The sequence below is a fragment of the Ciconia boyciana genome, chromosome 10 (assembly GCF_034638445.1).
Source record: "Ciconia boyciana chromosome 10, ASM3463844v1, whole genome shotgun sequence".
NCBI classification, from domain to species: Eukaryota; Metazoa; Chordata; class Aves; order Ciconiiformes; family Ciconiidae; genus Ciconia; species Ciconia boyciana.
In genome coordinates this window covers 32,492,342-32,765,334 of record NC_132943.1, presented here as the reverse complement: position 1 = coordinate 32,765,334, position 272,993 = coordinate 32,492,342, and the positions used below count along the sequence as shown (strand labels likewise).

General features: G+C 42.4%; 2 protein-coding genes across 3 annotated transcripts; one reads left to right on the top strand and one right to left on the bottom strand.

The window, feature by feature from the left end:
• Positions 1–9,923: 9,923 nt before the first annotated feature.
• Positions 9,924–41,170, bottom strand: BOLL (boule homolog, RNA binding protein). Of its 2 annotated transcripts, XM_072874442.1 has the most exons (11): positions 41,153–41,170; positions 38,054–38,194; positions 34,099–34,190; positions 31,685–31,739; positions 28,823–28,898; positions 25,227–25,354; positions 23,103–23,174; positions 22,076–22,123; positions 20,857–20,982; positions 16,794–16,895; positions 9,924–9,947 (listed from the first exon to the last, which is right to left on the bottom strand). In XM_072874442.1, exons 1-11 carry the CDS (start codon positions 41,168–41,170, stop codon positions 9,924–9,926), a joined length of 882 nt encoding a protein of 293 aa, XP_072730543.1. The 2 variants fall into 2 exon arrangements, with proteins under 2 accessions (XP_072730543.1, XP_072730544.1); XM_072874443.1 differs by lacking the exons at positions 28,823–28,898; positions 31,685–31,739; positions 38,054–38,194; positions 41,153–41,170 and having other exon boundaries at positions 34,099–34,123.
• Positions 41,171–55,765: 14,595 nt separating this feature from the next.
• PLCL1 (phospholipase C like 1 (inactive)) lies at positions 55,766–265,527 on the top strand. Its single transcript, XM_072874373.1, has 6 exons — positions 55,766–56,079; positions 220,768–223,239; positions 225,422–225,625; positions 236,488–236,563; positions 241,048–241,157; positions 264,106–265,527. Exons 1-6 carry the CDS (start codon positions 55,807–55,809, stop codon positions 264,286–264,288), a joined length of 3,318 nt encoding a protein of 1,105 aa, XP_072730474.1. The 5' UTR covers positions 55,766–55,806; the 3' UTR covers positions 264,289–265,527.
• Positions 265,528–272,993: the final 7,466 nt, after the last annotated feature.

The window sequence follows — 272,993 nt, the reverse complement described above, 5'->3', positions numbered from 1 at the left end:
CAGAGCCTATGCAATAATTACAACTTCAAGCTCCCAGGTGCTGAAACCAAGAGGAAACCCTCAGTGTTGTCGTCTTGATTAAAACCTAGGAAAACGTACCAAATAAGCAGAATTCTTCAGCTTCCTGCATTTTTGCTTACACAGCAATTGCTCCCAAACACTATTTTTTTTTCAGTAAAGGTCATCCCTGAATTGTTGCTATACCAGACATACATGTAAACTGTCCACTCAACCTTGCGAATCCTGCTGCTTCATTCCACACAGTCCTTAAGATCCACTGTAACCACTTGTATAAAACCATAGCATGACTAAGATAGCTGCAAGTAAAACAACTTCTTGCAGCACTAGTCCAGTTGCCAGCTGGTTGCCTTATTTATTTATTTATTTAGCTAGATACCTTTTTAACAAGGCCAGAATATTGTATTTTGAACTCTTCATGACAAGGCTTAAACTGTATTTCAACTCTCTCATCAACATAGGATTTTTCATAGTATAAACAAACTCTTATGACACCAACACAGAAACACTGTTATGGATAAAAACAACGGTCCTTATTTTGGGTAACCTCAGATTAGTTGTTATAATCTTCCAAGTTGGAGGTCAATCAACAGTTGCCATTGCAGACTTGACTCAAAACTCACTAGACTGAACCAGTGAAACCAAAGATCCCACATGTCAGAATAAAGAAAACAAAACAAAACCAATCAAGAACTAGCAGAATCCCTCCCAGGAGTTCAAAACTGCATCAAAGCACCTGAATGACTCAGGAAAGGAACAGGATCGTAAGATTCCTGGATTCAAGAGCTGCTTAAGGAACTGCCTGAATAGCTACAGTATCCTGTTGCAAAGTGGATATAAACTACAAAACAGTCCATTTCCTGTAACCCAAAAAGCAAAGGCTCTGGGAATTGGTATCAGAGAAGAACAGATCCCTAAAACTATACTGTGATTCACTGAGGGGTGGTAGTGACAGCAACCCCCCACTGAAAGAGCACGTGACTCATTCATTGAAGCTTGGTATCATTTTTAGACTTTTTAGAAGGCAAACAAAGATAGCCAAACAATGGACTAATTAATCCAAATGAACTATGTTTCTGTGGAAGGCTTCCAGGATCCCCCTACGGTTTTTATTCTGATGAGATGGAAAAATGATACAAAGATGGCAAAAGAATAGCACACCAACAGCAGCGTGGGTCCAGTGCTGGGTTATCAACTGTCTTCTAGCAGTGTAGGATGAAAGGCAGCAGCAGTTCTGCACAATAGTTTTGACCAGAAAGTGAGACAACAAGCTTTGCTGTCTACCCACACCCCAGGGCTGCTCCTGTCCCTTGCTCATGATGTACTTTGTTCCCTGTTGTCACTGTCATGGGAGGTTCGAAAACATTTGTGTGGGAGGCATTTCTGTCTTTCTTGTTACATTACTTGAACTTACTGAACGTAAGGACATCATCTGATGCTTGAAACTGATGTTTTGAAATAGATGTCCCTCTGTTCTTGACTCCACGCTGATCTGCTCACTATTAACATTACTGATGTCCAAGGCAGGCTCTCTGCCTACGGCATTGATACCAAATACAAGTGGTGTTGGCACCCCTTTTTGACGAAATTTCTCTTGCTAGAATTAGAAAGATGACAGTTAGTTTTTGGAACATCTGCGATAAACCAACTTGAATACAAAGCCTATTTACAAGAATGCCTTCTCTTCTCCAAAACCAAATGTGACCTGCATAAACCATTTAATAAAATAATACAGTTTAAACTTTGCCTCAATCAAGAACAGGAGACAGTACTTGCCAGTAGTGGTATGTTCTTTTTTCAAGTCATCTGAGCTTCCTGTTGATTAAAATCATAAAACATAAGGAAAATTAAGAAAACAGTGCATGTACACAGAAGATTTTCTTTGTCTGTGCATACACAATATCAAAATAAAAGCTAAAAATAATAAATAAAAAAAATCAGGGAAATAGACTTATAAGCATTTAATTTTTAATGGATACCGAAACTCAGGAAAGATCGTAAGCTACTAAATCTGCAATTCAGAGAGTCAGCTATACCAGGATACGGGCTAGTACGTTAAAAGCAAAAGGAATCATACTGCTTTAATGCTATGTTAACTTCAAAAAGCTTCAAAAGAAGCAGTATTTTATTTTAAATTTTAAAATATATCAAGGACTTCGTAAGAAGGGTTATAAAATTTTTCAGCAGTATTGCAATCATGACAAATGACTCCTGCTCAATCACATGATTTAGAACTGGCTGAAGCTTCTGAGAGGAGAACATCTCACACTTTCCAGCCCACCTCTAGGACAAAACCACCACTGGTGGTACATCTGTGAGAAGGTTATTCACTCAAAACATTTTAACCAATGAGCTTACCTGGAATAAATTCACTATTATAAGCTGCACAGGCTTTAAAGATCCAGTCCTATACTCGAGGTTAAAGCGTAGTGAGCATCAGAAATACAAATACCTTACAACTGTACCAATTACCTAAAGAATAAATTATTGCTATTTATAAAGATTTCACTAGGACCAAAACTGACTCAACAAACAAGAAACAGAAGGGATAACTCTTAGTTCGCCTGACAAAGTCAAAATGTAAAATAATATTTGGACCAAACATGTTTCCCATTTGGGGTCATAACCACCCATGTTTGCAGCTTAAAGGCATATAAGAGCACCACTTTAAAAAAAAAAAAAAATCAGCATTATCATCAGCTATAGATCAGTCATCACTGACACAGAACATTTTTAACAGCGGTAATACAAAACACGAGGGCAAATTACAAACACAAGCTAAATTAGTCAGATTTCTCCAGAACCTGAGGCTATCTGAACAGCTACAGGACTCAAAAATGATGCATTAAAACCCCCCCCCTAAATATTAATCATCTTAAATTGCAACACTTTTGAACTTTGCAGTTCCTCTCTGAACTTCTTTTTAGGCTTACTTCCTTTGTTTTATGACTCAAGGCACATGTAAAGTTTTTGCTTGGGACAGGATAATGACAGAAAAAGCAAAAAAAATTCCCTCAGAAAAATTCTGCAATTCAATTGTCAAATATTTTTCACATCCCCATCCCCAAGAACTATTACTTTAACTACAACAAAACACTGACATTTAGTTCTTTTTTATGTAGAATTATTTGATTAAAACTGTTTTGTCCATAATTTATTTAAAGTTGTTAAGAAAGTAGCAGTGTTCCATTCTGAAGGCTCCTTGGTTTGGCAACTTTTTAATTTTTTTTTCTTTCTTCACCCAAATTCCCCCCCAAAGGAATAATTTTGTGAATGTAACAGGAACAGTCTTGTTAAACATGTTAACTTGAGCAGAAAAGCCAGCTTTTCTGCAATATTTAACTTAACATTCAAAAAATAATTAACAGAGAGATGACACCAATAGTTTCTTTTAATGACTGCAAAAGCATAGTTTAATGATAGAAGTTCATCAATTCCATTTTTCATATTTTTCTAAACCCGTATTTAAACTACTCATCGACACTACAATTAAACAAAAGTTACAATCCAAGCAGCAGATAGGGACCAATTTGAATTAATCTTTTAGTTACCAACCCAGAACTTTACTAGAAGTTACAAACTACAGAAACTTTTTATTATTGCTGTATTACAAGCAGTTTTAACAGAAAGGCTTTTGATTTATAAAATTGGTAACAGTTCTCTAAAATGAGATCTACAAATTTATTAAGCTTTTATCTATGCACATCCACAGTATCTCACTTACCAAGGCTGCAGTAACTAGATCATCTGTATCTGCAATAGAGTATCAAATCACACAGCCATGTGATCAACTAAAATCACGCATTCTAGAATGAAACTGGATGTTCTAGTTTATCTGATTAAAACCAACTGGAAATATGAACAGTATTCTGTTTACCTTTAACGTACACACTCATGTAGACTGCAGCTCCACTGACTGACAGGTACAAAACAACCATGTGAGGCCCTCAAAATTACAGTTTCAATACTTCTTTAAATAATTTGTGACTCAAAAAGTCTAAGGCAGCCTTACAAGACCTACACTTTCCCATTACATCTTAGCTACATTATTAAACATTGTTAAAATGAGAGCTAGATATTACTGTTCAGCTTTCCGTATTTCTATTTGGATTTCCTGCATAACAGCTTATAAGGATTTGTGTACAGGATTGCACACATGTATCAAGACATGGGCATTATATTTTGGATCTTTAAAATACTGATTTAAACTGTGTACTTTTAACTTTAAATAGGAAACGTAAGAAATTTTTACATGAGGTGAATTGAAACTACCGTACTACTTCAACATTACAAAGCCACAAACTTATTTTACTGTAATTTTTACTGTAAAAAACTACTTTACAACCATACAACATCTCACATTTTAGAACCATGTTAAACAGAGAAAAACAATTCAACAGAGCCAAGTGTTCTGCTAGTTTTTGCTCAGTTATTATTAGAATGCAGTTTACTCACTGAATTAATACTAGCTATTTTGAAAAATGAATTTCAGAATACAAAGAATTGCCAATGTAATATGAAAAATGTAAACAGTTTTTCAGGGATGATGAATGGATTTCTGATGCTTAAGATTAGAAGTAGCAGGAACCAAAATTGTTAGTGAACTAGAGAATTCTATTTAATACAAGAAAATAGTCCTTGATCAAACGTATAAAAATACAGCAGAGAGGTAACTTTGGTAACTTTTCTGACTGTCTACAGGTTTTTATCGAGTGTTATCTAATAGAGAATGTTAAAACTAACATTTTGCCATGTAAATATAACATTAAATAGACAACAGTTGCTAGAAGTACTGTAACAGCTAGCTCAGTAGAAAACAAAAGATAACAGCAGGGTCTCTAAATTCTAGGGGGTGGAAGCCAGAAAATTAATTTTGTTTGCTAATACATGAATGTGACTAGCAGTGCACAAAGACAAAGATTATTATTTGCCGTTAGCTACTGAATGTCCATAGGGCACAGTCCTAATCTGTTGTGTTCCCTCCTAGCATGTGTGTAAAGCCTTATAACTATCAATGGGAAACTGCAGAAGACCAAAGAGAATGTTACCCTTCTCCAACCCCCCAAATTAGTGAAGGATCAGGATGTTAATATCTGCAGTTAACTGACTTCTGTGTAAAAGCACAGGAATTTCCATATTACGGAAATTTTAAGTGGCAGGAGAATAACACTGTGTAGTGTAAAAGATTTAAAAAGCCATGAATGGTAGAATGTCAAGATGACACAATTTTAGGCACTACCTGAGGAAACGATGTAGTTCTTTCTCAGTGCATATTGTTTGTGTATGCCTGTAACGAAATTACAGAAGTCAGTTATTGTGCTTTAATTGTGTCTATGGAAGGATTCAACTACTGGAAGGATTCAACTAACTGAACTAAAGGTTCAGTTACTACTGATTGAAGTTATGCCATCATTCTTGGCAAGCATTTTGAAGAAAGATAAGCTACAATATCAATGGAGAGCCCTCAGTATTTCAACAGTGACCTGTGCTTCCTGGAGGAAAGCCAACATTCAGAGCTTTGTCTTGGTCTATTCTAGGTCTCTCAAATAAAAGCACTGTTAAGACCTGGTGATACAATCCTAACCAACAGTACCTCCAGACTGATGTTACAGGCCCCACAGTAGAACACTGTAGGTATACTTCTGTGCCTAATACTAAATATCCGTCCAAATGATCAAGTTCACATGCAAGTAAAAACAGAGTAAATGTTCTCTTAAACAAAGGCCATGGGATCAACTCATTATCAACAATCTAACATCTGTACCAATTAATGGAAAATAAACTACATTTTGTGAGTATCTGGACTAAAGCCACAATCTGGTGACATATGAATGACTGCACAGTATTTGTACACTTTCAAGCAATTAATTCAAAAGACTTCCCTGTAAGCACATTGTTTTTAACATAGTACTCACTGTAAAATTTACTTCTTGGATCTCTAAAGCATTTTAAAAACAGGGAAGTCATGTTTGGTAAACAAATTGTGAATTCCAAAAATAAGGAATTGGGACTATATCTTCTGAATGCTGGGTCAAATGCGTATTTGTTTCATGATACAAGAAATAAGGCTCTAACAGAACACACCACCTTTCTCTGGCACCTCCAGAGATGGCACTTCATTAAAAAGAATTTACTACATAAAAATTCTTCCATGGAGATGAATTACTGTTACGATGTTCCAAGATTTCTGTAATATATTTCTATTGATAAATTCTAAAATCTAAAAATAAAACAAAAGAACAACTGGACAGATGTTTTTAGTGGTATAGACTGGCTTAGAAACATGCCAATCTACAGCAGATGAGTATTTCCTCCCTCAAAAATAGGCTGAGATCCCCATGTATCCAACAAATTGTATATCTTTATATTTGTGTATTTTTTTTCTACCTATCAAAAGGTGGAAAGTCACTTGAGGAAACTTGCAACCAAGGCATAGTACATGGCAACTCCTTTCACAACAATTTCAAAAAAGCATAAGAACAGAACCAGACTCCACCTCTCTTCCTGCACAATATGAACGAATGCTATTAACTGCTAGAATAATCTTTAAATATATTTACATATTATGCATGGATTATTTACTGACTATAATGCCCACTCTAAGACCCCTGAATCATTAAAAGAAAAAATAAATAAAACAACCCCACAAAAAGAAAACCCCCAAATTACTACAGAGCAGATAAAAAATCTGAAAAGCTCAAGGATATTTTACATACATAAAATAAAGTGCTACATAAGCAATAAGCCATAGCTTGCACTCCTATTAACTACAGAGGCTGTATTTTAACCTTTGAGGAATCTGACTTTTACAAAAAATAGAAGGAATCCTAGGGGGGTGAAAGTAGAAGCAAGGGGAAAAAAAAGAAAGTTATCTTCTTGCAGCTGAGGAGAAAGTAGTATTCCATCTCAGCTTGTGATACTGCCAGGGAGTTAAGTTTTGCACAGACAACAGAGAAAGTCAAAGAAGCAAGGAGAAGTCTTCAATGGTCTTGTAATGTAAGAAGTCAATTCTTGCCTTTTTCTATAGCTAAAAATATACCATAAAACCAAATTTATTGCTTACCATATGCAAGAAAAATGTCAGCCTCATATGAGGATAACTAATTACTAAACTAGTGGGCCAAATTTTATTTTTAAAAAGTTATTGTTCCCAAGCACTAAAATGACACATAAGTAAAACACTTTATAAGAGCAGAGAATACTGATTAAAAAAAAAACAAAAAAAACCCAAAATAGACAAACTCTATTGAAATTGAAACAAAATGCATATAGATTTAAGTAACTAGATTTTAATCCGCAGCACATAAATGCTGTCAGTATGCAGGAAAATGGCTTTTACTTTGTAACTAATGGATCTTTCAAGTTTATGTAATCCAGAAATTAAATGTTAAATTTTCCCTTTAATAAAAGTATGCTGGTTTTCAATCTATGTTAGTAACCAAAGTTTATACAGTAGGCTGTGTATCAGAAATCACCATTTTGTCCTGTAACAGTATTTTTATTAAGAAAGGAAATGCAGGATAAAATCATGGTTTCATATGTTTTCACCTGTCCAAACTACAAAATTTCATTTTATTACTTTACAAAAAGGAGTGGTATTTTAACTTAGGCATTTCCAGGCAAATATTAGAAGTTAGGAAGAACACATCCTCCACGTGATAGGTACGTTAGCAAAGGAGATAGCTAAAAATCTGTTTTACAGAATCTGTAGAAGGCGGTATAAGAATTTTATCTTCATTCTGTAATCTTTTCTAGGATGAAAATGGGGACTTCATGTGTATCGAGGTTTCGGACTCACAGACGAATGATGTGAAAAACTTCTTCCCACAGAATGCGACCTCGATTCCTAAAGAGACGGAAAAATGTTGTGTTGTTTCCTCTATTTCAAAGTGTGTCCCATTTACTACATTAATAATGTTTCAATGAAAAGTTACAGTCCATTTTGATATTGCATCAGCTAGACAGATTTAGTTCAAAAAGGAGAATCAGATTTCCATTACGTACAGAGGTGAAGTCAACAGTCGCAAGATATATCTTCCTTTATTTCCAAGTATGGAATCTTAGAATGAGGTCAAAATTAATGTACTTAAAAAAATAATCAAGTTTTGTTCATTGATCACATAGCCTTAGTAAAGTATGTCAAGTTATTTAAGCAATTGTATCCTCTTTCTAATTGGACAGGGAAAATTTATTTTTATAATGTTACAGTGCAAAACTATGTTTTTTACTTTTGCATTCTCTGCAATGTAGATCAGAGCAATGCATTACTATGGGAATTTATAATAATGCTTACATTTTTTTTTCAGTAGCTAAAACTCAGATTTATAAAACTTGAGCTGAATAACTGATAGCTGTCCTATTTGTACACTAACAAATAGGCAATAGACTGTAATTAAGTAACTTGTCAGTGGATGCCACTACCTGCTGACAAAAGGATAGCAAGATGCAGAAAACAGGGCTACCATTTTAGGTGCTGGCAAGAACAGCTTTTACAATACTTGTACTATTCTGTTTATTCTTCCTAAGATGAAATTCTCTTAGTCTCCCTTTGTATCTCAGCTGGTCTGTATCCAATTTATGGAACTCCTATCTGGTTTATTCTCTTTACTTAATCAGTCTGAGTCCTTTCTTCCATTCCTACTATGCCATATGACAGACTCAAACTATCTTTGTTTTCTAACCTTATCTTCTTAGCTCAAGCCTTTTCAGCACTCTAACTGTTTTTGTTTGTTTTGTTAAACTTACTCATCTTTTTACCCTCCCCTCTTTCTTAATATAACCAGCTGTAGTTCCTACATACCTATCAGAATATTCAACCCACTTTAATCTCAAGATTTCAGTTTCTTTCTGTCATCTACTAGCTCCACATCATGTTGTGCATTGCCTTCCTAAACCTCTAGGTTTCATGGCCATCTAGTGCCAGTCTCCCTGCCCACTTTTAGCTTTCCTTACATCAGCCTTACAGGGCTTCAGTCCCAATCTATTTCTCTTACTCTTTCTTCAGTTTTGACTCCTATTAGAATATGGAGGACACAAACACATTTTCTCCACTCCTCTCTGTTGGCTGGTCCCAACAAAAAAGAACTATGCTCAGTTTCACACTGGCAAACTTCTAGTATTTTTTTAAAAGGCACATTTGAGGATAAATCACACAGACACATACACAGACAAGAAGTCACCCTAACAAATAGCAAGCCCCTGCTACAAATCACTGCACTGTTTAAAGGCTATCAAATAAGAAATGGACACAAATTTTAACATGTGCAAAACATGTATTCTTCCCTAGCTTAATTTTATTAAAATACTAATTTTTTAAAGAAGCGTAAGCAACTACAAGCAGCACCTTTTTCACAACAAACAGCATGGTTAAGCACCTGTCAGAGTATAACTCCATGAATATAAACCACTGTAAATCACACAAAATAGGGAGAAAAGGGGAGAAAGTTGAGTTGTCAATAAAGGAATTAAAACAGTTTCAGGAACAAAAATCATACATTAAAGTGCTGAAAATTTCCCTCCCTGTTGAAGGAAAATAATCCAAACACACACAGAATTTGGGAAGCTGAACTAGAAAGAAAATAATGATGGAATTAATACATACATGGTTATCCCATCCCAGGAATGAATGACATAGATTATATACATTTTGTTTTACATAAAAGAATTATTAGGAAATTTACAAACACGCAGGAAGCAGCTAAGTAATACTGCAGACTATGCTAAATTCTATCAGAGCACGTTTTATTATTTACCAATTTGTAAATAGCAAGCATTGCAATGAAACAACTGACCCCAAGTTTCAAAACAGGCAGCTGCTAGCTGGTATGTCGATGATGGATCTCAGCCACATGGGAAGGACTGGACAAGAAAGATCAGTACGGGTAGACTAGAGCTGCCCAAATGGCTTAATAATGAATGCTCCATAGCGTCTGTCAAGCAAAGAGAGAGAGAACATACACATCAGAGAAAGCAAAAGAAAAACAAACCCCACTGAAGTAGAATGCAAACAAATTATTGAATAGAAAAAGAGAAGATTGTAAAGAGAACACAGAAGGAAACATTGTAAGAAAAAGCATGCCAGCTACACCTTTCTATGTTAATATAAAATTAACAAATATATTTTTGGTGGAGTTTAGAAAATCCCTTTTACAGGCAATAGACCTTGCTACACCTAGTGAGAAGCCTCGTTAATCATATATTATGACAACTAGAAGTTTAGATTCCTGTTTCTGAGACCAAGGTAACTTTAAACAAAAGGTTTATTCTCTCTCTCAATTTCACTGCATGCATAAATGAAAAAAATACTTACCTATAGATAAAACATGCTGTCAGGTTTAATTTTTTTGTTCCAGATGGAATATCATACAATAACACACAGTACTAGTATAAAATTACTATCCTTCTCCCAAAATGATTACATCAAGACTTCCCCTTATAAAAACCACAATTTATGTATATATACATGCATGTGTATATACGTAAACATGTATAAACACATGTATATTTATGTGTATTATACACACACAGAACACAAATTTTAGCTTATTACTCCTAACTGCAGAGAAAAATGGAGTGCTCTAAGTTCAGTTAAATTTACAGAACATTCACTACCAAAAGGCCAAGGTGTTAGCATCACATGCCATTACAGTCTGAATGCATACATACATGAACTATATTACAAATGAATACCCTAAATTCTGTTTTGACATAGGAAGATCCTCCTCTGCCTCTTCAGTTAGAGGCAATATAATTATTGCCAATATACTGTAGACTAGAAATGCTCAAGCAAAGAATCTTTGACCTTTCTAAGAAGTATTTTCTTACAGTAAGTAGAAAATTCAATTTTAAAGCTATCAAAAAAGATTGTGGGGAATAGAGAACGAAGTAGTGACAAAAACCAAACACACAGACAAATCTGAAAACCAGGATATATTTCTATCATTGATAGGTTCTTGTTGTTAGAGTTAATTGGGCTTTCAGGAAAAAAACCCCAACCAACCAACCAACCAAATGTAAAAACACTTACTACCCTTGTACTCTTCTGTGCCTTTCCAGAACATTTTCTAAAGAAAAGGGTAAGCTTAAAAGAAGTACTATGCTCTGCACTCCAATCCAGTATATAGCACTTTTAGGTTCCAAGAATTGGATCAAGGAAGACTGTCAGACTTTGTCAGCTAAAACTAGTCTATTGTGGGGACAGGAGTGAAGAGTTTAGATCCACTCCCCCCACCCCTGCTAAATGTCCAAGCTCAAATAAAAGAGAACACTTCCTCCCCTCCCCCAAGGACCTAAAAAGTCCCCTATAGGAAAAGACACTGTATGATCCCGTACTGTTAATGTTGGCCAGAATATTCTGGTGGATACAGAGCATGGGAATAGCAAAAATTCTGACTGACTAGAACCATGCCTGCCTCCTGACAGGTATACGGCAGCTGGAAAAGATGACTGAGAAGGAAAAAAAACCAAACACAACCAAACAAAAACCCAAACAAAAGCATGAAACAAAACAAACTCCACCCACCTACCCACCTCCATGTACCAGAACCTTTTACACCTTTGCTCAGTTTACGTAGACTGCAACTGTGTTGCTCAGCTCCCCAGGCCTCATGGGTCTCCCTCATACACACACAATATCCAATAAACAATTACCAGGCCAGTGCCTCAGAACTCAAGATAACCATCCAGCAAAACAAAAGTTTAACTCACAGGTATTTCTCCCAGGTCTGAAACCAGAGAACGCAAATTTCAATCTTCCCTCAAGTTTCTGCTGTTACTGTAGACTACACAGATCTTACTACCAAACACAATCTCATACATGTCATCTAGGAGCATTCAAACATGAATCTCCCTATTAGAGGACGATTTAAGATCTGAAACACTGCACAAGATCCAGTACAGATTAAAGAAAATTCATGCTTCCTAAAAAAACAAGTGTCACCTAGCAGCCTTTGAGAATGAATGTCAACCTTATCCATTTGTATATAGATGTGAAGATTAAATCAATTCCACGTACTCATGAACAAAAACCTGCCAAAATCCCCAAAAGAAAACACCTTCAAGTAAATACAAAGGATCATTAGCAAACACATGATCAAGGAGGGGGATTAGTATTTTTGATTCAGACCTAATCTCAAATACCAAATCTGGATCTAAAAAATAAATTATAGTTGGAAATTGGGGAATGTTTTCTTCTAATTTTTATTTAAGACTATTACAAATTTTGTACTAAAAGTTACATCAACAAAATGCTATTTAAGTGGTAGAATAGAGAGAATGAAAAATAAGTTAGAGAACTGCCAAAACTGAAGCTTCCTTTGTTAACTACCAAATAGTTTACACGATGAATGAACTGAGTTCTCTTTTTATACATCCACAACAGCAATGGAAACACTGGCTCAGAAATTTGTGATTTTCTTCTTCAATAAAGATTTAATCCATTTTGTTTGCTCACCCTTGTGACCTCATTAAAATATGACTGCAATGCATGCTCTGTTTTGAGCTGCATTTGAAAGCTGTAAGAAGACTACAACTGCCAGAAATATCTGGATACTGGCTGTGCCCATCCTACTCCCACCATGACTTACAGCTCCTAGTATAAAGCATATGTTTATTCCTAATGCAATTCCTAATGCAGTGGAGGCAATTAGCAAAGTAAGGTTAGGTAAGGTAAGGTCCTTATTTTAGGCATCTGGTCTCTCTTCCATGGCCACTACTTGGCAATTTTCAAGTAGCAGATTCATTTGTTGGGATATTTTAACAAGACTATAGCCAGCAGGCAGTATTTTTATGCAGCTGGGGAGTAGGTGGTAATGACACAACCATAGCAGTCTGCTGTCAACATTTGCTCTTTTTTTTTTAATCATTGTTGAGTGTTCAGCCACAGTGGTAGACACAATACAAGCTGATCATATTCATTACACTTGGAATATATTAAAAAACTTGAGTGGGTACATGAAAAGGTAAGGTGAAACGTGAAAAGAAGAATTCTATTCCAGAACTACTAGTTACTACTAAACAAAGCTAACTAACAAAATAAAAATTAAAACCTGTTGAAAATTATTTGGCATCATAGAACCATTTAGGTTGGAAAAGACCTTTAAGATCATCAAGTCCAACCATTAACCTAACACTGCCAAGTCCACCACTACACCATGTCCCTAAGCACCACAACTATATGAGTTTTAAATACCTCCAGGGATGGCAACTCAACCACTTCCCTGCGCAGCCTGTTTCAATGCTTGACAACCCTTTCGGTGAAGAATTTTTTCCTAATATCCAATCTAAACCTCCCCTGGCGCAACTTGAGGCCATTTCCTCTTGTCCTATCATTTGTTACCTGGGAGGAGAGACCAACCCCCACCTCTCTACACCCTCCTTTCAGGTAGTTGTAGAGAGCAATAAGGTCTCCCTTCAGCCTCCTCTTCTCCAGGCTAAACAACCCCAGTTCCCTCAGCTGCTCCTCATAAGACTTGAGACCCCCAGACCCTTCACCAGCTTCATTGCCCTTCTCTGGACACGCTCCAGCACCTCAATGTCCTTCTTTGTACTGAGAGGCCCAAAACTGAACACAGTATTCAAGGTGCAGTCTCACCAGTGCCGAGTACAGGGGGACCATCACTTCCGTATTCCTGCTGGTCACACTATTTCCCATACAAGCCAAGATGCCATTTGCCTTCCTGGCCACCTGGGCACACTGCTGGCTCATATGCAGGCGGCTGTCAACCAACACCCCCAGGTCCTTCTCTGCTGGGCAGCTTTCCAGCCACTCTTCCCCAAGCCTGTAGCGCTGCATGGGGTTGTTGTCACCCAAGTGCAGGACCTGGCACTTAGTCTTGTTGAACCTCATACAATTGGCCTCGGCCCATCGATCCAGCCTGTCCAGGTCCCTCTGCAGAGCCTTCCTGCCCTCAAGCAGATCAACACTCCCGCACAACTTGGTGTCATCTGCAAACTTACTGAGGGAGCACTCAATCCCCTCATCCAGATCATTGATAAAGATATTAAACAGAACTGGCCCCAACACAGAGCCCTGGGGGACACCACTTGTGACCGGCCGCCCACTGGAGTAAACTCCATTCACCACCGCTCTTTGGGCCCGGCCATTCAGCCAGTTCTTTACCCAGCAAAGCGTACACCCATCCAAGCCATAAGCAGCCAGTTTCTCCAGAGAATGCTGTGGGAAACGGTGTCAAAGGCTTTACTCAAGTCTAGGCAGACAACATCCACAGCCTTTCCTTCATCCACTAAGTGGGTCACCTTGTCATAGAAGGAGATCAGGTTGGTCAAGCAGGACCTGCCTTTCCTAAACCCATGCTGACTGGGCCTGATCGCCTGGTTGTCCTGTATGTGCTGTGTGATGGCACTCAAGATGATCTGCTCCATAACCCTCCCCACCACCGAGGTCAGGTTGACAGGCCTGTAGTTCCTCAGATTCTCTTTCCAGCCCTTCTTGTAGATGGGTGTCACATTTGCTAACCTTCAGTCAACTGGGACCTCCCTGCTTAGCCGGGGGGGGATAAAGGATTGAAAGCGGCTTGGTGAGCACTTGTGCCAGCTCCCTCAGTACTCTTGGGTGGATTCCACCCGGCCCCATGGATTTGTGTGTGTCTAAGTGGTGTAGCAGGTCGCTAACCATTTCCCCTTGGATTATGGGGGCTTCATTCTGCTCCCTGTCCCTGTCTTCCAGCTCGGGGGGCTGGGTACCTGTAGAACAACTGGTGTTACTATTAAAGACCGAGGCAAAGAAGGCATTAAGTATCTCAGCCTTTTCCTCACCCTTTGTCACTGTTTCCCCCCACATCCAATAAAGGATAGAGATTCTCCTTAGCCTTTGTAATTAATAAAATTATCAGAATTCAGCAAGTCTTTGTAAGGGTTTAACTATATCTGTGAATCTACTTGAGACCCGAACAGAGCAGAGTTTCAATTATGGGTAGCAGAAGACTTCTGAAAAAACAGGTAAGAATGAGCAAGAAATACAGTGAAGGAATGGACAGGATTAGCAATTTCACGCTCAGTTTCATCAAGTTTAAATCTGCACTGCTAACACAAGCCTTACTTCCTCTATCCTGTCCCAAACTTCTTGTATAGGTACAAGAGTTTGTGCAGTTACTTGACAAACTGGTCTGAGAAACTGATCCAAATCTAAGTTAGCTCTTTTTGGGTCGTGGGAGTGGGGCTTAATCTTTAACTACATCAGTTCCCTGACTTGATTTACCATACTGCCTCACAAAAACCTCTACCAGCACAGGAAATGGGTGGTGTGGAAAATGGAATGAATTGCTGGGTTATGCCAGCTTTGGCTGTGTGAAATCACTTCTAAAGCTATGGATAAACATAGAAAATATTATATCAGGAGATAAATAAGGAGTCTGAATTTGCAGCTCATTTCCTATACCACAGTAACCAAACATGGTTTTACCATGCATGCACATATTCTAATGTAAATTAACACATTATCACTTATCAGAGAGTAAATTACTTCGCCTTTGCTATAAGCTAAAGCATGGTACTGTGGCAATTACTGTAGAAGACGAAGAGCTATTGTGCTCTAGATCTACCTTGTAACTTACTTCACACTATCTTGTTCGTATAGCCTTGGCCCTAGGAAAGATAATAAAAGTAAAGTTTCAAGGTGAAAAAGCTTGTTTCTCTATTTGATACTGTAAGTATGCACTTGTTTTTGATTCTGAGACTACTATTACCATTTTTTAAAAGTGTTTTCATACACTGTAAGAAAATTGAATATAAACTGGATATTGTGATCACTGTGCTACACCAACTCCCTTTTAAGTATTTCTTAAAAATACAAATCACTCAGGATTACTATTCTCAAATTCATATTCAGCTTCTACTTTTTTAATTGGAGTATTTGCATTTTATTCCAAGATAACACTTAATGTTACAGCCCCCTCTACTGGAAATATTTAGTAGATATGGTTACACAATAGCCTGGAAAAAAGATTCTTCTCTTAAAAGAAATGTAAAATAAATGAAAAAAATACATATAAAAGCCTGTAACATGCCGTTGATTCATTCATATTTAGTCTATCATTTGTAGTTGAGTAAGCATCTTTCACAGAACAGTAAGTGCTGTAGTATCAGGTAAAACTACTGATACCTTTAGTCCTTTGTTATCAGGCAAATCTAGGCTAAATCTAGTTTAGACATTATTTAATATGTTGTGTTAACAACCTTATTAATTTAGGCAAAAGGACCTTAAACTGGGAACCAAAAAACCTGAACAACTTGTGCCAGGTTGACATGGAAGAATCACATTTTCGAATGGCCATTCAAAATCAGAGCTGCGCAGAAAAACACCCACAGGTGGCCAACTGGGACAGTTTTTCATACTCCATGTTCCAAAACCCCACCTCGCCACAACATGATACGGTTATCTAAGGTTGCAAGTAATAAATTCAACTTCTCAAGATCCAGAGACAGAGAGACAAGGATTTGTAACCATCATTTCAAAGAACTGAATAAGGTTCACTGTTTTCTCTCAAAAAACGTTTTTCATTTGCAGTTTTCTTTGTATCTCAAGTTGTAAAATAACAAGTCGTTTATTTTTTTTTAGTTTCCCCAAATAGTTCCAAAGCAAGTAATACTTAGGTCCTCTGTAACAAAGCCTCAAGTGAAGAAAATAATCTCAGTTTCTCTGCAACATTTCTGTTTTCCTTATTTATTAATTCATTAATAAAAGACTTTTTAATCCCTGCCCCTCTTCTCTTACTGTCCCCCTTCAAGAAACGGGACAGTAAGACTACAGTGCTTACTTTAACTATCTTAGTTTGAATACTCACAGGTGCAGGCATGGCTATGGCACTCTGGGCATAAGGCTGATGATGTGGTGCTTGAACTCCATGATCAGAATACAGCTAGTATAAAAAAATAAATACAAAAAATTAGCCCAAAAGCTTGTTTCACAATTTTATCTTTTTGCAAACCTTTCACATGAATTTAAGGAATCACATGAAGATTCCTTAAAACTTCAAACTGTGGGCTATGTTTAATCTAAACTACTGACTTTTTAAAAACAAAAATTTCAATATTTAAATCTATGTTTTCCCCACTGTACCAAAGTTTGGTAAATTTAGTTTATCTAGATCAGTGTCAAAAAGCACTTTCCCTGACATAAGCAGCACGCTTCTCTACTACAAATCCATTTCACTCGGCTCTAATTGGAACAGTGTTGTGCTGGTTTTGGCTGGGATAGTTCATTTTCTTCATAGTAGCTAGTATGGGGCTATGTGTTGGATTTGTGCTGGAAACAGTGTTGATAACACAGGGATGTTTTAGTTGTTGCTGCACTAGTCAAGGACTTTTCAGCTTCCCATGCTCTGCCAGGTACACAAGAAGCTGGGAGGGGACAGAGCCAAGATAGCTGACCCCAACTGACCAAAGGGCTATTCCATACCATATGATGTCATGCTCAGTATATAAACCTGGGGGAAGAAGAAGGAAGGGGGGGATGTTCGGAGTGACGGCATTTGTCATCCCAAGTAACCATTACACATGATGGAGCCCTGCTTTCCTGGAGATGGCTGAACACCTGCCTGCCCATGGGAAGGAGTGAATGAATTCCTTGCTTTGCTTTGCTTGCCTGCGCGGCTTTTGCTTTCCCTATTAAATGGTCTTTATCTCAACCCACGAGTTTTCTCCCTTTTACTCTTCTGATTCTCTCACTCATCCCACTGCGGGGGGAGTGAGCGAGCGGCTGTGTAGGGCTTAGTTGCCGGCTGGGGTTAAACCACAACAGTCCTTTTTGGTGCCCAACATGGGGCTCAAACGGTTCGAGATAATGACACATTTGATTGGAATGTGCTAGATCAAATTTATAGCTGTTATTGCTGTTTAGCTATTAATGGGCAGGCTTCTGTGCTTGCCATAGGGCTTGCTTGCCTTACTGTATATTAGAGTCTAGTGCTCATTAGTGGCTGCTTTTTTGCTTTTGCTGCTTGCCATGCTGCTGTACTGCAGATCATCTTACTCTGTTGTGCGTGGGAACATTTCAATAACAGCAATGGCGATGTGCCTGGACTGCAAGTGGCCAGGGCATCGCTGCTGTTTCTGTGCTGCTGTACTGGACAGGCTGGAACTCCAGTGTGAACTCGAGTCGAAGAGACTGTGACCTGTGGATGAATCCACATGGGAGCAGGACACCCCGAAGCATCTGTGCCCATGGATAAGCCCATGCCAGAGCAGGTATATCTTGAAACGTCTGTGGCCATGGTTATGTCTGTGCCACAGCAGGTATACCTCAACATCTGAAGGGATTGTGGCCCAAGGATAAGTCCATGCTGGATAAGGTGTACCTCGAAGCATCTGTGGCTGTGGATGAAGTCCATGCTGCAGCAGGTACACCTTGAAGCATCAGTGGCTGTGCATGAGGCCATGCTGGAGCAAGTTTACTTCTGAAGGGACTACAGTCTGCGGATAAGTCCAAGCTGGAGCAGGGCAAGGGGAGGAGTTCATTGCAATGTTAAACCTGATGGTCTGGTCCAAAGGGACCAGGGGTGGAGACTGTAATGGAAATACCTTTAAATTGTTGTAACCTGGGATTTGAGTTGCATGTTGTTATGGGAATTACTATAGCAGGAACCCCTTGTTACTAGCCAGGCTAGGAGCAAGGGGAGGAGTTCATTGCAATGTTAAACACTATATCCTGGCACAAAGGGACCAGAGGTGGAGATTGTAATGGATATACCTTTAAATTGTTGTAACTCATGATCTGAGTTGCATATTACAGGAATTAGTATAGCCAGAACCACCTGAACCAATGGAGGACAAGCCTTACAAGTGCAGGAGTGACCCTACCTGAGCTGGCTTTGGTGCCCAGTAACTCCAAGAAACACACCACCTCTCCTGTTCTGAGTGACTACCATAAGAGATGGAGCCCAAAGTCACGGACTAAATGAACTCACTGGACATTTTGTGGACATTTATGAACATTTTACAGGGGTGGTCCATAGACTAAGGGAATGACGGGAAGGGTGATGGTGGGTAATGAGAATGTATTGGATAGTGTGAGACTGAGCATGACATAAATGGCATGGAATAAGGGGTCGAGAATGTGTTGGTTTTGGCTGGGATAGAGTTAATTTTCTTTATAGTAGCTAGTATGGGGCTATGTGTTGGATTTGTGCTGAAAACAGTGTTGATAACACAGGGATGTTTTAGTTGTTGCTGCACTAGTCAAGGACTTTTCAGCTTCCCATGCTCTGCCAGGTACACAAGAAGCTGGGAGGGGACAGAGCCAAGATAGCTGACCCCAACTGACCAAAGGGCTATTCCATACCATATGATGTCATGCTCAGTACGTAAAGCTGGGGGAAGAAGAAGGAAGGGGGGGATGTTCGGAGTGATGGCGTTTGTCTTCCCAAGTAACCATTACACATGATGGAGCCCTGCCTTCCTGGAGATGGCTGAACACCTGCCTGCCCACGGGAAGGAGTGAATGAATTCCTTGCTTTGCCTTGCTTGCCTGCGCAGCTTTTGCTTTCCCTATTAAACTGTCTTTATTTCAACCCACGCGTTTTCTCACTTTTACTCTTCTGATTCTCTCCCCCATCCCACTGGGGGGAGTGAGCGAGAGGCTGTGTGGGCTTAGTTGCTGGCTGGGGTTAAACCACAAGTGTTTAAAGGTGTAGATTACAATATTGAAACGTAATTCCCAGCATTATCGCACTTACAAGATATTTACATACAAATAATACACAGGCTTTTCTTTGAATTTTACACCATCTTCCGAATTTCCACATACCGCTTCCTTTAACATCAACAAATTATGTACCTGTGAACTGAGAGCATGTTACATCCAAATATTCCTTAACTAATTTTGCATTTTTCCTTAATGCTCACAGATTTCAAATTTATCTGTATAAGCTGATATCTGATTTATTAAATACAAAACGTAAAAACAACATTGATAATAAGATTTATGATTATACGATAAATAAATACTGAGATTTATGCACTTGAAAAAAAGAAGGAAAACCCCAACAACCAAAGTCTTGTATTATTCAAGACCTTTGTAGGTAAAGTAAATTACTTAAGTGGGAAATCCTGACATACCTAAGATGTTTGAAATACCAGTTTTGGAACTCCTCTTGTAGCAATAAAATACTCTTCAACTTTTGTAAAAATACTTGATTACTGTCCTAATTTACCATTTATTTTGGCATCCCTGTTAATTAGGAATGAATCATCAAAGAGGAAAAGTACCAATTAATCATAATACATTTTCAATTTCATAGTAAGTTTTTCCGTAGCCAATTATTTACTGTCATTTTTAATATCCATTTATAAAGAAATGGCCTTATTGTACATTAAGAATCTCTTAAGAAACATTAGAAATGCTATTGTTATAGAAGCAAAAAAAATCATAAACAAAGAAGAAATTACTTAGTCGTTCAACTACTCTTAATTCATTCTGATCTTCAGAATATTTAGAAATGAGCTTCTACTCACACAGAAGAATTACTTCAGGAAATTGTTATGGCTTGGGTAGACTACTCCAGCATTCTGAAGAGTCTGACTCCCATTTTATTTAAGTGTTGTTTTCAAACAAAACAAATTGACTAGTCTTCATACTGCTGTCAGTCATACACTTGTGACCCTCAAATATTTCAGAATCAAAGCATCCTCCTAGAAAACTGGAAGAGATACTCTAACCTGCGGACAACTGAAATGATTTAACAGCAGCAGCATGGGTGTGGGGGTAAGTACACGGAACAGTTGACATAAGTGCTCTGAACTGCCTGTGCTTAAACTAAAATATTATGTTTTTCAATTGCAGATAAATGGTTCAATTGTAAGTAAAAATTTTTATAAGAGTACCTCAGGAACTGCAGCTTCCACTAGGAGAGGAGGAGGTATACATCCACTTTCCTGGGTAATCCCTATTGGCTGATAAATGACTTCAGATGGTTGCAGATACAAGAATGAAGGTGAAGAGGCAGGAGACTGAAAGAAAACACATTGTTTGCATAAATTGTATGATTTATGCACTATAAATACCAAAGTGTATTTTACAGTCTTCTTTGCTACATACAAACGAAGGTAAAACTTTAAAAGAAAGTGTCAAATTCATCTTTGATAACCTAAAGAAACTAAGGGAGGGGGAAGTGGGTAGAAAGGTCAGGTAGAATAAAACAAAGATGTCCTTTAATCACTTTCACAGTTTTCAGATTTTACTTACATTTTGGAGAGCATTGTTAGAGAAATCTTAAACTTTAAAAAATTGACACTTACTCTCAAGATCACAGAAACATAATACCTTTAATTTTCTCTTGCAAAAATGTTACGTTAAAAAACCTGAAAATTTTAGTTTTAAAATAAAACGGACAATATTTCTGTAATTCAGCACCCAGATTTCAAAGCAGCAGACTGACATCTATTAATAGAGCAAAACTAACCATAACTGGACAAGGCTGGCTGCTACTAAAGTAATGAGGACACACTGTAATGTTCAAGCTTCAGGGACTTGGTCCCCTGAGCTTCAAACTGTTCAAGTTCCTTGAGTGGCAAGATTTCCATAATAAGCACATCTGCTACAGAGATCACAAAACCAATAAAGTCTCCCTCCAGAATTACCAAGTTAGCAATTTCAAGTTTTTCCTCCTATTTCAAGGGTCTGGGTCTAATTTCACCATACTTCTGTGTCTACATGCCTCTGCTAGCAATACTCCAATGAAACATGACAGTTAGTACCAGTTAATGAGCTAGTTAATACTAATTTCTCCTTTCAGGCAAAATACGGCAGTTTTTACCTGCTTCTGAGAACTTACTAGATAATTTAATACAAACTTTTTGCCAGAGGGAGAGGGGAGAGGAAGATGCTTTCTTTCCATCAGAGTTGTATTTGATGTTTCAAAACCCGCTATTTTATGCCTTCTATTGTATCAGAAAGTGTTGCAGATGCATTGCTAAAATATAGCAATTAATATTTATTTCAAGTGCTGTGAATAGTGGGAAATTTCACTGTTAGGTAAGTGCACCATACCTTTACCTAGATGCAAACTAATGGTAAAATGCTGCAACTATGAACAGTATTTACCTGTGGAACAGACCACTGCCACTGACTTGGAAGACACTGTGTTGGCGCCTAAATTCAAACAAAAAAAAAGGTATTACTTACGTGATTAAGAACATATGCATACACATACTAGAATTCCCGACATACTAGAATCAAAACTATCTCAAATCTATAACGTTCTTAATTAAAAAGAAGAAATATGATTTTTCATAAGCCCCCAAATAATTCAGGAACATAGTTTTGTCTACTTTCACTCAGCCTCTGACTTGGGCATTTCATAAGCTTCTAAAATAATGAAGCATCTAAGGAGCATGCCTAATTAGGAAAACAGAAGATACAAAATGCAGTTAACTTTCCAATACACATTAAAAACACAGACATACTGCACAAATCCACTAGTGGGCCACCATGATGGTTAGGGGACTGGAGAACAGACACATCAGGATGCTGAGAGAATTGGGTTTATTCAGCCTTGAGAAGGATAAAGGTGGGAGGGGATAATTATTGCTGACTACAACTACCTAAGGGGGGGGTGTGGGGGTGGAGCATAAATATGACCGAGCCAGATTCTCATCAGAGGTGTTCAGAGCACAACAGTCAATGGACACAGGCTGGAACATTGAAAACTACCTAGTTACAAGGAAAAAAGTCTTTTACCATGAGAAGGGTCAAATATTGGAAGAGGCTGCCCAGAAAGGTTGTGGAAGATATTTAAAATTCAGCTGGACAAGTTCTGAGAAACCTGATCCAGCCCTGCTTTGAGCAGGAGTTTGGCTTAGATGATAAAAGTTAAGGATGGTACTCAGCCAATTGTCTAGCAACACCAAATAAAATTTTAATTCATTGCATTTCCATGTAGTTACATAGGCAGAATAAATTGTATTCTAGTGAAAAGAAAGCCTTCGATGAAGTGAAAATCTGTTTTATATGACTATTTTGAACAGTCTTTTTATTTCCTATGAATAAACAGACCTGAGAGAGTGCTGCACATAAGACTGCATGGCTGGAAGGAATACTGATGGTCTGAAACCCATTTTCAAACAGATACCTGATAATGGTATGTAGGAGACTGATAAACCGGTTGAGCTACCATCATAGGTGAACTGGAAACAGAGCGTGACTTAAAAAGAAAAAAAGTTACAAGTCTTAATGCAGCAATTTCATAAATTGTCACTCCTATTAAGAACAGTTCTGAAGTACTATAATGTTGAACCACCTCCCCTCCCTTTTTGAAAATGGATTTACCAAGTTTTAATTTACACTCAGATTCTTCAAAACCACTGTTTCTAAGGGCCTACATTAGAGATGAAACAAAAATCTTTGGAATATTTAGTTCTTTTCAGAAAGCACTAGGCCATCACTATCTAGAGATGTTACGGCGATCCACAATCCTGACCATAGGTACATTTTTATAAACACTTAAGGCAACCTAAGTTGTCATGGATGTATTCCTATCCTCTCCACAGCCTCAACTCAATCTTCCCTTTTCCGTTCCCTTCCCTCACACCAGCCCCAGCATCCATCTCATTTGGCAGTGAGGCAGTTCAGGGAGCTAAACCAGCCAGAAACCTGCCTGGGTTTCTTGGGGGCCCAGTTTAGCGTCAGAGAAACACCAGTGAAAGAAAGGGGGGCAGAAATATATGGCCATGTTAGAGGACAACATAGGACTGTGAACCTCTAGTTCTGACTAGTTAAAGCTAGTGTGTGCAATTCCCATGTCATTAAATTCCTTCATTCCTGCAAATATTTAGGAAGGAACTGCTCCACAACTACTTTAATTAATTCTACACTATATGAAAATGTAGAATGCAAAATGGAAACAAAAAGACCCAATCTGCACTGTTATACATGCACAATACACACCAAAAAGTATTAATATCTTTAATTTGATTAATGTTTTCTGTAACATCAAATTTTCAGGTTTTTTCCTTAACTTCTTTATATAGGTACTTTCCTAATGATGAAAATTCAGAATATGTAAATAACTGAAACCAAAAGCACTATTTCTAATTGGAAATATTAAGTGCTTTTTCGCTGAAACACAGTGGATATGAGGCAGGGCACCAGAACCGAAGTTCAGTACTAAAACACAAAAAGTATTTTTTCCAACAGGTAGGATTTGAGCAAGTTCTAGAGAACTATAGAGCATGAACTTCAAAAAGGCTTTCTAAAATACATGAACAGGTGTTTATGCTTATCCTCCAAAGTTGAGAAGGCACTACATCGTGCCTCTGTTAGGACAGCAAACATCATTGAAGTTAAGAGAAGTGATTAGAACAGAGGTTAAATACTGAGAAAAAGATTCTACAGTGCCAAAATAAACAACATAAAAGAACCTATTACTGATCTCATGTCTGTTTTGGGAAAGTTTGGTTTTATTTATTAATAATTCTTCTATTGAGTTTTTCCCCCAGTACGTGAAGGGATTTTCCATTCATTTATAGAGATGGCACGTACAGCCTCTGTGAATGCTGCTTTTACAGAAATTAGTAAGGATGCATCCTCTATGCAGGTCCTGTGCCTTATGCAGATCCCATCAGTCTTGCAATCCTTCCCTCTTGTTAAAAAAAAAACAACAAAACCAAAACCCAACCAAGAACCAAAACCACAAACTGAAGTGATTGACAACTCCTTCCTGTACTTCCCAATAAATTCTGTCCAAGTTCCCCAAGCCTACTAAAGCCAAACAATTGATCTACTGAATTATCTTTCTCCTAAAACAAGCAGTATTTGTGAAAGAGTATGTGAAGGACCATAAAGTTACCCAATTTCACTTTTCCTTTGTTTATCTAGTATTATGTTCTCTTTTCATCCTCAGCGTAATATTTTGCAGCCAAGAACACATCACTCATGGAGGAGTAACAAATGGAGCCAATCAAGGCTCATAAGCACCAACAACTCCTTAGTAAAAAACAACTTCTCCTGGGGTAGGGCCCACACTGATTCTGAACTACCCTGTCCAGTAGGTCACATCAAAGCAAAGTTCCCTGCAGAAGAACAAGAAACTTAAGTAATATTTAAAAACCACCAAAACAAACGGACTAATATAAAGGAAGCCATTTAAACATCGAACATGAGGCACAGCTGAAGAAACTGGAAGCAGGAGGGACTTGAAAACACTGCACTCAGCCTGGTCCACAGAAAAGCACATATACAAAACTAAATTACTTACTGGCCATGGCTGTGGAACAGAAGCAACTTCAGATGTATGAAAATAAGCCACTCCATTATGGTAAATGTAAGGATATCCACTTGAAGTAGTTAAGTACATTGTACCAGCTTCTGGTATTACAGTAGAACCTGGAATTAATATTTTAAAAGTTTACTTACCAGTAAATTTTTTTTTTTAGACGTGCAGGTCATATAAAAAAGAAGAAAAGATCATTTCTGATCTTCAGAGAAGCAAAACACTCAAAGGAGAGAACATGGGGCACTGTGCCTAGTGCCATCTCAATTCCCTCTCAAACACAAAACCATGAAAGCAGATGGTCCACAGGATATCTCCAGAGGTAGATGGGAAGGTGTGCAGAAGATGACATGTATATAAATTAATAGACACAGATAACTCCAATTACCAAATAAAAATAATGTATTTTTTAATCTTCAAATATGCAAAGGTAACTTCACATTGTAGGAGATTTTCTTTGGTAACCTCCACATAGTCATATTTAGCTGAAACAGGATCCAAGCACTATAAACAACAGAATTATTTCATTACAAGGTGCAGCCTGGTTTCTCAACACACACAGACTGTCTTTCTGTGATGGCACATTGCCTGGCAAAAGTAAAAACTGTCCAGATGTCAGCAACAGGGACACTTCTCAGCAATGCTGCCGCTACGATGGAGGTTATAAATGAGCATGGTGTGACCCCAGAGCAGAATTCCATCTACATAGCCCTCTAACAGGTACTGAAAGCAAGCACTATTCAAATAAAGGGATACCTATCCCTATGCAGAGATTGTTTAACTTTTTCTAACACTGCCTTTAAGAACACCTAGGCTCTCTTTCTGTCTGCATTTTGGGGGGCATGGGACAGGACTTCGTGTTTCTCTAAAACTTTATGTCAAACTTGAAGACAAGTTTCAGTTTCAAATATAGAGACTTCTGTAAAAAAAAGGAATATTAATTCTGTAACTGAAATCGAAATCTTGGAATCACATTAAGTAGTAACATAGCATGGAAAAAACTCAGGAAGAACACAATATGAAGATCACTGAGCAAGTTTTAGTTTTTCATCTCCCTTGCAAAGGTTAAGTGCCATGAGGAAGTGCCATTTTATGGACAGACATAACACTAAAGAGATTACTAGAATGCTAAGTGGAGGACCAAGAAGGGTCCCACAATGATTCAAAGGCCTTTATTGATGGTAAAGAGTTTGACTAATTCCTAGAAAAGCCTGAAGACGCTCAGATACAATAAAGCTGAAATACAATCCACAGACAGGTCAGGCTAAGATAGTCGTTAGGATAGTGTTAAACAGACCTTAGAAAAATTAGAGGCTACTTTACCTCCAGTAAGCAATCTAGAATAGTAGTTACTGATATCTCAAATGAGGAGACCAACAGGATCCCATGGCCAACAACCTGTCCACTTCGTTAACTACCAAGTAAATTGCACAGAACTTTCTGCTACTGTTGGATAAGTCTCTTACAAAGGAAAAGGAAATATTCTCCATCAAATCTGGCAAACTCACTGTGACAGGAAAAAAAAACAAAACAAGCAACTTGGGGAGGTATAGCTATCTGAAATTCTTCCAGCCCACAATTCATCATTCTTCTTCCAGTTGTTCATGTTTGGTTTCTACTTTTCAGCTTTTAGAATGCCCATTTTCACAATATTTGGTGCTGGGGAAAAGCAAACTGAGTGGTCCTCCCACTCAGTATGTTCAAAGTGCTTAGCAAAAAAGGTCCTATGATGACAGAAGAGCTAAAAACTGTTTTGCTTAATATTAGGGAAGACAGGTACTAGATTATAGGTGGGCTGGAGAGGACAGCGATAAATGGGCTATCTCTTCAATTCTACTAAATATAATAGAACCACAGCCTTACAGTGATACTGCAAGTCTAAGTTTTTTGGCTTCATGAACCTCAAGATGAGCTGCAGTAGGACAAAGTATCCTAGTGACTAAGGTTGGCAGGCTGAGCATGAGAGTAGACACATCAAAATCAGATCCTAGGATATGTCCCCAGGTGTCAATATGATCTTGTGTCACAGATCTATCCTAGGCCTGAGGAAGAAGTGGCAGAGTCAAACAAGGCCACAAACAGAGATCTCAAAAGGACACAGCAGCTTTCTTCAAAATATGTTTTTGAGGTTCTTTTTTCCCCTCTGTTCTCCCAGTTCTCAAAACTGAAGAAATATGCCCCTCTTCTATCAGTACACACATTCAGCACAAGAGTCAGAGGAAGCATGCACCACAAGTCAGGCAGTGCAACTGAGAAAGTCCAAGTCACAGGTGGAAAGGGAAATAAAGCACAGCAAAAAAAAAAGCATATAACTCCTTGATGATGACTGAGCAAAGATCACGCTGATTAATTTCTAAAGCAAAGAAACTATAGAGTTGGAACGAACTGGAAATGGAATACTATTCAGGAATAGTATTGGAATACTATTCCAGGGGAATACTATTTTCCCCTGGAAATGGAATACTACATACTCACAAGGGAGAAGGGCATACCTATGCATGAGGGGAGGAAGAGAGAGGGAAGTTTCCTGTCTGCACCAACAGTGGTAGTGTACATATGAGCTACTTCTAATAGATAATGTGACAACTAAAGAAAGCTTTAGAATTAAACTAAAATTCTCTGTATTGTCCTCAGACAGAAGATGAGCAAAAGTTTATTTTTCTTCTTCCAAAAGGTAGTATAGGACAAACACTGAAGGAAAGTTACAGAAGTACACTTCATTCCCTCCGGCACTTATAAAGGGAATGTATTTTACACCTGACAGGTAGCCCTTACTGAGGAATAACAAAACAGCATGCCCTGCTATGCCAAAACCTGACAGATCTTGTCTTAAAAGTTGGCGATTTATATCCTACATTTTCAGTAGCGTATTATAGAAATAAAACAGCCCCTGGCAGAAGGGGAAGGCGTCTTCTCTAGAAGAAAAGCTGTCTTCTGTCTCCTCCAAAAGAACATCATAACAGCATACTTGCTCAAGATAAAGAAGTCATCTGACAAAAACCCCAAACTTACCAATACTCCCTTTACGTAGGTGTTCAGTCTAAATAGTTCTTTGCCAGAGAAGGAACATACAGCATCCATTCCGTTATCTTACAGCAAAGAACTCTTAAGTAGTGAATGGTGACTGCAACCACCCATTCCTTATGGTTTCGACCAAAGAAGGCAAGATGCAACAGTCCTGATGGATTTTGCTAATACAAATAAATAAATCTGTAACAACCCAATCAACCAGCATAGCCTGCTTTATCCTGTAGAATCTGTGAGGACAGTCTAAGTGTTTAGACTTGAGGTTCTGCTTGGCAACTAAATTTCCAACTGAGAAGACTTTCCATTCAGTTTGTTCCTAGATAATCTTTTCCAAGAAAGAAAATAAACAACATATTAAGGGAGAAAAGAACCAGAGATCGTCAATCTGTTTATTTGGACATTTCCACTGGCATGCATTTACTTCCATGCAAACCATTCTGAGCATATTCCACGCACAGCATTAATACAGTGCATGACAGGCACATCTTGGTTAAAAACTTACATTCATAGTGTAGACACTTACATAAAACACAAATGTAAATAAAAATACATACGAGGACTCCGTATTTGCTGTTTTCTTATTGCTGGACCAATATTCAATTTCTTATCCTTATAATTAAGTTTTTTAGCCTAGAATTAAAGAAAAAAAGACAATCAGTATGTGTATTTTCTACTCATATCTAGGAATCCAAGAAACAAAAATGAGAAGTAGACAAGGCACTTCACAGGTTTCACCCTCCCCTGCTTTTTGTTTACAGTGCATCTCAGAAAAACCAAAAGCTATACAAATTCCTTTTCAATCTAACCATAGACTTCACATAGACAAAATTAAGCATTAGTAATTTGAAGTATTACTTACTCCTCATGGAGCCTCTTGACTAACAACTGATACCTATAATTGTCAGCAAATTTTTTTAGTTTTACCTTCCTCATATATTTACTGCTTTTATAAAAGCATATTTGTACACAAACTGACAATTTCAAGTATAAAGATTAGATTTATTTTTTTCATTATCATGACATTATTTTACAAAAGATGACAGGAACAAGTAAGTCTATGAAAATGGCCAGATTATAAGGGTTGAATGTAAAAAACCCCCATATTCACTCAGGACTGCCCTAAAACTTCCTTACATCCAGGCAACAAAACATAAAAGCACACAAAACAGATATCCTACTAAGGCTAAACTATTGCAGAAGAATTTTTTAATTAAAAAAAAAAAAGTGCTACATACAGACAAGTAAAGCTACATTCTCTTCCAACTGTTTCGCTTACAACAGAAAGTGAACATCAGGTCCATCAGGTAAATTAAAACCTTGCCTTTGTTTTTAAGTTGACACTGAACTCCCTACTTGTTAATATAATGGAAAGGCATAGGGTAAATCAACCATTTTTTTTTTTAGTTGTCAGCATCTATTTAATGCTGCTTTGCAAAAGCTGAAAGGGTTCTGAAGGCCTGCTTCCCTGAACAGTTACGTAAGGGAGAATGCGCCATGAATGCTACCACATTACACCATGAAGTCTTCAGTTTTCAGAGCTGTAACTTCTCCAGTAAGGAGATAATTACTTCTTAAAGAGGAACATATAAAGAAATACAGTTCTAAATCACATTCAACAGAAGGACAATAGTTAGGCAACCAATACATTTTTTTCTTCATTTGAGCCCAATTTAGCAAAATACTTGAACACCTGTACATAATGCAAAGTCCCACCCATCAGATTTAAAGTTAGGAAGAGGCTAAACTATTTCGTTGCATCTGGGACTTCACAAACAAGTATTAATTATGGCAAACATACCTACCTAGCCTATTAAACACAGACCAACTCCTAGAAAACAGATGCACATTTCAGTCAAACAGCATTCCAACACAGAAAATAGGAAGATGATTCTCCCAATTTCATTTGTGTGATCCATCAGAATTTAGACTTTTTTATACAGAGCTTTCACAGTTAAGAGAAGTATCTAATCTGTATGGACTTCTTCAAAGCATTTAATACAGCACTGCATGAAAAATTACACGCGATGCTACAGAAAGTGAAGAATAATAGGAAAAACTGTGGTGGTGAATAAAAAATTACTTCAGAAAGATGGGAAGAGGTAGCATTAGTAGTAATAGCATATGACCAGAAAGAGGATCCTGGTGAAACTCCTCAAGGTCTGTTCTTGATACTAACGCAATGTAATGCTTTCGAAGACTGCAACATAGAAAAAGAAATTTCTGGAGACATTACTGATGATAGAAAAGTATGATGGGGAAAAAAGAAATCAGTGCAAAGGATGATCAGAATATCATATAAAGGGAGAAGACATACAAAGGGAGAATACAAAGAAGTATTAGTATCATTGAATGAGACACCAGTAAGGCTTCACATGGAGCAGCCTTTCATTTACAACAGAGGCAAAAATCCTAAGCCATTTTCTCAATGGTACTCAGTACCACTGGCATTCTTCTAGTTCACAGAAATAAAACAATAAAAAAACAGGGGAAGAAAAGCAGCTGACTCGAAGTTCCTGTCTGCATACTCTTTTGGATCCACATAACCGTATTTTTTGAGAACACTCTGAAAGTTTCTTTGAAAGTGTCCCAGCTCTTATTTTGAATTTTAATACATGAAATTCCAACAAAGGCTCAGTATTTCAACATTTTAACCAGCTTTATATTTGGGAGAAGGCGATTTGCAAGCCTTGGATACTATTTTCTGGGGGATTTTTGGTTGTTTTTCTCTCACACCTGGATACCTTCACGTGTATGAATAGATCCTGACCGACAGATCTCTCCAGTACATTCCAACCAGAACATGAAGCACACATGTAAAACCAAAACAAACGTAAGAACTAACATACAGCTGAAGATCTAACCATGTCTCAAAGGAGGTTCTACAAGGAGTGTCAAGACAGCAATGTAGCTAAGAGGAGAAGCAACAGTTACATGACATAAAATAAGCCTCATTGTTTAAGATTTCAAGTGAATCTAATTATTCATTAACAGAATTATGTCAGCTCTGACAATCAAACATGTCAGAATAAAAGACAGCAGTTATCTTTCCCAACTCCCTACAAAATCTTTACAGCAATAGATTTTCTAGTAAAGCAAATGAAAGCAATTGTGAAGGCTAGAGTCTTTATAGCTCTATATATACTGTAGACCACATATAGACTAAGAAAGTAAAGACTGTATGTCAAAGTCAAGAGCTCTACTATGAACTGGCAACTCCCTTCGCTAGTTCCAGAAGGTATCAGTATAAATCTTATCTTAGATCTAAGCCATGTTCTTAACTACGCAGACCAAACTTAACAGATCTTCAAATGCAACTTGGCAAACAGAAGAGGACCAGACAACCAGGGCTACTTAGTGTCTAATACAAAATGAAGTATTTCATTTAAGAGATAATCATAATGGGGACTATCACTTACCTCTTGTAAAATCTTCTGTGCATCTTCTTGGGTTTCAAAAGTAATGAAACCATACCTAAATAAAAATTACAGAAGCTAAGTCTCTGAAGTTCATATTTACATACATTGCACATTATTACTTCATATATAGTAAAAATGACATTCAAAGGTAAACTAATGGGGAAAAAAAAAATCAATCATAGAAATAAATATTGCAGTAACAACTGTAATCTTAATTTAACATCCTTGTTATGTTATAGTCTCCTTACTAAAATATTAAGTATGTCATCATATATTACTGTTTCTATGGAGTGAATGAGTAGCCCTCATAGAAATCTATGCAAAACTCTCTGTATTGTCCTTGTTACCCAGTGTATGTCTTCAGTTCCTTCATTTCTATTAAACAAAGAGATTTTGATCTGAAGCTCTCACTCATTATGGGTGCCCAAGATGAGACACTTGGGATGTTATTTTTTTTTTTTTTAAATATTGTACTTCATAGCACAGCTCCCACCTACTTCAGCAACAACTGCGAATGCTCTACACTTCCACAAGCACTATCCAGTGTATCAAACGGAGTTCTCAGAAAAAGCAGCAATGCAGAGATAGTGTTTCTCTGCGAATTACTCGTCATTCTTGACATGACTAGTATTAAACAGTTCTGTGGTGATCAAGGATGAAGTTTCTCGTACTTCATGATACAGTATGTCTCTTTCACCATATATCTTCTAACTGCTGCAACAAATCAACGGGCTTTCTACACAGAACTCCTGCTGTACCAAAACTCCTCAATTCATTCTCAGAGAAGTCTAGGCCACTGAATGTAGCACTGCCTGTGCAAAAGTAAGTATATGATCTTATAATTAAAGTCTGTACCACAACACATACATACAAAAAAATGGATTATTTTCCCCCCAAAATTAACTCAACTTTCTGAATATAGATAGATATTTTTTGAAATCTTTTATTAGTTTTGTATGCATAGTTTCTTAGGTTCATGGCTCATTTCTCACAGTCAGATTTCAGAAGATACCAAGAAGGCCTCTGTCATTCCAGCCAACAGATCAAGTTTTGCAATACAACATATCATTCTTTGTGAGTATTTCCATGCTTATTTGAGGACAGAGGTCCCGTAAGTTTCTGACCAGCTATACTTTTAAATCTGTGGGCTTTTCCTGTATTGCCTTCTCTAAACAAATTTGGAAACATTTCCAAGTTCAAAGAACACAGAAGCTATTTTCCTAGCTTGGGACCTTACCTACACAGACTTTTCATTCTATGTGCTATCTGGACAATAAACTAATAGACATAATCACTCACACAAACTTGTAACTTTCTTAAATAACTTGTCAATGAGAAGCAATGAAGCCTGTGCTTGGATTTCAATAGAAATACCAACACCATTGAAAGTAATTATTTTCCAACATACTGAGACATATGCTGGCAATCACAACTGCATAATAATTGGATATTCTTGAGTTATTGTACTATATGGACACATGTACTGCAAGTCTCAGATATTTCTTGGAATTTAGTAAAAGGGTAAGAGGCTTGGTGACAGGTCTGGGACCAGGACCAAGTCCAACATGACCATGCAGGTGTATAGTCTATGCTACGACCTGCAGCTCAGTGTGTAATTAGCTGATACACGTTGAGTGCTGACAGCATTAGAATTATGAGATTCAGACACCACAGGCTTACTGCTCAGAAGAGAACTTCAGGCCAAAGTGAACTTTAAAGGTGCAAATTCTTATGCACATTCTGTTTTGCTTCAGCCCTCTTTCCACCCTTCTGTGGCAGTACAGTTCCCTACCTTATTTCCTTCACTATCCTTTGGGTTCCAGCAATAACTTTACTACCTAGTCTTAATCTTTCTCCAGATTTGCTCTTTGGCATTTCTCTTATTGTTGACCTCCAGTCTTAGTTCCCTTTTCTGCAATCATGATTCATTGTCAGATTTTTCCCCTATGTTCTTGTTCCAAAAATCCTCACACAAAATCTCAGTTATTGCTATGCACTCCAGCACAATCAGGTGTATCTCACCTCTTCCTCCATTCTTCCGTTCCTTTCCACACTGGCTTTCAGTAGTAGAAATAAATGTTTAATAACTAAATTACCTTTTTAGGATTATCTACTTAAATTATTATTGTCATAAAAAAACCTGAAAGGACTATTGACTTTTTCCTAGTTGCACACAGCTTCATCATATTATAACATGACTACAGAGTTTTACAGTTATGCAAATTACAAAGACATTTATCTGTAGATGTTAAAGGGCAAGAGCAGATTTTTGCATATGTGGAATAACTGGGAACATCAATGACATAAAATTAATAATATTCCAAGCTATGAAAATAATAATCAAATTTACTATAGTCAGTCAGCTTTCTGTTGTATTTTCAATTCCCACAACATGCTTATTCTACTATACCAACCCCTTTGATACTCCAGCTCTGTCATTTACTATCTTCACTTCTTTCACACTGCCATACTGAGCAAAAAACTTCCTCAGATCATTTTCATTAGTCTAGTACAGTAAATCAAGAGGGGGGGAAAAAGAAGAAAAGTTGGTTTGCATAATTATTCAATGAATATTTAGCATAAGACTTTTAATGGATATACTTTATCCAAAGTTTGATACAAACTAATTATAACCCTGGATAGGAAGAGAGAATAATGAGCATGTGTGAGCCTCACAGCAAGAGAACAGCATCCCTGTTTAATCACTGCATTTTCATATTCAACAATAATGCTAGAAAGCCACCAAGATATTAAAATTCCTCTTTTAGTGGATTTACACAACTGTCCCTTTACAGACAAAACCACTGAAGCAGGTTTACTAGATCCGAATTTTAGTTTCTGTAAACTACGTACTAGAGTGCTGTTTACAATATGAAACACCATTGCACTGTTTTCAAACTTCAAAACAGCAGAGTATGTAGGCTTCCATAAAGGATACGCATAGGTCACATATGAAAAAAATCCCCACTAAACCACAGTGACTTAATGGTCAAATCCATCTAATATACCATGATCCCTCTTTCTAGAGTATATTTAATGTAAGACTCTGTAAATATGTATCAGCACACCACAGGAACTCCCCATTATAAATTAAGTAAGAAAAGGTCCTTTGACTGGAAAATGGTCTAAATCCACTTGGAGGAAACTTCCCCTCTGAGCGTGCATGGAGGAAGACAAGTTCCTAATGTAAAGGCACACCTAAGCTATGTGAACACTTGTTTATGTTCTATGAATCAGTTTTCTTTTACGATGTAAACATATATCAAATATGGTCCCCTAAACATCAGATTTTAAAGTTTTGTTCTACATGGTCCATAGGTAATACCATGCCTAATGCTGGAAGAAGTATGCTTATATGCATGGATCTCTATATGCTTCAAGCAATTTCTATATTCATCTATACTTTTTGTTATTTTAAGGACATGTATCAGAAGTACTATTTTACCTCTAAGTGAATGACTTATCTTTTTTAACTGTATGTATACAATTCAGTAAATCCTCTCCTGCACATCAAAGGCTTATCTGCCTCATGTAAGTGTGAGAAGCAAAAAGAACTTAAAAGCAACAAAAACTAATTTAAACAACTTTCGTAACTGCAAAGAATATGAAGTTAATGCTCTTTTTGAATAATTCTACCCTCAAGACATTTTACAAAAAGAAATAATGCAGCTTTCTTGCTACAACCTCAAAGTCCAGCAGAGAGCAATGACAGTAGAAGACTGCTTTATTTCCCTCACTAATCCAAGTATTCAGGCATTAAAATATCAGAAAGGACTCAGTCGCTCTGAAAGTGTGAGGAGTAACAACAGATACAAGTGCACTGAACAGGCATGAAATACTTCAATGTTTTATTAAAGCTCGGTAATTGTGTCCTCTCCTTGGAAACTAACTGCATTGGTTCTTGAGAAACTACCCATCATGGAAAGGTTAAAAAATTTCTGACTGGAGTTCAGAACCACTCTCTTGAATAGATGATCACACTTTGCACCTAATCAGAAGTGTGGAAGCCTTTGTACAGAGGAAAACTGATTCAGCCAAACAACTGACAGCTTATATAAAACAATTCTACAGCATATGCTAAATTGTTCTCACATTCTTGAGTAACGAAAAGCACGTAAAAAGTATAAAAGGCTCATAGTGGAGATTTTCCTTTCCCTTAAAATTTTCTCCAATGAACACCAAAATGTATCTGCTTAGAAATTAAAGGCCTATAGATAAAATTTCCCGTTTCTGGAAGACTGTTTCTTTTAAGCTCCATGTGTTACATGCAGTTCAGCTGTTTCACAAAGCTGAGAAAAAGAACCTGTAACAAAATAGTTGAAGGCTAAAATATGCCAAGAAACAACCAAAGAGCCCTTAAGATTGATCAGTCCTGAAAGTGTCATTCAATACCTCAAGGACATGAAGCATGGCTACACAAGACTATAAACTTGGAAAGCCAAAGGTTTACCTGCAGAGCAGTGTATTAAAGGGGAATAAGAAGGAAACACTATTCTAAGATTCACAGTGAAATTTGAAAGTATCTGGACAAACATGGTATCTAGAAGCTTGCCAGAAACACATTCAGGACCTGCCTTTTCCTGCTCATGACAGGACAAAGGCACTTGTCAGATTCTTAAGAAAGGCTAACATTAAGCTTTCACCTATCTCAAAGATACATGGCATAGACCAGTGAAGAGAGAGCTCTTCAGACCAATAGGAAAATGTACCCAACTAACTTCTCTTACTGAACTGTATCTCTAAATTTAATAGGCCAGATGTTTCCTCTTACAAATAGGAATCACTGCTATGGTGACAGACCAAATGGAAGTGCCTAGCAAAATGATAAAAGAGCTTGCTGGAAAGCAAATTAATTTTTTGTCGACTGTCTCCCTTTTTCACAAAAATAAATAAATAGCTTTTTTACCCCCCTCCTCCCCAGCTGACTTGCATAAGACCTTTTGAGGGAAAAAACAGCAAAAAAACAATGCTTTTTGCCGTAAGATTCCCGATAAAAAACAATCCAAGACTGACATATATATCCTATGATTTGAACAGAAATCTAAGGCTCTACTTGATATCAAGAGTCACAGTAAATGGTTTCATCCCTTCTATTTCCTTTCCCAACAAAATCCACCTTCTTTATGCTTATAGATACAAATAGACTTAATTCCTCTGTTGTTGAAATTAGATTCATAATAGATTTTGACCTATCAGCAACTGAACCAAAAAGTCATGAGACCCTTCAAAATGAACAAAGAATATGACAATTAACAAGAATGTTGATATGTTATGCAGAGAAGCGTTTTAACCTTTCAAATTGCAGTGAAGAAAGAACAGCGTGAGACAGGTCTTTTTACAGGTCTAGTAATTTGCTTACTATTAATACAAAAAGCTACTGTGTCTCTTTGCTAAAGCCCAAATATACTGAAGACCTCACGCAACATCTCTTGAATTATGAACGCCTCCATTTGAATTATCTCAGCCAAATGAGCCAGAAAATCCTGGAATTTCTCGTATTTATTATGCAAAATAGCCTGAGTGAACTGACATTCTTCCTCCTCTTCATCTGAGTCAGTGCTCAAAAGGCCCTCAGCCTAGGAGGATTAAGGCAGAGAAAATACTGTTGGTGGGATCAAAGAAACTGCTAAGCAGATCAACGTTTCACAAGTCAATGACTTAACTTACTATCTAAAGCAGTAAGAAAGAAAAATGAGAGTAGCTGGTGTAAAGGTCTGGTGTGTATCTTGTTACAGATGTTCAAAGTGACTGAACAATCTAAGAATGGTTCAATATTCACTGCTATTTGAGGTTTTTAGGGCATATGCAAAGGCACAAGCATTCTAAGAATTAAGATCAGTACTGCAAATTGCCCAGAGAAGCTTTAATATTTGTTTTGAAACAAACACTTGCTTTTAATAAAATTACTATGGTAAGTGAGGAATACATGCACTGCAGCTCCTTCTTTGTACGAATTGGAAGAAAAGCACTAGAGGAACTGAAGCTACTGACATTTGCTCTGTTTGCAATCTATAACATTGTGTTTATGGTTTATTAAATTACACTGTTATACATATTAAAAAAACTTCTACATATGTTTCTACCATAAGCTCTGCTGATTACAAAAGCCACCTTCTTTGAAAAGAGAAAACTCTGAAGAACCAGTATGTCAAAAGCTTCTAGCAGCTAGGTGTACAAAGAGTCAACTTTGTAGTACAGTTATGTAAATCAAGGCTTAAAGCTTTATTCTTTACTGTTGATTTGAACATTATAGTGTAGGGCACTTACCACCTAAACAAACACACATATGGTTATGTCTCACATTTTTTCTTACTCATTTTTTATAGGGTTATAAATTACCATTTAGTAGTAAAATTCAGAAAAAAATACCTTAAAATCAATTCCTCCTACAAAGATGCGATTTGGAGTAACTGTTCCAAACCTTGGAGCACTGGTCAGATTATTTAATGGCACCGGTGACACAGTGTTGGGAGATGAAGATAAAGATTCTGTTTGCGTCTGATTTGTGGTCTGCTGATTGAAAGAAAGTATTTTCAAATATTTTCAATATCTTGCATGTTATAAGCTATTAAATAACAAAATTCTTAACAGAAAATACATACAGAATTTTTTGGGAGGCACAGCAAATGCTGAACAAGTGAACATTAACCATGTGTTTTTATTCAGATTGCAGCTCAAAGTATTTAAACAGAAGCTTAGTTTTAAGCAATTCAGTAACTTAGTGAATACACTATGGTCTGAAGTTTTATTTTATTACCTTTCTGAATCAGACATTTAGGACCTAATCCCCAATGTTAGTTTTTCCATTTGCACAGCACCCTGGTGTATGAATCCCAAGTTATGAATTCTATTTCAGACGTTAATTTATACCTATTAGAAGCCCCTCAGTTTAAGCCTATGTAGAAAGGACCTGTTCAACTCAACCTACACTCTCACACACATCTACAAAACTCTGCTCTATGCAACAGCTTCTGCTTGATTTTCCAAGTGCCCAGCACCCATAATTCCACCACATAAAAAAATCAACAAGTTCATTACTACTGATGAGAACAGCACTTGAAGACTAGTCTTTTAATTCAACACTCTCTTGGCCTACAAACACAGCGCAAAGTAATCCTGACAGAAATTCTCTATGCAAAAGAACCACCAGATTGCTCTTGCCCCAACAAAGGAAAGGAATGCAGTACGGTGGGAACTTCACAGAAACCATCATTTAGTGAAGTCTGCCTGATGTTTTAACTTCCACCATGCTTACACCTGTGACTTGTGAAACAATACAGACTTGCATTTCATTGGAAACCCTTTTCAGAACAGACTAATACTGCCTTATGTAGTCAACTCTAACTGTGAGATGATAGCTGTAAAGCAGCCACGTAGTACTGTCACTAACTTCTCTAACAGGAATTGCAGTAGAGGCTTCGAGACCATTTTTGCTGTGTTTCCCCCCCTCCCCAACTAAAGTTTACTAAAACCAATCCCGAGCTATAGTGCCCCGACAGTACCACTAAGGAAGGAGCCCAGAGTGAAAGACAAACAGCTGCCGCAGGCTGCAGATAACAAGACTAACAGTAAGCAGAGTAGTGAAAATTAGAAGTAGGAATCTAGGGGTATCAGCCTCCAACCTTTCCTTCAAAAGGATTTCAAGAGAAATGTATTTTTTCTTATCATTGTGCAACCCTTAAAATTTGTAGTGAGGACCAACAAAACACAGGCAAGCATATTTTACAAACAGAAAGCTACTGCATCTAGTAAAGTTCTTTCACTTCTTGTGGTATCAGTATCTTTTAGCCTCTCAAAAATTATAGCAGAAAATGAAGTGCTCTTAAACAGTTTTCACAGAATCCCCCTTTCATTTACACTGTTTTACTTCCTGATTTTGCCTCTCTCAATTCAAAGAACAGCATTTTCTCATCTCTGTCTTTAAGCACTCCTGGATAAAAACAATCACTTATCTTTGTGAGAACACACAAAAAATTAAGGCTGAGAGTTAAAGTGCAGTGAGAAATGGAGATCAATAATGAAAAGAATGTTAGGAAACAAGTTGTCTTTTCTGTGCCCCACAAGCCCTTCTAGGATAATTTGATATTTCCTTAGCTACCTGAGAATTAGTCCTATTAATTCTGAGTAATGGGTTAATGCCATTGTTTTGGATACCTTAAAGACAATAAATCCAGCTTAGTCCACACCTTTTTAGTTTTAGGGAAGACAAAAAAACCTTTCCAAATTTACTAAAACATACACATTTGTGGCAGAGGAAAAACCCAAGTCTTTAACCCGATCTATTCAGGAGAAAGTATGCATTCCTGCTCGTGGGAATACTATACTACAGTAGTGCCTAACTGGGGGTGGGGTGGGGTGGGGTGGGGGAACAAAACAAAACAACCACACACTTACAGGCAAAGAACAATCATAATTGCTACAGCCCCAAAGGCTTTAGGAAGAGGAACGTTTTCTGCCAACAACTTTTGAAGGACGATGAAACAGGTTACTTCCTTCATCTCTCACACCAAATACAATATTCGACTTGTATAATCAACTGGCAACTGTGCACAGCACTAAAATATCCAAACTTAACTATAAAGTAACAATTAAGAGTTGACACCACAGCCAAAATGTATTCCTTACCTCAAAGACCTGGAATTTCATTTTCTCCACACAAGTTTTAAGAGTCATAAGTCTTATTAAAAAAACCCAAAACCAACCAAACAAAAAAACCCACAAAAAATCCAAACCCCACATGGAAGAAATGAGGAATTAAACACGTCACTTGTGAACGCCCAATACAGTAAACCCCAATGAACTTTAAAACATTAAAATCTGTATTCTGCTAAGTATCTCAAACATCGTTTCCTCTCTTTAACCCCAGTGTAGCAGTAAGAAAACAGAGTTAAAAGAAAAATATCTATGTGCTAACAGCATGTCACTTGCCTAATCATTTGTGTTTCTACAGGTGTTTAAACTCACTTTTTATCATTTTTTTTCCAAACAGTACGGATATGTATATTCATTAGTATTTTTATGGGTTATTTAGTGTGTTTGACAACTGCTCTTTACCAGAATTGATAAATTTCCATTTTTATGTTGAACACATCCACAGTCAGAAAACCAAACACTACAAAGGCCTGGCGATTAATCCCACCTTACTCCCTAAAGCACCCCCTTTTTACAGTCCGTATCCTGTAGTATCAGAAATTAGCCAGCCACCTTTTCCAGGTATCGTGTACCGCTGTAGACCCGAGGCAAGGGGAGCGGTTTACCAGAACCTTAAGCCACCCCAGAGCGCCGCACCACAGAGGAAATGGCGGCATCCCGCGGGGGTGGGGACAGGGCCGCAACCGCCGCGGCCAGCCAGGGGCGCTTTGGCGGGAAGGCTGCGCTTCGACCGCCCGCCGCCGCTCCCTGCCCTCTCGCCGGAGCGGCTCCCCGGCCCCCCGGGAGGCAGCCTCGTCACCCAGCCGGGCTCCTCACCGCGCCGTCGGGCTCCATCTGTCCGCCGCCTCAGCCCCGGCACGTTGCCGGCACGCGTCGCGCTCCTCGGCTCCGCCTCGTGCCCGGCCGACGAGCGCCAGCAGGGAGACGCCTGCAACGGGCGGGGGAAGACGCAGCCCGGCAGCCAGCGCTGCCGGCAGGCGCGGCACTGAGGGGCGAAAGTCGGGGAGGGACAGAGCCGCCCTTCCTCGCCCCAGCACCCACGCCCAGAAGGTAGGCGCCTCCGCTGGCTGGGTCCCGCTCCCCGGCAGCGGCGGTGAGCTCCGAGGAGGCGCCGCGCTCCCCGGCACCTCTCAGCCCGCCTTCCCCCGGGAAAATGGATCCCTTCGCAAATTTGCGTCCTCTCCGCGGCACGCCAAGGGGCTCGCCTCCCCTTACGGGATCCCTGCGGCGAGCGGCCACCGGAGGTGCCTCTTCCCCCGCCCCTTCCCCGGCACCTGCTGGCGCCGTCACTCACCGCCCGCCCCGCCTCAGGGCCCTGGGGAGCTGCCAGCCCCCCCCCCCCCGAGGGCGGGGGAGCTGCCTGCCGCCGCTGGCCTTCGGGCCGGTACGGCCTCCCGAGCCCCGGCCGCTTCCCACCAGCCCGCCCAGCTGCCTGTGTGTCGGCGAGTCCCAGGCGGCCCGTCTCTTCTCCCCTCCCCGCGGGTATCGTGGCACCGGCGAGCCCCCGCACAGGCATAGCACCCGGAAGGTTGCCGGCACTGCCCCCGGGAACGGCACTGCGAGGTCCCGGGGCAGAGGGAGGACCTCCCCCCAGGTCTGTCCCCACCACCTGGGAAGGCAGGTGGCAAACTCCAGCCGTGTTTTTATCCCCTCAACCAGTGAGTGAAACGGGGAGGAAAATAGGGTCATGCCTTGGCTTCAACGGGAGAAATAAAAAAAAAATGCCCAGTGAGGCTGTTCCACGGGTCTGACTTGCCAGGCCATACTTGATGGGGGCAAAAACATAGTTTAGAGTGTCAGCATGAAGAAGTGGAAGTCCTTACTTCAACTCAAAGAGACTTCCTGAGGTTCCCACAGAGAGTCTCAAGTAGGCAGGCTGCCCTGAAAGCAGCTGTGCAACAGTAGGCCTAGGACGACCTTAGAGATGTAATTCGGGGTCTGCCAGCAGAGGGGACTAGAAAATCACACTCACCTTCATGACCACTCCTTAAAATATTCCAACTCTTTTTTCAGCCCTTACCGAACTGGAGGAGAAGCACCAATAGTAACACTTGTGTCAGGTGTACTTCTGTGGTCATTTAATGAACAGCACTACAACCTGCTCCGTAATTTAATCCTGTTTGCAAATGCAGATTGCCCTGAAAATAGCTCTGCTGCTAAACAGGTCTGGAAAAAAGAGTGATTCAAATGTCAAAATCATAATCAATGTAGTTACAAGGCACAGCCTGACAAAAATGCTTGATTTGATGATGGCAAGAGCTGGAATGCAGACAAATGCATGCTGGGAGAACCACCCCCATGGGAAGGCTGCTTTTCAAAGTGATCAGACATTGACAGGCTAAGTCACAGCAGCTCAACCCCAAGACACAATGTCAGGATCACTGTAGGGTCAATTTATCATTGGCTACTCTCCTGTTTTACTTTTTTGGGTGCTTTAAAATAAGAACTTCAGGGAAGATAATATTGATAATGTCTACAATAAAATATATTTTAGTTGAATTAAAATCTTTGTGTCTTGCTTCAGTTTGCTTTATGCAAATTATACCGATCCAACCTAAACCCAACAGCACTTTCCATATAACTTACATCACTTAACTCTCACTGAGCATAGGCAGGGCACAGATCTGCAATCCTTATAGGACCCTACACTGCTCCTTACTGCTCTGGTGTTGCTTCAGCATCTACCAGCTTCTGCAACATCATTATTACCACAGGGAATAAAAAAAAACTAAAAGAGACTTTCTAATAATTCTGTGCCTGTAGCATAAAACAATATAATACTTAACTCTTAGTAGTGACTTTTTTTAAGCTGAGAAAATTGTATAGAAGGCAATTTTAGCAGAGCTGATGAGATTTTTAGAAATAGTTCTTTTGTGAGATTACAGAACTCTGCTGAGTTGCATTCATTGACTTTTATGAATATTTATCAGACAGCCACAAAGCTTATCCTAAGAACAGCACTACATTTTAATGATGTGAAAGGCAGAATAGGCCAAGCCTTTCATGTGCTTCATATCTCAATTTGGGGAATTTGAAGTCAGAACAGCTGAAAGAATACAGAAACATTGAGAGACATGAAAGTGTATTTTGCATAGTTTTAATTGTTGGATCTTCTACATTACACCTCCTCTTCAAGTTAAAAACTCTGAATCTGGGACATTTACATTTAAGATAGGCAGTTGTGACAAAAATAGGACTTTTGCAAATAAATTAGAAAGATTGAGATATTTTTTATTCTGATAATTTAAAAACTGAAAACCTGAAAATCCAACACATCTGTAAATTTAACAAGATTACTAGCAGAGCTGGCAAAAAATGTTGCCATGCATACAGGATTTAAATATTACAACAAAAGTTGCTGGGCTGCCCTAGCATTGTGTGGCTGCTTCATTAAGGGAACAGTATCCTGGCTGAGGAAGTCACTCTCAAAGGAAGTCGGGAGTGTGTCTGTTTTTCCTGACGCCGCATGTCAGCATTATACGCAGCATGGCATGATCTCTCCTACTGTTCTGGCCCACAAATTAAAAGGCAGTGCTGGACAAGGACAAGAGTCTGACTGTGCTGGTTCCTGTAGGCTCTTGCCTTTTGTCCTTTTTTACAGCATCAGAGAAAGTCAGAGGTTAAGTGAGGAAAGATAAACTGGAAAAAGGCAATAGAGAAAATAGAGAGAAAAAATTATTTGGGAAGACAAAGGAGGAAAAGAATTCTGCAGGCACAAAAAGAAAAGGATGATTTTATGAGTAATACATGGGCCTGGCAACAGACTGCTACTTCACTGATTGATTCCCTGACCTTGGAAAAGACATGTTACCTTTTTTGCTTCTGGAACAATCAAAAAGCCAAAAGTTCTTATGTACTCAAGGATTTTGCAGAGGCCTTCTGCGAGTTAACAGTGCTTAGAAGCAAATGATGGTGGTCACCTAAGGAGTGCCACTGAATACAGGGTGGGTACTGGGGAGGTTCTGGCAGGGTACTCGGGGTACTGCAGGACTCTAGAATAGTACTGGGAGGGTTCTGAGAGGTACTGGGGGCACTGAGAGAGTATATAGGAGCTTCAGGGGGTACTGAGTTCACTGGGGAGGTACTGGCTAGCTCGGGAGTCTATTAGGAGCACTGCAGGGTACTTGGGGGCTCTGTCGGACTCTGGGGGGTTCTGAGGGCTGGGTGCTGGGTGGGTGAGTGGGGTTCCCACACTGTTTCCTATGGCTCCATCAAGCTGAGCTGCTCTACTCCTATCCGAGTTGCTCATTTGCTTCCTGTTTCACATTTTGCCCACCCTCAGCAATGGATGATCCAGGGGAACAGGAGACTTGGATGGTCAGTACACTGGACTACTCTCCCGATACTATTTTTCCAGGGTGGTAGATTGTTACTCCATAAAAAAAGCATCCTCATTCGGTCCATCCTTGCAGAATATTAACATTATTATGGATGATTTCTAGCTCAAAATGTATCAAGGTAACGAGAGATTTCTTTCAAATTTGAAGACATACTTAGATTTTATAGCTTAGTTTAAAAATATCTTATTTTCCAAAAGTAACAGTCAGCATGACATAGGTTATTGGAACTCAGTCACTGCAACAGACTGACTTGTTTTCTGTCTAACTTCAGAGTTCAGAGTATATATGCTTTATTTATAAAGGCATTTGTGTGTGTTTTATTTTACATGTCTTCAAGGGGGAAAAACTTAGTGGAAACTGCTGCATAAAAGTTCCATTGCTGATGGAACTTGTCACAATTAAAATACTAAAGATACTGTTAAAAGTGCCAGATCTGGAAAAGTACTTAAAAATGTAGTAGCAGCTGTATTTGCACCTGAGTAAAATTGTAAAGTTTATCAGTACTTTAATAAATGTCCCTAGCAAATGGAAGAATTGTATTACATCCTTTGTTAAATCTGATAATGTGGTTATTAATAGGAAATACTAAATAGGTCTACTGAGAAATCTGTTTCCTTTCTGTATTATAAAAGCATATTCCTCCAACAAAACACCATACATGTGTGTCACATGGAAATATTAATAGATCTCCAGTTAGGTGGGTGAAGAGAAAATTATCAGACTCCTCATTTATTTTAACTTAGTGTGACAGCCTTGACTGGCTTTTCATCTCATTGTTTCCTTTAGTCAAACAAAAATGTAATGCTTATCCTGGGTTTGATAAATTTTAGTTTTTTAATATTCTTTTGTAGTTGTCATAATATTATATTTTACATGTTTCACTGAACTGAATATAAAATTCTGCAGACAGAAATAAATGCGTAGAAAAGACTATTGACGTCTTATAAAACAATTGACATGTATTATGAACAAAAGTGGGAAAAAAATACTTGCAAGAAAGATAAAGTATCAGGCTTTGCTTTCTCTGGAAGTGTAAAGCTACAGGCATATAAGTGCAATTTAATAACACCTATACACTGCCATGATGTTAAAGGGGTCATCTTAGAAGGTAAACAGGTTCTTCTTTTCCCAATTCATTTGATTGCCATCAGACAAAATGGCTCTGGGTTCTATTTCTACCTTTTACAACGTGATTCTTCAATTGTCATTATATGGCTAGGTATAGATTCCAAATAAAAAAAAAAGTAAAGAAGAATCTCACTGTAGATAGGATGTTGCTAATCTATTCCACATACTTGGGGAAATTTTTAAGAGTCATGTTGTAATTTTCTATGGTAATATTCTATTCTATTTTTTCTTTATTGTGTTTTAGATCCAGTAGTCCAAAAGGCCAGGAGCTTTTCTCTCTATTGACTTCAGTGATTTGGAGTAGAGTGGCACCCATAAATACAGTAAAAGAGCCAAGCCATTTTATTGTTGCCCATTACAAATTTTTTTTTCTTTCTTTTTGTGCATGTGGTAATTTACTCCTTACATGCAGTTTTTCAGATTCAGATAAGACAGCTGCTTCTGTTTTAGCAGGGGTCTCATTTAAGGGGGAATACTTGCATATATCCCTACACATTTCTGTTGCTTTTGTTCTACTACCTGCCACTCAAAACTTCTACAAGTAGGAGTGAAGGAAAAGTATAACATAACATAATTGCTATTGCTTAGAAACACTATATGGAATACTTGAACATAGCAGTAAAATAATCAACCTTTACTTCATTTGTCTTGTCTTTCCCGCACTATACTGTATAGAACTGTATGGAATTGCATATATACCAACCTACCATCTACCTTTCTCCTGTGAATGAAGAGCTTCTGTAGTTGCAGCCCCAACCACCATCAGTTCAGGATGGTTATGAAGATATCAAACATATCAAGAAGTGTTGTCTTTTCCAGTGTTTTCCTTCCTCCTTTACATGAGTTAAGGACCTAATAGGAGTCAAAAGAGAACTGAAATGGAATTAAGGCAGCTGAGTACAGGAAGAAAAGTTGATGCTTGGTCTCATCCTATGCATTATGGTTTGATTTACTTTCCATGTCAGTTGATTGAAATGAATATGGAATTCAATGGTGAAAAAGAGAACTGCAACTGTAAAATACCAGTTGCAGAGATGAAAGTAGTACATTTTATAACCTCAGACTTTGATATCCTTTTTTAAATACTTGGTTTCTGGCATTTATTAATCAATTTTAGAGAAATAAGCCTGGCAAACTTTAATGGGCAACACTTCATCATAATCTACTTGGATAATGAAATACAGGATTTTCTCTGGAGGTCTCAAATAACTATACAAAGGTGGCCCCTTCCTCTGAAAATTTCCATTATTTTTAAAATATCATTAGATACGTAGGAAGAACAAGAACTCAAAGCACTGATTTTTAAAAAGGATTGATAATCTTTCCCTACTTAACACTAAATTTGAGTTGTTTTTATGTATCATGAAGAGATTTTTTCGTATTAATGCTTTAGTTAGAATCAAGCTTTATAAGATCACTTATCTTGCCTGTGTGAGTGATTAGAGGATTTTTTTCTTTACTTCTTTTTTATTTTGCTAAATTTGCAATTCAGTCTTTTTCTGCATTTTGTAGAATACAGTCTCTTCCTCTGGCATTTGTGAGCTCTGTAATAGTTTTACCTTTTGCCTTCCGTTCAAATCAAGGCTTTCAAAATATTTGGACTGATATGTAATTTAAATTCAATTTTATTTACTTGTAGTGGCTCTTAGGAAATAATTCAGTGTAAATTTTGGCCCACACTGTGGACTCAGGGATTTACAAAACAAGAGACATTATTCTTCCTTTCCTTTTTCCTGTCTTCCCCTTTGAGTAGTGCTCTGTTCAAGCATGCTTCACTGAGCCTCATTGTGTGCAATATCTGCTCATAAAAACACTTCTTGGCATCTTTGGACATCACACTTGCAGAGTATATATAGGAAAAGTCTTGCTGTCTTTTGACAGCAGCATAGCCTGAAGAGTTAATACACTTTAGTTTTTAATCTCCTCAAATCTTGCTACTGAGTCTGACAGTACATCTGAGATTAGATGAAGAGAGGGTAACTGGTTAGAATTAGAGGATTCTTCCAAATCACAATGTAAATAGGCGTCTTTTAAGTTTGCCCAACACAGGTATAATTTTCCACTTTTATTGTGGATTTGTCTGTAAATCTCTGCATTTGGGAGTAAAACTCTCCTGGCCTTTTATTTGCAGAATGCTTCACTTTTGCTAATCCTGCTGTAAGCTATAGCGGGAGTTAGTATAGGCTACGGATTTTAACTACCAGCATATTTAACCCCACTCAGAAAAAATATAGATAAACGGTGGTTAACGATGCTTTCAATTTATGCACAGTAGTACTCCCACAGTGGCAAATTTCAGGAAAATAAGCTTACATAGATTAGCCATTAGCCTTTCTTTTCCATGTCCAATATCTTCTAACCTGACATTAAGGAATAAGAGATTTTGCAATAAAAGATTAAATATACTTCATCCAAAATGGAAAGTACTTTGAATCTTCTTAAAATCCTGTTCAATTAATACCAGAGGAATTTAAGTTATTTTGAGGACTACATTTTCATTGTAATTATATAGCATATCTTTTTTTTTTCTTTGAGATGACTTTTTCTAATGAATTAAGAGAGACGAGCCAAATTTGCATGCATGAGAAACAAACAGACATAAATGTTTTTAGCAAGTTTTCAAATCCATCTATCTAGCCACACATAAGCTTGTATTTGGAAGTGGTATCAAGGACTAGGTCCAAGTCTGCCTATAACTTTAGTTCCAGTATAAAAAGGATAGACTTTACAGGGTACCTGTTCTCTGCTCGCATCTATTACCACTTTAAGCCAGCGTAGAAGCTGTCAAAAATATTGCTGGGAAACACTGCCTTGACTTTTTGCATAGGAAACCAGCTTTCTTTGAAATGAGGCAGATGTGGGTATAGCTCTTTACACTCTTTCCTTGGGTAGCCAGTAAGGCACAGGAGATCTAAAGGTAGCAATGTACTTCCAACACTGACATACTTTGGGTTCATCTGGTTTAGCATTTTTGTTTGGATCAAGGGTGCAATTTTGAAGCAAATCTCCTGATGGTCCTAACTTACCTACTTGGTTCACATCACAGAGTAGTTTCTGAGTATGCAAACTGACAACTTCTCAGTTGAAACGAAAAGAGACATTGTGCCCCAGGAGTGCCATACTGTAATCTAATGTGCAGCTGTTCTATCCATGGGACTGGACTAGGGCTTTTCCCAAGTAACCCCCACCCAAAATGCCTATGGTATGCATGTCAGGCTCTCAGCAGCAATATCCTCCCTGTACAGATCCACTCCTATTAGATTATTCCATACTTTTCCTTCACATCATTGTCAGGAGCCCCCCGAAAGGATTCCAAATGAGTAGTCTTTTCTCCTGATGGTCGGGCTAGTGCATATCCCCTCAGTGGTCTAGGCTGTACATGATTAACTTGTTTATGACCAAACCTAGTGGAGCAACGCAAAATCTTTCAGAGAGCGCATGTTAAGAGGAAGGTGGTGTGTCTGATTAACAGGCAGAAGAATAGCCTAAATTCCATGCTTGGTATACTGACCAAATTTCCTCCAAAGTCTTTAACTGCAAAGTAGATATGAATATGGCTACTGCTGACATTGCTAGCAATTTTCTTCTGAGGTGGCAAGATAACAGACCATACCAGTAGCTTTTTAATTGGGATATTACCAGAATACTTTCTATCCTCAGTAAGAAGAATTCCTGGCTAATAGGTATCATTTAACACTAATGCTGCTTCCCCAGCAGCTGCACAATTCATGGTAATACAAATGTTCCCAAAAAATTGCATGTAAGTGCATGGGAACCATGGTGCCACATATATTTGTAACACTGAATATATCCATTGAGCTCGCAAGGATATGAAAGGTTGTGACATAGTATGCTGGCATGAAATTGTACCTGTTCATAGGTAATTACCAAAGAAAGGGAGAAATGGCATACACCTATTGGATCTTACTTTTCATAGCAGTTAACAAGTTCACATAGCCTGAAAGGTAGCAACAACTACAATTAGATTTCTATGCATGTGTCACAGCCGAAGAAATACTAAAAGCAATGATCAGAGGAGTTAAAAAGAGCTCTGTGAAAAAGACAGTCATTGGTAAATATTCTCATTAAGTGTAATTACCACCTACCTTAAACAAGAGCCATTATTATTAAGTATCATTAGACTTGAATAAGAATTCATCTTTAAGACTCCTCCAAATCCTCAAGACAATTTCTGTTATAATGTATACAACATGCCTTCTCTTCCCTCCCCAGAACTTAAGCAACTAGCAACTAAACATGGGGAACTTGAGAAAGCTTCACTAGTTGCACAAATGAATAAACTCTATCTATGTTTTGCTAGGTTGTAGCATCACTTCTGGGATTATCTGATGCTGTCCATGAAAAACCTTATTTTCAATTACTTGTTAACTTCTCGAACTTCAATCACTTTGGCCAAAAATGTGAAGATGGGTATATGACTTATGTTGTGATTCTTTGTTTATGTAAGGGAAATGGATTCTTGTCAAACATCTACCCTTGAAAATCAGAATAGGAAAAAAATGTTTTTTAATTATTTATAAGAACAAACCAACACGTGACGTTTTACCATCCTCCCTTAGAAAAACTCTAGTGTCACCTTCTTTTACAACTGATGCTAAATTTGGTAGAAGAATCACTTCCTTATCAGGGGCGTGCTCTTTCCTGTCTACAAAATTTGGTTCAAATGTTGCTACCTGCCATGCTTCTGAAAAATCTGTTTACAGAATCTCTGTATCTCAGATTTTACTCCCCTGTTCATGCCAGGAATTACCTAACCCAGGCTCCATTCAGTCTTCTCTGCAGCTGTGGAGCAATTGTGCTGTACCATGGTCAAAGTCAACCAGCAGAGCCATGAGCAACGACGTTCTCCCTCCTGCTTGCAGTGACTCATCACTACGCCCAGGTTGAGGGTGAAGGAAACTATGTTGGTTGAACACACAGTGGTAAGAGCTGAGCCTGCAGGAGAGGGAGCAAATGGGTAAAGCAAGTCCATAGCAGGAGCAATGAAAGAAGTACCCTCAGTGGTGACACAAAATGTCACAATGATTCTGGCAAGGGTGTCCAGTAGTCCTCTCAGGGCTCCTGTGCTGAGTGGTCCACGGCAGCTGGTGAGCAAAAGACAGTAGCAGTAACTAGGAGGATCCAGGTAGGGGAAGGAGGGAGAAGAAGAGATGCTGAGTGCCAGAACACCTTGCTACAGCTTGGAGGACAAGGAGGTGAGTGACAGTAAAGTGTCGTGTCTGGAGGAAGGTGAGAAGAACTGGGATATGGCTCAAGGTGAGGAAAGCAGTGAGAGGAGCTGCAGTCCTATAGCATTTTACATGATCACAACGTTCGCACCAAAGGATATTAAACTGCTCTGGGACCACTAACCTGAATTCTGGTGTTTGCTAACTTTTGGGTGGCTCTTTGCAGTGCTAATGATCTTTTCATATGCACTGATCTCCATACAGAAATCAATACATTCCACTCCAAGGGCTTGGGCCTGTGTCTGTAGCTGTAAGCAGTGGCTGTAAATAGGATTAAACATGCCCTAATCGAGGTCCTGATTTTACCCTTTCTCATACTTAATTGGCATATCTGTTTGGGCAAACAATGCTGCTAAAATAAAGGATTATTCCTCGCAGCTAAGAATTGGCAGGAATCTTCCATAACTGCAGTAGTTTAACTATTAAAAATACTGGATTAGCCTGAAAGTACTATCAGACAGTGAAAAGAATTCATCAGTGACTTCAGCTGAAACAAGAACATCATTCAGATAGAGGCGTATCACAAAAGTACTTCTTGCTAAGTTAGAGAAGACACAACATTTATACTACCTGGAAAATAAAATAAGATGTATAAGTATAGTGAGGCTTTTTCAACAAAGTAGGAGGCAAGACAAAACAAGAATTAAAAAAATTAGGAGGCATTGAATCAAGTAGTGTAGATATTTTTTTAAATTTAACAAAAATTGAAAACATACACAGTATGTTTTAAATTAGAGATTATAACCTTTTGACTATATTTGCTTTATAGGGACTCGAATTTGCCTTTTTTTTCCCAGCCTAAAAACTTAATAATAGTTTTACAGGCAAAATATGACTCGGGGTCGTCTTGCCAAAACCTGAGTGAAGCTTATCAACAAGTACATCTTTGTATAAATAAATTATACCATTAATATGCTTTTTTGTTTTATAATATCATATTCAGGATGTAACAGCACAAACAGACACAATAACCACTGAGACTTAAAAAAATCACTACTTTTAAGTATTACCTAGCAATACATTTTCTCATCAATAGCTTTGCATAAGTCTCATCAATTCTAAAATGAATTATGATTTGCTATCATTGTGAATGCATACTTGAAGAAATTATAACTTGTTCCCTATTGCTCTTTCCCAATCTTGCAAATTAGATGTTCCTGACACAGGAAAAGATGTCAGTTTTCACACTTCATCAGTCATGGTCAATTGGTACAGGAGCACCACTTTCAGCTCCCAGCAGAACACTTAATTTTAAGAGCTTCCCAAAATGCTCTATCTAGGTGTAAACTACTGGCTTATGTAAGCTATATTCCAGCACAGCTCCAAGATGACTGTATTTTCAGCTGTTTTATGACACAAAATACGCCCACTAAGGAACAATTGGGTGCCTGGAGGATGGACTAAGTTGAATGTACAAAATCCACATTAAAATAGGCACTGCAGGCACTTGCTGACTCGTGTTCAGGCAAACACAAACAGATTTTTTTTTTTTAATCTATCATGTTGCCTTTCTTAGCTTGAGTGAATTCCTTGACTGTTCTTGAAAATCTGTCCCTATCTCAAGTAATTGTAGACAACACTGCAGTGTCTTTGTACAGTGGGCTACATCAGATCATCTTAAAACCAAATATGGAAGCCTGTTAAATACACCAAGCAATCTTGATTTTTTTTTTACTTTCTACGCAAGCACTTTTAGTGTAAAGCTTCCTTTTGTTAACTCTTTTTTTTTAATGTTAAAAACTATCAAAACCAATTGCTCTTTTCCTTCATAATTCATGGTTCTTCACATTTACAAACAGAAGCAGATACAGATGCCTCAGAAGCATCCAGAAATGCATAGTCAGAAATATAGTCTTAAAAAAGTCAACCTTTTATTCTCTTCTAGAGAGAAGTTTAACTAACTCTCTCTTAGCTGTACCACACATAACTAAAACCTCTGTATCTTGTGGACAAAACAAATACGACTTTTTTGTTCCCTGGAGGCTTGATGTTTATGAAACTTAAAATCTGTAGGTTCCCTGTAGACCCTTTTCAGTTAAAGACTTCAGATGTCAAAGGTTGTAATTTAAGGTGAGAATTAAATTATTTTAAGCTGTTGACCTCAGAAGACAAATGCATTTGAAAACAAGTATCTCCCTAATTTGAAATGTGTAAGACATATCCTAGAAAGGATAAAGTTCTTTAATATGTTATATGCATCTGTTTGTGCAACATGCTACAGTTAGTTTCTGGTTGATGCAGCAGATTTGAGAGCACTTTGCTGTTCCCAAATAATTAAACCGGTGATTAAACTTCATATGATTTCACAAAACACATGAAAAAGCTGCAACGTATTTCTATATGAAGTAATAATTCTCTCTGCTAACCTACTGCATGGTAATTACCTTTTCCATTGTCTTTAAATTAGTCTTCTTAGGTCAGTCTGTGTGACAGTACGTGGATATGTAACCATAAGCTTTTATTAGCTCTTTTTTTTTTCCTCTTTGTTGCAATGACTTGGTATCATGTTCTTTCTCTTGTGCGTTGCAGGCTGGGGTTGAGTCCCCCACTCCCTTACCAGTCTTTTCTCTCTGGTATTTTTTAAGATAAATGTTTCTTCAATGTGAATATTTTGTATCTTCTTTTAGGGTTACTTATTTTGTGGCCTTTCTCACTGAAAAAAACCCAAAGAACTGTTGTATACATGTATTAAGACTTTTTTTTACATCAAATTTAGGTGGAAGCTTATGAAAAAAAGTTCAGTGGTATTTAGATCTGTCCCTCAATTAGCATATCTGTGTTGAACATGATAAATGCCTCGGTAACTTCGACAGAAGTTCTGGTATTTTATGTGGAGTTATAAATATTATATATGTATAAAAAAATTTCATATCCTTTAAGTGGCAATTATGTCCTGTTGCTAGGCATTTGTTAGTAGCTAATGACTGGCTGGGGTAAAGAGGTTACCACTTACTCTTTCCTGCTTAATTACTGACTGCCAACAGGTGCCCAACACATTCATTAGGAAATTACTTTAGAAACCAGAGAGAAATGAAATTTTCCACTGAGTCTTATTGCCTTTAAAGCCAATAGCTGTAATTTTGAATAGTCTTACATCTCCGGTGACTATCAGCTTGCCCCAGCCCTACCTCTCCTGTTTTTCATGTTTCTATATAGTCTCTTTCTCATCTGGCATACCTGCTTTCCTATGCTTTTACTCTTGCTGCACTCCCCATTACCCCATCTTTCCCCAAGGTCTCCATGTAGATAATCTCATTATAACTAAATACCACCTGAAGAATTGTGAAGGACAGCACCACGCTGGCACTAACCCTTCATGGGTGACCACGGCTCTTGGCCTGGCTGCCAGGGGATAACCTTTCCCGGTTGGCTCCTCTCCTCCGCCTCACGTCGAGGCACCGCACCCGGGACCGCGCGGTACTTGGTGACGGGGCCGCTGCGGGAGCGGGCCGCGGGAACCGGCCGCCGTGTCCCCCGCCAGCGGCGGCCCCGGCCCGGCCGCGCCGCCAGGGGGCGGTGTTGGCTCTGCAACGGCGGGCGCCGCGCGCCGGCGGCCCGCGGGGCTGTGAGGGACGCGGCGGATCCGGGCCCCTGCCCCCGGCCGGCGGCCGCGACGGGAGTGAGCTGAGGGGAGAAGGCGGCGAAGTCGCAGCCCCGCATGACTTGCCTTGTTTTGGCCTTATTTTCAAGCGACGGAGGGTCCCAACGGGAGTCTTTTCTTTACCGTCTTTTGCGAGACCCCCCTCACGCCTCGCACCCGCTCTGCTGGCCCACCCTCAGCAAGCGGCGCTCAGGCGCGGCGTTCCCCTTCACAAGGCCAGCCCGGCGGTGGCAGCGCTCCCTCGCTAACAGCGCGCTGCCGACCTGGCAGCGTCTCTGCCTCCCACCGGCCGCGCTCCTAACGCGAGTGCCTCCACACGAACGCCGCAGCTACGCGGACTGCGGGTCTGAAGGAGAGTTAAGCTAAATCCCCTTTCCTCACACGCTGTTTTTACCCCGACACGGGCGCAGCCCAAACCTTCCTAAAATACGCGCCGGGAAGCATTCACGCGGCTGTCCCGGCACAGACGCACACTCCCCACGAGGGGAGCGGAGGGTCGGGTCGGGTCGGGTCCCTCCCGCGCCCTTTTGCTCGGCGCTGCGGTGGGTGCGATCAGGCTTTACAGCTGCCCACTCACTCACAGCCCTACCTGCCCCTCGGCCGCTCGCCGCCGCGCACCGCCCAGAACGCCCATCCAGGCGTCCCGCGGACACGCCCCTCACCAAGTCTATTGGACGCCGCGGCGCCCCCGGGGGGCCGCCGCAGCGCTGAGTGGCCCGGTGCCCCGTCCGTCAACGCCGCCTGTCAAAACACGCCCGGCTCCTGTCACAACAGAGCGGTGCGGCGGCGGCACTTCCTGCGCGCGCGCCGCCCGCACGGCGCTCCCCGCCCGCACGGCGCTCCCCGCGGCCGCGCCCGCCCCGCGCTTCGCCGGGCGCCCGGCACCGCCGCCCCGCTTCTCTGCTTCTCCCGCCCCGCCCCGCCGCTTTGCGCCAGCCCCGCGGCGCCACCCTCCCGGCTCCTCCGGCACCGCCGGGGCTGCGGAGTCCCGCGCGGGCACACTCAGCTGCGGGGGTCGGGCATGGCTCCTCCGGGGAAAACTGGCGCTGTCGCCGCTCTGCCGTGAGGGGAGCGCCGCGGGACGCCGCCCGTCTGTGTGTCCCCCCGGCCTCTCAGCGCCCCGGAGAAGTTGACACACTGCTCGGCGGGACGATGGCAGAGGCTGCCGGCAGCAGGGAGCAGCCGGCGGCGGGCCGTGCCCCTCCCGACGCGGCTCACCGTGCCGAGGAGGAGCCCGAGCCGGCTTCGCTGGACGCCCCGGCGGCGGCCGCGGGCAGGAGGCGGGAGCGTCGCAGCGGCGTCTCGGCCGTCGGTGCTGCCGAGCGCTTTCCTGGCGGCAGCCTGGCACCGGCGGCAGCGTCCGACACCGACGCCTGCCTGCTGGAGGCGGCCAAGGCCACCCCGCGGAGGAGCAGCATCATCAAGGTAAGGGCGGGCCGCCCCGGCCGGGAAGTTTCCGCGGGTCCCGCCGCCGCTGGGTTGCCCGGGCTGACGCCGCCCTCCGGGGCGCCCCTGCCCGCCGGGGTGGGCAGAGGTGTGGTGGGGGCCCGCCCGGGAGGGGCTGCGCGCAGGTGAAGCAGCCGCCCTGCCTGCACCCGTCGAGGGCGACGGGGCTGCGGCGCTGGCTGCCCGGAGCCCTCCGTGGGAAGGTGCGTCCCCGGACCGAGCGGCTGCTGGAGGGGGTGTCCTCGCGGGCCCGGCCGGTGCCGGGGGAGCGGGCTCCGGCGCTGGTCTGTGGTGGGGTGCTGCTCCTGCCGCCGCTCAGAGGTGTCGGGGTCCCGCCCGCACTCGTGCGTGCCCCGTGGATGTGGCAGCGGGGCAGCTTCCCATGGAGTTGTAAAGTTTTTGTGTAGCAGCTCGTATCTGTTCTTATTTAATATTTATGAAGCACCTGGAGGCAGAATAAATAGCTTCTGCAGCGCTGGGTTTCGTTGCTCTTGAGTAGCAAAATATGCAGTGTCACAAATTAACAGAAGGCGTGTTTGGAGACTGAATTATAGTACAGATTGCTACGGAGCGGCACCGTGTGTTTAACACCCTTTATGTGAAATTAACAGGTCAGGCGCGATCTTAAAAGCCTCCGTCTTTGTTATAATCTGGTAAGGAAAATGGTTTTATGATTATGTTTCTCTGGTTTTTTTTTCCCCAGTTTAATTTTTAAGAATAAACTATGGCGTTTCGAATTAAATGGCATATCCTCGCAAGTACGTGGGCTAATCGCTAGTTTCTGGGGAGACGATGAATGAAGTCTCCTGGGCAAACTTAATTTAGCATATGGTCACACGTGATCCTCTTGTAGTGATTTGCATTTGGAAGGCATTGGGCGAACAGTGGAACGTGAGACTTCACTTCTGAGAATGTGTGAAGGCACTGGGCAGAGCTCTAGCTCAAGGCAAGAAGCAGAAGACACATGGTTAGCTCTTAGAGCTTGGTATATCCATTCAACGGAGGAAGGGATAAACAAAATAGTTGTTTTTTGCATTTTAAAGCTTTAACATTCGGAGGAGACCGAGGTAGTTAAGTGCAAAAGAGCCTCGAGGATCCTTTGAAAGTTCCACCTTGAAATATTAACCCTTTAAGTCCCAACAAAGCATTGAAGTGTGACTTTAGTCTTCTAAAGGCATCTGCTGAATGTGACGGGAATGCTTCCAATCTGAAGTTACATAAATGCGTAAATGCTTTACTAAATCAGGACCAAAGTTCTGTAAGTGTTCTGGTATGGAAATGGTATTTTCTCTTGGAATTGTGTGAAGGATTCAAAAATTGAAAATACACAATCTTGGATTTAAATTAAAGAACATATAATTGTTTTTACAGACTATACCAGTTCTATGTGGTCTTAATGTCACAAATGGTGGGTAAGTTTTAATGACTGGGTAGCATTTTCACTGCAGGTTGATATTTAGCAATACTACTGAGAGTGATAATGATCTGTCTTCCAGCTGGAGGAGATTTCTTGAGATACATCCTGGGATGGTGTTTATCAGCAGAGAGATTTCTGATAGAGATAAGAAAGTATTAATGTTATATAAGGAACTGGTAAGGCCTCATCTGAAATACTGGGTAAACTCACTTCCCTGTGCTTAGGAACGGTGCATTCAAACTGGAGCAGGTGCGAAGAAGGGTAACTGGGATGGGCTGATAAGGTCCATGAATTGAATACTGTGTGAGGGAAAATTTGATTTCTAGGACAGCATTGCCTTTAGAACAAAGGGTGCCTATGCATAGATCCAGTCTGGAAACTAGAAAATTATTCCAGTCACCCTAAGGGTCTGGAATGGTCTTATGATAGAAATGGAATGAAAAGTACCATAATTCATCTTAAATTCGGTTGTTAAGCTGATTAATTAAATTAGATAACATGGTTGTGTCTGATAGCAGGTATCTGAACTGGAGAATTTGCAGGCTATGCATCTCTAAGGCATACTGTTGGGACCCCACACAGAGCATTACATTTATTTTCCCACAAGGTTGTCTCAGTGGTGTATAATAGTGTTTTGAATCAGTTTTCCTTTGGCATTATACCAGTGAATGGGAAATACTTTTAATTTGGGATTGGAATTAAATAATTTATTTTTCTGTGTCTTTCAGGAATTTCTGATGTCCTAGGAAATGTCTATCAGGTGTTAAATGCAAATTTTAGATGCAGTTGAGATAAAAACCCCCAACTTGTTTTACCTTTTCTGGTTTTTCAAGACTTTAACGTGCAGGAGTTCTATTTAAGCATTGTACATTTTGCAAGGGAATGAATTTTACAATGCTTTATTATCTTTATTTTACTTTAAAAAGTCTATATGTTCATATAAATCCATAGTCAGAATGGTATTCCATCGCTTTCTTTAAGCTGATTTTACCAGCTGGAAAAGGGGGTTTAAGAAAGCAAAGGAAGTTGTACAGTCAGGGCAAACGTATTCTGCAGGAGTTGAACATTCTTGCCCTGTTTTCCCATTTCTCTCCCAACTATTTAAAGGCATACTTTAAGCATGAGTGGTCTTGCTGAATTAAGCAAAAAGTTAAAATTTTGTAGATTTAGATGATCAAAGTCTACTTTTAACAGACTTTTTTTCCCCAGCTATCTTTTAGAACTCTGCAAGTTTCAAGGTTAGCATCTGAGAGCGCAATTCCAGTGAAAGCCAGACTTGCTTACACTGGAGTGTTTTGGCATCCACAGTGTAACTGTGAAGTATAAAAGACTGAACAGGGACTTGCTTTAAAAACCTTTCCTGCAGCAATTACATTTGGCATATACTGCAAGTAAAATATGGACCCTTCTAGATAATCTTCAGTGCATTTATGTGCTCTATATTGGGCTTCAGAAACAAGAGAACTCATTTATATAAAAAGAACAAAATGTAGCTGGAATATTTTTATTCCCATTTTGCTTTGCTAATGCTCACAGCTTTGTAGATTGAGGTAAATTTGAAATAGCATTAATGAGAAATAGTTGTAGCTGCCCTTGTGCTTTAGAAAATTTCCCTAATACGTGTGCATTAGTTGTTGTTTTTTTGGTTTTTGTTTTGTTTTGTGGTTTTTTTTTTTTTAATGCAAGGAAGAGGTAAATGGTCTTACTACAGAACTGGAGCAAGAAAGGGTTTTTGCCATGAGGAGCCTGAAGTCAGGAGAGTATAATGGTTGGGAGACAAAATTAGAGAAAGGGCAAGAGAGCATAGAACTTGACCCATTTTCAAAGAAACCTAAAGATGGACCATGCATTGGCTAAATTATTTGCCAAGTGTTTCCATTTTTTTTTTCTTGTGAATAATCCAGAGCCAATTGTTTGCAAATAAAATGTTAATTGCAACCACTTTTAGGTCAGGGGAACAGAAGACAGTGCTCAAAGAACTGGATTTCTTCTTTCTTTACATGTAATGCTTTGCAAGCCTTCCTGTGTGGGGTTCTAAACAAAGTTGACTGATGATGTTTTCCGGCATGTTCCTTCTGACATTGCCATGTACAAGCATTTTCATAAATGGGTAGGAAGGCTGTGTAATTTGTTATGTAATGCCTACTGACTATTTTGTAACTTTTTACCAAAATATTTCCCTGTCAGTTCTTATGAGGCTTCTCTCTCTTTGTTTGCATGCAATACAAACTTTTGGGACCACGTGTTTTTGTTTTGTTTTGTTTTTCCTGGATCTTTGTGTCAAGATACTGTAGCAGATAACACAGCTCTGTATTATGTTAGTAACAGCAGACTATGCCCATGAAGTGAACTTGAAGTAGGAACTGCAGCGTCAGGCTTTAACTTCAGTCACAGTAGAGCTATGAGACCTTTCACTGAAGTTCTTCCAAAGACTATTTGCTTCTGTTTCATGCACAGATTTTTTTCTTTAAAAGCCAGTTGAGTTGTCCTTGCCCATCATATACTACTAGTCTAAGAACTGCAAGGATTAGGGTTTTGCAATTGAATTCATCAGTGGAAGTGTATCAAGATAGCCAGCTGTCTTGTTTCAAGAAGTTGTATTTATCCTAGTGACATTTTTAGCTTTAAAAAAACCCAAACCTGCAATAAAAAAGAATGAGGCTTAGTTTCTTTTAGCTTGTGTTCTGAAGTGTGGTGACAGAATTTAAGTGTTTTAAATACATGATACATCTGTCTATGCAACATGACTGTTTTTTTCAGAAGACAGTAGAGTTTTTCAGGACTGTAATGATTCTCCAGTAACTCTTACTTAGCTTTTTGCTATGTAAGCTTACATTTAGATACTTGCTACTTAATAATATAAAACTATGAGTATGTACAATTCATTAAAGCTGATTAATTAGTTGATAGCCCAATGGTGATTTTACTACAACTGCATTCTTTGGCATATACATAAGTACCCTGGAAAACCAGGAAAATCTTTAGGTAGAGAATACATTAAAGAATACAGTAGAGCCTAAAAAGGTCTAGAGAAGGGCAAGAATGACATGCCTACCCATGGAAAGACTGCTACAAAGTGAGAAATTAATCAGATTGGTCTGGAAAAAGGTAACTAGCGGGTAATATTTTAATGTATGTAAATTCCCAAACATTGTGGAGAGAGAATCAGGGAACTGATATTTGCTCTCTTTCACAGAATGTGAAGTAGGGGAAACCCAGTGATAATTATATAGCAGCAGGTTTAAAATAAATGAAAGTATTTTCTGACGCAGCATGTGATTAAATCATGCACTTAACAGCCTCAGAAAGCTGTGGCAGTCAGAAATGTAAATGGGTTCACACAGGTTCAAAATGACAAGTTGATGGAGGAGAGCTTCACAATGCACCAAGAGCATCTGGCTTAGAAAGTCCCTCAAGTACAAGCAGTTGAACATTGGGAAGCTACAGCAGAGGATTGATCACTCTGTGCTTTCCTGCTTCTTGTGTGTCTCCCCATGTGTGTACTCCTGTAGCTGGGATACCAGCCTAGATTGACCTTTTTCTAACCTGGTATCTATTTGTTAAGAAGAACTTAAATACACTGTTAAGAGAGACAGAAGACTGTTTTCCATTATTGCTAGTGTAAAAATTTCTTAGAAATGAAAAGAATATTCTCTGTTAATTAGTTGTTTAGAATTAATGACATTTTTTTTGCCAGCTTTACAGAAGAGAAGCATTTTGGAGATATTTTTTGGATTGCCGTGGCATAGCTATTTGTAGTCTTTATAATATTTTCATAACACTGCACCTGTATTCCATACCCCACTGTTTTTTCATAAGCAACTACTTAAGACAGGTTTGAGCAGAACCTGTACTGGTTATAGACCTGCTTTTGTCAAATGAATTATATCCAGTAGTTAGTATCACTGAAGATGGACAGTTTTTCTGTGGAACTGTTGCATTTATCACTAAGATACCTTCTCATGGAGGGCAGTAGGCATTTCAGACTGGAGTTTAACCCCCACCTCTTCCCTGAAAACAAAGCAACATTGGTAGGTCCCAGTATGGCTGTGCCTAAGATTATAACATTACAGTGAGAAGGATTTAGGTCTTGCGGAATTTTTTGTGTCAAGCTATCAATAATAATTATCTGTAGCAATGCAGACCACAATCTACCGAAGACTTAAGTGTATAAAATGAGAACCAGGTGCAGCATTTAGGCATATGGGTCCCATGGAGCTGTCCTGAAGGCTCACCTAGCTTCTTATGCCTTTCAGGGATCCAAGTTTTGCCAGAAAAGTCTCTTACAGAGATTCTTCTCTTGTGCAGGCCCGGAGTCACTTACATTTGCTGCTGAGCATTTTAATGTGTACCTTATGCCCAAGTCGATCTATGAATAATAGGTGACTGTTTCTTTCCATTCAATTTCCTGGAATTTTTCATGTTTAATTTAGACTTTCTGTTTCTGATGGTTGTATTTGCCACAAAATACAATAATTCTGATTTCCAGCCATCTCTGCACTCAAGTAAAAAGTTATTTAAGTTAACTTCTGCTCAAGGAGAACTTGGGACCTGGCTAAAAGTCTCTTAAAAATCAATGGGAGCCTTTACACTGACTTGTGTAAACTTTAGTTAGTACTTTCAAAAAAACCAAACCCCAACAACCTATATCCAGGGCAAACTGCTTCTATTAAAGTTTATAGCAAATTTGTCTGTTATGCTGACTGCTAACTCTGGAGTAGTTTTCTTGTCAATTGGTTCCATATAGCACATAACGTAACACATGACTAGTGATCTCATTAAACATGTGGGTAGAGATGGATAATAGCATTGTGTTTGTGGTATCTTTCCATATAGGATCATAATAGTCAAGACTTATTTGAATGTCTTCCACTGAAATTACCTAAAGGTGACCTTTTTCAAACTGGTGGGACAATATCCTTTCTGTAGGATGCCAGCAAGTCTGGCGATCTGTAAAGACAAGTCCTGGCAGGTCTTTTCAGGAAGTTGTTTGATAGGTTTTCTAGGTAAGAGGTAGGACCTATTGTGGTCAGGAATAAGAGGTGAAGTTGGTGATACTGGTTGATTTGTTTTTAACGTATGTTACGTGCACAGAGACTATTGTGCAGAAGTACATAAATAGTGATTAAAAATAATGTTCTTTTGCAGTAATGGCGCTGGTGGGTAGAGCAGTGGCAGAGGAATGCTTTCTACTGTTTTCCAAATATGTTAAGCAGCTGTTAATAAAACTAAGTATTCGTATCTGTGCAGAGATGCAAATCCTGTTTCTTATGATAATATTTTATTCATTTTGTAGTTCCACTGAGATCAACTCCATCTGTAACAAAAATCTTTTATTTGAGTTAATGGTATACTTTTTTTTTCTGTGCTTCCCCAAGGTAGATGTGAAAATGCAGGCAGTTACTGTAGAACCAATAATGCATCCTCTGTGGTGAAACATTTAGCTGTTCATGCTCATAAACCTAATCAGCATATTTTTGTCTTTCCAGGATGCACCTGGTAAGTGTAATTTTTGGTAATACCTTGGTGATTTTTTCTAAGAAATGGGGAATGATTATTAATGTAACTTTTTATTATACATGTGTACTAGCTTATTTTTATTTCTTTTAGCCAATATGACTTGGAGGTTTTGCCATGCAAGACAGTTTAGGAACTACTCAGACTTGATTAAAAAGTTAAGTTCTGCAAAAGGCTAAATGCCTTTACCAAATACTAACTAGTTCTGAAGACTGATATTTTTGTATGTATTTGTGTAGAAGTGTATTTATAGTCAAAGCCTTGTTCTTAAATCTTTCTGTATCATAAACATTTTTGGTTTTGAAGCCTACTTATGTAGAATACTGTCTTCTGGGGGAATCTTGTTATGTCAGAAATTTGCAGTCTTAGTGATTATTGAGCCCCTTCTTGAAACGTGTTTAAATTACTGAGATTATTGGAATGATTTCATTTAGTCGTGGTTCATTATTAACGTGTGTATTAAGTTGAAAGTTTCTGACCATTAAGACTGTGTACAGGCCCTAATTTAAATAATTAACTGGAATCAAACTGAGATAAAATATTCCTGTTCCAGAGCCACTTACATCAACAAAATTAGTCTTGGGATTATTTTGGGCAGGATGTGTCAGGTAATGTTATTGTGATATGCCTATTTAAAGGTGCATCAAAGTCTAAAAGCTAACTGACACCAAAGTATTTGTGTCAGTACAGTACTTTGCTACTGTATTGAGAGGAGTTTAAAAAATATTCTAGCTGTAAATGTATACTGTGAAGGTTTGATTCTCCTCCTGAGTTGCATGCCTGAAGGGGAGTACTAACACACCATGTCTTGGATAATCCTAGCAAAAACAGCTACAGAAAACATTCATTATATTCATACTGATTATCTCCTAGAGGTTCTCCATCCTGCTAGATCTCATCCGTCCTGGTTGACCTATGTCATGCTGCTTTGGCGGTACTTTGAGGGGCAAAAGGAGCACGTCTTTGCTGCCCAGTACCTTGTTCAGAGATTCATACAAAGTGGAAATTAGTTTGAGTACTGCAAAGTTGTCATGTATTGATTTGCAGGGGTGTAAATGACTACAGAAGAAGCAGGGTGGTGGATAATTAGGACTCCAAAACCATCATTCTTCACTGGAAGTTTGTTTTGGTAACTTGGATACAACTTCTGAATGGGCAGTAAGAATCTCTGTTTAATATCTATTCAGTATGAAGCTGGCTACTTAATTACATATCTTTCAAATAAGTCTAGAATCAGATAAAGTATAGTGCTCATGGTTTATTATTTTATGGACCCAAAGTCTGTCAAGCTATGCAGTGATCCTCCCAGCATAATTTGGATCTAATTACCGGTGTTCTATTATAGGTAGGCATAGCATGTTTTTAATTCATTAGAGAGTTTTGATGGACTGCTAATCTGTTTTGATTGTAAGCTACAAAAAGTTTTTATCTTATTTAGCTCTTTCAGATAGTTTTGGGGAAAAACACAACAAAAAAGGAGTTGCTTAAATAAAATGCAGGGTGCATCTGTGGTTCAGGAGAGGCCTGCTGCTTATGGAAACATGGCTATATCCATCTTGCTTTTGTGTATGTGACTGCATAAGAATGTTAGCTACATCATGTTTGCAAGGAAAAGGTAGGAAGTAAATAGCAATAGGAAGTAAAACTCCTCTATCAGGAATCAGATGCTAGTGCTCAAATAACCAGGAAAGCCATGGGGCAGAGCGGGGTGAGAGCATGTCTAGAAGCTCAAGTGAAATCCAGAAAATTGGATTATGTGTAATCCAAATGCTGCTGGGAGGGGATCCTGTCACGGGGAGCAGGCAAGGCTGAAATAAAACTGGGGAGCCCGGCTGGGAGCTCGGGCAGTGGAATCGGGAGTCAGCCAAGAGTGCACCAGCAGGGTAGGGACAAGGCGAAGGGCAGTGACCAGGCCTTGAGCAAGAGCTTGGAGCACAGCCACGGAGATCCCATTTGCAGACCCAGCGCTGAGTTCCCCTGCAGGGAAAGTCGTGCAGGGCAGAAAAATACCAGTTTGTTGCCTGAGCTGAATTGCTCTGGTATAGTGGTCTCTTGGGCATGTACAGGGCTGGAGGTGTGTAGGTATTTAAGGGGACTGGCAGCTGAATGATGTAAAGTTTTGGGGTAGAGTGGGGGAGCCTGCAAGAGGGCGCAAGGTAGCTGCCAGGAGGCCAGAGGGTCTTTTTTTGCCACAAGCACTTATGGAAGCTCTGGTGGAGGGAACAAGAGGAGGATGAGCGAGGGCTGCCTTGGTCCTGCTCTTGCCAGCTCGGTGGTTGAATCTTAATTCCTTGCATGCCTCTCTTCCTGAGTGAAGGTTGCCACCCGTTCTGGGGCCACTCCAAAGCCATTTGGGCATCTCCTATTAAGCTTTCCACACTCCCATAGCGTTTAGGCAAGTTTTACCATTGTAAGTTAATATCACAATGGTGTTTTAATTTCATTTTTGTTGTCAGGATAATTTTTTGAGAGAAGAGATATTCTTGGTGGATTCTGTCAGTTTTAGCCTACTGTTGCTGTTTGCATAGAAGAATAAAAAGCATCATGTTTTACTTAACATTACTTTTTCTCTTAAGACACTTGCAAAATACAGTATAGGCAACTCATTGTAAATGTAGACGAATTCTGGGTTCTTGCATTACATTTTTTTGTAAGCTGTACTTTGGAAGAGCTATGTGATTTGATTTTTTTGTTGTTCTTTTAATTTTATAACAATTTTCATAAATATCTGATTAGAAGTTGCATTTTGCTCAGCTAAAGGGACTGCTGATCTCTTCAAGCCAGAGCTATCAGGAGAGCGCACTATGAATGAATTACTGTAAGATCTCTTTTCTTTTTCCAAACGAGATTATGTAGGAGTTTATTAAATTAATTTAACAAATGTAATAGTTTAATAAAAGAATTATATTCCATTGGAGTATGACACACCTCCAGGCTACCTCATATAAACACTGTAATAAAAAATTCTGTGAGCACTGGCTAAAAAATAGACACTGGAATTCATTAAACGTATGAAGAAAGACTTTCTGCAAACATTTTGTGTTCTGCGGTAGATGGAGCCCAGTGCGGGAAACTGCCTGGAAGCTGCGCAGCCTTCAGCGGGAACGCTGTGCGTGAGGTCTGCCGGGGCCGGCCTCCCTCTGCGGGTAACACCCAAGCCTTGGCGCTGGGGTAGATACAGATTTGTTCTGGGAAATATGTATGGGTGTATCCTGAAGGAAGTCTTGTCTTCTAGTGTTATGTAAAATTGGTTGTACTTGTGTATGATTTGGAAATGCAAGTCATAGTATATGTAGCTTGTGAATTTCTTTCTCAGAGTGTTATGATTCACAGTGGCAGTTGCTCCCTAAAGCAATGCAGATTTTGAGTATAAACATCATTTCTGCAGTCTCTGAAATCAGTGCAATTTTCCCATTGCCATCAATGGAAAAAAGATTGGGTTGAAGACAAATACCCAATCACTAAACCCTGTTATTTTACTTTAAGAGCCTGAAAAAGAAAATTTCAAAGACTTAAAATGTTGTTAATTTTGTTATGCTAATCCTACTTTGAGCTAGGTGAGGTTTGTTTGGCAAAACTGTATTACTTTAAACCTGAACAACATTACTGCTGAATAATTAATTTTAGGGGGTTGTTTCCAGACAACAGTTGCTGTTATTAGAAACACAAAAAAGACTAAGTTGCTATTAGACCTGAGAAAAAAAGATAGAGATGACTTAATAAACAAATGCACTTCCTCTGAGTTATTCACTTGGCAGTGCTGCTGCAGGGTCTGTGTGCTGAATGCATATTACCAATTCCGTTCATATTCAATACGTTTTTTTGCTACATCTTTATGGATGAGAGGGAGGCACCTTCATACATAGTGGTGAGGTACACGAGTCTGATGGACAGGAATAGTGCTTAGAATCAAGTAATTTCAATGGACTGATCTAAATCTCATTGAGATCAAATCGGAGCCTGTTCATAGACTTCAGAACATTCTCCCGGTACCCTTGGTCGCCACAGAGGAGTGTTCCCTGCAGCAATACCTCCCAACTTTGAAGACTTGCCTTTTTTTAACCATTATATTTAGTTAAATTGTCATTTTCTCATCCTGAGCATAGATTACATAGACCAGTCCAAGGACTGTGGTGTCTTTCTGCAGAAGCAGCTGGGTTGCACCAGTAGAGGGGGAGGATAAGTAAATTTTTTGGCTTGGGAGGGTGAAATGTGACTGTGTTAAGCAGCGTGCTTTGCTTAGGCTCAGTAGCCTTGCTGGGAGGGCATGGGTGTGGGGAGCAGGTAAAGCTTAAGTGATAGGAAGAAAGGTTAATTTAATGAAATGGCATTAATATCCTCATTTGCTTTGATCAATGTAAAGACTGTAAGTATCTTTCACTGTAACAGTGTCCCGTGTGCTGTGAAATGCTGACATACAAGCACTCGTGATGAAATCTTGTGACTGTTGGAGAGTCATTAAGAGGACTGTCCCTTTGCCTGAAGAGCTCACCTTTCTGAGGGCTAATGCCCAGACGCGTGTTTAGATGTGAGCTGATGCTGGATGGATGATCCCATTTACCAAGAAGAGAAGAGACTGAAAGAGGAACAGAGAGCGCATTAAGCGCTCTGCAGAGCAGTGCAGAGAAGTGAGGTGCTGGGAAGCTGCTCCTTGTTGGTGCCCACTTGTGGCAGTGCCTATGATGTCTGGAGAAGAGAACAATTTTGTTATTTTTCAAAGAATCAGGGCTTGCATTCTGTGAAGTAAAAACCCCAAAGCTTAAGAGTACACTCAGATCCTATAGCAGTACCTGGCCTTCCAAATAGGAGAGGACCATACATTTTTCTTAGCTCTCTTAAGAAAATCGGCATATGGCTGGTATCTGGCTTCCACATATCCCTTCTCTGCAAAGAGGCAACTGCATATTTCCTTCAGACCAGCTTTTAACTTCTTCAAAGATACTCACCTCTCAGCTTGAATAAACTGAGCTATATCCTACTGCAAGTGCATTTGGCATTGTTTTTAGAAATTTGAGGATTTGAAAGGAACAGTGTGGGCACAGTGTTCTGTTCACTGGGTGAGGAGAGGAAAGATCGTCTTTCTAATGTAAAAAGGTTGCAGCATTTTCTGTCTTGTTTGAACAGTTGTGAGGCAAAAGACATGACCCTGCTGAGATGCACCATTTACATGGTGTAGATGTGGTATAATCCTGAACTTTTTATTTCATTTGAAATGCCATTTACTTTGTTTACCTATCTGTACACCTACTCAAGGATTGCAGAATGTCTCTAACTTGTGTTGTGGCATATTGCAGCCAGGAGCACATATTGCACAGTTCTCCAAATATCATTCAAGGAAAACACTGACGTGTTTACGTGTCTGGATATCTGTATGTTCTAAAGAACATAGTTCCACTTGCTCAGTTTGTTATCTTCCCATCCATCTACCTATGTATGTATCACATATAATTTGAATGCTAATAGAAATTCACAGAACATGTTAAATTGACTTTTTAGGCTAAATTTTGCATTATTACACAATTTTAGCAGTGGGAAATGGTAATGTTGTTTCCTTTAGTGAACCCAAGAGATAAACTTCGTAATTATTGCAAAATACAACTTCCTTTCAAAGTGAAAAAAAGACTATTTTAATTCAGCATTGCAGCAGAGGTATATGTGTAAGAAGGCAAAGTATGGTTTACGCTGCCAAATAACTTGCCTATGTTGCAAATACTTTTTTTTTTTTTTAGTTATCTCCTACTCTTTTTGGCCTACTGTAAATACAAGTTACAATGGTTTATTCAAAAGGATTTTTTAAAAAGAAATTGTGTATAGACAAGTTCTCAATTTTAAACTGACAGTCATCTGGAGTTAGCTAAAACTAAAGCTGGTACTAGGTTGTCTATATAGCGATTTGCATTAGTTCTTAATTAAAATAAGTTTCTGTGTGGACAAAGGCCAAGGGCCCTTTTCTTGGAAGATGGAGATGGAAAAAAGTGCCAGAACGACCAGAGAATGCAAAAGAGCAAGCGTCGCATCCATAGGGCAGCAGGTTTGCTGGAAAATTGGCGTGCTTACCTACAGCCTGAGCTGGCAGCTTCTGCAAAAAGCTGCTGTTTGTGTTGCTCTCAGAGGAAGAAGAGAGGTGCAGACTATCTTGTGCTGCTGTGGCAAACTGCAATACCTTTGTGCCAACTGAATTGCTTGCAGAGAGGTGTTGCAGGCCTGAGACTTCATTTATTCTTATTTAGGCCTTGTTGCATCAAAGTAGGATTTGATCTACACTGTATTTAGGTAGAAAAGACTATTCAGGATCCTTTGGCAACACTCTTGGTATCAGAAGTGAACATTATCTTTGTAAGTGCTGAATATTGACAGTTATAAATGAATGGCATCTTTCAGGACAGGACCAATGAATGCTCCCTATGGAAAAATACCAGTTAATTGCAGTTTGGACAGTGGAAATTGTTCTTTAAACTTCCTGACTGTGTATATAAAATGTCAACTATACTGTTGAATTAATAAAACAGTACATGAATCTGGTTTTTTTGGGGGGGTTGGGTTTTTTTAGTGGTTGGTTATCATTCCTATCTGTATTTTTAGTGGCTGTTCATAGTGTATTTTCTCTTAAGGAACTTTGTACATTTCCAGTTACGAGTTGATATCTGAATCCATGGGCAGCGTTTGGGTATAACATTGCATTACCCCTTTGGGTTTATTATGCTCTAATAAAGTAATTAATGGATGAATGCAAATACGGAGGTAAATGATATGAAAGAAAGTAATATTCTCTTTCATAGAAAAGATGTAAACACGCTGTGTGTTTGTATAACTTGGTATCACCAGTTGCTTCTCAGTTAGGGGTCTTGGCTACTCATTACTCTGTACACCAGATTTTGCTGTGTTGCAAAGTTGAAGATTTCCTCCCTCTTCCATGTTTTTGAAAATACTGTGGTTTTTGGTTGTTTCTTTTGGGGTTTTGTGGTTTTGTTTGTTTGTTGGGCTTTTTGTTGTTGTTTGTTTGTTTTTCTTTTTTTTTTTGCCACTGCATGTATAATGCATGTTTTGGTTGCTGTATAAAAGATTTTACTAAGTCAAGAAAGTATTTGGGGTACCTGTCACACTCAGCTGTATTGGTAGTGACTGTTCCACTGCAATTATAATTTTAAATCCCTTCTAAAAAAGGCTGGGGAAGCTAAGTTCATGAGCATTTAAGACTCCAGACATCAGGGAGGTATTAAGCATCCTTCTGGAAGGACCTGAGATGGCTGGACACATTACAGAGCTGTTAAATGAGCTTCTAATGAGCCACTAACAACCAAAGAATGCCAAGCTTTTTTCTCTTTCTGTGATGATTTAGTGATCAATAGCAGTAAAATAATCCAGGCAATGCACTAGGGAGAATTGCTGCTCTTCTCAAGTGGTTGTTTAACTTTTAAGATAAGCTTCATGGTGTTTCCAGTGATAATAATGATTAATGCTTCCTTTGCTGTTGACTACTCTAGGGTTTTTTTTTTTTTTCGTAGTTTGTATACTGCATGAGAAGTTTACCACTGCCTCTCCCAGCAGGTCACTTCCAGCCATGCCTAGCTGCTTAATTAATTGATTCATTACAATGATGGATTCGTATTTGGTTTTACAGATCTGTCTGAGTGCTTTCTTCCTTGAGGACACCACTGTACTGTGTTCTGGGAGGTGTGAAAAGCAGGAAGAAAAGTTTAACTGCCAAATAACTGCACCTAGAAGCATTCAAAGAGCTGGAGGAGAACAGCCTAGAAAATAATTCCTTTCTCCTGGTCACTTTAGAGTATGTGCGTTGTGCAATAGTGTGCTTGTAGGGGAAGGACTATTTGGCCAGAGGAGAAAGCAGAGCTTGTAGAGGGACCTTGCCCACATAATCCTATATAAATATGCTGCGGGAGAAGATGCTGCTTGTATTAATTACCATAGTGTATGCTTGGAGCCAAAACACAGGAAGATACAGAATGGTATTGGAGTATCTGTTATTGCCAAAACACAGGGAGATTCAGGATGGTATTGGAGTATCTATTAATAGAGACTACAAAGGTTGTGACAGACCTACAAAATCCTTCCCTTGGACTGGGATGCAGGGAAGGGGGAAATGTGTCATGAATCCAGTTCAAATTTTTTAATAACTTTTCTCCTGTAAATTTTTTTCTGTAAGCAAGGGTAATTTGTGTGTGAAAGCTTCATCCTGTTTAGCCATACTTTGCCCATTCTGTGAAGCCAATGTCTGGTGTTAAAAGTTGGGAACGGAGGAGGCTGGCATCATTGAATGTGTCTGTCAGCTCCAGGGAATAGGCTGGATGTGTAGTGCAGGGGAGCAGTGGAGAAAGCTTGCAATGTGACTTAATGAGGCCTTGACTAAGTATTTCTAACCTTTGCCAGACTGCCAGCCATTTTTAAATAGCTGCTTTACCTCATTTTACGACCAAATACTTCTGCTCTTTCCTATTTTTCCAATCTTATCTTGCCACTTAAAAATAGAACATTTTATTTTATTGCAAAGCAAATGGTCATCAGTTAATGGTGAAGATCATTAATTACATTGTCAAGTTAAAAAAACATACATCTGCAACCTTTTGTCCACATAGTAATGTTTTTTGCCCTGTATGTTGGAATTAAATCCAGGTTGCTTTGAAGCTATTGGGAATGTGCTCACTGTTTTCCAAATGGCTGGTCAAGCCAAAGCGGTGTTGATCAACCTGTGAATTTTGTCTCAGACGTACAGATATTTTAATTTTTTTTTTCACTCGCTATCCACCATAACCTTGTTACTGTCATCTCGGAATCTGTCCCTTGATTTTAATCTGTGGCCTTGCCTACACTGGGAAATTCTTGGGAAATGGAAGACAAATTGATTAAAGATGTGAAAACAACACGTAAAAGTCCAGACTAAATCCCATTTGATGACTGTCAGAAAAAATAGTGCTTTTAGTTTACTGTCACTGCAATTCCCTGCTAGCGCAGGTTCAACTCTCAGTAACATGTTTTGACTTCATGCATTTAGCCAGTAAGTCTTTTTTCTGTGCTGTCCCCGGGTAGTGCAGGGCTAACTAAGTATTGAACCAGTTCTTCCAGTGCTTTTGGGGTTCTGCCTGAGATCACCTTGCACCACCGTTACAGTATCAGGGTTTGCCAAAACTTGTGGGAGCGATTCGCTGTGGTGCTAACACTGGACTAAGAGCAACAATATCGTGTTGTCAACAGACTTTTTTAGTATTAGTGTGTTTTGGGTTTTTTTAATCATGCTTTTAAAAACTTGTGTTATATTTGAGAAAAGTATGGAGCTGTGATTACTCTTTCTGTAGTAGGCTCTACCAGTGTCGCACGACTGCAGAATAAGGAATGATAGTTTCTGCATGAAAACTAACTTTGGATCATGTGGGAGTTACTGTGTTTATTTCTTTTACCCCTGTAGTACTGTTGAAAGCTATATTATTTTTGTTGCCGTAATAACATAGTGGTGAGTCTTTAGTTCAAGTGTGTAACAATAATTTCAGAGATGAAAACCCCATGCTTTGCCTTTTTGGCAAGGAATATAAGGTGTTGGACAAAGCAGATAAAATGCTTTGTGTGCATTTAACTTTAAGATTGATGGTAACTTTAAGATTGATTTATGGCTGGGCCCAAAGAGTGGTGGTGAATGGAGTTTACTCCAGTGGGTGGCCGGTCACAAGTGGTGTCCCCTAGGGCTCTGTGTTGGGGCCAGTCCTGTTCAATATCTTTATCAATGATCTGGATGAGGGGATTGAGTGCTCCCTCAGTAAGTTTGCAGATGACACCAAGTTGTGCATGAGTGTTGATCTGCTTGAGGGTAGGAAGGCTCTACAGAGGGACCTGGACAGGCTGGATCGATGGGCCGAGGTCAATTGTATGGGGTTCAACAAGGCCAAGTGCTGGGTCCTGCACTCGGGTCACAGCAACCCCATGCAACACTACAGGCTTGGGGAAGAGTGGCTGGAAAGCTGCCCAGCAGAGAAGGACCTGGGGGTGTCGGTTGACAGCCATCTGAATATGAGCCAGCAGTGTGCCCAGGTGGCCAAGAAAGCCTATGGCATCCTGGCTTGTATCAAAAATAGTGTGGCCAGCAGGATTAGGGAAGTGATGGTCCCCCTGTACTTGGCACTGGTGAGGCCACACCTCAAATAGTGTGTTCAGTTTTGGGCCCCCCACTACAAGAGAGACATTGAGGTGCTGGAGCGTGTCCAGGGAAGGGCAACGAAGCTGGTGAAGGGTCTGGAGCACAAGTCTGATGAGGAGCGGCTGAGGGAACTGGGGTTGTTTAGCCTGGAGAAAAGGAGGCTGAGGGGAGACCTTATTGCTCCCTACAACTACCTGAAAGGAGGGTGTAGCGAGGTGGGGGTCGGTCTCTTTTCCCAGGTAACAAGTGATAGGACGAGAGGAATGGTCTCAAGTTGCTCCAGGGGAGGTTTAGACTGGATATTAGGGAATTTTACTTCACTGAAAGGGTTATCAAGCATTGGAACAGGCTGCCCAGTGAAGTGGTTAAGTCGCCATCCCTGGAAGTATTTAAAAGACGTTTGGATGAGGTGCTTAGGGACATGGTGTAGTGGTGGACTTGGCAGTGTTAGATTAATGGTTGGACTTGATGATCTTAAAGGTCTTTTCCAACCTATACGATTCTGTGATTCTGTAAGAGAAAGACAGGCAGACACTCTCTAATTTTAACATTTACAAGGACACTATGCAGCACAATAAAAGTTCAGGGTTTGTGGTGGTTTTTTTTTTTATAAGCTTCTTCCCAAAAAGCAGTATGGTTACAACACTGATTAAAAATAGAAGGTTGGAGAAAGAAATAAGAAGGCGCAGAAAAGACAGCAAAGAGATTCTTTTATTGAATGAGAAAGGAGTCTTTGCAATGATGGAGCACCACTCTCCAGAAGGATGAGACTTTTAAACCACTGTATTAGAACAGAAATTAAATTATTTTTTTCTTCTCCATCCAGCCTTGAGGTCAGATTTTTCACTCTTGTTTTTGCTAACAGTGAGGTTAAAGAGGACGCAATGTGTCTTGTGCTGGGCTGCTTGGCTGCAGCCCCAGCCTGGGTAGCCGGTCTCCCTGCTGGCCATGGCTGTCCAGTCTACGTGACGGAGGAAAAGCATTGCTCCCTTCGGAATAGCTTTTACTGAAATTGATGTTAACACCTTTGTCATAAATATGACAAATATTGCTTGTGTGATGAGTTGTTAGTTACTCTTATAGCAACAGTTGGTTTTAAATCTTAGTATATATATGTCTTGTTTTCTTTCTGCAAATGATTCTTCCTTTTTGCATATAAGGATGGAGATTATATATACGTTGCTCTCCAAACTAACATGAAAAGCTGAAGAGTCTTGGATGCTGATCCTAGTTAGTATTCAGTATTCACGTTTTGCTGGACTGTGTCCTGAAACTATTTAGGTTTCTTATTTTTCCAGACTGATGGAATCCCTTCAGCCCCAGAATTTTCCTTTTTCAGTGGAATAATGACACTTTCTCAGCTTCATTGTTCTCTACCATTTTACTGAAGTCAGTTACTGGAAATACCTTTTTTTCTTGGCAAGGCTGAAGCAATTTCACCTTGGGATTTGGTCAGCTCTGCTGGAATCTGTATGTTCTCGCCGGGTTGGATACCTTCCCTTTGGACTTCCCCTCTCCTCCTGGAGCTGCTATATGCAGTGTGGCAGTGTGACAATCCAGGCAGGTCATAAATAACTCTCGACAGAGGCCTTGGTAGAAACTTAATTTCTTGGCTTTTCGGGAATTCTTCACTCAGAGAACCAATCCTCTTCCTGTCCCATGGTTTTAATTCTATTTCTCAAGTCTTAAGTACTGTGTTGCTTTTAAAGGAAGCTCCTGCCCCCCCTTTACTTTTTTTTTTTTTTAAGGATTATGATGCCAATGTAAAATCCCTCTCTGTGAGGAAGAGGGCTTCTGCAGATGTGCTGAAAACCACCCAAGGAAAGGATGGAACTGAGGGGAAAAGACATTTCACAGAAACACTCTTGATTTCCAGTTCCTGAAATCGAGACCTCCTGCTGCAGTGTATCAGAACTGCCCTTCGTTTCATTCTTTCCTGCTCTGCCCTGTAGAGTTGTACCAAAGATGAATTTAGTTGTCTTCCTACATTTCCTTTGGAATTTGACAGCACTGTTAATACTCCATTATTTTGGAAAGAAGCCTCTGAATTGTGTTATATTTTATGGGTCCTATAAATTATAATTTCTGACTATAAATACTGGGCCAAAAATATTTTCAGATTTAAATTATCCATACTTAAATGGATGAGGAAAATAACTGAAGGATATAGGTGGTATTATGCTGATCAGTTTTACAGAAAACAATGGCAAGAGCTGCAGTGGTCGAACAATGTAATGAGTTATTTGAATAATGTGTTTGACAAGTGATAAAAAAATCTCAACCTGCCGTTTTTAGGAGGGGAAATAAACTTTCCTAAGAGGTTTACTTTGGATACAAATTGAAAGGGATTTCAGAACGATCACTTCTGCAGCAAAAATATCATTCCTTAGAGGCTACTGTTACCAAAAGTCAGCAAGTTATTATTCTACTTAAAATCTGTGTAGTTCTATTTTTCAAATATATCTTGTTTTATAAGGTTACAACCATGGGAACGGAAATCTGCTGTCTATGAAATAGCTATTCCTGCTGCTTTTGCAAAATGCTTTGACATGTGTGTTTCTATAGAAAAGGTGGATTACTTTCTCAAAACTCTTGAGACTTTCAGGGTGGTGAAACCTCCTTCTCCCACAAGAGAGACCACCAAGAGAAATATGCTTGGTGTTGGGCACCGAACAGCCGTTATTCTGGATATTGCATATTATGTGTTGGTTATAAATTTATATATTGCCAGAAAATACAGATTCTGAATTGGTAACCTGTTTTATTCTTCAAAGATTCTTTTATCTATGAGAGGGTCTGGTCTACTGAAAAACCTTTATTTTAGTGGGCTGTCACATCTAAATAAGATCTCATTGAAGAATAACCTCATTAAAAGGTGTAATTTCAAGGTATATGGAAAGTACTGGGAGGACTCCGAATTAGCGTAGTCCGAGTTTCAGTGGGGTTTGAGTGTTGAAGTGACACTTTCATAGCATGAACTGCTTGATGAAAGAAATAACCATAAATCGTGTTCTTGGTTGTAAGTTTTCTTCAGACCCATTAATGGTGTGATCCTACAAGCCCATCATTTTCCTGCCATGTATCAGCAAGACCCTTAATAATGGCAAGTTAAGGTACATGTAACTAATTGCAGGATTATGGTTGAACATTGCTGTCAGCCAGATTCTGCCTGGGCCTCCTGGAGAGAGGAAGGATTCAGTACTGTGTTTTCCCTTGTATCACCACTTCCCATATACGGGAGAAGTACGCAGTCTGGATACTCTGCCTGAAGCCACTGAGATGTATAAAAGGGGGAGTGAAGTGTCACCCACCATGTATTGCTCTTATTTTATTTTCTCATCTCTGGACTTGTTTAGAGCAGAGCTTGACAGAAGTGTTGACCAGGGCTTGTAGAACCAAGTGCTGAAACGTTTTTACTGTAACAACCTAATTCTCTGTATTCATCACCTTCCTTTGCAGGTTTATTTCAGGTATAGATGGCCTTCAGTAGCAAGTCATCCTCTGTATGTACACAATAGGCCAGCAGGCAGAGATGTTTCAGCCTACGTACATTTGCAACACGTGTTCTTTTTTTCTACATGAATCAAAACCCAGGTCTGGAGGTTATAGTTTAGCGTGAGTTGTACTGAGAACTGAAAATTCTGCAATTGAGCCTGGTTTAATTTCTTCCTGATGCTCATTCTCCTGAGTGTTTTTGCATGTAAAAGATCTCATTTCTTTTAAAAAAAGGTGAAGAAATAACAGCTAAAACAACCCCCTCCCCTCCAAGTCTATTCCAGTAATGACATATAACTAGTAAAAATAAAAGTAGACTTCTCAGTTCTCTCTTCCTTTGAAGAAGCAAATGGTGTAGGTGTAAGCTTAGAGCATATAAAAAAGTTTTAACTGCTACTTTAATTTGAGTGACAGAGCTGTAACTGTGGCACTTCTTATGAAGATGAGTTATTCATAACTAACTTCCTATTACTAATTTTTGCCACCAGCATGTTATTTTAGGCCAATAAATTCTCAAGTCCTATCTGCAATTTCTAGTTACCAATTGATTTTTTTTTTTTTTTTAACTGGCCATTAGAACAATTCAGGTAATCAAGGGGACGTATTTTCTGGAGGCTTTCATTTTGGGAACTGTGTTTTCTCATTTCTTATTACCATGCTTGGATCAAGTAAGGAAAAGCTGTGCAAGATGCATATTGCATAATATTCTAAGCAGGATTTTCTTGCCAAGGTCCAGCTGCTAACGCTGTTTGTGACCATCCTTTTGAACTCGCTGCCGATGCTGACAGAGAGGCGGATGCTGCGGAGTTTGTAACTTCTGGCAGAGTCTCTGCGGCTCTGCGCTTGGGTGGGGAGGCTGTCTAGGGAGCTGTGTGTTGGTGCTCTCCATCCTGTGGCGGGATGGTCAGCCCTGCCGAGTGTGAGGGGACGTGGCAGGGAGTTGAGGGTATTTGAGGAGCAACTTCAGGCTCTCAGGGGTAGGGACTTGCAGTTTTAAGCAAAGAAGGATGTGGAGGCTGAGGATGTTGCTGTGGGGATATGGGGCAAGGCATATAGAACACTCAGTTCATTCCTCAAAGCTTTTTGTTCTGCACAATGACTTAAGTGACTTCCACCTCTAATTTTCAGAGGATGTTTATTCAAAAGTGTAATATCTTATCTTTCTCACGCTAATTTATTTTGCAGTGGCTTATAATGACCATCCCAACTGCCTTGATTTTCTTCTCACTACAGAATTGCTATGTTTGGCCTCACCACAGAGTTTATGTACTGAAGTGTCCTTTTGCTTACTGTCCCTCCAGATGCTTTGTTTTATGATAGCTATTTTCTGATGATCCAAGCCTTGTAATAGTTGAATCTGTAAATATTTTTATTGCATCTTTGTTAAGCAACATATTACTGCCGAACATTTTATGACAGTCTTCCAGTTCCAAATAAAGGAAGCTAACATGCTTTCCCTTTTTCCCTGGGAGCTACAAAATTTCGGATGTCAAATGTACTTCCTACTGTAAAGCAGTGTTGTAAAGCAATGCGCTGCTTTCCTGACTAGCATGACCATTAATTTAAGAGTGTGATGGTTTAGAACAAACACCCTCCCTTAGGTTAGTTTACTGGTAATTCCTTTCCTGTCCAATAGAAACCATTGGGTCAAATCAAGTTTAGATGCAATTAATAGTTCTCTTACACAGTTACAATTTGGGTAAGATGTATTTTAGCTTATTATTTCATATTAAGATATTTTAAAAATCCAATTAACTGAAAACACAGATAAAATGTTTTATTTCTCAGTTTATCTTGTAAATATAATTGGAAACTGATTGCTTCCTTTTCTTTAGCTCTGTTTTTAGAGGGGTTGAAGAGGCCAGCTTTTCTTGTGCTGGGTGGGACCTTCCTCTAAATACTGTCTCGGTGATTCTTCCAAGGTCTAGAGAGGTCTCAAAGGTGATGGATGAATTATTATTTCCTCTTCCTGTCTTCCTTTTGTCAATTTTGTTGTGAAAGTAGGAAGTAAGAGATAACTTCAGGCTTGGTTACAAATGAAATCCTTCAGGCTTTTCATGGATGTTGTTTGTATTAAAATACTCTTATTTAGCAAAACCTTGGTTTTGGGCTGTTAATCCAAGAAAGATGTTTAAATAATTAGTTGGGCCTTATGAGAGTGCTTTAACAAAATGTTTATGTATTTTGTTCAAGATGAATTAGAGATTGGGTTTAAAGGATGAGTTTTTCTGGCATCAGTGAAGGATAACTGCTACTGTGCTGAAGCAACCTCAGGATAACTAGCTGTGGAAGAAACTGCTGCATCCATTCATTGTAATATGCTTCGGGTTGACTTTTGGTCTCCTCATCACTCTCTCAATAATAATAATGCTAATGGTTTTTAAAATGTGTGAAACAAAATAGTATAAGGTAGCAAAGACCTCACTGCATGGCAGACAACCGTAAGCCCTACTGTAGTACCAGTGTCTAGCCTTGGAAAGAAAGCTAAGCCTGGGGTATTAAATTGTGTTGCTATTATGTAAGTTTCTATAAAAGTCAATTTAAAGGATAAAGTTGGACTAGATAAACCTTTTGGGGGGCAACTATATTATAAAAGGAAAGTGATACAGTTCTCCCAAATGATACTTCTCTGCTGAAAAATGTTGGTACCACATAGATCCAGAATTTGTCAAGCTGTGCATCAGGGATATACAAAGAAGAAAAAATTGTAATTGAGACACAAAGGTGACCGTAAATACAAAAATAGCTCATAAATATTTTTATTCCTACCCAAGCAATTCATGTAATGTAAAGAGAAGCTTAGTATGTTCTGCTACGGAGTCGTACAATGTGGACTAGAGTACTTTGAGAAATGAGAGGCTTATCTCCTGGATTATTCATTCTAATCATGGCAATGGACTTTTAAAGCACCACTTTTGTACGTGTGGGTCTGTTCTTTGCCCTCAGTGTCAACCAGACAACCTCCCACTGCATTTGTGATGTAAATCACTACGAAAGTAGACTGAGCCAGATACTGCCTTCCTCTATCCACTGCAAACTTGTGGATGGGGCTTCATAGATATTAGTGGGGGCAGTTTTTAAAATAAGAGTGAGACAGGGCATTGAAAGTTTGCCCACATGGACATTTAATGTCATCTTTAGGTTGCTTAGATCTCAGCTGTCTTTGGGCAGTTTTACTGATCAATTCTAATGTTGGATTAGAAGCATTTGGTAGGCCTGTGGTTCTAGTGTCATGATGGTTCATGTTAAAAGCAGAGTCTTCTCTGTGCCCTGGTGAATGTTTGAAAAAGCAGGTATGTCTTTGATGCAGAGTCTGCACACTCAACGTTGTTTCAATACAGATCTTATCCTTGTATGCTGCATCTTCTGTTAAAGTGTGCAAAGATCCTGTTTTAGATATGTCACCTTTGTAAAACTTTGTGTCACTTACCATTGCTAGAAGCTTGTAAAGTCATCTCTGATGTATGCCATCAGCAACAAACACACTATGGATTCAGTAGAGCTGGTTTGTGACTGACCCATAAGAGTGTTCCCTGTGATCTAAAGCCTTTGTATATATAAACAAGAAGTAAAAGGACATGGACACACACACACACACACACACCCCCCCCGTTGTGTGCAGTTCCTTTCGGAAAGGGGCAGTAGCAGAGATGGGATAGCTTCTTTTCTATTTGTCATAGCGGGAATTATAATTTTATAAAACAAGCATAAACATTTATGTTGTAATCCCAATATATTATTATGGTTGGACTTGATGATCTTAAAGGTCTCTTCCAACCTAAAAGATTCTATGATTCTATTTAGACCTATCTTTGTGAAACTCATTTTCTGAGTTGGCAATTTTCTTGATTGGTCAAAAAAGTGACTATATGTGGACAAATATATACAGAAAATGATAAAAATGTACATGCTTTCATGCAACTTTATAATCTTGATCTTGCACATATTTGGCAAGAAGCCTGTTTTTCTAGAGGTAAAAAGTACATTACATGCTGCAGTCAAAACTGGTTTGTTCTGAGTGAGTTAATACTCTCAGGATAAAAAACACAACGCTTTGTGTGAAATTAGCTACATATAGCACACATTCAGCAGTGAAGCTGTTCCATACGTGTGATGACTATTTGAGATGTGCCATAAGTAAAGGAAGGGTGCGAGATTGATCTGCCTTACACAAACATTCATTTAAAAACCAGTGTATTTAGATCTCAAAACAAGCAGCTGCATTTGTTTAGCCCTTTTCTGATATCAACACAAACAAGTGATTTAACAGAAAATAGAAATGTGAAAAGTTGTATGATCTAAAAGTGTCTTTGACATCACTTGGGTCAGGACTTTGCTTGGAGCCTCTGCATTGTGAGCCCATGTGTAGCAGACCATCTGTGTAGCAGACCATGATTCTTCACACATCCGAAGTCAAATGGCTCAGTATGAGACTAAATGAAGTAGAGTGAAGAGTACAGACTTGATCAGCACTGCAGGAATTATTGGCACTCTGGGTACATGGACTGCAGAAGTACCTTTTGCTCACCTTCCAGGGTGTACTTGGGCCTCTCGCTCTTCCCCTGAATGACAAGACAAGAAAAAGATGCTCAGTGTCCTTTGGGGTGGGACCTCTGTAGGAGGGTGTGTTATCCTTAAACTTTTAATGAGGCTTTGCAACAGGGAAGAGACAGAAGTAACTTTTTCTTTACAAATAAAAATAAATGAAATGATTGCTTCAGCCTCAGCTGTTTTCCACTGAGGCTTATTGGTCTTAAGTGTGGAATAGGCTTGGTAAGGAAATTCAGGCTTATGAAAAGTTACTTTGCTCTTTTTTAAAAAAAAAAAGTTTATTAATCTGTTTCACTGCACACTCTGGAGCCTGCAGACAGCTTTTAAGCTCACAACTTAGTATTGCATTTGAAAAATTCATGGTCAGTCATGGTAAAGGAGTGTAATTTTTGTGGCTCTGTGGGCAATAACTTGATTTTGTGAGGAAGTGGCATAGCTTTTAGGAATAAGCAGCAGGTTAGAATTTGAATTAAAGCAAAATCTATTTGAGAACTGAACTATCTGGCTTATCTCCATCCCAATTGCCATTACATGTCTTTGTCCAATTTTCATACAAACAGGATAAAAAGGGTGAAGTACTGCAAGAGGAGCAGTTTTGCAGCTCATCAGAAAATGGAGTACTAGGCAGACGGCAATGTTTTCACAAAGTAGACTTTTTTTCCGTCTCAGATCAGGGGGTTCATCACATACAGAAGTTGTACCTGGGTGCATGCCTCACCTGATACATGACCTGCAACGTTGCTGAGGTCACCGACTAGCATAGATGTCGAAACCTGAATGGGAAACTGCCATAGCAGATGCACTGCTGCGAAGGATGTTGCAAATACTTAGAGAAAATAATGTTCATCAACATTAATGATTAAAGTATAGTAATGGGATAATTGTTGACTAGAGTTTAGCAGTAGCTGCTGTAGATTTGTAGGATTTGTAGATTTCTCTCTACTTGTGCGCATTGTAAAAATAAACTGGTTTGTATGCAAGACTCATGGTTCAGTAGAAAACTTACTGTAGTGCTAGCAGGGAAGACCTGCTAGAAACTGCCAGTGGCCCTCAGGAGAGCTCAAGGTTTTATGTGTGTTGCAAAGCTAAGGAGGGATGCCAATAAAAGTCTTAATTATGGAACACCCAGTTAATCCTAATAGTTCTGTTCCTCAGGCTGTGCTCCAGCCTTATCAGCGGGGAAGCAAATCATCCTTGTCTCTTGATGGGCAGGGAGGAGAACATGCTGTGTCATACCCCAGTGAGAAAAATGGTAGCTTTACTTTCTGTTACCCTCCAGCTCCGTCTGTAATGCTCCAAAAGAGAAAAGTCAGTGGAGCTGAAGACTGCTCAAAAAGAGCCATGTCTGAATTTGAGAAAAATCTCGGGCTTTGCTCATGCAGTTTCTGCATCACCCCCCCTGCTCTTTTTGCTGGACTCTTCCAGCTCAGGAGGTGAGCCTGCAGCTCTCCTAATGCAGGGGGTGTTCTGCATGCACAGTTTCTGCCACAATACATACTTGATCTGGAATAGGACCTGAAGGAGCGACCACAGTATTGATAATAAGTAATAATTCCTGGCTTTGCCTGCTTGCCTCATGCACAATTTCAAATAATTCACTTCTGCAGCAGTATTTGGATGGGCGCAAAGAGAGACTATATGTTTTTAACAACATAAATACAAGGAGTTTAACAGTTCTTGCAATTATAACAGCTTTAAGTGTGCAATCCATTATTTAATATTTATTTGCCATTTTTATCACATTTCCAGAGCAAAGTAACAATTAAAATTAGAGCTCACAGTAAATCCTGCTCTATGACAAGCTTGCAAAATTCCACTCTCCCACTCAGCTGGAGTGAGTAATGGGTTTTGATGGGTGTGTAATATATCATTAGGGATTTTTCCCTCCTTTACTATCACTGTAGGGGTGTGTTCTGAGCTTGGAGCAGTAAGTTTTCCTACCTTTCACTACATGTTGCTTTACCGTTAGTTATGATTCTTATGAGAACCTGCTTTTTTATGGCATTAATTACATATAGCCCCTTGTTTGGTGTTGTTAAATTCCTATTGGAAAGGCTTTATTTCCCTTGTCTGATCTTACAGATGCTTTTTGCTACCATGGGCATAGCAACCAGTTCAAAATTACAGCCTCTGAGGGTGCTTTGCTCTCCCTCTGGGTCAGTCAGTACAGGCGGTGCACAGCCATGGACAATCTGCTCAGTGCTTCATCCTGAAGCATTAGGAAGCCATATCTTTATCTACTATTAAATGAAAGGAAGAGGTCAGTGACAGTCATGCCAGCATGAACCTCTCGAAGCTTTGGTTGAAGAAAATGCCTAACATTGGATTTTTACAGAGATCCTATGCAGTGGGTGTGCATTTATTCCCGTAGGCAGATATTTACGGTTTGCAGCTGTAGGACGAGACTGCAGCAGGCACCCCTGACTGCAGAGGGGACTGACTGTGGTGCTGTCTGGCCTTGTGGGAAACTTGCTGGGGTAGGCACGATGTGTGCAGGGGCACTGTTTGGCAAAGTCTCCTGCTGTGTTCTTTTACTGGGTATGGTATGCCATGTTCTGCCCTCCTCTTTGCTTTTTTTTCCTGCTCACCTGGGTGCAGATGCTTTCCCACCCTTGACCCCTTTTTCTTTGATTAAACTAGTTGATGCATATTGCCAATATAGCCAGCAGTGGGGCCGGTGAGACCCTGCCATGGCAGGGGACAGAGAGAAGAGAGCTTTTACCGATGCTCTTATTCCTTTTGGGGCTATGGGAGGTGATTTTCATCTGGCTTTTACAACAAGGAGCCCTTCTTTGAGTTCTGCGTGTTACAATAAAGGCTATCTCCAGAAAAGCATTTTCATTAATTCTATTGCATTTGCAGGAGATACCAAAGATTATATAACAGGAGTGGTGGAATGTGGTTATTCCAACATAACGCTGGGCTTTAATGGGGAGTCAGAAGGATATTATTATAATAGGGGCTACAACCGTGATTAAGTGCCCACAGAAACCTCTTTGATAACACTGTCAGCAGTCTGCTGCTGTTGCTGGATGAAAGCTTGGTGCAGACTGCGTAGTGAAGGAAAAATGGTAGGGGGATTGCTTCTCATCCAGCTGGATGGGGGAGATTACTGATCCATCCAGCCAAAAAAACTTTTACCATTTTATTTCAGATCTGGAAGCAAATGTAGCTGCAACAGATTTCATACAAGGGCCCTTGCTGTCATTAGGGTTTTGTGCAATATTTCCTTTTACATGTGTATGTGCAGACTGTTTTGTTGAACACCATGGCAAGAGTTTTGGAATCAAAATTTATAGTACAAATTAAATACATTTTGGGAAGCTGACACTTGAAATGGAAATAGTGGAGGAAAATGAACATATTGAACCACCCACTTATTGCTTACTCATTCTGTTTCTTGACACACTCAGCTTCTGCTGGGTTTGCTACAGCACAAAGATTAGGAGAGCTGATTCTTCACTTCCTTGCCTCTTGCGTTGCTGTTCATGCTTGATGAGAATATTGTTTCATGTTGATGATCTTGAAAGACTGCAGGAAAGGGCGGACATCAGAGATGGACTCTGCTTCGCGTTTTCTTGTCGTGGGTAGGTATAAGCTGTGTAACATGAATAGCTAGGGAGTTCTTTAGCTCTTGGCTATATGTGTAATAAATTTTTTTTCAATAGAAACACATTCCAGAAAGAAAAGACAAATGCTTCAGGGCCTGATTCTTACAAGCTTTCTACAAGTGATTGCCCCCCTGTCCATTTCTACGGGAAAAGACAACTTGCAAGAACAGCAGCATATACTTTTCACATTTAAACTACAAGTTGCGGTGAGCTTAACTGATACATGACTCCCCATCTAATAGTACGTTACACACAAAAAGCTCTTTCAAATGCACTTTGGGTAAGGTCACAAAGTCAGGCACTCAAAGTGTAGGGCCTTGTGTGCAATTATGTCTCTTAAACATTCTCCTGACCTCTCTTCAAATGTTGGCAAGGCAACCTTTTTTTTTCCTAGCTTTGCTCTTGGAACTGAAGAATTATTTTGATACTTTTAATTTTTTTTCTTCTTTAAAGGCAGGCACCTGATATGGAAAATTTCAGCTCAGAGTTAAAAGCTGCCAAGTATATAAGCAACTGAAAAAAGGCAAGCTCTTGCTAATGAGTAAAATTAGCAATAGATGGTTTCATTGGCTTGGCCTTCAATGTGCATGACTTCTGAACATACAGTTCAAAGAGAGCTAAAAACGTTTCTTCAACACTCTATATTTAGTCAGCATTTACCTAACAGGAGTCTAATCTGCTGAAAAAATCTTGATGAGAGTCTCAAGAAAGTCAGCATCCGTTTTCTTTTTCAGTTTGCTCACAGCCTGTGTAGGTCAGGCTGATACCCTTAGATTCTCACTTTCATGAGTAATGTATTTGCATTAACATTATAGAGTTTTTACATGATGAAAAGAGTATGAAATAAAAAGCATCTAAACCTAACTGCAAAAAGCCCCTCCATCATGTCACCATTAGGAGAGTATTTGTGGCTCCTATTGTCTCTGAAAAATTCTGTTTTCTACTGAAGTTTTAGGGGTGAGCAGGGTAGTAACTTTGCTCACATGCACACATGACTTTGCTATTCGATTCCTATCCTATAGGCAGCAAACTGGAGAAAATGTCTCTGTGAAAAATGCAAAGAAAACATGCTGTCAAGCTTTTAAAGTCGTCTTGGTCTTCCAGACCTTTTCTGGGGGCCACAGCTCTGTCACCAACAAGCTTTGGTTTACTGGGTCAAATGAATGTAGGCCCTCAAAGGCAGCATCACTGAGATGAGCTGGGTGGCTCTGGTGGCAGTGCATTGAGAATCAGGATGATACGTAGGCACAGCTCAGTGCTTTGATCACGGCAGAGGATGTCACCCTGTAAATGGAGCTGTCTTCCACTTAAGGATAGAGCTGTTTCTTTTTAATGGTTTGGAAGCAAAAATAAGACTTTTATACAGTACCTCATCACTACCCACTCAGCAGACCCGAAGGGTAGTGTATTTTCACCAACATAAATTGTTTAGGTGAAATAGAGTTATTGCAAAGTTCTTACAGAATTTTCAGAATCTATAGCAGAGATAACTAACACGGAGAAAATACATCTTCATAGCACTAACACCTGGTTACAAATTAAAGCATTTGGATTAAGTATTAAGGATTAAAAAATAAGGGAGAATGCATTCACTTTTTCCCCTTCTCCAAGCCCTAATGGTTTGGTTAAAAAAACCCCCACCACTAGTCAATATTTCTTCACATAGATAAATGTTGTGCTTAGTTTGTTGCACTTTGGGAAACAATTAAGGGCTTCCTCAGGGTGCATCTATCTTAGCATTTCAGCTCAGAGCGAGAGTGAGTGTGCTCTTGAATCGAGCCCCCGGATTGTTCCCTGTTACTGAGCCTTGGCTCTTGCTGCAAAGTGGTCTGGGGGAGCACGGCCGGGCTCTGAGGAGAGCAGGGGGGCACGAGGATGCTCCGCTCCCTATTGAGTGTCCAGCCTGGGGCCGGGTTAGATCTAGTTCCAGCAAAACCCTTGATGTGTGTGTGGGGGGCCGAGGCCTCAAGGCCAAGTGTTTCGCCCTGCAAACCTATTCCAGTTGGGCCACGCTGCTTTGCAGATGTACAGATGGCTTGTGTTTGCGTGTTGAAAGAGTTATAAAGATAGGCAGAACTGAGAGAGGCTAGTGTAGTATAATACATAAAGCAAAATCTTCAAATGATGTTTGTGGTAGTGTTTTGATCTTGTCTGCATAATTATTTTCAAGAAGCTATTTTTATTTTTCAGCATAGATACTTTGTAATAATCGCTGGTATTTTAAAAAATTAAATCGCACTTTTTACTAGTAATAAAGACCTGAGGTAACTTTGCCAGAGTGCTGCTGAACCAGCTCATTTTTCAAACAGTCATTTGAGTGTAATGTAGCTATTTCTTCTTCAGTTATGTAGAAGTTTTATTAAGAAGCCTTGGTTATGCAAAGTTCTGCTTTAAAATGGTATTTATCAATAGATTTGCTTGCTCTCTTTGGCTTAATTCAACTAATTAGACTGTTATTAGGCTGCTAATGTAGAAGACAAAACTATCCTGGAGTGCAGCATTGCTTGAGGAGATCTTGGACAAGCCATGCATACGAATTTAAGGGTACCTTGGGGACTTCAGTGCTTTGCAGGATATAGCTGTTGTGCAGTAATGTCTTCAAAAGAAGCAACACCAGCAAAGCCAAAATACCGAGAGCTTTACTCTGTGCTTAAGGTCAGTAGGGAAAGGATAATCAGGTGTTGATCTTTCCTGGTTTGGGACATGGTCCCTGGGTCCTGGGCAGTCACCAAGGTCTGAATTTGAGCAATTGGGTGAGCTTAGTTTGGCTATAAGCACTTACACATCAAAAGTGTAATCTTGTTTGCTGTCCTCACTGCCGGAGCTCTGGGGAAATACATGCCACCATCTCCTCTGCTGAGACATAGTAGGATTTTTCATGGCCAGTTGTGTCAATATCAGGCTGTCTTGCTGAAACTGAGACTGGGCAGCTGGGTATGTCAAGGCAGCTGCTGAGGCAGCGCTTCAGCATAAATCCTGCCTCTGTGCTGTGCCTGGCAAGGCAGCTGGAAGCACTGAGAGCCTCCCTTTACACAGGCTGTAGCTCTGCCCACCCCAATGAGCCTTGATGACAGAAAGACTAGTAGGGTATCACAGTCAGTGTTGCCTTGCCTGGATATATTCCTTCTCCCCTGGCCTTTTCTTTCCTCATAAGAGGGGAAAAAAAAAAAATTCTACTCTTCTGCTGCTCTTTCTTTTAAAACCTAGTTGTACTTCCACTTTCACCCCTCCCATGTCTTCAGACTGTTTCTTGGGTAGTGACTAGCTAACCGATGACGAGATTCATGTGGTGGCTGCAATAGTCTATTTTGTGATGTATAAGGAATAAATTTTCAGTCTTGGGGAACTGTTAACCTGCATGTACCTTGAGTCCATCTGCCAAAGGAGGAGAAAAGAGGTGGATGGTGAAGTGAGCAAAACTCTTCCAAAAATCTAAAAGAAGAGAACTTTATTTTCTTTTGTGTAAGGGGAGAGGTAGCTAACTGCTTTGGTGCAGATATCAGATGGTCTATTACATAATTTTATTTGTTCTGAAATGCTTTACAATCACAGTAGAATTTAAATAAAAAATTGTTATAGTGGGTTAAGCGCTAACATGGCATAAAGCCTGTTTTTTGGTAACATTCATTCTGCTGAGTTACTTGTATTGTACATACGGGCGAGAAAGCTATTTAGTCAAGTCCTTTCTGATTGTCCTTGATGGGAAAAAAAGCCTTTAAGAGACCTATTTACTTTTATTATTCTTGGCCTGTCTTACTACTTTTTTATCCTTTAAAAGTGCTGGGATAGAAGCAAATTGGTGTATAGCAATGTATTGTAAGGGGTTTCTTTCCTCATACTAGGCAAAAAAAAAAAAAAAAAAAGAGGTAAAACATCTAAGTTATTCCCTCTGATTTTTTGTGGGTTTTCTTGCAATCACTTTATCTCATTTGAAAATTATTTTTTCTGCCTGCAAGCTGTGTGAAAAATCCATATACAGCAGAGGAAATTGATTAATGCTCCTCAGGGGAGTAGTTCTGGCTATGAACAAACTGTTGTCAAATGTAGAATGTAAACAAACTGAAAATTTAAGATTTCCACCTGCCTAATCGTTCTTTGATGGTAATGTTGGAAGGAAAACCTGTGATAATAGCAATGAGATCTTTCCCAAAAGAGGCAGGAGTTTAAAGCCGATAATACAGCTTTATAGAGACGAAAGTCCCCTATCAGTGCTGCACTAACATCCGGTCTCTTTATTTTCTTACTCCTCCAGCCCCCACCTTGGATTTATAAGGTCAGTAGGATGCAGCATGTCCTGGGAAGTGGGGCTGCTTTCCCCTGTGAACAGTGGAGTGCAACTCTTCCTACCTGACTTACCATTTTCTTTCTTATGAGTGTCTCCATGTCTCCATAAGGATTTGGTTGCGGTTAGTAGGCTGGGTGTAGACCAGAGATCTAAAATGTTATGTAGTCAGACTTCAGGGAATTTTTTTTTTTCTTTTGGTGTTTTTCCTTTCCAGGGTGGAAAGAGACTCTTCATCCTGCCGAAGGGAGGGAGTGAGGGATCTTTGCTCCCTCCTCCTAGCAATGTGGAGTTGTGGATGGGCCACCAGAGCTCTGTGCATATATGTTCCTGTGCTGGGTGCCAGCTCTGCCAGCTTTCTGGACCTGGTGAGAGCCTCCCGGCAGAGCAGCACACATGCTGTGGTTAGATTTTTTGGATTCGTCTCAGCTGCAGAGGCTGAAGTATTAGTATTTTGTTTGTTTGCAGCCTGGCAGAGGGAGCATGGTGGTTTAGGACTGGCTCCAAACCTGAGTGCAGTAACTGTCCTTAATATTTTTTGTGGCTCTATTCAGGATGTCTGAGGTAAGACCATGGTTAAACCCAGTCAAAGATCCATAGAAAGCATTTCCAGCTCTATGTTTGCTAAATCAGTTCTGTTCCCTTTCAGTTCTAGTTTTCCTTCCTTCCTTGAGGGCAGCAAACATAGCAAAGGTCAGTGATGAACAGTCCTTTCTTGAGACTGCTGTCATCTTCCTTGGGTCATTTGGCAGCGAAGATGCATTGACCAAATGGTTGATATTTGTGGAAGTACCTTGGAGCCACCGGGACTTGGGAAGCTAGGCAGTTGTGAGATCCCAGCTTCTTCTGCACTTCTGCCTACCTGGCTGTGTACCCCAGCCTCTGTATTGGCTCTAGCATGAAAATTAACCTTAGAATGGAAATTGTCTGTCTGGACTGATGGCGGAAGCATCACAGCATTTGTGTATGCAGAAGCCCTGCCAAATGAAGATCTATAGCATGGTACTGATGTGTCCACTACGCGAACCTGTATGGTTGTAGTCAAGTTGTTTACTGAAAGTCTCTTAAAGAAACTCTTGAGATAAAATCTCTTATAAAGAAGAAGCATCTGCAGCTGTCATGCATATATTTCTAAGGAACAAAATAATCACTGTATACCTTATCAGGTGCTATTTCTTTTTCAAATTTAACTTGAACTGTGAATGACAAAGAAAGCTTTTTGCTCGTTGGTTTGTTTTTTTTTTTCATCTTGGGTAAAGTAAATATGGTTTGTAAACATTTTTTTGTTTCCTTAAAAGCTACAGATAAGAAAGAAATAGCATGGTAGTGTCACGTCTGCAGTCCTTGTGACTTGATCCTATATGTACAAAGGACAATATTCAAACCTGTATCGCTCTATAAATTACTGTGGAGGCAGTCAGCAGGAGCTGACCTGGACCATTCTTGGTGGTGAGGGAGATGAATGGGAAACTAACAATCCTTTTCTGGTTGCTTTGTTTGCTTCTCGAAATTGCAGGGACTGTTTGAATACTGCATGCTTCCTAATGACTTCTGCCCCCCTGCATCCCCAGATTTAAAATATTTAACTTGCTGAAAGACTTTGGTTTGAAATCCTCCAAGTGGGAGAGCACTGATTGTTGGTGAGTTCAAGTGTAAAATTGGTTGTAAGTACTTGTGGGGGAACAGTGCAGTGGAGCTGAACAGTACACGGAAAATGAGAGTACTCTAAATCAAAACACATTTGTTATTTGATGTTCACTGCTGGTTTCTAAGAGCACAGCTAGTAAATACTGGATCCAAAGTCCATTTAAGTCAATCAAAAAATCGTATTGTAATTAATTTGGGCTGGATTTTGAATGAATTCCTTCTTCCAAGGTACTTTACCTTGAATTTCTATTATAATGTGTGGATCACTTTTCCTTGGATGTTTCATGAACGTGAGTGTATAGTGGTTTTATATGGCTGAGGCGAATCATACTCAGATATGTATCTTAACCACTAATTAATATAAGCTATGGGAAGCTATAATTAAGTAATTTTGATTCTCAGGAAGGAATAGGTAAACGTGGATTCTTTTCTTTGCATTTACACGCATTTGAAATAACTTTCTTTGAAGCTTTTAAAGAGAGGAATTAAAAGCAATGTTTTGGGAAAGCTAAAAGTAAAGTTAATATTGCTGCTTAGGGCTTGCTTTTGCTTGGTCAGGATTACGAGATGCTCAAATTAATTTCACTTATTGCCTAAGCTTTGTCTGACCCCTCTTTAGAGGTGAGGGTTAATCTACTGAAAAAATTACTCTGTTCTGCGTTGTATGCTGTTAAATCTTGCAGAATGGGTTTGGGTTGTTGATTATATTCCACCATTCCTGTTACACTTATTAAAGAAAAGCGGTATTTGAGGTATGTAGTGGAACTGTCTGATGCTGTGCCCCAACATCGTACCATATAGTATTGAGGCATTTTTCTGTTTACCTAGAGCTGGGAGCTGGGAGCTGCTGTGCTGGGAGCGCTGTCTTGCCGTGCTGGAAGCTTGTGCCAGAACTGTTTTGCATCTTTCTTTACAGCTCTCCCCACAGTGCACCCTCTCTGGCTCTTCTCCCTCCCTTGTGAGTTGGAAGAACGTGCTGGATGGTTCTCCCCTTACTGTTTCTGTTTAATTTGTCTGCTTCGTGAGAGCCAGGAAAGAAGTGCTGCTGCTTCATCCACCCCATGAGCAGGTCCACTCCTTGGCCTGGCTGGGGGGATGCTGTGCCAGGCAGGGGCTCCGGGGCTGGCCCACGGCTGCGGAGCAAGCATGATCGTAATTCCTGTTTGCTCAGGAAGGCAGTTCTCAGCCTTGTGGAGGGCTTGGACATGGGGCATTTTGCTATGTGTGGTTTGTTTTTTTTTCTTTAAAACCCTCCTAAAGAATTGGGGACGGATATATTTTTCTTTCTGTCCCATAAACATATTGCTTTCCTGACATTAAAGGACCAGCAGTGGGGTGGTGAATTCAGCTCTCAGAAGGGAGAAAATGGCAGACTTAAGATTGCCCGGGTAGTCATACTATGGCTTACCATGTGCCTACATTTTAATGCTCTCCTTTATGGTCACATTGGCCACATAACAATGTTTTCTCTGAGATTCCTGTTTATCCAGCACACAGGAGGGACTCTTTACCTCATGATCAGGTCTTCAGGATTTTGTTTTTGTCATTGTTGCGTGTGTACCCCACGCTATATTTACTACACGCTGTTGAAGTGATGCTTTCAGGATAGGATTATTAACTAACTCATGAGCTTTCCTTTGGTTCTCATTAGTATAATAGCTTAGCGTTGCTCAGGCAATAATTACTTTGCCTTCCTCACCTGCAAACTGAGGGCATATCTTTAATTTTATAGACAGAGTAACTGAGACATGAAGAAAAAAGTGTTACTTGGAGTGCCTGATTTAAAAGGCTTTTATTTTGGGGAGTCCTTAGTATTACATATCTTCAGGAATGGATCAAAGAAAGGGTCATCACATTTTTCTGACACATGACGACAAGGAAGAAGGGCTGGAGGTTTTTTTCCCTCTAATGTCATCCTTGTAAATTGCAGATCTGTCCGATTTGAAATTCAGCTGGAGAAAGACAACTTTTAATTTAAACAAGGTCACATAGTGGAGAGTGTTAAGGAACCTTAAAAGTAGTCAGTCCCATCAGTACTTAGGTCTTTGTTTCATCAGGAAGACGTTTGCTCTTTCTCTGCTGTTCGTGTCCACACTGAGGTAGTGGTGCTCTGCGTGCTCACTTGTGGCTGTGGAGGGAGATGGTTGCTGCCCCCTCCACACCAGCCCAGGCCAGAATTACAATCCTTGCAGCAATCAAGTCTCAGAGGTGGCATTAGGATGCTTCCCACTTTTCCCTCCTCTAAACATTGTTTGCTGGAGCTCCTGGGGCTTTTTGGATGCATGGCACCAAGCAAGGCTGGCTAGCCCATGGTGTGGGAGTGGGTGCCCAGGGCACCTCTCGGGCAGCCTGGGAGTCCCCGAGTGTGACGCAGGATGGCACCGTGGCCTGCTGTTCCCCTGAACCGCATCGGGGGAGAAATGGCATTACTGTCTTGTTCCATGTGATCTCATACTAACTGTTCAGTTCAGTCAACCAACCTTAGCATTTTTGCATTGTTTTCCTGGGACCTAAAATAAAATGGTAATAATTACGTTTGACTGTGGGTTTTTCACTTACAAAGTTTTGGTGTTTTTTTTTAAAGGGCATAAGGACTCAGTGGGGGGGGTAGAGTGTCTCAGTCCAGCCTTGTGACTGTGACAGTGGGAAAACGGATGTTTGCATATGGCTGTAAAGCAGTTAAATGGGGACCAGTTAGATTTACAGTCATTTTAATTTTTCTTTTTGCAGCTAGAAGAATGTAAAGGGCTTTAGTGTAAAGAGAGCCATGGCCAGAGTGATCTAGCTCACCTGGTTATGAACGCTTTCTGACTACAATATAATACCCATCCAATGCAGAAACATAAATCACATAAATCATAGTTCTCCTCAGTGAACTGTGTTGTGAAGGCCAGTGGATATGGTATGACTGTACTAGCATGTGTCCTTGTGAGTAAACTGAGAGATGTGTATTGCAGTGATATAAAGAATGATTTTTGTATCCATTAATACATTAATCTTTCATGTAGATTGGGGAGGTAAGGAATGCTGTTTGCAGGGCAAAACAAATTAAGCATATGTGTTTTGTTCCATCAGTTTTCTTGCTTATATCCTTGATTTGTATCCTCTCAAGATTTCACAGCAGCTGTACCTATGCAACTGTGTTGGATATGTACTTAGCATCTGTTTATTCGGTGCCAGTTTTTGTACCTCAGTGACATTTGTTCTTTGTATTCCTTTTTAAGCAATGAATACAGAAAAAGAAATAAATTGAAAAGACCACAAATGTCAAGAAAAAGTACAAAATCCAAAGAAAAGAGAATCTCAAGTAAAAATGTCCATCTGAGACGAACCAATGGGAAAAGGAGTGGTGTTTTTTCACTACATTATACTTTGCTGTGGTCCATCCACTGTTTAAGAAGAAATAGATTAAACCAAGTAAGAACTCGATATATCTTGTTTCTCTATCAGTGGCAAGGCTGGACCTCATGGACATCTGAAGAAGTATCTTGTTTTGGACTCCAAAGCTATTTCTTTATGGATCCCAGGACAAAAAAAGCAGCACAGGCAGTGGCAGAGATGCAGTTCCTGGTGGAGGGGTGCGTTTCTGTGGTGCTCAGTTTTGTCTGGGACAACAGCATAGGAACTGTGTACAACGGCAAGCACTGCTGCTGGTGAGAACTGGCTTTGCCCTTCTGGTAGTTGGGTAGAGTGATGGCTTTGACTGCAGTCAGTCTCGTCTAAGACTGGAAGTCAGGTCTCCTGTTGGGACCATTTAAATTTTTTTTTTCCCCGAAATTATTTAAGCAGTCCTCCAGCAGGTGAATTAAGATAGATTTCCTGACAGGTTCAATAGTAAATTAAACACTGTATTTATTAGGTAGTCTTCTAACACCATGAATTTAGATTTGTTGTTCTGTTATTCTGCCCCTTTCTGCATGGACACCTCTGTGACAGCTTTGAATAGAGGCTACTGAAATTGGTGTATAGAGGAAAACTGTTACAGGGACACAGTCAAGAGCTAACTATATCACATGGCAGAAAGTGAGAAAGACATGAATTGCTTACCTACAGATTTCTAGGTCAGCAAAACATAGTATTTTCTGCAACTGCGCGATTCTTTAACCCAAAAATGTATTTCTGAAGTGCTGTGCTGTGAGAGGGTGAGATATGGGTGCGTTAAAGTATGACTTTGTCTTTTGTTTCCTCTAAGCATTTTGTGCTCTGTAAGTGGCATCTCTGTTCAGTGTTGCAAAAGCCATGCTGACCTTGACTGAGGAAAGAAAAACAAAATGTGTGAATACAAACTGTAAGCTCCCTGGCCGGACAGGTATATTGAATAACAGAATCCAGAGATTTTAAGAGATCATGAATGAGTCAACTGCACAGCGCCAGTGGGGCTTAAAAGAAGGAAAATTTTGTTCTGGGTATTAGCAGGAGTTGGGTACGTAAGATTCAGGTGTGGCTCTGTATGTAGTGTTGATGAAACCTCACCAGAGAGCCGTATTAAAGTTTCGTGCAGCATGGTTTAAGAAAAAGCAGATTGATTGAAAGTGGTTGAAAAAGAGATTCTTGAGAGGACTGGAAGACTTAATTGTGAGGAAAGTGTGGAAATCACTGGGTTTGAGTTGCCTCTGTCCTGAGTCTGTTTGCTCTTGGCATGCCGTGACCAGGGGGTGGGAAGGCGGCTGCTGTGTCGCAAAGGGTTGCGTTTCCCTGGACTTTCTAAGGATGCTCGTGGGAGCTCAAACCACCTTCTCTGCCTGAGGAGCTGTCTGAGAAGCCGAGGCACTCAGCTCAGTCTTTACACTTGGGAGACCTCTCACTGAATCGCTGAATTTTTAAGGTACTGAACCTTTGGTAGGAGTGTTGCTTCTGAAGTCACAGGCACCTTGCTGTGAAGCATTTGGGAGGCCCAGTTTGGTGCCTTTCTTCAAGGTGCTGCTCGCTGTCACTCACTGCATGGTGTATCTCCTCTTAGGCAGGATTAAAACTGCACTGAGTCAAGTCACTCATTTGCATGAATACATCTCCTCTTGGTGATCACAAAAGACACATAAATTGCAAATATCAGTACCAAAATGAAACAAAATACACTAAGACACTCCTGCAGCCACTGATCTTAACAGTAATTTACAATTGTTTTTTCTTAAGTCCCCGCTCCACCCGCCTGATCCTTAGGGTTACAGTTCCTTCGTGGCCCCAGTTCAAGAAAGCAGTTAAATATTGGTCTTAAGGATATTGTTATTCAAGACAAGCCTTTTAATATTTTCGCAGTGTTAAACCCCATGAGAAGGGGACTTAATCGCCTGTTTGAACTCTAGCATGTCCTTTTCTATTCTGAATATGGATACTTTTTAAATTGAAGCCTGATTGGGTAACTGGGGTGGGGGTGGGGGATACTTCTTTAGACCTCATCTGATATTTTGTTGTATAAAGAGGAAAAAGTAATCTTTAACAAGAAGGCTGTTTTTTCCCATTTCCCAATTTAACCTTTTAATTACTTCTGATGTTGTTGATAATAGTACCCAGAGATGTTTGCAGTACAGGCGGAGGTTACAACGCTAAAACAAACCACATGCAGATGAGTGTGCTTTGTCCTTCTCCCAAGAAATCCCTTCTGGAATGCCCTGGCCTGGGCAGGGGAGTGGGCAGCAGGGCTGGCTGGGCAGGCGTGCGAGGGAGCAGGGCGGCAGGAGCTGCTGCCCCATGCCTGCTGCACCCCAGCCCATCCTTGCTCCTTGCCGAGCTCCCCAGGGCTGCCGTCCCTTCGAGGGGACTGCTGCAGGCCAGGATCGCCACGTCTCCCGCTTCCTTTACATCTCCTCTGCCCTATTAGTATTCAAGTCACTAGCTGTTCTGACTGGTTTTCTGATTTAAATAGGAGCCCTCTGTGAATTAAGTGAAGACCCTTGGCTTCCATTGCAGCTTAAGCTACGGTTTTTTGTTGTTTTTTTGTTTTGGTTTTTTTTTTTTTTAAATGTCCTCTATTGGTAAACGGGAAGGATGTTGTTCTGTTGTACCAACTGGCTCCCAAATAACTGGGTGTTAATTAGGTGGGTTAACAGTTGGTCCTGTTGCAAATGCTCTCTGGTCCTTCTAGCTGTTCTGTGTTTTTGAAACAAAGATAGAAGTATTTGCAATAATTTTTCTCTTCCAAAGTTACTGTTTATGCAGTAGAGCTGCAGGCTGTTCTGTTCTTTTTTTTTTTTTTTTTCCGTAAGAAATAACATACCTCAAAGTTTCTTAATGTGTTGTGCACCCAATCAAGTGAACCAAAAGCACGTAGCTACACCATGTGTTACCATTCATTGCTGTTAGGGTTTGAAGATGTAGCATACAGGTAAGCAACTGCTGTGCAGTTGCTCACGTTTTGATTAATGTACATATCTGGCTGGAATGATTTTGCTGCCTTGTTTTTGCACTGCTTCCCTTTTACTTTTGTCTCAAATACCCGAATCACAAAAGATACGCGCCGTGGTGCAGAAGCCTGGAGTTCCTGAGACTCCTCTGCCGTGTGTTGTACTTCCAGTGTGGGAGAGCAATGAGGATAGACAGTGTGTTTTGCTCTGCTGCTGTCACCCACCCAGGCATGCTGTGTGGGCAGAAGGAAACTGTCCTCGCAGATTTTAAGCACCCTTATGTTTCACTTTTATTTCTCATTGGTTTTATTTCTCAGAAGAAAGGGCAAGAAAAAGAAGGGAAGAGGTGAGAGGGTGTTGGAAAAGCAGGGGAATGGGGGCAACCTGACCACATGTTTTATTTCATTAATGTACTGAGAAGAACCATCAGAGTGGCACGTGCAGCTTTTGGTGAGGGTGGAGAGCTCAGCATCTTACCGGAGGCATCCTGCCATCTTAAATAAGGAGGTACTCAGCTGGGTGCTGGAAGGGGAAAGCTGCTTGCGATATGGAGTCAATGTGAGAGAGGAGCTTTGGAGAGAGCTCTGAGTACTAAGGTAAAAAGGCAAATATCCTGGAAAATAACTAGCTACTGCTGTCCAAAGAAAAGAAGAGACGTTAGCAAGGAAGGGGTATGCAGAAAGATATGCGGCAAGAAGGATAGTCTGGAGAGATGGAACTAACACGGGAGATAGAGCTACAGGAGTGAGGGCTCTTGGAGATTTGATATGTAGGGGGAGAAGAAAGGCACTACAGAATGAGTAAGTTGGGTTTACTGATTCACAATTTTTTACCTCATGTCCCTTTTGAGTTCTACAAGTCTTACAAAATGGAAATCCAGAGGCAAATTGACTTGTAAGGAAGAGCATGAATGAATGCATATCACACTCTTTAAACAATTTTCTTTTCAGGGGGAAAAATACGAGATGCATTGGGTTTATAATCTTCAGAGAAGACAGTTGTCAGTGAAGACCTTGATAATGCTCTCACTAGTATAACAGGAAAACTCTGTATTCATCATCCAGGGAATCAATGCCTAGAGTCTACAATATATGAGGCTTTTGCTCACTTAAGAGACTACTAAGTCAGTGACAAACTGGCAATTACTGTCATTAATGATTAATGTTTGATTGTGTTAGAAGCTGTATTTAATGATTAGTAGCAACATCAATGTATATTTATAAAAAGTTAATGGCTGTAGAGCAATTTACTGGCTGAGGAGAAAATTGGTTGCTTCCTGTTAAATATCAAGTTAATGCTGCTTTAGTCAGAGATGTATTTGTAAGTAGGCAGCATTGTTTACTTGTAAAATCAACATAACTTTGAGAAATTGCCATAAACACATTTCACGAAATTAAAGCTAGATAAATAGAGCTGAAAGAGAACCTGAAATTTTTGTATTGTCTCTCTCAGTATCTGTAAGTGAACTTAGTTTTGTATTAATGTCTTTCTCATCCTTATCATGGCTCAATGAAAATGAGCATTAAAAAGTTCAGTAAGAGGGAAAACTGCTTTTAAGCCAAACACTCCCAAGCGTTTTGCTGATCTGTGGTGACGAAAGACAAACACTCTGATCTGTGCTTCCTCGGCCCATGCAATTGCACGTTAGTTTATTTCATGTAACTTAAACTGTGATTTTTCTACTCTTAGATTCTTTATTTCATTCACATAAAGATTATTCATATAAGGATTATTCTTTGATTGTGCAACACAAAATGGATGAAATCATACATGTTTTGAGCTGATTCTCCAAAGCTGTCATTTCATTAATCAAAATTGGATTGCTGTCCAAGGGACCCTGAGTTTTGTTTAAATGGAAATACTGAAGAAGCACAACTCTATGCAAGAGAAGGAGGTGCCATGGTGAAGGCAATACTGTGTTTGCATATTTGTTTAGCTTTTCAATACACACTCATCCCAAACAAAAGTAGTGTCTCCAGACATTTAGCTTGGAAGGACAGGATTGGGTTTAGCTTGGAAGGACAGGATTTATATTACAGGCACTCTGAAAACTAGACAGACAGATCACCTTTGTGTTATTTAAGTTTAAGAGTTTAAGCAAGATTTAACAATCGCTAAGACTTGAGTGTTATGATGGGCTTGAGACTGTATAGGAAGCTGCTGTAGGTACAGAGACTGCCCTTGGTTGTAATTATTCTTCTGAGCTTTGTAAGGCAGCCAGGCAGCTCTTCTCTGCATCGCTCCCCCTCCTTGGAAGCTGGATGTTGCATTGTAGCAGTGCCAGTGGAAGGGGACAGTTGGCTTCTTTTTCTCTAAATTTCTTGGATGTAGTCTTCACATCTGGCATATTTCTTCAGGAACTGCTTCCCAGGGAAGGCTTTTAGGCTCAGCATGGGCTAGTTGTGTGGCAAGTGCAACACGTAAGCTTTATCTTGGGCTCTTCCAGTAAGTTCAGGTGACATTGGGTAAGTAGCTTAATATCTTCATGCTTTTGTTTCCTCTCCTGCTGTGTGCCCTTGTTGATTGTTTAGTTGGGATGGTATCTTTTACTGAGCACAATGGAAAGCTCATCTTAGATGGTCATCAAAGTATTATCTTAATGCAAGTGAAAAAGAGGATTTCTTTCCTCTTTAGTTGTAGAACATTGATGGCCAAATGCGCTAGCATTCTTTTGTTTTCCTTGTTACTTTTAAAAATACTAGTCTTCCTCTCATTGGGCTTTTCTCTTTATTTTGGATCAGAAGGCATCTACTTTATGCAAATGCCTGATACTTCCAGTTGTTGATCAAACTGGGGGGATGGGGGAAGAAAAAAGAAAGGTTGAGCTAATCTGACTAATATTCAAAGATGTTTTCTTACTGAAATGAAGGGAAACTGAATTTTTCATTTTAAGACAAATGCAGTGTTTCTGATGTGTCAAAATAGTTTATTCTGATGTACCTGAAGCTAATTGTGTTGACATTCGCAAAAATGTGTTGGTTTCCCTCTCCAAGGGAAAGTGAAGTTCTCAAAACAGGGCCCGGAGCTCCGTTCCCCTTTGCACAAGGGCTGAGTTAGCTCGAACTGAGGGCACGGCGCAGGGTTTTCATTCCTGTCGGAAGGGCTGTGAAGCCAGCTTCCAGCACTCAAATGGCAGGCCACTGAGCAGCCACCATCCTTTATCTGGTTCAGAGCAGGAGTTTAAATCAGGATTTCCAAGATCTCTCACGTGAGGGACGAGAGCAGTGCGCACAGAACAATGTGGATCCTCCACACCCGGGGAGGGGCCAGGGTTGTTGGGTAGCAGGGAACAGTGGTTTGCAAATCTAACATTAATTTGGGGGTGGGCAGGTGTTTATTACAAGAGCCTGAAAATTTTATGTTGTGGAAATGTCCATATAGTTTATTCTGGAACTGCTGGAATAAACTGTTAAGAGAGATTTTTTTTTTTGGTAATGTTTTGTTGAACCTGAACCAAATAAACCCAGCAGTTTGAAAACATTTTTTCTTTTGTTGCAGCCAAAGTGTTTGGTAAAATTCACCTCTATGTACCTGTTGTTTTGGTTACGCTGAAGTACCAGTCCTGACAAAATGAATTGTCTAAAACAAAAGCTGAAAAATATTAAGTCTGGTTCTCACCTTATAGGCAAATGCCAACTGTCTTTTCTAGCAGCTATGCATTTTATAAATTAATTCAGTGGTTACATGAATTAAAAATAAGACTGTCTGTTAGCATAAAGCTTTGAGATAATACAAAAAAACTTTTCATCTCCATTGCATTTCCTTGATTGTAGTGTACACAGCACAGTAGTCATTGAACAGTAACAGTAGTGAACTGATTATCATTCACAAAGCAGTTGAGACTGAAGAGTTAGAAATATGGAGTGGGAATGACATTTATAGTGTTGGCTGTGAAATACTCATGGAAATCCACTTCTTTCATAAATATTAATTTGACATTGGTTTAGCATTTAATAAGTGGAATTGCTCAAGATGATAAAGATGCTTTATTACATCTGGATAGCCTTAGGTAATATTTCTGTCTGCCATTTAAAAAAAAGTATGAAAAAGATATGAAAAGGTTTTAAGTAATGAAAAGTAAAAGAGGGTTGAATGTGAAGTTAATTGGGGTTTAGAGTATATGAAGTAGGGCCAAATTCTTCTCTACATTTACATAAATAGAGTCAAAGCCCATTCTGAATGAAAAGAGAATGCAACTTGATTTCTTTCTCGATTTGTCAAATGTCTTCAAGGCATCGTTGCCCTGAGATTGAAAATGCCCATGTGCAAAGTACAGGCTTCGTTTTACTGTAGCACACAAAAATGTCTTAACTGAGGGATCAAAATTACTCAGAGGTGACCTTTTGATTCCTTGATTGCTTTAAAGGCAAGTTATTTTCTAGCCTGTTCTTTTGGGCTATGTTGGATGCTGCAGTACGCAGTCAAAACTGTTGGTTATTTGTGTTGCTGTTAACAGTTCTCATTATAAGGTAGGCTACATAGTAAGTGATACTATTTTGTTGTATGCTTAAGAGTGAATCAGATGGTTGCTACCACTAATGGGCTGCCAAAAGAGGACCTAAGAGTATTTAAGAAATGTTAAGCTGAGTTACTTGTGTGTCTTTAATCATTCTTGTGTGCAACATAATCCCAGTACATGAGTTGTGCAAGCATACATGTCTTAGGCCATGAGAAAAGATAAAAACAAGAAAGAACATTAAGGGCAGAACAATAGTATTTCACGTTCTTATTGTATTTTCAATACCCACAGTGTCCCAGAAATGTTGATCTTTGTAAGCTCCAGGGAGATAGCTTGAAGTAATACTTTCCCCATTTTAGCAGAAGGGGATATTTTGACTACCATTCTATCCTGTCTGATGGGTCCCTTGTTCGGAGCAGCAAAACAAAGTAGCTCCAGCGTGAGCTTCCTTTGGTGGCTTATCTGCCTATGTGGCTTCCTACCCTGTTCCAGCAGAATCAGAGGTGCCCTTTCAGAGGTTTTGTTTGCACTGCTGAGAAGTGCAAGCCTGATCTGGGGTGAAATCTTGGCCTGCACTTGGAGTCTCTTTGTAAACATTAATGAAGTCACTTCATCTTTGTTTCCTTGTTAAGTGGACCCACAGATTTCCTGAACTGCGTTTCCTGAAAAATGAGTATTTCCAGAGAGGAATGCTTGCAGAAGTGTTCTTCATTCTTTGTTTCCTTTTGTTGCTTTTTCTTGCCGCATTATTTTATGGTATTCTCCAGGTCAGAGGTTTGTTGTCATAGTGATGGTACTAATCTTTGTAAAATAATAAAATGATTTAATCTTTTGGCAGCAGGAAGAAAAAGTAGATCAAGTTGTTGATATGCAGTATCATAAGCATTCTTCTTGGCAGGAAACTTGTACAGATGAGAGGTCTAACAAGAACCAGACTTTTATCTTCATGGGGAGGTTTTAATCAAGTTTTAGATTAATAAAGGTTAAGACTGTTTAAAGCTGTTGTTTACTTGTCTATTCTAAATCCATGCCTCCTTTTTTAAGGCACATGGTACTACATTTCCTTCAAAAAAACCCAAACAACCAAACAAAAAAACCCCTAAAAATTGGAAGTTAAAAAAATGTTCCTGCAGTGCTCCTTGGTAGCTATTTTGGTTTGACATTTTAATTATAGCCCAAAGGCCTCAACATCACTTTGAACCTGGTACCTATATATAGTAGAGAATTGTCTTTACTCCCAAGAGCTTGCAGTCAAGGAGAACAGACAAAGCAGGCGGTTGAAGCAAGCATGTGGACTGGGGTCGCTGCAGCTGAACCCGCGCACTTAAAGCTGCCAGTACTGGCTTGTATCATAACTTCCTACTAGTGCAAGGTGCAGTTGGTCCTGTTGTTATAGATACAGTGGTTTAAACTTGTTTTCGTATGAGTAGTCTGTTCACGGTACAAGGCAGGCAAAGCTGGCTCAATCAGGAGATAAGTTTGTGTGAAAACTCACTGCTTTCTTGTTGTGCTTTAGTTGTATACTGGGGTTTTTTTTCCTGGACTTTAACCTCTTGGGTTCAATTTCTTCTTGCTGGGCTCATACTTCAGGCCGAAGACGTTTAAGAAAAGATTTTATTGAAAGTCCCAACTAAAATAGCTCAGTCTTGTGAGAATGCACAAGAGAGATAACAGCTGCAGATCGCTCCATGAGAAAGATCCTTCCAGCTATCCCAGGACACTACTAGTACGATGGGAATGCCTGGAGCGGTATTCTCCAAAGAGAGTCCTTTTTAGCTTGTGAATTTATAACCTCTTTTGGCTTCTGACATATAACAGCTGGGAAAAGTTGATTTTCTTTAAAACCCTGGGGGAGGTTCCTCTAACAAGGTAAGAAAGGCAATGGTAGGAACCTCACCATGAAATTGCAATTAAAGGCAAACATTTATATCACCATTGAAGGCAGCTACCAGGTTAGTCCTGAAGACTCTCCTTACTTAATTTACCTTGAAATAAAACTAATGTGACTCGTCTCCACAAACATCACCTTGCAGGAAAACATACCTTTGCTGTCAGTGAAGAGCAGCGGTCAGTTCCTTTTCCACCCAGAGCCCAGGGCACGCTGTACTGCAACACCCAGGTCATTGCAGTGACTTCTCCCTGAAAGCATTTAACCAGTGAGCTCCAGTTGCTGTGTTGCCCCTTTACCCCTGCGGATAGTATTTATCATTACTAATGTGGGAGAAAGGATTAGATGGTTTCCATGTTATTATGAAGTCTAATTTTTTTTTTCATTTGGGGGGAAAAAAGAAAGTTTTAGAATTAGCTGAGTTATATTTTGAGACAAAAATGAGCCTCTCACATGTTCCTCTCAGCTGTGAAATGTAGTTGGCTGGTACTCTGTGCATATCCTGGCTGTTAGTGCTAATGATCTCTGAAAACACTGCAGGATCTGAACACTGCAGTTACTGCAGGATCAGAAATCCCAGTGATGCATAGTTTGCGCCTTGACTGATAAAAAGCATCTTTGTAGGAATGTGAGCAGGCTGTACTCCAGAATGCCCATTTATTGTATTTCTTTATTATGTGCTTTGAATGAATGCTGAACTTGATAAATTTTTGGTTAGCATATTGGGTTTTTTTTCTGGTTTTGCTCCGCCTTCTACCTCCACTGAAATGTGGATTCAGATATATTTGAATTTGGCTATTTAGGTAACTAACTTCTCTCAGAACATCATCCTAGCATGAAAATGAAAGTAGAAGCTATTTAGAGGTAAGTGTGGATGAACTATAGTGCTAAGTTTGATCATATGCCCTTGAAAATATAAGAATTGTCAACTACTCATTCTTTTCATAACATCACTATTCAAATGTTAATGTGCTACCATGAATTTGAGAGTGAGAGAAAATATTCATATGCCTCTCAGATTTTCTGAAAGTGCTAAACGTAACTGACAGCTTTGTTTTGTTGGGTCATGGACAGGAGGTGGCAACACATGGGTAATTCCTTGTTTGGGCAAGGTATAAAAATAAGCACAACTGCTTGTTCTTCTGCTTTAAATAAAGTGTTAAATGACATTTATATTTATTGTTCTTTTCATGATCCACTTAAGATATGCATGACTGAATGATTTACAAGAGGAAAACCCTAGGGACAATGTGGCTCAGAAGTGGGCCTTTTATCTCTAGGTTGGAAGTTCAAATTCAACCCAGTTTGGAAGGTTGTTTTAGCATATGGTAGACTGGATAGTTAATGGTCTCATATGGCTAAAGCTTAGACTTCCAGCAGGGTTGCCAGGCATCCAAGAGAGAGCTGAGAATGGCTGGGGCACTGAACACTTTACTTCTCTTTTTACTTGGGGTATACTGCCTTGGAAATGAGACTGGGGCAGTATTTTGGACAATTCCCACTGCTACAGCAGTGGGATCTTGGTTATCAGGCCAGTCAGAGCCCAGCAGCTGGAGGAGAAAGAAAGGCTCTAACTGTGATCACATTCAGCCAATCCTTGTTTTGATAAAGTAGCAAAATGGTATTTTAACTATAACTGAAGGTGGGTTTTACCTTCCCAGTTGTACTACTCTACTTTCCAGCCTGCAGATTAGTTTTAAGTTTTAAAAGTATTTCTCAAGTGAAGTCTGAATATGAAACCTCCTTTTAAGGGCCTCCCTCTTCAGGTAAATTGGCTGAGTACTGTGTCCATGCGTGATGCTTTTAGTTTTTTCCGAGATAAGGCTTTTTTTGTGTGTGTGTGTGGTAGTCACATTCATACTTTTTTTTTTTTGATCAGTTTTATATAAATCTTTGTGGAAGCAAAGAGTATATCGAGAGGTGGCAGAACGTGACTGTTTAGTATTAATCTTCTGGTTAATAATTAAAATAACAAGGAGAGGCAGATGAAATAAACATTTATTTTTCTTCCAATTATGACTAGATAAAACCTTCAGCAGTACCAAGCAGTAGAGAAAACTACAGCATTCAGAACTTAACCACTCATCAAGGAAAGGCCTTGTTATTACTCAGACTGATTTGCCATCTGCTAGATTTTAATCTCTAGGTGTTCATGTGAGAGAGCCATCAAAAACTTGGCAATACACTTGTGATTACAGGGTAGGTCTCTTTTTCCCTTTTCATTGCAAATTAGGTCCTTCAAAATAAAACCTAGTTAAGGTAATGCTGGGGTGCTAGTCCAATAATATCTTGTGCCACTTCACTATCAGTTTGAAATGTAGTAATGGATTAATTATGTTCTTTGGATTTTAGTCAATACAACGCATACTGGTTTCCATTCATGCGTGCTTTATGAATGTGATGCTATGTGTGTTAATGGGTTCACATCATTGTACATCTTGTTAAAATCAGGTATGCTAGGATTTGCTATGTTAGAAGGACAACTGCCTTAAACTTAAGACCCAAAAATCAATAATTTAATTAAAAAGCAAATGCATTATAATTGTATTTAACTTGAAGTTAGAAAATGTGAAGTGCCAGATTATGATAGAAGGTGTTTTCTTCATTCTTCTTGCTCTGCTTTTATAGGAAGTAGGCAAGAAAGTGGTCTAAAACATTCACTCAGCTCTTAACAAACAAAACCCAACCAACCAAACCCCCCCAAACAAACAAAAAACCCAAAACCTTTTGAAGACTTTCTGGAGACTACTGCTGTTTGTGGGTGGAGACCAGAGAAGAGGAAAGCAGTTGGTAACACATCTAAGATGACCCATATCTTGAACATGGAATGAAAGTGTTAGTCTTGACATCTTCTGCATTTCGAAAATCAGATTAGTGGAAAAAAGAAGTGGCTTGAGCCATGCACGCAGTTTGTAGGCTTGTCTGATTTAAAATTGCATGTACCTGTTAAAATAACTGAGAACCAAGAAGGCAGGGATTTACACAGATCAAAAGGCCTGCTAAGTAGAAAAGCTCTATGGCTTTCCTTATTGTAGAGCTGAAAAATGGTAGTGTTGAGATAAAAGGAGTTTACCTACTGCTGATTTTGCAATGGAAGGTTTATTGACTTTTTACAGACATCAAATAAGCGTTCACTTGCTTTTTAGTTTATTGCCATGCTGATGAACCGAAGGGGCCTCTGTGGCTCTGTGCAGAGCCCACTCAAGCTGTCTGAGTGCCTAGCAGTGCTAGGCTCAGTCAGCAGCCCCACCCAGCCTTATTAAAAGCCTGATTATTCAAAATACAGCAATGGGCCTGTGCTGCAGCAACATATGGGCTGCCCCAGGAAGGGCAATTAACTCTGGGACAGGGCTCAGGTTGTCAGTGAAGCTCTAGACTCAGCAAAGGGATTGGAATTTGTCCTTGACATGTGTACAAACTTTGAGACCAAGCTTGGGATGGCAGATTTGATGAGCTGCATGCATATTCTAGAGAAAACCAAGGGACTGCATTGGCCTTGGTGGTGATTTGAGCACTGTTGGTAGCAGCAAACTCTGCTGTGGAGAAAGAAAAATTTTCAAAGATCAGTAAGCCCTTGGATGCTTTTGCTGTTTAAATATTTTTTGCATTTCTCAGTACCAGTAGATTACTAATACTTTTGTTTTGTTTAGGAAGATAACTCATCAGCATCCTTTAGATAAGTCTGTTTTAGCAAAAAAATCATATTAGGAAGGTATTGTTTCTAAGAATTCCTTTACCCATTTGAAAGGAAGTATGTGGAGACCAAGGCAGTCAAGTCTACTTTGCAGGATAGCAGCCTCGCTTTTGCAGCTGCAGCTGCCTGGTCCCAGGAGCTACCTCTTTTGGTGCAGGTACATGCCATACTGACACTGGCCCAGCACTTTGAAACTAGTATAAACCATGTCTAGAAGAGAACTTTAGACAGAACAGAAATGTTGCAAGTAATCCTACTGCTGCACTTTATCTGCAAACTTGTCTTGTGTGGGACTGGCCCTGCTGGTTCTGGGAGAAGATAAAACTGAGAAATTTCTCAGAAATGTGTGTGCTCTCACTTGCATATACAGGGACCTGCATCAAATGGTTTTTCCGTGTTTGGTGATGGAGTTTCTGCCAGACCATTTGGCACACATTTAATCAGAGATTAGAAGAGAAAGGAAAATGTCGTTGAAAAAACTTAAGCAGTTTGAAAACACTTTGAAGTTACATTGCGGTTGCTTTCTTCTTTGATCTCCAGATGTACCAGTCATTTTTATTCCCATGCATGCAATTATTAATTGCTTTTGTATTTAATGTTTTAAGGGGGAACACTGTTTTACCTTTAATTGGGAATAAAAGTGCTGTGATCCCATCAGTTCAGTCTGGAGCAATAGAACTTACTCAGGTAATAACGTAATGAGCTTTAGGTTTTTCCTAGAGAATTGTGGCCCTGTAGCTGTCACTTGTAACAGTGAATCCTCCGCTTACATCCTGTTCCTTCTCCAAGGTTTTAACCTTAAGATTGTACATTACAGTACCTCATTGTTAAATATTACAATTTGTATTTATTTTGTCTATGGCAGAGACTTTCCCACAGTAAGAGAGGAGAGCTATGGAAATATCCAGATGCCCCATGTATGGTTAAAAAGAAGGGGGGGGAAGTTGTAACTCATGCCCCCTGTTACAGTCATTTGTTTCCTGGATCTGCCATAAGCTGCACTTGCAGTGTAATTCTTAAATATTTGCAATGTAAAAGGATTTACGCGAACAGTTTAGCACAAAGACCCAATTTTATGAACAGTTCTATAAACCAGACCACCAAAGTGAAATCTAAGTATTGTTACAATCTGAACACTAAGTGTGTTTTGTAGAATCAGCCCATCTCAGAGAAGGAAACAGCTGCCATCCAACCCAGTAAAATTCTCAAGAGGCTAATGTTTTTTGAGACTCCCCTGCTGTCACCCAGATTACTGACTCTAAGAAATACTGACAGATAAGAATATACAATGCCCTTCACTCTACTTGGAACCACTTTGGACTGGCTGCAGACTTGGGCAAATATTGCTGTAGGGATTACACATAGGTCACACTTTCAAATTTGCCAGTTTGAGGGCTACAACATTTTTACAACTAAAAAGTGAGTTTGGATTTTTTTTTTTTTTTAAGTCATCCCATCACTTTATGAGCTGTGCTTAGATTTGGTCCTCCTCTCAATTTATAGTTCTTTGAAGTGATTTCTCTCCTGTTTGGAATAAAAGTGAAATGGTCTAAGAATATTTTCAGCAACATTTTTGGTACAAGCAGTGCAGTTCACTCTGTATGTGGTGCTTAAAAGCCAGTAAATAGTACTGGCTTTTTTTTGCAACAGTAGAATGCAGCAGTTGGGGCTGTTTGCCCTGAATTATAACACAGACTGTGGGACTTGATAAGAAGGCACTGTGTGGGAGCAAGATAAAATTACATCCTTGGGATTATACTAAAAATACATTTGTGAAAACAGTGTTTTCATGGCATGGTTTGATTTAACCTGTCCTTGAAGACATCACACCTCTTTTTGCCTGGTACTGTTTTATCTTGCTTCACAGATGGCATATGGGGAAAATAAAGCACAGTGATAATGGTCAGTGTCCTGTGTATCAGAAGCTTTGCAAGCAGGAATTGCACACTGTGTTTATAACCTCAGGCACTGCATGATTTTTATACTTACCCCTGCTTGTCAGACCAGGGATATTTGCAGAATATTTCCTGCTTGGAGCTCGATGTATAAAAATCAGTATTAAGTGAGAGAGATTTGACTCCTTTTCATCATAAATCAAGGTGCAAAGATTGTTTACTCTCTTGTAATTGCCATTATGCTCAGGCTGTGGAGTCCTATGTATCTTAAGTCTCTCCCAGGATCCTGGTGCGTATGTGAATTTGCTTACAAATGTTGAACCATAACCTAGTATCCAGCTAGTCAGGGAGAGGGAGGAGAAATCTACACATCTCGCTTTGGCTTTATATCTTTGGAACATCTTGTATATCCAGATTACATTGTTTTTCTTTGTTAGAAATTAATCATCTCATCTTTTTAAAAGTGCATGCCCAAATTCTGTTCAGTGCCTGGAACTAAATTACTCTTAATAGAGAGAAGGATTAGGTCCCCTAAATGTGGTTTATTGTTGCAGTCAGAACCTGAAAGCAGGAAAAAAGCACCAAAAGTTTGTGTTTCCAAGTGTGTTCTGGAGTGAGTTTGTGCTAAAGAAGATGCTGCTTCTGGCTGTGCTGTTGTTGCACCTTTGTCTCTTCAGGGCTTCATGTAACCAGCACTGTGAGCTGAAGAATTAGAGAGACATAATATTTTATTGCAAAACTCTCTTTTCTTAGGATAAAATTGGGTAGATAGGGTTATGTGAGGCTGCACAGACTTCAGATGGTCATGTCAGATGGACCTTGTGCATTTTAACTAGTAACACTGAACACATCATGGCCTGTGCTTGGATTATTTGATCTTCTAAATGTTCGGAGCTAATAAAAGTATTTTATGGACAGCAAAACTATCTTAGGATCATTCAAAAAATTACTTAGTCTGTGACATGAAATAGGTGTTAATATTAAACCACATCTTGTATGTAGACATCTGCAACAGAAATGGACCAGGGGTCTAGCAAGTGTTCAGAGGTGTTGTACGGTGGTTGTGATAGTGACCAGCCAGTTTGACTTCTAAGAAATACTGCTGATGGTAAGACATGTTGACAAGGAGTCAATATTGGAGGGAGGCACAACCGTGCTTATAGGCAAGAGTAAGACTTGGTGGTGCATTCCTTTTCCAGTTTGATTTTTTTAGTTACTCCCTGTTCCTATTTGTCCTCCTTCCACCTCTGCCAGTAACCATGAAACAGAGTCAGTCTTCTATTAAATGAAAATTAAAGATTAGAGAGATTAGTAGGCAACAATTATCCAAAGCCTTTCTATGAGAGCCATAATAAAATTGAAACAGTCTTTTATGTAATGCTCTGCATCCACTGAAGTTACTCCTTTGAATAAGAAAATGGGGTATTATTGTCAGCATTTGTTGTGCATGGAGAGATGCTGTGAATTTGGAGGAGTCCAAATGGGTCAAGTCTCTGATGCCATACTCCCAGGGCTATATAACTCATGAGAACTACATAGAACAGGCTTCTAAATGTCGTCCCGGAGTGAATAGAGTACATATTCGGTGGAGACAGAAACAGACCTTTCAAACTTCTCTTTTTATCGCTGAGCTACGTTATTTTATTTTCCCCTAAGCAATGGTTGTCTTGCCTGCTGTGGCAAGAAGGGCTAGAGCAGGGGCTGGTGGAAATCAGGAGCGAATAGCCTGAAACTGCTGAGGGGAATGAGTGCTAGTTGGGCTTGACTGTTTAAAAACATGGTAAACGTACTTCAGTAAAGAAACAGTCAAAGCAGCATCCATTTAGGATAAACTATTTAAGAAGCAAGTCTTCATGGCTTCACCACCTCCAGAGTAGCCTGGGCTGCAAGCTGTGACGGCAACAGCCCTGTGGGACGACGAGGGCTGAGGGGCTGGCTGTGGGCAGAGCTGAGCAGGGCAGGGAGCTGGAGAGAGAGAGGCAGGCCAGGAGCTACCTTCAGCTTTCCCAGAAGGACAGAACAAATTTGGGGTGAGGGACGGACCACTTTTTTCTTGCTGCCTCCTTCTCCCTGCTTTTTCTCTTTGCTGTTCTAGGTGAATGAGTAACTCTTTGTTTAGACTGAAGACCAGATTCTAGCCAGGGTAGCATGTGGACCACAGACACCTGGTCCATGGACTACTTCTAAGGGATTTGTGAAGGGTGAAGTAAGTTTTCTAGTCAGACTTAAATACGCTTCAGAGGACTTAACACTGCCACTAAAAAATGTATAGGAGTCTAAAGCTGAAAAAAGTTTGAAACCCACTCTTTATACAAAGCTGTTTTGCTTGGTGCTTTCCTATCAGCATCCAGAAAGTTCCCTTTTCTGCTTCAATGAGACATGCATCTATGGGAGAGGAGTGGATATGCCATTTCTGTGTGCTCCCTGCTGCTTGTCGTCTGAATAAATCTGTTCCTCTTGCCGAGGGGCTGAGTGGGGCATGTGCCAAGATGCAATCAAGTTTTGCTTCACTGGAATAAAAGATCAATCTGACTCAGCATTTTTGTTTCTAATGATGTGCTCCCCTCCTGCCCCCGGCATCTGGTTTATGCTCTGAGCAATGTGATAGCTTGTATTTAGACTTAATTTCTATGCTACTTAATTAAGCATTAAGATGTTTTTGAGCACCTATGTCAAACATTAAATTGTTCCACAGGCTAAGAATAACTGGACTGTGGATGTGGTACTGCCTTTGCTTCCCTGCAGAACTTGCCTGGCCATTCAAATGCTACAGTAAACGTAGAAGAGAGGCCTGAACTTTAATTCCTGATAGATTTCCCCTCCTACATGCCATGACTTTTGAGAGTCCAGTTTTGCTAGAAGTCATAATTATTTACAAACTACCTTTGTTCACACCAGGTAGCAGCAGGTGAACTGAAGTCAGAACGTGGCTGTGTTCAGAGCTCTGCCCTGATCCTCCTGAGCAAGGTCCTGCTGCTCACGCTGGAGGTAGTGCCTGGCTCCTCATGCTGGCAGGTGGAAATCACCCAGGAGCTCTTAGGTGTGCAGTGTTCCTGAGAAACAGCTTGTTTTTCTGGGATCCTCCCTTAAGTTTTTGAAATATCATGAATATTTGAAATATATATATCTTTTTTTTTCTCTTGGGGGAGAAGCAGAGCCCCTTCAGAGAAGGATCAAAATTAATTTAGATGGTTAGTCTATAGCACAGCTTGTAGCTTTTACTTTCTACTTATTTGTCTGACTTCCTCATTGTCTTGCTGGTTTTGTTGTCTTGATTTTGCAGTTTCAAAGTACAGTAAACTAGAATGATCCCATTCAATGTTTACTTGGATATAACAACAGTTTGTCTTTCATTCTGAAATCCCCATTGTACGATAATATGCAACAGAGTGTCTGCAGAAGAATTAATCATGACAAAAAGGAGGCAAAAACAAAAGCCCTGGAGTACACAATAGACCTAATCACTCCATGGTGTGGTTTTTCTTTGCTAATTTTTTCTAGGTTTATTTCCTCTCTCCTTTATTATTTTCTCCTTGTGGTTTGACAGAAGATGCTAGGATGGGAGGGATCCAATTTTGACAGAGGTCTATTTAATAGCCTCCTCTGTGTTGTTGCCAAGGAAGTTGTAAATACAGTGTGGCCAGCACTTGCGGTACACTTTACAAACTCAGTACCGACCATCTCTTTGTTAGTATACTAGCCCTTGGTTTTTGGAGGTCTGCCTCCTTTCCTGGCACTGCTGATTTCATCTCACAGGCTGTATTAAAACCCTTTTTTGTTTAGAAATATCTTAAGGGCTTAAAATACTACTGTATTATAATTCTGCTATACGTCTTCTGAATAATGCATCTCTGACACAGGTTTGTCCAGATTTGTCTATGGAAGCAATCAAAAAACCACATTTCTTCTTAAGAGCTGTTACAGTCTAGTTCAAACACACTACGTAGCAATTTGGCATTTCACTGAATTATATGCAATCATGTAGGTGAAGCTGTTTCTCTTGTGTGTATTTTCCACAGCCCTCTGGATTTTTTTTCTTAGAAAATCAGCCTCATTGTTCATTTGCAATTGCAAATAGCTCCACTGCAACAGCACCCAGAGGTGTTTTAATAATACCAATAGCAAGAACTTATTAAAAGATGACCATAAATCAGTAGGTCTCCAGAGTAGATTTAGTAGTTTGGTTATATTCCAACTGAAATTAAAATCACAGTATTGCCATTAAGTTTATTAAGAAAGTATGTTGTGGAGATGAGAAGCAAAAAAATGAATGCATAAAATGTAGCCAAGAGATGAGAAACTGCTATTATTAAAACATAAATGCTTTGCATCCTACATTGGTAAGTAATTATTCCCCAAAAAAGAAGTGCCAGAGGCTTCTGCGAACGCATCAGGGACTTTCCTAGCGTTGATTTTTACAGGAAGATACTCGGCTACTGCAGTAAGGAGTGACTGTACAAAAGAGAGAGAAAAGGTAATGCAGGTTGCATTGTGTGACACACGGATTGCTAAGCGTTTATGGATATGATACAAGAGGCACGTCTGCTGACAGCACTCTGCTTCAACCGAAGTCTCAGGTGCATGTGCTGCTGGGCTGGGCTGGACTAATAAATTTCCTTACCAAACTATTACGATTTTGAGGGGCAGATCCTCAGCTGCTCAGTTCACTGGAGTTGTAATTATGTACAGCATGCAAGAGTCTGGTTGGGATTTCTGTCCATGCTAAAAGAAGTGAGGAATAGTGATGGTGGCAGACACAAGGTAATGTTCAGCAGGAGGTGCTGAAGACAGGCTGTGGAGACCTCGGAGTCCTGTAAAGGCAGGGGGCAGATGTGGATGCTCTCCTTGAAGGTCTGACCAAACACAGCTGTGTGCTGAGCAGCAGTGAAACCCAGGCATCATATCTGCCTCATGCTCGCTTGCGCTGGCAGAGCTACACAGAGTGATGGGTGCTGCTGATGTGGGCTGAGATTCACAACATTGGTAAATGGGGAAGTCTGGAAAAGCACAGCAAAATGACTGTGGGGGATTTAATGCTTGCTGGGTAATAGTGTTCTGAAGGATTCATCTGCTTGCACTTGGGCAGAGCTCACTGTAGTAATACAAGTGCCTCATGGGGAAGGCAGGGAAATCCAAACTGAATACTACCATTCCTTGGGTTATATCATATGGATATCATTGAGGAGGTGTTACTGCTGTACAGGACTTCTGCAAAAGTCACTCAATTTGGAGTGGAGGTGACCTGCTGGTGGGGACAGCAAGAGAAATGTTTTAAGTTGAGAATGACTGCCAGCTTCCACATGTGATCTTTGATCTCTGTTGGAGGGAAATTCAGACATCTAGAGTGGGAGGAAGCTGTTGCGTACCGTCTCCAGGTCCTCAGTCTGGCTGAGGTTTCCCGCAAAGTCTCATGCAAGCACGGAGACCTGTCTTCCAGGCTGGTGCATCAGAAATGAGACGACTTGCAGACTATAGCATACTGACAGGAATTGCAAATGCATCTAAAGATGGAGAAAATAGCAAAATAAGGCAGCTTGAAACATGAGGAGCATGAATAAGAAACAGTGAAATTCAGCCTCGTATGTAAGCAAGTGTATTGGGTAGAAGTAAACCAAAGCAGACATTTAACTGGGGCAAGCCACTTGGCAAGCAGTAATGGCAAAGGAGACTTAGGTGAAAGTTAAACAAGAGTCTGCCTGTAGGTTATAGACCTGCTTTGTAAAGCTATGGGGCCTGCATTTAAAATGCTGTTTTATTTCTGTGCTTTTTCAGGGTCAGAATGACGTAGACTAACTGGAAGGAGTTTAGATAAGAGAGCAATAAATAATTAAAACGCTGGAGGGGAGTCTGAAGAAAGAAGCAAGTACAGATTAAGTTTGGCAAAGTGTAGACTATGGAAAGCTATAAATCTACACCCCTTTGAGAGTAATAGCAAGGAAGGGAGTACAGCATTGCTGTTGGGTATGTGTGAGCAGATTCTTCTGGCCATTGGGTATGATGAAGCTCTGTAGGCTTGGGGCTGCGGGGGTCTGCAGGGCCCTGCCAAAACAAGTCAGACTGCAGGAGCAGGGCCTCCGTGAAGCAAGAGCATGGACAATCATACAGGCTAACAAGATGCAAAGCTCAGGGGATACCAGTTGCTAGAGAGTGAAATGAGAGTAATTCCACTGTTTAGAAATGGTTTAGCTTAGAATTAGGCCAGAGGAAGCATGATAAAGTACCAAATATTGAGAATAATCATGTGGATGGGATGAGGATTAAAAAAAAAAAAAGTAGAAACTGGAAAATGGAGGAGATGAACTGTAGCCTTTCTTTTTACTCTTCTGCATGGAGACATTTGCAGATATGGCCCATGGTACTATAGGAAATGTTACTTGGGGGTGTTTTCATTTTTTTTGTTGTTGTTTTTGGGGTTTTTTTTGTTTCTTTTGGTTTTGTTTTTTTACAAGCTGGAAAATGGACAGAGCTAGATTGAACATGCAGAGCTGCAATTTCATTACTGAAATGAGCTGTGCTTCCACAGATTGAATGGGCTTTTCCTTAGGAAAGTAATTAAGGAAAGAAGCAGACTTGATAAAATAGCACAGTGATTTAAATCTGCTTTTTAAAACTATTACGTTGCACTAAATCTTGACTGAAATTAGCAATGTAAGTAGTCTTGACGTTAAAACTGTTTCCACTGTGGAGACTGAGAGTCTTGAGGCAGTCCAAGAGGTTTTCTCTGTTTTGCATAAAGTTTGCCACTAGCAAGGTTTTTACTTGTTTCCTAACAAAAGAAAGAAAGAAAATATCCAACTCCAGAGCAAACAAGCTTTTCTGCCAGCTCAGAAGACGTGTGTTGGCTGCACTGATGCCTATCTCGGGTAGAGCCAAGGGTTCCCTGTGCTGCGCCTGGGGAATCCCGCAGAGTTCTGCCTGTGCCCCCCCAGCTGGCAGCCAGCTGTCTCCAGAGACTGCCTGTGGACGCCTGCCTTTCGTCAACTGGGTTACAGCCACATCGTACCTCCTTCCTGCCAGGCACGGGGCTGCCGTAGTCCCTAACATTGTACCCACACGGCAAAGGCACCCACAGCTTCAGTAGGAGAAAGAGGAGGCAAGATCTCCTCCGTGATCTTCAGATAACCTGTGGTGTTTTCCTGTATGCACAGTTGGTGCCCCCCTGCTCTTACTTATTATGTGATTGTAAAGAGAAATGAAACCAGTGCAATAATCTTTGGTCTGGTAATACTGTACAGGGAGAGTAATGCTGCCTCACCTGTAGACTCCTGCGATCCCTGCTCTGCTCCCCAGAAGGATATGCGAACCTCAGAACTCGCCTCTCGCCTGCAGTCGAGGTCAAGACAGTGAGCTGCTTGTGTGATTGAAAAATGTCTTCTAGGGCAGCTGCAGTCCTAGGCTGGAATGGAACTGGTGAAAGCAGGGCTTGAAGTGTGTTTTCCTACCAAGGACACTGACCCTGGGCTGAGCTACCATACAAGATAAGATTGAGTCAAAGCGTGTCCATTTTTGGAGCAAACTGCAACACCTGTCTGTCTGCCACAGCCCCTGCACTGTTGGCATCAATAAAGAATAAAGCGAAACAGAAGAACAACAAGAAGCATTTTGGAAAAACAGAGAGAAGCACTGTATGAATCTGAACACCCACACTGAGTACTTAGCTGCACAGCCTGAGATTGTATGTACCTGCTGTCGGATATATGTAGCAATGAGACTTAATACTGTATATTTACCAGTTCAACTAAAAGTAATTCAATCCACCACTACCTGGCCTTCCCTAGGTACTTGATTGGGTGGAAGAAGGAGCAGAGTTACTGACTTTGATCAATCACCTGTCCCTTTGCTGAGGCTGTGAAGGAGATGCTGGTTATTCTAGTCTTGTGGGAACCTGACCTATACAGCCTGAAGTAGTATTACCACTGAAAATATGTCCTAAGGTAACAGCGCTTTTGGGATTAATCTGGGGACAGTGTGAATGGGATCTTTAAAACTGATGGTGCCTCAACACCCACACTCCTGGAAAGGCTTCCCAGTGAATATCACAACCTAAAATGCCCCCTCTTCAGATCATAAAAATGGGGCTGCCCTGAAAGCGCTGCATTGTTTTAAATGCCATTAGCCACTGGGGACAGTCGTGCGTGTTTTGGATCTGGAGGGTGTTTGGTGGGAAACCACCTCTAGGTAACCCATGGATGTCTTCTGAGTCTGTGATGAGTACAGTGAGTGACAGGATAAGAGTGAGGGGAAGGGCACCTCGAGGACATTGGGACACAGCTGCTGTAAATCTCAAGCAGCTCAGCGTATTTGTGAAAGACTGAAAAAATCTTAAGAATGTGGTATTGGCTGCCACCATCTAGTGGTTCACAAGAGGGCCAGCAGTTCTGAGTTAGGTTGGATCAGGTCCTCATGGCTTATAAACCAACACGACTCTTGGCTGTAATGCACCATGCAGATCCAGTAGTCCACAAAGTTCACTGGAGTATTACTTGTCCTTTATGCATAGAGGAGAACTCAGTTGGCCTTTTCTGAAAGTTGCTTGTTTTTCTGACCGCCAGAGCTAACACTTCTTCAGTTTTCTTTGCTTATTTTGAAATAACAGTTGCAGTAATGATTATGTACATAGAGGTTCAACAACAGGGAGCTTGCAGAACTGCATGTCACTTATGCTGATAAATGATACGTCATTAATGGCTTGGGTTAAAAGCATTTATGTTGCTAGTTACCATTGCTTTGGATTGGGTTTTTTCCTCCTCCACTTCTTTATTTTTGAGAAGTAGCATATGTGTGCTATACAGGAGGTACTCCTGCTGTTTGTTCATACATTTTCTTCACATTCCTCAAAAATGGAGCAGTTACACGACCTCAGGATGTTGTTTCACCCTGAAAGACTCTGCCGAGACTTCCAAATGTGTCTTGCTACTTGGCAAGCTCTAACTTGTTCAGTGGGTGTAAAAAGTTCAAACTGATGAAACTGCCGAGAGTAAACTCAAGATCTTGAACATTTTTGTTTACTATAACTTCCCATGTTAGGATCAGCTTTGTTCAATTTGGTTTGCTGCATATTGCCAAGGGGAAATCTAGGGATGTTGGAGTGTATGAAATGTGTATTTGGAGGGTGCGTGTTCCAGAAAGGTTAGGTATTTATACCAGATGTGTGTATTTCAGAGCATAAGAAGATTAGTGTGATTTTTATTTAAATACCTTCTTCAGAGGAAGCAAAATAGCAAAGAAAGATAATGTTGGCAGAGACCAGAAGTGAATAGGATTCTATCACATCAAAATTGTACCAAATCTGGGTTGGCTGCCTGAACAAATATTTGCAACGAAAAAAACCTTGTGCCTGTTGGAACAGACTGTGTTCAGGCCTTTTTTGGATTTGCAAGGTGATTGAAGGGAAGGAGGAAGAAATGGTTTATGTACTCTATTTTACAGTCTCTTTTACTGTTGTTGGACAGCACAGGAAAAAAACTTCAATGCAAAAGCTTAGGAATTTTGCCCAAAGCAAGTCCCGCAGAAAATATTCCATCTGTGTAGAGGCATGGGCATAGATACTCGTGCCTTGATCCAATAAACTAAGCATGCCCATAGTTTAAAAACAGTTGTAGAGTGTTTTAAAATTATGTGTATGCTGAAGGAATCTGCTGGACTGGGGATTTCTGCAGACAGAGTATTGAAGGAGGCCACATGGAGTATAACCTACCCACTGTTCTGCATTCATATGGGGGAACCACAATCCAAATCCTTTCATATGAGGGTACAGACTTCCCAAAAGCCTGAAGAGAAGACTCTCTGATAAGAACAACTTTGCCATGGCGTTTGCAGGGTCCAAGTACATTGCACACTGTCAGGGCTGTTTGTTGTGGCTAAATGCTCTGGAGCTGTTGGTGGCAGCCAGACAACTCCAAGGCTTGCTCAAGGATTAGCCTTTCCCATCCTTTAGCTAAGGCTGTTAGCATTAAAAGTCACAGCAAATCTCTTGCTTGCAGTGCCAGGTTGGAAAGGATAATTTATTAGCACTTATTATTATTCTTTAATAAAGGGGATTTGTTAGTTCACATTGAATTTGAATAATTCAAATTATGCTTGTTGTTGAGATGTTTCTTATGATTTAGGTTTGTTTTAATTAGTGGTATCAAGTCAGAGCTCAGTGGCCTGAAGGCAGGAGCAGTTACCTCATTTATTTGTTCTTTTGAAAATGTCAAGCAGAAGTGATGGCTGTTTAACTTCATGAGTGACAGGTTTTGTTTTTCTTCTTCCCTCAAGCAATAAAATTTTCTAGTTGTAGGAATTCATAGGGGTGCATATGATTTCCTTTGAGTCCCTTTAAAAGAGAGAAGTCACCAGAATTTTTTATACAGGCAGTTCTTCCCTTATGACACACATAACTTTTTTTTTTTAAGTGTAATATTCAAGTTATTGTTATCAGGCTACTGTGAAATGAATAGTGATGCATTATTTAAAAGAAACTTAAGTGTTACTTTCTAGGTGAACATATAATTAGTTAACTGCAAGCCATTGCTTCAGTTACTTACTGCTGGAAAATGTAATAAAGATGCTCATTACCATTGATGAGCCTCTAAAAAGATTCAAGTGACTGAAATTTGTCTCTGGGATGGTTTACAGAGATGCTCTTCTTTGGTTGAGCCTTAAGAAAGGCTATGCAGGGGGTAGTAAAGCTGTTCCAAGCATTAGAGCTTAGAATGTGGTCAGATAGCTCCTTCCACAAGATAGCTATGAAATATAAAATTAGTGTTTCAAAAGGAAGCGTGAGTGACTTCAATCACATAAGGGATTAGTGCTAAGTAAGTAGTTACCCTGGTTGAAAACTGCACAAGAGTCTCTACTCCCTTGGCTAACTATAACTTGGCAAACAAAAGTCCCTTTTCATCCAAGGCAATACTATGGGTAGGTGTTACTTGGTTAATGCCATTGTTAAAATTGAATCTTCTGTCTTGGAGAAATCTCAGCTTTGTAGCAAGAGGCTGAATAATTTTTCTAGCCTGGCTTCCAACTCCAGGGTAGCCAGTCCATGGCTATCGCACAGGGACAGAGTAGATGCTTCAAAGTGGAAAAAGGTGCAGCTGAACCCATGTGAGAGCTGCAGTTTTGTTGCTGAAGTTGTGCAGGGGAGCTGCAGTGCTGCACCCCAGGAGCGCCTGGCGGCTGACACCGCTGCTTGGCCTTGGGGTGCTCCCTGCTCTCTTGGGCAGAGAAAATCCAGTTGAGGCAAAGCTGACAGAGGGTCTTCCGTTTCAGCCTAGAAGATGATGTGTTAGCCAGTTTTTCACCCCCAAAATTAGCATGAAAGAGAGTAATGCATGGCAATGAAACAATTTTTTCCTAACTGCATAGGTTTGAGAAAGCATTTCACAGTTTCTATTGCAATTTGCTCTGCCACATTTCAAAGTGTTAGGGTATGCCAGTAAAAAATAATTAACAACACCGAGGCTTTGAATCAGGTTGCAACTTCCACGTTTAAATAAGTCACTCAAATCTGTGTTTAACATAAACACTGGTGTCAAAAAAAGAAGCCTCCTTTCACCCTCCTATTTAATGCTGCTCTTGACTCTAGTGTAGAAGATCCTAGACAGACACAGCACATTTGTCACATAGCTTAAAAATGGTGTTAGAAGATTTCTGGTTTGCTGATGGCACAATTCTCTTATGTGGCAACTCAACCAGTGTGAAAACAAGGATGTGTACTACCCAGAACACAGTGGGAATGGGGAAGAGCTACAACTCCTATAGGTTAAAAAAGTGTAAGATAGGATATGTTTCTGTCTTCTTGCAGCTTTGTGATTCTCCAAGCTAAACATTGTGTCTTTCCCATCATGTTTGATATCTTTTGATGGACACTTCTTCCATGAACTTCTCTGATCACTTTTAAACCCTTTTATGTTTAGGGATCTAAAGCACCCAGGCAGTATTACTGAAAAGCAATGAGAGAGAGGAGCTGAGTCTTATGCTTTCCAAGTGACTTGTGAACAATAGGAGGTAGTTGTAAGAAATGTCACTGACTGGCAACAATCAATCTGTGATGCTGTTTTCATTCTGAGGTATGAATGAGTGAAAAATGGAAGTCTACCAAAAGGAAGGAGGTAATGCTTACATCCATCAGAGATGAGACCTCAGAAATACAGGGTAATAGATGAATATTTTTCCTTTGGAAGGGAGAAAGTTTCTAGGATGCTTGGGCAAAGGTGGAGTGTTACCTTATTAATACTAGTCCTTCATATTTCCAAGGATATGTTTACTCTTCAAAATAGCGGGTACTGGATCAGATTTCCTTTTTTCTCCACCACCTCCCCCCAACAGGGCGTATAGTAGGTACACAAAGGTTTCTGCTAGAAAGTGATGGTACTTAACTTTAGCTTTCTTGAACTTCTTTTAGAAAGATATAAGTTATAAATGTGGTTTTCAGAAAGTTAAAGAATATTTAAAACCATTGTATACTGAATGAATTTCATGCTGAAGCATAGAGGTATTGTGATGCTGCCTGTAGTGCAAGCAGCTCATTCAATTTAAGAAGCTTCAGGTACGTTTACAACTGTCTTGTTCACGGGATTTTCCCCATAAACTCTCAGCTATGCAGACCTGATTATTGAAAAGTCTTTTTCTGCATGTTTTCAGATAATTTTAAACAGCAAAGCAACTATGCCCAAGTAGTTCCGTTTGTGGAAGTTTATACAAGCTAAGCTGTTGCTGTTGTTTTATGGTGAATCCTGTACAGGGCTTAAATTACAAATGGGTTCAAGTCCTCCTGTGGTCACTGTCCCCGCAGCCCCCAGCATTGCCTCGCGGTGACCGCAGAGGAGCTGCGGGGTGTTGAGTGGAGGCATCTCCTCCTCGCTGTGCCAGGCCCGAGATGCACGCTTGGCTGAAAACCCAAGCGCGCTGCTACCCTGGCCCAGAGATCAAGCCCGGGTCTCCTGCAGCACCGCGTGTCCCGCTGGCTGGGCTGCGTTCCCTGGATTTGGTAGGGTTAGCAAGCCTTCCTCTCTCTAATGCCCCATTCTTTTCAGTGGCCCTCTGGGCGATGATAAAAAGAACAATTAGACTTCTTTAATGACTAAGAGACCTGCTGTCAGTGCTATTGCTTGCTGGATTAAAAAGCAAATTAATGAGTACAATAGCAAGGCTGATGTGATCACCAAATGTATTCTACCCAGTTTATTTGACAAATATAGTTTGAAGTGTTTGTCTAGTTATTCTTCCTAAGCAGTTATTTATGGCGTACCACAAAGTGCCAAAATAAAGGCAAGCTCACTCTGTGTTTCTCTGCTTTATTGAAGCTACCAGACTCTGAGAGCTTATCAAAGCTGTGGGTGCAGAGAAGCGTCCGCTGGCTCCATTTAGATGAATCCTAGAACAGAAAGCCCTGAGAAACAAGGTCTCTGAGAAGTATTTTGGGGTCTTCTCCTTCCTGTATTTCTGGCTTACCCCTTATCATCCCATTGCTCCCATTCCTGACAGTTGCCTCCCCTTCCTTCAAGGAGAGGGCTCTGCCAGCGTCCCAGTTGGCTGTGGCCTTTCTGGGAGGCCCATCACAGAGACCTGGATACCACGATAACCGGCTCAAAGTGGTAGCATGAATTTAGCACTGCACCATGTGGACTATCTGGCCTGAGTGTCTCTTAGTTTGGGCATCCCCTGTAGGCTTACTCTGTGAGTGCCTCTAAACTAGCAAAGCACGGGTTATTGCACTAGCAATCACTGAAATTCTTCCTATCAGCACAAAGTCGTGGTTTTTGCTGAGGTTCTGCAAGCACGTAAAAGTACTTGGCTATTCCTGCTCAAGAACTTACTTTTGCTCTCCTTTGAGCATTTATTATATAAAACACAGGGAAAAGATGCTTACCTGAGTAGTGGTTTTCTGAACAGTGTTTAAATTGAAATGCCCTGAAGGCAAAATGATAAAGTTTGAAGAAGAAAATCCAGGTCAGCGTATGTGCGCTGAATGCATTGCTATAGCAGACTTGGCAGTGACTTGTATGGTACAATAGACACTGTAAGCATAGACTATTCACCCAGTGCTGTTCCTGGATTTAAAACAACGAAAAAAGAAAAAAAGAATGCTGTTGTAGTGCCATAAATAACTTCTACATCTTTTCTTGGCTTTTCATACAGTTTGCTTTTAAAAATTTTTTTATTCATATTGACAGTATTTAAAGGTGCATTTGAAACTGAGCCTAACTATTTACGTTTTTGTTACTTTCTGATTTGTGGTCCTTGCAGATACTTGTTGATTTCTTCTCTCTGCTCCCAGTGATTTTGATTTATGCATGAAACTGCAATTAAATACTTATGCTAGTGCTCACAGAGCTTGGCTTAGAGGAAAAGTACAAATATTAGCTCAATTTTATTTTTAAAGGCTTTCAGGATCATTTCTTCAAGTCTAACATGAAAAAAAAAATGGAATGCATTCATTGAAAAAAGAACGATAGTTTCTTCTAGCTAAAAAAATGAGGCATTGATTGTGGTTGTTTTGCCTTTACTCTACAAATTTTACTTGTGGACTCCCTGCATAATTATTTATCCACTTGATGTATGGCGTTTCATTTCAGTGACATTGTTTAAAAATGTGAATTCTTGTTTATGGCATATTTCATTCTGACAGTAGTTTACAGAGACTTTTGTAGATATTTGTCAGAAAAATATTGACATATATAGGTGAAATAGCTTTTGTCAGCAATTCTTTGCTCCACTGGGTATTATGCATTGTTCTGTTTCTAATTGCTCCTTGCTTATAAAATTGCACGCTCTGCTGTATCAGAAAGCACGATGCCGTTCTGGGGTGTGTCGGTTTGTGGCTGTTCCCCTGACAATCGGATTTTTTCCTCATCCTCTTTTTGCCACATTCTGGCAGGCTGTGTTGAAAAGGCTGAACTGGGGGTGAGAGGTTCTCCCCCATCCACGTGGCCCTTTCTTTTTTCCTTACCTCCTGCGAAGATTACCCTGTACCCTCTGGTGCGCTAACAGCTAATGACAAGCCCTGATGCTGACAGAAGCAATGTGATCCCCTGACTACAATGCCAGCTGCTTTGGAGCTGGGAAAAGATCCAGTTGCTCAGAGCAGCCTGTTTTGCAACAACAGCAGTAGTATTGGATTGTTTCGGGGTCTGTATGCAATGGAGGCTCTCCTCTGTTACTGGTTTCATCTTAGATGTCTAGAGATAAGAGGGCCAATATATCGATTCTCATTATCTCTCTCCGTGGTCAGCAGTTGCTTGAATGTGGCAGGTGGTCATAAGATAACTGGACATGGATAAAATTAAGGTTTCCACATTTCAGTTTATAATTGCAGGTTGCTTATTCAAAATGCAGCCTTCTGCAGAGTCAGACTGGCTCTCCAATTCCTCCCAGATACGCGTGGAGCTGGCATGCGGAGGCATGAAACAGCATCCAAAGCCAGAGGACGTCAGGCTGGCTTGCTGATGTGCTGTGCTCATAGGACAATGACAACTGTGGTGAGGGGTTAATAAGTTAATGAAAAGCTACCCAAGAATTAGCTGAGAATCAGGGGACCATGTTCATTGAGATTGTTTGCATGATCTGAAATTTTCCCACAGTGGCACACAGGTTGGATTCCTAGATTGTGTAGTATCTATCACAGGGTAACAGGCAAGTGACTCTCTTAGTTGAGAAGTGGGGAAGGGGAAGGTTACACACAACCATCTTCCACTATTTCTGCTTATTGGTAGAATTTGGTTTGATTTTCATCTTGTATATATTGACTGGTTAGTTATCATTTGGCTGTGTGGTTCAATCTATATCCTGCTACTGTTATTAAGAAATCCTATCTTTGTGACTTTCTTTAAAGCATTTTACAGTTGTGGACATTGTTCTGTTTTGCAGAGAGAGGAAGTTGAGCAGAATGAAGATAACTGACTTTTTTGAGGCCATACTGAAACTAGAGGCAGAGTTAAGTTTTCTTACAAGCCGCAGTTCAGTGCACTGTCTGTTTTGGCTACGTGACCTCTCAGAAAGGAGGCTTGCCAAGGCAATAGAGGCAGTCTGGGAAATTAGAACTGCAAATGTCAAAATTAAAAAAGTTTGCCACTTTTCCCCAGCCCCTGAAGAGAGGATCCCACCTGGCGTACAGAGTGGTGGGAGATGGGGGAGAAGGACAACCCCCTGCTCAAGAAACAGCGCTCTCTTCCTGTCAGCAAAATTTCCATGCTAGCTTTTGTTTGCTCTGGAAACATTTTCCAGGAGCCACTGGGTGACTTACGGCAAGAACATGATGTGTGTCCTCTGTGAAAGACTGCCTGTATTCAGGCATCTGGAAGACCTAATTAGGTCTCTATTTCTGGAGTAAAAACCACTCAGTAGGGTTGTCAGGTGGCAAGGTGATGACAAATTATGCTTTGTCACCTTGTGGTGACTCATGTCATGCCTATCATGTCATACCGCAATAGTGAAGAGCGCAGAGGGGCATGCTGTATGTCATTGACTTGCCTTGTGTGCTGAACTGGATGCGAGTTCATCTTTGGTAGTCCAAAAGGTTCTCTAAAAATGGGTCCAAAATGTCCCCTTTTTGCGGGGAGGGGGTGGCGGTGAGAAGCAGCTCTGTACGTGTTTGATAACTGCAATATGATGATGTGTCTCACTGGTGAAAAACAGAGGTAACAGATACACAAATGGGGATTTCTGAATTCCACGTGGCTGTGATTTTAGGGTTTGTGTACCTATGAAACTGTGTCACCTCCTCTGACTTCCATATTTTTCCAAGAGATGACATCATTTTATAACGCATCTTACTGCCAAGTGAAACAGTTGAGACTAATGAAATGATTGCATAATGCCATTGAGAACGTGCTGCAAAATAGGAAGACATGCCAAAAAATGAGCAGTCTATTGTGACTAACTCTTGGAGCAAGAGCACTGGTTATTTAAAAAAAACCCCACAAAACAAAACAAAAAACCAACCGCATAGAACTTTCCTTTGAATTATTAAGAAATGAACACAAAAGAATATGGAATCCAAACAACTAAAAGATTAAGGGGGCTTTTGATAGCTGTAAAACTCAAGCAGCCTGCAGGAGTATAGAGTAATTGGAAAAGTGGTGGTTGTAGCTCCGCTGAGAAGAGTATATACAAGATTGGGCTTAAATCTATTATTTCTTAAAAACAAACGTGATTGCCATGGTATTGGTTTTGAGGTGGAGAAGAGATTTTTATCTCCCTCATCTTCAACCAGCTCAACAGCAAACACCACACTTAACTTGTTCAAGAGCTTCTGTTTCCTGCCAGAACCAGGGTGCTTCTATGAAGATGAATTTAGATCATATGTCAGCTTGTGTTTGGAAGAGCAGTGGCACTGAGTGCTTCTGGAGCAAGACAGAGAGCAGAACCTGTAAGCAAATGATCGCTGAAGAAGAGTGGGTTTTGCTGTGCCACCTTGCAGTGCTGTGTGTTTCAGCTTGCTTTGTGAACAGACCGAAATACTGTCTCAGGCTTGCATTTGTCAAAGTGGGTTTTATCCTCTAGCAAAGCTGTGGGAAAGTTTAAAGGAGTTCACAAAGTGTTTAAATGGATCAGGAAAGAGCAGGTTGTTGTTAATTGGCTTCATCTGCTCCGTCTGGTAGGAGCTGGGGAGCAACTGCACTTGGCAGCTCGTAATTGCAGGTGGCTTCTGGTTCCCTGCTCTGGAGGAACTAAGCTACTGCTGGCTCTTCTGAGCCAAGGAAAAGGAAGAAGAGGTTGCACAGGGCAAGGAGTGGCTCAGAGGCAGAAGAGTGGGGAAAGAGTCAAGTTTGCAAAAAAAGAATGGAAAAAACCCACTGACTTAAGCTACTTTGTATGTGGACATTGCATGTTGCCGCACACTTCTTTGGAGCAATGTCTGATGTTGGTACAGGCATTTACAACGACCATTGGATTCAGAGATTTGGTGGTGGGGGGCTGCCTCAATAGTTGCATTTATCCCTCGGGGCAAAGGCGTTTTGTGCTTGGTTCAGTTCCTTCCTTTTAAAAGCTGTTCTTACTCCCCATCAGTAAGCTTGCCTGACAAGATAAACAGATAGTAGGTGGAATGAATTTATGGATGGTTTACTGAGCATCTGAAGAGAGTAACTAGTCATAAGATCATTAGTAATTATACTGGCTTTGCTGAAATAATTCCTTTCCAAATAATTTCCTTCCTACTGCTATCAGTAGGCATAAATTGTTAGATTGAATCTTGTGATTCACCTAAGTGTGGATTAGAAGAAGTGAGTATTCCAGGGAAAAGATGGAACAACTGTATTTATATGGAAACTGCAACAGTTCATGTGATCCACTTCACTGTATAGTGTAAGCCAACGAATGTAGTTTTCATATGTTTTTAGAAGGAAATGACCATAACATGCTATGAGTTAACTCTGAGAAAGCTATCTGATCAATAGAGCTATGCGAGAGGATTGAGATGTTTAAGACGTGATTCTTTTCAACAGTGATAACGCATTTCTTCATCCTATTTTGCTGTGATTAATCCAAAGCAATACGCACTAACCAATAAAATATATAGCACAGCTAATGTAGGAATTTTAGCTGGAGTAAAGCTATATGGCTCCATTGGTTTTTACTGGGGATATGCCAACTTTCTGCACTGGAGCATTTGGCCAATAATCTCAGAAACAAAATAGAGCTCCCTAAAGATGACTATTTTGTGAAGAAAATAGATATTCTGTACTAATTTTGGTCTCAAAAGGTGCTACAAGATAACTATGGAAAATAGTGCAGCTATTTGTTGAAATATTCCAGCTACTAGTTTGAAAAACTGTTTTGTTTGAAATTACATTATTGTTTACTTAAACTGATAAATGAGTCTTGGCAAGAGGAGGCATTCAAGGCTGAGTTCAGACACATGCAAATGGTTCTTGTTTTCAGCAGAGCCACGACCGGTAAGAAAAGAACTGAGTGGTGCTTGCTGTGGTGGTGGGGTGATTTTTGGTTGTTTTTTAGGTTGTTTTTTTTGTTTGTTTGTTTGTTTTTTTTTTTTGCAGTGCTAGCTTCTAGGTTGTAGAATCAGAAGGTCAGGAATGGAAGGTCAACTTTTGCCCTAAAACTAGGCTAACTGAGGCAACTGAAAATATAGAGGTCTTAAGGCAACTCTTTGGTACTGTGGTTGGTGCATGCCAGTCAAAGCTTAGCATGCTTAAGTAAGTTGGTATGTCTGAGGAGCTTTGTGGGTAAGGTCTTTAAAGTTCAGATACTGATCCATTTGCAAACTAAGTAAAGAACATTTTCTAAGTTTTTATTTTTATAGTAGCTCTTCTTTCTTTTGGAGAATTGTCTGGTTTACAGTGTATGACTGTCTTTGAGGAAAGGGCCTCAGCTATGTTAAATACAGCAAAGAAAGAGGGTACTAGTGGTTTTTGCATCCAAATTGCGTATTATGTGGTTAGTGTGAAACAGGCATTAAAATAAAAGCATGAAGTAGTTAAAAACATCAGAAGCTTCTGCCTGAAAGACTTTTTGTTATTTTAGAGCTGTAGCAATTCTAATTAGCAGACTTGTCCTTCACAGAGAAGAATATATCCAAAGGGCATGGCTGCAATCCAGCTGTAATTGTGAATGTTTCTTATATTCAGCAATCACAACTGTTGCCATTGAGAAGCAGAGAATGCATTCACCGTTCAGGGAAGGATTATTTTAGTGAACCCAGCCCTCTAACGAACACCTATGTAAGTAATTTTACTTCCCAGTGTTAAGCAACCTATGCACGTGCATTTCCAAAGTGCTGCACTGCTGCAGCGTGTTTGCCAGCTATCTTGAACTGTATTAGAGGAAGGAGTTTGTGAAGATCACAGTACGGGGCATCCAGAGCTCTCCTTTTGGTATTTGTGCATTTGGCACACACAGGTTTTGTAGCCACGCTTCTGTTGTTAGAGCCCTGCAACTCCTCCTGTATTATACCTGCAGAGTTTAGATCTCTGGTGTCTGCCTGGGTGCTAAAAGGGCTTCGCCTTGGTGCAGTCGATGGACTCTAGTGTCACTAGATTATGTGATTAGAAGAAGGGGATAAATACAGGCAAAGCATTTCAGATTGGTACTTGTGATCAAGCTTAGTTCTGCAAGGCTCTTGGGCAAAGAAATTGATGATGACAGACTTGCTAAGTACTACATGGAAAATGTTTATAATATTGAGAGGGAGACTGACAATTCCCATAAGCATGGGAATAATCCTACCCAAGGTAACTGAATGACTCAAATTAAACTCCTACCAAGGCAAGGCCTGTAGGAGCTTCTCAAAATGCAGAGGAAATACTTCAGGTTATTCAGGTTTATACTTCTAATGAAATAAAAGAGAAAATCCCATACTTCTCTTCTATCCTAAAACCTCAGTCTGTGTTTTCCTACTAGCATGTATTACAAGTGATTGTCTTTTGAGGGAAATGTTTTACATCTGTCATCTAGGGCTGACGGTCTAAATGACGTGAAATGGAAAAAAAATAATTCCATCTCTTGACTCTGTGTAGCATTTTATCAGACTCATTGGAACTGAATTCACCATCTGTGCCTTTTTGTCAGGGTTAGTAATAGCTTTTCCTAAGCATTTATTTGTTAGAGAGCTCTGTTTTCTCTGCAAGGTAAGTAACCTTAATACATGTGCCAATGTACATTTTGAACAAAATTATGGGGTAGTTGTTACTTTTTTTTTTTAAAGGCAGGTTTACAATTTTTTTCTAGTTCTGTCTTTGCAAAGAATTTAAAAAAACCTAATTTTTTGAATGAGTGACTCTAACCATCTTTTCTTTGCTTCTATGCTATCTGAGACAGATTATTCCCAGAGCACCTTGTGCATTGTGAAGCTTTCTTAAATAGACTTTGTTAAAGCCGGTAAACCAGAAATGTCACTTACGAGTTATATTACGTGCTAGAGACACCTCTAATTGGAGCACCGTGTCCCATGTTTACATTGGAAATAGGATACAGCTCCCTTGTGTACTAGAAAAGACAACTTCAGATTATGTTGTGCGTGAATTTACCCCTGCTTGAATTTGGCAGTCTTAACAAAGGCAGCCATTGCTTTTGGTCCCTACCAAAACAGCTCCCTCTGGCTGAGCCGTGGGGGTTAGCATTTAGTCCTGGATGTACCTGTCCATGTTGCACTTTCTCCTTCACTGCCTCCTTTTAAAACTCTTCTTACTTTAATCTCTTTGATGCACTTCCCCCTCCTCCTTTTCCCAATTTTGGGACAGTTCTGGATCTCCTTGAGGAGCATGTGCTTCTGATGAACTTCAGGAAAAATAATCTCTGCAGTCATGCTCCTTCTCCTCAGCTCCAGCCAGATCTGGCTGCTGCTTTTGCTCATTAGAGCAAGGATGCAAACAGCAGCAGATGCCTGTTGGTGGTAATTAGATAAAAGAAATGAGTACTGTGAATGCTGCAGTGAGAGGGGAGGTGCTTCCCAGGCAGGTTGGAGAGGGATCGTTCCCATTTTGAAGGGCTGCTCTTAGACTTTCCGTAGCCCTGCTTTTCTGTTTCGCTAATTAAGCAAATGCACCTCTTGCCCTCTGTCCTTCTAGTTCCTTTCTGTCTCTTTCTTTTACATGTCCCTCATTCTCCTCTCTTCCTATTTTCATTTCACATGGCTCTATTAGGTGTTAGTTGGTTATTGTTAATCTGTGCCCCTGCGTAGTGACAATCACTTGTAAAAACAGATTTCTTCCTGCCTTTCGTTTCCTAGAGCGTGGCCTCAGCTGCCTGGGGACGCAGAGGAGTAAGTGACCTTTATTGCAGCTTGGGCTGCGATAGCTGTGTTTCTGGGTGGTTCTGCTGCGAGCTCATGGGCTGGCTCTGGCTTTTGAGACAGGTTGTCTTCTCCTGTGACCGGAGGAGGTGGGAGATCGCTGCATAGAGCAGCATGGGACAGACAGGGAGGAAAAGCTGTTGATGAAGCAGCAGCAAAGGATGAGCAGCCTTACACCAGCTGCTGTGCTGGGCTCAGGGAGGGCAGTGGGCTGGGATGTCTCCTCCTTACATCCTCAGCCACAGAAAAGTCATCCTTGGACGTGGAGGAGCTGTGGACAAGTGAGCCTGGGAAGAGGAAGGACATGGTGACATCTTGCTTTTTAGGTCAGTTCTTTGACCTGGTAGCCTGAAAATAGGTGGAGGTAGTTATAAATGGCAGGAAGGCTGTTACGGCAGGGCCGCAGGAGAGGGATGCCACAAACACTGGGGAGCCTCAAAAACATCCTCTTGTGCTTTATCCGAATTGACACCTAACCTGTTGGCAGGCTTCAACACTACCGTATTCCTATCTCAGGATGAGATGTGAATAGTTTGCCTTTAAGATGCTTTTTTTTAACAACAGGTTACAAGGAAGTGCTCCATTCTGTATTAACACTCACAGTTCTTTGAAAACTGTAAATATGGTGCAAACTCCTTTTACGTTTAGCGGGAGTATGCAAAGTCCACTCCAGCCAGCTGGCTTTGTGTTTTGCTATTATTTTGCGAGGGTCTTAGCTGTCAAGTGGACTTTATCAGCAGCTATGTGTGGTTGCAGTGTTTCATTCCAGCTGTGGCAAGCTCTCCTAATAAGCATTTTTGCGTGGTGTTCAATTTAGGCTTTTCCTCTGGTGCTCTTGCTGTACAGGTTGGAAATTCCTCATCTACACGACCAGTTTCCTATTGCAGTTTGCCTGTTGCAAACTGCCTGGCTGCTCGGAGTGCAAGTGCTTCCCTTGCTTCTGTGCTGTTACCCAGGAGCGTGCCCAGCCAACACGGCTCACCTGAGACCTTCTCAATGTAGAGTGGGAGCTGGTGTGTCCAACGCTGGCGAGTGCAGCTCTTTAGAGGACAGCATGGGAGCCCCGGGCACTGAGAGGCTATTTCAGCCCAGGTTTTAATGGCAGCCTTGCCCAGAAGGCTTTAGTGGTAAGCAGAAATCAACTCTGCCTCAGAGTAGCTAGAAGGAAATACAGATACTTATTTATGAAGTTTAAAGGGGACAACACTTTTACAAAGGCAGGGATAACCAGAAATTAAAAAGGCTGCACAATAATCCTGTTATCTACCTTTCTGGGTTAGCTCTACAGGTTCCTCTCTCCTCGCAGCATGTTCAGGGCTTCCTGGTGGAGGCTTTTATGTTCTTTATTTTCATCCAGGTATTGTGCTTGCAGAAGATGATTTGGATCTGGGGAGTCTTGGCTCCCTTCTAGCCTTCCAACCCAGCTGTGGGTTTTTTTCAGATGCAAAACCTTCCCTCGGGAATTTCTTAATCCTTAGTTTGAGTGGGAAGATATTTTAGTGTCCCTCACAGTAGTTAATTGGCTGCCCTTTTTTGCTTTGGGAAATTATGAAGTCCCTTGGACGTGGCTGGGTGAGATAAGAAACTGCCCAGACAGTTAAATTGAGTCCGTTCAGGATTTAGCCAAGCAGAAGAGCCCTTCGTAGCAAATGAAGCAGAATGACAACTACTCTTTCTTTCCAGGCTATATGGTGACCAGCTCTCAGAGCAGATCATTTTTGTGTTATGAATCCTATGGCCCCTATAAACACTTAACTTGCTAATGACATTTTAGGCAGTTATGTAACTGGGCTGAACACGGGCAGCTTGCTTTGAGGTCTTTATCTGAGGAAAAAAAAAAGTACAAATCAGTATGTTGTGAGCCACAGCTCTCAGAAAATCAGTTACGTCTTTCAAGGAGACTAATTTAGAAACACTGTTGGGTAATTGATCGGTCTGATGTATTTGATGTAAAGTTCTGTAAATAAAGATGCTAAGTAGGATGGCGTATCATTTTCCAGTGATGGTAATAAACCAGTCCCGTGAATTCTTTCTGCGTTTCTAATGCCATACTTGGTTTGCAATACCCTGCCCTCACGTTGTTTTCTTACTTTTTACAATAAGCCGCAAAGTGCTAGTTATCACAGAGAAGTTAGATCTTTCCACAAATTGGCTTAGAGGAATGTTTTAATGCATCTGTGGCTGTATCCTTGACTGTCTCTCCTGATGCTATAATTCGAAAGCAGATGACAGCTGCAGATAAAACGTATGACATAGCGTATTATTCACATGGGAATGGAAGAGGAACCTCTGAGAAATAGACTTCCTCTTCAGAGAGAAACATCAACATGTACTGTTGAGTGTGTCACTTAATGAGCTTCCTTAGTCTGCAGGTCAGACCTGACATTAACCAAAGTGACTTGGAATAATTTTGATCGGATGGCTTAAAAGGTCATACGTAAATTGAGTTTTGTGGTCGCAGATGCCTTTCTAATGGATTACGAGCTTTATCATGAAAGCATCGGGTGCAATCAGTTTATACTTACAAGGGACTCTGACTAAGACTGATTAGGTGAAATTAAAAAAAAGCAGAAAGCCAGGTTGAATTTCTCTTAGGGTTCACGGGGCTTAATTTCTTCTTAGGCACTGAGACCCCTTCAGTTTGGGGATTATCTCCCAAGCAAAATAATCACATTCCATCTACGGGCATCTGAAACTAAACTGGATGAAATACTGGAAAAAAAACCTGTCAAGAGCAATCCAGCACTAGTAGTAAAATGGACTGAATAACCTCAGACTGTTTGAAAAGGCCATGTTTACCATGTCAGCAGAGAGTACACTGCAAAGTCTGGCATATCATAATTATTTTGCTCCTAGTGTACAAAAATACTGCAATGCCTCAGATATCTCCTGATAAAAGCTGATTGGCTGTGCTATATTTCTGTCCCTTGGACCTCGCATTAATGTAGAGGGAGACCATTTTCACCCTGTATCTTTCCCTTCCAGCTACCTCAAGACTAAGATATTCTAGCCAGTTGTACAGCTGACGAGGATATGGGGGTTTATTTTCTTTGATCAGAAAACAAGATGTTGTTTTTCATGTTTGAAACCCATCTTAATCAGGATATGCATGAACCTCTTTCTTCTCGCCACTAAGGGATGAGAAATTAAGGGAAAAGAAGTGTTCAGCCAGACGAATGCACTATTAGTGTAGTAAAGGACATGCAATAAAATTCTGTGGAAGGGTTGCAGAACCAGGTTAATGATGATAAACATTTTACATGCATGTTAATCCCACAGATGCTGCTGGCTGGTTAGCTGCTCACGTCTTTGGAATTGGGTGTTTGTGGACGGAGTGACTGTGGTGGATTTGCGGGCAGTTGTTTTATGAAAGCTTATTCATGGGAATGTGGCTGCTCTTGAGGATGCCATTGGTGTATTCTCACAAGCCAGGGAGCGAACATAGCACCAACTCGAGTGGACAACTGCATTCTTGAAAGTCAAACCTAAGTCTTGTTCCCTCTGAAGCTGTTTCAAATTCCTATTTTCAGATTCCAAGGTTGACAGTCTTTGTTCTGTAGCCTTATTTGAGCCTTTAGGTCCTCCTGGGTTGGCAGGCTATATAAAAGCACAGATGTTCGCTCAGTGTTTAGTCCACAATTGCTGAAATAATTGCATAATCTATGTATTTCATGTATTTATTCAGATATGGTATTTTTATTTACTATTTACTGTTCCTGCAGCATTTAGATCTGAATTAAAATTATTTCATAATTGGTTTGCATTACTAGGTAATGATGAGGTGTGGGAATAGCTATATTTCAATCTAGAGGATATTTGGGTAATGTTGTTTTAAGAGCAAACAATTTCTTGTCTCTCACTTTTTGGAAAAAAAGAGCTAATTCATGTTCGTTTGAAAGTAATTCTCATTTGTTGTGGTAGGTCATGCTGAATAGTGTTTGACAGTATGACTCAATTTTTTATAAATTATGTCCATATGGTTGGCTTGTTTTGAAAAGCAGTTTGAAAAATAATATGGACCAAAGCATAAGTCTCTACTGCTCCTTTTTCCTTCTTACTATACAGAGGAGAGGGCTTGTTTTTGGAATGCCTTAAATTAATTGTTATTTAGAATCAAAAGTGCAAAAGGTTGCATCTTGTTTATACGTTGTAAATTTTTTTTTTTGTTTATTTCTTATGAGTGGTACTGAGAAGTGTGAACCAGGCATTGAAAGCAGGCTGTTTCTATAGAGGCTGATCATGGCTGGTGAGCCTGCATTAAGAGCCCTCCATCCGACTTCAGAGAATAATTATAGGGTAGTCAGTAAATGTTCCAGTCTTCCCACGTGGAGTACTCATAGGTCTGGCTGGTGGATATTTACTGAAAGAATTTGGGATAATAGAGCATAGTAAATGAGAAAATTAATTAGGCAGAGGATATAATGAAACTGTAAAAATTACGATGAAAAAAGCAAACAAATCTTTCTAATAAGCTTTTCAAAGTCAGTAGAGATCTGGTTTTGACTCAGTAAACCACTGTCATCATAAAACTGAGGAGCTGCAAAGCTGCATGGGGGGGGGGGGGAGATGGTAGTCTTTGGGTGAACATCTTTAGAAGAAAACTAACTTTTTTCCTGAGTAGATGTTCTTGGGAGAAAGTTCCCATCTGTGGCAAAATATGGGGAATTTTTGGTGATTTTTATTTTTCCCCCAAGTTTATTTAAAAGAGATGAAAATTCGAACACTTTATATTTTTGTTAGCCCAAGAACCAGGCTGTTCAGCATTTGGTCATCAAGGACTGAAAAACTTTATCCATGAAAATCTGAGTGATTCTGCCAAGCACGTGTTCAGCAAAAAAGCTTCATTTTCAGATTCTTTGAAACTCACTACTCAGTAGTGGATGCATAGTAGATATAGTAGATTTCCATCCATATCTAGGCATGGGCATGGAACAGCATGTATGAACCTGAGGAGTGAACCTGTAACTGCTGGAGAAAGCTGCTGGGAGAGGACCCTTCAGTGGTGGCTGTAAACAGCAGGCTGGGACGAAATGCTGTCAGCCTCCTGGGCAGCACCAGCCCTGCCTGCCCAGGACCAAAGGTCTGTACCCTTGGCATGCTGTTACACAGAGTAAGACTAACTTACTTAACCAACTAACTGCTTTGTGCTTTAATTTAGGGTTGAAACGTGGAACCGTCTAGCATGTTTCTGTTGCAATACTGTGTATAACCCTGAAAAGCAGGTTTTTAAATTTGTTTTCAGTTTTCTTTTAAAAATAGAATGCAGCAGATAGAAAGAATTTAGCGGCACCAGAGCTTCGTACGGGCAAAAACATTTGCCACTCTGACCTTCATTAACAGGATTCATTTATCACATTAGTGGGAGGGCTGGATTCAGGTCACCTTGTGGGATCCTTCAGACATTCATCTTAACTGTAGGTTGTGCAAGCCATACCAAATGCTTCTGGATTACAGGTCCCATAATAATTGCTCATAATCTGCATATGGTGTGAAACTCAAGATGCCTTTCTGAGCTGACAAGCAGTGAGGGAGGAAACAAAGCATAGTAGCAAGCAAAGGTTGAAGAGCATCAGCAAGCACAGCCTGCAGATCTGTGAAGGTGACTCCTCTGTTGGTTCACACATCAATTTGGCCTGTTTTAGGGCTGGATCACAGCAGAGCATGTGGAGAACTTGTGGCTGTTTTTCAGCTGTGGTGCTGCCCATCTCCTACTGCAGAAAAAAGAGCCAACACAGAAATTAGTAGTTATCTTACTATAACGAAACAGTTATAAAGATTGACAAGCAGACTTTCTGTCACCTTATGTCCCCTCTCTTACATGCTCTAGCTTGTCAATCCATTGCCTCGTATTAGTAGGGCAAGATCCAAGGTCTGTTAGACTGGGCTGTGGGGAAATTGAAATCTGTATTTATTACACCCAAAACAGCTGAAATAGGCCAATAAGGCAGAGGCTAACTCCAATAAAACCTGCAACTTAATATGATGACAGCAGCGGAAAACAATTCCGCTTTAATTACAGACTAAAGAAACATCCTTATTTCTGTTTTTGAATAATGTAAAACAATTTCCAAATTTTCTCTGGCTTGAAATACTGAAACGAAGATCTGTTCAGTGGAGGCTTTCACAAATGTGACACAATGTGGAAACTTGGAATATTTTATGCGTATAATAAGGTTGGTTTGCTTTATATGGAAAAAATATTCACTGGTTCTGCAGTGGCAATTTATATTCCTGCAAGACTGCTCTCTGGATGAAGAGTCAGTTTTGCTTGCAAGTGGAAGCAAGGGCTTAAACTGCTGGATCATCCTCTTGTATTACTCTTACATTTGGTGTATTTGTAATACCAGGTGTAGTGATTTAGACACAATGTAGATCTAACAAGCACTTCATTAAGAATTTGGAGTCTAATCCATTAAGAGTTTCATATAAGGCTTCCACCCTATTTGTGGTGTTTCCATATGTAACAAGCAGAGAGAAACGAGCAAGTGCTGATGTGGTCATTCGGCAGTTCGGTCGTTTCCCCCCTGTGATGGGGCGTCCTGTCTTTGGGGTGCACTTTTGCCAGCCGAGGCTGGAGGCGTCGGGGGAAATGGGTCTCGCTCTTCCTCCGCCCCATCGCTCCCCGGAAAACAGGCAGGTCTTCTGGGAGTTTGGCCTCCTTGTATGCCTCTCCCTCTCTCACAGCTGGCCCAGGGAGCTGAAGGGAGAGAGTGCTGGTAAGGGTGAGGGACAGATTAATGCCAATTCATCCTTGAAAGGACGGGTGTGGATCTGGGAGCAAAAGTCTGCCTTGTGCTGGTCCTGAGGTGATGCAACCAGGCTATTTCCTGTATTACATTTGCTAAGATTTTAAAGGATGTTATTTTCCTTCTAAAATAGAATTATCCACAAAAACTTAGAAGAAGAGGGACCCAAACTGCCTTTGTGGAGATGACTCACTAACCATTTTAAAGCCTAATGCTCTGGGCTGTCTCTTGACAACTGGCTTTAGTATTAACAGAGAGAGAAAGGATGGTCTCTAATTTACCGTGTTTTCAGCTGAGACCAAGGAGTAACGGGGAGCTGATTTACAGTGGTGAGTTGTGCGGACAAATCTTGTGCTCTGTAAAAGACAACCCTCTGTCTGCAGAGCAGGCACGATGTGACCCGTGCTCCTTCGAGGGAGCAGCTGTAAATGGGGATGGCTTGCTGGGGTCATCCCTACTGTGATGCAGTCCTTGAGAGAATTTATAAAAATATGTGGAAAATGAACTGCTGTTTCAAAGGAAACCGGGGGGAGGAAGGAAGTAAATGGCTGATTAAAATGATAGTTTTTAAAAGCTGGTTTCAGGGGAAACAAAACCCCTTGAACTGGACTAAACGTTGTTTTAGTAAAAAATTGTATTCTAGTGGGGAAAAAAAAAATACGACTTCAACATTTGTAAATGTCCAATTAAGCTTCCTCAATTCATAATTCTCTAAGATTGGTGGGCCTACTAGGAAAACTCTTCTTAAACATGCTGGCTTTTGGGTGGGCTGATACATCTTTCAAATAAGAGAAGTGGGAAATTTAAGGTAGAAGAAAGAGTAATAAGTTAGCGGTGCAAGTATGTTCGTCAGTCTCAGTACAAATGGCATGAAAGGTATCATTAAGTTGACCCTGGTGACTAAAACGCTACTGGTTTAGGCTTTGACTAGTCCCAATGCATCTTTCAAAATCTGGCAATCTTACAAGCACTGAGGCTGGATTTCTCTCTAGTTGCTGTGTTTATGCATAGATGCTGCTGCCGTCGGGTACACAAGGACTGTTGGAATACCTGCTGTCGCTGCAGGACCTGGCTGTCGTTCAAGAAGGCGCTCAGTATATGGCTAACTTTCAGATGCCAAAACTGCCATTTGGAATAGGGTTGGTTGTTGTTTTGGGTTTGGTGTTTTTTTGTTTTTTTTGTTTTTTTTTTTTTTTGGGGGGGGGGGTGTGTGTGCATGTGTTTTAAGGTGAGCAGCAAGTGCTCAGGTTTTGCTATTAAGACCATGAAACAAAATTAAAGGGCTTAAAAACAGCCTCTTCTTTTCCCCTGATAATACAGTTATGAGCAGGAAAAACAAAGATGAGACTGGTTCAAAGAATTTACTGACTTCTGTCCTTATGAACATGCAAGGCCATGGTGTAACCTCTCGATACAAGGTAATGGTCTAAACATCTGTTAGTGTGATTAAGAACCGAATGTGATGGAAGCATTTTGGAGGTACGATTCTGTGCTGGAAGTTTCCATCAGGTTGTGGATAAAGGCAAACCTCCCTTGAAATAAGTGTTACTTTCTCCTTCAATTCAAAAGTGTTGTCTGCTGAAGATGCTACCACCAGCAAAATGCTCTTCTCTCAAATAACTTGTTTTCCTTTAACGTTAGAGCATCTCCTTTCTGTGGTGTTTTTTTTTTTTTTTCCTCTAGCTGTGCAGTGGGTTGCACAGATGGCCTAGCATAAGGAAGAAGAAAATAAGGATGATGCTTTCCGATGGATTTATTTGTATACAAGTCCCAACGGACCTAAGTATTAAATAGCTTCAGGTTTTTTTAAGTTGTCATTAATATACAGAACACTGGGCACACGTCACTAAAGCTGGATTATTTTTTTTTTAGTAGATAAAGTGGATTTTAGTCTTAAAGTGGATTTTTAGTAGAAGCTTGTAAATGACTGAACTTGAGTTTCTGAAAAGCATAACATATTGGGGGAGAAAGGGAAATGCTGGTTGAGTAGGAAATAATATGTAAAAAGAAATCTTGAAGCTGCCATTGAGACTAGCAGATACAAATTGCCTCTACCTATTACTTTTTACATGCACAAGTGTTTGAACAGATGATATGAAGTACTATTGGCTATAAAACCTGCCTGTCTGTCTCGTGAGCAAGTGATGAAAGTCGATGTACCAGAACCCCGGTGGTCAATACCCGCTGAAAAGCGGTTCTTTGCTAATCCTCCATTATAAGCTTTGGCTGTCTGCTAAATGTCAGGAGGAACAGACTGGTCAGAAAGAGGTTAAAGAGCTCACCTCACATCAACATAGGTTATTACACTTTGATTTTTCACTTCTTTTTTGTTTCTGTTGGTGTCAACTGCTCAGCTATTGCAGGGAGAGAGGGAGGTATCTTCCTCTCCAGTTGCTTACAGCTCCATTTAAAAGGCAATCACTGTTTATATGCTTTCTAATGCAAAGATATCTTGGCTGAATACTTAGCTGAAAGCGGTACGTTTGCATGCAAAACACTAGAGATGGGCTCTGAACCTTTAAATATAAAGGACTAGTCAATATTTTTGGCATTTTTACGGTCAATGAATTACCTCTTGTCAGTGAGTGACAGTGGTTGAGATGCTGTGGTTTGTTCTTACTCATCGACCTTGGAGACTCCATCCATAGTCATTTATTGTGTACTTGGGTTATTTCTAGCTCATTGTATGGTTACGTAAATGCTTGTGCTGGAAGAGTGCAGGGGGTGGGAATACATTGCTAGAGGGCTGGGGGCAAGGCAGAGGTCCTTTCTTTCTCGCCCTCCTGACAGCAGTGCTAGCTTCAGTGGGAGTTGTTTTAGAGTCCTAGAGTTTGGGAAAAGGTGCTACTCTTCCTGCTCTTCCTACTTTTCCTTTTGCAGTGTTTCCTGTGTCTGCCCTCACCTACCACTTGGGGTTCTCACAAGTCACGGGTTGAAGTTGATGTGTTTTTTGTTTATTTCTGTTTGTCATGTGTTCTCCCCCCCCACTCCCTGTGTTGCTGGATCCTGCTGGATCTGAATTGTAGACATCCCAATTTTACTCAATTGACAAGGTGACAGGCAGTACTGGAGGTACCAGAGATACCAGCAGTCTCTGGAAGAATCCCAGCATTCATTAACACTTGGAAATTGCCTGTCTTTTACCCACAAAGATTATTAACTTGTGTTTTGTAGAGAGAGTTTAAATTCTGCAGAAATAAACAAAAAAATGCGGGCTTGCTAAAGGAAGCTTCCCAGGCATAGGTAATTGAGAAAATGTTTTTTTTTCATACTTAAGGAATGCTTCTATTCAAGGGGAACTTTCTTGAACACGTGTCCTTTCTCTGTAGTCCACTTCGTGTACTTTGTGTATTTTTTCAGTGTGAGATATATTTACAGTTTAATCGCAAACTGGTGCTTGACAGTGAAAGTTACTGTAACTGAAATCACCTATCAATAACTTCAAGAAGACATTGCAGTCTTGTCTTTCTGGGCATCTTCATGAACTGAAGCATGAAAGCATAATCTAGTGGTGTCTAAATGTAGAACATAATTTCTTTAGAACTGCAAATACTGATATCCTCTAGAGAAGTGTTTGGTTATTGCCAATTGTTCTACGCATGTATGATCATGTAGGCAACTCAGTTTCTGTATAACGTCTGCAGTATTCTCTCATATTCTTCTAGTTCAAGACAGAGGTATACACAGAGGAAACTGGAAACAATGGTAGAGAGATTTTGGTCTTCTGGTTGCAGAAAAGCAGTCTGGTTTGGAGTGGGGAGAATGAAAAGACTTCCTGAAAAATCAATAGAGCAGGTAGTGTAGTATGCTATGTGTGGGAAGTTAATTGAAAGCTTTGAACACAGAAGGGGAAGTTTTAAATGCCTGGTGACTCCCAGATGGAATGGAATTGGTCCCACAGGTTTGCAAGTGGATCAACATCTTTGGGTATCAAGTCAAAAAGTTGGCCAGCCCTTTAAGAAATGGGGAATGAGCGGTATGTTTGGTGGAGCGTGCGAGAGGCGAGTGAACAGCCCCAGCTCTGGAAAAGAATTGTGTGGGTTCAGTGCCTCTGAGAATGAAGGTGGCTTTTGTGGTCGCCTTAATAATGAACTATAAAATAAACCCTGCAGGCCATCGAAGGATGGAAAACAGTTGTAAAGGATGTACTAGCCTTTACTTACAAATATATGCAAGAAAGTACATTCTATTCAAGCTTTAATTTTAAGAGATGCTAATAAAAATGAATTATATGTGGAAAATATTTCTATCCATAACTGAATGTTCTTTTTATTATGTGTGTGTTTCCACATGTGTGCATCTCGCGTACTGATAAGTATGGTCTGTTTGCATGTACACCTTACGCCGTTTAAAATCACAGCAACATACGATTTAAAAAAACCCCAAACTTGAAGATGTGATTCACTACATAAATAACCCTTTTGTCCTAGGAAGTACTTTTTTAAGTTTAAAAGGGTTGTTGTTTTAATAGAGCATCTCGATTCAGAAGGATCATTTTGTACAGCTAAGGTGTAAGTATGCTCAAACCTTGGCTAGTAATTAGCTTTTCTTACTATCAGATAGGAAACTTGCCTGGGGACCTGAGACACTGAATTGACATAATTGCCTTGTGATATGGAGATGGATATTTGTTTTTCCACAACTTTCATGTTGTTGAAAATATATTATTGATCCATTTCCAAAGAGAGAACAGTAGAAGGAGCAGAGAAATCAGACAGTATGGGGCTTTACAACCCCAATAAAAGGCTCAGGTCAAAGAGTTTGAACTCTAAATACTGTTTGTTTTCGCTGAGTGACTACCAGGGTCATGATGCAGGATGTTGGCAGGGAAAGAGGAAGAAAGAGTAAGATACTATCTAGAATTGCAGTGATGTATGTTTGTATTTGGTGTAAGCAGTTGAAGTGAACAGGGCTGTAAAGCTACAGTATATGTGTCTGTTATGTTTTACTGAGAGACGCTAAGCAGAGCTCTGGTGCAGAAGACTGTGAAATGATTAAAATTCTCACATGGTGGTTAATATGCTTATCATCAGTATCCTTATTTGAGCTTCATGACTGTTAATCACAGGAGGCTGCATCGTGATTAAGCCCACTGCATTGGTTGTGAATAGCTCTCCTGCTTCAAACAGGAGGAGACAAAAAGACATGAAGGGGTAGCTGGCTAGAAAACGTAGCTGGCAGAGGGATGAGGTGACAATTGAAGAGTCAAACTCTTGGTTAATCTAAGCAGGCACAGAATTAGATTGTAGTCCCGGAAAAAGTCAAGTAGATTGTTAGCATGGCTGAGTGCCAGGCTGTTTCTTCTCTCCTTGCTTCAAAAACCATGGTGAAGTTGGAAACATGAGTGAAATGTTAAGACCTGTGAATAAAATCTCATTCTGTCCGCCCCTATGTAGCTGGTATTTCCCATCTGGAATCAGAATGAATGGATGAATGGTTATTAATATGTAATGAGATCTTACGGAAACAATAGCATTGCAAGCAAAGGAAAAGAGGGCTTTAGAGAAAGGAATCGTTCATGCGGAAGTTAGGCTTGCCATGCTGGCACGTTAGTGATAATAGGGCAGGCATGGTCCTGAAGGCTTGTGCCAGTGTTTTAGAAGATGGAAATAGCAGGATGCTCGGACCATGAAAGCAGGCACCCTCTTGACATTATGCTGTATCAATTCTCTTGTTCCACTTCCCTGCCTTTTACCATGTTTTCTCATTCCACTCTAAACTGCTTGGGGCAGGGGTCATGCCTTTTATTTGTCTATAAAGTGCTGCTACTTGTGAGGAACATATTTTGTTGATTGCTGGAGGAACAAGAGCATTAATAACAGGGCCCTGCATGCAAAATTCTTTGAGTCTCTGCAAAGATGCATTTTTCCCAATCTGTGTGGGAGCCTGTAACCACTGGATTTCTAAAAACAGAAAGTGTATGCTAGAGAAGGGTTCGGTCTGTACTCAGATCAAGCCGTGTGCTGCTGACTGTCCAGTGTCTGGGCAGGATGGGTGTAGAGTCTGACCCATTCATTGCCCTTGTGTTGTGTCATATCGTCTAAGCAACCCCATTAGAGCTCATGTCCCTCCTGGGCGAGGGAAATGCCGGAAAATCTCCTCCCTCCGTGGACCATCACTCTTTCAGTGATTACACAGTGTTCAGTGCATGCTTCGTACTGTACTATTTATTGAACAGCTCCACAACTTTGGCTTGATCACCAAGGAATTTAGAGGCTGGTCATTTCTGGTGGAGCTCACCCTTACTGTAGCAACACATACCTTGCACTCCAGTGCACAAATAACAATACATTGTGGCTTTGTTTATTGGAAGATGGAGAATGAGTATTTTTTTTAATACGGTTTAACACAATTTTTTCCAAGCTTTTATCACCTGGGGACTGTACCGTGATGGAACCTGAACTTGCCGTGCCCAGTCTTAAAATGATACTGTCTACTATTAGCAGCTGATGCATATCAAAGAGGTCAAGCATCCATCAAAACAAATAATAAATCAAACAAGAAAATTTAAAATGTACATGATGTAAAAACAAATAGTAGGCTATCAGCACAGATGTAGTTCCAGGTCAGTATTTACACATAGCAGTAAAAAAATGTGTCTGATCACACTGCGTTTTCAAGTCAGGGTGAAAATTGGAAGTGCAGCAGCTGTAGGAGGGAGGCCATGACGAGACGTGAAGTTCTGTTCTGGGCCTGCCCTTACTGTGGGTTTGGAGACATCCAAAGATGGTGTTTTGTCACAAAACTGAAAAGTTTGAGGCCCTCTGACCACCCCCCATGGAGGCATCCACAACGAGTCGCAAGTGGTGCCTCAAGGAAAACACCCAAGAGTTTTGGCAGCCTCTTTGCACATGTGTTTCTCAGTCACCAGACAAACGTGGCGTTCCTTGGCATGCCACGGCACTGGCTTGACGTGCGGACGTGTCCAAGTAAAAATTCGTTGTGTGAGGAAGTTGCAAAGAGTAAGCAAATGAAGAAAAGGCAAATTAAATTGTTAGGTATTAAGCTTAGGATATAAAAGGGATAGGGTTACTTCTTAGTTTGCCAGTCTTGCTCAGATGATTCTGCCATACAAGCTTTTCCAGTGCTGTTTAATCAGCAGCATTGCACAGTATCTGGGCTATTTGCAGATTGTGTTAAATTTGTTTCCCAAACAACTTTTGCTGATCCATTATGGACACAAATAGCCAACTAATATATACCTCAGAGAATATGTTAATGGTACTCTTAATTGCCCCTTGCTATACGTTGCCGCATTACTTGCGTGATATCTTTAATTCTTCCAGCACCTTTGCGAGTGTCCGCCCCATTCCCCATCTGCAAGGTGGCATTTCCCTTGCACGCCTGAGCCATTGTGTGGGAGAGAGGGCACTGGAGGCTGAGCAGAGCTGCAGGTAGACAGGAGCTCTAAATCCATGCCCATATAGAAAGGGTAGAAAACAGGTACAAAAGCTCATTTAAAGAAAAAAATCCTTCTTTTGATACAGCTCTCAGATTTCAGCTGCCCTGCCCTCCATCCCTCGATGTGTTACCTTTCAAGTTTGCATGAGCTTCCAAGGTAATTTCTACTTCTAAGATCAAAAAGCTTTTCACAGTTGCACAGGTGAAGCTATGGTGGATTTCAGGTATTTCAGAAAAGCTTTATGGAAAGGAATTTCAAGAGCTGAAGCATAAGTATAACTGAGCAAAACAGACATGAAGGTGGTAGGCTGGCTCTTCAAAGTGTCGATGTGTGTGTCTCGCACCCAAACCAGCAAGTGAAACAGATTCAAGAACTAAAATGCACAATGTATACTCAGGGTGGAGGACATATAGATGCATAACTGTGTAATGAGGACAGCTTCTTGTAAACAGTGCAGCATGAGGGCAGAGATGCTAATTAGGCATGCAAATTGAATTTCCAAGGATTTCAGAGCAGGGAAGATATCTGAAAGCAAGCCTTGATTTTCTAGAGGCTAGCATGAATGACTTGCCCTTGTTAGTTATCAGGATGCCTCTAGGAATTTAGGTTTAGTAGAGTTCAGAGCTTTTGAGGATCATGAAGAGATGTGCCAGGGAGAAAGTGACAGGCTCTCAGGCCTTACTGAAAGGGCAGATATGTCCCACACACTCAGAGTTTTAAAAAAAAGATTATTTTTTTTTTTAAATGGTTGGTTTTTGGTTTAGTTTTTTTTTCTTTTTAAATGAAACATTTATGACTTAGGTGGTGATTGACATTCTTCTGGCGCTCTCGTCCTGATCAGTGCTTTGCCAGACTGTTAAAGGACCCTTGCTCAGCTGAGAGTTACTTGCATGAAGCTGTAATTGTGGGTTCTAACTAGAGGCAGGGATGCTGACAGACCTTACCTGCGGTTTAAAGAAACCGCAGCATTTGTAACTTTCGAAGGCCGGTGGCAACTAGGAGAGCCTCAGCTACAGTGATCTGTCACTGTCTTTACCTTCCCATTTGTACAGAGCTGTGAGAGAGGGCCATTAATCATCCCGCCTAAGGCCTGGGAGCATGTGGAAATGCATGGAGAATTACCATAGCTTCTGAACGGTGGACACGGCAGGTTCTGACAGCTACTTCCTGCTTTAGGTCTAAGTAATCACAAATTCATCGAAGTCTCTGCGTTTTTTCTTCCTCTGGCCCCCTTTTTCCTTCTAGGCTGGTGTCAGAGCTGCCACCTTTTCTCCCCTTGAGAAGACGACAGTCAGCTTCTTGCTGAATCCCCTCCAGGAGCAGTTGGTGTGGCACGAGAGCTAGTTTTGGCAGGAGGGACTATGGGGTGTTTAGGTTTGCTGGAGGCGTGGGCATTGAGGAAAGTGAGGAAAGGGTGAGGAAGGAGCGGCCCCTTTCTTCCTCTATCTTTAAGGAACCACTGGGGTGGGATGAGAGCTGGTGCTGGCAGTGAATGTGCCAGGTTATCTTCAACGTAGCTGCTGGTGATCTGAGTACCTTAAGGCTGGGGTTAGGGTTTGGTAAGGTTAAGTTTTGAAAACACAAGAGTGAGAGTTTGTGTTTCTTGCTAAATCTTCTGTGGTCCTCAGCTTTAGGATATGGGTTGAATTGGGAAGAAGAGTTGTGTTAAACTTTGTTAGTGAAGTCAGCCGCGATTAGGGATTTGGGCATTTATTACATTGGCATTATTGTTAGTGTTAGGGCTTGTTAAAAAAGCAATTGTAAAAGTAACAGGTCGCAGAGCTGTGGTGTGGGCTGGCTTTGGCATGTTCAAATAAGCTTTTTTCTTTTCTTTTTTTTTTTTTTTTTTTCCCGGGTAATAATCACTTGATTGTGTTTAATGTCAGAAATTTTTTTGTACAATTTTGGGTGAGAGAATTGTTCGGTTTCTGTCCGAGTCTTACGTTGTACGCGAGGGTGGGTGAGGAGATGGCTGGCAGCCGTGAGTGTTACATTTATACATGAATGGCATTTGTTTTCTTATTCCAGACAAAATTTGGAGTTGTGGTTGAGAAGATGAGGGCTTGTGGGGTATAAAAGGGATAAGCTGTTCAATATAATCTTGAATCCTGCATGGATTACATCAAACACAAATGCCCTATATATCATTTTGCAAAGGTATTGGTGATTTTTAGGTACAGTTAGGAGCAGGATTCATATTCAAGTAAGAGAAAAGGTGTGATAAAAGAAGCGAGGTGAAGTTTGAGTTTTTGGAGAAGCTTTCATGGTTTGCAGGGCCAGGTTTAAGGGTGCTGTTGGCAGTGGTGAATTTGCTTGTGATCAGACCTGATGCTGGGTGTGAGCTGTGCAGTGTACGGAGACAGCGGGGGCTAGGCTTACACGCAGGGTTAGAAGATTGTTTGTATAAAAAGACTGGTTGATGGCAAGGTCCTGAGGAGGCAATGGAGTTGGGATTAACCTTGGTGCAGGTCTCACTGGGATGGGGATTAAAGTTTAGGAAGAGAGATGGAGGAGCTCATGTTCTTGTTGAATCCCATTGGGCTGCGGGATTAGGAAAAACACTTTTGTTGTCAAAGGCATGTGGATTATGATTAATTTTGTTGCAGGTTTTGTTTCACCTATTTAACAGAAAGGCAACAGATTCTGTAATGAAGTCCCAATTTTTAAAGCATACCAACTGCACAATGTTCATTGCACATTATGAAGAGGATTTCACCAATCTTGGAAGAACTTAAAAGATATAAACTACTATGAAACAGTAGAAACTGTATTATAAATATAAGCTTTACAAACTGTAGATTAAAGGTCCCAGAAATATGAGGAATTAATATTAAACTTTAGCATATTTGTGGTTCTGTCTGTTCCAAATTGTTGTTCATATGGCTTGATATCCATGAAGCTCTATACTTCATATAAATTTTTGCTGTAAATTACTTTTTCATAAACAGTTTTCATTCCTGGCAACCAAGGATACATCAGAAGCTTTCTCATAAAACCAAATTTATTACTTATCATACAGCTGTATTGGTTTAAAGAGATTAAATAGTGAGTACATGACATGATTAACAATTTAATTGAGTGTAATAGGAAGCCTGATGCTTTCTGCTTCTCAGCCTCATTGCTGCTTGCTCTTGTGCTTTACAAGGCTTTTTAGTTATTATTGTAAAGATCAAATCATACTTATTGTTTCAGCAATATCCATTAATTTTGCTTTTATGAAAGCTTAAAAAAATCTTGGAGCCTTAATGAATGTGTTGAAGTGAAACACTGTGGACTGCTTTTAAGCCAGTACTGAAAGTATTACTCATCCTGGTTTTTTAATATAGTGGATTTTTGCAGGATTATTGCACAATTATTTGTGCTCTGTTTATGTAGTTGTTGTTATATTTGTGTGTATGTGGTGTCTTATTTCCAGCAGGTAGCATATGACCAACGTCTACTTTGAGGGCCCTGACTTTCCTGAACATCTACAAATCAGAAGACTATCCTTCTTGTGTTGAAGGGTTTCAGAAGAGGAAAAAGCACTTTCCCCTATCCTTTTATGTCGTTCAGAAAGTCTCCTTCAGTGCCAACTAGTCTCCTTTTCCAGTTTTTCTGAAAAATTAATGTTGATTTGGGGCTAATGCATTAACCTTAAAGTACTAGAAACATGTAAAGTTTTGGCGAGTGTTTCAAAAATTCCTTACCAACCTGATGAGCTGGGAGCTCCATTCATCTTCCCCCACTTTGGGGAAGTCTCTGCTCCAGTGTTAAACTCAGCTGCAGTACCCACGCTTCCTCAGGGTGCTCAATAAGCTGTTCCTAAACCCACAGATGATGAGAAACCGTATTTGAGCTAAGCCGTAGTGAAACCTGCCCATGCACATGCCTATGCATTCTCATCTCATTTTTCTGCGGGGAGGGACAGCATATGTCTCACCTTGAGGTTGCTAGAATGACAGTTTTCTTTCTCTCACGCAACATAATTTTGTAAGATTCAAGACCTTGGTTTGCTCTATAATGTAAATGTGTAAAATGGCCTTTCAGCATTCCTGTCTTACAGCATGATATACAGCACAGGAAAAGAAGGGCTTTGTCTCTATAGAGCCCTTGGCCCTTTTTTTAATAATGTAATAAAATCTATGGGCTGAATCTGAAAACTGCTAAGAATGATGGCAGTCTTTCCTCTGGCTCTGAGCCATGCCTTTTGGCACCTTCGTTGTTAAGGGATATGCAAGTGCTGGCTGAAAATGCAGAAAAAATTATCACAACTTATCATCTTCACAAAACGTGTGAAGCCTTAGACTTTCTGCAGAGTTCCAGCTGCAGAGTTGAAAGTTCATGTGTCCATGCAGAGCGCACAGGTAGTGCCGACGGTTTATGTTCAGGCGTACGGGCTCTTTTGTATATTCAGGTTGGTCTGTACAGCAACAAGAGGAGGGAAGGTGGGCGTGTACGTGTGTTAGTACAGCAAATTGGATCATGACTGAGGCAATTGAATTTATTCTCTTGAATGCAAATCTTCTTCCGTTATATTTTTGGTCAATGTGTCTCAATTTTTATCTTGTGGGAGATGAAGGAACCCAAAGAGTGTCTGTTCTGGTCACAGGCAAGGCAGAAAAACTGTCTTCTAATGGGACGCTGGATTTCACCATTGGAGACTGCTGGCCAGATTGAGTTCTGGCAGGAGCCTTCACACTCCTCTGCCACCTACTGAAGCACTGATGGCAAACGAACATCTGCTGTTCATTCAGCAGCTCTTGCAGGTTAGTGTGAAGTAAAGGGGGAAAGACAGTTATGGGTAGACGCTTTCTCAAAGAGGCTTCAGCTTTCTCTGGTGGAAGGTGTTAGGTATTCATCTCTGTGCACACAGTACCCAGGGCTTCTGCAGCACCTTCTGCAAAGCCTACCCGTTAATTCCAGAGAAGCACTAACTGATTTTTGCTCATTGTTAGTCTCCAAAACAGTAACTGGCAGGCAGAGCTTTTGAAAAGGAAGCTTTGGAAGGTCCTTTTGTTCTATAAAGTCTGCAATAGCATTTCTTCTCCAGCCTAGGATTTTGGGATCATGTTGAAATGCAGCGTGGTGTGACTTGACGCTTCTTTCTATGCAGTAGCTCTCTATTGCGAGTCCTCCTCCACAGAGTGGCTTAAATGTTATGTTTGTGAGTTTGTCTTGTAAAGCTGGTAGAGTATGATACCTTCCTGCAGAGATTCTGCTCTCCTACTGCGTGTGCATATTTTGGTTTTGTTTTTAATTAGGTTGTGGATTTTGAAATTTACAGTGCCAGAGTAATTTCTACTTAACAGGGGTAAGGCAGGGTATTGGCATATCTGACCGTCGCATCTAGCTGCTTAAAAACAAAGCATGTTGGAGGCCGGAGAAAGAGAGTTGCATCCGTTTAAAAATGGAAATGGCTGTAAAATGCTAGAGGTATCAGAATGACTTACGTCATGCTCAGCTTGGAAAGGTCTTTGTTGTAATAATTCAAGTTTCCATCCTTCTGTACAAATGATAAGTTTAAGCTGTCTCCTGGAGCTGGTGTTAGAAGATCTGACTTTGTCTGTTTGAATTTGACAATGAACAGTGATTAACATTTTCCTAATAAATTTATCAGGCAAACTGTGAGCAAGTAAACCATTTGAAGGACTGAAGTTCCCTTACAATGTTGCAAATACTAGGCTGTGATTGCTTTGTAAAATTTCTTCAGCTGGTACTAATGGAAATGCTTATTGTAGGTGTTCCTGAATTATATTTTACCTAAATTACGAACTCTTTTTAAACTAAATCAAAAGATGGCTTAAATGAGGAAAGCAGCTGTGTGTTGCTACAAATTGGAAGGGCCTGAGCAATTTGGAAGGTGAAAATATTTGAGTTCTGGACTCTGCTTTGTTGCAGGCAAGTCACGTAATTTCACTGGTACTTCCTAGCTTATAAAAGACAAAATTAAGTAGAGGAGATAATCAATGTTTTGCTGACTACCCAGGTATAAGAACATTTATTGAGTGAATGCGTGTGAAGTCGCTGAGATGGAAACCGTATGGAAGTGGCTGTTATTAGGGTTGTCATTATTAATAAGACTGTTGACTAGAACTACTGTTTTTGATGATCTACTCCTTTATCCAAAGAGAAGGTTTTAACTGGGAAGAGTGAAGAGAACTGGAATTTATATCCACAGAAGTGTAATACTACCGTCTTTAAAGAAATACTGTCAAATTCTGGGCGGGCAGCACTGCCTGTATGCACAGCCTGTTTGGGGAACGTAAGGGCATTAAATTCTGCAATTACTCCAGAGATCGTTTTGCAGAGGTTATGTTCAGCTTCCACAGAGCATCTATATCATAATAGAAGAGAAAAAAAAAGAAGTCTTGCTGTCTCTGAGTTATTATGGAAATTAGGTGTGGGGAGGAGTTGTGCTGCTGACAAGAGAGCCCTAGCTCCTCCTGGACCAAGTCCTGCAGCACACACACAGGCAAAGATCCCTCCCAAAACAGGATGAAATAATAATCCCATCGGAGTTAATGGCAGATTTCCCACTGACATTGGTAGAGGCAAGATTTCACCCTGAGGCTGTTGGAGACGTACTTGGAAATTTCTAGAGGTAAATGTAGGAAGGAAGAAAGGAAGGAGCAGTACTTGTAAATAGGAAGTTGTACTGCATGGAAGATAGTAATACCTACCTTTTCTCTGTGCAGAAAGTCGGTATTAGCAATAGATGTAACTGTAATGGAGGTTTTTTTCCTTGCTGTTTCCTCTTTTATGCTGCAGGACCTACCTTTTCCCAGATAGTGCGATTGACTCTGTACTTGGCAATATTATGCTGCTTCAGCTCTGGGTGACTTCATGCAGACACGGTAAAACATGAAACAGGTTTTCAGACCTTTTCAGTTTGCAGACTTGTAACAGCTCCCCAGTGGAGTGGCAGATGTGTGGATAGCGATGGTCAGCTTCCTGCAGCAGTGTTACTTTTCTTAGTAACCTAATGCGGACTCACAAGAAGTAGTCCCTGAGGTCTGTGGACCATGCATGGAGAGGGACACCGAGCTTCCACAGCTACTCCCTCACGTGCCAAGCATGCCCCTGAAATGGATTGTCAGACACGTTATGGCCCAAAGCCTACAAACCAAAGCTGAATACAGGAGGGGGAGATTATGTTAGCATTGCCCCTTTTGAGACAGAATTATACATTACTTCTATGCAATTCCTAAAGTCAGGTTTTCCTTCATTTGTGCAAGGAGGAAACTGTTTAAATAATCCTCTAAATTGGACGTGTCTGTTAGTTACTCATGTATACGTGATTTAGCACTGCTAGCATGCTATCAAGTAACTGAAGTGTAAAAGAATTATTTTTACGCCACTCTGAATATTTGTAATTTGAACAGGAAAATATTATTGTGAAAAATTAGTAACAGCCTTATGTAGCCTGACTATACAAGAGGAAATAGGCTGATGGCAAAGTTACATTCACAGTGCATGAACATACTAAGCAGTGGCCTGTCTTCCTAGTGTGTCTTTTTATTTAAAAGCAGCAACTAACACAAAAACCCTAGAGAAATTTACATTTTAAATGGTTCCTCTTTGCTATGGAGGGCATGGTTTAATTTTGTTTTTTAAATGGCAGTTTTTATTTGTCAGTGTCAGTGCTTGGTGGAAGATGACCAGGCTGAGGTTTTGGTTTTGGATACTGTCGTAGGAGTATTGGTGGTAGCCCCATGTCTTGCACATTGCTATGTGAACGTTTTCTGCTGGGATAAGCAGAAGTAATGCAAATGTAGCTCAGGTGGACTGGGGCAATCAAAGGAGCTTATTCAAGGACCCTTAGTGTCTCATGCTTGAATGTACAACCTCTTGTTCTGAGCACAGTCAGCCGCTGTCCACAGGCCCTGTAATGGAGAACTGCACGCTGAGTAGTTTCTGAATAGTTTCCTTGGCCAGCTGCAGTTTTTCTGGCATGACACCTCATCACGGCCTTGAATTTATCCCATTATAATTGTTAGATCTGTTTTATCCAGTGGAAATTCTAAAGGAAAACTAAGAACTGCAGCTGTTCCACCCCAGAAACATATGAAGTGAAGCCCGAGATGATGAATTCGGTTGAGTTTTCTTTACGCTTGCTGGGCCAAATCCTCAGCTGTTGTTTAAATTTTGAAGAAGGTTGTCTAAAACCAGAACCTTTCCTTCTGTGTGGGTGCTGCCGGCTTTAATTCACTCCAAATGTGCTTTAATATACTCCAAGGTTCATTGGTATTAATTGCAGCACATTTATTACCCTGCAAGAGCTATTACAAAGCTACTGCACTGTGCAGGCCAACGGGCTAGATAACTTCCCAGCGCTCTCACTTTTCCTTTGGTTTAGTTTATTTCAAGTGCGGCTCCTCTCTGGAAACTATCTCTGTAGAAATGACACGGTAGCATACCAGGGCTGCGTCCTCGCTGCCGGCTGGATTCAAATACACTGTACAGACAGGTCACCTGCAACCTCTGCAGAAGTCTAAGTCAGACCAGTTTCATGTTGTCATCCACACTCCCCCCCCCCTTTTTTTTTTTCTTCTTGTTTTCAGCTGACTTGGCCATTTTCAGCAGTAACAGAGATTCAGCCAGCCCTTGCTGACCTGTGCCCTCGGTATGGCAGGAGGCAGAGGTTGGCTCTGGTGAGCGGCTCCCCGTGTTGCAGCTGGCCTCGTTAGCCATGGACGAGGTGCTCCAAGGGGTGGCACTTGGCTTGTGCTGCCAGGGCCAAAGCAGCTGGGAGCAGCCGTGGAGCCAGTCTTGTGGAGAAAGCTGAAGTGTGCGTTTTCTTCTTGCTATGTTCAGCATAATTTTTGTAGTTGGCTTGCTTTCTTTGCTGTAAGTCATTGTTCGTACAGTTTCTTTCTGTCACATGGAGGGGTAAAAAAAGTCCTATGTGAGTGTCCTTCCAGTAACAGCAGCCTGTATTGCTGTGTCCCCTTTTAGGACTGACAACATAGGGAGTTAATTTACAGGAGATACTTGGCATGTTGCACTATTAGCTTCTTTGGCTTGTGCCCCATAACAGACAGGAGGTGGGAAAACATCAGGGGCTGGATGTGGCCTATATTTCTTTACCGCTTACACAGCACAAACTGTATATTTTGGCTGTTTACCTTTAGGGATAGAGCTACCACTTGTGCAGATCCCTTTAGGTCATCAGGCAGCTTGTCTATACAGCAGGGACCACAAAGGCCAATGGATTGCATTAAAAAGGATGGCAGAGTGAAAACAGAGAGATATTCCTAAAGGTTAAGGTCTGGTTTTCTTTGCTGAAGGAAAGGGGCAGTTTTCTGTGTTTTGTGACACTAGGTTATTACCTGGTCGTGTTCCTAATGCTTGTTCTCACTTGCCCTGTGGGGCTCAGCAATGACCACGTGCATTTCATTGTAGGGAGTTCTCACCTAGAAGTTGATAAAGACCCAGGTCAGTGCCTTTTTCCATAGCTGTCTTGTCTCCCCCAACAGTGGCATGCACATCATGCGGCTCCCAGTAAAACTGGCAAATTATTGATTTTCATGGGAATATGATTAGGCCCAGATGATTGAAGTCCTCATTCAAGACTCGTACAGCAGAACTCCACGTATCTGGACTACTCTCCTCATCCTGAATATGATTTCTGAAACGAGGAAGGCTATTGCAATGCATACGTTTTTGTAAATTGGCCTCTCAGTATCTTTTTTTTTTTTAAATCCAGAAAAAAATCCCAGTGAATTCAAGTGAATGAGAATTAGTGGGTGGTGCTGAAGGAGGCTGGGGCATCGCCCTGAGGAGGTGATAGGGATGAAGGTGGTCGGCTCCACAGGGTCAGGCTGCAGTGGGGCTGTGAGCAGAGCCCATTGCTTGTGTCAGTAGGAGTTTCTGTTTTAAATCTAGTGGATGGGTTTTGCTTAGGGGAATTAAATAGTGTTCTAAAAAACTGCTTTAAAAACTTCCAGTATTTGATGGAGAGAGTTGCTCTTTCAGCTGTCTAGTACAGTGTTGTAGAGCTCTGCTGGCTAGCTTAGATTTTCTTCAAACTTTTTTTAGAAGGGTTGTAGTGCACCATTAAATTCTGCAAGATTTTTCTGTTGCGGGAAGACTGCAGATTTTGATCCAGTCTTCTTTAAAAGGAAGTTCATGACTTGGAACTGGTCTTGCATTTCCATGGAAATAAAAGGATCCAAATAGCATGCAACTGAAATTAAAAGCCGTGGAAGGACAAATTCAGCCAACTTATTTTCCTGAACATATTTGGAAAACAGAGGGAAGGGATCTGTGAATTTTTAAATTTGAAGCAATATAAAAAGAACCTTGAACTTTCAATCAAACAGGCATGTAATTAAATTTCTCCCTGCTCCATAATTTTCTATTGTATCCTTGTTACCTTTTTTGTCATATCTATTTGCATCTTCACAAATCCAAAATATCTTAATTTGAATAAAACAAAAGCCTATTCATGCTTGTACTATTCATGTGGTTTAATTGGTTTACAAAACACAAGTGTTCTTTGAAAGAAACTGATTTGATTTCAAGAGGCTGGTAGCTGTCCGTCATATGTGGTCCTTCTGCTCACAAAAGACGAACGAACAGAACAAGACATAAATGGGCTTGCTTCAACTTGCTTTGTTTCTGCTCCTGTTTTGGCTGTGCTCTCGCTGTTGCTCAGTGAATACAGTAGGAAAATATTCTTAGGGCTGTAGCTAATTGCACAAACGAAAATAGTTTTCCACATGTTAAGTTTAAATGGAGAACTGAAAATACTTTAGAAAGGCGCCACTTTCCTGTTCTAGGTAATATCAGCGTGATCTTAAAGACCGCAAAATTCATTATGCTCTTGGAACACCTGGGTGGACTGTATTACAGTGGTAGAGGTAATAGTGATGTGTACCAATGTCAGTCGGGGTTAGAATGAGGTTCCAGATCATTTTGATATTTATGTGATATGTAAGAGAGAGTGAGTAGCTGGGAAAAGGTAGTATGTTCTTGCATACCAGATTAATTACATCTAATTAAATTTGACTTGAATTACAACTAAGAATTGGTTGAAGTTAACTTCTGATATTTCATGTGGAATAATCTGTTATGTAATGATTTGTTAATGTGGACCAAGATTTTTCACCCCAGGGCCCTCAGTAAAGGCCAGGCGGAGCCGGTGACACAGGCGAGCGGTGGCCAGGCACTCCTGTCGCTCTGTTGTGATCGGGGAGGTACTGCAGGGTTTGAGCACAGAGGCAGGAATAGCAAAGACTTTGCAGGATTCAGCTTCAAGTCAATAGGGCTAACAGAAACTGAGTTTGAAAATCTGGCCAGATAAATAACTCCTTGTCTAGGTGTAGGTTTCCGTTTTAGAAAATCACGGTCTTTTGGTGCGGCTGAATATCGTCGCTGCAGACATCTTCAGGGATCCTATTGCAGATGTGTTCCTGGTGGAGGGGAACTCTTACCCTTCAGAAAACACTTCTTGGCCAGCCCCAGGGCATCCTGCCATGCGGTGGCCCTGCGAGCAGGGGCTGGGCCTCTGCGTTGGTCCCCAGGCGTTGTGTCCAGACACCCGGCCTCCTCTGGAAGCTGTGAAGGTGTTCCCCTCACTGCATCTGCCCTGGTTATCTGGCACGGATCTCTGCAACATCTTTTCTGCAGCTGCAGGTATGGGAGGAACAGCCCTTGGTGTCTTTCTGTAACAGCTCTTCTTTGGCCAGAAGAGGAAGATGTTCTTTCTCTCGGTCTGTGCTCCCAGCTGAACAGTCACTTCCTGGGGTACCTGGGAAGAGGAGGAAAGGGATGCAGCCCTGCAGACTTTTCCATCGAGGGAGGGACCTTCTAGCAGTAGCTGTATAATAGCAATAAGGCAATACAGCACAGGCTGAACACCTCAGCGTGCAGGATGTCTGGTACAATTCGAATACAAAACAAGGAGTTAATGTTGAAAAATGTTAGTCAACTCATTAAACTGATCCAGGGGTTTAACTGGAGAATTATATATTCTTCTGCAAAAAGAACAGCATTTTATGGTATGGCTAGTTACTAGTCTATTTAAATTTGTTATGTGTTCTCCAATGCAACCATGCAGGGACCATCAGCTGAATAATATTCATGTTGTCTTTGGGGCACATCTGAGAGTGTGGGAATATATGCAGAGTATTTCAGGGAGGCTGCCTGCCGCTGAGGCATCTTTAGTGATGTCAAGTCCTCCTCTATGTGCCTTCATGAGACTATACCCAACATTTACAGGCTAAACTCAGAAGGGGAAGCATGGGGAACTGTCAGTCAAGTCCCTCTAGCTGTCAATATAGTTTATGTTTAAGCACAGACTGAAGGGCACAAGAAGGGGCATTACTGGCAAAGTAAATCAAATCACGGTTGGCGACAGGTTGCAAATGCGGGAGAGAACTGAGAATGGATAGGCAATGGAATTATAAAGTAGAGGGAAGCCTCTGAAGGATACAGAGATCATAAAAATGGAAAATATTGGTTATTGGCAGCAATAATCTGAACCCATACTGTGTTACCTCAATGGGAAAGTACTTACATGTCAAAAGAAAGTTTTATCCACAGCCTAATGTGGTGGTAATAGGAAAAAAGAAAAATATATCTGCACTGCCAGTTGTTGCTCTGTATCTCCTTGAGTTCTGAGGCTACTTTAAAGAAAATATTACCTCTACTGAACTGCAGATTAATTAGCCAAGGTAATGAATAATTAAAGTCTTGAATTTACCCAAAGCATCCCTTCTCAGTTTATATGCTTTGCTAATAGGACAAGAGAAGACCAGCTTCTTTTTGCAATTGGAAGTTTTTCAAAGCAAAAGCCTCAGTTTATGCTTTGCTAACATGAACTAGATCAGGAATTCATGGTAATGGATTTAGCAACTTGCTGAATAGGCAACCATTTACTATCTAGTGCTTTTGTTGTACGAGAGATTCATTAGCTGAACCTCATGTAAGGTGTTTATCTCTTGACTTTCACAGAAGAATAAAGATGTAACAACAATTATTTTTTACTTTTTCTTTTGTTTTTATTTGCCATGTAAAGCAGCTTACTTCAGCTTCCCTCTTTATACAAAGCAGAAATCAGCTTGGAATACGTGATCAGTATAGGTTGTAGAAGTATTTTACAGTGATGGAAGGTAGAGTTGCTTACTTGATATTTGCTGATGGTCGGAAGAGCTGATTGCATCTGGTCATCTGCACGGGTGTAATAAATACTGTGTATGCCTATGGGAGAAGGGGAAGGGAGCAGGTCTGTACCCAGCCCAGCGATGCTAAGAAGGCTCTGCGTTACACAGCTGCTGATAACCTCTGAGCACCTTTGTGTCCGTTTCCCCTTTATATGCTGCTAACTCACAGGAGCGTAAGAGGCAGTGAGTCAAGGGGCGAGGTCTTTGGGGGTGAGTCAACCTGTCCGTCTGTCCCCGAGGGCTGACCTTGGGACATGTCCCTCTCCTTGGTACCAGCACACTTTAGTAGGTGATGAAGAAAGGGCTCTAGCAGGGTCATTTTCTTGTGGTTGTGAGTGAGGCTGCTGTGCCTTTTGGGGAGAAAAAGAAATGGGCCAGTTAAGTGGGAAAAAAATACCAGATTTGGCTCAAAAACTGTGAGTGCTGAAGAGGACCCAATACCACGCATAGGACTTTGAGCCGTGGAGGCTTTGGTGACCTGAACCTCTGGTACTTTGGGTAAAAATTACCTTCTGAGAGAGGTAATGAGTGTAATTAGTAGTTCATGCAATCAAATAATTCTGTCCCTGGACCACTACCGTGCCATCTGTTCTGCAGAATGAGAGACTTCAGAGCCCACTGTGTGCCTGGAGCCAGCTGCTGCACAAGTTCATCCTGCAAGGGACAGAGATGGCTGGCACTGACAGGATGACTTAGGTTTTAAGTATTGATCTGGAAGGGTAAATCTTGCTTATGAAACGCTGGTAACCGCCCTGGGTTCATTGGTAACTTGGTGAGCACTGCTTTTTTTTGGGAGGAGGGGGGACTTTGGTAGTTGGAGTGGGCTGGTGAAAAGCTGTGTCTTTCTGCCGCTTCTCTGAATGCAGCACAAACAGAGTAGTCCTCTGCAGAGTGGAGAGGAGTAGGCTTTGCACATCTGAATTTGATTTGACCACTGCCAATGAAAAATGGTTAATACTGTCATTGCTCAGTCTTTTATAAGACTGTTCAGAGCCAGCTTTCAGACATCTTCTAAAGGCCCTTTTCTGGTGCAGGCAGATTTACAGGAACGTAAGATATTCTTGTTCCCTAAAGGTTTTCCTCCACCTGCTTAGGTGTAGTCCTCTGATGTTATAGAGTTGCTATGGAAATAAATGACATCACCATCTGGGGAACATGGCTTCATATGAGAAATCAATAAACTAGAGCAAATGAATTGTCAGACAGCTCTGTTTCCTTCCTGTCTTACTAACATGGAAAAAAGGAGGTGGATGGATAAAGTGATAAATACTTTTTAGAGAAAGTGATAAATACTTTTTTTTTTTCCCAAGGAAGTATGTGTTTTCTAAGCCAAATGTCTGTCAGTTCTTTTAGACTTCAGAAGAGCTATCACTAATCCCCTTAAAGATGTACAGGGAATTCGAGTCAGGGAGTTGGTAATTTCCCACTAGTTGCATCATATCTTGTGGTCCAGTTATTTCCATTTCATTTGCTGCTTTTGGTACCCGTTGGACAGTAGAATACCATAAAAGGAGCTGGCAGAGATGTAGTCAACTGACTCCACAAGACAATTGGGACTCCTGCAAATACACCATCGCCTCCGTCTCTCAGCCTGCCTCCTGTTCTGTCGCTCGCTATCCTCCCCTCATTAGGTGCCTCCGTCGCTGCCTCTGCCATCAGGCTGCAGGCAGCGCGGGCAGGGCATGCACAGAGGCCGCCGGCTTGCAGAAAGCCCGGTGCCACGGCTGCCCCCCTCATCCAGGGACTTCAGAACAGCCCCCGCTGAGCCCGGGGTGCGGGAGGTACGTGATGCTTGGCAGCCCCGCCACAGCCCAGCCCAGTTATTGTGGTGACTTTACACGTAAGGTATCTCTTCCTAGGAATGAAAGAGCCTTCCCTGTTTCAGCGGTAATTATGGGTGGACTGCTGGAAACGTGTGAGAGTGGGTAAAATCTGTGCTGCGGTGTCATCTAGGTAGTGTCAGTGCAATAGTCCTCAGGAAGGACACAACTGAATGAAGGTCCTAATGTAAAGCATGTGTCCTAAATAGCTATTTCTGACACTGTTAATAAATTAAGGAAATTAAATTGCAAGTGCTTTAACTACCAGAAAAAAGCCTCTAGAGTAAATGTTAACGTCTGTAGTTAAAATAAAACTCCAAAGTGTTTAAAAGCCTAGATAAATTGAAGTCTATTTTGTGTGTCGTGCATGAAAACAGCTACTATCATCAGAAGTAAAGCAACTAATATTTTGCAGATGACAACATTTTTCATTGTAAGGGCACTGGTCCTTACTAGCCAACATATAGTGGACAGTCTTAAAAGGATTAGCAGCAAATTCCCTCCTTCACAGGAAGGCTGAGCAGGGAGACTGTGCTGTTTAGTGGATTTGCTGCCACTTTGAGGAATTAGCCAGCTCTTGTTGTGATGGGTGCGGATTTGAATTCTTGGGTAATTTCTGAATGAATCAGCCACGCAAGGACAGCACTTAAAGGGGTGGAGTATACCCATGTTGTATGTTCCCATCAGTGCAGCAGGGGACTGTTTTCCAATATTTGCTTAAACAAAAAAGCAGGCCTGGACTAAAATATACGTAGAGAGGGAGTCCAGCTCCGACAGGATGTGGCATTACAGCTGAGCTGTCAATGTAGGACTGCTGTGGTTTATGGCTGAATGGCGGAGTTCAGCACTGCCTACTGTGTGGTTAATCTCTTTGTTTGTAAGCATTAGGTTTATCACTTACCAGTTGTACAAATGCAAAAGAAGCAGTAAGAATACTACCCAAGCATGTCCGTTGCGGCAGCCTGAGCTGGCAGTAGAAAGGAGATGTTGCGTAGGTGTAGTTTTGAACTAAGACATTGAAAAGCTGCCAGGTGTTACTTTTATGTATGAAGTCATGCATCTGTACAAGACACGATGGCACGAGTGTTTGGTGTAAAACCTGGTTTTTGTAACACCCCTTAAGAGACTGCAGATTTACCAGCTGGCGTGATTGGGCTCACCTTACATTGTTTTGCAGAAGTTACTGCAAAAGTTTCCCTTTTGCTGTAACTTCCCACCCCATGTCCCAGCACAGTGATGACTGCTGTTCACTAGCCCCAAACTGGTATTGGGAACCCCCCGCGAGAGGGTTGAGTTTGTAGTGCTCTCCTATTTTAAGCATTAGGAAGGAAAACAATATTGGGAGAAACTGATCTGTGCAAAACAGGCACTGAAATGTGATAGAAACATTTTGGTAAGAAAAAGGTCTTATACTTTGTCTGCTATTCTCGTCTGACTCTCTTCTTTAGCCTTGCATATGGTAGCAGGAACTTGTCTTCTTTAGTGTCTTTCTGTTTAAACTACTAGTATTTTAAAACTTCGGGGTGCAAGATCACCAAAGTATCAAGAGCAACCTGCAGGGACATGGCACGTAGTTATTGGCAGAGGTCAAATCCTGTCTGCTTCGCACAAATAGTTCTACTGAAGTCAATAAAACTATTTGTGTGACCAAGGCAAGCGAGATTTGGCTCGCTTGAGAGATAGTTTTTAATAGCAGATGTTCACTTAAGAAGCAATGATCTAAATGTCCTTAGTAATAAAAGAAGAGAACAGAAACAGAGGAAAGGTCTCGAGGAGCAGAATAGCTCCCAAAGTGTATGTTTTTATGAAATATCAATCATTTATGAGGGTGTTTTTCTGTAGCATCCAGCTAGTCCAGATGAGGAGCACTCATGCAAGTATGATCAGTGAGTTCAGAGAAACTGCCTAAATAAATAAAATGAGCACAGTTTTGCTTATTAGATACTGACTGGCTTTCAGCTTTACTCCAGCACATCAGGGAGTTTGAATGTGCTCCTCCAAGTGAGAGGAAGGAAAATAATACATGAGGGTGGAAAGTGAGAAGTATCGGCAGGCATAGATTTAGCTAATGATAGCAGTATCATTAGCAGGTGCAGGCTGCTTGCCATCTTGCAAATGACAGATAGAAATATCCTTAAGTTGGTAGGTGAGAGCAAAGATTTAGCAAGTTTTTGCTGCAACTCTTTAAATTTAATTGTATACTCCTTGCTCTTTTGGAGCGCAGAAGAGAGACTGAAAGTTTTCTGGAACAAGAAAGGAGTCCTGTTGCTTACATAATGCAAAACGTGGGTCTGAAACATGATACATTATTTACTATATTTATTCCTGTGTCTCTGTAAAACTAACAGAAAGGTGTCTGTCACCCCTTCTAGCTGCCTTTAAAATTTTTTTAGACCGCAAATCCCCATTAAAGGCATCGGGCAACAACATCTGTGAACATATATAGCAGTAGCTAGTGCAGGCCGCACCCAGGGGAGGAGGCACAATCAACTCAAAATAGTTGAGCAGGCAGCTCCCACTTAGCTGGGCAAGGTCCCCCGTCACCCAGGGGAGATCAGTCCCCCGCCCCGCGCTGGGTCAGCGCTGCTCAGTGGTACCCCAGCCAAGTGCCTGGCGAGCAGCACAAATAGACCTGGCAAAGGTGCAGCTGTTGCAGTGATCGCAGTGCAGTGGCTTAATGTCCTTCATCAAGTTACCTGATAATGCATGCAAATTCTTCTGTAGGATGCGTGTGTATACACACGCACACACGCTTAGAGGTTAAAGTGATTTTGTGCAGAGAGCAGCTTTCTGATGTGATGGCAAGAGGAAGCGATGCATGGAAACCATGTTAATTAAAGGTCACATTTTGGGAAAAATTAGATGCCAGGTCATTGAGTTAAAATAGTGGTGCTGTGTAAAACAGAAAACATGAGTCTTGCAATTATTTCTAGAAACATTATCTTTATAATTTGTTCATATTCTGGTAGTTTCTGGAAGCCCCAGTCAGGATGCAAACTGCATTATGCTAAGTATGTTTATGAAGTACTTCAAAGCAGTCCCTTATTTAATGAGCGTTGGGTTAATCTCTCTTCCATATCCATATGTGAGAAGCCACAATTGCCTGTTCATATATGCACAGGACTATATATACTCTCACAGATTTACGTGCCTACACAAGAAGATAATGTGCCAATACACAAGTTAGCTGTATCTGTGAGGTAGTATTTATAAAAATTACGTATTGAAAACTATTTTGTCTGCTGTATATTTAAGTAAACACAAGATGGAGATGGGGATTTGTTATAGGCCACTCAGTCTCGGGAGAGAACAGGCTAAATGGAAGGTTGATTTGATGTTAGCTACGGGCTGACAGGGGACAGTTTGTTTGGGACTCTGTATTAATTTAATACTCTGAAGTATTAAAGGCTAAAAATATAATACCTACGTAGTATGGTTTAACCACCAGTAGATTTGTCAACTTGTTTTTTTCTTTTGATAGGGTTATATGCTTTCATGATAAAAAAAACCCAGCGATTATATAAATGTGCTTGGATTTCTCTAAATTGTTTGAATTAGTAATATGTGCCTTTTTGATTAAAAGCAAAATCCAGAAAACTCACTTTGTATTGAATTAACTGAAGTGGATTTAAAACATGAGATTTTGAAATTAATTTGTTAACATGTACATCTGAACAATGAGACCCATTCCTGTCTTCCCATACCTATTGCTGATAGTGCAGGGTTTTGTTGGTAGAGTTTGCATACAGAAGTGCAAGCAAGTAGCGAGGATGTCGGCTTACAGAATGATGTAAAACACTTTTGTTTTCATTCAGCCAAAAGTAAGGTAATATAACAAGGAACTAAGAGCCCCACTTACATAAATAAGGTAAGAAATCCTGCAATTGTTATACATTAATATTCACCAAGCAGGTTTTAGGTCTAGCTTGAGCTATTATAAAAAATCTGCTCTAAGCAATCCAGCAAGTGAAGCCAGACACGCAAACCGAAATGCAGGGAGAAAGGAGCTGAAGTAGAAAAGGAATCACATCAGTACCATATGGAAATGCAATAGTGTAGAGAACCATGCAAGTCAATCCTAATGTGAAAGTGGTTCAATTTTACACCCTCCTCAGAGCAGCAACTGAATTGCAAAGACCACCGCAGCACAGGCAGCATAGTCTTACAGTGTGCAGAAGCTAATGGTTGGCAGTGCAGTAGTGGTTGATGAGGTCAAGATTGCTTCACTTCCCCACCACGGCTCCAAAGGCATGCTGACCAACAGGTACATGTTTTGTGAATAAAATAGCTGTGAGGGAGTGCAAAATACATTGTTCTTTAGCTCAACAGACTCAGCTTCCATGGGTTGAAACGCTGCTCTGTGCACAAACTCTGGGGAAGGTGTTTAAAAAACAGTTTATCATTTAAATGGCTGTTTCTGAGGCCCTGCTAGCAGTACTTATCTTCTTGGAAGGGCAGCATCCTTTTGGGCTGGTTTTAATTAAACACTTCCCCTCTTTGCCCATTTCCTCTCTCACTTCTTATGCAAGGGAATTTCAGCTTGCTGCCCTAGAGCAAAACGGTCACAACTTTCTTGTGGTGGTTTTTTTGGTTTGTTTTTTTTTTTTTTTTTCCAAATCTGCTGGCCTCATTGGCTGGGAACATCTGTGAAGAGCGTATGTCAGCATCTGTTCCAGAACAGCTATCTGTGCCAGTTAGCAGGGCAGCGGGGAGATGTTGGGCAGGCTCTTCCCATCCCACCCAGCTGTATGACACCACGGACAGCAATGGCGTTTCAGTTGCAGGAAGCCAGTTTAACTGAGCGCAGAGCCCAGCATGCTGGTGGGCTGCCATGGATGCAGTTGCAGCTTAGTGGGTGCCTGGCTGGCAATAAATCTTCCATTCCTGGGCTCAGAGTTGACATCAAAATAAAAAAAATTTAAAAAAAAAAAAGAGAGAGAGAGAAGAAAATGTGGCAATTCCACCCTGTCATGACAGCCACATTGGGCACCAAAGTACTAAGATGTGTAAACGCTCTGACTCTGCACGCTCTTTGCAGGAATGAAAGTTTAGTCAATACCCTCCTAAGAAATCATTAAACAGAACAAGCCAGACTGTCATGGGTGTAATTTTATTAATTGAGCTGGAACTTCAGATTGGGAAAATGTGGCCCTCAGGTGCTGGCGGATGCTGACTGCCTCCAGTTATTAGTAATGGCCACAAGGCATTTGCTAAATGTTGCTTTGAGGGATGTGAAGTGTGTTGTCAGCTCTCACTGTGCTTTAAAATCTTTGTAAGCAGTGACTCAGTCTGTGACCATAGCTAGCCATCTCATCCCAGCCAGGCTGGACTAGTCCTAGTGGTACTGGAAGGGCACAGTGTGGGGTGACAGGAACGGTCCCAGGTGTGGGATGACTTCTAAACAACTATAGACTTCCAAGGTGAACGTTCTTCATCCCAGAAAAGAGACTACAGAAAGGAGATGCAGAGCTCTACAAACCGTGAGCATCATGAATGAAATAGATCGGAAACAACCACTTATTTTTGCTCATAATAGAGCTAAGGTACCTCAAATGAAACTGCCAGGTGGCAGTTGCAGGACCAAAGAGTAAACATTTTTTCATACAAGAAGTAATTAAGCTTAAATACATTGCCAAATATATTTTGATAGGAATGTCAAAAGCAGAGCTGGTTCCAAAATAGCAAAATCATGATACAAAAATTGATTGGGAGCTATTAAACACAAAAATGCCATTGCTGGCCCAGGAAGTCTCTCAGTCATAGATATCCAGAAGTTGCCCAGAGAGCCTGTACCAGAAGAGTGTCATTGGCCACTACCCAATGCTCTCCTGTAAGTCTCCTGTTAGCAGCTGCCAAAGAAAGCATAGCAGGTAGATGGACCTTTTGTTTAACCGACTTTGGCCATTGTGTTGTGATCATGCAGAGATTTCTGAGCGCTTGAGAAGCTTGGGTAAGACTTTTTTTTTTTTTTTTTTTGGTATTGACTTTCCCTCCTGGATGTGCACTGTCATTAGAGAAGAACATACTCTATTTGCTTGTGTGGGCCTACACAGACATGAAAAATGAAATTTATTCCAAGGCATAAGCATCCTGCCCCCAGGAGAAAGGAAGCATCCTTCCCTCTTGTGAGGCCTCCCACTGACTTCAGTGAGATGATCGTCATGACTAATGACTTATAAGCAAACTAGGCAATGCACAGGTACTGGAGGTTGAAGGGGATGCATGTGAACAAAACACGTTCTGGTTTTTGCCTTACCAGCTGGATTAGTTGAAATGTTTTGGTTACTACAGGTGGCCTGATAAAAAGACCCTAATTCTAGGAGGTGAGCATTTAGATCATTGAAGGAAGAAAACTGAAAGCATGGTACCAGAGAAACTTGGTATGGCGGTTCTTTTTTTAATACAGACGCTTTTTTTTCTGGCTGCATGCTTTTAGAGAGGAATATTTTCTCCCCTGTTGTGGAGCTGTATTAGTTTTTCAACAAAAGGCGCAAGGGGCCCGACAACGCACAGATAAAATCATACTGAGCTGTGCTTCCTGGAATGTGGCACATCAAACAGGGCTTTGTTGGGTGGTTAAAGAGCCTGTTTCGTTCGGATGCTATTTTGACAGAACGCATTGTTTTCAAAGACCCTGGGAATTATGCCCATAAACTGCATTCAGCGGTTACATTTATGAGGCTCAATTCAGCACTGGTACGGGTGTTGTCTGGGGACCTTTAAAGGCCAGACATGAAAGCAGCGCCGTAATCCTCACGTTGAATCTCATCTGTTGTACCAGGCTGTCTCTCTCGGCGCAGCACGTCCTCTGCTGTGCGAAGAGGGCTGGGGGGTGAGCAGGGGTCCAAGAAGCCCCCTTCGCCTCCTGCTGCCGGAGGGAGGGAGCTTGTGCTCGGGCTGGTGGGGGGCTTAGGGGTGGTGGGTTGTGCTGGACACCCATCTAGAGGAGAGGCTGCGGTGGTGGGGAAGGGTAGTGGCTGTGTCCCCCTGAACAGCTCAAGCTGATGTGCAAGGCGCCAACCAGGATTGCAGCCCCCTGTTTTGGCCGGTGCTCCAGGCACGGTGCCCGGGACCTGTGGGTAAGGACAGCGGGTCTTTCCAAACGCCGCCAGGCTGGCAGGGTTTGGCACTGCAGCCTCCAGGGCTTCTCCTGAGCTGGCTGTGTGTCTTGTCGGGTGGATGGTGGTAGACCTGACCAGCAGGACCAGTTCCTGGGCAGGAGAGAGGAGGAAAGAGGTCGGTCTTACATTTAATTGAGTAGGGTCTCCCTTTATGGACGGTATTTTCCATAGAAATCCTCTCTGTTGTCCTCACTGCCTTCTTCCCTAGCCTGTGGTGGGGTGTGGTTGAGGGTACCAATGTAATATTTCTATATAACACTTCATAACAATATTTATAATTATCGAAGCCATGTATAGTTGTGCAGCGTGGCATAAATATTCTATAGCGTTACACATGCTCTATGTAACACTATAGGTCCTTCCTCCTGCACTTTGCTTACCAGCTCTGTTGAAATGAGGGTCGCAGCTCAGAGTGCTATGCAGAATTACTTTTATATTCCTTAGTACTAATTCCTAAAAGATGACAATAACAGTATTTGACAGCTTTAGGGAAGGACTGTTGTCTAATCTGTTGATAAATACTGGCAATGTGTTTTGTGAGTATTAATAAGTAGGAAGGTAAGTTAAACACGAATGAACAATTTCTGAAAGTCCTAGAGAAGTTCTGTGGGGTAAAGTGTCCCCTGATACTCTTTCAGGGATGTTGCTGACCCTTACGTACAAGTTTTTGCGCCATCAATAATTACGTGTATTTTAGCACACACTAAACTGCCAAAAAGGAGCTTTCACCTGGATCAGTTTCCTGCTTGACTATGTTGCTGTAGGATTGCACGGCCGATACAAGAGAGTGTGGTAATTTTTGGTTTGGGGCTGGGGAGACACGAGCATGAGAACACCCCGCGCATGAGGAGCTTGGGCTTGGATCCAGTTTAAGGCACCCATGGGATTGCACCCTCTGCCTCTATGGTGTGACCACTCCCGTCGGGCACCGCCAGCTGTTCAGAGCCAGGGAGAATAAAGCCTTTCCCTTCTTCTCTCCAACATTTCAGAGCCTCTGAAGTCTAGGGAAGCGCTGAACTGAAGAGCATCGCAGGCCTCTGACAGTCTTCGGGGTTATGAGTGAAATAGAAAACTAGGAGTACATGCTGATGTATTTCTTACAAAATTTTGACTATATGAGTCTGGTTATACCAGATGAAGATGTACAAGCCCTTGCTGTATTGAATTTGCTATATTGCAGCTGTTGGTTGCATATGTGATTATTTTCTTTTTACTTTTGACATTTTTTGACTGGCAAAACTGTTCGGGGAAAAAAAATAAAGTTTAGCTAGAATGGAGCTACACTTTCAAAGAAAAAATAAAGTTGTCTTTTTCCTGGCATAGCTTTCTTCATTACCTGAACTGATACAAGCTATGCTACTTGTTTGCAGCTGTGCACTGTACTTCCAGCCAGCACTGCTTTAATGGTGCCCCTACCCAGAGGTATTTCCCTAGTGTACGCAAAAGAGAAGTTTTCCTTATCTCTCTGTGTGTACAGTCTGCCCACATGATTTGACTAAAATTCATGTCTTCCTGCTTACATTTCTTTTTCTTTCTTAGGGCTGGGATTTTTGGCATTTTTTGTTTCGTGTTTTTTTGGTTGGTTTTTTGGTGGTTTTTTGTTTGTTGGGTTTTTTTTTTCCTAGGCAGGTGATGTAGTATAAAACCTCAGGGTTTCAAATCTATACAGCCAACTCCTTTAGCAGTGGTGAGAAATGCAGCTTTACGCTCTTGGCAGGGTGAGTGCTCTTTGGGCTCTGACACCTGGAGATGCTGTGTGTTGGGGCACAGTTTTCCTACCAGGTGTATGCCACGAAAGGCTGCAGCCTGGAAACTGACTGTCCTCGTGTGAACGCTGAGGATTTAGTATCCGTGCTGCAGCAAAAAGAGAAAGAGAGCTCTGCGGATGCCACACTCTGGAGCACAAGGTAGGCTTGCCGTATGGTACCATGAGCCAGCTTCCGTGCTCAGAGATACACAGTTGAGAAGGAAAGGAGTTGGTTGGGATTTGAAGATGAGAGTTGGATACACATGGTGTTTGGCGTAGTGCACCCCGTGCTCTCCAGCATGACCCGCAGTTCTGGCTGGCTGTTTTGAGGCACGGCAGGAAGGGATCTCCTGGAGAGAAGTGTGAGTGGTACTGCATGAAAATCAGGCCCCTCCAGGGTGTGGCAGGGAGGGTATCTTAAAATAAAAAGCCCAAACTTACCCATCACTTTTGAAGTTAAGAAACTTAATCAGTTTATATTAATTTGGCCCTGCTTCTTAAAATGTGTAAGCATGTGCATAAATACATTGTTATGAGAAGCCTTAAAGCTAAAACTAGGCACAATGTTTTGTAGTGCTAATTGGTGACTGGTAGCACGGAGGGGCTGTGTCACCAGGGCACATCTTAATTCTGATTTTACAGTAGAGTCTTTTTCCTTTTCTGCTGGTCGCCTTACTTCCTTCAGATGGTGGGGAGAAAATACTTCTTCCTCCCATCTGATGCCGCAGTCTGATGGATTTGAGATCAAGCTCAAGGTATGCCTCCTTTGGGTGTGAATTAGGTCTTGAAGCTGCCTGGAGCTTGCGGAGTGGCCTGGAGGTGCTAAGCACTGCTACAGCACTTGGCTTATCGTGATGTGAACACAGGCAGAAATACTGAAGTTCTTCTAACTGGTTCCTCGTGGCACTCTTGTTAGCACCACCACACTAAATGACCTCTCTTACATAGAAGTCCTGTGAAATGACCAGCTCCAAAATACTTTGAAACTTTGCCATCTCTTCACTACCAGTGGCCCAACACAGTGCTTCTGTCTGTCTGTTTTGAGCTGGGAAGTAAAAGACCATATAGTAAGATGGAATCTTTTAAACTATAGCAAGTAGGTATTAGGGAGAATGAGTGGTGAAGCCTATAGAAATCCTGAATGAAAACAGTGACAGAGTGTATTTACCACTGAAGCTGTACTGGGCCAAACAGATTAAAAGTCAGGTTAATAACTTGCTTTCCAGAGGACCTTACTTGCAGAGTTCTTGCTTGTCCAGGGTTTTTGTTTCAGTGCCATACTCAGATTTAGTGTTGCTTCACATTAAGTGTGTAATTTTAGATCTTCTCAGCTGTTTGTTATGTCCTTTTGGCTAATAGAAGCAAAATGAATCACTTTTATCTATTTTAGCAATGCTTTCTCTACCTTAGCTAATGAGATTTCCAGGTAGATAATTCTTGAATTAGTTAGCAGTGTTTACAAACCACAGACCTGAATTGATACCTGAGAAGATAATGAGAGGAAAAGGAAAAAAACAACGTACTGAAAGATAGATTAAACAGCTCAGTATATTTTGCAACATATGCATAAAATGGTGTAGAAAAATGTTGGCACTGCACAGCAAAACATCCTATGGGTAAGAAGGGCCTGTGTCACTAGAATTCACCACCTCTGCAGTTATACATTATGGTACTGTTGTTTATTACATAGTTACGGTCTTTTTTTCAGTAGGAATCTCGCTTTTTCTTTTTCCTACTTTATAATTTTATGTTGATTCCTGTTGCTTTAATACTTTACTATCTGCTGTGGTACTAATGATGGTACAAGCGGTAATCTGATGACCTTGGATAAACAAATTCATTTCTCTCTGGCTCAGTTGATTTATCTATAAGAGAAGTTAGTCATGTTTCTCAGCGATGTGATGTAGCTTACTTGAAAGAACTCTCTAGGAGGGATCTCCACGAGCTTACTGTCACCTGTGAGTGGAACGTAGACATCTGGAGCGGCATGAGACACCAACCTGTGCACAAAACCTCCCAGGTTTGTTGGGGAGAAGTGAGAGGTGGACCACGGTTTGCTGATTTGCTTTGCTGGAGGAACTTAAGTTGCATAAGGAGATGGTGACGCCTTGTGTCTGCATACAAGAGACTTTTAATTAAAAGTAGAATCTATTAGCATAGGGATGCCAGGAGAAAACAAAGTTATTTTTAAAGCTTCCTTTCCTTCAGAAACTATTTTTGAAATGCTAATGGTGGTATATTTGCCTTGTGCTGCTGTATCATAACCAAAATTTGCAAATGTTTAAATGCTATCCTATTTTGACACTTGGCAACTTCAGCTCAAATTCCGCTGACATGTTTTTACAGCTTGTTACTACACGCATTGAAGCTCCAGCCTAGATAAATACTTAGCGTTGTGAATGCACAGGCGTTTAGTGTATGAAGTGTCTCTTTAGAGCCCAGCAGAATGGTTCGGTTGTCACTGATGCAGGATGCCCGTGGTCTGCAATTGGAGTTTTAGCAGAGGACCATTGGACTGTGCCCCGCGGTGTTTGTTCTGAGAGCAATTAAAAGGCCTTATGTTGAATTTCAGCCTGGAAGAAGACTTATAAAGACGCCATGATTATTTTAAGAGGTTTTTGTGCTTTGCTGATTCTGGGCTGAGTACAGAAACCACTCTGAACTAGAACAGCCTAAGTCCCCGTGGACTTACACATGCTTTGCAGTGGGCTGTTCTGCCAGGGTGGTGACTTCTGCACCAGGGTATGAGAATAGGTTCTCAAAAGGGAAGTTTTGTTGCCTGTTTTAGTGTCTTTATTGGAGAATCTTTCCCTGGTAAACCAGGAAGTTTTTGGTCTCTGTGGAGCTGAGCAAACAGGAGATTTGCTCCCCCTTTGCTCTGGAAGTTAGAGGCTGTTTCTGGGGAAGCACTAACTTTTAGGAGAGCAGGCAGACCACTGAATCACAAGAAGCTGAGTGCACAAGTACTTTACTGAGTTAGGGCTTAAATAGCCCTGACTTGGAAACCAAGGTACATTGACTCTCTTATCTACAGTTGCTGCAGTCTGCTGATTTTGAATTTGCGCAGCTGAGGCTTCCATTTGAATGGCAAGAAAATTGCGAGAGCTTTCAGCATCCTATCAGCCTCTGAACACTGGCACAGAAATATGTCTTTTCTTTTGAACTGCCCTGTGCTAAGTCCCTGGTAATTTTTATTACATTACCACCAGCATTTAAGCCTTTCTCACCAGGAGGATGTACAGACAGATGTGTCATAAGGCACTTCACGTTCTCCCAGCTCTCATGGCCTTCTCCTCCACCAGGATGCTGAAGTCCCTAAAGCTAAAAATGATGATAATTTGATGATAATAGTAAGTCAATCTCTAGTTCAATTCCATTTTGCAGATCAGTTACCCTAAGGAAGAATCTGGCCTAATCTGTCTAGTATCAACAGGAAGCTTTTCCTGTCAGGGACCATTTTTGCCATGCGTATCTGTCATGAATGGTGCAGGTACTTCCAGTGAACAGAGATACAGCTGGGCTGCAGTTTCACCTTTACCTGGCAACTCAGATATCTACCATCTTTGGCTATTGTTGGGCTCTGCCAGTTAATTCAATAACAGTAATACAGAAAAACTTGCGTGTGGAGCTGAAGGATGGCATGGTGACGGGGAACCCAAGTGGCTTTTGAAGAACCATCTCTGCATGGCTCAGCTGATAGAGCAGTGCTGTAGTCACAGGGGCTTTTATTGTATAAACCAGTTGGGTTGTCTTCATACCCTTTAAGGAGCAGCTGCTGAATGCATCCTGTATCTGCCCCAGGGATCTGGCTGCGAGGTGTTTGTATGCCATCCATGGGTCTTTCCAGCTCCCCTCTCACTGTGGTGGCAGCTTAAAACGCTGTGAAATGTTTTCCTGTGCAGTGCTTTTGCACATAAGCAATTGCCCAGCATTTTGCAGACATGAATAACTCAAGTAGGTGAGGGGAACGGTCCAAGCATTCATGAGGTGAGGTTGAAAAGGGCCCAGAGGAGATTTTGTGTGTTAAGCTGCAGTCACTTCTGTGGAAACCTGGGAGACCCAGGCTGTGTAATTGTGGGCCAATGGACATCAGAAAGGCAGAGCAGTATCGAGTGGGGTGCATAGAGGAACAAAGAGAATTAAGTGCTTGCTGGTGAGTATTTCCTAATTTGTGTAAGATCTAAGGAAAAGGGTGGTACAAACAATGTGATGGGGAGGCAAGGGAACATACAAAAACCTCTCAAGCCTCTGTTGAGATGATAGTGCTCTGTGGAAAACCAAAGGTTTCTTATCTTCTTACTTAGTTAAAATATGTAATTGTTCAAAATTCACACTGCCACTGGAAGGTGAGTCATAAGATAATTGCAGTTGATCCGCAGGATAGCTAACATTTTAACATACGCAAAGAATCCTGCTATCCTTTAAAAATACTGCTTTTCAATACACTGAAATGTACAACTTGTATGGTCTGGCTGGCTTTCCAGCTGTGATAATCAATACGTACTTCTCATATAAACACGTGGGGACCATCGAAAGGCAGCTGTCCTTTGGCATTGCATCTCCCCAAGGTGGGCTCCCTGCCACGAATGGAGGCAGCGCTGTTCCCCCAGGGAGCAAGGGGCAGGGAGCAGCAAAAAAAGGAGCAAAAATTTCTCTAGTGTCTGGTTGTTCTGAAAATCTTTGCCTGCCTGCATGCTAAAATAAAAATAGTTCCCTCTTCTACTGAGCATGGTAGCATCTGCCTGCCGCAGATAGATAGTGCCAGCATCTGAATTATTGTGAGTGCTCGTTTTTTGGGCTGGAAGAATAATTAAAAATGTTCTTAATGTACATAATGTAAATACGGAGGAATGTTTGTGGATGATTAGGAGAGCGCAGGCCTGCTAGGGATGACAGTTTGAAAAATGTGGCTTTGTGTGGGGGTTTACTGAGATTCTGGAGCCAAGCTCTGTTTACAATAAACTGCAAAGTGAAAAGCTCAGGAAAGGATGAATGTGAAGCATTTAGCATCAGGATGCTTTGTCAGTGATTAATGGAACTTGGCTACTTTTGCTGCTTGGCAGTTTTACCTCTGCGCAGTGCCTGTTATCCTGTGGACCATCTATAATCGCACTGTCTGTAGCTGTTTGGACCCACAGCACAAACCAGAACAGAACAAACAATTCTGGTGTCCCGCTGGTTGGTCAACTTTTTAATCAAGTACATATTCACTGTGACAAAGAAGCAGACGTTTTCAGGGGTTTTTTATGACTTAAAAAGGCAGCTTTTTGGAGGTACAACATCCTTTTGGACTGTTATTAATCACTGTCATTATCTTGGATGAAATGAGTTTTGGAGTTCAACTTCATCCCCCTGAAGGACACTGTTTATCTATTGTTATCCTGAAGCTTGCCTCCATTTTTAGCCTGGTGTCAGTCCTGGTGTAAATCAGGGGAACTGCAACGGCTTCATTCAAGTTGGGCGAACCTCCAGGTTTGAAGCGTTTTGAAGAAGCCTGCAGCGGGACACGTGAGCCACTGGGGTGCTTGTGGTGGCCGTGGCTGGAGGAGCGTGCTGGCTGCACGGGGAGGATGCGCCTGGGTGCAGGCAGAAAGTGCCAAGAAGACTTGCGGGGCCCCGAAAGCTTGGCTGGGCTGTCGGGAGAGCGCAGGCTCACCGTGCCATGGGACCTGCCCACCCTCGCTTCTGTAAGGGGCGGCGCTGGCTACGGGCTGGCTGGGGAGGCTTGGGATGGAGCAGCATCAGGATGGAGCCTGATGGGAGCAGCCGTCAGCAGGAGCCGCAGTGACGTCATCTGCCAGAAATTTATTTTCTTGGGGAGTAGGGATTCCCTAGTAATGATGATGGGGTGGTCCCACGCTTCCATGTCCCCAGCCATTTGCGGGGGCTTTCCCGAGTTTCCTTGTTTTCATTTAGTCCTTGCCAGTCATGACTGTTAAGTACAGATGAAGCCTGGTTTTGCCATCATTTCTTGACAAACTTTTCCATGTCGTAAAAGAATCGCACTTTTCTCAGGATTTCTGGCCTTGATTACCAGAAGCAGCGGCAGGATGTGGAGAACTAGTTGGATTTCGCACTCCTGCCTGAAACAAAAGCAGCATTTTTTGCAGGCGTGCATCTGTGGAAACAGCTGTATTTGTGCTAGGAGAGAACGTTTTTCCTCCTTGCCTGCTCCCTCCAGCAAAGCTCTCTGCAGCTCTGCCAGCCTTTTGCAGAAGAGGAGAGGCAGCCGCTGGCAGGCTGCCAGCTGGGCTCTCCGTGCCGCCTCCGGAGGTTGCGGGGATGCTCCTGCCACCCCAGGGGAGCAGAAGGGCAGCTGGGAACCAAATTGGTCACTGCTGGTTGTTCCTGGTGTGTGCCGGAGTAAGTTCTGCAAGTTTGGGGCTGCATGGTTTCTGTGGCTTTCAAAACTTTGCGGTTCCTCCGGATTACAGAAAATGTGCATAATGAGGAAAACCAGAGGAGAAAAAATAACTGCCCACTATGCTACCTTGCAAGATGGTTCATCAGTCATGCTTGTGTTAAGAGAGCACCTGGAGTTGGAGAGGACAGGCACCCACATCTGCCAACACACCTCAGCCCCAGCCAGGAGACCAAAACGATCAGCATTGCATTGTCCTTGCCGTACACCAGAGTTTTGTCCAGAAGCTGGAGGTGGACAGCTGGTATCTCGGGTCTTGCCATCCTTTAGGGAAAGTTTGTGTCTTTCACGCTCACCCTGTGTCTGTCTTCCTTGCCTGGGAGCTACATTTTGCATTCTCCTTATTCGACATATATAATGACAGGGTTTAAACAGCATATCAGATAATTAGCTCTGAATGCATAATTTAAATCCACTGCTATGAGTATGGGAAAGTGCCTTGCCCTTGCTTAATTTAATAGGTGAAAGGCAATGTATTAAACTCAGCGTGGTGAAATACATGTCTCTGCCTCAGTTCAGGTTCATCCGAATGTTCCTCAGAGCTCACTCTGCTGTCACCTGCCAGTTTGTACCATACTGGTTATAAAAAATCCCTGTACAAAGGGAATAGCAGATCAAAGTCCTGGTTAGGGCTCGGTGGTTCCAGTTACTGCCAGTAGTGGTCGGAATGACAATAATGGCAATAGGTGTGTCAGCATGCATAAATTACAAAGAACCATCATGCAATATTGAGTGGTTTGTCTAAGAGTGGGTGCTGGCATAGTGTCAAGTGTATGCGGCGTGTCTGTGCCTGGGGCACTGGGGTGCTGGAGCCCAAAGGTGAAGCTACAGGCTCTACTGACAGGCTAAGGAGTGGCTTGGTGATGATTTCCTCCCATTGCCTTGGTGACTGAATAGTTTCCTGTAGCATCATTTGTTTCTGGATGAAAGTGTTACTGTTTGTTCAGCGATGTGAGATGGTGAGAAAATACTCCTGTGTTTTGTTTCTAAGCTGATTAAAAACCTGGGGGAGAGGCTATTCTCTTTCGGTTTTGGCAGTTCCAGAAATAACTGTGGTTGAAATCTGCATGACTTTCATGTTGCCTCTGAGGTTTCATTGGCTCAAGCAGTCAAGAGCAATAAAAATAGTGCCAGGGTGTAAGCCTGACTGAATATGAATAGCTGTGCTTTCCAACCACAGTAGCACACGTCTCCTTTCAGAAGAGACATGCAGCTATTGTACAACGTAGTGCTTCACTCGTGTTTTTTCACTCCAGGTTGCTTTATTTTTGCTCCTAAAGCTCTGGACACAATAGGTCCTCTTGACTGGTCTACCAGCTTAGAGGCAGCAGAGTTTAATTTGCTTCCATTTGAGTCAAAAGCTGTCCTGACCTCAATGAGAAAAGGATCCTGTTCTGTACAGCTTTGCACTTCAGTGGGATAAATACAACGTTTAGGCACTTGCAGACCATACAAATCCTATCACTTTTCTTTGTGAATGAACAACATGCTGGCTCTTTGATTCAGGGCCAGAGTAGCTGAAATAGCATTTACTGTATTTACAAATGAACTCTGCTGTCTTCATCAGCAATAACAAGTTACCATGTACTGCTCTAGGCGGCAATTTTCTCATTAGGTGTGTTAATGAACACAGAAGGTTTAGATTTATTCTTATTTCCAGCATTCTTGTGGTAAACAGAGCTCCTAGATATACAGAAACCATGGCTTTTACAGCCGGTTTTGGTTTTGAATGTAGGCTGCATTAATGAGTGTAGGAATTGCAATACCGGACTCATCAGTTGAACTAAAATATCATGTAGACCAAATGGAAAAGGTCTTTATTTCTAAAGCTTCTTAAAAAAAAAAAAAAGCTATGTAGCTAAGAGATGTCGTGGGGATTTGTGGTTAACAGAGTGATTACAATATCAGAACGGACTTGGCAGCTGCTCTGCTGCCATGCTGAAAAAATGCTGTTGCTTCACTGTGCCTGTGGGAGAGATCTTTTGGGGATGTGCTTTGGGTCATAGGGAAGACCTCCTCCTATTGTTGTTCTCACAAATTAATCTCCTTTCCATATTAAGTTAAATTTAATGAAGGTTTTCCCTGCTGCCCATATTTCTTTTTAAAAAATCTTTCTTCCTTTCCATATTCAGTCTTTCCCTATCTTCCAGATTGGAGTTGGAACCAAAGGAGAAATTTTTGTGGGGCACATTAATGAAAATCCCATAAACTTTGAGATTTTCTGAAGAAAAAGTGCTGTCTTCCAGCCCCTTGGTGTTTTCCATGCCTCTGAACCAGAGGGAGGTGTCAGGCTTCCCCAGGTGACAGCCCCAGAAGGAGCTATGGGAGGGACCTCCACAGCACTTCACCTGTAGTTTATTATAAACTTCACCTGTAGTTTATTATAAACTTCACCTGTAGTTTATTTTTTGGTAACAGGGAGATTCTTGTGTATTTTAACCCGATTAGTGGTTGGTTGTCCTTTCCCCTCGCTCACTCTCCTTTCACTGCGGCCCCTCAGTGACCAGCTTTGTTCTCTAGCATCGTTACGATTCTCCTTCCACTCTTCCAGTTCTGCCTTCTCTTCTCTCACTGCTGCTCCTTCGTCCCTTGCGGCCTCCCTCCCACCACTCCAGGACCCAGGTGCTGCTGGGGTGGATGTGGGAGGGTGGAGGTGTAGGGTCAGATACCTGATGTGCTTATGTCCTGTAGCAGGGAATGGGATTTCATGACCCAAGGGAAGGCCCTGTGTTCTTAACTTCACCCAAAGCATGGGGAGAAATGCTCAAGAAAGTGCCCTGAAGATGAATTCCTTAGACTCGAATGCAGTATCTAAGCTACATTGTGTTGGCCAGAAGTAGCTCTGTGGTGTTTTGTACAGGTTAGTCCCAGTACAGTCTCCATTTGTGGTCTCATGTTCCAGTACCGTCATCTGTGCTGCACCACGTGATGGGGCTAGTGATGTTTGATTATTGTGGTTCTCCCAACTGAAATGCATGTGCTCTTTCTCAATCTTCGTTTAAACACATCAGTGCCTAATGCAACTCACTCTTAATCAGCCAGCTTCATTCAGTTACTCTTAATCCAACTCAAATGCTTTTCAACACTGCTACTTCACTTAATTTCTGCAGGAGATGAACAGATTCCCCTTATTGCTTTCCAGATGGGTAAACTGAAAAGATCACATCGACCCTCTGTGCTCCACTGAGGGCTTGCTTCCCTTGCTTTTTGGTACAGCATCAAACTTGTCCTGGTTTGTGAAGGTATGTGCGAGCTTGTTCTGTCCTACCTCTGCAGTACCTCTTCTGCTCACTTACCTCCTCAGTGCTGCTGTCTCACTGCAGTGTTGTCATCCACCAGAGCAAGAGCCATCCCTGTGCCGCTTCTGCCATCAGGAAGGGGATTTCTCTATCACAGAGAACTTGATTGCAAACGGTGGTATCTGTGTAGCAGTGGTTAACCATAACGTGCCAACTTTTGCTGCTGCACCAGGAACAGCAGGGAGAGCAGAGGGGTGCAGTCCCCCACTGTTTGCATCCCTCTGGCTGCTCTGTCCCTGCATGATGCCTGCCTGGCCGCGTGGGCTGTGAGCGGCCTTTGTCCTTCTGTGCTCTTCACTGCTGAGACGGAGGTCAGCAGCAGTTTGGCCAAAATGAGGTTGAAACTTGATTGCTGAACCAGCGCTCTTCCTCTGCCTGGGCAAGGCTTGCTTTCAGTGCAGAGCCACTGATGTCAGGGTGTTGCAGGTTGATTGGGGAAAAGATTTGGTCCTTTCTGTCTTTGGCATCTTTGATTTTTTTCATGTGTATCAGATGAAAATTAAGGTTGCTGACAGTGAAGGGAGGTGGACCAGCAAAGAGGAGAAAAGTGACCTTATTGCCATTTTACACCCTTTCTTTTTCTGCATTCAGGGTGGTGGAGGGAAGGGGACGTTGCATGGCTTTAATTCTGCTGAAGAGTAATAGGAACATTGCAGGTGATGGCTGCTAAACGCAGAGGTTACACCTCTGAGATAACCCTGGTACTTCCATATCACTAAGCATTTTCCTGTAGCAATTTCAATGTACAATGTATGCAGAATTAGTAATGTATATTCATTTCATGTTGGTTTTAACAGAATACATTTTAAAAGGTCTGCCACTGTCCTTTTGAAACTTCGAATACAGCACCATAAGAAAGTGTGGCTGTCCCTTCCGTTGTCACTTGCTCACCGTGGCTAGGGCATCATTTAATCAGGATTGCTCGGGCGCCTGATGGTGTAATGAGCCTTCAAGGGTAATACTGTCATTATTTGTTCTCCATTTTTGTGGTGTTTATGGGGGGGAAGATGATTGTCAGTGAACAGGAGCCTTGTTATGCCCCTGGTAATAAAGACTCAGTGATACTTAATAAGTGAAAACAGGTTTTTAGAAGAGATGCAGATAATGAGATTTTACCTTCTCTAGAGACCACATCAGAAATAAAGTTAGTGCCACCGTTGCTGCCTCACAGGTCCTGTTGAAGAGACACCTCCTCGATGTTCTGAAATCCACTGCAAATCTTCCACTGGTTTCAGTGAGGTCGGAGCCACACCTCAGTACTAATGGAAATTTCTGCCATAATCAGGCATGTGATTTGTGAGTCATCTTTAAACACTTAAGGGCCCATCTTAGCTTTCTATCATCCTTTCTGCCTTTGCTGTGGTTGCAGAGGCTAGCTGGAGGAAAACTGAGCTCTATAGATTCAGGTAATTGCTACATTTCCAGCTTATTCGCCTTTTTGGCGTAGTAAAAAAGTCTTTTTTCTTTAGGCCAGGAGAAAGAATCAGGTACCTGTCAACTGCAGAATTGCTTACTGGTAGCTATTTAATGGCACATTTTTGTTTACCAAGTGGTGCTATAGAGTGCATCGCTATAAAAAGTGAACACGTTTTAAATCATTCCTCTCTGTTGACACAGTGTGTTGTTTGTTTTTTTTTTTTTTTCCCTTCCAGCAGCAGCCCGAGCAGAGGCTGGATGCTCAGCCTCGGTGGCTGGCTAGGACTGCAAATTTCAATTATCTTCGTGCCATTCAAGTAAGAACTGGCCTTGTGAGAGTGATACCCAAAGACGCCTCCTTAACATGAATAGGCGAGGTGCTATGTTGGTTTGTAGGCAGATGCATGGCTTTAATGGGTTATTAAAAGTGATTGAAAAGGCTTCCACTGAGGGAGAGAGAGGGGAAACATGAGAGCAACATCCTGAGGGTGGAGAGGTTGCTGGGGCATGATACCTTTCTGGTGGTGTGCAGGGGGCAAAGGAAATCAGCAAGATTATCCCCCCTTTTTTTGCCTTATGTAGCGCTCCTTTAGCCAAAGGTATTAGAACTCCTATAGATAAAGCTTCTGTGAGGCCTTAATAGATGAGGGTTTGTGTGGGTAGCTGCACGGAGGAAGAGAGATGTTTGTTGTATGGTGAGCTTAAATCATGCAACTAGCTGGGAGAACAGTGAGTATGGAGCAAGAGGTATTAGTCTGGCGTGTCCCCACACACCAAACTGTGTCTGTCTCTGTGGCCAGGTTTATTACAGTCTTGCTGCTGCTGACTGTGAATACAAAGCACAGTAGCCATTCCTTTTCAGAGGATTTCTAGGTTAAGTTCAATTTTCAGAGTCACTTATACACTTAATGTATCTGAACTAGGGTGTTTCTTGGCTGTTCTCAAAGGTTTGGTTCAGGTGTTTTTCTAGAGCATCAAAACACTTTTAAATCTCTCTAGATTTTTGCCCTGTTTTAAGCTATCTGTGCTCTGCTTTCAACCTGACAGAGGGAAAACAGTTTTCCTGGCTTCTGCTATGTAGCAATCAGTTTTGGTATCAGAGAGGCTTGGGGGTTGCTGTGCTGTGATGGTTGACTCCCACTATTTCAAAACGATGACAGGGAAAATCTAGGAATGCTGAAAGGAGCAAAGAAATATTGGCAGTCTTTCCTCCGGCAAAAATTAGAAACCAGTCCGCTGGCATTTCAGAAATGTCAGCTTCATGTTACAACTAGAATACTTTTTTTTTCTTTTGCATATGTTGAAAATCAGATACTTAACCTAAAATGAAGTTTGGAAGAAATTCTTTATTCGAGCATCAATCACCATGCTACCTCAGATAAGGCTTATAAATTAGAAGAAATGTATTATGCCAGAGTGTAATCATTTCATGCTCCTGGATGGATTGGCCATGGGATGGACAAATTTTGAATCGTTCTGTAGCCTTAGGTATCTGAGTGGCGTCTGAAGTCAAATCTAATCTTAGCTGAAACAGTTTTTTAAAGCAAATTCTAAAGTGTTGTGCGACTTTGGCAAACCACTTAAAAAGGGGTTTTAGAACATGAAAATATGAAAATTTGGCATTGTGAATAAGTGACCTGATTTCTTAGGGCTCTGAGTATTTGCAGCTCCAGCTGTAGACTGTGGTTTTAATATGGACCTATGACATGGGCTAAGATGCATGGCTTTGGCTTTCCAAATGTGAAAATGTCCATCTTAACTCTTTTTGCGCATTTGTGTAAAAACAAAACAAACCTCAAGTAATACTAATTTTTGTGTTGGTTTTTTTTTTTCCTCCCCAAAGCTGCAATATTCTATGTAATGGACTATCTAGTTTACTTACATGTAAGTTCTCCAGAAACAGAGTTAGGCAAGTATTTGTGGTCGATACTGTGGTGTTCCTTGTTAACTGAAACATGTTTTTTTTTTCTTCCTATTTCTAAATGGATGGGATCAAGAGATTAATTTCCTGTCAGAAGGTCACATGAATGAGCATGGGAGAACAGGCTTTTTCTAGTCTTCCTTTTATCCTGTGTGTGGGTGAATCTGTTTTAGAAGCAGCCCAATAACAGACCATTTTCCTCCTCATCTGCTCAAGATACAAGTTGCAGCTGTCCAGGAGGTCCCATCCATCCCAGCCCTGGCAGGGAGCCTGGTGCTGCCAGCAGCGTGTCTGAGAGCGTGGCTGGCTGGATCTTGGTGACCCTGAAGACACCATTACACATGCCAAGAACTGCCCTTACCTTGTGGTTATTCTGTGCGCTGCCACGTCCACATTTGCCTGTGTCTAAGCCCTCCGTGGCGGCTGGTGCTTACAACCATTTGCCTATCTTTCGTAGCAAACACTTGGCTCATTTTACACAAACTTCTCTTATCCATCCGTTAACCTCCCAGGAAGTTCCTACAGATCCAAACTAGAAAAAAAAAGACTGTGCAAAATGAGCAGCATTTAGCTAATCAACACCTCTGTGCAAGATTGTACACCAAGCACATTTCCCTGAAAATAATCTATTTGCAAGCAATGAAATTCTTGGAAAGAAATCCTAATGATGTACTAACCAGGGGAAGCTCTGTGTGTGCGTGTGCTTTGGAAAAGTGAGAACAGTCTTTCTAAATCTTCCTTTCCTTGGAAATGAAAAACATTTTGATGCCTCACAACTTGAGCTCAAGCAGAATTTAAGTAGGTGAATGTGTCTCAGAGTCAGCAGTGGTGAGACGGAATAAAAGAGCAAGAGACGTGAATCTGTGTAGTTCTGAGAAAGTGGTGGCACAAGGAATGGATGCAAACCCTGTTAGCATAAAGAAAAGCTTTTCTCTCTCCCTTCTACAGACGCATCCTGGAGGGTGCTTTCAGTGAACAAGAGGAAGCTGCAGCATTAATAGCACACAGGGAGACTGTTCTGGCACAGAGAAAACACTAGGTTGTTGTTTCCTGTGAAAAGAAAAATGGAGGGAGGGTATGCCATGGGAGCAGGGAGGAAAAAGCCCAAACTACATTTAACTGAAGTGTTCCCACCAAAAAAAAAATAAAAATTAGTTTTCAATTTCTTAACTTTTGGGTTCAATAACACTTTAATACTTCATATTCTCCTGTCTTTGAGAAGGAGGCTAACGGAGCAAGCTCATTCTAATCCCTGAACATCTGGAAAATGATCCTATGGATAGATAGTTTAAGGGTAGTAGGGCGATGTCTTGCAGTGTAGATACTGGCAAGAATTAGGTAAAATAATTCTAAAAGCTTACATTACTTGGAAGGAGAAAGCCCTGATTCATTTGGCATCTTTGTTGTCCACCATATGGGTGTGGAGTAGCAGAGCACGAATGTGGTAGAAAATTTGGACATCGGAGTGACCCTTGCTTCCATCCTGCCGCAGCAGCATGGCAGGAGGAAGGGGAGCAGCAGCCACCCGCCCGGTGGAAGCTCCCACGGCCGGGATGCCGCTCTTCCCAGGTGAGAGGGTGGGAGAAGGGGTCTCCTTCCAGGCAGCTGGAGGAGCAACGTGAGCGAGCTGAGCTCTGGAGGGAACCGCGGTTTCTTCTCTTTCTGGCTCCTAAGAAGGTTTCTTTGGCATGAGGGCTGAAGATATGCGTAGAAGAGGAAAACGTGATCCCAAGCAGAAATCCCTTGAATCTTTATTTTCCGTGAGATATTGAGTAAAGGTCAGAGGTTCTGGGAAGAAATGTCCAGTGTTTTGACCACTGACTGAAATACAATTTATTTGTGGGCTTTTGTTTCATTTCCTGTTTTTGAGATTACTAAGGGATTTGCAGTTAGGAGATGCATATTCCAGCTCACTTCGTGACTTTAGACCCATGGTGCTGGAGGTAGGCTCTGTTTACAGAACTGCAGTCGACCTTTTTTGAATAAACTAAAAGCACTGGAAATGTATTTCTGGCTTGCAGAGTTCAGGATGACCCATGTATAACATGCAGTAACTTGAGTAGCCTAACAGTCCTAGTAATAGCTGTTGTTTTTCAGCTTGTAGTAGACATGTTCTTTTAAGAAGGGTTTTTGAGGGAAGCTGGACCTACAGAACCTGCTATTGCAACAAAAAACCCACCCAAAAAAACCAGCAAACCATTACTTGCAAAGTTTATGCCTCAAACCTGAGCATCCCAATGCTGAATCGGTTGGGGGCAGATGTCAGTTTTGCATCCTCCTGTTAGCCCGTGTGCAGGTGTCCAGGACCTACAGCTCTCAGCCGTGGGCCAAGACCACCCTTCTCACAAGGCTGTAGCGGCCCTTTCCAAGGAAGGGCAGTGGGGTGGAGGCAGTCCGCCTGCGCCTTGCGTGCCTCGCCCCTTTGCAAAATGAACTAGAGTAAGGTCCTTGACAAGGTGTGCTGCCTCTGTGGTGCTGGCCCTGCCTTGCGTAGTAAAAACTGCATTTATAGGAGGTGGCAACTGCGTCTCAGCAGAGTTTGCAGATGTGCCCTGGGAGTGCTTACGGTGCCTGCTGTGTTTTGAGCTAAGGGGACCACAGTGGCGAGGGAGACGCGTCCCAGAGCATCTGTGTGGGAAAGAAGCTTACGGTCGTGCTAACCAAAGTAGACCCTTTGGCAGGGTGGGGAGTGGCCCACGGGAAGCTGCAGGGTCACCGGTGGGGTTCCGGTGGCTCCTGTCTACCAGCGAGCACTGCGCCGGCTGTAGGAGAAACACTCCGGGCAGTGCTCCTGCCGTGAGCCCGCGTTCACAGGGTGCCCTCGGGCCTCCCTTTCGCCCACGCCGCGTGGAGCTTGAGGTAGCAGGCTCTTGTTTGATATTGGCTCCTTGGTTTTCCTCCTCTTTCGGTGAAATCCTTCTAATGACACTTGTCAGTGAAGTCCTCCTACTTTGTAGCTGCTTCTTTTTGAACAGCCTGTGTCAGAAAGTAGTTTGTGGTAAAGAAAACTCTTCCTGTTTTGCTTGTTGTCATCTTCCTGGGTCTCCTGTTCCCTCCACACTGCAGAAAACAGCCGATTCAAAGAGCATTCGGAGATTAGACTTTAGGTTTCAGTAACTGGTAGGAATTATCTCTTCAGCAGATTATCAAGAAATGGATGTGTAGTTAATTGCGATATTTATTGAGTGCCCCTTCCCTTAAATGTTTCCAGATGAAAAAATAAATTTGTACAAAGTTGTAAAAATATGAGTAAGTCACTTGACAGGAATTACTTGTTAGAAGAATATGAGTTGTGGATTTTATTTTGCTAGAAGCAAAACAAATAATTCTGCTGAATTTTGACTGTCATGGGCTTTCTGAGGCTGCTGCCGCCCTTACATCTTGGGGGTTTTTTTAGCAAAGCTCCTGAGAGTGAGGTGTGAGAAGACTAATTCTCCCCAAAACTTTGAAATAAAGAACTTGAAGAAATATTTTTAATTGACTTTTTTCCACTTAAAAATATTTTTGTTGTATGCTGGTCTGTTGAAATCAGCAGAACTATGAAGATTTGCACCAGCTTAGAGACAGAGCATTTTCTCAATGCATTTTTAATTGCAAACTCTTAAAATTATATTTACTTTTTAAATGGAAAGCAACCTTTCATTTCAAGGTGTATGCAAAGACTTTGTGTGGACAGTTAAATAATCTGAAGTCACCTGGAGTTCCTTTCCTAGTGGCAACTTTCCACATTTTAGAGAAAAATGATGTGTTGCCTGCAAGTGAACAGTCTCTTTCCACTCCCATTGAATTCTGTGTGGAGGTGTGAATATATATAATTAGAGACTTGGGGACAGGCTGTGAAACAAAAAATGAGAGAGGAAGACGTCTCAATTTCTGAAACCATCTCGCTGTCATCCTAATTAAAGTGACCTTCTTGTACATGGGATGTTTTGCGACTGTGGAAGCACTGCAGCAGCTCCAGATAAGCATGGGGCAGAGACAGCTCAGGGGAAAGTCTCTGCTTTTGGCTCTCACAGGAATGGAGTGTTGAAAGATGGACAATTCAGGAGTTGCTGTGGCTGGTTTCAGTGAATCTGAAGTATATTAAGTGTAGTAAGTATATTAATAACACTATAGCTCTTCCAGAAGGTGCAGCTGAAGGCAAGGTGCATGGCAGAAGAAGATGGTGTTAGGCAGAGGTTAGGGTAAAACAGCCCGTTGTCATTGTGAGGCGAGGGCAAATCTATTGTGCCACACCTGTGCAGTTCAACGGGAGTTACTTTTTATGAAAGTATGTTTGTCCGCAAACTGCGTTGATCTTCATTTCAAACCAGCAGCAATATGCTTAACAGAATAAATCAAACATGACTGGCCACTTGACAGCTGCGAAAGGCACCTCTGTTGTGTTTTTAATTGTTCACATAGGCTCCTGCTGTGAGCTGATGCTTTCTGTTATGCATGATCTTGAAATAAATTTTAATGTTCTGACCTCAGGGCTCAGATGTTGTACTTGACTGTCATGTGATAGAAGCTTGAATCAGATTGAGAGATGAAAGTTTCTCTACCGGGAACAAAGTTCAGAAATACGATCTGTAAAGAATTTACAGTAAATGCAAAACCAGGTGTAAGTATGTTGAGGCACCGCACAGGGGTATAGTTAAGCAGCAGTTACAATAGAGATTCTGTAGATAGGAGAATGTAGATTCTTTATCTTGCTGTTCTCTTGAGACTCTTGGTGCAGTAACAGACACCTCAGACAGTGCTAAAGGGAGTAGGAGTTCTTGGGGACTATGCAGCAAATATTTTTCAGTGCATTAGAGTCCTGTATGTTAGGGAGTGTTTGGATAGTTTAGAGCTTAATGATGGTGATGATATGTCTTAATGATGGTGACGAGTGTCTATGGGTAAGAACCAGGGGGAAGGCCAACAAGGCAGATACTGTGGTGAGAGTCTGTTACAGACCCCCCAGCCAGGATGAGGAGGCAGATGAACTATTCTATAAGCAGCTGGGAGAAGCCTCACGATCGCTAGCCCTTGTTCTTGTGGGGCATTTCAACCTGCTGGATGTCTGCTGGAAATACAATACAGCAGAGAGGAAACAGTCTAGGAGGTTCCTGGAGTGTGTGGCAAATGATAACTTCCTGACACAGCTGGTGGGTGAGCCAACTAGGGAAGGTGCCCCGCTGGACCTCTTGTTCACGAACAGAGAAGGATTTGTGAGCCGTGTGATGGTTGGAGGCCGTCTTGGGCAGAGTGATCACGAAATGATAGAGTTTTTGATTCTTGGAGAAGCGGCAAGAGGGGTCAGCAGAAGTGCCACCTTAGACTTCCGGAGGGCAGACTTCGGCCTGTTTAGGAGACTGGTCGACAGAGTCCCTGGGAGGCAGCCCTAAAGGGCAAAGGAGTCCAGGAAGGCTGGACATTCTTTAAGGAGGAAGTCCGAAAGGCACAAGAGCAGGCTGTCCCCCGGTGCCGAAAGATGGGCCAGCGGGGAAGACAACCAGCCTGGCTGAATAGAGAGCTCTGGCTCAAACTCAGGAAAAAGAGGAGAGTCTGTGACCTCTGGAAGAAGGGGCAGGCAACTCAGGAGGACTACAAAGGTGTAGCAAGGCTGTGCAGGGAGAAAATTAGAAGGGCCAAAGCCGAGCTAGAGCTCAATCTGGTTACTGCTGTAAAAGACAACACAAAATACTACTTCAAATACATTAGCAACAAAAGGAGAGCTAAGGAGAATCTCCAGCCCCTAGTAGACGGGGGAGGGAACACAGTGACCAAGGATGAGGAAAAGGCTGAGGTACTTAATGCCTTCTTTGCCTCAGTCTTTAATAGCAGGGCCAATTGTTCTCTGGGTACCCAGCCCCCGGAGTCGGAAGATAGGGACGGGGACCAGAATGGAGCCCCCGTAATCCAGGGGGAAATGGTTAGCGACCTGCTGCACCACTTAGACACTCACAAGTCTATGGGGCCTGATGAGATCCACCCGAGAGTACTGAAGGAACTGGCAGGAGTGCTCACCAAGCCCCCTTCCATCATTTACCAGCAGTCCTGGCTAACTGGGGAGGTCCCAGTTGACTGGAGATTAGCAAATGTGACGCCCATCTTCAAGAAGGGCTGGAAGGAGGACCCGGGGAACTACAGGCCTGTCAGCCTGACCTCGGTATGGGGAAAGCTGATGGAGCAGATCATCCTGAGTGCCATCACACGGCATGTAGAGGATAACCAAGGGATCAAACCCAGCCAGCATGGGTTTAGGAAAGGCAGGTCCTGCTTGACCAACCTGATCTCCTTCTATGACAAGGTGACCCGCCTAGTGGATGAGGGAAAGGCTGTGGATGTTGTCTACCTAGACTTGAGTAAAGCCTTTGACACGGTTTCCCACAGCATTCTCTGGAGAAACTGGCTGCTTATGGCTTGGATGGGTGTACTCTTTGCTGGGTAAAGAACTGGCTGGATGGCTGAGTCCAGAGAGTGGTGGTGAACGGAGTTAAATCCAGTGGACGGCTGGTCACAAGTGGTGTCCCCAAGGGCTCTGTGTTGGGGCCAGTCCTGTTTAATATCATTATCAATGATCTGGACGAGGGGATCGAGTGCACCCTCAGTAAGTTTGCAGATGACACCAAGTTGTGCAGGAGTGTTGATCTGCTTGAGGGCAGGAAGGCTCTACAGAGGGACCTGGACAGGCTGGATCGATGGGCCGAGGTCAATTGTATGGGGTTCAACAAGGCCAAGTGCTGCGTCCTGCACTCAGGTCACAACAACCCCATGCAACACTACAGGCTTGGGGAAGAGTGGCTGGAAAGCTGCCCAGCAGAGAAGGACCTGGGGGTGTTGGTTGACAGCCATCTGAATATGAGCCAGCAGTGTGCCCAGGTGGCCAAGAAAGCCTATGGCATCCTGGCTTGTATCAAAAATAGTGTGGCCAGCAGGACTAGGGAAGTGATCGTGCCCCTGTACTCGGCGCTGGTGAGACTGCACCTTGAATACTGTGTTCAGTTTTGGGCCCCTCACTACAAGAGAGACATTGAGGGGCTGGAGCATGTCCAGAGAAGGGCAACGAAGCTGGTGAAGGGTCTGGAGCACAAGTGTTATGAGGAGCGGCTGAGGGAACTGGGGTTGTTTAGCCTGGAGAAAAGGAGGCTGAGGGGAGACCTTATTGCTCTCTACAACTACCTGAAAGGAGGTTGGGGGGGGGCGGGGGTTGGTCTCTCCTCCCAGGTAACAAGTGATAGGACGAGAGGAAATGGCTTCAAGTTGTGCCAGGGGAGGTTTAGACTGGATATTAGGGAATTATACTTCACGGGAAGGGTGGTGAAGCATTGGAAGGGGCTGCCCAGGGAAGTGGTTGAGTCGCCATCCCTGGAAGTATTTAAAAGCCATTTGGATGAGGTGCTTAGGGACATGGTGTAGTGGTGGACTTGGTAGTGTTAGGTTTACGGTTGGACTCGATGATCTTAAAGGTCTTTTCCAACCTATACGATTCTGTGATTAGAGGTATTAACCTATCAGTTGTTCAGCTTGGAAAGACAAACTGAATGCTTTTGAAGAGAATCCTGTAACACACTGTTTTTCATGATTACACTGCATTTCCCTAGAAATGTCATCTACCACCCACAAAATCTTGATTCATTAAGTAGTTAGTTAACTGGGGTGTTGGTGTTTCTGTCCTGCTGTAATTAGTTACCTGGTATGAAGTGCAACACAGATGTTAGGCACATGGATGTGGGAGTAGGTGTGTATGTTCCTTTGCAGACCTCCACCTTTTAAAAATGTTTGTGCAGATCCATACCTGAGGCTTGGTCAGTGGACTCCCTTTGCCAAGCGGCTAAGTGCTTTTTGTTGATGTAGACTTCAGTTGGGTGGTGCTCTGCAAATTTTAGGGAAAAGCATAGCCAATATAGATTTCATGTGCAATCAGTAATTGCATGGCTGATATACAGTGTTGCTCTATAACTTCTTTTTTCTCTTTTATCCCTTCTGATGGAGAGGTTTAAGGGATATTGAGCCTTGGAGAGCTAGCTTTGCCCTTCTTGGGGAAGATGGGAATGCTGACATGATAGATGACCATTCCTGGAGCTTGGGTAGGTCATGGCTGTCCTTGGAGGAAAGCAGCATTATCTTGGAGGAAGACAACATCACCTGTTGTTCTCGCATCTCAGCTGCATCTTCTGCCTTCCTTGTTGCATTATTGACAAAGTTTAACAAGGCACATCGCTAATGCTTGTCTCGTGCTCCCTCATCAGTCAAAGCCACGTTTGCAAGGAGCAGAGAATATCTCCCAGTCTGATGGACCTCCAGAGTCACTCTGGATGGACTCTCTAAACGCCATGGAAATGATTGTTTAGTTGTGTGACAACTAAATGCTTTTTAAAATTATCTTTATAATCACTCATTTACATTTGCATTGCAGCCTGTAGGTCTGTGTCCCTGCCCCAGCAGGAAGCACGCTCATCCCGTAGGAATGGTCTGGTGCCGGGAGGATGAGTACGGAGGGGGGACGCGGGGTCTCCCTGGCTGTTCCCCTCTCCGTTTTGGCTGCAGCTTTCCCATGCCTCCCACCTGGGCACTCTGGTGCCTCCTGATCAGGGCCATTTTAAAGCCTCCTCCACTGAGTGGAGGAAGGCAGAAATTAATCTGGAGGGGAAATTGTTCTGCCAGAGTGGGCAAATAGAAGGAAACTGTCTCATTGACTGTGTTGCTTTAATCTCTCTTTATGAGCTACCTGGAGCGCAGAGCTCTTTATCTGACCTGGCAGGGGCCCAGCAGGATCTCTGCTAGCTTGAGCTGAAGGATTTACTGGCTTTTGCCAGCTGCCTTATCCTTGGCAAATCTCCCTTGGCAGACCCAAGAGCAGGGTGTCCTGGTGCGTGCAGCTGGATGCAGCCCCCGGGAAGCCCGGCAGCAGCTGTTACCTGAGTGCTGCGCAGCGGCGGGCCGGGCTCCTGCTTCTTCTTCTGGTCTTTGAAGGCCTTGTGCACTCCACGGCAGATGGGTGGGCGTGATGCCCATGTTTCCCGAAGGTGCAATCCTGCAGGCCCTTCTGCAGACCAAGCGTTGCCTTCCCCTCGCTGCACCCTGGCAATGCACCTGGTGAAACTCGGCTTTGCGCGCGGGCTGCGTTTAATCCCGTATGAGGGGAAATGGTGCATCCTTGTCTACCTTTCACCTCCCTCGGTCCTCCTGCTATTGCTCCCTCATCGCTGTCGAACTGCAGCCCTTGGGCTGGACTGGGACTTGCCGTGGGTCTGGCAGGCGTGTTCCTGCTGCAGCATGACCAGCTTAGCAAGGCCCTGCCCTTCCTTGGCCTCACCGGATTGATAAGCTTCCTGCTCCTTCCCTTGTCTCTTCAAGGCATGGGAAGGGGCTTGGATGTCCTTTCTTAAAATACTCGCCTTATCGTCCTTGACTATAACTACTTGTTTACAGTGTGTGCCTAAGATGTGCCATTTGACCTCCACGTGTGGCTGGGTGAAGACTTTCTGTCTGCCTGAGACTGACTGTGGGCACTCAGCTTGCTGAAGAGACTGAGTTTCAGTCTATGATATAACTGGTGCATGAAAAGATTAAAATGATGTAATGGGAAATAAACTACAGGTTAATGATCACAGCCAAATTAATGGTTTAAACCCTTAGTTTTTGTATCTTGGAAATGAATACCAAAGTTTGCAAAATTTGCATTACAAATGTTAAATATAGCGCGAACAGCGTGTAGGGAGACTGCTGCGCACGGTCACGTTGAACACACTGCGACTCAGATGAGCTGCCTGCAGCCCGAGGCTCTCAGCTGCACAGCCCCAGCCAGCCACGGGCGCGGGTGAGGCAGGGCACCTCACTCCCACAGCCGCAGCGCTGGGAGCGGAGAGGGGTTCGTGGGAAAACCGAGGACACGCACCCTTCGTGAAGTCCTGGTGGGTTTGCTACTCCTCCCGCAGAAACCTTGAACCTTTTGTTTAGAGTACATCAGTGGGAAGCTTAAAGGCACTTTAAACAGCTTCCCACCCGCTTTCCATTTTTGTTGCTGGTGAGAATTACAGATGAATGGAGCCTGATGAGATTAGCTGATTCAATGCATGTCTTGAGTCCATTTTGCAATTAAATATGCTTTCATCTTTCACAAACTCTTTTCCAGTTTAAATTAAAAATTACTCCTGGCTAACATGGGAAGTGTCTTAAACCCTCCGCACCGTTCAACAGACTGCATGTAGTGATACGGATAAGAAAACCACTGCTATTATTGGGCTTTATCTCAAAGTATATCATTTATTGTTACTGCTCTGAGTAATCTGTATTTATTATTAACACAGTATTTATTTTTATTTATTATTAACACAGTTATTCTGTGTTAATAGCCTAACTGATGAGACAATGTATATTCTGAGTGCCCTTAAAAACTTCTTTCTGACTAAGATTTTTTTCCAGAAATGGGAATAATGCAAGCACTATTAACAGTCAACCTTTTAGGCCAACTATTGGCTCTTTTTATTCATACAGTACCTACCCAGTGCTGTCCCACTGCCTGTTGCGACATCTGGATGCTGCCATCACACAAATATTTACTATCCACTAATTATAGCAGTAAGCAATAGAAAGAAGGTTTTAAGCATACTGTGTTGGGTTTTTTTAAGGGTAACGAGCTGTTTTTGTTTCCTACTACTCCTGTAGTTGCATGTTAGCTAACTTGTACCCCAGTGTGTTCTGCCAAAGGTTGTTTATTTCTCCCATGCTGATGTCTTGTCACTCCGTGGTTAATGTTATGTTTCCGAAGACAGGGCTATAAATTCATTTTGAATTGGACAGCTATAGGAGACAAAAACCCCATATGTAAATAGCTGACCATAGACAGATGAAGATTTGGGTTTGAACACCAACCATTATTTGTCTGTGGTTTTGTTTTTAATTTAATAACATTAATTTTAAAAAAAAGAACAGGATTGAGCCTCATGCTTCTCGAAGGGAGCCACATTTCAGCAGAGGTGAGTTACTTGGGGCACTGGACGAGGTTCATGACTTGAGTAAGCAAAATCTCTCACAGTAGTCCTAAAACCCACCGGGCTGCCTCTGGGGAGAGCTGGCCACGTGCAGCTGGGGGGATGCAGTCTTGGTGTCTTAAAAGCACATCCGTGCTAACCAAGTCACCGTGTTTTGTCACATCAAGGGCTCGCCTGTGGATCCTAACGATGGTGTGCCGAGTTGTGCACTCACATGAGGGACCCTCTGGTTTTGTCAGCTTTTGCACCAGGAGACAGGCTGGCAGGTTAGCATGCAGCAGCTGGGGCTCGCCCTGGGCTGGAATCTGGCGTATGCGATTTCTGCCACACTTCCCCTCCCTTTTCTGTATAGAGCAATGAATTCACACATTGCCATCAATGAGGGCTTACTAGTTAACTTCCGTCACTGTCAATTTTTGTAGGAGCCAAGGGCTCATTAAAAACAGAATACTCCCTCCCCATAGATCACCCCCCCCCTAAAATCCCTGGAGGCCTCAGTAATGTAAAGATGGGATTTGCATGTGACTATTCAAGACCAGCTTGACTTTTACAATACAAAGAGGATGTTCGTGTGCTGGGACAGCTGATTTGGGAGTTGTTTTGGTAGGTGGGTTTTCCTCATTGCCATATGTAAACAACCAAGATAACATGTATGTAAAAGTTGCAGAGGAGTTCTGCAGCTGCCTGTGCAAGCTCAGGTGTGAGCAGAGACCTTTCTGGTGGCGATCTGTTGATTGCCATCACACTGCTTACCAGCTGTGAGCCCCGGAAGGATAACGGATCGGTCATGGTTTCTAGCAGTGGCAGCTATGGCAGCATTGTGTTACAGTGGTTCGCCCAACCTGTGCCTGTAGACCTGGAGTGAATCTTCCTGTGGAAGTTGAATGGCCCAGGCCTGTGCCCAAGTCCTGGGCTGCCATGTCTCTCTCTTTAATCCTTCTTCTTAATATTTTTATAGAAGACAAGGACTTGCCGGAAACATCTTCCCTACAGAGAGGACCTGTGAGAAACATTATGTGCTTTCAAATAAGGCATAAAATGTACTCGCTGATCAATTTTCTGTCCTCATAAAGTCTCTCAAAGGTGAGTTCAAGGGAAAAAATAAAGATGGGAAGAGCTTGGAAATGAAGTCTCTTTATTTACAATGAAAAAACAAGATAAATCAAGAATACTGAACAAGGCTGAAACTCAGTGACCTGAGGTGGAGGACAGACTCAATTATCATAATATTGTGCAGCTGTACTACCGCATGTACTGTTTTCACTTTACTATCAGATACTTAATGTATGTGGGTAGCCAGTGTTCTCTTTTTGTTTGTTCTAAATATTTCATATGTGTAATGCAGTATAAGATACAGTTCCCACTTGTTACAACAGAACAGAGATTGATAGAGCAAAAACCCACCCATCTGTGTTTGCACACACTACAGATTTAATGGCAGATAAAGGCTAATAATAGAAAGTTTATTCCTATAATAAAGGAAAGGGAAGAAAAAGCAACCAAACTCACACCTTGAATCTGGAATTACAGTTTAAGAAAAAAAAATATAGTAGCAATCCACTTCAAGTAATTAGTTGTCTGGACTTTTAGACCAAATTTGCATAAAATGTGCAAGGTGAATAATTCTCTCTTGTTCCTGGATACACACATGAGATTATTTCTGTATCGTGTTCCTGGAAATTATGGGGGTGCACAGAAGCACATTTTTCTAGCTTCTAGGATGCAGGAGGGTATCTGTAGCCAGCAAGCTCCTGGCCTCTCATGTGTCCTGGAGGTTCAGAGCCGAAGCTCTGAAACTCAGTTTTTCACCATACAGGGTACTCTGATGCGGAGGCCCAGGGTGTTGCATGAGTTTTGAATCTTGAAGGGAGGTTAAGCTACATTGCTCCCTGTTTGAGGTGAGGCTTGTTTTTTGGATTTGAGCTCTGTTGTGGTGAGACAGGCAGAAATAGGGTTAATGCATAGCTGTATATTGTCAGTATGTTTCCCATTTACCTGACAGATGAAGCTACGCTGGTGAAGTTGAATGAATGAATGAATGAATCATGCGTTATCCTGTGATGTCGTCCTTGCAAGGAAGAGAAGTACATAAGTCTACAAACTGCATAAAAGAGGGAAGGTGGGGGAAAGCACTCACATAATTCTGCTGGTTTTCCACAATGATGCACTATTTGCTATTTTATTCTTCCCTAGTAATATTAAATTTAAAGATACAACCTTTGTTAAAACAGTTCTTCTTCCATCAGCAGTTTCTTATGTTTGCTGGTGTTTCAGAAAACATGTAAAATCATGATAATTGTTGAGTTTAGGGAAGAACAGTTTACTTTCTCCCAGTTTATTGTCTGTATATAACTGTGTATTGACAGACATAGCATACATTCATTTCACTCTTCCTTCTTGCTTAGGATTTTCACAGAGCAAGAGGGGAAGGGCTAAACACGGGAGGGGAAAAAAAGAAAATGGGATAAAACATCCCTTATAATGTCTGCTGTTGGGGGAGGATAAAAGGAGGATTCAGTAGAAAAGGCCCCGATTATGTATGCACTACTGCACAAGCAATTTAGTTTTAGTTGATTGTTTCTATCGGGAAGCACCTTCAGTGTGAAGAGACTTCTTGGGTTTTGCAGGGAGAAGGTGGCAGTCATGTGCCAGTCCTCATGGCCTGGGAAGCAGGACGCGAGGACCATGCTTTGCTTTCCACCTGGTCTGCTGAGTGTGCACAGACATTTGGAGATGAGCTTAGGTTGCATGTGTCCCTGAGATTGTCTCCACCATGGCAGGGACAAGAACAAGCCCTGGCCACCTCCAGGGCCCAGGAGAACATTTAAGAAGATGCATGGTCATCTTTGCTCATTTCCTTGCTCTTTATCAAGCTCAGGTCTCCCTCATCTTGACAATGGCACCTTGAAATACAGCTTACAGGTTAGGCCCATGCAGTAATGATGTTTTTTCTTTGTCAGTCAACATCAGGGAGGTAAGGGGCAATTGGATCGACTCTTAGAGTCTATGTGCAGTGGAAGGTCTACACCTTCCCTTGTCTTCCTCCTCTCAGTAGGCCTGTGGAGGGAGATCAGTGTCTATATCAGGGAGGAGTGGGACTTTTTGTGAGAGAAGAGTGGTGGTATGGCAGAGTGGGAAGGTGAATGCCATCTTATGACTAGCTCCTTGCAGCATGTTCCTTGTTCGGAATTAGCAGTTTGGTCTGTGGGATGTTTGCATGCAACTTCTACATTGGAGGGTGCACACTGGAAGCCATTTGCATTGGGAAGACAATTATAGGTTGAACACATTTGTTTTTCTGTATGCTTCATTGTGAATATGCACAGAATAACATTTAGTGCTTTTATATAGGCTGCTTTTTGATCACAATTAAGTGTCTCAATGTTTGTTGGAGCTCAAGAACCAAGTAATTTTAAACAGTGGTTAAAATCACAGGTGGCTGAATCTATTTAACGTGTGGATTGTGATTTGGCTGTCCACAGTCTTTGTCTTCTCACCCAGTTTTATCCATTGCAGTGTGGCCGATAAAGGGCTGGTGTCGTGCGCTGTGTGCTCTTTGTCTCGGCCCTGAAGATGCTGACTTCCTTCTATTTCAGGAGGTCATTAGCGCTGATGAGATTAGAGGTTTGTATCTTTAGGTCCAAGTCATTATTCCTAATTTAATCAATGCATTTGAAAATGTTTCCTCTAATAAAATTGCAATGACTTTACGTGATTTGTCACGCTTATCAAAAACATGGTTTTAACATTTTCATATTTAGAGGCACTGAGCTTCTGGAGAGGAGTGTACATTAGTACATCATTGCTGGGCCAATTTCCTGCCTCTCCGTTTCTCTCTCTCCAGTAAATCAGAATAACCTAGTCAGTGTAATCACAGTGATGTACAGCCAGCGTGGCACTGGAGTCAGGCCGTCGCAAACAGCTTAAAATCCTGGGAGAGGTGCCTTGCGTGAGCAGGATTGCTTCTCTGCCGCTGCCATCATCATTCAGCTGTATGCTTTGCCTCCATATGAAATAGACTATTAGCGGGCTTATGATAAAGGAGAAAATAACCATCTATAATGTAGAGGTTTGACTGGAGAAATGGCTTTTATGTTGCAAGGGGAATGAGATAAATAGCACCCCACAGTGGGAACTGAATTACGAAGGCGAGACGAGAGCAGCGGTGTTACAGCAGAGCTGGGTGTTTCTTCAGAGGCTTTTGAATAAAATTAATCCAAATGCTTGTTTTTTCAGGAATGTTCCTGGAATGTGTGAGGACTACTATTTAATTCAAATTACCTCTGTTTTTAAACAGTCTGCTGTATGCATTTGGGTTCAGGCAGGTGAGGAAGGAGCAGGGGACGTGAACTTACTGTGTGCCAAGTTCCTTAGCCCCCTGTTTGAACACACAGCTGCTGCTGTTCCACGTGTCGCTCCCACAGCTCGGCTTCTGTGGGGGGAGGCAGGGGTGGAAATCACCCTGATTTTGATCTTACAGGTGATGAAGCTGGTGCAAGGAGGGAGAATTTGACCATGTCTAAGGTCAGATGAGGGGCAATGCTTGGGATATAAATGACCGAGTCCTCCTGCCCTCTGCCTCTAACCCTAAGCCACACGCCCGTCCTCAGGCAGCAGTCCAAAAGCAGCGTGCTGGTGAAAACACCGAGGGGGTTTTGTCTGCGTTGCAGTAGTGCGGCAGCAGCAGCAGGGTGGCTGGTGATACGGCAGTGTAACTGGCAAATCGCAGTAGGCAGATGGCAGGTCTCACACTAAAAGAGAGGATGTGTAAACGACCAAAGATAGGTTTTAACAGTCTTTTTCAAAGCCAGAAGTTTGTCACTGTATGAGCTCTCAGTCTAAACATCCCTGTGAAATTTCAAGCCTGAAGTCTACTAGTGGTTTATTAAATAGTTCTGGCAACCGAAATGGATGCTGTGAATCACTGCGTGCATGCCTGAGTGCGGGGTGTCTTGGATGTCTCGGGCATTCGCCATTCAGTGCAGGCCAGCGCTGGCTGCGGGCTGCCCCCGGCCAGCTGACCCCCCTCGGGTCTGCAGCAGGAGAACCGACCCTGGGAAACAACCAAACAAAACGCTTGCTTGGGGCAGAGCCATGGCTGGGGAAGTGGTGGTGTGCTGGGTCTCTGCGCTGCCCAGCTGCCCTTGGCAGGTCTCTGCCTTTGCGGTCCACCGGGGCCACGTGCCTCTGCTGCTGCCGGAGGGGTTGGCTCATTTTGGCCTTTGGTCCTGAGGATGACAACTGCTGAGGGCCTTCTGCATCCCCCGTCTTTGCCGTGCGCGGCTGCGTGGTGTGCAGCGCGCCGGCTGGAGGGGTTAGTGGGGGTGTGCCTGCGCTCTGCAGGCAGCTGGAAAGATGAGGCTGGCTTTTCTTCCATTTCAACTCCTATTCTTTCTTTTTTTTCCTGGCTGATCTGTTTTAACAGCAAGACTCAGTTAAGGAGAAGAGTATTTCCTGTACAGCACGAATTGCCCTGCGCAAATATGTAATGTAATTCAGCTCTGTGGAACTGCCATATCCTGTATGAACAGCAGTGCTGGAGCTGCCCATTAGTAATATCCATTTTCTTTTTTCAGCCCTTTTAATACTGCAGAGAAATAATTTTCTGTTCCCAGCACCTGACAGGTACAGTGATGTTAGATACCTCAGGAATGAGGAAAGGGTGATAAATGCAGTCATTGACAACACAGAAACAAATTATCAGAAAATTAGACTCAAATCATTAGCAGCTTGAGCAGTAGATCCTCATCAAGTCAGTAGCAACCCAAAACTAGCTCTAGTGATTAAACTATCCTCCTTTTATCGACATCAATAGTGCAACTCTTGGTAACATTTAGTGAGAAGTAAATGTGCTCCCTGGAAGAATGGAGGTTTCCTTTTTCAGGTGCTCTTTTACTGAGGAAGGGAAGTTGGACTGAGCGAGGTGTCAAAAGCTCTTCAGCTTGTCTGCTTCTGCAGTGTGCTGCCCATACCTGAGAGCCGCTTCTTCATGGGCCTCCGTTTATGACTTTTCTTTTTTGTTTATAGTTTCCTCACCCCCTTTGTGTATCAGTACTCTTTTTCCTTTTTTTTTTCTTTGACTTGCTCTCTATGACTCATGCTTTAATTTTTGTTTATGTTCCCACTCTGCTTAAGGGCTCCCCATTCACTGTAAGAGTACATTGCAATATGCAACATTTTATTGTCTCTCTTATTTAATTTGTAGAGAGAAAATGAAGTTAAGCCATGGAATGGGCTTTATTTGTGGAATCTGGGAAGGTGTTTGCACAAATGACCAGCAACACCAGTAGGGCCTGGTTGTGTATGATGATGTGCCCAGACAAACCATGTGTGAACTTAGAAATTCAGGCTGAAGCTGGTGGCTAGCTTGGGGCAGACGAACAAAGTTTATAACTCTGACTCCTTTGAACCAAACAGCAGAACCTCTGGAAACATCAGAAACAACAGCTTTGGAGAAAAGACCTGCAGGTCTCACTTCATGCCAGTGATCCTGTGGACCTCGGATGTAGATTGAACAGTCTGTTGATTAAAATAGTTGTGAGTTTGATGGTAGTAGCAGGGCCAAAAAGGACCTTGGGGAACACCCCTTGGAAGCTGTTGGTAAATGAGTGCTGGTGCGTCAGCCCATGTTAGCTCGTTTGAAGCAATTAGCAGTCCCAAGAAGTGGAGTTAGGCTTTGTTAGAGCAGCGGCTCTGGAAAATGGGTGTTGCACTGCTTGGCTCTTCTGTTATCACTCCTCCTAGTGAAACTCACTGATGAATGTTTTCGGAGAGGTGGAAGGTAGCAGTCAGCCATTGCATTTGCGTCCCACCCAAGTGCAGGACTGCAGTGCCCTGGCTGGGGGAAGCTGAGGCAGAGGAGCACCCACCTGTGTGTGTCTGCATGGGGTGAGGTACCCGTGGTGGAGCTCAAGGCTCTGGTTTTGCTAAGAGGCCATCGTTGTCTGATGAGTGAAAAAGCTGTTTGGAGTTTGCTAAGTCATGCATTAGGCACACGCCGTACTGATATATTGCATTTAGGAGCTATTTGCTTTGTTATTCAAACAGCAGGGGAATGTAAGAGTTTAGCGGGGTAGTCCCTGATCCTGCAAGCACGTAACTGGCAGCAAGAGGTATGTTTAGAAAGAAAATGTGACCATGGGACTTAATTCAGTGGTGCTCAGTCCCTGGTGCTGGCTGAGCAGAGTATTGCTTGAAACTTTTGTTCTTAGGTATTTCCCATCTTTTTTATTTACGTTAGGGAGAAGATAAATCTGTTCAGCAGCATCTGTGCATCACCATTGACATTTTAATTTTCGTTAAAAGATTTTAATTAAAATCTGACATAATTTGGTGTGAAAAATGAGAGTGAATTGAAATTATACATGCAGACTGAACTAATGTCAATTTATGTATCGGTTTCAAGAACAGCTCTATCTGATTAATCCAAACAGTAGCAATGTGCGCTGGAAGGGGCTCTGGTTGCTCCTTTTGTATAATTCTGCCATTATTCTACCAAGGTAATTATAAGGAGAGAAGTTTTGTGCTGGTTTTCCCAGTTCTTCTCTGCTGGAGTTCTTCCTCTCTCTTTCTGCCTCTCTTTCCCCTTCTGGATGCTGTGTAATCATCCCGGCAAGACGTGATTGCTCTCTGGGCTTCAAGGAGATTTTTGTGGGGGAGAACATGTTTGCTCTTGGAATGGCTCAGAATGTACCAAGTTTTTTATGATTTTACAGAATGCACTTGGAAAGGAGGTGGTGAAATCCCTTCACGGCTCCGTCTTCGGTGTGTCGGTGCGTGGTGTGTGCTCGCACAGCTGCACGCCTGTGCTCGTGCCTGTGTGCTCATACCCACATGTCCTGCCTCAAGCCACAGGACTTAACGCAGCTTTATTGGCAATTTGCTATGTTATTCACAAATGGAGTATAAACATGTCCAGGATGTGTATTTAAAATACATTATTTGCCAAACATTGTCTGTCTCTCTGCACAGGCTTAAATAGGAAAACAAGAAAAGATTTTCCAGGCGTTTTAGTTCCATTCTTCCCTGTAGCATAAACACTTGCATCTCATAGATTTAAGAGACATTTTCTGTCTCTGAAAATTCTGGTTAAACTATGGGCAGCATGTCACTTTCTTAGTGAGGCTGTGCATATGGACTGCTCGTGAACCTGGTTTTGCTTTTGCATTGGACCAGCTCTGCACAAAACTCTGCTGAAATAAACATTTTTCGTGTCATCTCTGTTTATCTCTGTTTAAGCATATAAAAAGGAAATGGCAGAGGTAATGAGGCACTTCTGTGTATCTTTTCTGGTGTTGCATGAACAAGAACACTCAAATACAAAAAGGAAAAACAATTATGCTGAAACTTTTCAGTAAGAAACCAGCATTTGGTATTATCCAAATGGAACTGTTTATTATAGCTTGCTTAATTAGTGGGGAACTCATGGTCAAAGGGATATGGTTTAGGTTAAGAGGTTTCAAGTCCATTTCTCCTACCTGCCCTCAGATCATGTTTATGGTCAGAAATGAAAAGGATTATCTTTCAGATACGTAGTCTGTTTTTTCTGAAGATATCCCAAGCAGTCTAGTTGAAAAAACATTCAGGAATGGTGTGCAGTGTATTTTCTGCACTTGCGAAGAAATGCCTTATTTTACTAAGGTAACTGTTTGACTTATTTTTACTGCATGCTGATACATTCCTACCATGAAGATGTGATTCACAAAACATGTAGTTTTGATACAGAGTTAGAGCAACCTCTGAAAACAGAGGGGTGGTTTTGTGGCTCAGTATAACAGCGTGTCAGCAGCATTCACGGCTCCTCTGCCCTCTACTTCCTGCACGGCTGTGGGTGAGTCTCTGAGATCCGCAAAGCGCTAAAATATCTCTTAAGTTTCACTGAATACAGATCTGTGTTTAAACATTTCACTGACTCAGCAAGAGCTGGGGATGTATCATCAGCTCTGTGCTTCGTGAAAAGCAAAGTAACTGAACTTCTGCTTAAGTGAATGTTACTCTGGAGTCTCATCTGTTGCTTCAGTGGTTGACATATACGTACCTCTGTCTCTATATACAATGATATGTGACATCTGTACTTGAGCTTTTAAGAAATGGGATGCAAAGAAAACCTGCTTCATACCCAGTCTTGTTATGTTCTCCTACTTGGATTTCAAGCCCTGTGTTTTCAGGCAGCAGAGAAAGAGAAAACTCTCCAAGTTTAGCATTAAGGTATCCAGAATGAGTGTGCCACTGAAAGTAAGCTATAAACCCTGGAAAGTAACAGCCCAGCTCAGTTAATACTCTAAAAATGCTCTACACTTCAGTTCTTCATGGGTTTAGTTACTTCCTTTCTACCACTTCCAATAGCTGTGTTGACCCTGAAATCAAAGGAGGTATTTAGACCCCTTCCAAATTTATCCTTTGTAATTTAATATTTTGGCTAATTTCTGGATGGTGTGGTTTTCGTGGTTTCATACACTTTTCTAATGTTGCATGTGAGTTTATTCTGGGGCATGTTGTTATTGATAGGAGAAAATTATGTTTTCTGTCAGGGTTTAGGAAGGAAACGATGACTGAGGTTGGATTGTACCAGCCTTTGAACACAGAAACGGCACAACCGTAATCTCCCCGTGTTGGTATGGTGGTGCACAGGCTCGATGAATGACCGCACGTCACTTGGAGCACTTAGACCGGTGTTTGCATTTTCAGATACTGGCAAATGGTTGCAGGATCAAGCATTCATTTTTCATGAGGGCAATAATGCCATTTCAATTTGTTGAGCTACAACAGTGTGCCTCGATCAATAGAGAACATTCAGCAATTACAGAGTATCTGACATGCCTCAATTTACCTAGTAGCTGAAGAACTCATTGACAGATAATTGAATTGGCTTTGGAAAATTAGTTAGAAATGTATTATTTTCCAAAGTACGTAGTTAAAAAATGTTTGCCACTTTACTGCATACAAAGAGTTGATTATTTTTCTTCTCTCAGTTAATAATGATCCCAGCCGAAAACATTGTCTGGAAAAAAACCTTGAATTCATTTTGTTCATGTATAGGCAGAAGGAGGAAAATATTTTCCATAAGCTTCAATATTGATTCAAAATCGGAAAAGAGCAGAGACAAAACCCACTGAAATTAATGAGCTATGGAGTTTACTGTCTATGGTAGTTCTAATAGATTTTATTTTTTTTAATCTACCTGTAAATTATCTGGTGCTACTGCAGTGTTTTGTATTGTTCTTCTGACTCCAATTATACCTTAAAAGAATGTAGCCAGAAAAGATGGTATAATTAAGAGTGGGATTTCCATGAACCTCATACATTGCTCCTGTGGGCTAGATTCTGCTTCCATTACATCCAGGTAAATAAAGAACAATTGCTTTATGTGAACTAAGAGAATTTAATCCGATTCAGATTAATAATAGCATTAGGGCATTCATATTTTACTGCTGCCCCCCTTGCTGAACTGCAAGACTGAAGCATGTACATACCATTCTGTATATAGACACTGTCCAGTCTGTTTTCTATATTTTTGCTTTAAGAAGCATGATGATAGTGTTAGAAACTGCACTGAAAAACAATGCATGCTGTATGCAGTATGTAGAGCTGTTGTGCAATTATATAAGGTAGTTCAGATGAAAGAGTCGCTATCTTCTGCGCCTGAGAGAGGAGACTTAATTAAGACAGACAAATTCTCCTGGGTACAACAAAGCAGTTCTCTGGATACAGCCCCGATTATACTCTAGTTCTTTTAAATGCATTACCAAACTCTTCATTATTATAATTAAACAGATATAAAATATGTCTGCCCTTCATTACATAAAGCTTTGCTTTAGGGTTAAGACTAGAAATTTCATGAAGAGCTTTGGAATTGAAAGCTGACAGGCAAAGCAAATGAATTCTATAATTTTCTGAAAACTATATTATTTTTTAATTACTGTCCTTTTTAGTCTTCCATTAAAAGACAGACATTTAAAAAATAGCAAAATGGCATATTTACAGCAATGTGAGTTTCCTGTGGCCACCAGCTAGAAAAAAAAATAGTGTCATCTGTAAAAACGGAGCTCAAAGATTGGCTTCTCCAAGTGTGCTGGATTTGGAGCAGTCCAGCCTGGGCACGAGTGCGTGTCCCCTACTCCCCGGGGCATGGGCAGGCACTGCTGCCGGCTCCCTGCCAGGGCACTTTCTTGCCCGCCTCTGGTCTCTTTTTCCAAGAGTTAGCAAGTTCTGCAGCTAAATGGAGGTGTATTCTTTTACCCTGTATTTACCTTGGAGCAACGTGTTGGGGAGTGTTCTATTGCTCATACGCCCACCTAAAGGAACTGATGAAAAATAAGAAGAAAGAAGAAAAGAGGGAACTGATTCTTTTAGAGCAAGAAAAAGGCTTTTCCTTATAATTTATCTTGTCACCATATCTGCTTATGTAAAAACCACACCGACAAACTCAGAATCTGTGTTTCCCTGGTGGGAGGGATTAGCTCTAAAACTCTTGAAAAGCCAGAGCACTGATGTTTAAAAAGGACTTGAGGAGATGTTGGATGAACAAACCCACAGGCACACCTCTTTTACGCTGAATAGGATATTAACAAATGAACAGTGTGACTGTGGGGACTAAACGTGTATGTAAGCATTCGTAAGATTAAAGCTTAAAATGAGCAACGGCTAAATCACACAGTTGTTGCAAATCATTATCTATTTTAAAGGGCCCATTGAATGGACTGTGAGTTCTGACCTGATTTTTGTCTGTGGAAGAGTGGTTCCTAGTGGTTAGTGGCAATTTCCTGTGAATAGCTTTCCTTCAGGTTTTGTATGCTTCTTGTAAATAGCTTCCCTCCTTGTTGTGACTTTGTAGTAATGTAGAAAGTGTCAAGTTTGCTTGGCAGGCATGGCTTTTGCTTAATTCTCTGCAGCATGATTATAAGTCACTCATTTTGTCCAGGCTTTTTGAGCCATAGCTCACTTATGCCACACTCCTGCCATCGTTTGTGCACACTTGCAAAATTAAACATTGCCAGTATTTAACAGATGTCTTTTAGATCCTTCTCGAATTGCTTTGGGGAGCGTGCCTGTTGGTGTTAATGGCAGCTGTGCAAGATGATAGGGGAAGCTTGTGGTTTAGCAATGGGGCCTGTGGCTTTCCGTCCTCAAGAAGGCAAGTCCAAAACTTGGACCTTCCAAAACCACTGTCCCAGCTGCTCCCATCCCTGCTGCTAAATGCCCCCTCTCCTGCCATGCATATCACCCCCAGGCAAGGGGTGCTCCTGCAGCCATCCCCGGCTCCTGCAGTGCACCCCACGGCTGGAGACGTCTGCGCCACGCAGCTGCGAGGGGGTGAGTGTGAACTGGGGGTGTCTGTCCTCAGTGTGACCAAAGTCCAGTGGTGATGGCACCTGCTCGGAGAAGGAGAGCCCCGGGATGGGGGCTGTGAGGAGCAGGGACTCGGTGCTCTCGCGTCCCCAGGGCAGCACAGCGGCTGCTGTGGTGGGGACCCGTCCTTCCCGGTGTGTGCCACAGTGCCTGTTTCACGCTTCCAAACAAGGGGCACAGCATCACCAGGAAGGAATTAAAGAGCTGTCCTTACAGCGTATGTCAAAGATGGTGAATCAGGCCTGGATTTCAGGGGCTTACGTGCCCTCGAGCAGAAATAAACACAACTCCCCTGCAGCCTGGGTGCCAACCACGGAGTCCTCGCAAGAAAGGTTTTGCTGTCACTTCAGTCTTTTGACAGAGGAGATGACCCTTTGCTTGTCTTTGAAATAAATGTTTAGGCATCAAATTTGGATGAAGTTAGGCTCTGATTCTGAGTGGAAGAAGATGTCTCCTTGTATCCATAGTAATGGAGCAAACACCTGAAGACAGGCTGTATTTAATTCATATCCTGGCATTTCTCTTCAGACGTGTTAAGAAGTTCCTGCCCAACACCTCTGCTTTCGTGGTTCCCATCTAATGCACCCAGCTCCCCCTAGGTGCTGCAGGGAGGGATCAGTCGTCTGGTGTGGATTTGAGTCCTTTCAGCAGCTGGAGAGGTGCTGCAGTGTTCAGGGATAAAACCTGGCTTACCTGCATGTGTCTCACCACAACAGGTAACCTCCTGTTTAATAAAACCCACATAACATTTGCAATATTGAGCTGGGTGTGTTAAGCACGGTAGTGCAGTTGCTCTATAATGGTGCTGCTTGGCTGAAAGCCTTGACGTGTTTATATGTGAAACCAGAAACAACAGGCTGGTGCTTGCTGGTGGCAGCAGCTCGGCTGGTGGTGCAGGACAGAGGGACGGTGGTGCATCCCCTCGCAGTGCATCGTGGTGCGATGCTGGGAAGGACAGAGACCCTGGCAGAGACACCCTCCTCTCTGAAGGTACCGAGCTTTGTGCTTCAGAAACATTTCTGAGTCTTATGGAAATCATGACTCCAAATCTGGAGCAGACAGTGTTTCCGAAGGGATCTTCCTGGGGTCGTGAGCAGAACTAGAAGCCAGGGGCATTCCCACTTTTCTGGTAGCAGACCCAACATTTTTCTTCTTGCTCAACATTTTCCAAATACTGCGAGTGTATAGGACTGTTGGGGATTTGAGGTGTTATTTTCTTCTCATAAAATACTAAGTTATGTTGCAGTTACAGTATAATTGTACCATGGTTAGATTTTTTTAATACCCCTACTGCCACTAATTCATAATTTTTAAATATTAGCTGGATGGAAACAATTACGCCAGGTTGGTGATATACTTAAACTGTAAAAATGCATGTGCTATGTGAAACCCAAGGGACCATAATATTCAGGCATGCAGCTAATTTACTTATGAGAAAAAGGAATTATAATTATTTAGCAAAATATATGACCAGAATAAAATTATATTACAATTGCAGTCCTGTATTTATTAAAAAAAAAAAAAAAAAAGAAACACTGATTTTTCTCTCCCTAAGACTTGAGCTCCTGGAAGTAGGAGAGCTCTACCCGTGAAGGTGGATAGTTCTGACGAAATGTGATAAAAATTAAAACACATCACCATAGCAAATCAGCTAAATCAGCTATTCTTTAAATAAATTGGATGTTTATGATGCTGCAGTTTGCTGTGAAGGCTTATCAAAGTGCTTGTAACCTGCATCATTTACTCCTGATTTTTATGAGTAATGCAAACATTCAGCATCTGCATTGGTAAAAATTTGGATTACACCTACTTATTAGATCCACATAATATGATTTAATGATGCTACCACGGCTATCTCTTGAGTAGTTATTTCCTCTGTATTATTGGGGAAATCTGTGTTTTGCTTTTAAGGGAGACGTTTAATTTGTTATACCGTCGCTAAGCAGACCCTTGAAATCATTGTTTCACTTGTATGTCGGTTTTTGCCCTGTCAACTCCTCTATCAGCGTAGCGGCAAGTTTCATGGCTCAACGCAGTCTGCTCTTATATCAGCAGGCGTAATTTATACCTACAAGCTAGCTTTTCAGCCTAAGGATGTTGAAGGTGAATATATTGTATGCACTGTGCACATAGTTGCAAAGCGAAAAAACTGTAGAAGGGAGTAAAATACTTCAGAAATTTTGGCGTGTGTGTATACGTACAGACACGCCTCGCTGCCCATATGGAGGCTTTGTAGAGGAGCAATCAGAAAGTTTTCCCTAAACCTAGTTTTGTGATGAAGCGTATTGACAAGGGATAGTAAAGCACAAACGGGACAACTCGAGGCCGTGGGTGTCCCACGTGGGCAGGAGGTGGACTGCACACCCACCCATGCCAGGCGAGCTGGGGAGCGCTGGGGCTGCCGCAGGGATCTGTCTCGTGGGCTCCCGTGGAGAGCCTGCACACCAGCTGTACAAACTCCTACACCTCAAGGACGCTTTCCTAAATGGATAAACAATTTCCTCGGAGGAGCTAATGCAATTGTTGGATATGCTGAAAGTTGCTTTTCTCTCTCACAGAAAGCTGGGGCCTTTAGACAGCATGCCCGAGGCAAAATTTCACCCCAAGTGCATTATAGACCAGCTAAAACAATGCTGTTAGCTTGCCCGCATAGTTCGTATTTGGTTTTATGTATTCTATCTCAATCTGTTTAATAATTCAATTATTAATGACAATCAGAATTTTAAAAAATACTCCCATTAAAACAATTTGATTACCTTATTCTATTGATTTTTGTAACTTCATCGCTAAATTTAAGGGTTGGGGTCGATCTGAATCAGCATAAATGTGATTAATGAAGAAATAATTTAAGTTGATTAAAAAGGGCTTAAAATAATGTGATTAGACCATGGAGATTTGGGTGGCTTATTGGATTACACTTTTTATTCCTGGAGGATTGTTGTAAGATTCAGAATGGAATTAAATTGGTCATCCTATTTTGGGCCCCCAGTGCCTCATAATCTCCAGTGCCATGATACCAGGCGGCATAGTCACGTTCAACAGTTTTCTCTGGAAAAAATACGGGGTTGAATTTTTGAGCTCATACCTAAATAACCAGTCCAGAAGATACCGGTGAAATCTGGTCTGCTCTCCATTATATAGGACTTAAATCAAATCATGTTTGATCTCATGTGACATCCTTTTGGAAGGAGTCTGGTGCTGATGAATGCCTGTTTAGTGATGGAGGCTCTCCTGCTATCCTTGGGAGCTGTGACCTTCATCAGCTATCCTCACTGTGGGTTTTGGGGTACTTGTTTTGTTGTGTTTTGTTTTTGTGGGGTTTTTTTAAGTCTTAGTTTTCCTTTGAATGTGTCAACTTCTAGGTATTGAAAGGATGTATCTCATGGCGGTACTGGTCTTTATGTAATCATCTATAATCTGTGACAATGTCAGTTTACATCTTGAGTTTCTAGAGGGTCAATAAGGAAACTTAATTTGAAGGACTTCCTAAAATACATTGATTCAGTATTTAATTAAACTACTGAGTTGGAACCACTACATTCTGAACAAAAGTGCCCAGATATGCCTTTATTTTAGGGCATAAGAAGCATCCTTTAAAGTTATTCCTTATATTAATTTGGGCTTCTGCAATTGCTTAGGACCAGACAATATGTGTATTGAACTAAAAGAATCTGGAATCTCTTACTCAAATGGGTTTTCCAAAATCTTCCTGATTCTTGGGGCTATTGTGAACTCTCTCCAGTTTTCAAGGTAATTTCTAAACTGAGGGTATCACATGATGGATAAAGATATTAGAACTTCTCTATCCCTAGCAGATATTATGTTTATACAACAAAGTATACTTTATATTGCTATCTTTTTGTTACATTCTGTGCTGATCAGCTGTGAAGATCTCAAGCCAAAATTATTGTTTCCTGCATCACAGTCCTGTAAATAAGGCCTGCCCCTTGTGTTTCTAGATTTATGACCTCACATTTTGGTCCTTATTGGAACATGCCTTTTTTTTTTTATGCATTGCTTGTCAAGCAGTCTTTTGACTTTTGATCACTGAGCCATATTCTTTCTTATTCATCGCTGTTCAAATCTTGGCTTTGTATCATCTCCGGACTCCCATGTATATTGATTTTATGCTTTCTTCCAAGTCACTCTAAAAATGCTAAATAGCATCGGGCTAAGAACAGGTCCCTGCAGGATCCCATTTGAAGCCTATCTACATGATGAGTGTTTCACATTTACTGTTGCATTTGAGGCACATCATTTATCTCATGCTTGATCCATTTAATGTCTTCTGAGTTTATTTTTATTGCTACATCTTCTTAATCAAAATGTCATTCTGTACCAAGTCAAATGCATTGCAGAAACCATTATATATTACAGAGTCTCAGTATATTACAATGACTTTATTACATGTATCAAACAAACTTTTAATCTCGTAAAAGAGATATCCGGTTAGTCTGACAAGCCCTGTTTTCCATAATGTTAGAAATAGTTAATGCTAATCATCTTTTTATTCTTTCTTAATCAAATCTTTTTTCAGCTCTTCCATTATTTTGACAATGAAAAATATCTACTCACAGATAGGCTGCAAATCCAGCATTCAGAGGTGTAAGGAAGGGGAGTACCAGTGGGGCAAGTTTTTGCTTAGCCAGGTCTTTTTAAAATCACTTGGCTTTTCCTCCTGAGTTACTACTGGAATTCTCTTACTGTCATTTAGTGAATAAATGCTCCTTTGTAGTATTAACAACACCAGTGTTCCCACTCAGCAATGGACTGCTGGTGGGATTCAGCCTCATCCTAATATTTTCAAATGAACTGTCTGGACCTTCTCTGCTATAATTGCCACCTGCCACCAAACCCTTCTCCTGCTTCTATCAATGCCTCTGGTTGCTGTTTCCTCCTTTGTCTGTTTTCTTCCTTTACTAATTTCCTAATTTTCCTTATTTTACTTTATAACCCACACCAACAACTTATCTTATTTTCAGTTTGTAATGTATTGCTTGCTTGTAGCTGTTTTTTTTTTTTCCCTGTTTAAGAGACATTTTTAACCAGCATAACCTTCTTTCTGGCTTGTCTGGCTCAGGTAGTGTTTTCCATGGATTGATTGAAGAAAGTTTAGATGATTTACCTCTAATCATCTTACCAGAAGAGATCATCCTCTTCTGTCAGGTTTTAAGGAGGACTTCCTTAAAGGAAGGAGGTCTCTTTAAAATGGAGGTCTCTTTAAAATAAAACAAAAAAATCTTTCAAGTTCAGCTAGGTCAGATTCTTGCAGTTCCCTCTCAGTGAAAGTCCTTAATTTTAGTTGTTTGTTGTTTGTTTTCATGGTTTGTTTTTTTTTCCTCTGAACAACAGGTGCAGAGAAGGTCTTGCTCTGATTTAATGTCTGTGTCTGAGTAACTAATTTCTTCAAAATACTTAAAGCATATGTTGTTTCAAAGAGATGCAGAAATAAACAAAATCTTTGCAGGTAAAAGCCTGCAGGGAGGTGTGTGCATAGTGTTGTGTTCACATTTGGCTTTGTGCATTGTGGCATGGAGTGCATGGTGCTCTTCTCCCAGGCGCCCAGGTGATGTGGAAACAAGAAGCCCATCTTCTATAGTTTCAAAGGCTTCGCGCCCTATAGGTTCTTTCTGGTTTGAATGCTAGCACTCCCCGAGTCCTGTGGATCGCTGGGGTTACTGCCGCGGTTTATTCTGCACGGGGAGTGCAGCCTGTGCAATCACACCAGGACTTGGGCACTATGAAGACGGTGGCCATGGCAGCATGCACAGCAAGCTGTGGCTTCCCTGCTAGCAGGACCATGGGTGAGGACCGTGAAGCTGGGTCAGGTATCTCTGCGTTAGCTCACAGGTGTAGGTGTGACTGCACCCACCTCTGTGCTAATGTACGGAGCAGCTTCTAAATCTTGTTTCAACTATGGATAGTGGGAAGTTGCTCCGGTCTCTGTGTTTTGGACGGATATTGTGGCAGCGTCCTCTGCACTTGCTGCGGAGCTGTCATATCTCTGACTAGCAAAAGAGATGAACATTACCACTGTGCTGAGATGTACAGATACGACAGTGCTTATTTTCCTATTCCCCGGGGCCACGGCAGCCCTTATGTCAGGGAGATGCTGTAACTCTCAGTGAGCCTGTACAGTGTTTGCTAGCAATATGTTAGAGCCCTCCTGGTCACGGTGCTCAGAGCTGTTGGGAAGATGCTGAGATGCTGAATCTTTGGTGTTTCCCAACTCTTGATCCTGGATCTTCATTGTTTCTGCTGCAGGTTCAGACTGGTTACATGCCCTGTGCACTTGCAATGCCTTACTCCACTCTGTATGAAGAGTGGATGTGTATTTTTTTAAAAGCAAGGGCTGTGTATTTCAAAATACACTGTTTATTACACCTGCAGGAAGAATAACCCAGCTGCTTGTTTAGGTTACCTGGGTACGCTAATGAATGGAATTCACATTCCTTGCAATGTGGCCCCACGAATCTGTCACCAGAATAAGTTTCACGAAGCTTTAGGGAATGTCCTCTTACTCAGTTTTACAAATGTACCTCAGAGCAGGGCTCCCCCTCCGGTGCACCTCGTTAAATGACATGGCCTCTGCAGTGGCCAGGAGCATGGCTTCCCATCTGTCCCTTCTGTGGGGTGTCTGGCCATTTTCTTCAGATGTAGCTCTTGCTACCATGATCCAGGCTGTGGTCAGTACAACGCCCCATCACTGCAGTTACCTTTGTAAACCTGAAATCAATCCAGAAGTTTTAAGTAGGTATAAGTGGGGGAAGTTCATGTTGCCTGAACTCCACCGGTTACTCTTGGTGCTGGCTTGTCTCCAGATTGGATTTAAGGCATGGATTTGATCTATTATATCTAAGTAACTTGGGACCTTCCAACCTGAGAGACTCTCTTTTGCTGTGCCACCTAGTAAGAGTGGTGATCAGCTCAAATTCTCAAAATGGGTACTTAATGAAGACCCCTGGTTTGGTTACTCACCTCTCCTCCCTGGTCTGAAACAGCACTGATCGATTGGGCTCTGGTACAGGCTGCTCCATACGGCGAACTTGTCTGCAGATGGGGGCTGATAGGAGCTGTGGTCTGCTTTGCGTGGAGGGAGGAGCTCTGCAAGGCAGGTCTGTGATTGCTGTAGGGTTAGCTGCTTTAAGTAGGCGCTCCTTTTAATTTTTGCCTCAGATGCATTCAAAGGAGGATCCGTAAAAGAACGAGGGTTTGTACGGTGGAGCTCTCCTGGGAATGCTGCAGCCAAGATCTCATTTTCCCAGGGCTTGCAGTTACTGCTTCTGCTTGAAGACAGAAAATGTCTTTCTGTCTTTCTCAGGTTTATATTCCCTTAGAGCACGGGGATAAATTCAATCCTTGTCCAAGGTGTCCTCGGAGACTCATAAGCGTTACAGCCTGCAAGCGACCCGAATACTTGGAAATAACAGAGCGGTTGGGAATGGCAATGGTTGGAGACATTATGTCCAGTGGGCTATGTCAGTCCCTCCCAAACTAAAAGCCTCCTCCCAACTGGAAGTAGATCTGGCACTTTGGGTGTCATAGGTGAAGGTTGTTCCCCAGGGAGAATGAAGAGGAAACAGGAAAAGTCTTCTGCATCAGGTGGGGTCTTCCATAGGGTTATACAGAGGCACTGTGTGTATGTATTGAAGTGTCATACATGAATTTATTTCTCACCGTAGATTGTTGCTTAATGCATAAAGGTGCATGTACGTGCACCTTTATTTAAGGGATGTCCTTGTGGAAACCAGTTGCATGATGAAGTGTAAAGAGAAAATGTCAGGAACAATGCTGGCAGAAGGAGCCATGAAGTGGTAGCCTCATTACAGGCATTGAAAAGTTGTTCATGTTCTTGTGCTCTTTGAAGCTTCTTAACTTTGGCTTCATGGCCCTAATTATAAAAACAAGTTGAAGTAGTAACTTTGGTGTCCTGCCATGCCAGAAAATAAACCCTTCTTGCATTTCATGGATTTCATTTCCAAAAAGTGTTTCCAGATGGAGTCTTTATGTACTGCTGCTTTTTTCTTTTGCTCTCATTTGTCATTTAAAGAGCAAAGGTAAATTTTCTTCAAGGTAAAATTTAAGAAATTTGGCAATGCTAGTGATTTAAAAAAAAAAAAAAGAAAAGGGGAAAAAAATAGCAAACACACAACAAAGCATTCCTTGAACAGCAAATCATTTTGGTTCAGATGTTTTTTCTCAAAGATCTCCTCTAGGCGTTCTTCTCTATCTCTCTCCAGCCTACCCTGCAGTATTTGAAAGGGATTTTTAGTAATGGAGGGAAAGAGGAAAGCAGACAAGCCATTACAGTCTTGCCTCCTGTTCAACTTCTCCAGCAGGGACTATTCAGCATCCCAGAATAGTTAAGCTATTGTCTTCACTCTGTTTTCCTGCCCTCGGGGTGGCCATTTTGCAGGGTGAAATTTCCTCCCCTTTTGATGAGAAGCTGACTGTAAAGTCATTATTATAGGTCTTGGTGAGAGTCCACTACCTGTCCACTACTCAGTCATTGCTTTCTCATGAATGATGATAGCGCTTAGGCTTCTGCGTGGAGTTTGAGCTCAAGTTAAACCGCTAGTTAGTGACAACTAGCTGGGTTTGCAGATATGCCAGCGTGACTATTTTGGTATTTGGAAAATTGTTGGACACTGCGTTCTGAAGCTATTTCTCATGTATCTGTCCATGTCGTATTTTTAGTCTGCCTTAAATTTTCTGTTTATTCCATTACGTGTGTGTATCAGCTTTTAAGAGCGCATGTGTTAAACTTTGGGTCCAGTCTTTATTCCTCATGTGCTCAAATCCCTGAATTAGCAGGGATTTTGCCTTGAAGAGGCTACCAAGGTCGATCCCACAGCATTAACATCTGCTCTCGCAATCTGTTGAGCTGTGTGGTTAGCCCACGTGTGACGGGCAGCATCCCTGTGGCTGCCTGCACCAGGGATGAGGTTGTTTGGTTGTTCAGCCCCTGTGCGAAGGTAGCTGCTTTGTGCCATGAGTTGTCAGCCTGGGTGAATTTTGAGTAGGTAACCTTTTCTTTGTTGTCCTGTGAGTTGTCATGGTAGATATGTGATACTTACATCCTACAGGCCTTGCCAAGAAAGATGAGAGGGAGTTCAGCTCATTAATTTGTTGTGATAGCAGAGGCTGTGAGGAGAACTGATAAAATCTGCAAAATGGGCAGTCCTGGGATGCTCTCTGAGGATGGCCAGAATGTCGCTGAGATTTACAGAAGAAATCTTTGTGTCTTAGTAACGAATACCAGTTTCCAATGATCATTGCTATCTGTAGTAATCACATACCAGTACTGTGGGTTCAAGCTTTGAGTCCCATCTCTGATGGGACTAAAACTCACACGCACATGAGATCTGGTTGCAGCTCTGGCCCCAACATTGACTTTCTGTGTTCTCTTGGATAGTTTATATAAACCTTCCCTGCTCTAACTTACTTCATTATAGAAAAATTACACCATCAGTGGTCAACCCACTACATGGTGCTTTGAGTGCCACTAGTGACTCACTGACTTCTTTGTTTAATGTTTAAAGGTACGTTTTTCCCACCACAAGTACTGTAAAGCTTTCAGATTTTCAGGGACTGGGATTCTCTCTGTATATCACTGAAATACCTGGAAGCATCCCAAAAGATCAAAATTATTATCCTTACACTATGGCACTCTTTGGCTTTTAAAAAAAACACCCTGTAGAGCTAATTAATTTCTCGGGGGGGGGGGGGGGGGGGGGTGTCAAGTAATCATTTGACCAATTAAGTGGATCATCTGGAGTTTCCAGTGCAGGTAGCTTTTAGGATGTACCATTTATCACAATCTATTTGTGAGGACAGACTACGCTGTCTGTTATTGATTTCTTAGTGCTAGGTTCATGGGAAATGTCAAAGATCAGAATAAAGCTCCTCTTTCAGCAACAGTGATGCTCGCTGGTGAAAATGTGAATTGGTTTTCGGGGAAATGGCTCTTAACTGCACTTAAGTTTAGCTTTTAGTATCATTACTAAATTTCACATCCTTTCACAGAAGCTCTGCAGCTCTTTAAGGGCTTTTGGTGTCTTCAGGTGAGCGATGCTTTTTGCCTTTCTCATCCTCCTTAGCAGAATTCTGGAAGGCTGTCAATGCTTTAGAGGCCCTTCAGGTAACTTAATTTCAGACAAATAATAATTCATGAGCTTGACTTCCGTGTGCAGGGTTGCTATACAGCTTTTATTACTGCCCTGTTTCTGAACTTCAGCTCAACAATTTATGTCCTATGGTTTTGACAAAGGGGGTGGGATGAGGTGGCGAGCATGTTTATTCATATTTTTTTTAATCCCACATTTATTTCTGTTAGCTCTTTGATTTTAACAGCAGAAGATTGAGTGGTCAAAGGTCGGGGTGGACGGGGTGGAGTTTTCCCACAACTGCTGATGGCTTAGTGATCCCACTGTTTACACATCCAGTCCCTCTGACGAGGATGATGTGTTCAACAGGAGAGCTTCTCCTATTTTGGGAGCGTCTGTAGACTGGAGCTCTGAATCCCTCCTTTAGAAACCATTAGAAAACAGTTGTTTGTGATGTTAGGGTGCAGTCAGGCCAGCACTCAGATATGTCTCCTTGGTGTTAACTGATTTCAGAGCAGCTGTGTGTACGCTGAAAGCTAAGCACACGTTGAAGTGGTCCTGTGGTTGAGGTCTTGAGGTATTTTTGCATAATGGATATTATGCAGGCTCAGGAGCAGGAGATGGAGTCAGCCAGTTAGGTCACCTTATAGCGGGTATCCAAAGAACTGCAGGAAACCAAAGTCTGAGTCGCTGTGAAAGAAGTGTCTTGCCTTGGAAAGCACAAAGTTTCCCATATAGGTAGAGTTTTTCTTTTTGTACATCTACATTGCATACAAACTGGTTGTGTTTGTTTCCAGTAACAGTGTTTTATATGAAGCTATGTTATCTCTGGTAAAGAAGGTCTTAGAGTGGAAAATCTACAAGTTAGTTGCTTGTTTTCACACTGATGTAGATTTATTTTTTGGCAAACGGCATCCTTTCCTTTCCTTCTTTCATTGTCACGATAAATTCAGTGTCACCAGTTCGACTGACTGAGGATAAAGAGCAGTCCTAGGCCAGTTACTGTGTGGTAAGATCATTTTTGATGGACTTAGCATCTTGGAGATAGACTTTTCACCTCCAAGATTCAGGGGTACATCTCATTGTGCTTTGGTTAATGAAGGGGAACAAGTGCTCTTGTGTGGGTGAGTACTGTAGAGAGTTTTTTTGATAATTTGTGGTGTGAATGTTTTTGGCAGGTAGCACAAGAGAGCAGGTTTGCTATATATTCACATAAGAGGTTGGCAGCTTTTAGTTTGCCAGCTGGCTGTACTTGTTCGTGTTCATAGTCTCCAGTGAAAGGTAAAATGGAGCAGGAATTTAGCCACTAGAGACACGGCAGCACAGAAGTATTCTTGGCCGGATGTCTTAGAAGAGCGATGTGTAGAAATTGGATTAAGGTAGAGACTTAAAGACAGACAATAGCTAAATGAAAATTAGGAACCTAAGTCTTTACGCTCAGTTGAACTAAGCTCAGCATAAGATCAATGTGGAGGCAAAGTGTATTTAAATTGTCTTCTCCAGGCTCTGATGTGAGTGGAGCCCAGTGGAGGGAGGACACTTCTTGAAGAAAACACTCCTCCCCAGGGTGATCCCTTGGACCTGGAGGTGTGTGGCCTGGCTAAACCCTGGTGTCAGGATCTGGAGATGTTTGTTCAAGCAATGTGAAAGTGGCAGAACAAAGGCAAGTGCCTGGCTTGCCAGGCTGAGAAGACAGCATTTGAGCTTACAGAAACATGTTTTGAGTTTTTGCAGCAGTAAAATAAATAACTTCTTGATAATTATGAATGAAAACTGTCTCATTAAATCTAAATTAGCAGCTCTCCCTTTGAAAGACTGAGTGTGTTCCTATTCTGTAGAGGCCAAGAGGGGAATAGCTGATGCAGTAGTAAGCTCAGTTAGCAATTGCAGTTTTGCAGGGTTTGTATGTATTATACAGTAGATTGGGGAGATTGTTAGTATCAGTTAAAATAATCCTATCAATGTCAATAATACTCAAATCTTGTTAATTTTAGGCAATTAGTCTGTGGGTTAGACTTGAATTCTAGTCAATCAATTAGAAGATATGGGGAAGTCCTACTCAGAGATGAAGAACTGCCATTGTACAATTCTGATGTTCCTTACATACCACCAAGTACGAAACCAGAAGTAACCATCAAAAATAAAAACAGGGAGAGAGGACACAGAGGATAATCTAATTCCCTCCAAATCCCTGAGAGCTTAAGACTGAATGTTAAAAGGCAACTTTTGTTCAGTCTTGTCCTGGTTTCGGCTGGGATAGAGTTAATTTTCTTCCTCGTAGCTGGTGTAGTGCTGTGCTGTAGTAGCTGGTGTGTTTTGGATTTAGTATGAGAATAATGTTGATAACATAGGGATGTTTTAGTTGTTGCTAAGTGGTGTTTACACTGGTCAAGGATTTTTCAGCTTCCCAGGCTCTGCCAGGTGCACAAGAACTGGCAGGGGGCACAGCTGGGACAGCTGACCCCAACTGGCCAAAGGGCTATTCCATACCATATGACATCATGCGCAGTATAGAAACTGGGGGGAGTTGGCTGGGGGGCAGCGATCGCTGCTTGGGGTCGGGCTGGGCATCAGTCAGCGGGTGGTGAGTGGTTGCATCACTTGTTTCTTTGTTTTTCCCCGGGTTTTGTTCCCCCCTCTCTCTCTCTTTTGTTTTCCTTTTCATTACAAATTATTATTATTATTATTATTATCATCATCATTATCATTATTATTGTTTTATTGTATTTCAGTTATTAAACTGTTCTTATCTCAGCCCATGAGTTTTCTTACTTTTGCTCTTCCGATTCTCTCCCCCATCCCACCGGGTGGGGATGGGGAGCGAGCAGCTGGGTGGTGCTTAGTTGCTGACTGAAGCTAAACCACGATAAGTCTCCATGAGGCCAATTAGGTTTTTTTCCCACCTTAATAGCCCAAAAATAGCTGATTAATTCGGTGTCTTATTTTCATCAAAAAGCACAGGTATCTTGGAACTAAAAATGAATGGCTTTTATTTTTCTGCAGAAAAAAATTAGTTGCATGACAATTCCTGCCTCTCTAGCAAAGACGAAATGGCGGCCCTGTAGCTAAATCAGTTATGCTGCTCTGATGAGTTTTCCAGGTCTGGCCCTGAGGAACCACTCTCCATCAAGGAAGGAATCACTACCAATTCAAAGGCCATTAATACATCTTCCTATATGAGAAAAATAATCTTAATTAATAATCAATCTTAAATCTAAATATTGCCCCTGTAAACCTAAAGATATGAGAAAGAAAAGGCTCGTCTAGAACCTGTGGGGTAATCGGCTGCATTCGTTTGTAGTCATTAGCATCCATTGCTTGAAGATTTTAATGGCCATAGCTGTGTCTTGAAACACACTATGTTAATGCAGGAACAGAAGACTGTAACTGAAAAAGTAGCTGACCCAAGGCAGTCGCTTCATTCACTTTCTTCCTATTTTTTCAGGACTAATTCTCATAATAAGTACTGCAATAAATAGCTAGAGTAATTCTTCTTGTCAGTAAAGTTGCTGTATCAGTTTCATGAGAAATCTTTAGCATAAGAAGTTTAGAGGTTTTGATTTTGCTCCCAGCAGATTCCATGCCTTTAAATCCAGTTCTTGATGGGAGGGGGTTTTGGAGATACTTTGAATGTTATTGAATGAAGTGAGTGAATGACAATGGCAGTTTTGTGGAAACACTTATACTGACTCATTTGCTGAAAGTATCTATACAAACATGCAGACAATGAGTGGAGATGTTCTTACAAGCACCAAGACTGATGCTCTGTGGCTGGGAGAGCTACACGGGGTCCTGCTTGGGCACGGAGCGTGCAGAGCAGCAGAAAGACAGCGATAGGTGGATGGAGGGCACTGCTGGCGCAGGGGCTGCATTTAGGATTTGCAGGGAAGTATGACTTGAGGAGGGGTGAATGACACAGCGAATAAATGGGAGCTGCAGGGAAGCAGCTCCTGGGGTAGGGGAGGGTAGTCCAGGCTGCAAAGGGTGGGGAGTCAGGGGGTTTGGTGTCTCCAAGCAGGTCCCCTGGGGCTGTCGGGGAGCTGGCCCCTGGTGCAGCTCTCACGGCTGGGCCTGAGGGCAGCGTGGTGGAGGGCTGTGTGCCTACACCCAGCCACAAAATTTCCTCACCTTGGGACTCCTCCTCTTCTCAAAATCCAGGCAGCAAAAGTCCCTTCAACAGCAGAAGACAGAGAACTGGGAAAGTATTGCTGGTGGCTAGGGAAATAGGAGGGAAAGCAATTTTAACAAGTGTTTCACTATTAATTACAACCTCGAATGGTATTTTTAAAATATTTTTGGTAGCTGTTGGATAGTTTATATACTAATGGAATAGACAGAAATCATGCAGAGAAAAAAGAATGATTTGTAATTATTGTGAAATGTTTTGAATAGATAATATGTGGGAAAAGATTTCAATTTAGTTGCTGCACTAAAATTGCAGAAAGCTTTGCAGGCAGCTGGGTTTAAATCCAGCAGCAAGCAGGTAGTTGATACTGAAAAGATAGTCACACGTGTCTGGCTAAATATTTTCTCAAGAGGAGACAGAACATATGCCCTAAAGAAAAAGACTTTGGGTTTCTTGCCTGGTTGTCCATTTTCCCCACAGTGTTTTGTGGTCTTGGTACACAGAAATGACCAGAATAGCTACTTTTCAAAGCAAATGGGGAGACAAGAGAGTGTGAAGTAGGTTAGGGCTGAGCAGCGGGGTACGTGGGGCTCCCACGAGAGCAGCCACGAGAGCCATGTGGTCATGCATGCAGCAGAGATGGGCTTCTCAGCCTAGTGAGAATGGCCTTTGGCAAAGGACACTACACATAGAAACAAAAAAGCCCAGACTCTCCTGGGTGTGTATCTCAGGGGTCTGACTCACGACTGTTGTTTGGTTTTGTTTTAGTTTTGCTTGAGGTGTCCAAGGTTGCAGAAAAGAGGCAGAATTGAGGCAGGACGCTCATCTGCTGAGCACCAAGCTGTTGCGTGTGCCCCACAGGCATGCTGACCTGCCCCAGGCTCTCCTCCCAGCACTGCTTCGGAGACTTCTTCCCCTTCTCCTCCCACATAGGCTGAGACTCTTTTCTCATGCCTTTTTATCCCAAAGTTCCTCCTTGATTCATGATACCTCTTAAATCCTGGTGAGATCCACCCCATTTCTGGTTATGCAGACCTTAACCAGGTGCTGGAGCTTCCCATGAAACCCCTCTTCCCATATATATCTGTTTTGAAGATGTACATGACACAACCAGATACTACCTCCTCACAGCTGTAGCAAGTTGCTGAGATTTGGAAGGCAGTTTAATAGCTGCAAATGTCACTCATGAAAACCTGGTATCTCTAATGCTGCAATCGGTCAAGTCGCTGTATAGCTCAGTATATTTTATAGCTCAGTAGGGAACTGAATTGTGGGAAGGGATAATATGTTGTGTTTTGAGGTTCAGAAGAACATGAATTATCTTTACATAAACATATCTTTATTATTTATGCACTTGTGGAATGGCCAAAGAAAACTTACTCATTCTTTTTTTTATGTAATTATTCCACAGGATCCTTCAAACCAAAAATGTGGAAGAAAGAAAACAGTTTCCTTCAGCAGCATGCCATCAGAGAAGAAAATAAGCAGCGCCAGCGACTGTATCAGCTTTATGCAGGCTGGGTGTGAATTGAAGAAAGTTCGTCCAAATTCCCGGATTTATAACCGTTTTTTTACTCTGGATCCTGACCTGCAGGCTCTTCGTTGGGAGCCTTCCAAGAAGGACCTTGAGAAAGCCAAGCTTGATATTTCTGCTATAAAAGAAATCAGACTAGGGAAGAACACAGAAACGTTCAGGAATAATGGACTTGCAGACCAGATTTCTGAGGACTGTGCACTGTCAGTAATTCATGGTGAGAACTACGAGTCCCTTGACTTGGTTGCCAATTCAGCAGATGTGGCCAATATTTGGGTATCAGGATTAAGGTACTTGGTTTCTCGTAGCAAACAACCCTTGGATTTGATGGAAAGCAGCCATAATACCCCACGGTTTGCCTGGCTAAAAACTGTATTCGAAGCAGCAGACGTTGATGGTAATGGCATAATGTTAGAAGATACGTCTGTGGAGCTAATAAAGAAACTTAACCCCACCTTAAAGGAATCAAAGATTAGATTAAAATTTAAGGAAATCCAGAAGAGCAAAGAGAAACTGACAACACGAGTAACAAAAGAGGAATTTTGTGAAGCATTCAGCGAACTTTGCACAAGACCTGAAGTTTATTTCTTGCTTGTGCAGATATCTAAAAACAAAGAGTATCTAGATGCCAATGACCTCATGCTGTTTTTAGAGGCTGAGCAAGGAGTGACCCACATAACAGAAGAAATGTGTCTAGATATTATACGCAGGTATGAGCTTTCTCAAGAAGGGCGGTTGAAAGGTTTTCTTGCAATTGATGGATTTACTCAATACTTGTTGTCCCCAGAATGTGATATTTTTGACCCAGAGCACAAAAAAATTGTCCAAGACATGACACAGCCTTTGTCACATTACTACATCAATGCATCCCACAATACATATCTAATAGAAGACCAGCTCAGAGGACCAGCTGATATCAATGGTTATGTCAGAGCTTTAAAGATGAGTTGTCGGAGTATTGAACTAGATGTCTGTGATGGCCCAGATAATGAACCCATTATTTGTAACCGTAACAACATGACATCGCCACTTGCCTTTCGAAATGTTATTGAGGTAATAAACAAATTGGCCTTCTTTGCTTCAGAATACCCCCTTATTCTCTGCTTGGGGAACCACTGCTCAGTACAACAGCAGAAGGTAGTGGTACAACACATGAAAAGGATCTTTGGAAACAAACTGTACACAGAGGCACCTTTGTCCTCGGAAGTCTACCTCCCATCACCCGAGAAACTGAAAATGAAGATCATTGTGAAGGGGAAGAAGCTGCCCTGCGACCAGGATATATTAGAAGGAGAAGTCACAGATGAAGATGAAGAGGCTGAAATATCCCGGAGACTGTCAGAGGACTTCTCAAGGGAACCAAAGCTGATCTGGCTCTGCAGGGAATTGTCCGACTTGGTGTCCCTATGCAAATCTGTCCAATACAAAGACTTTGAGACATCCATGAAAGCTCAAAATTATTGGGAAATGTGCTCCTTCAGTGAGGCAGAAGCCAGTCGGATTGCAAATGAATACCCTGAAGATTTTGTCAACTACAACAAAAAGTTTCTGTCTAGGGTGTACCCGAGCGCTATGAGGATAGACTCCAGTAACTTAAATCCTCAAGATTTTTGGAATTGTGGTTGCCAGATAGTGGCAATGAACTATCAGACCCCAGGGCCCATGATGGACCTACACACTGGCTGGTTTCTACAGAATGGGGGATGTGGGTACGTTCTCAGGCCTTCAGTGATGCGTGATGAAGTGTCTTACTTCAGCGCAAATACCAAGGGCATTGTTCCGGGGGTCTCTCCCCAAGTCCTACATGTCAAAATTATCAGTGGTCAAAACTTTCCAAAGCCCAAGGGTGCATGTGCAAAAGGGGATGTCATAGACCCCTATGTCTGCATCGAAATACATGGGATTCCTGCAGACTGCACCGAACAAAGAACTAAAACTGTTCAGCAAAACAGTGATAACCCCATTTTTGATGAAAGCTTTGAGTTCCAGATCAATCTACCAGAGCTGGCCATGATCCGTTTTGTTGTTTTGGATGATGACTACATTGGGGATGAGTTCATAGGGCAGTACACCGTCCCGCTGGAGTGCTTACAGCCCGGATACAGGCACATACCGCTGCGGTCTTTTGTTGGTGATATCATGGAGCACGTTACCCTCTTTGTTCACATTGCAATAACCAACCGAAGTGGAGGCGGGAAGGCCCAAAAGCGCAGCCTCTCGGTGAGGATAGGAAAGAAAGCAAGGGAGTACACCATGCTGAGGAACACTGGTCTCAAGACTATCGATGACATCTTTAAGCTGGCAGTGCATCCGCTACGAGAGGCTACTGACATGAGAGAAAATATGCAGGTATGATGCTTTCGTCATGTGCGTTGGTGTGTCCTGAATGTGGAAGTGAAGGTCCTGGTATGAGCTGCTGGTAGGGCAAAATTGCTGAAGCTGGTGAAGCTTCAGACCCACAGCTGTTGTCAGCCTTTAACTGGACATTGGAAGGCTGATAGTTATAGGTGTTAACTAACAAGCAAATGTAAGATTAGGCAGAAATGTTCTAAAAATCAATATGCCCTCTCCAAACACATGCTTTACTGGTTGTTTTTCTCTGAGAAAGCAGAACTGAGGGTACATTTGTGTCCCCAGGCCTCAGGTCTCAAAAACTTCGTTTCCTTGCTGGTGCTGGAAAACGTCAGCAAGCTTTTGTTTTGCTAACTGAGTGAGGGTTATGCTCTTAATTTTCTTTGTCTGGGTGAGTATAAGAAACAGGCGGTGGATGTGTCATTAAGGTCTTGTCTACACCAGAGGAACCCACTGTGCAAAGAGCAGCAGGTTTCCCTGAGCGTGTGTTGCCACCGTTTGCCCAAGGGCTGCAGATGTTCAAGGCAGGCACCGAATGCCACTTGGACTGCAATTTCCTCCCTGCTAAATAGCTGCGTTGTCTCATCTGGCTGAGCGCTGGCACAGACGCCGGTGCCGTATCTTGGCTCAGGCGGTCTCCTGGCACCGCGTCCACCCGCAGATGCCGCTCCGAGAGCAGCCAGAGCCCGCTACGGCCCAGGGCGTCGGGGCCCAGGTGCACGGCACCGTCACAGCTGCCTGGGTTAGGGCTTCATGGTTGGCGGGAGGTGAAGTGGCAGCGAGGCCAAACAAGGACCAGCCCGCCCAGTGCTGCTCTCTGTGGTGGGGGCAACTCCGTGGGTTGATTAAGGGGCAGCTCAATTCAGAGGTCCAGGCGCTGCCTAGAAACAAAACTGAGTTTTCTTTAATAAATAGCTGAAGTCAGCCATAACTATCTCCTTGGTAAAGATACAGAAACAATTCATTTTTCTTTCTTGAAAACAGGAGAAAAATGCATAGCACTTCATTGACCCCGCTCTTCTGGACACGGTCTAAAGCAAATTAAACGTTGGCAGCTGGAAAAGTTAACAAAATGACATAAGTTTTAAATCACTCCCAAAGGAATAGTCTAAGCATATTTTTAAGAATGGGAAACTCTTCCCAGCCTTTCCTTTCCTGCAGGCCTTGAAAGTAATGAGTTTGAACCGCTGACTCCACCTTCTGTCTAGGTCAGGCACTATATGTGAACTATATAAAAGAAAATACGCTGAATCTGACTCAGAAACAGCATTAATATGCCTTCCAAGTGAAATTTCAGTACAAGATCTTATTCTGGGGAATGCTTCATAAAGACACAGTCGTTAGATTTAACTGCATGCTAATGTATTTGATTAATGAGAAAAGCCTCTATTAATTAGCTGGGCATTTTCTGATGACTGTTTTTTCAGCAAGATGTATGGGGGAACATTTACAAGGTATGGGTTGTTACAATACACTCTTACTTAAATTTTGCGCATCTTGGTCACTCACTGTGTGACTCAGGAATTGCTAAACGATGAGGGCATGTCAGCCGTACATCCACTGACTTGATAAAAAAATAAATCCTGGCATGTTAGTTTGGTTTGACCTGTATATCCAGTATTGATTTTCTTACATGTGACCTATGAAGGGGAAAGAGTGTTTGTGTTTCTTTATGATGTGGTAATGCAAGGCTGAAAACAAAGTTGTTTTTTCCTGCTTGCCTTTCCCATGGGAAATACGAGGTCTGTCAAACTTGTTCTTGCTGGAGGATGATAATGCCTGGAGAACGAGGCGATTACAGCATCAAAAGCAGTTGGAGTCTGAACAGTTGGGAAGAGAAATAGCATTTTAGGCTGATAGTTTAATATGCTGGGGACCAGAGCCTGTCCCTGTTGGGGCTGGATTTGCAATGCAAAGTAGCTGCAGAGCTTGCAGCTAGGATACCTGGGCCTGGGGGAAGGCTGGAGCTGGCAGTAGGCTTGGGGAGCCAAGAACGGGTCTGGCCGGGAATTCCTGTGTGTGCCGGCACCCCAGGGTCCACGGGGCCCAGGGACAGCAGAGTGGCACTGCCCCACATCAGGCGGGAGAAACAGGCAGGTGCTGGCGAGGTACTGGCAGGCAGGGGGGACCGAGTGGCAAGCGGCAACTTGCGCTCCGGTATTTCTTTTCCTTCCCCCAGAATGCCATGGTGTCTGTCAAGGAGCTGTGCGGGCTGCCGCCCATCGCGAGCCTGAAGCAGTGCATCCTGACCCTGTCCTCGCGGCTCATCACCAGCGACAACGCACCCTCCGTTACCCTCTGCATGAAGGACGCGTTTCCTTACCTCGAGCCTCTGGGGACCATGCCCGACGTGCAGAAAAAGGTCCTGGCGGCATACGACCTGGTAGGTGCTTACCACTGCTACCTCTGCTTTTCCTCGCCTTCGTGAACACGGCAGGCGATGCTCGCTGGCTTTCATGCACCCAAACGTTTCAGTTAAATGAATGAGGCTCTTCAAAGCTTTGCAAAATTGTGCTTTAATCGCCAAAATCACCACATTGGGCTTTTTGTTGGGTTGTCTTGTTTGTTTTAAACATGGTTGTGGCTAACACAGGTTGGCACGTGAGGAGGGACTTTGTTTACAAAAACAGCAGCAATTCAGCATGTACTGGCGCCTGTTAGTCATCGTCCTTGAGAAGTGGCAAGATTTGTGCGCTGCCCTTCGCTTGCCTCCCCGCAGCAGAGGACAAGGCCATTAGACAGAGAGCTGCAGCGTGGGAGCTCCCAGGCAAAGCTGAGCTGTCCCCTTCCCAACACCTTTCAGCAGCACTGTTACGTAGTGTCCGTGCCCCTGCCAAACCAAGTCAGCATTGCTCTTGGGAAGGGCATTGCAAAATTGGAAGGGAAGTTTTAAAATGCCCATTTTTTTCAATGGGGAAGGAGAGGGCAATATGGTACAGGAATACTTACAAAAATGTAGAGAGATGAGCTGAAGTCATGCCAGGTGAAAGCTGCTGCTCGGCCTTGTATGACATGTGTCACTGCTGCGGGTGACTGAGCAACAGCTGGGTGTGACTTCCAGCAGCAGAAGTTGCTGTCACTTTGTGCCTCCCGGGCTATGGGACTGCCCCATTGCTCCCCATCCTTAGTAGATGGTCTGCAGCAACTGATAGCAAGCCGCATAGTTTTGCAAAGCCTGACTTAAATATTGCACTGTGGCATCCGGACTAAATCATGATGCATGTTCAGTGCACGGCAGTTATGTCTGCAGCTTATGTTCCTAAGGAATAAAAAGGTGAATAACTTTGGGGGTATCGAATTGCTTCCAGAGACCCTGCAGTGTTGCAAAGAGTGATTGAAGCTTTGACCAGCTATTCCATGTGCCAAATGCTCACTTCCTTTCCGTCTCATTTTTTGCTCTTATAACACACTTTTCAGGAGAAAATCAGCTTGGGGGGAAGAGGGAGACACTGATGCTGATTAAAAGAGAAATACTAAAAATACTCTGAAATAACCCTTGGGTTCATTCCAGAGTAGTTTATACTACTTGAAGGTGATTAAGTTGTGGTAATAAAATACCAGCTGTAACAATACCAGAATGAGGATTTGTAAATCCAGTTGATTGCCATATTTTAGATTGGACTTTTTTTTTTGATAGATTTGTTACATGGTGTGATGTCTGTCTGAAGGAGCAAGTACCACATAAATAAGAGATTTTTCTGTCTTTGGAGGCCTTCTTAATGGAGTTTTACCAAAATGAATGTGTCACCTCTTATCTTTGTAATTAAATACTGAAGAGTACACATGGGACGTTTCAAGGCCTCCTTGTGCTTTGGAAACAGTTTTTCAATTTAAATAGGTGAAAGGCCTCTTTCAGATGCAGACAAAAACACTTGTATAACTGTTTTAAATAATGTTTGCTCTCACACTTGTCTCTGATGGAGGAAGATGTACCTCAAATGTCAAGAGACAGTGCAAGGAGTTTAAAATCAGAGGGCTGAGAAAGAGAAGGGAATTCTTCTGTGCCTGTGTAAGGGTTGATTTGAGATGTAATTCTGTAATGAGAACATGATACTTTAAATTATTTGTACCCGCTTTGTCTAGCTGGGACTGCCTCTTACTTTGCTAAAACTATTTGCTTCTGAAAAAGCAAAAGTCGGATTTAATAAATGTTTTTGCTACATTTTGGATATTTGCCTCTTGAGGCAATGCCAGCAGCAGAATATGGAAATCTATTTAGCCTTTTCTGTGTTTAAAAAAAAATGAACTGTCTCTATCAGTCTTGATAGTTGAAAATACAGTGTGGGGAGGGGTTTGCAGTTTTAATGTTGAGAAAGGGCTCTTCCTTGCTATGGTGTTTGTAGTGACTTGATATAATCCAGGGTGTGTGTATTTTTTTTAATAATAAGTTTGTGGGGTGTTTTTTGTTGTTGTTGGGGGGTTTTTTTGTGCAAATGAGAGCACAAGGAGATGTTGGTGGAAAGCAATATAAAATATTTTAGCTTTTTATTTATTTATTTATATTCAATATATATTACAGTTCAGCCTTTTAAGTTGTTGATGGCTTCAAGGAACTGGGTTCACAAGTGCATGTCTTGAATTCCCCAGAAACGTCTTTTCACCTCAAAGCACTCTTTGGGTGAATAGGCCTGAAAGAAGCATAAAATAAAAGCTGTTGATGCTGGCCTCTCTCTTATATGAATGGGTTGTACTTCTTAATTCCTTTTATGGTAGAACGGAAAAAAGTTTGTCCCTAAACCTCATAGTGGGAAGCTGTGATTGTGGGTCTGCCTCGCTTGCTGGGCTCCACAGCACAGGTAGCATGAATGCTGGGCAAACCCTTCCTCGCCACTTCCAAAAACACCACGTATTTCACATTCTTTAAAAAGTCTGCGTTGAAAATCATCTCTGATAAAAACAGCCCTAACGTGTTGAATTATTCCCCCTACTGGAAATTGCCAGCTGAACATACCTTCCCCCCCCAAGGAAAGTATAAACTCTGCCCTTGTGTTTAATGGGGTATAGACAGTGCTGACAGTCCAGGGAAATGGAGGTGCAAACGCTCAGAGACCTGCCACAATGATCTAGAAAACAATTAACTGTCTGTTCCCTCCTGCTCAGCCTTTGTCAGCAGGCGCGACAGACAAAGGCCGGTTTGTGCAGTTTGTTTGTTTTTTCCTGGGCAATTAATTTTACCATTCTGTTCTGCATTAAATATTTTCTTTAGAGAGAGGCCTTATTAGAATAAAATTTAATGTGCTTTGTTTAAAGAACCGGAATGATTTTTCAAGGCTCTATTTATTTTTTTTATGGTCACATTGCAGTGGTTTAGTAGAACTCGACTGTTGCCGTGTCTCATGGAGGAAAAGGCTTCATTGATGATACCGGGTTGTATGGGAGTTTCTGCAGAGGAGAGCAGGGAATGGGATTTGCTGAAAACAAGAAAACAGGGTGGACTGTTGACAATACACAGAAAATATTTTTGAAAAGTATGTCAGCTACCAGAAATGCAGTTTATTTCAACTTACAGCTTTGGTTGTTACCATACATAGAGTATGATGAATGGATCCCGGTAATGTTGTCATTGATTCCCACACATACATCCTTGGATAGTGTAGCGTGTCACTTGCAGAGCTGTTCTTCAGACTTTTCCTTTCCCGTGAAGGAGGACTTTCCCTCTCCCCCTCCGCCTGTATGCTCCCCATCGTTGGTGGCCAGGCACGGGAAGATGCTCGCTCAGGTGGGCAGCACGTGCCGTGTGCCTTATAACCTGTCAAATTGGTGCTAGTGTTCATTGATCACACCTAAAAAAGAGATACTCAATGTGAAGAGAAGGGATAGGGCCCAGCTGGACCTGACAGATGGTTGAATTATTCACTGCAGACAGTTATCCTGTGAAGTTAGGATTTTTTTTTTTTGGTTGAGAATTGTTCAGAAACAGATTGTGGTTTCTCTGTCTGCATCATGTGCTGATGCAAGCATGCATGAACTCAAGGACACTTGTGCACTTTGCTTTTCAGTTATTGGTTCAGCATTATTTTTCCTCCAAGATCAAATGATTGAATCGTTTGCAAATCAAAAACAACAAACAAGTGATTATATATATTCTTGGTTTTACCCAGTCTCCTGCCTCGTGTGCATACAGAAATTTTTCTAGAAAAATAAAAGAAGGTCCCCAAGTACCTTTACATGTTTTCGAATCAGAAACAACAGAAAGTGTAAAAAAGGTTGAAGAGAGAAGCTATTTGTTATATAAACTCATGTTGACATTAACGTTTTTCTCTGTATTCAAGCCTCTTTACTGGAACTGATCTTGTTACTTTGGAGCAGACAGGTAAGGAAGGACAGCGTGTCTGTAGGTACTGTTGAGAGACAGCAAGTTAGTTAAGAATCTCTCAGCCAACACGGAGATGGATTGGGGATTTTTGAAAAGAGAAGTAATATCTGTGATGCTGCTGGGGAATAAGTCGATGTATTGAATGGCAGTGTTTTTGTTGACAGAGGTGTTGGTCCATGCACGCTAGTGGAAGTCTGCTGCGGGGTGTGGGGAGAGGAACTGCTCTTTGTCTGCTGTTCTTTCAGATTCAGTCTTTTTGGCTTTCTTTGTTTTGATGGCGGCATGACAGCTCTTTATTCCCAAGGAGAAAGTCCATTTTCCCAGTTTATGTTGATGCAAAACGACTAAATAGATTTTGTGAGCTTTTCCACTGAAATTCATATTTCAGCTGGGACAGAGTCATCCCCAAAGGAATGTTTTTCACAATTCTCTGAGCAGCTGAAGACAAGGGATATTGCAGAGCAGAGCATCCACTGCCAAGGAAGTGTCATAATGCACTGACGTCAAACACAGGCCAGTACATGGACATTGTCTTGAATTTGTATCTGTTTTGAAGAGTTTTCTGTCCAAAATTGGACACAGACTGGGAAAGCAATTATCCTTTTTTTTCCCTCCACTTCTTATAATTCTCTCTCTTATTTACCTCCCAGTTTCTCTCTCTGATAGCCATGTCCCTTAGTCCTTTCTAAAATAGGACCTGAAAATGGTCAAATCAGAACTTTTCTTACAGAATGAAGTTCCAGTTGGGTACTTTAGTTTCTCTGTTTTAGCATAAGCCTATTGAAAGCTGAACCCTTCCCCTGTTCCTCCACTGCTCCTTTTCTAGAGAGGACTGGTCTTCGTGCACCAGATCACATCCTGCAACGCTCTGACACCGTATTTCCCCAGAAATATTTGTAAGCAAAACATGAAATTGGAATTTAAGGTGAATTTTATTCAGTTCCTTCTGCACTTTGTGTCCAGAAGGTATTTCAGATGTTTCCAGCTGATGTAACCATCCCTGATAACTGTTCCTTTTACGGGGTTGTTGCAGGAAAAGGCTCAGATACAGAAACCTGGCTTGGAGCATATTGGGGCAGAGACAAGGTGGACTGGTGGCCAGCGTTCCTTCCCACGTCCAGGCACCACATACACATCCTCCCTTTTTACAAGGCTTGCTGGCACGCGATTGATTGCCTGGCTGTTCCTTGTCCCAAATGTCTGCAAGAAATGCTCAATGCTAAAGAGGGAATCCTGTTCAAATTTTCATGAGCTCAATTTGCGCTTCAGCTGTTTTTCCAAATTGGTTGTATTTTTGTAGCCTTTTTTATTTTTGTTTGGTGGTGGGTTTGGGGGGTTTTTTGTGGTGGTTTTTTTTTGTTTGTTTGCTTGCTCGGAGTGTTTTTGACAATAGAGACACGATATGGTATTCCTTACAAAGGCAAAACTCCTCATTGTCAATGAAGGGCATAGGAGATTGGGACAACAGCCATGAGGAGACACCTGAGAGAAAGCTTCTTTTTAGTTTGATGTTCAGTCAGTTTCTGTTCTAAACTTTGGAATATTTATGAGAGGATTCTTTGAACTGTCCTTTTTGTATCATTTATCTTCCCAGCAGGAGCAGTGCTTTAATTTGCCACCAGGAGTTTTTTCTTTCTTTTTTTGTCTTTTTTGGTGAGCCTCTGCTGTGTTAATTTCCTCTCCCCTTTTCAGTTTGTAGAATAGTTTTTAATGAAAAGAAGAAATTGGTCTCCAGCACAGGAGTTCATTAAAGTAAAAAGAAATAACATTTTTTGTTCAGTTAGTACTGATCCTATGATTAAAATGCCTTTATTGCAGACAAGAAATAAGCCTGTTAATTTCTTGTGAGTAAAAATATGACGCCCTCAGTGTTAAGATTTTTTAAAATTTCACTTAAAATTTATTTATCTTTGTAATTAACACTTAACAGAAGTGACAAAGTAAAGAGCCCTTCTTTCTATGAAGCAATGGGATTTTAAATTTGATATTGCATGCTATATTTAGACACTTCAGTGAGATATGTCAGTTATATTTTCAGCCCGTGGTCTGTTCCACTTTCTGGGGCTCGTATACTGGACAAGAGAGCTCCTGGGTTTGTGCTAGCCCTTGCTTCCCATGCTTCTGAGAGAAACTCGCATGATCGTAACAGGGTGCCTCAGGTGGATTGAGACAAATCGAGTTTAGGCTTCTTGCTTTCAGCATTTTGTAAGAATATTTAAATTAAATGAGCCCTTTTGCAGGAAAAACCCTAACCTGTGCAGCTGAGGTTTTGTATTCCTCATTCCCATTAGTTTATTAAACATGACATTGTACTTCTGGGACTCGTGCCACGTGCATCTTTTGTCAATCTGAACAACCCCGTATTCACTTCTTGTTGTGAGAGCGTTTCTGGCGCTGCAGCCTCTCTAGGAGGGTTAGCACCTCCAGGACTTGCAAAAATCTGCGTGTCCCTGCTCCCATGGGAACGTGGCAGGGGTCCCTGATGGGAGGAGCGGGCTGTCCTTTGTTCCTGCAGAGCTCCACACCGCTGCAGCTGCCGAGCGAGCGCAGAAGGGACCCCGTGCCCTCCCTGCGGGTCTTGGCCCTCGGGATGCAGAGCCCAGTACTGAAATTAGCAGGATCCCAAATGATGTCAAGGCGTGTGGTAGTTTCTCCCATTCAGCCTTCTTCCTTTCTGCTTACTCTAATAGGTATACACTGTTGGTCAGCAAGGTAGCTTTTTAAGTCCCTATACCAGAATCTGGTTTTGTGTAGTTTTACTCCTATTTTTGTCTATTTTTCCCCCTGTAGTTATGTTAAACACATCACTCAGTGAAGTTTATCACCTTCTTTCTGACATGGGAAATGCAAGTTGTCCTGAGCAATCCTGCCAGCTTCAGCAGCCGCTAAAAGTTTCCTCGCTGACTCCAAGGGGACCCAGACACCAGCATCCATCCTCTAAAGGTTGCTGTTTAGTATATATTGCTTGGAGGTTAATCCCTTGAAGCTCAGCGTTCAGAAGTTAACACTCTGGTGGAGCATGAGTTCCCTAAGGGAGTAGGACATCTCTCGCTTTTTGAGAGGCACTCACCGAAGCGAGCTGCTGTATGGGAGCTGATGTTAAACAGCAGCCTGGTGGGCTGCAGGCAGATGGCTGGGACTTGCACAACTGCCCAAGAGTGCTGCTCAGAGCAGGTCTGAGCAGAGTAAAGGTGCATGGAAATTCATGCTGCAAACATCGGAAAGCTCACTCTTCACATGTGAGACAGGCTGGTGGATTTTGAAACATTACTGGCAAAACTGGGTTTGAAAATCTTGGGCTGTCTTTTGATCTATGGGGTTACCCTCCCAGCAGAAAATCTCACGGCCCTCCATGTTGTGTTTAGGGCTTCTGGTTCTTGTCTTGGCACTGTGAGAAGTAGGTGACATCCCCAGGCAGGGTTTCGGATGTGATGCCAGCTGGAAAAGCAGGGGACCATTCAGACTGGGAGACCGTGGACTCACTGCAGAACCAGTGCCAAAAAAGAAAAAGTGTATCTATATGCCATGACACAGGACTGTGAGCAGGAGCTGTTGAGGAGCAGAGCCACGGTAGCAAAGTCTCCCAGGGGCTGACGGATGGGACCGCGCGGAGGTGTCTGTGGCCGACATGCTGCATCCCTGGCCAGCACGTGGCCTCCACTGCGGCCGGGAACCCTGCCAAAACTGCTGCCTGCTGCCCTGTGTCCAGTGCGAAAGGATGTGTGGGACACTGGTTCTGGCCGGGGCTCTCACCTGCTTTTACCTGCATTAGGTTGAATACTGATAAATTATTAACATTAATTCCAGTAAACAGTCACTAGTAACTTAGCTTTTTAGGTGACCTTTACAATGTTTACTTAGTAAATATCCCTCAAGGTGCTGCCTTGTGTGTAAGTGAAAATGTATGATAGGGGAAAATTAAAAAAAAAAAAAGAAAAGAAAAAAGGAAAAAGTGGGTTCTCAGATTAGTGTGGCTATTTTTTGAGGGTTGTATCAGTTCTGTTGCGAGGATTTGCACAGAATACTTTCAAGAGCATCTATTGTGATGTGCTTTAAGAAAAAAAAGAAAAAAAAAAAAGCCAAACCAAACAACGCCCCCCCACCACCCTATACTGCAATTCTATTCCTGGACAGTAGTTACTTGCCTGTTGTACTCTTATCTGTCTGAATCAGCCTCTGGTTCTTCGAAGTGGACAGCCAGGCTTCATCCTTGCGCTAGCCCATTGTTACGGTCTTTTACCGCAGCGTTAGGAAGCAGGATCTCGGTCCGCTGAAACTGCACACACAGTTCTTGTTGAGAGCCGAGTCTGGCCTGTCATGTAGAGATACCGGGTCCTGCACACCGTGTTATCACATAGGCCGGCCAAAATCATATATCCTAGTTGGCCCAGGGTGTATTATTTCTACCTAGTGCGTTATTTCCTAGAGGAACCTGTGAGGGGGGTGCCAGGTGGTGCACTAAGGGCATCCCCGAACCCCAGTCACTGAGCTGGGGAGCTCTGAATCCACTCTCAGGGTTTGTCATGGGACAAAAGCTGCTTATTTTTGTCAAGATTACTGCCAAGCAGGAAGACAGGAACAGGTTAAATTCTGCTATATGATCTGGTTTTAATTGTTCTTGCTGAGCTGAGAGCAGTAAGACTTTGATGTCAGCATCAAAGGAGCGGAGGGCTGCTCCACCTACTCTGCAGTAAGGGAAAATTGACATCCGATTGCCACTTTTCTCTTAAAAAATGAATGTAATACCTTCATGTCTGAGAATCCTAAAACAGGCATACCAGAAACTCCTGGGAGTGGGTCCAGTAGTTGGAGGAAGATATGGTCAAACTTAGATTAACAAATTGCATGATTCTCAAGCTTGCTTTTTTTGTGCATGCTAGGATAATTTCTTGTGGCCGTATATATATATGTATGCATGTATATATATAAAAAAACCTCTCATAAGTCAAGTTCTGCTTTTGGATGCTTTGGATATACTGTCCCAGCTTAGATGCATTGACCTCGCTGGGCAAAACCTTGCTGCTGGGTAGGAATTGCAGGCATGGACCCACAGGAGGCCAAGCCCAGGGTGATGGGCGCACGGGGCGCAGCAGCCATGGAGATGCTGGCAGTGCCCGGCTGGACAGGGCAGTGCGGGCACTGCGCACGGGCCCCATGTCTGCATGTGCGAGAGATGCACGTTTGGCTTCTGGCTGCCTCTGTAGTGACTTGCAGGTTTTTTGGGGATTCTCACTCTCTTTACTGCTCAGACCAACTTCAGCATTTGTAGTTGGTGGCCGAACGGCTCCTTCAGCACAAAATGACTATGTGCTGTGGTACAGAAAAGCCAGAGGGTGGGTAGAAATTGTCATTTCTTTCTAGATGACAAGCGAAAATATCAAAGAGGAAAAAATCAACATGATGCACGGATAAGCAAGTAATAAGAATGAAAGGCAAAGGATACTATTGAAAGTAATTTCCATCTCAAGCATATCCACTGGGCATGTTCTGTTAAAAAACAATTTTGCACTCTGTAGATGTATCAGGCTTTTTTCTCTCTGCCAGTTAAGCTGGTAATAGATTTAGTTTTTCTCATATTCTTGTTTATATCAAAGCAAAGGCATAGGTAATTTTATTAAATGCAGCCTGTCTTAACAGGGTTAATTAAAAATGAAGATGGCATGAGGAGCAAAATTTGGATCTGAATTTCTCCCGAATTAGTTCAGGTGTGACAAGTGGAAGGATCTCTCCTCCCTTATATCTAATTAAAACAATAAGACATGCTAATTTGCAAGTGTTAATTTAATACTATTATACTGTCTTCCACTAAAATCATCGAAACCTACTGGTTGTGTTTTCATATTTAGTGTGTTTGAAAGTAGGAAGGCTTTTAGCAGTTGTAGCATTTTGGCAAAGCTTTCAGATGGCAGCTTCTGTAATTTCAGGATGTAACATTAGGCAATATGCAGTTTGCTTCATTTCTAATTGGCACCGCTCTCATGCTGCTTGGATTTGATTGGGGTTTGTGGTGTACGTCCCGGGAGAGTGAGATTATTCTCAGCCATAGGTTGTTATATAGCATGTTCTTGCCTTCTGTAACAGATGTATGTGCCACCTTTTGCAATTTCGCAGAATATAGCATTGGAACAATTTGCTTGTTTGCCTGGGCTTCTGAAGGGTTTTGGAAGGTTCGTTACCATCAAAGGAGAATAGCATTTGCAGAAGGGAGGCTCAGGAAACTTGTCACGTAATGGACACTTCATCTGTTTGCTGTTAATGGGCTACTCTAGGAAGATGCATAAATATGGATATCTCTTGAAACTTGTGAGTAGGCTTGTTGAAACTGCCTGCCTCTTTTGGTTTTGTTTTTGGTTTTTTGTGTGTGGTGTTTTTTTTTTTCTTCAACAGAAATGTTGAGGATAGGATAGGATTTGGATCTGAATTTCTCCAAAGAGAAACTGAAGAAGTACTGTAGCTGTCTGAACCACTGTAGTGCCTAAAGTTCAGCACAGGCTTAAGTACCTCTTGAAATCAGCGCTATTCATGACTTGGTAACATTTTTGATAACCACTTATGTCAAGGACTATACTTATTTCTCCTTTTGTTTCAAGAAAAGTACTAATTAGAAAGGGCTCAGTTTCACGTAGAATGAATTTTTGTTTGTCTGCTAACTCTGCTTTCTTCTGAAATGACTTGTGTTTCCTTCACGTTATTTGCAGTGGTGTCTCACTGATGTAAAACAGCTGTTCTTTAACTTCTGGAGCAAAACATTTTCTGAGCAACTGTCAGTTAGCTTGTTACAGATCTGGGAGCCCTGAGATGAAGGAATGATCCAAGTGTTGCTTGCGGGGCAGAGCTCTTTTTAAGTTTGAACCTTTGTACTTTTCTGTGGACTACATGTTGCAGGAAACCCTAGTAATGCTGCTTTTTTTCTGTTTATTTTCTGACAGATGATTCAAGAGAGCAGGGTCCTCATTGAGACGGCAGACATCACTCATGACAAGATTGTTCAGTGCCAGAAAGCAGGTAATCCTTCTTTATTGTGCAGTTCTGGATGGGAGATGGGAAATGATGTGCCATAATTTACTTCCAGTTTGTGGCTAATGCAGCTTCTTTCACCTGGTATTTAAGCGAGCATCCCAGTCTTTCCCTGGCAGACTCCACCCTCCTGAAGGCTCATCCTCCAGTAGCAATGCAGGCATGGGATCAGGGAAAAACCCTCAGCTTTCACCTTAAAAGCTATTTCTCCATCTGCTCTACAGCTCTGAAATGTCTGACAGCATTTAAACTAGTCAAATTAGCTAGAAAGGCATTGAATTAAAAAGCAGGAGTGAGAAGGCATGCTGCCCTTACTGAGCTCCGTTCTCTACCACAATCGTTCCCTTAAACACAGAGGAGGCAAGAGGTTTTGAAACCCACAGAACCAAGCTCTGTTGCCTACCTTTACTTACTTCTGCTGTTTAGGTTTGGTTTAGACCTTGGAAACTTATGCCAATATCATTCTATTGTATCACAGTGAACCTGTGTGGCTATGCATTATGTATGTTGGGTATATGGGCGCAAACCACTCTAAGTAGGCTTAAAATAGATCATATGTTGCTGGTGTATTGTACTGGATGTCTCTATCCGAACTAGGGCTCTGTCTCGTGTGCACCAGTAGAAAGGGAAGAGGTGGTTTCAGAAGTGGCCACCCACGTGCTGTCTGCTCTGCCGCAGGTTCACACTCCTTTTTCAGGGCGGTAGAAATCACCAGAGTGTCTGTGATTCACAGTTCAGCTTATTCACATAAACCCCTCTTCATCACTTGTTAAGGATAGCAGGCTAGACTCGGAACTGGGACATGTGTCCTGTAGTTTCCACTGATACACAAGAGTAAGCCCTGCTAGAGAGATAAGAGTCCACATTTGGTGGTGGTAATCCTCTACAACTAAATCCATCAGCTTTCATGTATCAGAAACCATGCTGAATACACTCAGTGTATTTCTATTAGGGGTTTACACTGCAGAAATTAAATCTGTTTGCAGTTCATTTAGTTGTACAGCTGCACCTTTCCTAACCTGTAGCAAGCCTTGAAGGTCAGTTTGCAAACACTTGCTACTGCATTTAATTTGTGTTCTTGGGCATAGTATTCTGGGACCACAGCGATCATAAATGGTATTGTTTCTGATAGGCATTTTTGGATTTGGCAAGTGATGCAAGCTGTAGCCATTTGCTTCTGTTAAATGTAAATAATGAATGAAACTGATGTTTTGTAGTAAATCCTTTAATTCATCCTTTTAATTAGAAGAAATTTGGAAACTGTTTCAACAATAGCATTTAACTGATTTTTATGTGGTGCAAGAGGAGGATGGAACCTAGTCCTTGCTCTTTGAAATTCAGAGTTCTGGAGCAGTGCTGGCTCTGTGGTAGCAAAGGGAGGAGAGGCAAGCGGCTATGTCTTGGTGGATTTCATGGGCCTCATCTTGTGTCATGCCTTGGCTTCTGTGCATCTGCATAAGCAGCATAAATGTCCTCAGCCCAAAGCCTTCATCAGGTGCAGAGGGTTTAGGAACAGGACAGTGACGGGAAAATGCAGCACTGGGGGGGTCTTTCTAGATAGTATAATTTAAGAGCAATACTTTGCACTAAATTATGCAGACCCTCAGCAGCATCAGCCAGCTTTCTGCCCAGCCTGCTCTGTGCACAGAGAGAAGAACCCACGACGTTTGCCTGGGCACTGGTGTCTTTGTGAGCAGAGGGATGGAGATGTGTGCAGAGAACACGATGCAGGACCATGCCACCACGCTGATGTCCAGAGTTTCACGCAGTTCCCCTCTCCTTCCTTCCCTCTGCAAAAAGATGAATTTCTCAAGTTTGTTCTCTTTGCTGCTGTATCTACTTGTATTTTCATTTGTTTTGCTTTGTTAGCCTTAAAATATCATTTCTGATTGAGAAGAAGGCTGGAGAGATATGAAGTGCTCTTCTGAAGCCTCAGGATTTAGACAGAGGAAAGGAGTAGGAGAGAGAGGATCCCTCACCATGGTCAATTGGCAATTAGTTTGTTGCAAATGTTACCCAGGCAAATCGTTAAATAACATTTTCAATGTGGCAAGATGAAGCACTCAAAATTAAGAGGTGTTAGAGGTACAATTGCCTGTGACATTGTCCTTCACCTCACCCCAGTCCTGCTCCCTTTGAACATGCATTCCCACCAGACCACTGCTTCACATCATAGCCTGTTTTGGTCCAGGCTCCTTGTGCCACAGGCTCCTGCCCACTCCCCCAGATGGCTTCTCAGGTGGCTGGTTTTGTTGGTTTTTGTCATGTGCAGCCTCAGCTCAACGCACAGTGGTCAGCAGCAGCTGGGAGGACTGTTGTGGTTTAACCCCAGCCGGCAACTCAGCCCCACGCAGCCGCTCGCTCACTCCCTCCCGGTGAGATGGGGGAGAGAATCAGAAGAGTAAAAGGGAGAAAACGCGTGGGTTGAAATAAAGACAATTTAATAGGTAAAGCAAAAGCCGCTCACGCAACCAAAGCAAAACAAGGAATTCATTCAATCCTTCCCGTGGGCAGGCAGGTGTTCAGCCATCTCCAGGAAAGCAGGGCTCCATCACACGTAATGGTTACATGGGAAGACAAACACCATAACTCTGAACAACCCCCTCTTCCTTCTTCTTCCTCAGCTTTATATGCTGAGCATGACGCCATATGGTATGGAATAGCCCTTTGGTCAGTTGGGGTCAGCTGTCCCACCCGTGTCCCCTCCCAGCTTCTTGTGCACCTGGCAGAGCATGGGAAGCTGAAAAGTCCTTGATTTAGTATAAGCGCTACTTAGCAACAACTAAAACATCCCTGTGTTATCAACACTGTTTTCAGCACAAATCCAACACATAGCCCCATACTAGCTACTATAAACAAAATTAACTCTATCCCAGCCAAAACCAGCACAAGGACCGAACTGCTAAATATTTTTGTTGGTGCTCCTACCTGCAGCCTCACAAATATTTGTGGCTCCCTCTCTCTGGGGCAGCACTGTCTCCAAGTTACATGTGGGGAAGTGAGGTCCAGAGGGAAAAATAGCTAAAAGGATGCTGCATAAAGGCAGAGCGGTCCACATGGAGCTGAACACCATTAGCCTTTATATTTTTTTGCAGGCCAAAGTGAGCCATTTGAAGGTTTTCTTTCACTTACTGAAGTGAAATGATTTGTAAGTCAGTTGGTATGAGGCACACCTGCAGGGGAATCTTGCTTGGCGTGCAATTATTTAGGCTGTTTTCCAAAGGAAGTGCTGCAGCTCTGTTACCCTTGACAGGCAAAACCTGTGAGTGGGCGAAGTTTTGGAAAATAAACAGTAGAGGAATCTTGCATTGTGTGGGGTTGAACTGCCTCAGTGTTATCGAGCTCCTGGAGTTGGTGCAAGGCAAGAAGAAACCTATTGTTAGTCTTCCAGGAGTGCTTCGGGCAAGCTACGCCGAGTGCAAGCCTGCCTTGGGCTGTTGAAGGACTGACTCCTTCAGCAACTTGCTAAACAGCCCTCTGCATCGACTCCGTGCAGGTGTTCTCTCGATGGGCATTTCTTTGATGTAATTTCAATGAAGCTCGAATTTGCAAGTGATATTTGCCTTAAAATGTTAGGGGAGGGAGAGCTATGAAACAACTGGAGGTGGAACTTGGTTTGTTCAGCCAGGATGGGCTTCAGACGTTTTGGAGTGATTTAGTGCCAATTTGGCCTTTGTAAGGCACAAATTAAGGGAACACAAGCAGCTCGCTCTCTCTCTTTTCTCTTTTAGTTCACAGCAGACTCAGAGAAATGTTTGCATACCCTGGGCAAATCTTGTGGAATCGGTGGGCTGATCTGACTCATTAAGGTTTTTAATCTGCTCCCAGATTTCATGAATTCTTGTATCCAGCAACAGATTCGCAGACATTTGCCACAGAAACTAGCAATGAAATGTAACAATTCCCAGGGCTGTGGTTGGAAGTCTCAGTTCTCCAGGCTGCAGGAATAGCAATCCTGTGATTAGCAGCATGCGCTTCTGACATAATTTATCATTGTGAAGTACAAGGGCTTTTCTGTATGACTGTGATTAAGATTAATGAGGAGCTGTGCATTTGAGTCTGTGTATTTGCTGTGCTGAACAGGTATCTTCCACGTCTGTCAGACTGCCTTCCAAGGTACAAAATCATCTAGTCAAGGAGGGTGACAAGTGATTGCCTTTTGTCGCAATATTGCCAGCAATGCAGACTGCAGGCAGAAGCGCTGGAGGAGTGTTTGTGCGGGGACCAGGCACATGCCCATGTGGGACCCCAGCACTGGAAAGGAGAGTTACATACAAAGTAGAAGCACAACCGCAAGATTGCACATGACCCTTTTATTCTGGAAGATGCTCTCCAGGATGGGGTCATAACAGGGAAGGGGGAGAAAAAAAGAAGTTGTAGGAAGTACCAGCTGCGAGACTGAAAATGCTCACTGAACATTTTATAGGGGAAATCAGTCATGCACTGTGTGATGCAGCAATCTGTATTTGTAGGAATGGAATTCCACGAAGAGCTTCATAACCTCGGGACAAAGGAAGGTTTGAAAGGAAGAAAATTAAGCAAAGCCATTGAGAGTTTTGCATGGAATATCACAGTGCTGAAGGTAAGCACAGAAAACACCACCTTGTGTCTACTATTAACTCTATAAGCAAACCTTTGCTCTTTTAGCTCATTTGTATTGTCTTACTAATACTGAAGCAACATTTTGTTTTAATGGGATGTATAAATTACCCCCAATTATTGAGATTTTTCAAATATATCTAATTACACCTCTGATTTGGAAGCTGTGGAAGGGAATTTATCTAAGCCTGAACAAAAGAGGAAAGATAGCTTGTGGTTTGTATGCCCAGGGACCTGGTTTTGGTTGTCTGTTCTGCCCCACACACCCTGAATGTGACCAGTCTGGGGTCACCGTGTCTCAGATACTTGTTTTGTAAAACGAGGACTAGAGCATCTCTTTGGGAAAGGACGGGGCTGGGAGGAGTGTCATGGGAAAACACAAGGAATATTGTAGATCCTGCAGAAATGTCAGGGTTATGTTTCAAAAGTGGAGCATTATCCAAACAGCTAAAAAAGGGAGGGATGAAAATCCCTCCATCCTGGCCGTGCAGTGACATGCTGCTCAGTGAGCACGTTACTCACCAGGCTTTAGCTACTGGTTTGGTACCGGCCAGCCACAAAGTGCCAGAGCAGCTTGGTGTCTGAGCCTGGGTGAAGCTACCCAGGGACAGCCGAAGATGGAAAGAGGAAAGGATCTGGTGCAGCCATAGCAGACGGCAGGCAGAGGACCTGAGCCAAGCATTCAGGTTGTTAGCATTCAGCTCACGCCTTCTTTCACAGGCTCATTTCCCACCTTGCTCTGATAGATCACACTTTGATTTCCCCTCGCGCTCTCCCTGCTGCTCCCTCCCTCCAGCTCCCATTAAGCAGATTGCCCTGTCTGACAGCATCTCCCTGTGACCCCCCCAGTGCCTTTCCCTTCACTGGCATCCCAGGGCGAGCCAGCTGATGACAGGGAATTTTTACAAAGTTCCTTATCAAATATACACCTAAATGTAACATGCTGCAGCGGTAGCAAGAGTAGTAGGAGATGCATGCTTCAGCATCGTGGAGATGGAAAGAACACTAACATGTCTTGAGCAGGAGAGGGAAAAAGGAGTTGGGAATGAAGAGGCTGAGGGGCAAAGATGGGTGGGAGAGGCTGTTGGTAGTAGAGAAGGGTTAGAGAAGAGCTGGGGGACACCTGTGGTTCCTTGTGTACCTTCATTCACCACGAGAGAGGGGGAAAGTGAGTAATGGAGTCAGTGTAGGCTCAGTTAATAGGACCTCTCATGAAGAGAAAAGGCAACCAGTTCAAACGTGGTGGAAGGGACTGACCTTTTCCACACAGCATAATCGAGGCAAGTAGCTAAAGAGGACAAAAAACCCCCCACACTAGGCAGTTCTGAACATTAACCTGAATACCTTTAGCTGTGTTAGGTAAAATAAATGCCTCATGCTCAGAGTCACTCTAAACACGGTCAGGGTTACTCTAAACTTTTCCATTTTTAGATGTTTGTCAGATGAGAAGTTTGGAGCTCTGAGGGTGACCTATGATTAATGAAGGTACAAGTAGGGTATCAGAGAAACGTTTCCCATGAAAAATAATTGCTGCCTAGCACATTGTCAACATACTGAAAAGCATTTCAAACATCTAGTCAAGGTCAAGGAATAATTGACATGTTTCATTTCTAAGCCAAAACTTCTTTTTTACCTTTCTCACATCGTAAAATATTAACAGAGTTTGTGGCAACTACCCACGGGTATAAATGCACATGAAACACCTTTTCATTTTGACTGACGTCCAACTCAGCAATGACATTAGGCAACTGGGAATGTGGTTGTCAAACCTCAGGTGTCTGATATGAGACCGTCAGTCATTGTTCTTATTTTTAAACTTTTTTTTTTTTTTAAAAGAATACTGTATTTCAGTGACCCTGCCCATAACAAACCTGTTTGCTGGTTACAGCTGCATCTCATGTTTGGCACTGACTCTCCCCTCTGTGCTGGTGAGAGCTCCCCAGGAGGATTTGGCGAGGAGAGACCAACAACTCTGCCCTACTCAAGCCATCAGTGTCCTCCATATGTCTAATGCTAGGGTGGTCACTACAAATATATTTCACTAGGTGTTGGTATAGTGATGTAAGAAAAGAAAAAAATAGTCCATAACATCTCGCAAGTGCATCAGCTGCTTTACACTAGGTGAGGTGAGTGAATGGCACAACACCGAGGGGAGAAAGCCTCTCTGTGTGCTGGGGCTTGTTGGAGGCAATTACATCATGCGGCATAGTCAGTTTGTGCGAGGTGCACGTGAGCAATAGCAGGTATTATGTTGTGCTTGTGCCTGCCGGGTGATTAATAGTCTTTTCCTAGGCTAGTGAAGCAAAGTCATATTTAATTAATGTATTTCTTTATAAAGATTAATTGCAATAGGTAAGCTTTGAATACAAGGAGGGGATGCAATAAGAAATTGCTACTGGCAAAATCATTAAATAGTTAACAGAGTGCAAGATTAAACTATATTTTATAAAAATCATAACTGTGGGTATTCTTCATGTTTAAAAATGCCCTGAGGTACTTTTAAGAGGTACCTAATGAGAATAAATCAAAATAATATGTCATTTTCTTCCTTAGTTTATATAAATTTAATTACATATTAGTAATACCCACTAGAAGGACAAACTGTTTGCCAGAACATAGAAATGTTAGTAAGAACAGGGGCGTTATAACTTGGTGACAGTCAACTTTGACCTATATACATATTTTTAAAACGTCACATCTTATTTGGTCCCATGTCATGTAAAATACTGGCAGGCTTGCGGTCAGTAATATTGAGAGGCACAACATCAGTACAATAGACAGAAGAATCATGTTCTCACAGTAACATTACAGGAACGGTTATGATCCCATATTTAGTCTTGTTTTCATTTTTATTTCCATGCATCACCGTCTCCGTGCCTCTGTTTTACTTTCTGCTTTTAATAAGTGCCAGTAAAATGCAAAGGTAGCAAAAGAAATTTTGTGTTTACCAGCTCATGGGGACCATGGTGCTAGGAACCATTCATTTCATCCTAACGAGCACGCAAAACCACTTGGCTTGGCCAACCCTCTCTTTTGCATCAAAAGTTCACACTTCATTTTCATGACATATCTGCCCATTTTTAAAATAGGTGACTATCCATTTCATGGAGTGAAGGGGTTCCCATGGGTGCGTGGGCTCGTGCTCGTTTCTCCCCAGATGCTGGTGTTCCCCCACCTTCCCCCAGCGAGGTCACCTCCTCCCTGGCACCTGCGGCCGCTGTTGCAGGCAGGCCCGAGCTCCTCCTGCCTGCACGTGGAGAAAGGGTGCCAGGCTGTGCAAGGCAGAAGCTGAGAAGCCTCGTTAGGGCAGTTCTGGCTTTGAGCTAATGAGTCCTCCTGAGAGCTGGGACATAACCACTTGCACTCAGTGCCGCCGTAGAGCGCTAGACGGCTTTCGGCTCAGGTACGCTCATGTATGTACGGGTGGTGTGCGTGCCGGGCCGGCGCGGGTCTGCTGCCAGCCCTCTCGCTGCCGCCTCTCCTGGGGCCCTTCTGCCCGCTCCGTCTGCCTCTCCCGCGGGATCTTGTCCCAAGTGTTTTCCAGTAACTGAGGCACTCTCAGCATCTGTCCCATGTGCAAACCACTGATTTAATGGCTGCTTTATGAATTTTTGAGAATGTTTGGGGAAAAAAAAGTTGTAGCCTGCAAACCTGCTCTCCTTGCTGAGGCAAAACTGTCACAGACTACCAGGAGGTGTTTACTCAGGCAAAGAAGTTGGGATCCACCTGAGTCCCAAGAGCCTGGCAAGTAAGCCAAGCAAAGTTCGAGTGTGTTGGCTGTGGTTCAGAGTTATTGCTCTCACGTGGACATGCTTTGCCTGTCTGCAGACATATTTTGCTGGGCTGTCTGTGCTTTGGTGGATCAGCACATACAAAGTCTGTGGATCAGCACAATACCACCAAATACTTGCCTGCATGTTGATGGTAAATATCTAGATAGTTAATATACCAACATACTGACTTATTTATAGACAAAACATGAGAAGACAAAGATAAAGTGGCATTTACTGTTTTGGTCTTCTGCTGAAGGGGAAAATGCCCCAATGTTTGAATCTAGTCTCTGCTCTGAAATGCATTCATGTTTTTTTAGATCTCTTTTGCTGCCCATGATAAGATTTCACTTCTGCTGCCATAAGTGAGTTCTGTCTTACTAGGATTCCAAGACATCAAGTGGTTAAATTTTCAGGGATCATTTCAGCACCCGTCCATGAGTGTATCTGCTAATTATCCTGCATTTAAATTAATGCTGATTAGATGTATAAAGAAAGAGGTTGCTGAATGCAGAAGGCGTACAATTATTAAATTGCTAATGCTGTTCACTCTTTGGGGGAGAAATCCACAATTTTATGATGTAGTCACGATCAATGTTAGCTCTGGTGTAAGTGATTTTATGCAGCAAAACTGTGCACAAATAGCACTTTTGGAGGATCATGTCCACAAATGACCTGTTTCTTCATCACAGTCACTTGTGACAGTCAGCCTTCAGTTGCTTGGGAGACCTGCAGCATCCAGACCTCTCACTTGGGTGGCAGAGCCCCAAATGTGCAGTTTGGGGCTACTTGGAGAGATAAAAGCCAGATTTGTGAAAGATGTGCGTGCAGACAGCCATATACTTATCTGGCTTCACCAAAACTGAGCTGAATTTAGCATCACCACAAGGTATCGGTTTTCTTAAGGAAGAAAAGCAACATGTCGGACTGTGATTGTTATTCTAAAACACCTTAAGCACAATGGTACCACACAGAGTTGCTGCTGATCTTTGGAAGAACTAGATCCATTCCCAGCCTTAATTTAAGGATTATTATAGTGGGCTATGGGAGTGTTTTTAATGGATACTCTACAGTACTCTATACCATCTTGTAAGTAAGATTTATTTGGGTCTCTTCACATCAGTCCTTTTTCCTGTAGTTAGGCAAGAGTGATGGCTTTGCTCCTTGGCATGCTAGAGTAGACAAAAGAGCAGCATGGCAGTGGACAAAAGAACAGCGTGGCAGTATCTTGGGGACATTTCATGTAATTAAGCACAACGGTAACAATATATTCTACCAGATGTGGGATAATTGCTGCCAAAGGATTTGCACAACAATTTACACTATCTAGATCTTAAGCGAGAGCACGGTGAATTCATGAGCCTCTGTAAAGCTGCTGCATTCCATGTACCATATATTTCTTTCCCTGTAAGCGTCAGTTAGGCTTCCCCCTGCACCCTGAAAAATTCCTCATATCTTATGTCTCTCCTTTTCCCAGCATATCTCTGTGGACATAAGCACATCGGTGCTCAATTTGTGAAACTGCAAAAATAGATGAAATATAAGCCATAGTGGCTTAGCAACAAATTCTTGTGACTTGCTGTCATCTTGTGACAGTGGAAGTCCAGCAAGAGCAGTAGGCAGGAGCCGTTTGCGTGACATGGAGACTTCACGCTTGTCTTTAAAGGCAGAGCTCGTTGTATTGTTCCATGTCTACTTGTCTCCAGATCTCCCTAGATAAATGTTTTGAATGTTGTTACTCCAAAGGCTCTTTTTCCAGAGAGGTCAAATGCCTCTCCTGCTGTCTAGTCCCCATGTTGCTTGCATTTCCTTTGTTGATGCAGTTCAGAGTGGTGTTTCTAACTTTTAAACCTCTGCAGACCAAGTGCCCTGGCTACTTTTGAAGGATCTGCTGCCTTACTCCGAGACCGGCTCAGCTGCAGCTGGGATGGGCTGAGCCAATCAGTCTTTGAGACGACAGATTTTACAAACACATGAGGAAATGCAGAACTGCTCTAATTATTCACGTAGTTACTACATCAGGTTGGTCTCTTATACATGAACTGAAGGACAAAAAAGAAAAAAATAACACGAAACAGCTGGCTTTCTGAGAGAGTGCTGAAGAGAAGGTGAAAAGTTCCAGCAAGGTCAACATCCGTTTATTGTTGTAAATATCAACCTGCTTAGCTTGAAGCAGTTTATTTAAAAGTTAGAGGGAAAGGTGAGGAAGGAGACAGGTTTAGGTTGCTCCTCATTGAGCATGTGAAGAGCGGCATGGGAGTGCAACTCGTTCCCGGGCCCTTCGCGTGCTCTGAACGTGGTGGTGAGTGCGGTGCAGGCTCCCAGCTCCAGAGCTCGTTTGGAGGGCAAAGCCTGTGCTCCTGGCCCTCAGGACGTGCCGCAGGGCTTGCCTCTCGATGGGGAGGTGTTTCAAGATTTTTCTGGGATAGAGGGATTTAGAGTCCTTTAAATGATACTGAGTTACAAGATAAGGAGGTGAAAGCGTATGATTCACGTACAAAGCTGTTTTGATCAGTGTATTTTGTAAACCAACAGAACCAAACCGTGTAACTCTTAGGTAGGCGGACCCTTCTTGTACGTAGCAGAGTGCTGTTCTCTGCTGATTCGGTTGGTAAATGCCTCCCTGAGCTCTCCCCCATACTGCTCACAGCACTGGCTTTCGCCTTTCTTGCCCAAGCCCAAAAGCAGGAACCAGAGTTCTTTAAAAGACACTTAGTCTCAGTGGATTTTGTCAGTTGTATCTGGTGATGGAAACTTCTCAAGTTACTTCAACAGTGCGTGTCGGGATAAAATGAGTGTAATCCCAGTCTCTCAGCAGGACTAGTTAATCAGCTGGAATATCCTGTTCTTCTTGGCCGTCAGCCATGCTGCCGAGCATTGCTCCGGGGAGGATGTAGTGAGCAGTCTCAAACAAGTACAGCATGGCCTCTCTGGGTACCTGGCTGCTCCCTGCAAGCTTTTGAAGCCCTAATGGCGTTTCTGACAAGGTCTCTGTTTTCTTGGCCAAGGAAAATTTCAAGACATGAATTGGATTTAGAGCAAATTAAATATTCACGTGTGTTTAAAATATACATGAAGGCCACCCAGGCAATCTTAAATCTGCAAGTACCAAATGCTGGCAACAGCAGGGACTAACGGGGGAAGGGAGAGCAACGATCACCAGGGTTCACAGCTCTTGCTCCTTCATGATACTGTGAGATTCTGAGGAGATGTGTTGGGGCATGGAGTCCCAGGGTGGCTTGACAAAGAGGAGAGACTTTGTCCCGTATTAGTCGGTTATTCCTGGTTTTTTGTCCAATACTGGTACAGCAGGAGTGTTTCATTGACTGGCAAGAAGCGATTGTGCAAACATTTGGATCAGGCAGAGTCGGTGCTTAACCGTCCAGGCACAAGGATCCACGTGCACCTGCACTCGCCTGCCTGCAGCGCTGGTGCTTGCGATGGGCAGCACTCACCTCCCCACCTCGCGCGGCCCCCACAGCACCAAGCCCAGTTTCTGTTCGTTCAGGGAGCACGCACCATTTTCTGATTTTTCTCCAGCCTTTAACAGCTATTTGGGTGCATAGAAAATAGGATTGGGACAGCCTGTGAGAGGCTATGTAGTTCCTCCTGCTGGCCCAATGCAGGATCAAACTGAATATTTCGCTGCTGTGGATCTAAGCCCTGCTCAGATACTTGGCATGGAAGGTGCTTGGTATGAGGCTGTGGTGTTCTTCATGGTGACACCCAGTGTCCAGGGGACCCAGGGACCCGGAGTCACTTGGCAGTTGGGGAAAGAGCTGACAGCCACAGTCATCTGAGCAGAAATGTGGGGGTCTGCCACTTTTCTCAATTCCCTCTTCCTCCTTCAGCGCCAGGGCTCTGCTGCCGCAGGTGTTTCGCAACAGTGAGTTTAGGGACAAGGCCCCCTTGCAATCAGTGTGGGACCCAAGTGTAGGACAGACTAAAAACGGAGGGTCACCAAAGTTCATCCAGAAAATAAGTGCTGTGAGCTGCCTTCCTTTGGTGTAAACCCTTTTTAAAAAAAAATTTTTTTTTTTTTTGGACTGCAATCCAAAGTTCTGCATTTCAGATGTAAATATTCAATTCCACTGGGATGGGTTTGTATGTGTGCAAACACATACACATATACAGGAGGTGAGATAGGCCGTCAAATATATATGCAGAACAACAGTAACTTTGGGACAAAAAGAACAGATTAGAGAAATGAAAGATGGTATGAAAAGCCTCAAGTGATATCTTGCTTGGCCCCTTTTCCTTGTATTTGACTAAGATAAGCCAGAGATAGATGGCAAGCAGTCTTGTGATGTGCCTTTGATTGAGTGATGTGACAAATTGCCAGAAGCCGTGGATCCGATGCTAAGCCGCTGGCTGTGCACGCAGGGCGAGGTGCATGGCGTTGCAGCGATGGAGGTGGGAGACAGGGCCAGGAGGACGCGGGGTCGCTGTGCCTGGCGTCCCTTGTGCCAAGGCCGCCTCAGCGGCACAGGCTTTGAGCCCGATGGAGGGTTGGCACGCTGAGGTGCTGTGTGTAGAAAACCGATTTTAGCGTTGCTTCACAAATGGAGGCTTGTCAAGATGTTTAAATAGTGCTAGTCTGCCAAAATAGATGCCCATCTCTCTCTTTGTGTAGGCTGGCTGCTCAGTGAAGCCCACTGCTTGGTCGGCTGTCCTGTCTCAGGTACCCCCCTGTCCCGCACTGCCGTCTCCTTCTTTCCTGTCTCTTCTCCCCAGCCTCAACTCCCCCTTCCCTCTGCGTCACCCCCGTTGTGCGTATCATCTAAATCATGCTAAAGCAGTGGGAGAACCACCACGTTCTTTCTTACCCGTGTGTCCGATTCCCCCCCCATCCTTGATCTGGACTAAACTTCTCATGACTCTAAAGCTGTCTCTACCTGTGATGCGGTTGGCATGAGTTTATCACTCCATATTCGTGCCGACTTCACCCTGCAGTAGCTGTGTGGGATCTGGCTCTCTGCTGTGCTCTGCTGGTGGGGCAGACCCCATCACAGTCGGAGCCCCAGCTGCGCTGCTGCCGTCTCACTTCTCTACCAACCTGGCAGGGATTTTAGCACCTGGGTGCGAAGGCCAGCTTCCCTCGGGGGTGTGGGTCATCCGGTCCAAAGACTGTGCAACTGGAAAAGTAATTAATAACATTCAGGTAATGATGTGTGAATACAAAGAGAGTTTGTTCTCCGAACGCTGCTCTGAGCAGTAACAAGATTATCACCTATGAGGAGGTTATTTGAAAAATCAGCAGGTAGGATGACAAGTTCCCTGAGGGAACTCATCTTTTGAGGAGAAGGAGCTACTCCTGCACATACGTGTGCCTGGGCAGAACTGAGCTGGAAAACCGGTAGTACTGGGGGCGGGGGGGCTGACTGAATGGAATGATGTTTGTAGATGGTTCCCCACTAAAGGAGGATTGCTTGGGTGTAAAAACTGGGTCACTGTCATCTCCCATCCTTTGGAGGAGGGGACAGTGAAGGCAGGAACTGCAAGTGGCATAGGAACTTCAGCAACTTCTGCCACCGTCCCCTCCCCTGCAACGGTGACATTTTCATCTGAGACATGGATATCAAAGACTGCCGTACCCGGCGGTGGAGTTAATTAACACAGCCTGCAAGACATGGAAGTTGGGAATCTTGTTTGTGCCAATCTGACAACGTGACCTCATTCAGAGGAATTAAAAGGGCTGTAAGGAAAGTATAAGTTTCAGCAGAAATTCACACATTTCTTGCTTTTATCTGTCAATGACTGTACTAACAAAGAAAGAAAGAAAATGAGCAGCTGCCTCTGTGAGGCATTAAAGATTGCATTATAACCCAAGCCGAGCCGCCAGCCCTGCCAGACGCAGCTCAAGCAGCGAGGCAGTGTGCTGGAGGGGTGGGAGCCTTTCCCCCGGCTCCTTTCGCGCCATGGGGTGGCACTGGGCTTGTGCCCCAGGCGGTGCTCCTGCCCCGACGCCTGGCACTGGTGAGGGGCTTGGAGAGACCTTTTCCTTCCCGGCTTGGCAGCGTCCCGCGGTGCCTTGCCTGGATGATTATTCACGACACCAAAGACCTCGGTGGTCTTTTCCTTTGCTCCCTTAATGTTCACTGTTGATGTTGTTTCAGGGTGGTCAGTTAAGCAGTGTGGTATTTCTCATGTGCCGAGACACGCAAAATGGGTGGTTTTTCTTGGACTCGGGGACTGACTGTTGCTTAGAAAACTCCAGTTACCTCTTTATGCAACTTGGAGGAGTCCTGATGTCCCTTAAATAATATATGAGAAGAGAGATTCAGTTGCATGGTTATTTATTATTGAAAAGACACGTTACATTTTTAAATAATTTCAGTTGTATTTTAATGTCCATTATTTAGCAAATTCACCTTACAACCCACAACTGGCTTTTGCTGTGCTCATCTTGTCCCTCCCCAGCTAGCACACGTTGCTGCTCCTGGCCCACGTAGAGATGACACTGATGGTGCCTGCCGGGGTGTTTTGTCTTCCTCGTGTTTTAAACTGTCGAATGCCGTTGTGAATCAGCATTGAGTGTCCTGGGAAAGATCTGGCGGAGCTGTGGTTGCTTCAGGGCTAACAAAATGCGGGTAGAGAAAACTCCCTTTGTTTTCCTCCAAACATGGAGCTCATGGGTGTCAGCTCAGCGCCCTGCCTGAGTCAGGGTAACCCACAGCCTGTGGGAGGATTTTTACCCAAAGCAGTTTGTTCCTACACTGTTAAATTCCCCGGTTCATTTAGACATGGGTCTTTGTGCCTGCCACTGGGGAGCTTCTCCTTTCGGCAGCCTGTGTGCGCATTGCCATCGTACAAGGGAGCGTGTGTCTGAGCAAAGGGCTCCGATTCTAGGTGGCCCGTGGCAGGACAGAGCAAGAGGGAATTGCTACCTTTGTGGTATATTTTGAGCTCATTACAGCTACTGTCAGTGGATCACATACAGTTTCCCAGTGCTTCTAAATGATGGGAAGTTGGCTGCCCCTTTTGTTATGTGAATTACATGCCAGCATCTACAAACCCCGCTCCCTGTGGGGGAACGGGTGTCTAATTGAAGCTGATTCCCTGGGGGAGCTCGGGAGGTGATGAAAGCTGCCGGTTGCTCCATCGAAACTTCCTCCTCTCCCATTGCTGAGGTGGTGGCTGGGTTTTCCCTGGCACTGTCAGTGGCCTTGGTCAAATCCAGTAATGTACTTTATAACCAAGTGATACCTGGCCCTTGTGCTTTGCTGAAGCTAGGGGCTAGCATGTCTCTGTATGAATGCCAGGTCCTCCCCCTTTCCCTCCTGCGCATAGATAGGAATCCTCTCTCACGTGTTGGGATGTGCGTAATACCATTGCTAGCCAGGACCTTTGACGACTTCTGCACTTGCGTGAGTACAGGAGTCGAGCTGAACTCTGAATCCAGCAGGCAGCGGTTTGCTGGCATGACCTTCCCCGTTTCGTTGTGCCGGTCCAGCTCCCATTACTGCCTCCTGACATGGAAAAGAGAAAATGTTCATCCACACCGCTAACATATTCCGAGGGCTGCGGTTAAAGAAATGAAACGCTGTTTAACTCAATGGCGGTATCGATTCATTTATGTAGTCTGGAGCCACCAGCAGTAGAGGGCTGCGGAGTAAAGACTTCTGTGTTAACATATATGATTATTGGCAATATGGATCCGCAGGGAGGGCTTGGACAGTTAGTTGAAAGCCACAAACTGCATTAAGTGGAAGTTGTTGGTGTTTGGTGACACCAGGCATTTGCTTTGCAGTTATTCTTCCCCAGGAACCCTGGTAGATCCCATAAGCCCTAAATGTGGCAGGCATTCCCAAAAACTTGCACAGGAACTAGGGAAATCAGAGGCCCAAGTGCTTGCAGGTGGAAGTAAGCTTTACTGTATGAACAATGGATTGGGAAACTGCGATCTTGTGTGTTGTATCCTTGACAGCTACAGTCGTCTTTTACCTGGGTCAGATGAAATCAAGTGCAAGGCGACGAACCCTGCAGGAGCTAAAGAACCCTTTCTTATGGGTCATTTCCCCAGGTACAGGTGGGAACCATTTGGGGAGAAAAGCTGAGACAAAACCAGCCATTCTGTTGCTGTGGCAGCTGCTGTTTATTTTTAGATCACAAAAAGAAAAAGATGGCATTGCTTATGCCAGATAGGTTGTGTACGTGAGAGAGCATACTAAAAAGACACAACAGTCAGACTTAGAGGAGTAAGTTAAAAAGGCCCATATAGTAGGTTTTTTTCTCCAGCATCCTGTGTGTTACGGATCAGACGTAGGTCCCGTATTGGCAGGAGGAGCCTTACTGATATGCTGTGGTCGCTCTGAATTGGCAGAGCAGGGAGTGACGATAATTGCAGCTCAGTGCTCTGCGTGTTCTCACTCGGCATCGCCTGGGCTCCCGCTCTGTCGTGCCAGGGACCTGGCGATGCTGGCGTACCTAGCAGCGGGGAGGAGGTAAGCCACGTGAACGCACTGAAGAGCACCTGAAAAATTTTTTACATTTTCAAGCAGTGACAAAGGTAGTGGGAGTTGCACGGCTCAGCCTGAGGGGCCTAATTTAGCAGTCTGGGATGAACGGACTGAGCCTGGAGGCAGCTGGAAGCACCGGGAGAAGGACTGTTTCCTTCAGAGGGTGGCTCAGTGGTCTGAAGCTGGGTGGTCTAAATTCATCCTCTCCAACCCTCACCAGTAACTGTGGAGGTATTACTACAGCCCCCTGTATCAGGCTTAAAAATTGAGTTCAATTTTGCCAAAAAGCCTCTTATTTTCTGTGGCATGGCATCATAATGGGTTGGAAATTATGCTTGTTCAGTTTCCCTCACTGGCATTTTGGGCCAATGAATGTGTAAATGAATACTACAGTCCCCATCCTGCACCGCTTGTTTTTGTGCTTGGCTCACTCGGTTTGCTTTGTGTCTCCATTCCCATCCTTCACGGAGAGTTCTCACGTCCAGCCATGCCTCTTTCTGACCCCTCCCGACTTTCTCCTCCCCTCCCAGCCGCTTCGTTTCGGTAGCTCTCTGCCTGCTGGGTCAGCGTGCTGCTTACAAAAATAACCGTGCCCGCTCCTGCGTGTGCTTGGTTTCACGTCTGTGCTGCAAGGGCCAGGCTGGGATTCTCCCAAGGGAACCAAGCCCTGCTAGCGCGGGCCCACGGCTGCTGTGCCCACAGGAGCCTCTTTGGCTTCTGGCTGGGGGAACGTGAGCAGAGCACGCGGCTCATCTCTGCTTTTACCGAGCTCACTGGCCGGTCTCACCAGCAAACCTGCCTTTGGCTGCAGGGGACCAGAATGACAGGGCTGGTCCCTGGACAGGGAACGTCCCGCTGACGGGGACGAGGTGGATCAGAGCATTTGCTTAGGGATCTTCTAAAAACCTGTTCCCTCCTAGCAGTTAAACAGTGCTTTGTGTTATTTTTTCCTTTCTTCACTTAAGCTTTCATGTGATTTGGAGTTTTCAGTCTCAGCTTAAAGCTTTCTGCTTTAGCATAACATTGTTTGTGGTCTGTGCTGCTCGTGAACAGGTTAGAAGCTGGGCGCCCACAGCACCTCGCATGAAAGGAGGAGAGCAGCCGAACCAGAGGGATGTCGTGTCCCCTCCGGGGGAGCGCCAACGGGGAGCTCGGGTGCCTTCGGCAGATTCCTGGGCCCCAGTCGACTGGTGATGTTTGCCAGCTGCCACCAGAGCAGGAGGATCTGCAAACCATATAGTTGCTAAGAAATTAGTGTTTGTGCCCGGTGGTCACTCAGAGATAAGGAGAGCGTAAGGAGCTGTGCACAGGAACAAGCACTTGCATGAGTATGCTCCGTTACCTGTCCAGAAGCACTGCGCTCTGACTGGTGTAATTTCATTTCATCTTAATTAGATTATTTCAGTTAGCATTAAGCACAGCTGCAGGTATTTTTTTTAGCTGTTGTCCTAAGCAGTAGTCTAAGGACAGCAGTGAGTGTTCGTGCTATGTCTCCTGTAACACTCCCCCCCCCCCAAAAAAAAAAAAAAAAAACCAACCCCAAACCAGCACAGGTGCCTGTTGTCTTCAGTCAAAACAGAGTCACCTTGGAGGTGGTCAGTAAACCCATTCCAGGTTCTGATGAACTTAATGGACGTTTTGCTGTCAACGCTTGCGATGGAAGGACATGATTTTGATGTGAACTGCGTGGCTTGCAGCCTGGGTGTCTAGGAGTCAGTGTGGAGGGCATGGGGGAGCAGGGAGGTAGGGGGGGTGCCAGCTATTCCCAGCCAAGTGTTTTGTTCAGGGGTTGCTTTGCACAGGTGTTTTGTTAGTTGCAAAATATATCTTTTCCTGCAGCTGGTTCTTTTACTCAGAAAAATGAAATGCAAGAAAATTCTGTGCTTTCTGCTTCGTTTTTCTTCCCCTTGTTTTGTTTTTCTGGGACTCTCTGGACTTTACTGGAGTTACCAGCTTGTGCTGGTACCTGTGCGGAATTGGGTTTTGTGACCAAAGGAGGACTAAGAAATAAATGCCTGGACATAGAGCTTTGTTTTCCATCTCATGGCTGTGTATCAAAAATAAATAGTGCCCCAATTTCTTCAATGATGTGGGGTTTTCTTAGTATTGATTGTGCACTCCTGGGCTCCCAGCCAACCCTTTGATTTCAAACTTATCACCAGAAAAAAGGCAGGCTCCTAGCATGGAGGGGTTGACAGCGAGAGTCTATACGTTTGTGGCTATGCTTGCAAACTGTCTGCTAGATGCAGTGCCCGAGAGACACACAAGCAGCTGAACTGCTCAGCACATGGCTAGCATCAAATTAATGCTATTATTTCTGAAAGCAAATTCCTGCTGCAATACAGTTACAGACAGTCGATGTTCACATTCATTGCTTCTGACAGCCTGATATAAGGTAATTTAATTTAAACACTCAGATGAGAGAGAAGCAAGAGGCATTTTTTTAAAAAATGAAAATAAAAGCCCACTTTTTATACATAAAATGACTGCTTGAAGGAATAGATTAGTAGCCACATGGTGCGATTGATTTGCAAGATCCCATGGATTTCAGTGGAGAGCTCTGTTTAAAGATCAATAGAGAACACTACAGAATGAGTGCTTTTGCCACTTAGGCATTCAAGCAAATGCTTGACGTTAATTCCTTCTCAGACTTTGGTCTAGGGCCAGTAGGGTTTGGGAGGGCACTTGACTGTGTTTCAGAGAGAAAGCTGGCCACGTATGTCCTTTGCCTTTAGCTCATTAGGCAAATCCTGTAAGAGAATTACAAATACAGACCCTCTTTCCTAAGTTGCCATGGCTGCACAAGGCAGCAATATACTTGCACTGGCAAGGCCACCAGCCAGAATCAGAAGTTTTTCTAAGTATTTGCTTTTCGGCTAATTGCATGACTGTTCTTGAGGTTCTCCTTGTGTGACAGAGGTGTTCTGTTCATTTCCACCTCCCAGGCTGTCCTCAAGGTTTGCATTTGGCTGTGTCCCACGATTTGGGAATATACAAGTGATGGGCTGGCAGTTTTGTAATAAACGGGGGAGCCTTCCCCAGTGCGATGCCAAGGAGGCCGTCTCTTGGTATCCAGCACAGCCATTTAGATTTTAACTGCACCTTTCCAACAGCTGGAAAAGAAGGCAAAAAATGCCATGGGTGTTTTTCAAGGAGGTGCCACACCAGCAGAGGCAGCGGGCATTCCCTCTTCCCAACCTCTCACATCACTGTCTTGTGCTGTGGGATTGTGGTCTGTGCCATGAACTGTGCCATGAACCATCACTAGCCTCCTAGAAAACCAGGCAGGCTAATGCAGAACACCTCTGTAGATCCCTGTTTAATCATCCTCTCCAATGCAGGCCTCTGGGGTGAGACCCAAATGTCAAATGGAATCAGTTAAAGAGTTTTGGGGTTGCATGGGACAGCCTAATAATGAACAACTGGCAGATTGGTCTAGTTTGGGAGTTTAAATGTAAGTAGTTAAAATCAGATGGAACTGGTTTTCAGGTAACCTGGATATTGTTCTTAACACACCACATTTACAATTTTAGCATCAGGCTCCATCCCTGGGTCAGAGTACCCATCTGCAGTCACAAAACCATTGAGTGTGTTAACAGGGTAGTCCAGCCCGTGGCCATGATGAGTAATCACACTAGAGCCACGAGTGAGGTTAAGATTTGATCTGTATTACAAGTTAGGGCCATTCTGAATCCTACTTTACTTTGTTATTTATTTATTCTATTTATTATCACTTATTTATCAATTTTTATTAACCTCTTCTGTGTTCCTTTGCTATGGTATCTGAACACCTACTGTGGTTGCAGAGATCCGTGCCTCGAAGAGGACTGGACTAATATACTGGAACCTGCTGGGTGCTCAGGGCAAGCCAGGGCCGAATGGGCTCTGTGGAGGGGCAGTAATCCAGATTCCTGCCTGCTTTCCCTTGAACTGCTGAGAGCCGCTTCTGCTTTTGTACTGGAGCTTCTGGCCAGATTGCTTTGGAGTTGCTATGTGAATTTTACCAACCACCTGGAGTAATGCTGGGGTTGTTCTCTCGCTCTTACAACTGACAGCACAGGAAAAGAGACCGTGATTTTTTTAAAATGGTATGTGCAGAGATGGTTACCCCTTAGCTCTTCACCCAGCACTTGTCCTTAAGTTAGGTGCTGGCTGGGATGCATCGCCTTAGGGCTGGGGGTCTTGGCAAGTTGGTGAGTGCCCTCGAGGCTGCCGGTGTTGCTTGCAGGTGTGGTTTCATTTCCGAGACTTGCGCAGATATCGGGTGCGAACAGGAATTTTTTTCCCTGCGTAAGTAGTAAAACAGTTGGGAAATACAGTGCAGCCAAGGCCAGTTGTGCACTCCCAGTGTTTTTCCTGGGTTTTTCCTGAGTTTCGTTCTGCCCTCTGAACCTGCTCAGCCCCTGTGTAACAGCAGACAGGCAGGAAAACCTGGAGCCAGCATCCATATGGCTGGTTCATGAAGTGAATGGCAAAAGGATGAAGTAAGGAGTAGTCTGGGATAGATACAGAAATACTAGGAGATTGTTCCTGTTAACTATTCCTCCTCCTCCTCTCTATTGTCTTCCTCATCCTTGCTGTCCTAGGTGTCCCAGCTGCTGGCTACGATTTGAGCAGATCAGCCCTAGAGCTTCTGACCTTGTTGCTCGGCACAACCTTTGATTCCATTTTAATGCTCATGTAAAAACTCACGTTCACCTTGTTTTTATCACGCAGACTTGTGTCAAAGCTGCACACAACAATCTATTCCACAATGGTTTCTCTTTCCTGCTCTTGCTTACAGAGATTTAACACTTCATATAACGATGACTGCCTTTCCCTGGGTGGATATTTTCTTTTTCATGCATCTCAGATCTGTTCCCCACGTGATGTAATTGTCCTTCTTGCAAATTTTTGCTAGACCCTGCTTTGGGAAATGGGAGGGAAGGTCTCTGGCTGTCAGTAACACGCTGATACACCAAAATGAGACACTCAGTTTGACGTCTGAAATTACTAGCAAATACTGAGAAACGTGGTGACTCAGGCCCCAGTGAGGACTCAGCCGGATTGCCCGATTTACTCGGTGGCAAAGCTGGTGCTGGCTTCAGACAGGTAGAAACAGGCTTTTGCATTTGGTTCAGAATTGGGTATGTAGGAAGCTACCCCCAAACCCCAGATCTTAAATGATACACCAGTGGCACAAGGAGTGCCATTTAAGTGCCGTCTTTTATATTAATAGCCTTTTCATTTCCCTGGCAGGAAGTTAATTTCTCCTATGCAAGGGTTTAAAATAAATTGGCAAGTAACGTTTGGCCCCTGCTTTTCCTGTGGGGTAACTCATTTTTGCAATCCTTTATTTTTCAGTGTGCGAGAAGTGATTATACGCTTTGTGTACGGTAATTTTTCATGCCAACGTGTGCACTATGGTCTCTATCACAGAGCATAAAGCAAAGCTCTTGACAAACAATATGCAGTAATAATGAAAAGGGTGGGCTTTTAAAGTCTGCATTGATACAGAAATAGTCTGTATGTTTTCGGAGTACCCTGTTCTGAAATGTGGTTGTATCATAATCAAATCGATATCAATTGTTCCCACATTTAACTTTGAAGGAGGCTTGGAAAAATATCTGCTTTTTGTAATAAGTTTAACATAGCAGTCTAATAATTTCATTAATGATTTCCTCAGGATTACATTTTCAAAGCCATGCGCAATCATTTAATTGTGTGCCTCCTTATTAATATTAAACACAATTAAAGTCCCACTATGACACTTTGAAAATGCACCCCTTGCGGTCAGTGCCACCTCCGCACAGAGTGTCTGCACATCGCAGCAGCTCTCCAGCATTTCTGCTTTCTGAGTCCCTGGGCACTGGCTGTGGGTGCCGTTACCTTACCCGGGTTACCTCTGAAATGTGGAGCGATGCGATGCTTGCGGTTGTTCTATTTGGCTGCGTCTGGCTTTCTCAGCCAACCACTGGCGGCCTCTGGAGATTTTACTTGGTGATTAAATAATAATGTAAGAGCTTGTTTCTTTGAGAAAAAGTTAAAAAATAACAGCAATATCATGAGCGTGATGCGGCATGGGCGGTAAGACCTCAGTTATTCATTGTTTGTTTACTCAGCCCTCGAGGAGCGGAGAGGAAAGCTCCCATAATGTGCTGTCAGAGAACGTGTCTGCCAGGAAATAAGCGACCGTCTACTTTAGCAAGCAGCAGATCACAAAATGGCCTTCGCAGCCACTCTTTCAGCCTCCCGGAACACACGGCCAGTTTTGAACGCCGGGAAGGCCCTGTTGCTCAACACGGGATTTTCCCCTTCCCGGGTAGTAAAGCAGAGGCGTCTGTGTGGGGCAGCCTGTTGGTGCAGTTCAGTCTGCACAGGCTGGGCGGTGGCCTTCAGGGTCCTCCTGCAGCCCCTGGTGCTGGTCGGGCAGGTGCCAACACGGGGGCTGCCGTCCTGCCCGTGCGGTAGCCGGTGTCCCCAGGACGGGTGGGTACCCAGAGCCAGTGGTGTGTCGTGACCTGCACGTCGCAGGGTGTTTCCCAGAAAGCACAGGAATAGAAATAGTAATTATTTATTAATCTACATACCCATGCCCAGATATTCATATTTATGTAGAAATATACATGCAACATATTTTAAAAAAACCAACTTTGTGGAGTCGAACACAAAATGGTGCCACTTACCTAACCCACCTCCTCCTTGCATTTCCCCAGGCTCAGAGTCTGGGTTGTTGTTGGATATAATGAGCTGTCGTCTTGACTCATAAAAACTTAGGAGTTTGATTTGGCAAAAAAATTAAATAATAAAAAACAACCTACAGAATTCGCCCCATCTGTGGCCATTGCCAGTGTCTGTCTAGAACTACTCATGCATCTTAAAGCCTTTCATGGGTTGTCACTGGAACTGAGCAATTTTTAAAGCCATGTCAGATTATCCCTGTTTTCTAAGTAGTATTAGCCTGTCAAAGTAAAGGCTTATAATCTTACACTTGCTTGCCAAGCTGCATTATTTGTTCTGTAACGTTAATCTGTGCTGAGGCTCCGCAGTTAGTTGTAGTTAGGTGTATGAAACCTGACATTTAATGTTCCCTAACTCTAAATAAAAATGGGCCCCTTGATCAGTTTTTCAAGTAGAACACTCAATCAATCTCTTCGGGCTTAATTTAGTGGCCTGCCAAATGCTGAGTGTAACCTTTCTCACAAGTATTTATTTTCAGAAACGCTGATGATATCAATAGCAGAAGGGAGATAGATGGATAGATGCCGAAGTGAACTGTCGTGATCTCTCTTTGCCTGGAAGAGAGAAGCTTTGTTTGTAAGGGCAAAGAGGGTTGTTCTGTGCACAGAGATGATCACAATGATTTATGAACCTTGTTTCAATGCAATGATACTTTTAAAGTTTACTCCACCTTCTATCCAGTATTTAGTTCGTTAAGGTGTTGACACAATTTTGCTGACATTTTTCCGGAGTGGATTATGCTCACAGCCCGTTCTGCAAAGCAAACAGATGGCTTTTCAAACAGAGCATGCCCACAGATTATTTTTTTTTATGGTGTCTCTAGAATTATGACAGCTCTGTCAGAGGGGGCTGGTTTGTCATTAATTTTCTTGTGACAGATGATTTAAAATCATTTTTGCTCCTTCAGCTTGCTCAAATGAACCAGCTGTTTAAAGATAAAAAATACAAGGAGACTAAGACATAAATCAATTGGTCTGCACATGAATGGAATTGCACTATTTTGATAAGTCCATTTCTGTTTTTAGATCGCTGTAAAATAAGAATGTCTTCAAAATATTGGAAGTATGTTCAGGAGGAGTGTTTTTCTTCTTGGAACCCGAAGACATGTCGTGCATTGCCGCAGATGAAACCTGTAATCTGAATTGCCTGGTTACTTAAATGTGAAATTGGAATATGCATAAGGGAGAGCGGGTGGCTCAGCACCCTCACACGGGGTGTGAAGTCCCTTGGCTTCTGGGGACTTTCAGATACGAGTCTTGGCAGGGTGGACTCAGGCTGTCATCCTCCAAGCGGGGGTGTATCAAATTCCAAGTAGCTTCCCTTAAATGAGTGTCTCAAGAGAGTCCTTCATGCAAAGACACAGTTTGTGGGCCACCCTGAGAAGTATTTCCATGCTTTGCCCTCGCTCTGAGAAGGAAGACGACATGAAGAAGGTGACATAAGCTGAGCTGAAGCTCTTTGTGTCAGCTTATGGAGCTGTATCCATCTCATGCTGCTGCGTGACGAGAAATCCTCCTCCTCCTCCTCTGTGCATGGTGTGGGTGATTGTTCCTGCTACCTGGGGAGACGCTGGCCATGCCACAGCAGAGGACAAGCTCCTAGAAGTCTTTCCCCAGACACCCCAACGAAGGGGATGCCAAGTGCTTCAGAGTACTGGGCCTTCATCGTCAGCATTTTACCTCCCTGTTGCACTGGCTTTCCTAGGTTTTGGGCTTAGTTGTTCTTGGTGCTGAGGGCATGTCTATTTTGAGTTGTTTCTTGTGCTAAGGGGATTTTTTCTGTTCTTGTGCATGAATACATAGCATCAGGTTTTGACTTAGAGAGGTTAAGGCTGCAAAGCATCATCATGCTGATTTTGTCTGCGCGTTGGTGCAGCCTTTGGTGTCTTCAGTCCCGTGTGCACAATAAGAAAAAGCAGCAGCCCCACTGCAGCTGGGTCTACTTCATTCTAAAAACAAATGATTTAAAACTGCATTTGTGTAGCAAAGAATCTGCCACCCTTCTACCAACCTGCTGTTGGATCTCTTTGCCTATGCTGCGGTGTGTTGTCCCTGTTGCAACAATCCCGGCACAATTCCTGTGCCGTTTTGCAGACAGGGAGGGAGACCGGGGCGTGCCGGGTGCTGGAGGCAGCTAGGGAGCTTCTGGGTTCCTGCCTACCGCCTTTAACCATAAGCTCAACCTCTGTCCTAAAAGCAAGATCACAGCTATGTGAAATACGTGCTGCGTAAATTATTCTTGTTTTGTTTTTTCAAACCGTGTCTGCTCACTGGATCCCAAGCTATTTGTCTGTGTATTCCCATAACTGTCATGCTGCCGAGATACAAATCTCTTCAAAAGAGCTTCATACCAAATAGCGCAGAGCCGCTCACGCAGTCCCAGTGCTTTTTGTTACTCTCGCACTGAGTTGGATTCCCAGCATCTGGGTAGCGATTTGCATTGTTCAGCAGGGACAAGTTCCTGCCACCAGGAGATGAGGCAATCACGTTCTCGGGCGGGGGCTGCCATCCCTGGCTGATGCGGTTTCCCACGTGGTGTTTACCAGTGCAGCGGGACTTGCAAGCCACCATTGTTTCTTCGTTGTGAATATTGTTTACGGGGGCTCAGGCGGTGCAAGTCCAGTGCCAGGCGCTGGCGAAAAGGGAACTGTGCTTGTTGGTGTGGGGTAAATCCTTCCTCTCAGCTCCGGAGGAAAGGGAGAGCAGCGAGATGCTCCCACTGCTGGACGGTGTCGTGCTGTGACTCGTCCAACACATCTGGTGTGTTTTGAAAACCGGAGGAGGGTCGGTGATCAGTCGCCCCAGGTCCTGCTGTAATATCTGCTGTCTCCTCTGAGACCCCGCGCAGCATCTGTCGTTCGCGAGAGGTCAGGTTAGGCTGCAGGGACGCGAGTGTGACATTTCGGTCAGCGGAGGTATTCCTTCTGAATATGTGTATAACCAGCTGCAGCGGGTGGTGTACTTTAAGCTGTACTTCGTGTGACATTAGGAGAAGAGCAGCTCAAGTTCTTAGTGATACTGAATTTTAATAACCAGATGCATCTCCTGGCTTTTATTTATTTGTGTCCTCTAGCACCAGAATCTTGTTGCTTCACGGCACTTGACATATCAATATTGCATAAATATTCATTTTGGCATTTCTGAACACCAACTCCTTAATACGAGTTTCATGTAACACATTTTTCCTGATGGTTACAAATTGGATTGACATCCTGTTAGTCACCTCACCTTTGCACGCTCTGAGAAGACACAGAAGCAGGCTTTTGCTCATGAAGTCTCTCATTCCCGTTTGTCCGCTCAAAGGTCCCAAACAACATGGTTCAGATGGATTCAGTGTGGCACCACAGGGTGCTGTGCTTCTGGCAAGGGCGCAGTTTGGCCTGCCTCTGCTAAAGGAGGGCCCGAGGCGGGGGAGCAAATGCAGGTGCAAGGAGGGGTGGGTAACCAGGGTCTCAGAGCTCAGAGGGGACCTCCAGCTGGGGACTTGCCCTCATTGCCACGTGGGGTCTGATGCCAGGGGTGTTCCTGCGAGGACGTAGCAGTGGCACGGGGAAGGGGGTACCGTGTGCCGTCGCTGCCCCATCCCTGGCAGGTCCTCGCTGTTGACTGTGGAAGAGGAAATGCTTTCCCCCGTGGGGCTGGGCTCTGGGGAGTGATGGGCTCCTCAGGGCCAGGTCCCAAATTACCTCCCAGGGGGTGACCTGGAAGGGGGTGGGAGTCTGGTGCCTGTGCCTCTCACCCTGCCCGCTGTGCTGGCTGCTGCCTTCCCCACCAAGCCAGGTGCCAGGCTGCAAAAGGGGCTTCAGTCCCTTCCCCAGGGGCTGGCATTCACAGGGGGCAGAGGGGATTTGAGACGGGACCTGGATTCTGTTCCAGGCACTGCACAATATGGCAGAGGCACGAGAGCAGTATTGCCGTTCTGGGTCCCGAGCGATGTGTGCGATCCCTGACTCTCTCCTGCATGTTTGTCTGTGCATCCTCAGGGCCAAGGAGATCTCCTGAAGAACGCCAAGAACGAAGCCCTGGAGAACATGAAGCAGATCCAGCTGGCGTGCCTATCGTGCGGACTGAGCAAAACTGGAAGTGGGCACGCGGATGCCAAGTCAAAACGGTGCCTGGAGGCAATACAGGAGAAGGATGCTGGAGATGAGAACGGGAGGCTGTGAGGGGAGGCAGAGCTGTCGCATTTGTCACAGATTTCAATAACTCTAAACTATTTTTTTAAAGCATTTAAAAATTCACACAGGAATGCCCTCTACAGGGCGTTGGTAGTATTAAAATCCTCACAATGTCAGTATTTTAATGCAGTTAATTTATCTAAGTTAAACTCTGGTAGTGAGATTTCTAATGAAGCCGAGCTGTCTGTATGCAAGTGCGCGTGTGTGCGCACATGCAAATCCGGTAGACGCCCTTTCATGCATTACATTAGCCGTTTGCTAATTTATTCCTTTGTCATCTTTGAATAGGCCTGTTCATTCTGAAGATCAAAACAAATAGAGAGTACTTGTATCAGTTTTGTGCTTTATTTTACTCTCCAGCTTTTATCATTTAACTTATAGGTTACGTTACTGTTACGCTGTTTAAACAAACAAACAAAATACAACAAATGTCACCGACAGCTGCTTTTGTGAGGGCAAAACCAGTGGTTTGCTGCAGATCCTGAACGTGATTTTTAATGAACAATTCAAACCAAGTAAATGAGATATTAAATGGTCAGAGTTGCTGGATAGATTATGATTAGATTTGAGGTGTACATTTTACTGAATTTTAGCAAACTGCTTTTCGGGATACACCCAGATAGCACGTACTAACGCAAGAACTAGCTGATTTATTTCATCCCAGTAAATCATTGCTACCTTGTAGATCTGCAGGACAGCTACAGTCTTTGCTGATAGGCATTAACTTGTGTAGTAATGAACATAGCTAGTCAGCCCCGTAGTTACGAGGAGAGCTGTGAATATCCTTCGGTGATCATGAACTCTGAAGGTGAGCTTCAGGCCGTTCTGAAGCACCCAGTGGTGCCAGTATTGGAAGGAAGGTTTTACAGATTTCACAAACTGTGAGCTTTACTGCAAGAGGTGTGAGAGGGCAGATCTTGCTTGCCACCTTCTGTTTAGATGTTGCATGAAGCAAGCAGGATCTGGCCTTACGGTGTTGTGGTTAAGAATCGTGCTGTGCTAGAAATTTGAAGCAAGGCTGCAGAACTGCTACAGATGTAGTGTAGAGAAATAGCTTGGGGAAAAACAGGGTACCAGCATTTTTGCGCAGCAGTTACAATTATCCTGACACGTGTCATATGTTTAGGGTAGTTCTGAGAATTGGATGCCTCTCTGTTCTGCTGTAGAAAGGAGACGGAGAATGTCATGAAGCAATGTATCCTCGTCCCTCCCAGTGTCCAGCTCATGTATGCTCACAACATTCATTTCAATCGTTTAAGTACTGTGCTTGAGTGTAGTATTTGTGTTACCTTTAACAGGACTAATTGTTTTATGGTTCTAAAAAAGACTATATTTATTTAAAGCATTGCTTTTATTTTGAAAAGCTACTTTTTAAATTAATTTGATTAACAAATATGCTACTTTTCTGAACTTAACAAAAAGTAATTGCTGAAAGTTTGACCATTGGAGAATCTTATATAGCTATTGTGTTAAGTTATTTTTGACCTCTTAATAACACTATTATGTTCATGTTGCACATTACTGAGAGAGTAAAGCTATGAAACAACTTTGACCCATGTTTTTAAAGTGATTTAACACAGAAGGTAATCAGTGAGACTTGCATAAAGGTGGGTTAGAGTGGGTAAGTTGCTTGAGAGAAGGTCCTGCTCTAATAGGAACTGTATTATTGCAAAGGTTATAACTTGGATGCTTTAAATACCATTCCAGTAAAACTTGCCATACTTGTTCAGATGAAGCCTTAAATCCTCGGTTTATTTCTCCATTAGGTTATGAGTGTGCATTCAGCCTTCACTGAGGTCTGGAGAGGGGTGTATTTTGTCTTTCAGGCAAGGCATAAAGCCCGGATCAATGGTGTAAGTGTGCACATTCACATTTTGCCCTCCTGGGTTACCTTCCTGATTTCATCTTGGGTTGTGTTTCTATGAAAAACAGCACTTGGCCTTCAGTATTTACAGTTAGGGAGGATGGAAATTGTTAACCTAGCACCACCAATTGTGAAGGATCAGCCTTCGGAAAGCATCTCTCTCGGCAGGGAGAGGCTGCTTCAGGAAGGGTGAGTGGCTTGCCTCTTGGTGCTTCATTTAAACCTAGAAATAGCTTGATTTTCTCAATTTGAAAGCCTATCCTAATGTCTGTGCAGGAACTGCTGGCAAAATACCTTCTAGTCCTCCCTCCTTCTCTGATGTTATAAACAAATGAACATAAAATTACATAGAGAAGGGCTTGCTTTCTGTGCTCACATGGAAAGGGGTGCCACATAGCTCTTGTTCTATATGTATTTGCAGAACCAGAAGACAGTGCCTGGATGGAAATCCCATAGCATGCACGCCCATGCCTTTCATACCCTGTTTGGCATTCACGTTGTGTCCTGTGCCAAGGTCATGCTGCGTGGCTTTCTGTATCAAAATACAGGGAGCAGAAAACCTCGGGCACCCTGGGTTGCCCTGCGCGGCTGGGACTGCACCTGGCGCTGGTGCCCACAGCCCTGCGGCTGGAGCTCCTCCACCCTCCCTCCTGCACGAAGAGAGGGCTGCCGGCAAAAGCGCATCTCGCCTTCCTCTGCACCCCTTTCGAAGTCACTGGGAGTGGGGGTGGATGCTAAAGCGGCAATCAGTGTAATAAAAATTCAGCCTTGAAGGAGAACACATGGAAAAATCATATCCAGCATCGACAGCAACAACACACGGGGGACTGACAGCCTGGCCTTTCGGGGAGGGTTTCGTGACATGCCTGGCTTCTTGCAGTAGCACAACAACCTTCTCCAGGCCCTGTGCTGGTACGATTTGCCTGATGTCCCACCTGAACGGGCGGATATTATCTATATCACTTCTGGGGGAGCGATGTTGGGAGAAAAGGGTTAAAGGTATTTGCAGTTGTTTACAGTGTGTTTTAGCAACTAGAAATCAGAGAAGCTCTCGGGGGCTGGCGTAGGGAGGAGTCTTCCAGAAGGAACGCAGGAGTGAATCTACCTGGGTTCTCGTTCCACCTCTGCCACAGAGTCCTACATCTTTACAGTATTTATTTTCCCTGTGTCCTTCTCGCATCTGTAAGATAAGACTGATGATGTTTTCCTTCCCAGGCACGGATTAGGTGACGGATTTCTGAAACCCCTTTGAGTGTGCTGGTCCTCTCAGGACATCCAGGCGCTGTGTTCGGGCTGTCCTGTAACACCAGCCTCTGCCAAGTCCTCCCGCCGCTGGTGAGCACCGGTGAGCCGGCGCATGCGAGGAGGCTGAGCCGCGACCTGCTCCTCTCTCCCGAGGGCATCGGTTCCTCCAGCGCTCAGGGGTACGTTGTCCACGTGCTTGTGTGTCTGGCCCCTAACAAACTGCACCTTTGGCCAAGCGTGGCAGAGGGGCAGCCGCCTCCAAGGTCAAGTTCCTGCAGATTCCCCAAGCAAAGACAGGGCAGGTGGCTCAGAGAGGCCCCCGGCAGCACCTTCCCTGGGCACGAGTCCGCAGCGTGACCTCCACCTGTGTGTTAGGCACCAGGGCACACGAGAGAAAGAGTGGATGCAGAGGTTTCACTTGGATCGTGCTCCTTAGGTACATGAAGGAATCCAGCCATGAAGCATGAAGGCTGAATTAGTCCAGCTGTTCATCCACCTGATTAGTCTTAAATCAGCAGGAACAGTTTTTACCAAATTTCAGGTGCTGGCGTGACCAGCAGGACTGACCCCTTCCCCCTCCTTCTCCTGAGCTCAGCACGAGTTAAAGCACCATGCTGGTCTGCTGCTTTCTGTATCATTTTTCATGCATTTTATTCCCTGTTTTTTAAAGGGATAACGCAGCTTCCCAGTGCAAACAAGGTGAGAGTTTTGCATGTTCTTCTTTCTGAGATCCATCTCCCAAAATAGATTGTTATCAGATAATTGCATGCACAGAGAACGCTTTCCTGTATAATAATCCATCTCTTTCATCTATCTGTTCAGACTAAAACATTAGGTCAAGGCCCCCTTGGCCTCCGTCCCACTCCTATGGCGATAGGCAGCAGCCTCGCGCAGGGGACTAACTCAGGAAGCTTCAGAAAAGACAAAGGTGAGGGGGTCGCAGGAGCAATCTCTTCTCGCCTCCCCTGCTTGCTGTGGGACTGAGCACGGTGGCCCCGGCTCGTACCGCAGCAGCAGTAGATGATGTACGCGTTCAATAAATCTGAGATTTACTTCTTATAAAGTGCAGTGCTTAGCAGGGGAAAGGTGATTGCGAAGGATGAAAACATCTGGGCACAGTGAATGCGCACTTGGGAACGGAGCAAACGCCAGGCACCCAAACACCCGCCCTTGTCAGCCCCTCTCACCTCCCTGGGCAGGCATGAAAATCCAAAGGTTTCTGTAAGATTGTACCTGTAAAATTGTTTCCAAATTGCCGCACCAAGCACAAGGCGGTGTGTTTCCCCGGGCAGCTGGTGAGTACTGCCGGGATGCATTTTCCGGGCCCAAAGCACGAGTGCTGTTTGAGACTATTCTAGCACGGTCCCTTCGAGTTGCCTTTGCGCAGACTCAGGCTGAGCAGTCTTGCATTTGCTTTCCACAGCACGTCCCTGAAAAACTGTTTCCTTTTTAAAATAATGTTGAAGAATGCGTGAGTTCAGTAACCAAGATGTGAGCGGCTGGGCCAGAAATGTGATGCAAGTGCTGTCCCACCAGCTGTTCCTCTGCAACAGAGAGTACTGCGTGGACATGCCCCCCATCACATGGGTCATGTTTTAAATGAGGATTTTCTACTCTCTTTGATTATTTGAAACAGTTTATGAATAAATTGCTTTTGCAGAAAATATTCATGGAGTAATTTCAAGAAAATGTGCAGAAATCAAAATCTCAGCAGACAACACAGGAGCAGGAGGCAGTGTTACATTTGACAGCTGTTTGCTGTGCACAGTCCGCACCACCCTACTCTGGGAACCAGAAGAAAATGATTGCAAAGGCAAGTTTGAGTTACTGGTGGTGTTAAAAGTATTTTCCCTGTTAAATTGTGCAGTGGGGACTCATTCATTTATTAAGACGTGAATATAGTAGGGTTGGGAAGCAAACGTGATACTTGAGGCCAAAAGCAAGTGAGCATGGAGAGGAGGTGGCGTGTCGGCATGTGTCGGAGGATGCTGCGTTTTGGGGGTCTGCGTGCGTGAGCGCTGTCTGCGAGCTCCCAGGAGGAGCCATCACCCTCCCTGCAGTGGCGGTGAAGGGCTTTGGGCAGGGAGCAGGTTGGTAACTGGTGGGGTTGGTTTCCACCAGCAGAAGTTTGCACAGACCTCAGCGAGGGCTGGGGGCACGGTGGCCGTGGCAATTGGTCCCATCCCTGACCCACGGATTAGTGTGGCTGCAGGGTGGCTGTGGGAGCAGCCCTTAGGGGACGGGAGAGACCGTGGCCACGGCCCTGGGACCTAGAGGCATTCCCACCGGCGGGAGCCCTCCCAGAGCTGGGCGGGTTTGCAGCAGCTGGGGCTGCAGCAGTGACAGTGCTGGACGCAAGCAGCTTGTTGCTGTGGCCTGGCAGATAGGAGTGCTGTTCAATGTGGCTTCTGGCTGCAGGTGTCAATCAGTTGTAAGTGACATCTCATTAAATCACCTCATTTGACTCTGGCATGCAAAAATCACAAACTTGCTGTGCTTCGGTGATAAAATGTGCCACCAAGAGCATCATAGATATTTCTGCTTCCTATAATGTATCAGGTGTTATTTTTTGTAAGGCAAAACTGATGTTCCTTTTTCAACCCAAAAGTATTAGTCCTCAAAGTCAACCTGACTGAATGCCTATAGTTCATCCTTGGTCTCTGAAGTGAATTTCATCAAGAGTTTAGAATATGGGAGGAGACTGAATATGCCAGGTGAAGCATTAATTTTGGATGGCAGCTGAAAACGCAGCTAAAGAAGATACTAGGTATACAGGATGGAGATGAGATTAGAAGCAGACAAAGACCGGTATTAATCTGGTTTGTCTGGAAGCACATATGGGGAGAATGGAGGAATACAGATGAATTATTTGTATGCTTCCTCAGATAGGGGCTGGTGGACCAGCTACACATAATACAATTAGAAATGAGATACAAACTATGATTCAGACAGCAGGAGCTGCTATGATTATTTATGATGCTGATGGATGGAGAAGGGGACTGGCAGCAAAGCGCAGTGGGAGTTCTGCAGCTTCGCAGTTGCAGCATAGCATGCCACGCGCAGGGGAGAGGGCGCGCGGTGCTGCTGCTCCCTCCTACACAAAGCAAATAGGCCAAAGTATCGGTCGCTGCTGTGTTTCATAGCTGGGGTCTCCCAAAGTGGAAAATGAAGAAACAGAGTGTGCTGGAGAGGCAGAAACAAGGTACTGAAGAACGTATCGATATCGGCAAGTCCGTTGCTTGCTGGTGTTGATGTACCGTCCTTCCTACCTTTGCCTTTGGGATTCACGGGCCCCGACTCAGCTGTGCTCTGCTGGTTTGCAGCAGCCTTCTCGCACAAGGTGGTTCCAAAGCCAGGGCAGCACAGCTACAGCTGAGCCGTGCCACCGGCTCCCCCTCAGCACCGGAGGAAATCTGGTTTTCTCCTTTCCTTTGCACTCCTCTGTGGTCTCTAGGTTTTATGGAGTCCAAGCATTGAAAAGGAAATTATTTGTGCAATGATTTTGTGCGGGACCAGTGGGCACCCACCCTAGGGCCACAGGGAGCCTTCTCTGGGACATGTGGGGCTGCCCCAGCCTGGCAGCAGCTGGCTGTGGGGCTGCTTGCTCAGGGACCACCTGGTGAAGCCAGTTTTAGGAGCCTCAGACCAATTCCAGCGTGAGTGGGCTCAGCTCCCACCAGAGCCAAACTGTAATTTCAGCTGTTATGCTGTGACTACCTTTCACCCGTATCTTGTCTGTAAGTAGCCAGGCACGCACACAAACCAGCCCGTTGATTCCTGCTGAGGTCTGTCCCAGCCTCCCGGTGCTCGCTGCCTCGCCAAGGCAAGCGGTACGTTATCCCGACTCCTGAGCGGGAGGGTGGCAACACCGTTTCAGGACTGGCATTAGACTGTGGTTTGGAAACAGAGTTATTCTGAGGTATTGGAAGCCTTGACCAAGAAAACAATCTAGAGATGTACAGCAGTGGGCGGGCAATGACGTGGTAGGGTACCCCCTTGTCAGATCAGCCAAATATTTTGGAAGTGATTGAGTGCAGAGTTGAAGGATTGTCATCAGAGTAAATCCAAAACACCAATTCCATGAGATTGGTTCAGGTTTGCAAACAGAGTTTGAGGTCGGCTAGGACTTGCTGCGAGGCACGTGTCCCTTACGGCAAGCAGAAGCTGATCCCGTATTTCTGGAAAGCCTGCTGTGGTATTTGGGGGTCTGGGCAGAGGCAGGATGTGTGCGAGTGACTGCCTGCAATTCAGCAGGCTGGGGGGATCAGCAAAGCCAGGTGTATCTGTGGGTCAGGAGCTGTGAAAACTTCCAGCGTTGTCATGCTCTGCCCCTCTCCGGTGTTTTGGACCTGTGCCATATCGACTGTTTTGCAAAGGAAAGCTTTTCCCTGGGCCGAGGCCATCTGCAGAGCTCGGCCCCCGGGGCGGTGTGGCAGGGCTGAGCAGGGAGAGCTCTCCAGGAGCAACCTTTGCATCTCGTCTGCGCTGGTCCATCTGCCAGCCGGCGTGCTGGGACGGAGGCGTTACCTTCAGCTGTTTGTCAGCGAGCTGGGCACGGTCTGTTGGCACAGTTGACCTCTTTGCTGAGATATGGAAAACCACACGTAGACTTCCATCTCAATTGTTTGCCATTTGATACTTGTATTTCTCATCATGGCTTGCTTGGCCCCTGCCACTGGGAGCTTTGAAAATATTGTGACTTTTATTTCAGCGGTGTTCTCCCATCATGGGATGTGTTAGAAGAGCTACAATGAGTGCAGAGAATTAGTGTCATTGAACAGTACTACCAAGTGCGATGCTTCTGTTCGTGCCAGGGTGTGTCAGTTCCATAGAAGAGGAGAATTTTGTTGTTGTTGTTATTGATTCTAACTTGATATTTCCTAGCAAGGTGATTGCAATAAACCTGCGGCTGTGATTCAGTTAGAATTTTGTTCCTTTCCCAGGTCTTTGTTCCTTTCCCAGGTCTTTGTTCCTTTCCCAGGTCTTGAGGAGATATGTTATGAGAAAACTGACACTGTGGTCTGTCACACTGTGCATAGAAGCTGTTGCCAGGGGATTTTTTTTTTTTAATACTTAAAGGTCATAATTAACATCAAATGAACACGAATATCCACAGGAAAAATGTTTCTACCAGGCAGCAAATTAAGGACAGATTAAAGTCTCCGATGTGGAGTCTGACGACAGCATTAATGAAGACAGAATGGCACCAGTTTTGATTCCTCCCATTATTTATATGAATTGGATGTGAAAATTGACTAAATAGTATTTAGTAATGATGTGCATGGGAAAGAGCCTTAGGTCTGGTGAGGAATTTTTATTGGGTAGCCTTACATGCTGGGGCCTCTGGATCCCAGCTATCCAGCGAGAAGAAACGGCTTGTGTGTTCCTAGTACCCAAGGCAGCAGGTAGCGGTTAGACCTGCCTTTTGCTAGAAGGCAAGTGGGACACAGATGGTGCTCTGGGCCGTATCCCGGAGAGGCTCGGTGCCGCAAGAGGCTCGGTGCATCCCTGCACAGTACCCCCCAACCACTGGGAGCCCCCCCTGGCCAGGGGGCTCCCACTCGGAGAAGCTGCACAATTAGCA

Excerpts from the sequence above, each read along its gene's own strand:
- BOLL (XM_072874442.1), bottom strand. Across the intron at positions 20,983-22,075 it reads GGCAGTGGTCTGTTCCACAG|TCTCCTGCCTCTTCACCTTC; the intron begins GTAAATACTGTT and ends GTTTTCTTTCAG. Across the intron at positions 16,896-20,856 it reads TGGAAGCTGCAGTTCCTGAG|CTGTATTCTGATCATGGAGT; the intron begins GTACTCTTATAA and ends TTTTTATACTAG.
- PLCL1 (XM_072874373.1), top strand. The coding sequence starts at position 55,807 with ATGGCAGAGGCTGCCGGCAGCAGGGAGCAGCCGGCGGCGGGCCGTGCC. Across the intron at positions 223,240-225,421 it reads ACATGAGAGAAAATATGCAG|AATGCCATGGTGTCTGTCAA; the intron begins GTATGATGCTTT and ends TCCTTCCCCCAG. Across the intron at positions 236,564-241,047 it reads TGTTCAGTGCCAGAAAGCAG|GAATGGAATTCCACGAAGAG; the intron begins GTAATCCTTCTT and ends CTGTATTTGTAG.